The sequence below is a fragment of the Sander lucioperca genome, chromosome 9, assembly GCF_008315115.2.
Source record: "Sander lucioperca isolate FBNREF2018 chromosome 9, SLUC_FBN_1.2, whole genome shotgun sequence".
Lineage (NCBI taxonomy): Eukaryota > Metazoa > Chordata > Actinopteri > Perciformes > Percidae > Sander > Sander lucioperca.
This window is the reverse complement of record NC_050181.1, coordinates 8,462,609-8,749,943: the sequence shown is the minus strand read 5'-3', so window position 1 is coordinate 8,749,943 and position 287,335 is coordinate 8,462,609. Positions and strand designations below refer to the sequence as shown.

The 287,335-nt window shown below is 39.7% G+C and overlaps 16 protein-coding genes, 3 long non-coding RNA genes and 1 pseudogene across 43 annotated transcripts in view; 8 read left to right on the top strand and 12 right to left on the bottom strand.

Annotated features, from left to right (window-relative positions):
* The window catches only part of mib1 (mindbomb E3 ubiquitin protein ligase 1), a 63,291-nt gene extending 59,415 nt beyond the window's left edge, over window positions 1–3,876 (top strand). For 2 of the 5 annotated variants that reach the window (XM_031294467.2, XM_031294463.2), the window contains exons 20-22: window positions 582–650; window positions 1,371–1,471; window positions 1,986–3,876. In XM_031294467.2, the coding sequence (XP_031150327.1) occupies window positions 582–650; window positions 1,371–1,471; window positions 1,986–2,126 (311 nt within the window). In that variant the 3' untranslated portion in view covers window positions 2,127–3,876. Of the gene's footprint in view, window positions 1–578; window positions 651–1,370; window positions 1,472–1,985 lie in introns of all 5 variants that reach the window. The other 3 variants (XM_031294466.2, XM_031294462.2, XM_036004727.1) reach the window with 2 other exon arrangements.
* Window positions 3,877–29,559: 25,683 nt separating this feature from the next.
* gata6 (GATA binding protein 6) lies at window positions 29,560–35,891 on the top strand. 3 transcript variants are annotated; one of them, XM_031294494.2, is made up of 7 exons: window positions 29,560–29,791; window positions 30,552–31,450; window positions 31,940–32,112; window positions 32,896–33,021; window positions 33,136–33,223; window positions 33,331–33,428; window positions 33,896–35,891. In XM_031294494.2, exons 2-7 carry the CDS (start codon window positions 30,607–30,609, stop codon window positions 34,049–34,051), a joined length of 1,485 nt encoding a protein of 494 aa, XP_031150354.1. In that variant the 5' UTR covers window positions 29,560–29,791; window positions 30,552–30,606; the 3' UTR covers window positions 34,052–35,891. The 3 variants fall into 3 exon arrangements, with proteins under 3 accessions (XP_031150354.1, XP_031150355.1, XP_031150353.1); XM_031294495.2 differs by lacking the exon at window positions 29,560–29,791 and adding an exon at window positions 30,183–30,429 and having other exon boundaries at window positions 33,388–33,428; XM_031294493.2 differs by lacking the exon at window positions 29,560–29,791 and adding an exon at window positions 30,190–30,429.
* On the bottom strand, window positions 35,613–36,010 carry LOC118495784. Its single transcript, XR_004898217.1, has 2 exons — window positions 35,877–36,010; window positions 35,613–35,844 (listed from the first exon to the last, which is right to left on the bottom strand). It is a non-coding gene; the product is annotated as an uncharacterized LOC118495784 (long non-coding RNA).
* Window positions 36,011–39,263: 3,253 nt separating this feature from the next.
* On the top strand, window positions 39,264–44,342 carry LOC116046252. The gene is made up of 3 exons (XR_004104078.2): window positions 39,264–39,489; window positions 39,609–39,699; window positions 42,393–44,342. It is a non-coding gene; the product is annotated as an uncharacterized LOC116046252 (long non-coding RNA).
* A 23,984-nt stretch (window positions 44,343–68,326) lies between these two features.
* On the top strand, window positions 68,327–100,032 carry cables1 (Cdk5 and Abl enzyme substrate 1). 3 transcript variants are annotated; one of them, XM_031294491.2, is made up of 11 exons: window positions 68,328–68,753; window positions 68,784–69,088; window positions 77,841–77,912; window positions 78,061–78,153; window positions 79,371–79,448; window positions 83,405–83,513; window positions 84,034–84,190; window positions 84,352–84,455; window positions 87,816–87,922; window positions 88,059–88,266; window positions 98,542–100,032. In XM_031294491.2, the coding sequence occupies exons 1-11, from the start codon at window positions 68,514–68,516 to the stop codon at window positions 98,680–98,682; spliced, it is 1,614 nt and encodes a 537-aa protein (XP_031150351.1). In that variant the 5' UTR covers window positions 68,328–68,513; the 3' UTR covers window positions 98,683–100,032. The 3 variants fall into 3 exon arrangements, with proteins under 3 accessions (XP_031150350.1, XP_031150351.1, XP_031150352.1); XM_031294490.2 differs by having other exon boundaries at window positions 68,327–69,088; XM_031294492.2 differs by lacking the exon at window positions 79,371–79,448 and having other exon boundaries at window positions 68,328–69,088.
* Window positions 100,033–104,994: 4,962 nt separating this feature from the next.
* npc1 (Niemann-Pick disease, type C1) lies at window positions 104,995–121,050 on the bottom strand. The gene is made up of 25 exons (XM_031294460.2): window positions 120,876–121,050; window positions 118,402–118,530; window positions 118,100–118,206; window positions 117,540–117,685; window positions 117,117–117,284; window positions 116,714–116,963; window positions 116,518–116,600; window positions 115,987–116,357; window positions 115,573–115,799; window positions 115,048–115,148; window positions 114,360–114,462; window positions 114,056–114,245; window positions 113,615–113,797; window positions 113,242–113,356; window positions 112,897–113,024; window positions 112,422–112,556; window positions 112,176–112,265; window positions 111,678–111,868; window positions 111,066–111,181; window positions 110,189–110,318; window positions 109,810–109,995; window positions 109,054–109,285; window positions 108,499–108,612; window positions 108,043–108,205; window positions 104,995–107,935 (listed from the first exon to the last, which is right to left on the bottom strand). Exons 1-25 carry the CDS (start codon window positions 120,951–120,953, stop codon window positions 107,853–107,855), a joined length of 3,819 nt encoding a protein of 1,272 aa, XP_031150320.1. The 5' UTR covers window positions 120,954–121,050; the 3' UTR covers window positions 104,995–107,852.
* Window positions 121,051–122,768: 1,718 nt separating this feature from the next.
* On the bottom strand, window positions 122,769–165,769 carry egfra (epidermal growth factor receptor a (erythroblastic leukemia viral (v-erb-b) oncogene homolog, avian)). The gene is made up of 28 exons (XM_031294461.2): window positions 165,499–165,769; window positions 143,413–143,564; window positions 142,268–142,454; window positions 141,988–142,119; window positions 141,780–141,848; window positions 140,823–140,941; window positions 140,271–140,412; window positions 139,665–139,781; window positions 138,747–138,873; window positions 138,548–138,621; window positions 138,373–138,460; window positions 138,016–138,215; window positions 137,707–137,839; window positions 137,174–137,264; window positions 136,396–136,553; window positions 135,620–135,658; window positions 135,367–135,511; window positions 134,965–135,087; window positions 133,618–133,716; window positions 132,202–132,387; window positions 131,632–131,787; window positions 130,260–130,335; window positions 129,427–129,573; window positions 129,170–129,267; window positions 128,891–129,058; window positions 126,192–126,239; window positions 125,982–126,075; window positions 122,769–124,790 (listed from the first exon to the last, which is right to left on the bottom strand). The coding sequence occupies exons 1-28, from the start codon at window positions 165,575–165,577 to the stop codon at window positions 124,447–124,449; spliced, it is 3,591 nt and encodes a 1,196-aa protein (XP_031150321.1). The 5' UTR covers window positions 165,578–165,769; the 3' UTR covers window positions 122,769–124,446.
* Window positions 165,770–171,924: 6,155 nt separating this feature from the next.
* Window positions 171,925–192,556, top strand: mmp16b (matrix metallopeptidase 16b (membrane-inserted)). Of its 4 annotated transcripts, XM_031294472.2 has the most exons (12): window positions 171,928–172,473; window positions 175,057–175,205; window positions 175,460–175,474; window positions 175,821–175,937; window positions 177,032–177,336; window positions 180,070–180,231; window positions 180,692–180,757; window positions 181,062–181,279; window positions 181,381–181,519; window positions 183,592–183,742; window positions 187,551–187,666; window positions 188,117–192,556. In XM_031294472.2, exons 1-12 carry the CDS (start codon window positions 172,345–172,347, stop codon window positions 188,476–188,478), a joined length of 1,929 nt encoding a protein of 642 aa, XP_031150332.1. In that variant the 5' UTR covers window positions 171,928–172,344; the 3' UTR covers window positions 188,479–192,556. The 4 variants fall into 4 exon arrangements, with proteins under 4 accessions (XP_031150333.1, XP_031150332.1, XP_031150335.1 ...); XM_031294473.2 differs by lacking the exon at window positions 175,460–175,474 and having other exon boundaries at window positions 171,925–172,473; window positions 188,117–188,478; XM_031294474.2 differs by lacking the exon at window positions 180,692–180,757 and having other exon boundaries at window positions 171,931–172,473; window positions 188,117–188,478.
* Window positions 192,557–192,928: 372 nt separating this feature from the next.
* On the bottom strand, window positions 192,929–196,024 carry LOC116046250. 3 transcript variants are annotated; one of them, XR_004104076.2, is made up of 4 exons: window positions 195,759–196,024; window positions 195,554–195,676; window positions 193,966–194,044; window positions 192,929–193,529 (listed from the first exon to the last, which is right to left on the bottom strand). It is a non-coding gene; the product is annotated as an uncharacterized LOC116046250 (long non-coding RNA). The 3 variants fall into 3 exon arrangements; XR_004898347.1 differs by having other exon boundaries at window positions 195,779–196,024; XR_004898348.1 differs by having other exon boundaries at window positions 195,866–196,024.
* A 12,944-nt stretch (window positions 196,025–208,968) lies between these two features.
* pter (phosphotriesterase related) lies at window positions 208,969–214,230 on the top strand. Its single transcript, XM_031294522.2, has 5 exons — window positions 208,969–209,120; window positions 209,615–210,072; window positions 210,578–210,843; window positions 212,307–212,447; window positions 212,805–214,230. Exons 2-5 carry the CDS (start codon window positions 209,641–209,643, stop codon window positions 213,013–213,015), a joined length of 1,050 nt encoding a protein of 349 aa, XP_031150382.1. The 5' UTR covers window positions 208,969–209,120; window positions 209,615–209,640; the 3' UTR covers window positions 213,016–214,230.
* LOC116046238 (complement C1q-like protein 3) lies at window positions 213,145–216,004 on the bottom strand. Its single transcript, XM_031294527.2, has 2 exons — window positions 215,094–216,004; window positions 213,145–214,848 (listed from the first exon to the last, which is right to left on the bottom strand). The coding sequence occupies exons 1-2, from the start codon at window positions 215,712–215,714 to the stop codon at window positions 214,669–214,671; spliced, it is 801 nt and encodes a 266-aa protein (XP_031150387.1). The 5' UTR covers window positions 215,715–216,004; the 3' UTR covers window positions 213,145–214,668.
* A 9,727-nt stretch (window positions 216,005–225,731) lies between these two features.
* Window positions 225,732–242,426, bottom strand: gpt2l (glutamic pyruvate transaminase (alanine aminotransferase) 2, like). Of its 4 annotated transcripts, none has more exons than XM_031294488.2 (12): window positions 242,199–242,426; window positions 237,525–237,711; window positions 233,287–233,376; window positions 232,972–233,080; window positions 232,673–232,806; window positions 231,086–231,329; window positions 230,224–230,303; window positions 230,004–230,140; window positions 229,648–229,822; window positions 228,336–228,491; window positions 226,980–227,092; window positions 225,732–226,186 (listed from the first exon to the last, which is right to left on the bottom strand). In XM_031294488.2, the coding sequence occupies exons 1-12, from the start codon at window positions 242,231–242,233 to the stop codon at window positions 226,096–226,098; spliced, it is 1,551 nt and encodes a 516-aa protein (XP_031150348.1). In that variant the 5' UTR covers window positions 242,234–242,426; the 3' UTR covers window positions 225,732–226,095. The 4 variants fall into 4 exon arrangements, with proteins under 4 accessions (XP_031150348.1, XP_031150349.1, XP_035860686.1 ...); XM_031294489.2 differs by lacking the exon at window positions 242,199–242,426 and adding an exon at window positions 238,244–238,379; XM_036004793.1 differs by lacking the exon at window positions 237,525–237,711 and having other exon boundaries at window positions 242,199–242,301.
* Window positions 239,841–242,192, bottom strand: fuz (fuzzy planar cell polarity protein). The gene has a single exon (XM_031294515.1). It carries the CDS (start codon window positions 241,823–241,825, stop codon window positions 240,521–240,523), a length of 1,305 nt encoding a protein of 434 aa, XP_031150375.1. The 5' UTR covers window positions 241,826–242,192; the 3' UTR covers window positions 239,841–240,520.
* A 1,246-nt stretch (window positions 242,427–243,672) lies between the features above and the next one.
* LOC116046247 (guanine nucleotide-binding protein G(I)/G(S)/G(O) subunit gamma-5-like) lies at window positions 243,673–245,732 on the bottom strand. Of its 2 annotated transcripts, none has more exons than XM_031294538.2 (3): window positions 245,488–245,728; window positions 244,415–244,557; window positions 243,673–243,952 (listed from the first exon to the last, which is right to left on the bottom strand). In XM_031294538.2, the coding sequence occupies exons 1-2, from the start codon at window positions 245,566–245,568 to the stop codon at window positions 244,432–244,434; spliced, it is 207 nt and encodes a 68-aa protein (XP_031150398.1). In that variant the 5' UTR covers window positions 245,569–245,728; the 3' UTR covers window positions 243,673–243,952; window positions 244,415–244,431. The 2 variants fall into 2 exon arrangements, with proteins under 2 accessions (XP_031150398.1, XP_035860687.1); XM_036004794.1 differs by lacking the exon at window positions 243,673–243,952 and adding an exon at window positions 244,039–244,058 and having other exon boundaries at window positions 245,488–245,732.
* A 12-nt stretch (window positions 245,733–245,744) lies between these two features.
* ssx2ipa (synovial sarcoma, X breakpoint 2 interacting protein a) lies at window positions 245,745–252,140 on the bottom strand. Of its 2 annotated transcripts, none has more exons than XM_031294478.2 (14): window positions 252,074–252,140; window positions 250,812–250,958; window positions 250,438–250,607; window positions 250,112–250,321; window positions 248,691–248,801; window positions 248,437–248,572; window positions 248,290–248,365; window positions 248,018–248,195; window positions 247,745–247,892; window positions 247,406–247,542; window positions 247,012–247,185; window positions 246,808–246,925; window positions 246,469–246,622; window positions 245,745–246,346 (listed from the first exon to the last, which is right to left on the bottom strand). In XM_031294478.2, the coding sequence occupies exons 2-14, from the start codon at window positions 250,852–250,854 to the stop codon at window positions 246,202–246,204; spliced, it is 1,800 nt and encodes a 599-aa protein (XP_031150338.1). In that variant the 5' UTR covers window positions 250,855–250,958; window positions 252,074–252,140; the 3' UTR covers window positions 245,745–246,201. The 2 variants fall into 2 exon arrangements, with proteins under 2 accessions (XP_031150338.1, XP_031150339.1); XM_031294479.2 differs by having other exon boundaries at window positions 251,910–252,101.
* A 1,080-nt stretch (window positions 252,141–253,220) lies between these two features.
* Window positions 253,221–259,224, bottom strand: mcoln3a (mucolipin 3a). 4 transcript variants are annotated; one of them, XM_031294485.1, is made up of 13 exons: window positions 258,393–259,224; window positions 257,604–257,876; window positions 257,327–257,494; window positions 257,066–257,219; window positions 256,674–256,758; window positions 256,494–256,590; window positions 256,284–256,383; window positions 255,881–255,960; window positions 255,050–255,199; window positions 254,793–254,894; window positions 254,536–254,658; window positions 254,204–254,410; window positions 253,221–254,065 (listed from the first exon to the last, which is right to left on the bottom strand). In XM_031294485.1, exons 2-13 carry the CDS (start codon window positions 257,832–257,834, stop codon window positions 253,925–253,927), a joined length of 1,638 nt encoding a protein of 545 aa, XP_031150345.1. In that variant the 5' UTR covers window positions 257,835–257,876; window positions 258,393–259,224; the 3' UTR covers window positions 253,221–253,924. The 4 variants fall into 4 exon arrangements, with proteins under 4 accessions (XP_031150345.1, XP_031150342.1, XP_031150346.1 ...); XM_031294482.2 differs by having other exon boundaries at window positions 255,881–255,993; window positions 258,393–259,223; XM_031294486.2 differs by having other exon boundaries at window positions 255,107–255,199; window positions 255,881–255,993; window positions 258,393–259,223.
* A 76-nt stretch (window positions 259,225–259,300) lies between these two features.
* On the bottom strand, window positions 259,301–261,530 carry bcl10 (BCL10 immune signaling adaptor). The gene is made up of 3 exons (XM_031294530.2): window positions 261,037–261,530; window positions 260,191–260,479; window positions 259,301–260,087 (listed from the first exon to the last, which is right to left on the bottom strand). Exons 1-3 carry the CDS (start codon window positions 261,085–261,087, stop codon window positions 259,684–259,686), a joined length of 744 nt encoding a protein of 247 aa, XP_031150390.1. The 5' UTR covers window positions 261,088–261,530; the 3' UTR covers window positions 259,301–259,683.
* A 5,129-nt stretch (window positions 261,531–266,659) lies between these two features.
* On the top strand, window positions 266,660–269,383 carry LOC116046233 (annotated as a pseudogene).
* A 963-nt stretch (window positions 269,384–270,346) lies between these two features.
* On the bottom strand, window positions 270,347–278,491 carry LOC116046208 (outer dense fiber protein 2-like). Of its 3 annotated transcripts, none has more exons than XM_031294469.2 (17): window positions 278,328–278,491; window positions 277,798–277,969; window positions 277,557–277,680; window positions 277,317–277,448; window positions 277,091–277,165; window positions 276,672–276,743; window positions 276,453–276,569; window positions 276,175–276,360; window positions 275,953–276,062; window positions 275,687–275,822; window positions 275,300–275,410; window positions 274,509–274,613; window positions 273,867–274,025; window positions 273,383–273,483; window positions 273,042–273,204; window positions 272,364–272,489; window positions 270,347–271,922 (listed from the first exon to the last, which is right to left on the bottom strand). In XM_031294469.2, exons 2-17 carry the CDS (start codon window positions 277,959–277,961, stop codon window positions 271,749–271,751), a joined length of 2,055 nt encoding a protein of 684 aa, XP_031150329.1. In that variant the 5' UTR covers window positions 277,962–277,969; window positions 278,328–278,491; the 3' UTR covers window positions 270,347–271,748. The 3 variants fall into 3 exon arrangements, with proteins under 3 accessions (XP_031150329.1, XP_031150328.1, XP_031150330.1); XM_031294468.2 differs by having other exon boundaries at window positions 277,798–277,972; window positions 278,328–278,439; XM_031294470.2 differs by lacking the exon at window positions 273,867–274,025 and having other exon boundaries at window positions 277,798–277,972; window positions 278,328–278,439.
* A 57-nt stretch (window positions 278,492–278,548) lies between these two features.
* On the top strand, window positions 278,549–283,758 carry ift22 (intraflagellar transport 22 homolog (Chlamydomonas)). Of its 2 annotated transcripts, none has more exons than XM_031294537.2 (5): window positions 278,549–278,845; window positions 282,061–282,146; window positions 282,395–282,481; window positions 282,579–282,781; window positions 282,867–283,198. In XM_031294537.2, the coding sequence occupies exons 1-5, from the start codon at window positions 278,807–278,809 to the stop codon at window positions 283,013–283,015; spliced, it is 564 nt and encodes a 187-aa protein (XP_031150397.1). In that variant the 5' UTR covers window positions 278,549–278,806; the 3' UTR covers window positions 283,016–283,198. The 2 variants fall into 2 exon arrangements, with proteins under 2 accessions (XP_031150397.1, XP_031150396.1); XM_031294536.2 differs by lacking the exon at window positions 278,549–278,845 and adding an exon at window positions 281,657–281,812 and having other exon boundaries at window positions 282,867–283,758.
* Window positions 283,759–287,335: the final 3,577 nt, after the last annotated feature.

Below are 287,335 nucleotides of genomic sequence, written 5' to 3'. Positions count from 1 at the left end.
TTGAGTTAAAAGGGAAATTGTTGTAAGTTCACCTGTAATAATTATTTTACATTTCTCCACGTGTCAGCTTGTTGGCATGCAGATCTTACTTGCAGTCGTTACCAGACGTGCAAAAGTGAATGCAGACCCAAACACACATACACTCATGCAAGGGGCAGCATTGATTGTTTATCTCCTCTCCCTTCATCCCAGTAACACTTGACTGTTGATGTCTGCTACAAAAGCAAATCTTGTGCACGAAATTCATCTGCCACTTTGATTGTTTTGACTCCCTACTTCTCTGACATAATGTACTTCCACCTGAGTAAGCATAGACATTAGACTCATGCTTTAGCATTGGCTGATGGCAAAAAGAGAAAGAATCACTTGCTGCTATGCATTTTAACTATTTATTCTATTTAGAAGGGACTCTATTTCCCTTTCTTTCCCTGAGCACTGTTTCCAACTTGCTAGCTTTCTCTTCAAATTCTTTCTCTGAACCTCCCGTAGAGGCTGTAGTGAGTAGTTTTGGTCCCCAGGCCAGCTGTTGAGCTGGTGAGGACGACTCCCACTATAACAATGTGACTGGTTATTCCCAGCAGGGAGCTCTAACACTATGGCAGGGGGATCGCAGGATCTTCTCCAACCCAACAATCTGGCACTAAGTTGGTGTAAGTATACCTCTATGATCCCCTCCCTTATCAGACCCTTTTTAAAGAGCTCCCCCAGTGCTGCCCTGGCCCCCATCCCCTCCCCTTAAACCCCCTCCCTTTCTCTTTCAGCGACACACACACCCTAAACAGGTGATGCAAAGGCCAAGAATCACATAGGTGCTCACTATTTCTGGCAGCTGTTTGCCAGTCTGGAATGGAGTCCACAACAGGGCCTCGGTCCAGCTAATTGTTGTTTGAGTGCTCAAATAATATATTCAGGCCGGTTTTACATTGGTATCATTATACTCATGCACCCTGTGGCTCTTACGATGCCAATAACTTTGTATGAGGTTTTTCCCTGTTCCAGTTTATCTTTCAGATAATTACAAAGTGTGCATTTCTGAATTCAAGTCATTTAAAAATCAATGCAATGCCAACACAGCCCAAGTTTGATCTGCCAACCGTATTAAAATGCACAGTGCATGTGTTTGTGATCCATGCTTGTTTACAAAACACATATTTTAAAAAACATAATTTTAGCTCCCATCGTGTTTCGAAATGGCAATGTCGGTGTGGCTGCATTTCAGTTTTATTTGCAATATAATATAGTTAATCATTATGAGGAGGTGAAGTTTGATGAGGCCACTGGCTTGTGCCAACCTCTTTGTTTAGTCTCTCGGCTGGTAACTGCATTTCCTTTTTTCCTCGCCATATCTATGTGCTGTTGCGTCCAAACAGCCAGCGGAAATATCCCAGCCATGCAGAGAGACAAGGACAACACCAACGTCAACGCTGATGTACAAAAGCTACAGCAACAGCTCCAGGACATCAAGGAACAGGTTGATGTCATCAATTAGCTTTTTATATATATATTCAACTTACAATCATACAAAAGCAAATCATCCCATTTTTTTGTGATAAATGGTTTAAATGATTAATCCGTTATGATAAATGTCCCTAATAAATGTTTCGGCTAATTATTTTAGCTCTACTGAGAATTGTTTCAAAATGACAGAAAGAGGTAAATGAGGATGGAATGCAGAAAGCAGCTTTAGTAACAAGTACCAATGCAGGACATTCAGGGCACGGCCATTTCTGTTAATGTATAAATTGTATAAATATACCATAATGTCACTAAGCTAGACACACCCTGTTTTTTTATGTAGACACAAACCAGGTGTGGCTCGGTAACTACCAAGGATGAATAAAATCAATGGTGATGTAAAAAGTGTGATCAAATGGATGTCTGCATCATAAAGTTTTTGTATAGGGCTTGGCTCAGTTAATGATTCCCTGTAATTTTTGAAAGTTTGAAATGACTTTATCACATCAAAACATGAACTCTGTTTGCAGACTATGTGTCCGGTGTGTCTGGACCGGCTAAAGAACATGATCTTCATGTGTGGCCATGGCACCTGCCAGCTGTGTGGGGACCGAATGAGCGAGTGCCCCATCTGCCGCAAGGCCATCGAGCGCCGCATCCTCCTTTACTAGACCCTAGTCGATGGTGGCTCCTTTTAGCCTCATGGTCTTGGATATGAACTTAAGGGAACAATTTCTGGATTTCATCCTAAGACGGCTCTGAGCAAATTCAGAAGTGTAGAGGAGGTGATGTAAAGGTTGGCCTTTTACCTTTGATGTAAAGTTCTCATGCGTCTGTCTCAGTCAATGCCAGCTGCATTCAAGTTTTATTGTATTTGTAAATCTTTATGCACGTGTATTGGTATCGGAAGCTCCAGATGTGGATTTTAATTTTTAAATCATTTTTCACCACAGTATGGCAAGTTTGTGACACATTACTGTTTGCCCCACTTAAAGGTTCAGTGAGTGTTTAAGCTTCATGTCTGTGTACAGTTTGGCTGTTGTGACACACTGTTACCGACTGTCCTTGCAGTTGAAGACCAGATGTTGGCGGTTTTGCACTAGAAAAGCTGAGTCAGGGTAAAAAGCTCTTTTCGGCACGGACTTTAGAGGTCCACTTCAGCTCAGTGATGAAACACAGATAGAGTTGTAGTTACTGCCAGGTAGCACACCACACCCATTCTTTGTTTACTGAGCTGTACCAAGAACGTCAGCGGCGGTGTCGCAACACCCTTTTGGCTGAGAATTCCAGAGCCGCCCTGTAGCGATTTAAGAATTCAAGCACACAAACTCATTCAGCTTCTGTCCAGTGATCAGCCCCAGTTCTACCTGTTTGTTGTACATGTACACACGATGCAAACACATCTGTAACAAGAGTCTCTTGTCACAACGTGATGTTAAATTGTTGAGACTTGGTGGTATTGTCTGACAAAAAATTTACAATTCAATGAGCATTGCTAATTTACCATTGATGACTGTGCCATTTGCTTCCAAAAATCTACATGTCAAATTACTTGTATGGGGATAAGGTGCTCTTTATCTTGTATTACTTTTTTTATTTAAGTGTATTTCCTTTACTCAAAGTCGACATTTATTAAGCTAGAGAGTACAATCTATTAGAACACTAAGATGAAAATGTAGAATAAATTATTTTGTATTGCTGCCCAAAAAATAGGATTTATAGGTATCACTGCCTTCCTAATATGTAGCCTCAAAATCTCTCTAACATTCTGCTTTGATATTAATATTAAGATACGTTTGTGATGTTTAATGTTTTGCTTTTTGTTGGCAATAGCTTTCTAGCAATCATCAGTAGAAGCATTTTTCTCTAAAATAGGTCTCTGTAAGCCTAACTTGTTCATTTGTGAAACAGAAAAAAAGACATTTTGTTGTCAAAAGTGTCAAGTATCTTTTCACCAGTGTTTTATTACGGAGGAAAGTTAATGATTTTTTAAGACAGAACTTGCCTTACCTCTTTTAAAAGGCAGTTGCCCATGTGGATACTCAGCAAGGTGGCTAGCTTGCTCTGCTATGTGGGAATTTGCAACCGAGTACAAGCATTATTTCTTTTCTGCTGCAACTTTTTTTGAGTAGTTTTAATTCTTTTCATTGATCATGATAACACTTTAAGCTAGAAGCACTAAAACGCTTTATGGTAGTGTTGTCTTGTTATGGTTGTTATGAAAAAGCCTATTTTGTACTTTATTTTCAATACCTGTAACTGTCCTGTTGGAAATGTATCGGTAGTATTTTCTTTGGCATGAATGTTTGACATATGCAGTACGACATGTATCATGGAAACCGTTCAGTCTGTATTGCTAATAAGTGCTTTTAAAACAACCACAAAGCTGAAATAAAGTTCTACATGAACCACGGGACATTAGAAGTGCTGTTTTGTTTTTCTTCTACTTAATTGTTCGTCAGCTTGTTTTTTTTTTATTTTGTTTTTCAAGTCAAGCTCAGATGTGGTTACCTTCTTAAGAGCAGAAAATTAGCATGTTGTTGCTTTTCTCCTGCTGTGCAGCGTCTGCCTCACAGAGGAGACGGGGCGGCAGAGATGGGAGGTGTGAGATAATTGAAAATGCTAACACCTTATAATGACTCAGCACCAGTGTGTGATAGGTCAGCTATGCTATTTAGAAAGAGAAAAGCGCAAGAGTAAAGAAAACCTCTCAGGAGAGATGAGGGAGAGCCAAATAGAGTGATGCATCTTCTCCAGTGAGCAGTGTGACAGCGGGACATCTCACAAGGCGTCTTCCTAGCACTAAGAAATTATGACCAAAGGCTATTTATGTTCTAGCTCATTGACTAGTCCATTCATAACCTGGACATCTTTGGGCTCGGCTCACATGCAGCAGCAGTATGCAGCCGCTCATAACAAGACATTTCATCATGCTGTCACCCTCTCACTCGCACGCTGACTGTAGGTGTGACTGACACCTTTTTATACCCTCAGATCTCTGTGGCTTGGCATGAGGCCTAGACTGTTGCTGTGTAGTCAGGTGTCATGTCTGTGGTGCTTTGTCATATTACACTCGAGTACCTGTCTTTGAAACACTGGGCCCTTATGTGGTTTACCTGTTACAGCGTTAGACAATGAAGTGAGTGGCAGCTGCTGATGGCCTCTGTCACTATTTCCTGCATGGAGAATATAAACACTATGTGGCCATTAATGTGTTGATACCCCAATTGCTTGATTTTTTTTTTCTTCTGCAGCTTTCACGCAAGGGAAATCTAAATGCTACATGATATTGTAAGTTGCGTGGAGGTTTCATTTGTAGATGACCTTAATTTACCAATGCTCGCTGGGTTTATTGACAATAATTCATGCAAATTGTGTATGTTTTACAGCTCAAAATGTCCCCGTTTTTGTAAAGATGGGGAACTAAATAATGCTTTGCGCATTACCTGTAGTGTTAGTAGTTGTTGGCGGAGTGATACGCCATAACACAGTGAAGTAATGTACTGTATAAGTTACCATGCTGCCAGATTCCAAAATGTTGTGGAAAGCCTGATTAGCAGCATATTAATGCCCAGAGATGGTGCATGACCATATACTTCTGGCCGTCTATGTCACAATCATAGAAACCATACAAACTTTATAAGAAGACCATTCGAATAGTCTGCAAGCTGAATAGAGACATTCAGGGGTGAATGTCAGGACCAGGCTGCTTGTCCATCATTGTGATCCTGCAGACGCACCCTGCCATGCTGACTGACTGCCAGGGTGCTGGAGACGCCACTATCTCTCCCCTGGCCACGGCCTGATCCTGGGGAGGATCCCTGACCGCCATGCCTGCCTGTTTCAGCTGCTTGAAGGCTGCAGTGTTTGCTGACTGGACTGCAGGGGTTGTTACTCCCACGCCAGGGGGTCAGCTAATCCGCCGGCTGCCCTGCAGAGTGTGAGTGATGGTGGCTCAGCACTGCAGGCTTCACTGAGCAGCAGATAGAGATGAATTGGACCCATGGAGAGAAGAGCGGGCAACCACGATCAGGAAAATGATTGTGACCCTGCTTCAAGTCTCTGCTGTGATCACTGAGAAGGGTCAGTGACATCCATCTGCCGGTGGAGTCAGCATGCCTCCGGGGAGGAAAGCCTGCGTCCCCCCCTCAGGCTTTGCCCTTGGCGCTGCCGCTTCTAAATTTATGACCTCGAAGAAATGAACATTTGCTCCACATTTACTGTGAAATGAATCTCTGACAACAGGGGTTTGACATGCAGGTTTCAGAGCACATCACAAGGTGGCAGTACATCCAATGACTAAATACTATTTGTGGTGCAGAGGACAGATCAACAACATTTACAATAGGTCATGCTGGACACATTCTATTATGTTGTGACAGCAATTATAGACCCCATCATTCATCTAGAGGTTATTCTTGTTTCAGAGCAGTAGGCTCACTCTGAAACACTGTTCTTAATCCTCAGCTTGGCTGGCAGCAGGAAATACAGGATATTAACGACCACATCTTGATTCAAAACTTCAAGCATGTTCCAGTGATGTAACATGATCCCAGGTGTGCTCTGTTCCTGCTAGAAACAGTCTGACTGTGACTAACTGTCCGAGCAAAACTTAAGACCAGAACAAGAAGAAAAGATCATTCACGGTTTCAGCATCAATTTGTGAAAACAAACAGTTTATTTAACGAACATTAGATGCGTTTTTCTGATTTCACTGTATTGATTTAGAGGTCTCTGTAGAAAATTATTTGTAGGTCTGGCATACTTTCAACTAACAGAAAAGAGGGCAAAGTTAGGGTATTAGACCTTGAATCATTGCCATCTGCCAACACATTTCTTATTACACAACATTTTTTTCAGACCTTAAATTCTCAATGTGGGTTTTTTTAAAACCTATACCTGCAGAAATTAATCCTTCCCTGGATTTAGTCTGAACACACAGAAAAAAGAAAGGGGAGAAATACTTCTTTCTATCTATTTTGGCCACATGGGCTATCCTTCCATGTTGGAAGGAATTGATCGCTGACTGAAGGTCCTCTCCCTGTCTTTCTCCCTCATGTCATCCAGTTCAGAAGTCTGGTTGAATTTATTGTCTTGGTTTATGGTCGGGCTGAGCAAAGTGCAATCTGGCTGTCTGGACTCTTCGAGGACGTTGAGGAAGGGAAGGGCCTGACGTGGGGGGCCTGAAGATTTGTCTGTGTATCACATTTTGGGGCAATTTTTTGGACTTTGAGAAAGTTAATTGGGGATATTTGTCCAACTGAGGACAAACTGTTTTGTTTTAAGTGCTGGTTCATTCAGCAGAAGCTAAACTGATGATTCATTTATAGTTAGAATAAAGTTTAGTATATATTAGTCGTGGTTACAGTTATCACAAACCTTCAGGGAATTAGTTTAAAAGTCATTCAGTGTCCCCAAATGTGATATAGCCACCCGTGTGTTTGTGTGTTTGTAAAGGTGTGTTGGTGTACCTGAAAGCAGCAGCCCCGCCTTCATAGTAAAGTCATAAACTCAGTTATCCTCTCCCACAGATCCCTCCTCAAAACATATAGGCCCCTGACATGCTGCTGGCTTTATTGATATTGATCAGGGCAAAGTGTCAAACCACTTGTCAATCTCTCTCTCAGTGGTGGGTAATTGTTATTTACTCATGCAGAGGGAGAAGGTTAACACAAACAACACTCAATAAAGTCCTGTATGTGTGGGTATAAAATAAGTAAAACAAGCAAGAAATGACACAGATGTATTTTTAGCAATACCTTTTTTGCGTTGGAGTGTAATTATTTTGCACATTTTCAATTTCTTTAGTTTTCTATACTGTTTGGTTTTGCCTTACTTTTGCACTTTTTAGAATGTATTTATTGTATTGTATATATTACTTATCTTTTTTTATCTTCTTTATTGTATATATTAATTATCTTTTATCTTTATAATTGTTGTACCTGAACTTTTTGCACCGTAGGGTCGGAGAGAAACGTATTTTCGGTTCCTCTGTATGTCTGGCACATATTGCAGAAATTGACAAAAGAGTTGACTTGATTTGAATTACAATATTATTAAAATTTCTATTTTTTTAATTTTTTTTTTTTTACAAATACCACAGACATACAAAACAGCAACAGTTTGTTCGTTATACGGACGAACCATCAGGCAATTCCAAAGAAGTAACTAATAAACTAGCAAGCAAGCCGGCTTTGAGGTTGCTACCTTAGTCTAGCAAGTCTAGCAAGTGGATAGATTAGTCTAACTACATGCTTTATTAAAATAAAACACTTTAATGGTAATTCTTCAGGACATGGTTGCTAAGAAGGGTGACCATATTGAGTTATGCTTATAGAGAGCCTATATATATATATATATATATATATATATATATATATATATGAAAATTACTTTTTCAGGTTTAGCTATTTTCAACAGTGCATCTGTCCAATCTTGAATGTGTGGAGCACTGCTGTCTCTCCATTTGCAAAAACTTTTTGGTAACAGCAAAAGCTACAGACATCCACTAAGATGTTGATTAGGCAATCTTGACAGAACCCCTATTATACACAGTACAGGCTAAAGTTAAATACAACCTTTTGTCACATGACAAATTTTCCGGAAAACTTTTGAACAGTTGGACATTTCCATATCTTATGTAAATATGACCCTTTATTAGACGAGCATTTCCTACAAGTGCTGTCTGGCCTTAACCCCACCCTCCACATCCTATTGGGAGTCCAATGATAAAATATATTTCTAATTACATTTCTTATCATGCAAACTTAAACTCCTGTGCATATGGTATTAGAACAAGAGGGTGGTTGCAAGTTTTGCACCGGGTCACATCCAGTATTCCTTACACAATACAAATTATTTCTAGTTCAGTATTGCATCAATTGCAAATGCTTTGCCGGGCATTATCACAGTTAATTTACACAGCTTTGATCCTGAGTTGATTTAATTATCTTCATTTAATGATTTTTGACAAAGTAAAACTTGGCTTTCAACATCCCCAAACTTAATATTCTGTGTCTTTTGACCTATTGCCTGTAGCCCCAGTGAGCGCTGTCCTTATCATCCCGGCACAATTGGAGGCTGGAGCCTGCGAGCCACATTTACAGTGCAAATGTTATCGTTCCAATGACACTTTAAACAGTCTTTATCAATATATAGTCATTCAAGGTTTATGAGCTTTGATAAAATGCCACTAACATACAGGGCCATTACAACATGTAGCTACAAGGCACATTTTTAGTTTATAACTATTATTTTCTGTGGATCATCTGGAACTTGTAATGCTCAACAGGTAAAATAAACACTGCGTGTCAAGAGGACCAAGTGGCCTAAGTGCAAAAGATATTGATTTCCTTCTCAGGAAGAGCAGCATAAGGGCAAACTACAGTGTGAGTTTGGCAGAACCTTATCATCCTATTATCTTTAAAACAGTGGGTTATCATAATTGCTTACTTAATAATTCTATAAAACTGTGGAGGTGCAACCTTTGCCTGGGCAGTAAACTGTCAAGTGCTTTTGATGCTGAGATTGAAAAGAGTTAGAAATGCTGTAACCTATTAATTTTAAAGCTTAGATTACAAACACTAACACACAGACACAGTCATTTCCAGCCACGTAAAATGCTTTAACATACATACATAAGTCATGATTAGGTGGATTAACTAACACAGACAGCATAACTTTTAAGTAACTAGTAGTAAGCTCATAATTTAGATTAGAGCTGCGCGATATGAGGAATGCGTGTGCGATAACATTGTTGAATATCGCGATAATGATATTACTTGCGATAAATAAACATATATTCAAAAGTGTACTCAGTTCTGCCTTTCTGTTGCTTTCCCTATACTTTTAAAATACAACGAATTGCATGTTGAATTTAAAACAAATAAAAGGAAATCATTTCTAACATTCTTTTATGGAACAAATTGAATTTTAAATTGAATATAAAAGTCACCACTAAAAAAAGAACGAAAGTTACATTTTACTGTGCCGTTTTACTAACGCATAAAATCTCTGCGATATGTCGCAGCCTATCCCGATGTGTTTATTGCGGCAGTTGAAATTGCATTGATGGAAAAAAAAATTAAAAAAAATAAACGATATATTGTGCAGCCCTATTTTAGATATATTTAAAACATGATTAACTACCAGTTACATCAGAGCAACAAGTTAATTCTTCAAATAATGAACCAATTGTGGCACTAGGGCTCTCTTTAGATGTGCTTAAATTCACACCTCTACAACTATGTCGAACAATGGGGTTGACATACTTAATCAACAAGTGCAAACCTCATCACATTTAACTCTCAACTATGCAAACAAGGTGGTGTTGATGACATGGTTCTCCTGCATGGTGCCAGGTGAGGATTTCTAAACAAGGTTAGCTTTGGGATCAGTATTTAAGCCACATGCGAGTAGAGAGTTCAACAGTTTGTAAACCTTGTGAACTCAGATAGAGACAGCAAGGAAACTCCCCAAGCCGGAGTTTACTGAATTCCCCTGAGCAATCATTTTTGTTTCTTATAATTCTTTTCCGTTGCTTGAAGAACAAAAAAAAAAAAAAAAAAAGGGGGGGTGGCTTTTATGGAGACAGCAAATGCTACAAAGACAAGTTGTATAACAAAACAAGCATACATCTGACAGGTGCTCGCCTCCACCGAGCAGGCAGTAACCTTGGAGGGAGTAGACAGGAATGTAGCAGCCCTATCTGAGCTCAGAGGGAAATACTGACTGCAAAGGCCTTTTTTTGTTCAGAGAAAAAAAATCAATATTCCAGAGTCCATCACACGGGCAGGCATTTAGGTGTTTTTTTTCTTTCCAGGTGGGTTCCAGCTATGTGAAACAAGCTCAGAGTGACCCCTGGAAAAAAATAGTTAATGCCTAACTTCTTTATCTTTGTTTTACAGCCAAGGGTTGTACCTCCAAATCAATACATGATACACAAATATCCCAGGGCTCCATGTTCTAGACAGAGAGCAGTGACGAGAGCTTGAGAGTTAGCCAGCTTCACACCACCTGGCAGAGATGAAGGTCTTTTTCTAAAGGCCAGAAACTTGTGGTAGAGTCAATTATATTATATACTGAAAGGCAAAAGGCAAGACTTTATCAACACTTTCAAGTCATGTTTTCACAGTTTGAAGGTTGTACCTGGCTAACGTCTGAAAAACAAATGTTAAAAGAATAGTTTGACATTTTGGGAAATGTGCTTATTCACTCTCTTGCTGAGAGTTAGACAAGAAGATTGATACCACTCGTATATTTGTACGGTAAATATGAAGTTACAGGCAGCAGCTGGTTAGCTTAGACTAGACCTAACATAGGTCTAGTCGCTTTAGACATTTTAATGCGGAAATGTTACATATTATACCTTTAATTAGTGAGCTTTGGAGGTGCTTTACTATTTATGATTTGCTACGTTTTAACCCTTTGTATCTGAATCAACAAAAGACTAACATTGATTTCCATGGAATATTTTCAACCTGCACTGGAAGAATTTTCACACATAAAACACCCTGTTAATATTAGGGCTGAAGGTCTCAGCATGCAGCCTGGGAATGCAGCATCTGGACCTTGATAGCAGACCAGCAAATTTTCCGGGCTGTTATTACAAACCCGTTTGGACTGACAGCAGAAACTCGCTAGATGTTTATAGCAAAGATCAACAAGCTTGACGTTTTTCTCTCCTCTTTGCTTCTATGCCGGCCAAGATAGTTGATATCTGTCACTGTCTGACACTCCGTCCCTGCAGACCTTGTAGCAGATCAACAGAGCAGCTCCCAGACAGATAAAATGCCACATCAGAGTTTCAGAGGCCTAAAGCAGGTTCCAGTTCCCAACCAGTGTTATGGTGAGAGAAAGGAGCATCCACTTAGGGAGCACAGACAACCCCCCCCTTTTCTGATAGTAGCTGGTAATCTCTGAGGTCGACATGTCAGTCGGGTCCTGGAGACAGATGACGTGAGGCCCCTGATAGGCTGTCTCCAACAGAGGAGACACCAGCCGGCCGCACGGGCTGCTGGGACAGAGAGCAGGACCCAAGCCGACGGACGGATGGCGGGGCTGGCGGGGGGGGGCAGTAGAGATGAAGACAAGGTGGGTCAGGGAGGTGGTGTGGCAGAGGAATGCCAAGGCAGAGAGGTGGGGGTCACGGAGAAGGTCTCCTGATGAGCAGAGAGACAATTCTCTGCTGGAGATCGTTGCGTGGCTGACAAAGTTTACTTAACATCAACCCCTAGGAGCTCGGGTCAGCGGGGGGAGGAGACCCTGTTCGCTTCCAGCTCAGAGAGTTAGACTGTTGTCGCAGAAAGAACAGTGAGGAGGTAGAATGATTAAGGGCCTCTGTGGTACTTTTCTTTTATTCATTTTCACAACACCCGAGTTAACATATTGTTTGCCATCCAGGTTTGATTTCCTGACAACAACAATATCCAATGAATGTAATGCTTTTCTGCAGCTGACTGGAGTTTCCCACAGTAAAACCAACCAATAAGGAAGTGTTGTCAAAAACTATCCAGCTTCTCGCTGTATTAACCTTACAGAACTAAAAAAAAAAAAAAGGCTACATTTTTGCTGCAATTAATTAAAATTAGTTAATATGATATAACATAACTTAAATTTTATTCTAATCTGGAAGAAAGAAAATAACAACAATTTTCAGATGAATCCAGCAGCCAATCAACAGTCATCCTCTCATCCTCTGTCTGGTGTCCAAAGTCAGCCACCTTGTAATGGCTTTTAAACGCTTTTTACTTCAATCTCCCTAATTAACAGGCCAAACACCCAGACCTGATGTTTACCTGATTGTCTACCTTATTATACTTACTTACTTTACACTTACTATGAACAAATCCCATGAAAAGACGTACACGAACAATGTTTTAGTCCTAGTTTCAGTACTTTCCGATTGCTTTACCATGTCTTGGTACGGCACTCCTGTTCCTACTAAAGTCGCTAATCTTAAAATGGGTCACAAATGTAAATGTTCATCTAAAAAAAAGAAAAAGGCTTACTAATTTCTATAACAGCTGGGCACTGTATTAGTTTTTTCAGCAAATGTTCCTCAAACAAGAGTGAATACTGAATTTGTTGTAGACTATTTTCAGCTGCCAATTAATACACACACAGCAGAAGGCCAGTTTGGAACATATACTGCAGTGCCCATATTCATGGTAATGAAGGATCATATAATAGTGTGGCTCACTGATGTGAGTTTTTATTTATATACTATTTTTGACAACAATGGAGGACTGTGGCACAAGGGAACAAACTAGATCAGGCTTTGGCTACACAATGTGCAACACTGGGGTTTGAATGTGTTTAATTGTGGTACTGACAAGCAAAGCTCTGTTAAAAATGAATTCTGTCTAACATTAAAAAAATAAATAAATACATAAAACAAAATGTTCTACCAGAAATACTTTCAATATTCAGATTGGTAAAAGTCTTCAATATTTAAAACCATTATCTGTAATTATTTCAGTATTTACCTAAGTCACCATTTTGGCCCTGCCTCAGGTACACAGAACATGATACATACATCACATTTGTCCACTTTGTTTCACTTTTTGGGCTCTGTGTGCTGTAACAGAGATCTACTGTCACTAGGCAATTGACAAAGGCTATCAGTATTGCTTTAATATGTCAACAAATCCAAAGTAATCTTGAATGAGTAGCGATAGTCATTTGTTTAATGTAAAGATGTTATCAATTTTTACGAGCTGGCAGTGTTAGCTAACTTCTCCCCTTTTCTTTAATCAGAGTAAGTCTTCACTTCAGCCCAAGCGCAGCAGACAGTATTTCCTGGATGGCAGCTACTGCCCATGACTCCTATTTGATTACAGAGGAGATTTATCGAGCTGGCTTCCGGTTCTCAGATAGGATAGTGACAACACTTATCTCCAGATATTCCCTTATCAAAAAACAATTTAGTGGGAGAAACAGACATTAGCCCAGATTTTTTTACACTGCCGAGTGCTCTAGCTTAGCCTCCTCGGTACAAGGGTCTGTTTGCACTGTGCACACACATCTCCATCTGCCCGGATAGAAAAGCATTAACATTGCCTTAGTGCTCTCTTGATGTCACTGCCATTACGTTCGCATCAACCTCTTGGACTTTGAGATTTGATCAATTCTGCTCAGACATGGAATACTGAAAAAAGGTATCACATACTGACTGTAGAAAGAAGAGAAGAGTCGTGAAAGCTGTGAAGTTTTTGGAAGTACTGGTGGGCACGTACATTTAGTGTTGGGTGTGTGTAGTTGACCTGGCAGCAGGAATTGGCCAACAGGCCACACTCAGCAGCGGGTGAGAGAGGTCACTACAGGAGATGGAGCCGGTGGGTCACCATGAGGTTATCCTGACCTGTGCTTGATTTTTTTGCTGCCTCTATTTATCAAGAACCAAGGGAGGCATGTGTTTCTGTGTGGGTTTTTTGTACGGATGTGTGCCTGCGTGTGTGTGTGTGCGTGGGTGGGTGTCTATGTTTGGAGAGAGAGAGAGACGATGAAAAGCGAGGGCTAATTTTGAAGCAGCTAGTGAGATTTTGACATAGGTGTTTGTCAAATATTCATTTGTGTGTGTGTGTGTGTGTGTGTGTGTGAAGCCAGAAGGCCATCTGGGGGAGTCAGGCAGACAGATAGCACTCACTCTTGTTACTATGACCCTGGAAGGACAGCTAAAATAGAAGAAAGAGAAAAAATGTACAGAGCATGCCCAGGCTTTATGGAGCTAATAATAAAGTTTGACTGCCAATAATTGACCCTGTACTGTTAACCAAAGATCTTGCTATTTTTCTTCTTCACCAAACACCTGTTGGTATGTCAGATGAGATGGTTCATGTAAAGCTGATGTGCCCAACAAGCATTCAGACTATTTGTTCTTTTCATGGATGATGCCTGTAAAAGGGGTTGCAGGTGCTTAGGCCAGGGGCACAGTCTCTAGGGGCCACGTTAACTATTAACACAGCCATATAACACTGTTACTGATTACCACCTCTCGCTGTTGAGACTCCCGCTGACCTGAGTCACAGGTAGGAATCCCTTAAGGTGTGTATTTGCATGTGTGAACGCTCTTACGGTGTGGCTTTTACACACTAGCCTTCGCCATGCGTGGTGTTAGAAAGCAGCATCCCCTCCCAGTCATAATTTTTTCTTTCTTCTTTTTCCTCTTCCTCCCTCTATTCACCTCTCTTTGCTTCCTTCTCTCCCACGCAGACTTGCTCACACAGTTCAGTCGTCTCCCTCGCTGGATCTTTTCAATAACCTTCATGACGACCTTTATCCTTTCTGCCATAAAACGGCAAGACGTAAAAATGTCTTGTACAAAGTTAAGAGCAGCCATGGTTTGTCATATTTGACATGTAGTGCCCCAGGTACTTTACTGTGGGGCAAAAGTCTAAGGTGTAGAGGACACTGATGAATGACTCACAGCACATGTACAGCAAGACATGTTGCTGAGAGATGAGGAAATGTCAAGGTGTTGTACTGCAATGTGAACACGCTTGGTGATAAGAGCTTATGCTACAATACTTTGTAATATTTACAACATAGCGCAGGAAGATAAAGACTCGTTAGCAATTTAGAAATAATTCATAGGTGAAATAAAACATCATCCAAAGTCTGTAATAAGATGTAATGATTTTAAAACTGGTTGGTGCACTTTATTGGTCAGCCACTGTCATTAACCGCTACTTTCTTCCAATTGTTCCTAGCTTTAAGATGATGAAAATAGGATGATGGGATGAACGAGACTAGCTGTTTCCCCTACTCACAGTCTTTATGCTAAGCTAAGCTCATCAGCTCCCGGCTCCAGCTGCATACTTAACGCATAAACATGAGTATTCACCTCCATATTAAACTCTCAGCAAGGCAGAAAATAAGTTTCCCCCAAAACAACCTCTTCTTGTAATGTGTCAATAACAGCCTGTCCTCACCCAGAAAACAACCGTAAAGGTTGATTGTGCAAGCAGCTTGACGAACTCTCGTGGCCGTGGTAATTATCGTGAGAGCAAACAAGACAGTAGTCATGTTTCATCAACGTATTTTAATGCGCATTTTGAAGTATCACATTAGAAAATGTTGATGGACACGGCAACATTTGAAAAAACATCCTCAAATTTGCTTGCTTGAGGTGTTTTTTGCCTTTTTAAAAAAAGAGTTAATGCGCAAAATGGGAGATGGAAACAGCTTTGCCAAATAAGTTGTGACGTAGCGAACATGTAACTCACATGACTATAGAGAGGCGAAGTCCCTCTCCTTCCGGTGGACATCATGGGACCTTAATTCGGAAAAAAAGAATTGAATTGAGTTGTGCAGTTCCACAACACATGTAACGTTATCTTACCTGATGTGTTTTATCCAGTGAAGTGTTTTCAGCAGATAAGCAAAAGAACAAGCAAGATCCGCTGCTCTTTTGAGTAACGTTACATCCCCAGGACGATACACACAGACATCTGAGCTTCAGCGAGACGTCATCCATGCGACTTTGAAGTGTGTAGTCTTTCTAATTATGTATTTTCACAGTCTTACACTTCAACAGTTTAACAATAAACGGAGACTTTCTTGAATTGCGAATCTATTATCTATAATCTATTCTATATCTATTATCTATTAAACTGATGAACACCATCAAAAAATAATTTGTCTTTCCCCATTGACTCCCGTTCATATTTTTTCAAAAGATAGGTCCCATGGACCGGAAGTAGAAGGGCGTGACTTCGGCTCTCTATAGTCCCGGCATCCATCGGCTGGGGGAAGGATCGGAATATGGGTCCCATCCAGTGCGCCGTACACTTGTGGCACAAGGTGCGTAGTGGAGCCTGGGCCTCAGCCACGTCGGGTAAATTGACGAATTGGTTCAACAGCTTGAATCGTATGGCCCTGCACACAGTGATGAACGGTTGTCTCGCTGACACCAAATGTCTCTGCCACAACCCTGTATTCTGCACAAGTGGCCAACTTGTACAATGCTACCTCTCTCCATTTAGTCAAAGAACTCAGCTTCTAAACTCTTTGATTTAGCAAGCCGGTTTGCAATCTACAACCATGTGTAACGTCAAAGCTTGTGACGAAACTACGCTTTGCGCAGTCTAGTTTATTCGCTCTTAACCTGGGAAAACCCTGACGAACTTCTGGCAAATTTGAGATTTGCTCTGCAAGTCAGTCTGGCCAAGAGCCCATTAAAGCCCATTTCCAATTTTTCCAAATCGAGGCACCAATCACAACCGTTGCGGCTTTACACAATGACGATAGCACAGCGACGTTGAAGCGTCATCTCCTTCATCGCTCTGATTGGTTTTAGGGCTATCCAATTGTGCCCAGAGGCATTTGAGCGGCATCCGTTGGTGACGCCCCTTTGTAAATGGGCTGTGAATGAACCTTCCCCAGACCCACTCTCAGTTACAACTGAGAAGGGTCTGGTGTCAACCAGGCTAGATGGATTTTAAGTTTGCTTTAAATTCGCTTGACAATTAGATGGAAACATGATTAGTGAGGTGACAAAGTGTAAGTGCGCCAAATTCCACATAAGGAGTTTGTGGTTGCAGATGGATCAAACAAACACATGACTTTCACTCAGGAGACTGGGCATCATGTCGCGTGTGAAACCAAAAGTCAATTGTCACTTTTTGGAGTGAACCGAGTTTTACAGACCTTAGTCCGTGACGCAATGATGTCCATGACGTCACGTTATGTTACGCCTTCATTTTAGTAGTTTTACGTGAGTCATTTTAAGCCAATCCCTTATTATTTACTAACCCTAAGTATTTTTGTTGCCTAAATTTTAACATTCAACATTAACTAAGTGTTTAAAAGTGCAACCGTTACCTTAAATAATTCTGTCACATGAATAAAAAACTGACATTCACCTCCGTTGTATTGGAGTGGAAATCTTAAAGAAGAAAATCTGCATATTGCATTGTATAAAGTAATAAAAACAAAAGCTGGATATCATGCTGTGGTTATCTCACAAATCTAGTTTTCCATTTTTGTGTCATGGAGTCACGTTGATAACACCGGCTTTGACAACTGCTTCATCCTTGCCTTGATTCACCGGCATTATCATGTTATGTTAATCATGTTTCATGGATAATATCAGCCTGTCCAGACCACAGACCTAAGCGATGTCTGCCAGTCTGGATGCAGCATATTGAGGCTATAAGGCTGTGTTCTAGCAGATCTGTAAACACTGGACTTAGTGGAGCCTAAGCACCTAAGCTGCTGAACAGTATATATCAACACAAACCACACACACTGGCCACAGTTTGAATTTGTGTCAAAGGGCTGACGCTAGAGGACTTTTCCTTTTGAACTTCAGAGTAGGATTTATTTTTGTCTTGGTTTGGCAACAGAATAAAAAAAGTTTAAGTCAATTCATATGTTCATAAAAATATCTACCAACGATTTTGTAGCTGCAGGTGTTGCATCCAGTCTTTATATATTCATATTATGGTTATACAACTTAAGTTACGATAACAGCATTCTTGGGAAATAACTGGCAATGTGGACGTGACTTTGACACTGAACGGAAGTCAGGCCAATCGAGAACTGAGCCAATGGTAGGTCAGATCAGCCATGTCTTTCTTGGCCTCTTTTGTTGAAGCGTACAGTGCAAGTCACAATGAGGGATTTAACGATACGTGCTGCAGATCACCCTGATTTGGCCTCCTTTTTTTTTTAAATAGTAGACCCAGCAGTCACGGTTAGAGCAGAAACTGGATGTGTTTGTTAGATACCCGAGAATGGCACCGCCGCTCCTGTTTAATTTTGCAGAAATATTCACACAAGGAAGTTCTGCATTTGAAACCAATCTGTTACTTAAAGTAGAAGGGATTGTGACACATTGTTTTTTTGACTAAGCTGCATGTTTTCTGCCAATGGGGACACAAACCAGTCTGAGGTATTGTTCTCCCACCATGGGCAAACATGCAAACACAGCGAGCCACTGCACCGCTTGGTACAGTACACACCGTTAGAGAGGGCACAAAGGAAAGCGCATGATTGGTGTGTTTGACAGCGATCTGATAAAACCATAATTGGAGCATGTAGAATGCATATGTTTTTTAGTCAAACAAAAGCCCTGGTCACGCCATAGAAACTGCCTCTCAATGTTTTCATTGTCTGGCAACTGACTAAAGTGAAGGAAAGGGCGACAGAAACCTCCAAGTCAGTCTGAGAGTGTGTTTAATGTGTGTGGAAGGGGAGCTGTGTGAGAGTGTGTTTGTCTGCATGTGTGTTAAGTGTGAGAGGCGAGGTTGTACGGTCATGGAAGGACAAGTGCAGTGCAAAGTCGGCCATGTGTGGTGGAGCTCCAGACCCCTTTGAGTAAGCTTATCACATCTCAGAGGGCTTATTTGTTCTTCTGACTGAAAAGCTATGGACACATTTGAACACATTTTCGCCTGGAAAGAAAGTTTAACTAAACTCACAGAAGGTCAAGGCCTAACTTCGGCACTTCCTACTTGGAAAGACAGTTTTTTGAAACATTGTTTAGCATCTTGCTGCTATTTCTGCTTGCATTTAGAAGGTTGGTTCACCCAAATTACAAAAAAAAAACATATTTTTTGTACTTACTTCTAGGTGTATCTAGGCAGAGATAGATATGCTAATAGTTGTTTTTTTTTGCCTGCCCAGGCTTTGAGATAGAGATTTTGGCCTCCACCACTAATGTAAATAGTATTTATAGAAACTACTTTCTACCAATCAAAACTGTTGACGGTAGTCTCTGTAAATGAATCACATAAGTGCTTGATTTATACTTAACCCAGTGAGTAATCCTGTACTGCATAGGTTTTCATTTATATCAAATTTGACCTGTTGATAGGACCACCAAAACAGTAGATATATGTACATGATCAGGCTGTATCTTGCCTTACTTATGTACCCACATTGATTCTTTTATTCATTATGTCATATAGAGTGACTTGTGGATGATCTGCTTTGTCTCATCAAATAGAAAACAATTTTCATGCAGTCAACGTGTGTTGAAAACCTGGAAACTACTGAGCTTTTTTTTCAACTGCTTGATGATGTCTTTTGACAATGGCACGTACATCAGCCACAGTGGCAACAGTGCACAGGCCTTTGATTGTAATGTATTCCATATACGGTGCCACAAGGTTGCAGGTGCATGAAGAAGTCCATATAAATGACTTTTCTTTTTTGAAAGAGAGAGTTAGAGAAGGATGAAGACAAAATGTACAAAAAAAATCTATTTAGTTCCATTGTATTAGGATGGAGGCAGTAATCTTAGAGATAGATGTACCTCAATCTGAACAAATAAAAACAATTTATTCTTTCTGCAATTTTGTACTGACACTTTAAAATTACACAGAAACGTCGTCATGAACAGTATTAAGACTAAGCTGCTAATTAGGTCTGGTTTTTCACAGCTGACATTCTGACTTGTAATAGTAGGAGAAGCACAGATGTGACTTGTACAGCTTTTATCTGGGTTTTACTGTGACATGTGCTTTTATTTGAGTTCACTGACTTTCTGACCTTAACTATTAACATGTTGACAAAGTGTTATTAGTATGTGATTGTAACTTGCACATCAGTGACCCCACAAATTGTGTAGCCACTTAATTTCTTTATTTTAAAGTATCTTTTAATTTCAAGTTGAACATGTTTTCAGCTCCACTTACACGGGTGGTCATACCTAGATATTGATCATATCCATTGTGAGGACCTACTGATCAGATAAATGTATTTTGTTTGATCTCTATGTAAACGCTGAACCGTTATGTCTAAAGAACATTGCGTTTCCACATCATTACTCAGAATACGGCTGATCAGTTTTCATAGTACTTTTGCTGTGATATTAATACTAATTTCAACAATGTACAGCTTATAATGCAGTCTTTCAATAAGTATTGCCCCATGTTTCTGGACAAAGTGGCACATTTAAAGGTTAGGATTAGAGCTATCTGCAACACTTCTCTGTGGATGACAGACGCTGTCTTTAACCTGAGACAGAAATGTTGCAGGACAGAACGATAATGGAAAGCCAATGGGCTAGAAGTGCAAAAATAAAGCTATCGTCTTGCCCTCTGGATGTACCACCATCTTCTCTATTTTTAAAGGTTTTACAAATTATTGGCCCTGCTGTTTCAGCTATTGTATTCCTCCTTATCGACAGGTCATGTCACTTCCTATTTTAAGCATGCTATTCAGCCCATATTAAAGAAAACCAACTTAGATATTGCTTAGGCCAACTGTTATAGGCCTACATCTAAACTCCAGTTGTCAAAATTAAAGATTGTGGCCAATCAACTAACTGCTGTATGCAGAGGCACACTATCTATAAGTTTCAATCAGGGTTTCGGAAACAACACTCTACTGAAACGGCTCTTCTGAGGGTTTCTAATGTTTTAATATCCTCTGATGCAGGTGATTGTTCTGTGTTGGTACTTCTTGGCCTTAGTTCGGCAGTCGACACGGTAGACCATCATATCCTGATTAAGAGGTTACATGATTGGGTGGGCATATCTGGTATAGCTTTTGACTGGTGGTGACTTGATTGGTTTTCATCATATCTCATTGACTCCACTGTCCTGTGGTGTCCTACAGGTCTTGGTTCTGGGGCCCCTGTTATTCTCTTTATATGTGCTGCCCTTGGGGCAGATCATAAACAGATATATTATTGCATACGATTTATATGCAGATGATATCCAGCTCCTTTTCTCATTTAAACATAGTAAGGCTTTTAGGTTATCTGGGCTATTTGACTGTCTACACCCACGTAAAGCAGCTGGCCAGATATTGTTTTTAACACTTAAGAAATATTAGTGAATTCAGATCTTTACAGTAGTTTCAACTGCTGAACTTGAGATACTTAAACATGCGTTTATCTAATTTTGCATTGACTACTGTAACACACTTTTCTCCTTACTTAGTATTTCTGCTCATGATCTTCAGTTCGGTCAATCCAGAATGCTGCTGCAAGACTACTCACTAGGTCAAATAGACGGTCTCACATTACCCCTGTACTTAATCTCTTCACTTGCTCCCTGTTGAATATAGGATTCAGTTTAAAATTCTCACTCTTACCTATAGAGCACTGCACGGTCAGGCACCTGCATATGTGGCTGAACTACTTTCCTCATATTCCTCAGCTTGCTCTCTTAGGTCTAACATGTTAAATTTACCGTGTGTCCCACGCATCAGGCTGTTGCAGTAGCAGCAGCAGTTTCTGTGGATTCTTTTAAAAATCAGATAAAGACATACCTATTTAGACAGGTGTTTGGTTGACCTGTTTGCACCTCATGTATTGTTATGTAATTGTAATTTTGTGTAGCACTTTATGATTTTATCCCTAAAAAGGACTTTATAAATACATTTTACTTACTTACTTGCATGTCAAAGTGTGAAAAGGATCTATGTTTGATCAATGTCTAAAATTGGCATCAGTATTACTCCATCTGTTCCCCAATTTAGATTCTCACAATTGGTGATTGTTTCAGTTGAACCACACACTCCTCTGATATCTTCCTAACAAGGAGCTGAGCCTCCTTAGACCTTGAAAACATGAGTGGGCCTGCAAGGTCTGCCAGCTGCTCTGTACATAATCCACTACAGTGCCCGGCCCAAGTATCCAACCTTCCGTACGCCCACCACCACCACGCACTCACCTCCAAATTGTCTGTGTTTTGCTATCAGTGACGTCACCTCTGCCCAAGGCTGTTTTCTCTCGAGCTAGGGCTCCAAACAGCTGATTCAGGGAAAGTCACAAAGTGTACTAGAGACCTGACCTTCTCTCCTGAGACAAAACACATAGAGAGGGCCTGGCTCCACAGGATGGAGACGTTAGCGTGGAAACAATAACAGAGCCTCTGAATCTACACACGGGATGAGGCTTGGTTTTCCAGAGACAGACCGACAGGCGGTCGGGCGTCTTTGAGTAGATTAAACTCTGCATCCACACTAGATCCCTCTTTGATCTCAAGTCATTTATTGTGTGGTGGATTCAAAACGTTCTTGCTTGTGAGGTTTTATGTGTCTGCAATCCAATCGAAAACTGAATTTCGCTTTTTAATTAGTTAAATTTCAATCATTTTTAAAGGCCTGAATAATTAAATAATTAAAAATCTACAAATTTGTTTAATCTATACAGAGCCATGCTAGCTGTTTCCCTTGCCTCCATTCTTTGTGCTAAACTAAGCTAATCTGCTGCTAGCGTAGCTCAATATTTAGCGTACCAACATGAATGTAGTATCAATCTTCTCATCTAACTCTTGGCAAGAAAGTGAATACGTGCATTTCTCAAGTTGTCAAACTATGTCTTAAATCATCTTATGATTCCTCAGATCATAATATCTTGTGACAGTATATTATCAGTATCAGTATCTTGTGATCCCTTTGGAGGGGTCCCGACCCCCTAGGTTAGACCCCTGGTACTCAGTTATAAAATCCACTGAATCTCAAACACCAAAGAATTTAAAGATACATAAATGAAATGTTTGTCTCATGTTGCAGTATGCTTTTTAATCTTTGGAATGAAGCAGATCTAAATCCTGGCTAAAATAAACTCTATTCTTCATTTGTTTTGATACATTGTGGAATATTTTTTTTCACTTTCCATGCCCCCCCCCATCACTTTGTAAGTGCAATTAGTGGCTAGGTGTGTTGAATTGTACACCTCATGCCTTATCTTGTTAATGGCTTTTTAAACACTTAAGTTTTATAGGTGATGGATGGGGGGGCTTATCTGACTACTGGCTCTTTCCAGGAAGGGTTTCTTTTGACGTGGGACTAAAAGTAGCAAAAACAATCACGGCTCCCTGAAGTCCCCGAAACACTGTAAGATTCCTGCTATGAGTCGACTGCTTGTTAAACAAAATAAATTATGAGTCAGCATGACTCATGGAAATAAAAATTAACTAAGATATTAAGAGCTAAGTGCAGACCTTTTTTTCTCAATTCTTCTGGTCTGTTTTATTCAGAAATATAGCAAACTCCTGTGTGTTTCCTGTGTCATAATAAGCATTCACTTTTCTATGCTAAAAATAAACGCATCAATGTAGTATCTGTCAGCCCTTGACATTATAAGAAATCTAAAAAAGTATAGACTTTGGTCTTTTGCAGACAAGTTGTTGCTGTTAAAAAAAAAAAATAAGCACAGCTTGAAAAGTGTACAAACTAATTTCATAATCCTATGCGGCAGGAGCTCCTTCCTCTTATCCGCTTAATCCCACATCCAATATAATATATATATATATATATATATATATATATATATATATATATATATATATATATATATATGTCTTTTGTGTTCTACTTTAAATGTTTTCTCTGCATGAATGCAGCACAACCTGAAGAGTGTGCAAATTTATATTATAATTACATGCAGCAAGACAAATCCACTTAATTCCTCATATTACAGAGCAATGTGCTTAAACTCAGCATGTCCTATCAAAGCTTTGTTTGAACTCCAAATCATAACAGATTAAGCCCAGTATTTGGTATCAAATCTTAAAGTGAACTATCTATGCATACAACCAAAGTTTTATTCATATCTTTGTTTAAGTGGAGGATTCCCACTGTTATCCAGGGTCCGTGAAGACAGGAGCAGCACAAATGATAGAAACAGTTCATCATACAATAACAAACAGTATGCTATGATGCATGATGGTAGCCAAAGTTAGTTATAGGTCAAATGAACCCTGAAGCCTGACGTCAGGCTGATTCAACATCATTATACTTAAATGATAAAAACGGAGCTGCTGGAGGAACAAATGATAACCAATAACAACAGATAAATGTGCCTCCATCTTTCTCAAGTGACAGACATGCATGCATCTGTTTCCCCATGAGTGTGTACCATCATTTGTGGCATTTAATGTTCATGTTCTTTAAGCCAATACCATAAATACACAGACAAAAAGCTTAAACCTCTCAAATGAGGAGAAATGTATTTGTCATTCATCACATGACGCCGGCTTGAGTGTGATGGTGCAGGATTGTTAGCAGCCTCCAATCCCCACCAGAACATTCACTTCCAATACTGACTTCCTGACTCAAACACATACACACATTCATGCACACACACTCACTATAACCAGGCAGGTGAGCAGGGCGTTCCGTTGTGGGCGAGCCAAGGAAGCAAGGACGGTGCATGTCCAAAATGACAAAGGTTGCTTTTACACCTGTCACGGCCTGTTTAATCATCTACCACTTCAAACAGGAGAGTCTGACACGCGGCCTCCCAGCAGCCCTTGCTCCAGGAGCTTAGGACAGACTGCCATTCAGTAGAAGGACAGAGAAAAACAGATCTGTGCAGGTATAAAACTTAACTGTGTCTTCCATAAAATAAGAGCAAATAGGTCAATGTTTTAAAGGCTCCAGCAGCTAGACACAAAGGTAATAAATACAGGAAATAGCTTTCACAGATGCAGTGGCTAATTTAACATGAGAAGAAATTCAGAGACATCCCTCACAAATTGATCTAGCTTGAATCGAACGGATGCATCCTGCATGGATTTACACATTTACAAGAAAGAGGAAACATAGATGTGAGCCTGTTGCTGCATCCATTTCCTTTTTCACTCAGTATGAGAGATAAAAACATTTGTTTGAGCTGCACAAACAAAACATCAAATCTGTAGTTCAAATCGGACTCTTTTTAAGGTGATGGTGCACAACAATGCCTTAAGATATATAGGCAGTGATTGTAAAAAAAATAAAAAAAAATAAAAACTTGATATAATAATCAATAATTTATTGTGGATTTTTTTATTTTAAAAAGTTTTTAAAAAGCAGTACTTTTTAAGAAGACTACCAATTTCACACCTCAACACATAGGGAGGGGATGTGGCATGTTTTTATTTATTTATAAGTATTAATCATTTATTTTCAAGTTGAGAACATTTGAAAATAATGATTACCTTAAAACTCAGCATTTAATATCTGTAAAATAGACTGAACCACCCACCACCCGTGTATTAAGAACCAGTGTCACCTACTATAATCACACAATGTTTATATTTTTATACATTATATGCTGTCAATAATATTTTTTAAATGTCTCCTATTTTACATATTAGGTTTTATATTGTAAAATCTGTATAGCAATGTGGCAATATATAGTATAGCCTAATATATAATATATACAATATATGCAATTAAATAAAACTGTTCTTTCATTAGAGGTGCAGTATTATCAGTAGATAAAACTCATGTAAACAACAGCAAAAATTACTTGAGTGGCAATTTATCAGAAAATAAAATTTACATTTTATTTTGATGGTAGCAAAAATCATCATGGTGAAAACCGACTCCATTCAAATTGAAAATGAACCCAAAATGAATCTCACATTATAATTAAGAGCCTATTACAACATGTAAGGCTCGATAGGCTACAACCACTCACTGTCTGTAAGACAAAAGAAAACAGCTGAGTGGTGATTAAAGTGATGAATTGAGTCTCTTTCCTGCATGTTTTACATTAAACTACAGTCGTTTCTCATTCATCATAATCGAGACGTCAGAGACCTCCGTGTGTATAGGGCGTGTTAAATGTCCATAATGCCTTGTATTATGTAACAGAAAACAAATCAAAACGGTTTCAGATACTTTTTCGCGGAGTCATAAAGAAACTAACGAGCAATCAGGCCATTTGTTTAACCACAGTCATTGATATTCATGGCTAATAATGTGATAGTCTGTTAATCCTTGTTTTAGGGAATAATCAATAAACTCTGCCCCTAGCTGCTCCGTGTTATCTCCATAACATCATGCATAGAGCAGCAGTATTGGCTAATCAGGAGCAGGTTATAACAAGTGCTGGAGTGTTGGAGATAATCATTATCAAGTCGGTACATACGGCACTGACACCTGAGGAGGGTCGGCCTTTAGCCTGCACACGTCCTGAAAGAAACAAACAGTATTCCGAATAAACTGTGGCCATGGTCTTCTGGGTAAAATCAACAACAATAAAAACTCATTTTTTTACAAAGACTCAGAGCCTTTAAAATGTAAATTAATATTACGAGTGGTTAGAATTTATCTTTAAATTGTTATTATTATTATTATTATTATTATTATTACTTGGTTGTTGATTTTCTTCTGACGAAACTAATATTGCTATAGTCTTATACTATTGTAAAATAGTATACTCGGAATGGGAGCAGTAGAATTAGGCTATTATTAATAGAATAAACTACATTTCTCATACGTAAATGCAATTTAATCTAATGTTTATTTATAGCCTAATAATATAGCCTACTAATATAATAATCTATACTGTATTATTATTATTATTATTATTAATGTTGTTGTTGGCAGCAGTCACAGTAGTGCTATTGGCCTACAATTGTAAGATATATACATTTATTATATATATATATATATATATATATATATATATATATATATAGATATAGATATATAGATATATATATCTATATATATATATATATAGATATATATATATATATATATATACACATACGTTTTCCAGTTCATTTATGAAAAAGATCATTAGATTATAGGCCTGTGGCTCTTTCCCTTGGCTGACATCCATGCAGGCCCACAGTGTTTGACCGTCTGTGGATAAATGTGGAGACAGGGCGGCGTCCTGCCACTTCTCCTCACAGGCTCCGTGTCAGAGCAGCACACTTTGACATCACTGCGAAAACACCTCATTTATCAACTGGAGGCTCCGCAGCCACTGAAGAATAAGAAGTCATAGAAGTGGAGGGGGGAGAAAGGAGAAGAAAAAAAAAAACAAATAGGATTTTGTATTCTCGCACCTCCCTGACAACTGCTCACTGAGACGGTGGGATGAGAGACAGTAGCGCATGGTTTGGTTACTCCCTCTGATAAAATCACATCTCCAAAATCTCGCTGGCTGTCAGATGTGTCCAGATTGAATTGAGAGCAGGCAGAAGCCAAGAGACCTACAGGACAGCACAGTGTGTCTGCATGCATAAATATAATACTTGACTCAACAATGGGCCCCCAGTAATGGGCGTAGTTATACATAATGCCAAAAATAAAGATGCTCTTAAAAAGAAGCAATTATAATAGAAGCACTATTACATGTAAAACTAAAATGCAATAGTATCAGTAGTAGTAACTGAATAATATAGCAGTAGCACAGTAGTATGTGACAATGGAAGAAATAATATTAATAATATGGAGTAGTATAAAACAAATGGCAGTGGCAGGCTAATAATGATATTTGTAGCAGTAGGGGCTCCATTGGCTCAAATGTGGAAGGCTAGTAGTAGAAACTGTAGCCATAGAAACAGTGGTGGCAATATATGTAGGCCTAATAATAATAGTTATAATTAGCAGTGGTAGTGTTGATAAAATATTACTAATTCCGTATTATAATAATAGCCTAATTAATATTAGCAATACATTAGTATTAGGCTAAAGTGTGGGTCCAGCTCTGCATACAGGCCTATATAGGCCTACAGCCTGCGTGGTAAATTAGCAATTCATCGGTGAGTAGCCTACAGCTGTCTCTACAGTGCAGACTCGAATGGGCAATAACATAAGTAGTAATATTAATAGTACATGTTATATTAATGTTATATTAATAGTAAATGTTGGAGTCCTCCCCTACAGCGCAGTCTGTGTTGTAGTGACCCATATAGCAGCAGTAATGATATTAGAAGAAACAAATATAGACGTCAGTGGACTAGGCTGCAGTCAGTGCAGTAGTAGTAATACTTTAATGGTGGAGTCCTCAGGTCTCTGTGCAGCTCTGTCAGCTATCTCCCATCCAGACCAAATGTAAACAGACACAAATACCTATTGAATGGTTGGGAGTGTGATGAACCGGGGAGCTATTTGTTAACCTTTGTGAACACGCAAGAGGACGACCTGTAAATGAGTAAATGATTCAATTGACACCTCGCTACTTTTGATCACTTCACTCACCGCAATGTATATTCTGGCTGAACGAATCATCGCGGTTCAAAGCGAAGCAGAGACGCGCGGAGTAGTTTGTGCTGTTATACAGCTCAAACCATTTAATCCTGAATGAAAGCGTCTGACTTAAATAAACTAATTAAGAGGGGATTCATTGTTCACTGCGGTGAACATAGAGAATAAACAAAGAGGAAGACACTAGCCTGAACTGAATCAAGACTTGTACCATCAGATCCATCAGAATGGAAGCGGAAATTAAAAAATACGCATACAAAAGCCTATATTGAATTTTTCACATTACCGCTTGAGAAAATATATTATATTAGCTGATTCATATTTTTAAACGGCTACACACAATGATCCATATCCATGTAGCACAATAGCCTACAGTTGGTGGTAATCGTGAATTTAGTCAGCAGTTATTAATCAAAGTCATCTTAAATAACTAAAGTGTAATAATCAGCCAGTGGTGATATTCGGATATCTGACCAAAGTCTATGTAGTAACAGTGTGGAAATACTCCATTACAAAACTGGCCTAAACTGCAGAGGTATTATAATATTATAACATAGGCTATTTTCAAAGCAGACAAACACAGTGAGTTATATAGTATATTACTGGATTATTGTTAATGGTACATTCATGTGGAAGCAGCATTTTACAGTTGTAGTCGGTCAGTTAATTTTGATTAATTTTGTCGGGCAGTTTAATTTTAGAAATGTGTCTATTTTATTTAACGACCATATGTATATGTTTATGTGAAATCATATTCGGGAAAGTAGCTAACTAGCTGTCACATGACAAGTGCAGTACATCCATTTTCTTCCAAACTGTATTGAAGTAGAAGTAAAATAAATTGGAAGCACTCAAGTGAAGTAAAAGTATCCCAAACTTGTACTTGTTCAGTAGTTGAACGTAGGCTATTTAGTCACATTCCACCATTATAATCAGCAAAATGTTTTGAATAAATATCAGTAGACTAATTTAAACCAACTTTATAGCAGCATTACAATATACTGAGAAGTATAATATTTAGGGTTAGACTTTATAGGTCGTTATAGGTATTGATTAGGAATTACATTTGATCAAATTAAAAGTAAAACAGATGAGAAGGGGTGGAGCTCCATCTCTGCCCAAAGCCGAAAACTCTCTAAATCCTGATTGCATTTACAAATTAGTATACGTTTCAGACTTGATCAAGACGCCCCTCTCTCTCTCTCTCTCTCTCTTTCTCTCTGTTTCTCTGTGTGATTGATTGGAGGAGTTTATAGGCTGGCACCCCCATCGTGTTTCCAGCCACTCACGCACATGATTGGTCCGCCTCCAGCAGCCGCAGCCATCAGAAGCGCCTCCTCTCATAAACCTTGTCGGACCGCACTAACGTTTCCCATTACTTCCAGGAGAAGCAGCGGCTCACTATTAGGAACTTTGCTTGCGACCTATGGCACACAACTAGCAGGTATGTGGTGGAAAGCGACTAATGGCTCCTCTATTTCTCTCTAAACCTACTGTATTTTCTCCCCCATGCCACACGGCTGGTTAAAACTTTCGGCGTTGAGCGCAGGAAGACCTACATCATCATTTCGGGGTATTGTTTTATCGCTCCAGCCTGCCTCTCAGCCCTTATCTCTTTTGGGTCTTATCAAACGGTTATCTATTTTGCTGTGAAGACATATTGCGTTTTGTTTCCTATCTGTTGTGTGTGTGTGTGTGTGTGTGTGTGTGTGAGAGAGAGAGAGAGAGAGAGAGAGAGAGAGAGAGAGAGAGAGAGAGAGAGAGAGAGAGATTGTGTGTGTGTATATGTGTGTGTGTGTGTGTGTGTGTGTGTGTGTGTGTGTGTGTGTGTGTGTGAGGACAGAGATTTGACATGGACGGAACAGTGACTCTTTTTAGCGCTTGATGGGAGTATGGCAGTCACTGCGGATTGGGTGTGTTTTATTGGAGTTAGCCTATAGATGACACGAAGTCAGCGAACATGGCGTGAAATCAATAGTCAGATTTATAGTTTGTTAGTTTTTATTGTGGAAATCTAGACTACTCTTTTAAAGATGAAAACGAGCTGTGCATCAGAGGTGGATTTGCATTTCTCCAGAAAATGTTTGTATGAAGATTTTTATAGGGATACATTTTGAACTCAGTTCCTATATTTTTGCACCACATGAGTAACACCTATTTTCTTCTGATTTAATCCTAACGGTCCCAACTCTTTTTTGTTACAGGGTAGACTACTCCCTGACGATTTTTATTAACCCGGTGTATGGAAAGTGCTCCTGGATGGACCTGGGCGAAAACAGCTGGTCCATGGTCAAGCGAGAAGTATCCAGCAGCCCAGGGTCACCGGCTGAACAGACCTACCTGCCCGGTGACAGCCGGAGGGACGGTCCCACCTCGGATGAGCTGAGGACACCTCCGATCGACCTTGACGCACTGGGGCACCGCCGCTCCGACGGCAGATCACTACACTCCTACGTTCACTTCGGACACCATAACAACACGCTGACTGCCGAGGACATCCCGCTGTTTACGGATTTAGACCAGGGCAGCAAACTCGTCCTCTCCAGCGGAGCGCACAAGGCGAGCTTGCTGGTGGACCCGACCGACATGTACCAAACACTGGCCATCGCTGCAGCCCAGAGCCAGACTGGATATGATTCATCCTCTGGTGGTTATATGCACTCCAACCCCAACTCCCCCGTGTATGTCCCCAGCTCCCGGGTGGGCCCAATGATACCCAGCCTCTCATATCTGCAGGCCAGCGGCTCTGCGCAGCCCAGCCACGCAGTCTCCAGCCATTCGGTCTGGTCGCAGCCCGCACCGGAGAGCCCTTCATACAGCACCGGGAGCCCTCACACCTCCAGTCGGTTCCACTACCCTCCGAGCCCACCCATCAATAACGGGACGCCCAGGGACACCGGCTACAGTAACACGCTGAATGTGAGCAGCAGAGACCAGTACGGCCTCTCTCGGCCCCTCAGCGGGACCTACGCGAGTCCATACTCTCCTTACGCACCACAGCTGTCCCAGCTGCCCTCGCCTTGGACCGGGGGACCTTTTGATAATACAATGCTGCACACCTTGCAGAGCAGAGGCGCGCCCTTGATTCGAGGACCAAACGGAGGTATGCAAAGTAAAGGAGGACATAGTGATGGAATAATCTTCATTCTCGCTGTCTGGGATCATTATTACATTCCTTGAATCAAGCATGCAACCTTGTGTCAAAAGTGTCTTTGGGCAAAGCCCTGAAACTGCAGTGCGCTTTTGTAACATAAGCTGATCTCCCTGTGGAGGCCAGAGCTCAAAAGATCAAAAAGAATGAACCTATACAAACAATATTTAATGAAGTACCACAAACATAATATCCCTATAACATTGGACCAGGTTTTGTCTGAAAGGTCACGTGCGTGTGATTCTGCAAGAATAAAACTTGGCCTATGTGCGCATAAAGATATTGAAAGTGTGTCAGATTTATAACATGAAATCCGTGAATCTGATTTAATTTGCTTCACCTTGTAGCCTACACTAATGTCCTTCATGGAAATGACAACCTGTGGGCAGATTTTCTTGTTTTAAAGCTGTGCGTTATGCTGATTTCAGTCTTTGTTTTTAGTTTCAGATATTCTCGACGACATGGGGGAGAGCAGAGAGTGCGTGAACTGCGGTTCCATCTCCACGCCGCTCTGGAGGCGCGACGGCACGGGCCACTTTCTCTGCAACGCCTGCGGCCTTTACAGCAAAATGAATGGGCTGAGCCGGCCATTAATTAAACCACAGAAACGGACGGTAAGCCACTTAACCGCTCAATATCCTGCCTAATCGTTTCAAACAATGGCTGGAGGTTATCGCCGATGATAAGTGTCTGATGCAGTAAAGAGACCTTTATGCATATAGGTCAGATTTAATTTTAAATGTTCTAATAATTGTGGTCTTATTATATAAGTGTGTTATATGTGACTGATCATGTAAAATGGGCAGATATATATTTGTAAAATACATCTCAACACATATATTTGATATTTAAGTTTCTGCCTTTTGTGCAAATTGATGACATTATTACCCAATAATATTCATTTATCAGCCACCAATCATATAAATGACGCTGATGCGGGATTGAAAGATTTGCTCGCGAAGAGGTCTGTTGGTAAATTTCCCATAATTTATTTTAAAGGAATTGAAGGCACTGATTTAATTGGATTAAAACCACACATGTTACATTGTTAACGTAATTAATCAGGCACTTAATCTGTCACCAGTGCTTCTGTTGGGTAATGGGTGACAACAAGGGCAACTCTTTTCCTGGTGCCATTACGCACAGTTTTTCCTAGGAATCTGATGTCACGTATAAAAGCCGTGCGTAAATGGCATGGAGATAATAATATGGCCCGTATTGTTGTTAGGAAACAGGACATGGAAGGTCAATTTGTAATGAAATTAGTGGAGTGTGGCTTTCACTATTAAAACATTTTCTTTAACTGAGAAAAAGGCTGTTTTATTAATATCACATCCTACTCTGAACATTTTGTATTGATTATAATCATTAATTCAGTGTTATATTTTTGTCACCAGTCAACGTCCAGAAGAATCGGCCTGTCCTGCGCTAATTGTCAAACCAGCACGACCACTTTGTGGCGCAGAAACGCGGAGGGAGAGCCAGTGTGTAACGCGTGTGGGCTCTACACAAAATTACACGGGGTGAGTCGAGATTGTATTTCACATTTCTTTCAAACGTAGGCCTAATACCCACTTTAATAAATCAACACAAATTTAAAATAATGAATTGGTCTCCAAAAATCATCAAATCTTCAGGTACCTCGGCCGCTCGCCATGAAGAAAGAGGGAATCCAGACAAGAAAAAGAAAACCGAAGACCTTGAGTAAAACAAAGGGATCCTCTGGTGAGTCACTGATAATTACTGTGCATATTCTTGTGGATAATTATGATCAAAATGTTGCTTTTTTATAATATGATCTCAGAAATATATATTTTATATATATTTTTTAGGAAATAACAACTCTGTCTCTATGACTCCCACATCCACATCTTCATCTAATTCCGAAGATTGCTCGAAAACCAGCTCTCCTTCCGGACAGGTGTCAGGGGTAAGACTCTCTTCTTTTTACTGTATTATGAAATGTCATCTGCTCTACTTCATTTGTGTCATGTGGCACAGAAGTTTGTTTTTAATAAAACCTGATATAATGAATTTGAAAATACCATTCTTACAGTTATTTTTATTGTAAAACTGTCCTTGATGGCTCCTCAGGGTTGAATATTTTGTAATTAACAAATTGAAGCATTTGCCACAGCAGGTGTTTTGCTAAAAAGAACACATGCACACTGACTGATGTTCTGTGCTGCTGACTGCTGCTTACACTAGGCATGTTTCACCATAATAATACAGTGAGATTAGAACCACATTGCACAGGATTTGGTGTTTTTTGGGGGGATCTCAGTCCAAAAGCCAAACATGAATTGCATTCCAAAGTGCTTATTCTACTGTATAGAAGAAATATCTGCTTTGAAAATACAATGAGGCTAATAATGCATATTTGCTTTGGTGTTGTAGGTCAGTTCGTCTGTGCTGTCCAGCTCAGGGGAGGGAACCGGCTCAGCGGTGAAGTACCCGGGACAGGATGGCCTGTACACCAGCGTGGGTCTGTCCCAGCCATCAGATGTAGCTTCAGTGAGGGGTGAACCCTGGTGCCCTATGGCCTTAGCTTGAACATCTAAATCTTTTGGAGGACAGCAATCCCTGGCCCCTCTGTCTGGATGCTAATGTGGAAGTATCAGCGGGGCAATGTTTGTTTCCTTCCTTGCAGCTGATGCAAGAAGAGTCGGGCAGGGTGTGAGGCGACCTTCAGTCACACTGCAAGCTTCAACCGAGCGTGGAATAGCTGGGATTGGTTTCCAAATTGGTGTGGGGGATCTTGTTGCCTTAAAAAAACAAAGGGAATCGCCAGGCCAGATGATCAATCATGTGACCTGTTTTGGATGGTTTCTGGACCTGCCATACATTCATTATCTCTCCCTTCCACCATGGCACAGAACCACATCTTATTTCTTAAAATAAAGTCATCATGTACATAACGGATTTCCTCTCTGAAGAAAATGCTGTTGATTGGATACCACAGCTTCATAAAGCGCTATATTCTTTAAGGACATTTAGATTTATTTTTTTTTCTTTCCTCAACTGGAATCATGCCACAAGTGCCAAGACAACTTTTATCAATCAAAAGAAAAAAATATTTATAAATCTTCCATTGTTGAAAACATGGCTATGATTGTTAATAAAATATCAATATAGAGTAGAAGTTCAACCATTCTGATGTCTGCTTTTGTAATTTTTTTTCCCTTTATAAGTGGTTGTTTGTAGTACAGTAGTGTTGAATGTGCACATGTTTTCCACTGAAAGCTCTTACTGTATTTGACTGAAACTAGTTTGGTTTAAACAGGGTATAAACGACTATGTCATCTAGTTGGTTTGTTTAATTATTTACTAAAACGTGCAAATAATCAATTCTTTCAGACTAATTTTTGATACTGAAATGTTGTCAGCTGTTGGCTAACATTAAGGTACTATTCTCAAAGCAGACCTACAAAAACCCTTTTAAATGTAACGCAGTTGGATGGCTTGTATGATCAAAGCACACTCAGAATAGCTGTGGGCCTACAGACCTTTATGTTACAAGACATACACTGCAAAAGAAGACTGTTGGCTGCACTACCTGACTCACTATAAACTGTGAACCTTTCACAATGCAAGCATGTACTATTGCATCATTTTATACCAAAATTAGACCAAAGTGGAGAGTGAGGTCACCTCTGAACAAATTCATGTTACTCTGATGTCTTTGATTAATTGGTGTGAGGATTAAAGGGAGTGTAATGGCCCAGTAGTAACATAATGAGGTGTTGAAGTGGACAATTGAAAGAGGAAATAAAAACACAGCTGCATAGGTGGCATGCAAAATCAAAATTCAAGAGGTGATATTGGATTTTTCCACACCGTTTGTCTCCGTGTCCTCCAGCAGTGGTGTGGGTGGAGTCTCAAAAAGCCACTTCAGGCCACAACACAATCATGGGGTGATTTAAACCTAAAGGCAATCTGATGAGTTACATGTGAAACTTGGTGTAAAGAGGGTTTTTTGTTATCTTATTTTTTCTGTTTTTTTCTCTTACAACTTGCTCCATCCAAAAAGGCCTTGTCATTCATTCTTCTGGACTTATTTATTTTTTTGAAATATCATGTTTATTTTAGCATAATTTTTTTGCTGTTGTTTTTTTTTTATATAACAAATTTATTTTATTTAAATTTCAGTCCAATAAATTGTTATGGTGATGCAAATGAATCAGTTACCCTGTGTTTTAAAGAAAATAATCAGTATTTCTGAAGTTGTGGAAAGAGCCGTGTTCTTGCATAATATTAATATTACTCAGGCATACTTTTGTGTGAGGCAATCATAGCCATGCTTTAGCTCCCCATTTCTCTGGCGGAACAAAAACTTGCTTTATTTTCTCAGATGTTTTCATGATTGGGAGGGAAGCACACAAAGGGGTTGAGGGGGGAATCGAGACCAGCTAATGCAATGCAAGGATTTCCTGGGGGAAAAGAACCAATTGAAAATTGCATCTCAAATCGAAAATTATTCTTGCAGATTTTGATTTCCAGCTTTTTTCGGGTGGTTTGCTTCCACATTCTGTTTATGTTTCATTAAAGCAAGCCTTTATTCTTCCTGACAGTTCTTTTTACTTAAGAGTTTTTCTTTTCTATACCGGCCCCTGAAGGCTTAAAGCACAATCCACTTTCCTGTGTCCTCTTGAACCAGCAGCTCAAAGTACCTGTCACAATGTTTACTGTACTTAAGCGAATATGGCCTGTGAGTAATACCACATGAAAAGATTTTAGAGATGGTTAAGATTTATGTCTGGGCTTAGCGTTATCTGTCAGCTCTTTGACATATTGATTAAGCTGAATTTATTGAGTGTGGAGGAATGTGCTACATAACACAACAGCCACATCCACAGTTTGGAGATGAACATTGTAATTGTACTTCTTTTTCTTTCTTTTGCAAAAGATCAAACCTTTTGACATTTTATTAGAATGATACAGCCACAGCCATTTGTTTTAGCCAAAGATCATCTATCATAAAGTTTTGTTTTTTTCAGTGTTAGTGTTACTTGTGTCAAGTTTAGATGTAAACGGCAAATGGAAACGTTTGCCCTGTATTCATTGGCTGCTGGGTGTTATATAAAACACAATTTATACACGAGACCACCAGGCATTAAGTCCTTGAGCTTCAGCGCTAATAAATTACTAAACCACCTTCAGCTATGTAAATGCAAACTAGTGTTGAACTCAAAACACGAGCAAATATTTATAGGTTTCTGAATTTATGAGGTGGTCCTACCTTGGCACTGTCTGACTGGTATCCATGGTGCTGCAAGGGAGGAAATATAAACACAACAGCGCAGAAATCCTCCCTGCGCTCTCATGTGGATGGATGTTCGTAGAGATGAGGGTCACATCAACCTACACATTCACACAGAGTGATGCAAACAGAAAGCTCGTAGTTATTATCTGCAAAGGGATGGAAAGTAATTGTGAATGATGTTTGTCACAGAGTTGCAGCTTTTGGGACAGAGTGGGAATATAAGTATAAGTGATAATTGATCAAAAAGCTGGAAAGAGGGGAAAAGAGAAGGGTATGGCTGTGATAGACGTAGACAGACAAAGAGGGAGAATGCAGAGATCTTGATGGCTGCACAGGGTTGAAAGTCCTCCCAAAGTAAACAGCACATGCTAACTAGCAGCAGCAGACTACAGGCCCCAGGGCTGTTATGCCATGAGGCAGCAGCACAGCATGGCCCAGTGGCTCCCTCAGGAGATGCCCGTTGATCTTTCCATGTTGCCTTTCAAAGGAGAGCACTGCTGGCCTTGCCTCCGGAAGAGATGGGATCTCTGACTCAGCCCTTTTGGGTTTCCTCGACAGACACGGGGGCACATTCTGGGAGAAACAGCACTTAAAAACACGATAGCCGTCCTGCTAGTCGAGTCTTTTCAGATTTGGAGTACCATCAAAAGATCTCTAATAGAAAGAGGGTTTGTGTATATACAGTAAATCCTTTATTGTTCTGGATTATTATTTTGTGATTCATTCATCTTGTTAGATTCATAGAAAGCCAAACTGTGCTTTCAAAGCTGTGTCCACACAGCATTTTGCATCTCAGTTAGCATCATATCAACGCCTATAGGAAAGAATTAAAGGCACTTCCTCCACCCCTGTAAATATATCTCACAGCCTCACTCACAGGAAGTTTGTTACACACAATGGGATGGTTCAGTGCAAGTAATGATGAGAAACCCAAATTCTCTCTTTCTAATAATACGTAAATCAGCAGTTACTGTAAATAATAAATGACAGTGAAATGTTTGGCTCCACACAGTGTGGAGATTACATCACTATGTATAGTCAGTGTTACTTATTACAGAAACAGTGGGAGTGTGTTCAGGGAAGGTTGGGTGTTGGAATGAATGACACTAGTGTACTACGTGTGTGTGTGTGTGTGTGTGTGTGTGTGTGTTGTGTGTTGATAACTGCTGTTATAATTGTTAAAATATTCAGAAACCTCAACACTGACACAGAGTACCAATACCTTTTTGTCCCAAATTTAAAATCTTTACACGTCACTGCGTACAACTCACTGGAATGATTTTCATGTAAGCCACCATGACTGAATAACATACCTTATAGTGGAAACAATTAATTTTATAATGACATTGACAAAGAAGCTGTTTTTAACCTGGAGTCATCACATGATGGTCGATACCTAAACCACTTACTGTAATAAGGTCAGTATTGGCACCAATAATAATCAGGGATGTTGGATTTTTATGATTTTGGCATCAATGGGAGGTAGAACTTAGATTTTTCATGTATTTGTATTTGCTGAATTAGCTATACACAGATATTGCTTTATAAACATAGTTTGTCAATTGATTTTCCAGAAAATGTACTATAGCATGACATATGACATTTTGCCATACCCAATTACATATTACAATTACAGAGTATTTAGTTGCCTTCTTTAATGTGAAGCTACATAAAGAAACAATACAGGCTTAAAAAAAACATGGGGCCCTATAATTGTGTGGTTGTCTATGTTTTTTTACATGCCAAAGACCTCACTACACCCTCAGAATAACAATCCCACAATGATGATAAAGTGAGGAGGTGGTTGAGTGTTTGAAAAGTGATAAACTCCAATTTCTTCCCTTGATGTAGAATCAAGGTCCACAATTTAACTGAAGCCATCGATGCAAGGGAGATACATTTACATTTGCTCTTTAGTTTATAGAAACTCAGTGGCCCATATCCTTCATCCCTTATCAAACAATTAGGACTATGCTGCTGAGAAATAACACATTGGGGGGAAATATAACAGAATACTTTAGCATCTGATACTGCACGCACAGTAAATAAAGCTCTACTCTGATATGCAAACATTCAAGACAAATAAAACGATGTTGCATGCCTGGTCAGTGAAAAACCACGTTTTGTGTTTGTTCAATATGTTGTTCCTCCTAAATAAGGTGCAGATTGCTGGGAACTTTCTGCTATGAATAGTGTGCCAAACTGGCACTCACAAAACACACACACGTTAGTCATTGTAAAGGAGAGTAGGGAACACTTTGTTTTAGAATATGGGCAGTGCAGGCCCGCATGGGCCGGTCCGGTGGTTTGGTCGCGAGGGCCGGTGTGCAGTCATGGCACTGGTTTGAAATCATAGTTGAATATCATGGATGCTGTCCCTAGGCTCCCTGCATTTGCAGCCCACTCTTTTTAAATGTATTTATCTTGCAGCCCAGCGTTCTCTGCATTCATGCAGCCTGGTTAATGATGACGTATTTACGGCACCTTGCTAAATAACAAAAACAAACCGTCCCCTCTTGCACTTCTGTCAGCGGTGCTTGTTGGAGGATGCGACTGTGGGTAAAAAGAGGCTATAAAACCGGATAATAGAAAGCGCAAAAATGGCGCTGAAAAGGCGACAATTAAAAAAGGAAATCTCTAGAAAGTGACGTGGCTAGATGCGCTAAACTGAGCAACTTTTTCATTAAAACCAGCCAGAGTGAAACGCCAAATGAAGACGATGAGACCGGTAAGCTAACGTTAAGCTAGTTAGGAGCAGTGCTAGATGCTAGCAGTTGTACAAAACATAACACAACGTGGCCTACAAACCAGCGTTCATGTTTTTGAATCAAACTTTTTCTTCCTCAGCAGCAGCTAATTGTCCAGTTGGCTGGTAATAGTGAAAATGAAGAGCCAGTACCAAGCACCGGCCATGAGCTCAGGACTCCAGAGTGGGCAGGTAGGATTGCTCATTCATTGAGTGAATATAGAAGAACAAGAATTATGAAGAGTATGGTGTAGACCTGCTTTATACAGTAAAATGCCCTGAGATAATCAATGATGCCAGATGATTCGGTACTACATTAATGAAACTGAGTTGACTTTATCAGAAAGCTTTGTAAAAAGCTGCTGTCAGTGTGGAAGGCACATCTAAGCTGTTGGACCACAGTGTGTGAACAAGCAAACGTGATCAGATTAGTTACAATAGTGATCCATTATGCCTTTTGTCACTGAAATATGGATAGTAAATATACACCCACGACTAAAGGGGAATAGAATGTTATATTAAATATTATTCAAAGTGCAATACATTTGATTTTATTCTTTATTTCTTTTTATTATTATTTTTTATATTTATTCTTTTATTTAATTTCAAGGTTTGGATATTTGTGAACACTTAGGCTATTTGCTAAGAAAATATATTCTGATATTGTTTGTTGTAAAGAATAATATTGTTAACTGTTATAATAAATCTACATTGTCTACATATCTTACTATATTTGCACTGAAATGGAAATTTTTACAAAAATACACTGAATTACAAGGCTGTAGAGAACAGTGTGCTATTGCAGACTTATATACTAAGGTTTTAATTACATTGTTTTAATATAGTCAGTCGTGAAGTGAAGTGGGCCAGTCTAAGGCATGAAACTCCAGGGCTGAAAATGAGTCCCACTCCGGCCCTGGGGCAGTGTGTACACATTATATCACAATATATCCTTGACAACATTTTTTTTTAAAGGAGTAGATAGTATAGAATACAGAGTTTTCTAACACATTCTACTTCTAGAAGACAATCAACATTGCATTTGTTGTATTTTTGTGCAACAGTTGTGCTTTGAGCTAGGTGCTATGTCAGCATGCTATCACACTCACATTGACAATGCAGGTGTTTAGCAGTTAATGTGTACCATGTTCTCCATCTTAGTTTAGCGTTTTACCATGCTAATATTTGGTAATTAGCACTTAACACATAGTACAGCTATAGGCCATTGGAACATTTTAAATACTGACATAATCATTGCGCTCAAGGACAAGTCAGAAGATCACCAATGTCATTACAATTCAGTCTGAGAAGGACATGAATGTACATTTTATGATAATCCATTAAATTAAATAGCTGTGGAGATATTTCACTAAAAACACAAATTACACAAATCTCATTGTGACAAGAGGAAAAGTCAGGGGATCACCAAAGTGAAAGTCAGTGGAATTCATCCTCTGGGGGACCCTGAGTGTCTGCACAAAACTTCATTTCAATCCATCCAGATATGCTGCGTTGCTGCTGAGTTCATGAGCTGGTGATAGAGTTGCAAAGAGGGACCTAAAAAAATACTACGCTATTATTATTACTGTTATGACAAAAATGAACCAACGTACCGTAGGTGGCAGCGGTATGCGGGCTGAAACCATAGACTGTGTAAAATAGGCTGAAACACAATTTGTTATGGGAAGTTGAAAATAGAAAATAATCCCTAAAAATAATAATAAAAAATAATATTTAACATTACACCAAAAAGGGGCTGATATTGTGGTCATGAAGCCATGTTGCTACTTCTCCTCTGTTCCCCTTACTCTTCAGTAAACTCCCTCTCAATGATAGAAAGGTTTCCCTCATGCTTCTGAAATAAAGTAAAGTATATTATGTATGTGACAAGGCTGGCACAATTTGACTGGATCAAATCAATATTAATAAATTGCAATGGCAGTTTTTCCAGGTAAGAGCTCTGTGACTGTCTAAGGGAAATGTTATTTAATTACCAAGCCCTCTGGCGAATAGAAGTCTGTGCTTTGAAACTAATCCACTAAATCATGTAACCCGTGTAAGTATTTTCTAGTGCCACGATCCAAGGAGTACGCTGAGATTCTTGGGAGTTCAATGCAAGGTTACAGCTATCTCTCTTCTCCTACTAGCCCAACAGTCAGCCTTGTGTCCAGGGCGTTTTGAATTAAGTTCAGCGCTCTTGTGTATGGGAACCCAAGCTCGACGCCAAATGCAATACTTCCCTGAGTATTTCTGTCAGAAGCCCAGCCTTTGAAAACAAAACACAGTGAAATCACAGCAGGCCTGTTTTAATCAATTAAACATATGTCAACAAGCAATATGCTAATCATTATGTCATGGCATGGTGATGTATGAGCAGAAGTCAATCATGATTGTGAGAAAACTAACAGACAAAACCTAAGTTTGGTTTTTAGATAGATGAAAAAATATGCCGTGTTGATTAAATGTTGTGAAAATAGGTTTTGTGTTAGCTTGCCATTACCAGTATCTGTATTGTTCAGGTCTGGTGTAAAAAAGAGCAAACAATGAAGGGAGTCCGAGACGGGGGATTTTTTCCATGCTCCATGATGTACGCTATATGTTTATGTTTGTGTGCCTGTGTTTGCCTTGGATGTAGAGCTGGGGGAAACAGTGCCTTCCTGACTGGTATCAGTCATTTAGCTCAAAGTCTGCAGGCTTCTGGAGTATCTGCATGGAGTCATAGCTTTAGTCATTTGGGTCAACCGAGGGTTATGAAGTTTGGTGGGATTTTACCAGCCCCTCCTACCCAGAATGCAACGCAGCGTCTCAGACTTTAGAACGAGGTATGCTTGTGTAAACACTATTTGGCTCACTGAAGACTTGAAATGTAATACATTTTCATCTAGGGCTCAAGATAGCAGCATAGCCACACAGTGATGACCGGGGATGAATTGCAGGATGCAGCAGCCTGACAGAAGAGCCCAGTTACCCTCCTCTCCTGCCTGCTGATTGGGCGTCTCTCCTCTGAGACCTCTTACGAACGCTCCTGATAACCAAATGAGCATCTAAAGTAAATAACTGACACACGGCAGGCTCCCAAACAGAACATACAGCTGCTCATTAAAATCTCCCCAGCCGTCGCCATACATTTGATACAGCTTGTAGCGAGAGTCTCCCCACTGGTTACAGGTTACATTTGTGCACACTCACGGTTTTCCTGTGCAATGAGGGATGATTAGCAACATTACAGGCACGCACACTTTTTACCACCTTATTAGTTTAACCTCCTACAAGCTTGTTTTCACCCTGTATGATCGTCTGACTGCTCATTCCAAGACGTCAGCAAATACCTTTAACTGATGGCCGGATCGACAAAAATATAATCCAAGTTGTAGTTTTCCTTTCAAAAACATCCCCTGTGGCATAGACTGTATTAAGTCTTATGTGAACCCATTGACTGAGCACAACAACAGAGCTGCTTCCTCATGCTCCCCTGACCAGGCAGACCCTTTGGCTGAGGCGACCAATTAATTATAGACGTGACTTTAAAACTTCCTGTTTTTCCCTCCTTAATTAAGCCAATCTGCCCTGCTGCTCTAAAGAGAGGAAATACCTCAAAATAGTTCCCAATTTCAGCACATTCAATTATTTTGTGCCCAGTAGCAGATTGCATCGGCCGTGTTAATGTACAGACCAACGATGTTTGATCACAGGGAAATTATGTCTGTCATTTCTTCCTGCTTCGCCCCCGATTAATGTGGGAATTGTGAGGCGAGTTGGTGCCCAACGTGGGCACAGCCTGCGCACGGATTACTAACTACGTGCCCTCAGTCAGGCCCATCCAACATCAATCTCTGCCTGAGATGTTTATTATTACACTCATGCAGTCACTTATTCTGAGGAGAGAGAGAAAAAAAATCCCTGATTTATGCCTCCACTGTTACCCTTTCCTGTCCTCATTTATGAAAACAAAATTCCAGTGAATTCCTGCAGTATTAACACTAAGCAGTTACGAGGTCAAGCTTTCACTTACACTGCACAATTCAACTGGCCGGCCACAGTCCACTCACAGATATTGTGTTGTTTGCTGCAGCTTCACTGTGGCTGTGTTATGCCACGTAAGCCGAGTAAAGGAGTCTGAACACAAACTTACAAACTGACCTTGACATCAAACACACTTCATATCTCTCTCCGCCTTGTTTTTTACAGTTACACTAAATCTACAGCCAGTGTTCAAGAGCACCAAGGCAACTTGAGTGTTATCATAAATGCACCACACTTGTTCAACACCTGCCAGTGTTTCTCAGTGGTGCCCTTTTCAACTTTGAACTGAAACTCACCTCCAAGCCTCACCCTCTGTGTTTTTCACTGGGAAACAGGAAAAAGGAGGAGAAAGTGAAGACCTACGTGGAATGAAAAACCAGGACTGGAACATTTTAAAAGGGTACTTATTGTGAAGTTCCTTTATTATTTTATTAGTCATATCAGGTGAATTCCATCTATTGTTCTCTGCTGTGGTATCTGTGTGTCAGATCAGTGAGGTTGTAGGTGAGTATTGTATATTTTATGATACCCCCGTTTTACCTCATTAATGCATATTCTTAATATGCACAGTATATTAGTATTTCAGTATTTTATTTTATCTGTATTTATTTTGGGTAAAGGCTTCTCTGCGACACCTTCTCAATTATGATTTTGAAATAGAGGCACTGAACTAAATAAAGGGCTGGTGACAGAGAAGGTGAATTTTATTTTAAAGCTTTTCGCTTTTTATGATGTACTCCTTATAATTTTAAATGAAAATCTGTGAAATTCAACACCAAAATGAAAGTTGATAAAATGTTCATAATTGCCAATATCTGCTATCTGTGTCATTTTGTGAAACTGGGACCTTATATGATACTTTATTGTCCAATAAAGACAGTTTACAGCGCTACATGTGTATTTTTTTAGTGTTTATAATATAAAAATGTATTGAATGTAGCATCCTCTTCCACATTACTACTCATAAAGTATTTGCAAAATCCAAACATCTTAAACATAAAAAAGAAATGCTTTCAGCCCTCTACAATGATGGTGGTGTTGCATGTTACATGCTAACCTTTTAGGCATAGTGATTAAAACTATCAGATCCGGGTTACAGAAACAAACCCCAAACCTAAACCTGAACTCTGTTGACTAACCCCAAGATGGCAAACCCAGAGTATTCACTAAAGCTGCTTTTTGGAGTAAGACCCAGTGGTGTGGTTTTGTTTTTGTTTGTTTGTTTTTGTATTACTGCCTTTTGATTATTTCAGCGAACTCCGAGGTGGCAATTAAGATAAGATAGATTTTTATTGTCCCGAAGTTTGTTTATTGACAAACAGTATCAGCTGTTTAAATAATTCAACACAACATAGTGTATACATACATACATACATGCATACTAGTGCTGTCAAACGATTAAAATATTTAATTGCGATTAATCGCATTAATCTCATAGTTAACTCACAATTAATCGCACATTTTTATCTATTCTCACTGTTCTAAACGTCCCTAGATTTATTTTTGTCCCATTATTTTTTCTGATTTTAATGCTCTTATCGACATGGAAAAGTGGATCGGCTTGCTTTGTGCTTTTGTCGCCTGGTTTTGACGAGGGGGCGGAGAATTCGCATCAGCTGTGTGCTTGGCCATCAAGTGGTATTTCAGACTGAACGTGCTGCGATGATAGCTCAGTTCACAACGACAAAACACACAGATCACTTTGGTCTTGTCAATGGAACCATTTGGCAACTTTTTAAAAGTAAACTTTCTATTCAGAATCTTGTTGGCATCCATTTCGGCATCTCACACTCACCATCCACTCAAAACGTAACGTTAGCCTACTACTCTTTGGCCGGCTCGCAAGCCCAAACAAGTGTGTGCGGCGTGCCTGTTGTTTTGTTTCCGGTCTAGCTAGAACCAGTGTGGTGTTGTAGTTTTTCTAACGTTACTAGTTGTTGCAACAGCATGTGAAAAAAACGACAAAGTTTGCTATGCCAAAAAGAACGTTAATCTTGCGATAAAAAAATTGACGCCGTTAAAATGGGTTTGCGTTAACGCCGTTAATAACGCGTTTAACTGACCGCACTAATACATACATATACATACTGTACATAAAGTACACAGACACAGACTGTTGCATTACTCTGCATTGACATGCTCATGTTGCATGCAGAGACTGCCACTAGCCAACCAAATTGCACACTGCCCACATACAACACATCATAATAGTCGTCATGATATGTGCAGTAAGGGTAAGCCGCCTTATCAACACAAAATCCTGGGAAAAGTAAAGTAAAATAAAAATAAAAAAATGTACATCACAATGTAATGTAACATGGACAAAAAATATCACGGCCTAAACTTGTTGCTTTCACATTGTTCCTCAAGTGGCTAAATTCTTGTCATTCTTCCGAGTCTGAAGAAAAAGAAAACATACTTGTAATTTGTTAATTTAAACACAGAGGAAACAGTTCTGCTGACTTCTGACTTATTTGGCAAGATTGAGAGGATCCTGGCCTTGAATTCAGAGTAAGTCAAGTGTTGAATTACAGTCATTCTACAGCAATTGTCACAATGTGTTTCTGCAAAACTGGACACTTCACAGGTCTCAGTTGCAATAGCTGACACCTACACTTCTACACCAACTTCTTGCTTTAATATTCATGATATGCCAAAACCTTTAGATTGTGACCCTTCGGTGGGTGCTTTTACACACTGATTTATGTATTTAGCATGATTCTGTCAAATCCTAAAGCAATGTATAAGAATAGATAGGGGTGCTGATTTGGTAGACTGGTGGTTTAACGTCATTAAAGAGGAAACCCAAGCAGTCCTAGATGTCCTGCTAGAGGCCCCTCAAACAGGCTGGTTATCACATCACTAACATTTATTTAACCCTTCTGCAGAAGGTGTTCTGTAGAGGTTGTACAGGGGAGGGGGAGTTGTTCCCAACTCTCTTTGGCTGACCTGTTACCAACCTTAACCAATATCCTAAATACACACACACACACACACACACACACAAGCCCATGCAGATTCATAGTATCATGTAGAGACACACAATTGCTGTCTTCTCTCTGCCATTAAGTGTTTTTAGACTGCTCTCAAGACATCCCCCCCTCCCACTCCCTTGAACGCCACTAGTCTCCGTCTCCCACTTCATCCAGTCCTCCCAGGCTTGGCTGCTTCTAGGAGACAGAGGACTAAAAACATGACTTCAGCAGAGGGAAAGGTTGTAGGGTCAAAAAATGAAAGGATGAGAGGATGAAAGGATGAGGGGAAAGCTCCTATCCCTGGATACTTTACGTCCAACTCCATTCCTTTCCCGTTTTCAGTGAGACAGTGCACGCAGCTCTCTCCCACACATCTCCACATCCCAGCACCAGGCTCTGTTTTCTTAATTCATTACTTAAAGGAAAGAAATGTAGCCCATACGAAAATAAATATGGCTCTCTTGGATCAGACCATGTGTCATAGTGCGATAGCTCCTAGGAAAAGGCTGTTGTTTTAACCGAAGGAGGATGGAACTCTCTGGCTCTGCAGAGCGTCTGTCACTCTGCTCTCTGTCTCCGTCACACAGCAGAGACCAGCAGCATGCACTCTTATCACATGATTTAGACCTAAATACATTATTTTAAAGTGGGTAACACTCAACAGTGAAGCCAGATTCACTGGGTTGCACTCTAAAGTTAATGACCTGAGACTGAGCTTTAGGTTTAAGCTGTAATTTCTATATTCTTTACGCAACTTTTTCTTTTGTCTTAATAACAGCCCAGGGAGGGCAAGGTCGGTCAGTCCACCACTTTGTTTCCAGACTGAAATATCAGAACAACTTTTGGATGGATTGCCATGAAATTTTGCATATAGCCTAGATTTATGGTAGCCAGAGGATGAATCATAATAACTTTGGTGACCCCTGACTTTTACTCTATCACCATTATGAGTTCTTTTTTTTTTTTTTTTTTTTTAAATAAAATGACTCCACTATTTGATAGAGAGACATTCTTGTTCCCCATATGTGAAAACTGTGATGATCCTTTAACTTTTTATCTAGCGCCACCATCATGTCAAAATTTGTATTAGTCCAATATTTTGGTTCATGTTTATTACATGCAGAACTAATATAGACATTCATATCAGCCTCAGCTGTACTTTGTGTTAATTGCTAATTAGCAACATGCTAACATGCTAACAAACTAAACTAAGATGGTGAACATGGTAAACATTATACCTGCTAAACATCAACATGTTAGCATTGTCATTGTGAGCATGTTGCCATGCAAGCATTCGCATTTAGCCTAAAGCACCGCTGTGTCTATGTACAGCATTACAGCATGGCTGTAGACTACAGTCTTGTAAGAAGGCAAATATTCATATGATGCACTATTTTTCTTATTTACTTCTGGATATATCTATTTTAGTATTAATGTTTTGAATATTTGCATATTGAAAAAGTTTATTCTAAAATATTTAATTTCTTAGTGACTTGGTGAATATGACACAAACTTGCACTCATTTCTCAGTGCCCTTAGTCTAGAGTGGGTTTAAATTCAAAATCTTTGCTTTGAGTTTACTGAACACTGAAAAAAATGTATTAAGATCTGGACAACTATTTTTTTTCCTTCTATTTACAGTTTCTTGCTATTTGTTTTAGAGAAACCCAAGCACTTGTCATTCGGAGTCCGTGGCTGTCTTCATGGAGCGTCCCCTTCGGGTGAGGTCTGTTAAATGGCCAATTGAATGCTCTGTCAAGCAGAACCTTCCTGTGACCCTAACACACACACTCACACATGCATGCACATGCACGCACACACAAACCTTTACTGCACTGGCACAGTCGAGCACAATCCTTTGCTAGAACATCAATAGTTTGTTTATAATTAGCCCTGGCACCTCCTGACTACTTAGAGAGAGTGATTGTTTTTGAAAATGGCCCCTGGGGTCCTGTTGACTGATTGGCCTGAGGTGGTTAGGGGGAATAAGGAGGGGGAGAATTGAGGGTCTGCAGTGTGCAGTAGAGGGTCTGTTGCTGGCCCACAGTTGCAGGCTGCATTCCTCTCAAGCCGCTCTGGACCCTCGTCTGACAGCCACTCCGATAATATCCCAGTCAGATAGAGTTGCAGGGGCGGCATGTCTGAGCCCTGTTCTGAATCACTCAATTAGTGCAGCAGGAGCTGCAGGAGGAGGAGGGATCTAAAATAGCTTTCTTCTCCAAAACCCAAACTAGCAACACAGAGTAGTACACAAACAGTTTGAGTTAATAGAGTTTATCGGTGTTTTAAGCCCCCAACGTCTCCTTCCAGGCAGCGCTGCCTGGAAGGCACTACGATTAGGCAATGGTTATGGTTATGGTCAGGGTTAGGGTTAGGTGCCTTGAAGTCAACGGTCGCAGCTCTGCCTTAAAGTCAATTAGGCAATGGTTATGGTTATGGTTAGGGTTAAGGTTAGGGTTAGGTGCCTTGAAGTCAACGGTCGCAGCACTGCCTGGAAGGAGACGTTGGAGGCTTAAAACACCTTAGAGCGTTAATAGCAGCAGTGTTTATGCAAAGAAATGTGAGGTGTAAATACAGTTTGTGTGGTCTTGCAGCAAATTCTCTGTTGGTGGGAATAGGTGTGTGTGTGTGTGTGTGTGTGTGTGTGTGTGTGTGTGTGTGTGTTTGGGGTGACTCTGTCTATAGAGATCACTTCACAACCTGACTCCACATGGGTGCCCTATGATTGGTGCCAAGATCTGCAAAATAGATCTATCATCCTACTATGAATTCAAAGATATCTGCATGTGTTTGTCATGGATACATTTAGAAAAATAAGCATTTTAGTCTACCCTCAGTTGAAGGTGCTGTTTATTACATTAAAGTCATTTTCTAAAGAAATGTATAACATATCATTGTACTGCTGCTGTTGTACACAGCAACGAATCAATTTTGCTGTGTACAACTTGCAGTGTTTCTCTGCATTTCTGCAGGGCATTTCGTGTGTGCCATCGCATTTGTGAGTGGTTTCTATCATTTGCTTGTTTTTTGTCTATTTGCGGATGTTATTTAAAGTTGCAGAGCATTGAACTCTCTTTTCCACCGTAAAAATAAGAGCCAAGTTGTAATAAACCGTAATTATCTGGAGTTTAAAATTTTCACCAGAGATACATGTAAGCCTAAAATGAGAAACACAAATTAAAAGAAAATGGATAGACACCACAACTAAGCAAAGACTAAGAAGTATAACCATTTCTGGAATTGTGTGAAACATGCAGGGGAGGTAAAGGAACAATAACACATGTTGTATGCCATGCTAGTGAGTGCATTCTTGTGATTTCAACATCACAGGCAATTGGATACGCTTTACGTACTTTACACAGTGTTTCCTCTATGTTGATTTTGTAGTGGCGGCCCACCATGACAAAATGTCTGCCACCACGTTATCAGAAATAGGGCTGTACAAAAAATTTAGTTGCGGTTGCCTTTTAAATTGTCCTGCCGCTCACATTGCAATTTAACAACAAGTAGAACTGTTCAGAGGTTACTGGGCCCGTCCAGTTTAACTCCACATACTGTTGTGTTGATGTTGTTTATTGTCAAAACGTTCGCTTTCTTCCGAGTCGACTATTAAACGAACAGCTCCACCAAAAACGTCATCGCGGTGGAAACGTTCTAAGTGTAGGGTGTTCGGACAGACCTGCCCCCACTGCAAAAAAAAATCTTAAAGGAAACACCGCTTTACATATCATCTAATGTGTATGTTATACTGTATGTTTTTTCCCTGAAAGTTAGACATACAGTATAAGGTACACAAAACTTACTTACGTACACAAACTTTATCACATTATGAGTAGCAGCAGTGTTTGTTGGCTCATTTTTCATCAGGCACATTGGGACTATTTGGCTTTAGAGGGCAACGGTTTGATTTCAGCTGAGTTGGAGTGGGGCTTCAATAGTAAAAAGTCTCACCCTGGTCTTCCACTCAGCCAACCAGCCTTCTTCTTTGTGTGTTTTCTTCATCCCTATTCAGCTGCTCTGCCAGCCTGCGACTGACCCCTAACCTCCTGCTGACCCGTCACCTGCAGACACCCTCTGTGGCTACCTCTGATGTGGTGTTTGCTCTTATGTACAGTAGGGGTTAATCACACACCTTGAGTGAGCGACGTGGAATTCCATACAATGGGTCCGCTGGCCTGTGTTGTCTGAGGGCTAAGAGAGGGATTAGAGATTAAAGGGCAGCCAGTGTGTGAGGTAAACAGCAGATAACAATATTTTACCTGTCGTTTAGTCAGCGGATGTAGATGTCAGTCGACTTTCTTTCTACTTGATATTTTTGACTGAAAGGCTGGTGGCTGCCAGGACTGTGTGTATACTCTCCTTGTTTTTACTCCTGGAATTTCCTGTCGTAAGTGGTAAAGTCAAGAGACAAAGGCTATTTTACATGTAGTCTGTACTAACTGTCTTTATTGATGGTTGGCATCATTACAGCTGCAAGAATTAGCTCATATAAATGTATGTTAGCTGGCCTTAAAGGGTTTAATGGTGGTAACTTTGAGGTTGGGTACCATTTCTTTACTAATATTAATATGGTATTGGTATATCTTTCTGGTATGGGGGTTCTTATGGTTTTTGCATACTTTGCTCCTTCTACTTCCTTCCGGTTTCTAGACCTGTGCCATGAATTATAATAAACTTATTTATTCACCCAAGATAACTGTTTCACATGGCTGCAGATGAATATTGATTTTACATTGATGATCTGATGTTTTCCTATGTCAAATTAAATTAAATCATAAAAAAATACAATAACATGTTTAAATCGTACACAAAAAAGAGAAAATACTTGACCACACCTCACCAATCTACTGTTGGTTATCACAGCCTCAATGAAAGAAATGGTTTTATTCAATATTTCAAAACACACATGAGGTGTGGTTTTGTTGAAGCTGAAAAGTTGTAGTGCCTTATGGTATTACATGTTTTGAGTTTATCTACCATTTATGATAAGCTTTTATCCAAATTATCACAGATATAGTTCAGTTAAACCTAGGATAGCTCATACCCCCACAAATACTGTATGTCACATCTGTCACACTAATGTTCCTCTCTCAGTCTCAGAAGACTTTGGGGGCAAAACTTGCTCGCGCTGAAAGACAAGCTCCTAAAACAGAAAACATATTCCCTCGATTGCTGACCACCGTGCTCAGGAATGGTACTGTTTGAATGATAATGGTAACAAGACGGTCCGTGTACTTGGTGGCCAACGGATTTTCGTTTTGAAAGGAAAAAAACAAAAACGAAAAACGGCCAGTTTCCCAATTACCATTAGTAAATAGGAAAACAAAAAACGGAAAACAACCCATTATTCGTTTTTTGTTTTGATATTAAAAAACGGAAAACGAAAAACAATCTCGTTATCCGATTGTCTTTGATGTATTTGTAGATGGAACTCGGAAATTAAAATACGTGTGGACATTCCCGGTTACCGGAAGAAAACATTAGACAGTGACAGTAGACCGTTATGATGGCAAAGGTGAAGTTTACAAGGTGTTTGCTGGAGTTGCCTAAAGTATCTGTTAATGATATACGGAGGTCGTCCGGCCATCCAGTACAACACCATGTAGCAAATTAAATAAAGGCTTCAAATTTTACGTTTCGTCATTTCTTTACAACTTTGAAGGTAATTTGCTAACGCTAGCTAGCCTGAGCTAGAAGCCTTGCTTTGGTGTTATAAGTCATGACTCCGTCCTGCTTCAGGTTAACCATGTTTTAAATAAAGTTTAAGCATGTGTATACCTCTCACTTCATGTGTTTGTACTTTTATGAAAGTATCAGGTAAAAACAGGGCTACAAATGAGATCTCTGAGAGACCAGCATACTCCTAGCAAACTATTATGTAGCTCAATGCTGGACATTTCACCCCTAATTCCGGTCACTTTACTGTATTTGTATTTGTTTAGTATTTGGTTTAGAAGCCTTTATTGGTGATTTTTTACGGTACAAAGTCCTGCTATATACGTACATAGCTAGCTATATATGCTCCGCTATGTCGCGTTAGCATGCAGCTACAATAGTTAGCTATGAGTATGCTAACGTTAGATTGTAGTGGAACGAAGCAGCACTTTCTAACGTCAAAAATCGCAGACCAAACACTACACAATCGGACATGTTTCAGCAGGAATGTGACCCGGAATTGGGGAGAATTTAACAACATTGCCAGCTAAGATGACCGTTAGCATGTAGTTACTATAGTGTTTACTGCCGTTAGCATGTAGCTACTATAGTGGTATACAGCAGTGGTGGCTGGGAGAGCTGTCAATCCCATCTTCAAAAGGACACTTATGTACGTTTACACTTCATCGCATTAATAATAGACAGTCTATGGTTATTAGTCAAGACGAAGTATTAGGTAAAAACATTAACGTAAACAACACAACAACGATGTCGCTACACGGTTTTGGATCAGTGACAAGTTTCGAATGTTTGTAGCTATGACTATTGTATAATAAAGATTTAATAAAAAAAGATTTAATAAAAAAGTTGTAATGTTTGGTCATAAAGTGTTGACACATGTTACTTATATACAGTCTATCGTGCAGGCAGAACGGATCGTGTACCGACAGTTACAAATCGCACAGGGACATTGTTAGTTTTCTACTACGTAATTATGCGCATCCACAGAACGGATCTTACAGGCGGTACTGGCCAATAAATGCTATTGAAGGGCGGGTCTTGGCGTGGCGGGAGTAACTTCCGGTTCACGAAAAAAATACCAATGCAAAATTAAGGAATACGACTTATACACACGTATTTTAATTTCCGAGTTCCATCTACAAATACATCAAAGACAATCGGATAACGAGATTGTTTTTCGTTTTCCGTTTTTTAATATCAAAACAAAAAACGAATAATGGGTTGTTTTCCGTTTTTTGTTTTCCTATTTACTAATGGTAATTGGGAAACTGGCCGTTTTTCGTTTTTGTTTTTTTCCTTTCAAAACGAAAATCCGTTGGCCACCAAGTACACGGACCGACTCAGATCCTTTAGTTAAGTAAAGCAACACCAAATGTAAAAATCCTTCATTACAAGTAAAAGTACTACATTCAGAATTGTACTTAAATACATTTTTGTTGAAACAGGTTGAAGTGGAGCAAATTCAGATTTATATTAGTCTGGATTGACAACAGTTAATTTACGGGATACAGAACATCCGGCGGCCAAAACTTTGTTCGTTTCGGGAAACAACAACAAACTTTGAGTTAGCAAGCTACACGCTGAAAATGGCAAGTTTTGAAGAAAGTTTGGAGTGTGCAACAAGGCAGGCCTGCTTAGTTCTTTCAAGGAATGATTGTAAAGATTTACAAAGAATGTGTTTACGGCATTTACTCTCTAACTGGGACGTTTTGGGACCGTTTGGCGGGGATTTGCTATGGACAAAATACACACGGCGATACACTGGTAGAAGCAAATTACGTTTTACCATGTGTCTAGCTAACTTAAATAGCTTACGTTACTGTATTATGTGAATTGTTAACTTTTTATTTTTTGTTAAATTTTAATATTATATGTGGCGTTTTCTTTTGCAGGGTGCAAATGTTCTACCAAAACAAGTTCCTTCCCGCGACCATTTTACAGATCCTCCGTCTTTGCGACCGGAGCGTAGTGCTGCCTAAGACGATTGTGATTGGTTTAAAGAAATGCAAACAACTCTGACTGTTTTTTTATCCTATCCAGGAGTGTTTGTGTGGAGGGGCCAGACCTTACTTCACAGTGCTGTAGAGATAGGTCTGGCAATGCGAGACTAGATTTATATTAAAGAACCACACTTGTGTTTTCTGTGTGCACATAGCCTACATTTGGGGTTCTGGAGTGCCACAAACCTAGACTGGGTAAATCCAGCCCGATCTGCCGGCGATTTGATTTCGCCCTGCAGCTCAGGCTGGAAACCTGTACGTTTATCTATCCTGCTTCCGTTAGAAATTTGCGGGAACCAATCACAAACTGGCTTATCCACCTGGGCGCTATTGGCGGGTTTAACACGATGACGATAGAGCAGTGACCAAGCAGCTTTTTGTTTACATTCAACAAGCCAGCCACCGAAGCGCAGCACTCCGTGGCAGCAACCTGTTGATGCCGCTGTCGCTGCTACATCACCTGTTGGTCTGATTGGTTGACGGACTATCCAATTGCGTACAGAGTCATTTGAACTATGCCCGTTGATCACGCCACTTGTGCAGAGAAAATACAGAGCAGACTCCCCAGACTAATGTTCAATCTTAGAAGATTGAGCTTGGTCTGGTGATAGCCAGACTACCACAAACCCACAAAATGTGAAATAAGACAACCCAGTCATTGTTTTGTGGGCTGCCTGTATCAGGAAACATTCAACAAGCCATTCAGATTTGGCTCTTCTTCCTATGTCACATGCAGGCTCATTAGAATATACCGCCCCCCATCTGAGTTTCTCCACCCACGGCTTGAGAACTACCTTTGCAAAGGTGCACAATTTTTTTCTCGGAAGCCAAACAGAGCAGACTGGGCTTTTCAATGGGAACAGAGGATGAATACAGACAGTATGAGAAAAATAATGTCTTTTTTTTTAACATTAAAGCATGTAAACATGTTCTAGTAAAAACCCAAAATACAAGCATGAACCTGAAAAGGTGGATTATTTTTTAAATTAATATATATATATATATAAAATATTATTATTTTGCAATGTTGCTACTGTTACAGCCACTGGTTCATATTAAGTTCTGTACATAATATTACATCTGTTAGCAGGCTATTGACATTTACCATCTGAGTTATGTAATGTATCACATTGAACATCAAGTCTGCATTCATTTTCCTCAGTTATATTATCATTGCACAAATCAATCTGCACTTCAACTGTTTTACCATGCATGAATAATGAAAGTTGGACAAAAACACATGAAGAAGGGATGCACACTGTGATGGATTACACAATTGAATCCAGTTTCAAAGTTGCTTATGGATTTTCTAAAAAATATTTATTTGTAAAGTAACAACGTAATATAAATGTTGAGTGAAAAATGCAATATTTTCCTCTGATATGTACATCAAAGTAATGATATAAATTAAATGGAAATACTTCAAGTACAATACATGTCATGATCCTGACATCAGATTGAAAACTGACTACATTCCCATAATGACATTAAGAAAACAAAACCAAAGTGTAACTGTGACAGCAGCATGCTGATGATGAAGCCATTCTTTTTAGTCAAAATACTGCCAGTGCGCTTAATAATTTGAGGGTGAATCATGTTATGACAATGTTTACCTTGGATCACAGCCTCTCACATGTTGTGCAAGACATCAGGAAATAGGGGGACATCAGAGAGTGTGAGAGAGAGTGTGGTTGCACAAAACATTGTCTGTCATTACATTATTTTTTAAGACCACAACACCTGATGAGCTGATTTTTTCAATCCCACATGGTCCTCTTACAGTAATGTGCCTCCGCAACCTACAATAAGTCATTTTCGTTGACATGCAGTGGGTGTGATGGGGATGTTTGTTAAAGAAATGACTCACCAGAAATGTTACTTTTGAAATTTTGAGTCAATGTTTTATGAATAGCCTCTGGTCTACAAATATAAGAATAATAACAAATTGACATGTAGTGGAGTAGAAGTTTAAAGTACTATAATACAAAAGTACAAGTAGCCTACCTCAAATTTGTACTTAAGTCCAAAACTTGAGTAAATGTACTTAGTTACGTTCCACCACTCTTACCACTCTTACATAAATAATTGTTTTTCCAACATTAAATGTTTAATAGTAGTAGTGAAGTATTCTGTTTCTACTCAATAGAAATACTAAGGCTCTGGCTTGTTTGTATTTCTTTAAAGTGCTCATATTATGCTTTTTGGCTTTTCTCCTTTCCTTTATTGTGTTATATATCTTGTTGTGCACATTATAGGTTTACAAAGTAAAAAAGCCCAAAGTCCACCCCAAAGGGACTTACCATCTTCCAGAGAAAACACTGTTCACCAACTGTTCCAAACAGCTCTATTGTAGTCCAGCCTTTACTTCTGTGACAAACGCTTGGTACTTTGTAACACACGTTATAATGCCCTCATACTCTGCAACTGACTGGCTAGTAGTGCTTACCTAGTTACCATGCATGTGTGACTCCTAACAAAGATGGAACAGAAGTGAGATTCCTGTCTTGGTAGCTAAAACAGAGAGCCCAACACACAGGGTGAGAAGAGGAGCTGCAGCAATGTGCATTACAACAAAAATATAGTGTTTTTTGAGTGACATCAGGCTTTATCCCAGCAATGTACATCCGCTGAGCCTGACTAGCCATAACATGGAGATCATTTTCACAAACATCGCTGTATGTTTTGACTGACACCAGGCAGTTAACTTTTTTTATTTTTCGGTGAACTACTCCTTTAAACCCTTGCTTGTTTGATGTCGTTATCAGCTGGTGGTGGGCAAGTGCATCTCTGAGTCTATACCTTCAGCTGGCTGGGAGCTTTTCCTGGTCAGGGTGAAGTGTTGTACATAAATTAAATGAATCCCCGCTGGCTTGTGTAAACCATCTTTTCACCATTTCAGTTGTTTTTCTTTTGTTGTCTGTCATCACTGAGATAGAGACATAGAACCATTCTGGTGAGAAGATGTTGTAATATTGATTCAATGACCTATAGGCTACCTTAAACTAAAATCAAATTAATTTTAATTTGTGTGATGGAAACAGATTTAGAACTTTAGAGCTTCTGATATTGCTTTAGATTTTTAGCTTTAGAGTTGCCACATAATCAATGTTCCCTGGAAAATTTAGCAACAAGAGGAGTATTGTTGAGAGACAAAGAATCTGGTTTCAAAGGGAATTTCTGATGAGATTTCCTAGAAGAGGTGTTGGTGAGAGTCAGATCCTGCCTGTGAACGGGCCTGGTTGCTATTTGCACAACTTCATCCCTCCCTCCCACTGGAATCTGATGACAAACTAGGTTTAACCTCCCAGCTATGAGTAGCTGGGTTCAGCTTCTTATTGCTCTGTGTGGAGGAGTCGCTTGTCCGGTGAGAGATGAATTCTAGTTGTGGGTTATGATTCAGGACAGAAGGAGGTATGGATTTAAAGGTTCCTTCTAGCGTACTGTGATTTGAGTCACAAGCACCTTTAGTCACTGTAACAGACAGGAACATATGAATGACGCTTCAATTTTAAAATGGGAACAAATATGGATTTCTTTTCTTTTCTGCATTATTACCAGTTGAATCCAACTGTTGCAAACCTTAACATTAAGCCTCACTAGATGTTTAAGAATCAAAGGAAAAGCATTTAGATCTCCTTCTGTTTTTTTAAGTTAAACCTGCATTAGTTGTTTTTGTTTGACCACTTTGGGGCAGTGCATCAAGCTGTAAACAGTACATTGACATAATCTCACCTTTTTAAATTTGATTTGCTGAATGTGGTACACATCCAGCACATACGGAGCAACATTTATTTTGAGTCATGTTTTCTGGCCACCTGATTAATGTAAGTCCATTATTCACTGTTCTTTTAGCTACCTGATGGAAATATCTGGCTCTTTAGTTGTTAAATGCTCCTCTATGTTCACCAGTTAGTGTTGCTAACTTTGTCTGTCTGCTTTCAGAGAAGTAGGAGTGAACAAAACAGTAGTGTTGTGGGCCATAAATCAAAACTAGGATCTTTACAATTATGATTACTATTTTCAAATGCATGACGTACAGACAGTGTTTTGGGTGAATTTGTATAGTTCCAGGCAGTCATTGGTTTCAAGTAAATTCTTTAAGATATGCAAATAAGTTGTGTGCAATTTAAGTGCACATTGTTTTGGGAAGTCTACATTGAATTATTATTTATTTCTTTAATTAGCACTCTCTGGCACAAAACAATAGATATCAGTAATTTTAGAAAACAAATAGATTAAAACTTCTTAGATAAGGATTCTCTGCAAAATGATTAGTTGTGTCAAGTACTGTATAAGAGATTTGTATAGGTCTGAAACATGCAGAACCACTGGCAATGTACTATACATGATCTGAGTTTCTGGCCACTGGTCTGCTGGCAAGATCTACATGACGATGCCAGTGCACACTGGTTTAAATATAGTCTCATGATTGTCAATACTTCCTCATGACATTTCAAGTTGTGCCAGTTCTTTCATCTTTGCCCATGGTCCTTTAGGGCCAGGCAATTAGATGGAGTCAGGAAGTCATTGGTACTGCTTGGCATACTGTGATGCCGGAAGCAAAGCACAATATAGAGACAATCATCCTTGTTGGAACATTTATTCAGCCAGACCTTGTTTCTGTACTTTATGATCTATTGGTGTTTGTCAGTGGTAAAACTCCTCTCAGCTTCACTGACTCTCTGAATTAATAACTCAAGATGAGAAGAAATCCTGTTGTATACCCTGCTGGGGAAAACCCCTGACTATACAAAACCTAAGCAGCTTTCTCTTATAGTCACCACTTCGAGCCACTAGCTTCACTTTTACATGACAAATCATTCACATTTCCAGCCTAGTTGTTTCCTCCGAAACCATTTCACGAACAAAAGAAACCCAAAAGTGCTGATGTAGCATGAAGGATGGTGTTTTCATAAGTGGTTCGGCGTCTCTGTCGCCAAGCCTGCCACACACCACTATCCATTATCTTTCCGTGGGACAGGGGAAGTTATCTTGGGGACCTATTGTATGCTTGGTGGAGTTTTGACTGTGTGTTTGTGGCACCTCTGCTGTGCATACAGGAGGTGTTAGGAGACCAGGGCTGGAGTCTCGGATCCCAGAGGAAAGTCTTGGCTCCAGGGGGCCTGTACTCCCCTCTGGCTCTTGCTGGGCTGCTGGGGAAGCCAAGCATGGAGACAGTAGGATAGGGAGGGGGGGCTAGCATAGAGGCAAATGAGCAGAAGAGGTGCTAGGCCGGCTCTTGCCCTCTCACTGACAGGATCTGGCCAATGTCCTGCCGCCAAGGGTCGCGGCCCAGCTTACGCACACAAACTTATCTCCAGTGCATCTGCTGGGCCGCCTGCGCAGTCAGGCTGTCTCCATTGCGGGCCACGAGCATTTTCCTGCTGGGGGTGAGAGGAGGATGGTGGGAGGATAGAGGGAGGAAGGGTGGGGGAGATGCAGGGGGGAGAGAGGAGCTTGAGGCAGAGAGGGACGGGAGGGGGCTCAATGTGAAACTGCCCCTGTAGAGCCCTGCCAAGTCGCTGAGCTATATGGAAAACACAAGCTGCCTCCAGGGTAACAGGACCACTTCTGAATTTCTACAAACAAAAATAGCTTCGATGTCTGGCTACGACCTCTCTGTTCTCTGGCCCTCGTCGCTTTTGACTTCCCACATGAAGACAAAGCTCATGTTCGAACCTAAACAGCCCTAAAGAACAACTTCATTTACTGTTGAGAAGGAAAAAAAGAACAGAAATTTAATAATTGTGTGGAGCCGAGTGTATTTATCATTCCTTCTCTTCTCTCGGATGGAGATGACCTTTTGGTGACCAGTTGTGGGGACCTCAATCAAGGTCCCATTGGTGAACCATTTCATCATTTAAACAGCACGAGATCCAATTCTCATGACCTAATGCGTTGTAGAATGCCTGAAATCTGCTGCTTGTGTTTTCTCTTCTCTTCCTCAACCCTTTCTCATCAACAGCAACAGGGATCCATAACAGGAAGCTGTTGGGACAAGGTGGTGAGCTCTTAGACGAAACAGCACTGAAATGTGTGTACTTTTATAAAGTCAGTAACACATCATTTGCTTTTTTGAATAATTCTTATGGCATATTTGTCTATATTTGATAGTTTACAGTGTAGATGCAGATAGAAAACACAGGGAAAGAGACGGGTATGACATGTAACAAGGGTCCCAGAGTCAAACCAGTGACAGTGCAGTTATACGGTAAACGTCTTAAACAGTAGGCCACCAGGACACACCATCGTTTACATTTTTTAAAGGATTAAATTTAGTTTATTACACATTTGTGTAATTTTGGCCTTCATATCTATTGGTACTGATAACATTGCACTTAACAAAATAATTGCTGAGATCTGAGAACACAGTGACAACAAAGTGCAACAATACGGCAAGTATGGTAGGTCAATGTTGAACCAGGGAGTTGGTCTGTAAACTGGGATGGATGTTTACAATGGACAGTTTGCATAATGATTTAACTTTTGTTTTCTACAACAAATAAGTTTGACTAACTTGGGGTTTTGGTTTAAAACCCAATCGTATCACCAGGCAAGAACATAGGTATTGGACAATGCTGCCAAATAAAGCATTATGTTCAATGACAATGTTTCAAAAAATGTTTGCCTTCTACAATATCTGTGCATGGAAACTAATGTATGGTTAAAGGTAGGGAAGGATGATGTTACGGTATGGGATGCAAACTCGGGTCTCTTATGTGTTTGTTGGAAAGCAATGACCTACATTTCGTTACATATATGCCTGCACATTGTGTCAATTACAATAAAATTGAATTGAATTGAATTACTTGCACTTGGCACTGAATGTTGGATCTATTGTGAGTTCCGACCAATATGGGTGTAATTGATACTCTTAAAACCAGTATGATCGTGTTCCTTTCCAAGTCTGGCTTCTTTTATCAGCGTTATTATTACCAATATGAATGATGGCAATAGGAATAATGGCCAAACTACTAAAATAAGAACCAAGTTGTAAAAAAAAAAAAAAAAGCTGAATAAATGACCTAAATAAACGTGTGTGTGTGTGTGTGTGTGTGTGTGCGCGTGCCGACTAGTATTTGGCAGTTTAGGACGCACACATAGGCTGGTTGTAAAAGGGCTTCGTCAGCTTGGGATGCCCAAAAAGAGGGCTAAACGGCTAGCAAAGTACTGTGCTCTGTCTGCTATCATAGGCAGCCGCCATATATGGCGAAGATGCTGTTACTTATACCCATAAGAACAGAGGGGTATGCTTAATAGTATGAAGACCTGCTGTATGTCAATGGCCCATGATTTTGTATATGTATTTAATCTATAATGTTTATGTCCCTGTAAATTATTCTTTTCAAGGGGATTTAAATAAATTGTTAAAAGTGTGTGTGTGTGTGTGTGTGTGTGTGTGTGTGTGTGTTTTACAGTTCAAATCATTTATAATGGCTGATAGAAATAAACCATCAAAGCTTCCTTGGCTTTGATTCTTCCGTAGTCTGTGGGTCAGTTACCTTTGAGTACTTTAATACTAGTCCTAAAGTCCCAAGGCCTGCAGTAGATCCTCCAAGTCTTACATGACAGCACACCCGCCACTGACACATGCACAACTATAAACCTTACGCACACAACTTCCCTCATCTGCTACTCATTGGGTGCACTGTTAAAGCAGGACATTTAACACAAAGGTAAAACCATGCGATGGGTGTTTACAAGGCAAAGTTTAGCCATGTGACCTCCAACGCTAAGACTGTTTGACAGTGACTGAAGGAGGAAGGGAGCAGCAGGGCGAGGGCCTGATTATGGCGTACTGCTCTTCAACCTTTAAACGCTCTTATTGTTAAGACACAAACATCACAGTAAAATGGAGCCAGTGCTATTTGAGCCATATTTTTGTTTGGCAAATTGTCTCTGATTACACTGACACAATTGTGAAGCAAACAGGAAGTAACATACATGAGGAAGAGTTAAGTTTACCCTCGATTTTTATTTATTTTTTACCCTTAGATTTTTTTTTTGCCTCAACATGTAGTTAGGATGGGGGGTGCAGGGAGAGAAATAAGGAAAATAGTGGAGGAGAGACAACCTCCTTAATGGACATTATGTTCTGCTTTGACTGTGATTCCCAAGGTTGCCTGTCTAGTGTGTGTGTGTGTGTGTGTGTGTGTGTGTGTGTGTGTGTGTTTGTGTGTGAGTGTGTGGTGGTGCCAGGCACAGCATTTCTTCTGGCTCACACAGTGTTGACCCTGCCCTGTACTCTCCTCCTACTATAGGCGAGGCTTGGTGGTGAAGCACGTAGCAACACTGTGCTAATACTGATATGTGCATACACAGATAGGCCAACAGACAGACATGCACACACCTACACACACACTCAAAGAATAAATACTGTGATACATTGCATAAATATATTCAACGTTCAAAATATGCAGAAATTAATTCTTTTTAATGTTTATTTCTCCAATATTGCTGCTTTTAGTGTGCGAAATAGCTCAGCTGCAGTCTTTTAACAGCTCACTGTTATCCATGAATTACTAGACGATGGCTAACAGGCCCCCAATCAAAACAGTATAGTAGCTTTATTAATGATGAGGTGTAAAAAAAAGTCACCATCGATCACATGTCTCTTCTACTTCATAGTTATTATGGATTGACTGATTTAGAGGAACAGAAGAGTTCAAATAAAAGCATTTTATTCCCTTCATCTTACTCCTTCCATTAACATCACCCAACACTCTCCACCACAGATTTTATAAGTGAGACAAATATTCCCATGTGAAATGAATTGCAAGGTATGTGCATGTACATTCCTGCAAATGTTTTACCCTCATTTAAGGCTTTCTTGCCCAAGTTTGAATCTTGTTTAAAACCTCCATTTTCATGTGTGCGAGCTCACGTCGTCCGATTGTATCTTGCCACCACTTTATGTCTCTCACCCACTCAATTCCAAATGAATATAAATGTGTTTTCATTGTGAGACAGAATGAAAACAGCCAAGTATGTAACCAAAAACACTGGCTAATACTCTTAAAGGGAGAAAACTAGTCTACAAGAAAAACAAAGTAGGAAATTCTTGCAAAAAAAAAAGTTGCGGCCAAATTGTTTTTCATGTCTGCATTTGGAGTGCAAACGCAGAGACGAAAGAAAGATGAGGAAGCGCATAACCAGTAAAATGAGACATGGTTAATAATTAATGTTCACATTGTACTCCACATTAAATGCTATGAATTTACGTTAGTTTTTGGCATTTAGCTGTTAAGTTATCCAAAACATCTTGCAATAAGTGCAACAGTGAAACAGGCCTACATTCCTAGACTAAAAACATTACAAAGTGACTAATAGGCAGAAGTGCAAAGGTCAAAGCAACAGGAACAAGTCACTGGATGTGACATGAATTTGTACAAAAGCAGTTCAGATTTCCACGTACAAGATTAACTATAGATCCCATCTTACTATTTAAAAGGAAATGTGCAAAAAAGAACTGACCTAATGTTCCCCAAGTGATTTCATCATTACTGTGGAATCCTGAAAGATGCCAGGAACATGTCAGAAATATAAAGGAGGTTTTGAATAGCTTTAACTCTCCCTGCCTCATGGAGAGTATGTGTTAATATGTTTAAAGCATCAGATGATACATGCTGAGCATTTACATTTCATGCATACGGAGAGATCTATGACAAAATGATATTACTAGATAATTTATCAATCATAGTGGACATGAGTATCAGCTAGCTAACTGCTAACTCAATTTACAAGCTGTCAGGTTTAAGGCAAACGTCACAGAACCTGAAATGTCTTCTGGGTCTCACTACGATCTGAAGGTTGTCTCAGTGTAAATGTCTCAGTTCAAGACCTGGGCTGACCTGCAGAGTTAGCCTTTGTTTGGCAGACGCCTTGGCCCCCTTTAATCTTGTGAAGAGATAAATCCTTTGATGGACCTGGCCTGACTCCGTTGAAAGTGCTGCCCAGCCATCTCCATAGATCAACATAATACGGCATGTTTGATGTTGTGGGGGGGCTGTGGCACACGGACGGGCTCTTTCTCCCTGACCTATAACAGAGTCATCAATCCCGGGCTACAACCGCAGACCCCACCACCTCTCCACGCCTCCTTTCCCCTCCTCCTCCTCTAACCGTGGACTCGACCACAACCTGCCCTGCCCTCTTGACCACAGAGCACTAACACTCAACCAGGATAAGCATATCTGTGTGTGTCAGGCACAAACAGGCAGACACAGACACATTCCTCATTCAATATAACTGCCACTTTTAAAGGAATAGTTCGACATTTTGGGAACTATGCTTATTCGTTTTCTTGCAGAGAATTAGTTGCCTGGCAACCTCACTGACGACAAAACTCCAGGAAGTCACTGCTCCTAGCCCAGAAATACTGTAATCCAGAACATAACCCCCTGTAAAACCTCAACGTTTTGTTTTTACCCTTTCAAAGTGAACAAACAAAATATCACGTGTAAATTAGTGATCTTTAGAGGTGCTGGTAGATATACAGAGCCATGCTAGCTGTTTCCCTCTGTTTCCAGTCTCTGTGCTAAGCTAAGCTGCTGCTGAGTCCAGCTACATAATGACTCTACACACATAAAAGTAGTATACATTTTCTCATGTAACTCTCGTCAAGAAAGCAAAGTGTATTACCCAAAAACCAGTGCAGAATATTTCCTCACAGTCCTCAGAGAATCGATGAAGTGTTGACTCATCAACACTCTCTGGACAGAATAAAAATGCAATTTTCTTTTTCTTCATCTGTTTCTCACTGAACTTCTCATCCACGGCTTTCACTCTCATGAAAGTGAATGATCCTTTTCACTGAGTACATCAATGGGTTATAAAAGTGTCATCGAAAAGCTTGCAATTAAACTGAGGTGAACTTCAGGGAGCTCTTTTGATTCCACTGATAAGACCCCGGTCCCATTAAGGCGAGCTGTCCCTGTGTGAGAGCGCAGCGCTGGCCTCACGCACTCACTCTTATCTAAATCCTTCATCAAAACACACCTAATCTGACCACGGCTGCTAATGTTGATAGATTTGATTCTCCACTAGGGAATATGGGAGAATTCAGTGTCAAAAATCAAACGATAACAAACCATTTAAGTATCCCATTGTAGAGAGGATCAGGTATAATGGACTGTACTGCAGTATATTAGTATGGTATAGTTTTCTTGCTTGGGTGCAGTAAGAGCTAAGGCACTCAATTATACTGTCATACTTTTCTGACCCTGCATTTGTGTGTGTGTGTGTGTGTGTGTGTGTGTGTGACATGCATGTAAAGAGTGTGCCCCAGCAAGACCAACTAAGGCAGGCAGTGACATTAGCACCCCTGAAATAGCTTGGCAGGCATTTTAATTGCTTTACCCTGCAATGACTCAAAATGTTATTGGTGTAAAAAAACAAAAGGGTGAAACCTTTCCCAGGCGTAGGATTACCAGAATCACTAATCATACGTCACTGACAGGGAGTTTCTGCCAGTGAGAGCTAAATTCCATGATTTTAATACCTGGATGAGTATTTATTTCCCTATTGTTGTCTCTGATCTTTGCCCTCTTCCTTCCACATTCTGTCCTCTCACCTTTATTTCATTTTTCTTTCAAACCTTCTACTTTCATTATTAGAGCAAAAATGATTTCACTACTTTATAGTGCTAGTGTTCCCACTCCAGTATTGTGTTTCTACGTCTTAGGACAGTAAGGGGAAATGTATGATGCATGTTGGCATATCTGTCTTTAATCATTGTAAAAGTAATAGCAGAGTCATGTGCATGAAGCCTCACAATGAGGTGCTGAAGTACTTCATGAGTAGGAAACTTCACACAAACACAGGAAGCTCAGAGTTTCTCACCGAGGGCTGGAGTCTTTGCTGCGACGCTACGGGGACTGATGGGCCGCTCAGATTAACTGGGGCCAAAGAACCTGCAGTTCCTACACATTATTGTTGCCCAGGCTGTTTACAGAAAGGCATCAGAGCATAGATCTGCAGGGTATATAGTGTTGTTATCCCAAGCTAAATGTTATATGTGTATCATTCTGGTTGTTTAATATTGGTGACACATTTAATGTACAAAAAGTAGTCAAGAATCAAAACTTCTTTGAGTGTTTTTGGAGCACAAATGAAGAAAAAAATGACCCTAAAGATCAATCATCAGTATTGCTTTGTCTGTATATATCACAATAACCTTAGGATGATTGACTACAATCATTAAAGAGTAAATATCACCAATGTTATGGTGAATTTATGTTGGTTATATTATGATGTGCATCCACCCTGGGGCTTTATAAACATCAGTCACTACGTGCTCTTTTGTGTACTGCAGAATGTAGGAAACATGCAGCATAGTGCAGATGTAAGCTCCAACAGAGACATCTAGTGGTAAAGAAGTGCTGTGTTGTTGGCAGTCTCTACAAAGTGCGACCATTTGACATCTATTTTCTAAATATTCCATTTAATGTAGACAATTTTAACACACTTTGTGTATTTTATAAGACCTATTCTGCAGATGAGGACAGGGCTCATTGTCTTGTGGTTTGAAGGATAGCAACCTTTAGGTTTGGATAAACTATACTTCGTATTGATGAGCTTACTAATAATTGCTGATATTGTCAGAAATAATATTGGGACATTTGACAAAGCTTGACTTTACCTGGGATTGCTTGTGGGACTAGAACAGGAGATTTACCAGAGTGTGCATTAGATAAAGAGTCGATTGTTTGAGTCGTTTGATTCAGATTCTGTGCTGATGTTACTTGACTAACATGTGGAATATGGCTGTGAGCTACTGAGTTAAATGTCTTCCTGTAGCTACCAATAATACTTCCGTTGGTCAAAGTGAGGAGTGTGATTATAAACATGTCAGTTTATCACAAGACAATTGGTTTTGAGGCAGGGAGAAGAGCTTCTTTGTAAAATGAGAATATTTTAAATCACACATTGTTGGACAAACATTGCAAAAAGATGTCCTACTGATCGTATCATGTCTTATGCAGTCTTGTGGCCCCATAAAAAATATAGTTTTAAGACTATATTAATTTAGTTTATATTATGCTTATATGGTGTCTAATCCTAAATAAACTTGTTCAAATTAACACAAACTGACACACAGACGACTAATAGAATCTTCAGCATGGGAGCACTGGTTGTTTCGGTCTAATGAAGAAGCTGCCATGTGTATTCTGCTGCTTGCACTGAATTTGGTGGGAACATGGCAACACAGGAGGCCTACATAAGAGGGGTCAGCAGGAGTCAATGGGGGCCCAGGAACAATTTGTGTTCTCAGAGCCCCAGAGCATTGTAATCCAACCATAGCAGGGAGTGACATCACTTGCAGAATAGGGCAAATAACAAACACATTGTTGTAATTCATTTGTGGAATGAGCAGTATTACCCACAAGGCTGTAAACTGTCCCTTATGGGATCAAAGTTTTATTTCACGTTATAATAAATTTGAGAAACATAATGCTATATAAGCATGTACTATACCTTAATACATCCTCAATTAAAAGGGAAAAGCCTGATTATTCCTCAACACTGCCTCTCTTAAGCCCTTCATCAAAACGCTACCCAGCAAACGGATAACCCAGGTAAATAACCCACTGCATATAAGCTACAGTGGCTGTCACCGAAAATCCACAAGGTGGCATATTTTTGGGGTTATGGCAAAAAAGCAACAACAAAACACAGCACACGCAATGCATGTCAAGCAGACAGATGGCGCAATTGCTGCAGAGATGCTGACTTGTACAGTTCAGACAATGATATATTTTCTCAAAACAAACAGAGCTAGGCCACATTCTGTCAGCGCCCATTGATCATTGTGCACACAACTGCTCCTTGTGCGGACCGTCTACTATGGTGCGGACTGAGAAAGCAGCGATCAGCTCTTTCGCCACGCTTGAATGATATTTGTAATGCAAAAAGCTGCAAAAGTTTTTTTGCCATGAAGTTTAAACATTTGTTGTAGGAATGTGTTTTCCAAATTGATGGACAAAATGTAAATGTTGCTTACAGACTCGTACTGTGCAGATCAAACTGTTTTAAAGATACCGTGCTTAGTTTATGTAATTGTGGCATACCCTGTCAGAGAAGCTAGTGGAGGCTCCAACAGTCAGGAAAAGGTAGAAAAAACGCACATGTATTCCTGATAGCCCATTGGTCCAAAATTTCCCTGTGCTGCCACAATACTGCACACACGTGACCCCCCTGTTTTCACCCAGTTAAACGCATGTACTTAAAAGACAGGCCACTGCAATTCACCAACACAAGCACGATTAACACAATATTAATGTTAGCAAGGTAAGATCGCAGCTGTGGGGATTAGGATCACTGGAAGAGGACCATGGCGGCTGCCACGAGCAGCAATACATCCACAGCCACGCTACAGATCAACCACTCCAGTGTCGAGCAAACACGGAAACGCATAGACCCGAGGAGGAGGCAAGCGGCGTTGTCTTTTCTCAGCAACATTTCTCTGGATGGGCGACCAGTGCAAGACGACCAAAACGAAGAGGATGACTCGCTTGAAGCTAGGACTAGACAGAGCCTGGTTTCTCCGGAGCGCTCTGTGTACGGGGCTGCTGGCGCCGCCGGAGCTGCAGCTGCTGCTGCGGCGGCGGCAGCGACCACCGCCGCCAAGGCGCTCGCTTTTGCAAACCAGGCTCTTCTCTCCAGCAGTCGGGCCAGTTTCGGGACGGGTCCCGCAGCTGCCCCGGCGGGTACAGACACAGAGGGCGACGCTTTTGTGCCCTCGACGTTCAGCTCGCCGTTCTCCGCGGTCCCAGCATCGACTAGAGGGAGGCTGCAGACGTACACTCAGGGAATCCTACCTGCCCCTTACTCCAGGCAAACCTCCCAGAACTACAGCCTGGAGGGCGTACAGATAGCCAACTCTGCGATAGAACTGCAGAGATCAAGGTAATTGTGTGAACAACGGTGTCTGGTGTTTGGGAACATGCAGTACAGTGTGAGTGGTGTAACGCTGATGTTAAAGGTGCAAGCTTGTCTGCAGGATCTGCAAAGTCAGGCCATTAGACTGTACATTGATGGCATCATAGCAAGCAAACAAAAACTTAACCATGTCCCCTTCCAAAAACAAATCATAGGAGAAATACATAGGAGCAGTAAGCCCCATGCATATTTGGTACACTCACTTATCAATCCTGCAGACAGCTGTCAAGATTTAATTAGTTTTCAAAATCACGTTGCCTCCATTATTAGCTACAATAAGACGCCACTGACAAACCCTCTATTGCAGTTACTTTTTGTTGGTTTACATTCACCACCATGCCTAAGCAGCCAGGTCATTGTTTCATTTCTTACATTTTAGTAGATTATCAGCGTTCTATGTGCATGTCACAATCATTTAGTTAATAATAATAATAATTACTTAATAATCAGTTATTAAGTAAAGGAGTTAGACATAATTATTTGCTTTTGTTTTGAACATCCAATGCATTGCTTTGTTTTCCTTACAACCACATAAACCAGGGCCCTGAATTATTGAACCTTTCCCTGCTGTTTTTTTTTATTTTATTTTTTTATTATTTACAGTCAGCTGGTTTGGAAAGGTGCTTTTTGTTCTCAGCAACACAGTCTGCCTGGACACAAAAATACACCACAGGAAGATAAAATTCAACTGTTTTTTTATTTACTGCATGCAGGTGGTTGTAGCCTTAGGACTCACTGGTCTGCAATCTGCATAGGGATAGATATGTGCAGTATGATCATAGGTCCAGGAGCTGTAACCTAGTTTCCCCAGAGAGGGAACTCTGTGGTTCTTTTTTCTTTCTTGTGCTCATTCTCATTGTCAAGTGTCACCTGCTGTCTCCTTCTCCTCAGCGTGATGTAAACATCCGGTAACTCTACACCCCTTTTCAACTACATATACAATTAAAGCTGCAAGCAGCGTTGGACGGGCCCTCGCACCTACTTGCACGTCACCAATTAAAAAGGAACTCTTTGCTGAGTTCAATGATACCTCACACAAGAGTCTACATTAAACGGTTCAAATGTTATGAAAGGGGGTGTGGCCTGAGTAAGTGGAGTCTATGAATCGTGAAAAGTTTGGGCCAGATTGAGCAATGTACACTTGAGTTACACCCACTTCCTGTTTCGATGGCAAAACGCACAAAATGGCCGCCCTGCCACGGCCAGGCCCAACGACGAAAAGTTTTTCTTTTAATAACTTTTCATCTTTAAGGTCTTAAGATGGTACAGACCAAATTTGAAGTCAACAGGTTGAAATCTCTAGGAGGAATTCGACATGTGGAATTGGGCAAAAACGCACTCATTTTGAACTTTCAATCAAAATGGCGGACTTCCTGTTGGGGTAAGGGTATCGTTCCAATGACGTTTTTTGTACTTCTTGACATGATACATATGTGTACCAATTTTCGTTAGTCTACTTTAGGGCTGAAACGATTCCTCGAGTAACTCGAATAATTTGATTACTAAAAATCCTTGATGCAAAATGATTTGCCTCGAAGCTTCGTTTAATTAATGTTACCAACGTTGTATCGCTCACGGTGTTTCCGCACGGAGGATTATTACTGTCGCACACCGGGCTGACGCTGCTGGCGACACATGCCATGAAGACTGATTACAAAATGAAGAAAGAGCGTAAGGGGCTAAGAGAAGAGACAGGCTGGAGAATACGACAGAAAGTGTCCAAAGTTTGGAATCAGTTCAAACGTAATTAAAATGAAAACTTTGTACAGTGTGTGTGTACTGCAAAATCGAACTAGCTTACCACAATAATAGCACAACGTCAGTGCTTCAGCATCTCAACAGAAAACATAGTCTAACTTAATCATCAAACAAAAGTAAATCAGAGTCGTATGGACGATGAAACTACACCAAACACAACAACTACCAAAAACAAAGACAAGAAAATACGTAGTGGTGACCACAATTTAATCTAAAGAGCCAGAAAAACAGCTGATTGTTGCGCACCATTTTCTCTCACTCTCTCTCTTCACGGAGAAACAGCTGATCAACGATCTACTAGCATAAGTGTAACAGAGCTGTGTAGCATTGTACTCAAATATATAAATGAAAATAGGTTGGGTATAACTAATATTTACATATAGGCCTATAAACAGATCAGTCTCAGCTTGAAACTTGTAGTTTTGAAAGTTAAGTTGCACAATTTAAGGTAATGTTTATGTATGTATAATGTATGCCTTAGTTTGAGGTTGTTATTGCATTTCAGAAAATGTTCTTTAAAAACAATGTAATATGGCACTTAAATGCACTTAATATGTTTATTATTTATTTATTATTATTATTATTACTTATTATGTTTTTTTGAGAGATCATATTGTAAGCAATGTAGACAATAAAAATATTACTTTTCTGAAAATTAAACCAAACTATTGTATATTATTCTTATTTTTTTTTAAACTCTTATTATACTCTTCAATAAAACAAAAGTATTTATTATCCGATTACTCGATTAATCGATGGAATAATTGGTAGAATACTCGATTACTAAAATAATCGATAGCTGCAGCCCTAGTCTACGTTAAACGTACTGCAGGGGCTAAATTTTTTTAATTTTGTAGGGGTTGCTAGCAAGCCATTTTTGTGCGCCTATTCCCGAAACCCTTAAAATACATACATTTTCACAAGGCTTGATGCGACCGCCAATTTTGATGAGTTTTTGAGTATATTAAGCCCCTCAAAAAGGCAATTCATTTGCCGTAATAATAATAATTCCTTCAGTTTCAGTAGGGCCTTCGCCGCTGTCAGCGCTCGGGCCCTAACAAGGGCTTGCTGCTCTTTTATGTGCCCTCTCTGTCTACTTTGCTTTCACACTGGAGGCACAAAGAGAGTTTGGACGGTCTAACCTCGCTGTAGGACAGCTGTCAGTAACAGTCGTCTCATGGTTCTCTCACTGTCATAACCTGCCGTCAAGTCCTCTCTGCTCTGCTTTTCATTCAGAGGCCCTCTCTTACTCAAATCCTCTCCTCCCTCTGGTGTCTCTGCCAGACTTCACGGGGAGCCCTGCTTTATGGCGAAACACTCAATAAGCGTTTAGTTCCCATTCCTGACCTCATGGAAATTGTACTGCAAAACAGCTTCCGAAAGTCTGGATCTGTATCGTTTTGATAGTGAAAGAAGTGCATTAAAGATGTTATATAACACTTAACACAAATAACACCATTGACTATTTCAAAATGTGCTCTGTATTTTCTGCGATAACACTTATCCATTACAACACCATTAACTGCAGTTTCAAAATTGAACAGAGTTGAAGCGAAAGTTCAAAACAAAGTTAATATTAGTTGACAAAACAATCTCACGTCTCAAGTCCATTTAGTAGCTTTTTGTGAGTTAACGATAATATCACAGAATCTTGCTCAGCAGATGGTGTTTGCTCAGTTGTCATGGAATTACAAATGTTTAAATTTCCATTTTCCTGAGCACTTTAAGGACCACCTGTTCATGTTTGCGTAAAAGTCGAGATTGAAAATTCATTCTGGACCTTTGGAAACAGCCGTTGAAGGAACAGTCTCACCAGAAAGTCCGTTTATTTGCTGTTCTTGAGCTTCAACTTTTGATGTATGTGGTTTTGAATTGCATTACAATGTATTTCAGTCGTTAAACCCTGACTGTACCCTCCTTTTTGAAATGTGTTTGGATGATGTCCACACAAAATTAATTCTAATGTTGAGAAATAAGCAACCTGTTGATGGAGTGTGGTCATGATCCACAGACAGACCAGCGCTCTGCACAGTGCCTGGTTTGTTTTCTAAGGGCAGCTGGTGGAAACGTGTCCAGAGGTCCCTGGCTGGGAGAGGCAGGATGCCCAGGCTTTCTGAGAAGCAGCCTGGCTCACCACTCTGTATTTTTTGTCCTCCACTTCCTCTCCCATGGGCATCAGAGACACACACTCACCCCTTAGACTTTTGGCCTTCAGTCTTGCTCCCATTCAGGAAGTCACAGAGCCTCTGATGTGCTGCCAAAGTAGACTTTCTGAAGTTAAGGCTGCTTTAGACTATATCTTAATCAGAATCTAATGCATGAAAATGATGGATGATTTCATATTCAGCTTTCCTGCCACTCCTCAGCCTTCATCTATCATGAATCAGCACTCCAAGTGCTGCGGCTTTAAATATAGCATTCCTATTCTTACCATCTGGCCTTGTCTGCCTAAGGTGTAAAGCTATTTTCATTTCATCCTTTAATTTCATCCCTAAAACATATCCAGGTCTTCTCACATCCTATTTCAGTTATGTTCCGATCACCATTAGGTACAGAATCATGTGCTTAACAGTATTATCTTTTTTTAGCATGAGACAGCAGAGGCTGTGGCTGGAAAACAAGCAGCGCAAGCCATTATAATGGCCCTGTGGAGTTTTGTGTGATTGGGTCAAATACTTGTGGTTATGAGATTGATTGTTGTTCGCTGAGGTCATGGTTGGCATAATGACAGGATTATATAAGAATGCTTCGTTTTCCTTCTCAGTGTCTGAGCTGTTAACAAACACTCATAAAAAGCCCATAGGATTTAAATGCAAGACAAAATAACAAGGGTCAGCATGTGTTTTTCTTCATGCAGTTTCAAGTTGAACCTCAGAGTTAAATTTCCACATTATGACTTGTTCTGTATCTCACCCTGCAAAGCTAATATAACTATTGTGTGTGTTTCTGTTTCTTTAACTTCCTTTTTTGATTTTTAAAATCTACTGATACATGCCATTTGTGTTTTGGAATCAGATTTTTTTTTTAATCAGAATAACCCCGTTTTCCATTTGCCTGGGATTTATTATGTGAAGAAGCCCAGAAAATTACATTTATTTCCACTCAGCGACTCTGGCAAAATGAAAAACTATGTTCTGTGGCAAGCTGCCAGCAGGGTGTACGTGTGAAACAGTTTAATCTCCACATCTAAACAGTCCACTTGAGTTTTATGGTGTCATTGCATGGCACTGCTGGAGAGGATTTTTAATAGCTTTTTTGAAACATTTTCATTGCAAGAGGATGACATTGTGTTTGTAGAGATTGAGAGATACTAAGGGATGCTTGTTGTTGCTCCTTTGCCACTGATTTATACTTAGGCTTCTTTGAAGCTTCGGACCAGGCCTTGTTAATGTCAAACTGGGTAGAAACAGACTGATCTAACCCTAGTTGGTAGGAGTTGTGTCTGAAGTAAATGAGTTTTAATGATGAGTGAATGTAATGAGTGTTATTGTTTCCAGGATTTGTAGCAGCCTGGTAAACATATTTTGCATTCAAAAACACGTCCTGCTGCTGCTGTGCATCTGCAGTGCCTGGATCAAAGTTCTCACACTGCAGCTGTGTCCTCCTGAACTGGAAACATGCCCCCTCGGCCAACTGGTGAATGCTTTTCGAAAATCAGTAACAATTCACTGAGATTTGGACTGGAAAAAATGTCAGTGTCACACAGAAATTGAGGTCTATGGCTAACATACAGTGTTTGCAGAGTTTAAGGACAGGTTTGGATTTTTTTTAGTCTTAATGCAATACTCATGCCTGTATGTACATTCAGAGCTATTGGTCGCTGTAATCATTTATCCTGCCCATACTATAGTAGCTGGGAAGTGATCATGCCTTCACTGTGAGAGTTGGGACCAAATCTACTTCTGTACATTCCTCCTATCCTTCGAAAATCCAGCCTCAATTTATGAGGCTTCAGCAATCGGAAGTCAGTGAAATCAAGCTTCCAAAGTTGCAAGCTTTTTAGTGCAAAATCCCATCTTGGTGTTAGTATCCCTCCACTGCAGCTCTGCAAGGAAACGCTGTCCGGGATTACCCAAAGAGGGAATTGTTCTAAAAAGACAGTAACTTTGGAAGATACCCACTTGATTTGTCTATGTCAGACTGCTAAAGCCTCACATTAGCATTGACTGCGTTTACGATGCATTTATGCTCCGAACAAGATCTGTGGATTTGGTACCCTCTCTATTCACTCAGAGAAGTGATCGCTTCACAAATAGTATGGACAGGAGGAATGATGACAGCAAACAATAACTCTTTCAATGTGCATATTACTGTATGGGTAATATACAGTATTAGGATAGAAAAAATCCAAACCTATAAGCCTGTATTAATTGACTTTTCTGACCACTTGGTGCGAGCATCACAAGCTGTAAACACAACACTGGCATACTGTATTATCACCTTATGAAGCAAACGGTTGCCTATTTACACATACAGCAGACACAGAGAAACATTAGCATTCATTTAGCTCGGTTTTGGTCTCCACCAATTCCTGAGATAAGTATCTGGCTCTTTGGGTGCTAAATGCTGCACTATGTTCGCCAGCTAGATGCTAACTTTGTTTCTGTTGTTTCGGGCTGTGCTAGTAGCTCACAGTGGGTCTATCAGGGCTTTTAGTTTCTTTTTAGGTTTTCTAAACGGCTGCCTGCTGCATCCAATGAGAACAAAACAAAAAGTTGAAAAAATCTAAAGCACTAAAGCTAAGGAGAATTGCAGTGTTGCAGAATTGCAGGAGGATAATTCTCAGTGGGTTCCATACTACTGTACGAGTGACACCTCTCACATTACATATTATTCATTTGATCCATAATTCATATAAAAATATTGATTCATACAGCTTTAAATTGAGTCTTTAGCTAGAAACTCTTACTTTTATTCTGTTTTTGGATTAAAGACAAAGATGAGGTGATTTTCACTTTCTTATTATCTTATCAAAATATGGAAGCATGACACCATGGAAATGAATGGAAAAGAATGAAGTGATGCTTCATCACGAGAAAGCTAGAAGCCTTGTCCTCTGTCTTGCAGAGGTCAGGCCCTTTCATTACAACCATGTCAGCTGCCCATTGTTCTGCTCATTTGGACTAAAACATGTACTGTTCATGCTCTTTATCAGAGCTTAATGTTCTTCCTTCCACTTTATGATCATTAGGGTCATAATACACAGTGCAGAAGGTTAGCCAGTATAATGGCTCTAGGTTTCTTGTCAGCTCCAACAGTCTGGCTCCTCATGTAATCACTTATCTTGGCCCCGTCTCCGCCTCAATACACTGTTCACTCAGCTTGTGTTGGTTTAAACCCTGGGAGATCCTCAAGGACAGTCATTTTTTGTTAATCTGTTCTCATGCTCTGTCATTTATTAACCAGCCATTCTGCTTCACGCTCCGCTGTCTCCCCCTTTGGCTGAAATGTTCAGTGAAGAGGCGAGTGTCATCAGCTTGGAACATACATACAGCATTACAGAACATTGTAAAAAAGAATTGGATAGTCCAAGAATATATACAGGATGCATGGTTTGAACAGTCATTTATTTGCACTCTTACTTGGCTTTGCCGACTCTGAATGAATCTGAGAATGTGTTATTTTACCACTAATGTGTTAATTTCTACTACTCTTAAATGTGAGCCACTTTGTGAGGTTGACTAATGAGTTGGATTATGTTATTTCTGGTTCTAAACATGCAATTACAACCTAATTTTGGAACAGCTCAGGCATACTTAGCTATCACATGTGGGTTTATTTCTTAAACTGGCAGCTGATGATATGAAAGGCATCCAGCAGAATTAACATCTTGAGTAGTAGTGCAACTAAAGTGTGAAATAAAAGCCATCTGGGACAAAATGTGTTACACAAAGTGCTTGCCGAGCCAGCTTGTTATCCTCGTAACGGCTCTAATCCTGGAAAATTCTCTGTGATCTACGCAAAATTGAGGAGTGATCCTTGTCCACACAGGCACACAGTGGTGTTGATGGATGGTGGTCATAACTCGACCGTCCAAGACTCTCTCTGTAAATTATCCAGAGAACAGACAAAGGCGGGTGTTCATTTTACACCATTGTTCAACTTTTTGTTCCAAGGCCTTCAGTGACCACACATATACTTTGTTCCAGGGCTTTGAATGGAACCTTAATGCTTTTTGAGTACTTACCGAAATGTGCCAAAATGTGCCCGTAGCACCGAGTATTGAGTAGTTGGCATTGAATGCATGGTCAAATTCTTAGGTTGTTTAATTTCTTTGATCAGATCTTTGTCTAAATAAACTTTGGAAAACCTTTTCTTTAGACAAAAGTATTTATTTAACACTTATCCATAGAGCAGTTTTACATATTTTAGTAAATTTTAAAATAAATGGGTTAAATATGCCTCAATTCCTAAAACTATTAAGTTATCAAAAAGGTATTGTACTGAAACTTCACTGGAAAATGATTGATAGGTATCTCCCACGCTATTCAGTTTCTCAGTAGTTGTGTACAGTACAGAACAGTGAGGTGGATCGCGGCTTTACCCACTTATCACCTGGTGATACACAAAAGTAGATTAATGGAGATTTGGGTTGAAATTCCCTGCACTGTCTGTGAATGCTGATACCTGGGTTTTATTGTAAAAGCTAGACTGACCTCAATTTGTCAGGAAAAATGATTGATTTTCAGTGTCCACTTGCAAATTTTAGGTATTACTGTGCTGGGGTATTAACTTTGATTTATTGTTCTGTCTTTTAATCAAATTGCATTGCAGGGCTGTGTGTCCATGTGTTCGGGAAATGGAAAGATCACAATGAGGATTATTATCATTATTTTGCCAGAGTTCATTCTTTTAATAGGTGTTTTGCATAAGTACAGTTGGTCCTGTGTTTGGTGTGTTGATGTCTTTTCATATCTAACTTCAAACTTTCCGTATATCTGTCTTCTGTTTGTCTTTCCAGACGAAGACTCATCTCTCAGCGCTCTTCACTTGAAACACTAGAGGACATTGAGGAGAATGCTCCTCTGCGCAGGTAGTAAACTGCACAGAAATACCGTTCACATTGTCTGCTAAAGTATTTTGTGTCTAAGCTGAGATATTCTACTCACTGTATGTATCTTGGACTGGGACAGTCTCTGTTTTTTGAGGTATTGATGTTTAGTGTTTGTTTTACATTTTAGATGCCGAACCCTATCGGGTTCACCCCGACCAAAGAGCTTCAAGAAGATCCACTTCATAAAGAACTTGAGGCAACATGATATGCGCAATGGAAGGTATGAAGGCAAACATCGCCATCCATTAGTCAATACAAGTCCTCAGTGGATAATGGCAGGCTGCCCCAGTCATTGAACTGCAGTGTGGATGTTTCTCACATTACAAGCCACACCGTAGGCAAGCAGGCCTGGCCCATTCACTGCATGTCATTTTGAATTATAAATGAAATGTAATCAATTGAGAATCCCGTCCATTCACACAGAGTATAATCTGATAGAATTTAATTTTGACCTTATTTGATCACTGTTTACATTTTTTTGAAGCAAACTATGAAATCACTAATAAAGCTAAATCACATATAATTGGGTCACAGTTTACATAAGCATGTATGCAGAACACTAATCCCTAAATATATATATAAAAAAGCATTTGGCACAGTGGTGTTAATGTTGATGTTTGACTGGGTGTGCAAATTGTAACCAGAGAAAAGATGGTTGTTTAATCTAGGCCAGGAGACCCGAGAGTGTTTACTGCTCTGGTGATTTCCATCATTATCAATATTACGTTCTTTGGATGTTAAATCTAATTCAGTTAACTGCTGGGAGTCTAGTTCTGGTGCTTTCTGAAAAAAATATTCTTTCTGCTGAATTGTTTTTTTTGAAAGCGTAGACTGTTAGTACAGTATCTCTTGTTTAGTAAACCAGTGTACCATCTTGATAAGTTCCTCCTGTTAAATTAGGTCTCCTGATTCCTGAGAGTTGTTTTTCCTCAGCTGATGTTGGAACAACTGTTAGCTGGATTTTCCACACTATTGAGAACTGCCTGTTGATTAACTGATGCTGAAACATGTCATGACTCACCATGTTGTTTGTGTCCTGATGTTGATTTTTACCTACTAGTAAGATTCATAATGTATCTGTGAGTTGCAGCTATGGCTTTGAGGTTGTTGTAGTGCTACCTAAAGTCGGAGCCATTCTGCCCTGTGTGCTGTTGACATCTGGTCACAACACATCTGATTGGATATGTATGTTTACACAGGGCAATTTAGTATAAAAAAAAATATCATTATGTTAATTGAAGTTAACTTATAACAAAAATACATCATTGTATACATGCTACATGTGCTACCACAACAGAAAAAACAACACAAACTCATGTTGAAGTTTCAGCTCATTCTCTTCATTCTTATTTTTACTGCACACTCTCTCCAACTTTAACGTGTGGATCTTGTCAGATAGATATTGATTAGCTTGTTTATCATTTTTTGTTTTTATAGGATAGTCCTTATCAGTGGCAGAAGATCCTTCTATAGTGTATTTTCTGTCCTGCCCTATCGAGATTGTAGCCAAGCAGGGTATGTATCCTACAGCATGCCAAACTTTGTAACCTCCTCCAGCCTGTGCTCCCTCTTTCCCTTTGTTTTCTCATCCCTCTTTTTCTGTGGATGTACTCTCCTCTGACTGGTGCATACATTTCTATGGGTTGGTTTTGGTGGTTCCTTTTTTTACCATTAAGGTTTGATAAATAAATAAACAGCGGGCTCAAATGAGCTTCAAAGGTTTTATTTTGTATATATCTAGACTATGTTGTTGCCCAGTGCTTGTTGCTTGTATTGCTTTTCCCATAATGGCTCTGGCGGCTTTTAGCCACTCTTACGTTTTGTTTAAGTCAACCTATTTTTGTCTGTTGCAACTGTCTCTGGCTTTGCTGTTTAGTATTTAATACTCACCTTTCCTGGGGTTCCTGTTCTTTTCAGATTTGGAACTTTAACTCTTAAATTATTTTCATGTGTTGTCCACTGGTCTAATTATCCACAATGCTGGCAGACTGGAGTTTCTGCTTCCTGCCCTGCAGACAGTTATGACAGTTTATAATTAACCACTTTTGTTTGCCTTGTTTTAGGATTTTACATTTCTTGGTGCTAGAACAGAAGACCTTTCTGGCTTATCTGTAGACGATGCTTGTTTCCTTTTTTTTTTTTTTTTTTTTTAAAGCAATGCAAGGCTCTATGTAATGGGAACCCACCTGGCTTGCATGGGGATAGCTCTGGAACGGCCTTGGTTCTGACTCCCACCAGTCACATGACAACGGTGTGTTTTGGAGGAAGTGAAAGAGAAAGGGGGAGAGATAAACGCCAGAGAATACAATGCACAGAAAGAAAAGCTTCACACTGGGGCTTAGTGAAGAGCATAGAAAGCTCAATCCGTTTGTGGAATTTCCAAAGCCAGCCAATCAGTGCAAGGTCAAGGGTTAATAAACCCCCAGGGCTATCCAATATACACATTTGACTGCTCATTGCTGCTAATTGACAGTTTACTGACTTTTGCTGGCTCAGTCGAGTGTTGTAACTGCAAAACAACATTTTATTAGACGACTGTGCCCAAACTGCTGATTGCATGTAGTTTCTTTCGTCTGTCTCTCTGTCTTTATTCTCACTATAATTACCTCCCCATAAACAAAAAAAACAGCCCGGTATGATCCTTCAAACTAAAGGGGACATAATATGAGAACAATTTCCCTGCAGTACAACAGTAACTAATTAAATTCAAAGGACAAATGGTTTGACATTTTGGGAAATACACTTACATGAAAACATTGACACCACCCTTATACCAGTCTATGTGAGGGACTATTTCTTGGACGTACGTAGTGACTTCTCTCACTATGACGACAAGGTTACTCCTACCGACTTAAACAAAATAGTCCTGTACATTCCACTCCACAAAACCACTTTACACATTGTTTAAACAAGATATAATGTGTTAGTTAGTGAGCTGCAGAGTTGCTGGTAGATAGATTTATGCAACCTTAGTTTAGATAGACCCTGTTTCCACCTGCTTCGAGTCTTCATGCTAAACTAAGCTAACAGGCTGCTGGCTCCAGCTTCATATTTTTCTTTCTGACATAAGAGTAGAATCAGTCTTTTTGGCAAGAAAGCAAATAGCCATATTTCTCCAAAATGTCAAACTATTTCTCTAAAGGAATGAAAACATTAAACTATGCTGACTAAAAGACTGTTTAAATGGGCATCTGTTTATGGGGCGTCAATGTCTCGTGACGTCTAGATGGTTCTGATTCAAACCCCGCTAGGGACGACTGGCTTTTCTGTGTGGACTTTGCATGCTCTCGCTGTGTTGGCATGGTTTTTCCCATTTACTACAGTTCCGCTGACCCTAAAAGACATGCATGTTAGGTAATGCTCCTGGCATTGGAGTGTAGTGGAAGACTGTGGAAAAAGTTAAATGGTTCAAATGCAGAGGATAACATTTCTCACAGGGATAATAAAGTATAATTTACTGATGCTCATAAGTTTAGTGTAATGGGTGAAGCTTGGGCAAGACTGCGGAAGAATATTATTACAAGCCAGTCAAGCCAACTTTAAACGGTTTGTGAGCTGTTAAGTATTTGGTAGTAAAGTAACTGGCAAGAGTCAAGAATCTTTTAGTCATGTTCATATATATGCTTTTTTCACTCAATGCTAGCTTTAGAAACATTTGGCAGGGCATGATGAACACTTAGCATAGATTATAACCCTACTAACATACAGATGTTTGAAGCCTGTGATTCCTATCCATGCATGTTGCTAAGCAATGTCAGCTTTTTTTAAATAATTTCCTTTCATTTCTCCTTACTCTCAGCAGACTAAAGTGCAACTATTTATTTATCTGGATTGCTTATTAGAAAAGCTCTTTCCCAAGAAAGCTTTCAGTCTCCTTTGTTTCCCCCTTTTTATTTAATCTTCACTTTTCTGTTAGACGTCTGCTGCCTGGGGATCTCAATGCTCCGTGATGCATCTGTCAACATTGTGTCCTGACATGCCAGTCTTCCAAATAACACTGTTTTCATTATAACAGATTGGCCACACATGTCACCAAAACACTGGGAGAGTCATGCAAAGGCCCACTGTGTAATTTCTTCTATTTATCTGGGCACATTTTAAAGAGAAAGCATGACCGAGCTAGGGAAGATAAGGGAGGAGTAGAAAAACAAGACAGTGTTACGATTTAATGTCTGCTGTCTGCTGACTCAATGTAAAAAAAAAAAAAGCTAAAATAAGGCTAAAGTTAATATTACACAAACACAGGTTGATATTTGGCTATCTTTGTCTTGTCTTGTTTTGACAGGAAAGCAAGTCCAAGAGACAATTCAGCACTTAAAAACATCTCAGTCTGTAGTTTGGCAATATTATTGCAGTGCCTGTTTAAAATATGCCCGTTCAAAATTTGCCTGTTGGAACAGGCCGATTGCTTGGCCTCCTGTATTGCTGCAGCTTTCTCCAGAACCATTTCCCCCAAATAACTTACAGAAGGCTCTCATAGCACTTAATATGCAACTCAGCCATATACTACTGACTTCCTTTGTACTTCTACTTTAGAGGAAAACATTGTACTACTAAATGTACCTGACAGAAATGTTACCGCTTATGTTGCAGATTCAGATTTTACTCACATAATATCACAATTAAAATACGATTATTATTTATTCATTACTATCCAGCATTATATTAAAGTTGAAAGCTCCATCTTGAACAGACGCTCATTAAATTTAAGTAGCCTACATTGTGCTGATAATGCCGCTCTTTTCACTTTAAGTAGGCTAAATATTTAAATGCAGGAATTGTACTGTGCAGTCTAAGGCGACTTTACCATATGGATAGGTAGGCGATTGCCTGGGGCCCCAGGAAATTGAGCAGTGTGATTTATTTATTTATTAATAAAACACAACCGGTGACACCTGACAATTAGGCACGGATCAGCTACGGCTCATAAAGAGATTTGGCGTGTCGCCTATTTTTTCCGCATAGCCATCACCCATCCATTTAGTAGCCACACTGCCAAACAGCCGGGCATACTCACTCACTCACTCACTCACGCACTCACTCACTCACTCACTCACTCACTCACTCACTCACTCACTCACTCACTCACTCACTCACTCACGCACTCACTCACTCACGCACTCACGCATTCACTCTCTCACACACACACGCAATTGGTGTATTTTAGTGTTTAGTTTGCTGCTATGATTGATATTGTGGTTTTAATCATACTTTTCTCAACACTATCCATATATATTTCTCAACACTGAAATGCCATTTTAATTAAATTGTGCATGTGATTGCCCCAGTCTACTGTTTGATCTCAGCAGCAGACATTAAATAGAAAAATATTCGGCCAATCCATCGTAGAGATGTAGAGGTGAGCTAGAACAGGCCTCAGCGATAAGGTTAAGGAAAGGGATTGGAGTTAAAAGAAGCTGTAGGAAGGTTTCTATGTATGTTGGAAGCTCTAAAGGTGTTGTGCTTATTAGGGATGTCAAGCTGGAAGTAGGAGGGCGTCAGCGGCACCCATCAGGAGGCGTCAGTGCCAAGGAGATGGTGATTGGGCTGGAGGGTGTGGAGTTAGGAGCTGATGGAAAGGTAAGATGCCAGCAGAAATAGGCCGTGTGGAGGATTTTAATCATCTTATCATTATTGACAACAAGATAAATATAATACCATACTTTCTACTTACTGTTACTATTCAAAAAAAGACCAGTTCAGACATAATGAAAAACAAAAAAATGTAGTAAATCACCACAGTTTTTAGCATATTTAAAGCAGGCAATAGGCTTTTTTTCAAAGCAGCATTTTGACACAGCACGAAACCCCAGGTGTAATTACATTGCATTACATCACATTATACATTCCATTTAGGCAAGTCAGTTCCAGGCTCCTGTTATTGTGCATGCTGGCTTACTAGTATAGTATAGTATAATATACTGGGACACTTAATGAAACAGACCACCCTAAATGCTATTGGTACCACCTGGGGATTTTCCTGCTTTGACAAAATGCTTCTGTGAAAAATATATATTATACCTGTTCACCCTGTTAGATTATAGGAGTGCAAACCTTTTTAGGCTTTTGTGAAACATTGTAGCTACACCTGTGTCTGCAGACGGTGTCTTACACCCAGTTCCTGTTTCCCACTAACTCACTTGGTGGTCGAAGAAACACCATCGACTCCACCTCATCCTTCTCTCAGTCTCGTTACGCCAGCCATAGAAGCCTCAGTTTGGGCCGAGCCAACAGCAACCAGAGCAGCATAGACACAGGTCAGTTGCCTGCCAACAAGTACTTACCTTAATCATTATGAATGTTGTGTATTTCTCACCCTCAGTTTTTTCCTCCATTATCCAGTGTATTTTTATTGGAAAAGTGCAAGTGCAAATGTTAACCTCTGGCTCAACCTCTGTTGTGTTTGTGCTCGTGGCAGGGAATGATTTGGGGGACTTCCGCGAGTATGACCCCAATCTGCTGGATGACCCGCAGTGGCCTTGTGGAAAACACAAGAGAGTCCTCATTTTCCCCTCCTACATGGTGAGAAAGTACTCTAGCTGCGTCTAACACATCATCACCCCCACCACCACACACAACAATAGCGACAGCAACTGCAACCTTGTCCTCTTGAGAGCAGAATGGAGAAGTTGTTGGCATAATTCGCTGAAACAGACCCACCTCTGTTTTGACATGTTTTTCTGAAATGTCCTACAATATCTCACTGTTAAAGCCTTTTTTTTTTTTTTCAATGGTTATTTGTGTCACCTTTTTGTTCTCAGTCCTCCCACCACAACTAAGAACAATAACACACCGGAAAGATTTGTCTGCCTCGACAGTTTCTTTCTTAGAAGTCCCCCTGAATTTTATCAGCTGTTTTTTTAAAAGGAGCCAGAAGGATGTTTTAGATGGTTTTAATCAGCAAGGTCGCTGGCCCAGACTCTCTCCCACCTTCTGGGACCTGAATGAATATACATACTTTATCCCAGTATAGTGCGCAGTAGCTATTAAGCAGCCACTTCACCAGAGCAACAGTTTGTATAGTGTTTGTACCTCAGCACTTATCACTCTTGTACTTTTCCGGAAAAGAACGGATGTTTTATTGTGGTGGGAAGAGGGGAAAAAAACCTGACTAGACTCCAACCTCATTCTTTCCTGGGCTCTGTTTTTGTTACGGAGACTGGCAGAATACACAACAAGGACTGCCAAAGTTGAAATGTTAAGTCAAGGCCAGGCTATGTGTTTTGTTTTTTCTTCCCTTCCTCCAATTACAAAACCCAGAGTCACACAACAATGGCTATTGTGTTTACTACAGGAATAGAGCGAGTAAATTCTCAGCATTTCGCAGGTTAAACGCAGGCTGCTTAGAAGACATGACTCTCTGATTGAACTTTCAAGCTCGGGATAATTATAGTTTTTATACTCTGCATGCAATTGAGAAAACTGACACATGACATGACATAGAATGTGAAGCATGGAAAACCTCACTAAAGTCTTTTTAAATGTGGTAAAAAAAAAAGTAGTGGCTTGTTGATTTGTGTAATAGTATCCTCATGTTAAAAACATAATAATGTAGTGACATAAGTTAGTGTGAGACATGATCACAGTGTAGTTTCTGTCATGCAAAGTCAGTGCTGTTCAGCTTTATGTTCATTTCTCGGGGCTACGACCAACGATAAGCATTCGTTCTCCTTCATGGTTCATAATCAGTAGCGTGGTGTTCAGGGTGGATGCCATTATTCACACTCCATGCGTTGCCTGTAACGCCATACATGCATATTGAGATATTTTTAGCACCACTGCAGAGTATGTCACTTGTAGTCAGTGGACCCTTCATTATAGGATTTTTTATTTTTTTTTTTTACAACTTTAGTGTTATTTTTGTATGTCTCGCATAATCTATTAGCTAGAAAAACCCTGTATTCACCATAGTAGAGGAGCAACAATTTATTTTATTGTCAATTTAATCTGCAGGTTATCTTAATTAATCGTTTCGTCTATGAAATGTCAAAAAATAATGAAAAATGCCTAATAGAATTTTCTAGAGCCCAGGGTGATGTCTTCAAATAGCTTTAAACAACAGTCCAAAACCCAAAGGTATTTTATTTACAAAGCAGCAAATTCTCATATTTTTAACACTGGAACCAGCAAATGTTTGGCACCTTAGCTTGAAAAATGACTGAAATGATAAATTGAGTTGCCGGTTAACTTTCTTGTAATCATTTCAGCTCTACACCAAAGTAATTGCTCAGATCAGAGAACACAGCGACAATGCTACAGCAAAGTCTGACTGGTAAAGAAACACCAAGGGACGGATGATCAGATAGTTTGTAAACAATACTACACTTAGTTATTTTTTTTTTTAAATGATATTATCATTTTATGTGATGCATTTTCAGTGAAATTTGGACATAAAACAAATGAAACAAAAATGCAATTTATTACATAGTTGAATCTAATCACAGTAACACTCAATCAGTTGGGTAAAGTGTATGTGTTAGTTGGGTGAAATGGGTGTTTATGTGTAATGTGTGTATCAATATGCCAGTGTGTGTACGTATGTAGCAGGGTGAATTAATGAATAGAACAAGCCAAATAACGTGTTTTAGGTAATCTGGCTAAAGTGTTGGAGGTCAAACTGAAAGTGAATGCAGCCAAAATGTGGGTAATAATCTTGCATGCACAGCTACGGCAAGCATGGTACTGTAGGGCAAAGTTTAACCAAGATGTTGGTAATGGGTGTTTACAAAGGACATTTTGGGTAATTATTTTAATTATTGTTACAGTTAAGGTCATACTGCTTGTTTCTTGCCCTGCCTGACTTCTTTTTAGCACTGTTGCCCTGTTCCTGGATCTTAGGAATTATATTGGTGAATGCTGGCAAATGTTATTACTAAGGAATGACAGCCAAGTTGACAGAAATAAGATCCATGTTAGACTAAATTATAATTATCCTACACATCTAGCAGTTAAGATTTGTTTTGCCTCTAAAACATCTTAAATTTGAGCTGTGGATTCAGCAAAGTGCTAGAAATGTACTTTGCCTTACAGGGGTCATTATACTGTATTAATGTGACTCACCCACCTGGCACTCAAGGCATGTTATAACAAGCACTAAGGGCTGTTTAATAGAAGCCAAATTAAAGTATGGAAAGCTTGGTCAGCAATCAAGTATGTTCTGCGTCCTCTAGGTTTTTTGAGAAAAAGGATAGCAACAATCTATCTTTTTCTTATCCTCAACAAATCCTATGAAAAGACCAAAAGCAACAATGTGTTAGTCCATCTCTCAATATTTTTCAACATCCATTTACGCTGTGTGTGTGACAAGCCCATAAAGCTATATAAAGTTATTTGCTAGAACAGCTGGGCACTGTAGTTCTTAGCAAACGTTACTCAAACAGAAGTAAATCATTATTTTACTGAGGACTATTTTCAGCAGAGGATTGATACACATTTGGTGTGCTAATGAGTATTTACAGCAGCAGGATGGTTACGTGGTATTGACTCAAAGTAAACCACAGTGCCCATTTTCATTGTAATGAAGAAACATGTCACCCAAAGGAAACCGTGTGGCTCATTGGTGTTTTTAATAGTGTTTGGACAACAATGGCGCTCTATGGCACAGAAGAATAAGCTACAGTACATCAGGCTAAGGATACACACATTAGGTGTGTGTTAGTTGGATCAATTCATTGTTGGTTCTGGTCTTTTTATGGGATTGTTTTGACAATAAGAAATATAAAGAATATCACCAGACTTTAAGTGACATGAGTAACACCAGGTCTCTGTAAAGCCTCATTGTGAGATGGTGGAATCCAACACTAGTGTGTGATGTTCCAGTCACTCCCACCCAGTGCTGAAAGTGTAGTCATTTTGACACCACCTTTTGGTTTTCCTTTTCAGACTACGGTCATTGAATACGTCAAACCCTCTGACCTCAAGAAGGACATGAACGAAACTTTCAAGGAGAAATTCCCCCACATAAGGCTTACACTCAGCAAGATTAGGAGGTAAAACAGACAGAAGTGTATAAAATGTTTCATATTAAGCAAGTTAAGTGTTAAAACTGTACCATGTTTAATTAAGATCAACTTGTTTATTTCTCCCTTTCTTTTCTTAATTCCCTGCTGTTTCGCCTCCCTGCAGCTTGAAAAGGGAGATAAAAAAGTTGGCCCTGGATGAATGTGGTTACGAGGAACCGACAGTGGCCATGGCATTCGTCTACTTTGAAAAACTTGTGCTTCAAGGCAAACTAAACAAGCAGAATCGTAAACTCTGCGCTGGAGCTTGTGTCCTGCTGGCAGCCAAGATTGGTGGCGATCTCAAGAAACACGAGGTCAAGCTCCTGATAGACGTAAGTGTCCTGACTCACACTTCCAAAAATCCTAACTTTATGCCTTGATCCTACTTTGATGATGATTTGTGTTGCACCGGATTAAAGGGTCAGTTCGCTCAAATTTAAAGTCAACAAATCAGACATAGTGAAAACTGTTTGAAAAAGTTCGTATATTAAAGATTTTTTTTCAAAAGTAAATTTTCGGTGCTGTGAGCACCACAAACAAAATGTCACTGGGTTTGGCAGCAAACGTCTCAACAGCAGATGAGTCAAGATACAGCCAAAACCATTTGCATGACTAGATAACACTAGGGGTAAGGGAAGTGACCATTGAAATGTCAGGTCTCAACACTCAAATAAGATTTTGCTGAAATTGATTTGCACAAAAAAAAATATTAAGAAAATGGAAAGGAGGGTAGCAAGTATTCTCAAATAAATAAAGCTGTCTGAGGAATAAGTGTTGACATAACCTTTAAATCTCATGAAAGCTTATCAGTCAGCTCTTGGTTTTAAGTAAGTACTAGATCTGATGTTGCTCGTCGAGTGGTTTCCAAATCCCATAAATGGCAGGCTGTGTTTTTTTGTCTAGAGACTCACCAGCTCTGGAACTCTACTCTCTGATATGCTCCACCATCATCATCGATAGATCCTTACCTTTAAAGGGCAATCTAGTGAATTTCTATTGCACTCATAAATATGGGGTCTTGTGAGAGGTGAAGCTTCAAGCCTGCTTCCCCAGCATCACTGCCATGTAGTCAGAAATGTAGCCACATCCAACAGTGATGTCACAGAGTCCGCAACAAAGGGAGAACCACTGGAGGCCAGATAAAAATCAGATTTTCAGGGAGTGTTAAGTTACTCCTTGAAAATAAATTGGTCAAAATTGATGCACCAGATGTTGAGATATGCAAATTTTTTGTTTCTAATAGGGGTCAAGCTCCAAAAATGCAGGCTCCTAAAATTCCCATAATGCTGCCTCCAGTTTGTATCACAGTTTGAAGAGCTAACTCTGAGCTAACTCTGATGACATCATGAGGGTTATTTTGACTTTAGAAAGCTCCTTCTATAGCACGAAAGATATTTTGAATTTGACCTAATGATTTCTGCAGAACTGGCAAACACAACATAATTTAGTATTATATCTAACCTTTATTTTACCAGGGGAAAAAAATCACATTGAGATTAAAATCTCTTTTACAAGTGAGCCCTGGCCAAGAAGGCAGCACATAAAAATACACTTTAACATACAACAAATAACAGACAGACAGGGATGGACAGCAATAATAAATAAGAAATAAAAACAGAAAATCACATTTTAAAAACAAGCGCAAACATGTTGGTATATTTGATGTAGGTAGGACTTGAATTCAGTATGTGAAATAAAAACCTGTAATTTTAGCTGATTTTGTAACTCATTCCATGAAGTTGGAACACTGTAACAAAAAGCAGTTTTTCCAAACTCTTTTAGTTTGTGGAACATCATACAGTATGTATCTGCTTGATCTTAGATTGTGTTCAGATCTACTAGATGTTAAGAGTGTAGTTAAATATGAAGGAGTATGTCCAGTTATTGATTTGTACACAAAGGTCATCCATTGTTTGAGCCGTCTTGTGTTGAGTGAGGGCCAACCTACCATTTCAGATAATACACAGTGATGGGTAGAGTACTTTGCATGGGTTATAAATCTCAGTGCTGAATGATACACAGAATCCAAAGACTTCAACAGGGACTTTGTGGAGTGTCTGTAAAACACATCTCCATAGTCTAAAATTGGGAAGAAGGTAGATTCAACCAACTTTTTCTTGACTTTCTGTGTGAAGCAGGAACTGTTTCTGAAGTAAAAGCCCAACTTTAATTTCAATTTAGTGATTAACTGCTTAATATGCAATTTAAAAGACATGTCTTTCTCCAATATAAATCCCAGGTATTTGTACGAGGGAACTGATTCTATTGGCCTGCCCTGTAATGTGTGGAGATGAGGCAGGGAAATCCACGCTTACGGGTTCTGTTAAAAAACATATATTTAGTTTTCTTATCATTAAGAACTAGCTTTAATGCATGTAAATTGAGCTGAATATTTTCAAATGCTTTTTGTAGCTTTAAAATTGTCTCAGCAGGTGATTTTGCCGAACAGTAGATCATGGTATCATCAGCATACATGTGTATATTGGCATTCATAACATTTTCACTGAGGTTATTAATATATATATTAAAAAGCAAGGGCCCCAAAATAGAGCCCTGTGGTACACCAGAGTTAACAGTAAGTTTCTCAGACATGTAGTCATTTAGAAGTACATGTTGACATCTGTTATTTAAATGGCTACTGACCCAACCAGTAGCAGCATCAGAGAGGCCAATGCAAGCCAACCGTGATAATAATATAACATGATTGACTGTATCAAAGGCTTTTGTTAAATCAATAAATAACGCAGCACATGATTTACGATCATCTAAAGCACTAATTATATCATTAAGTACTTTCATAGTGGCAGTGGCAGTACTATGATTTTTTTCTAAAGCCAGATTGAAAGCCAGATAGAATATTATTATTATTATTATTATTATTATTAACCAGAAACTGTTTTAATTGCTCACTGATGATAGATTCCAAAATCTTGGCTATCACTGATAATTTAGATATTGGACGGTAATTGTCCAAATTAGAACGGTCACCACTTTTCAACATTGGTAGAACCAGAGCAGCTTTCCAATCTTCAGGAACAATATTCTGTTCCAGAGATAAATTTAAACTATATGTCAAAAGGTCAGCAATGATTTCTGCTGCAAATTTTAAAAATATACCCTGCAGATTTACGAGTATCCATTTTTTTCAGGGTCATTAAGACCTCATGACTCGTAATAGGCGTAAAATTGAATCTAGGACTATAATCTCCCATTGAGTAAGATACATTCAAAATATTTTGATCAGAAGATCTATTGAATATAGATCCAGCTGACACAAAATGCTTGTTAAAGCAATTCACCATCTCAGTTCTATCGGTTATTTGCCTTTCATTTATTGTATTGTTAATTGGTTCAGGAAACCACTAGATGATTGAGTAGGGGACAACGACTTAATGGTTTTGAAAAACTTAGTTGGGTTATTTAAATTTCTTGTTGTTTCATTAAGATAAAACTCAGATTTCGCCTTGCGAACTAGGGCTGTGCATCTATTTCTCAGGGTTCAGTTTATTCATCACCTTTAAAAATATTGTATGGAAATACTGCCATACAGAATTCACATCGGGTATTAAAACCAATTTATCCCAGTCACATGTAGACACATCATGCAAAAAACCTTGAATATCAAAGTTCTTAAAACTCCTTTTTTTAATAATTCTAGGTTTTACTTTTGGAATCTTACAATTTCGTATAGCTGCTACAGCACAGTGATCACTGACGTCATCTGGAAAAAATCCTATGTGGGTGAATTTATGGGGTTTATTTGTTAGAATGACATCAATAAGAGTGGATTTGCTTGGGTTAAGATTAGGTCTTGTAGGTGTGTCTATGATTTGAGTTAAGTTCACTGAATCACAATATTCTTTAAACTGGTTTGACACTGGTGACAACCAATCCCAGTGTAAAATCACCCAGCAGTAAGAGTTATTTTACTTGTAATTCAGCTAACACTGATGACAATGAGGTGAGAGTGTCATTAACAGCTGAGGGTGGTCTATAACAGCCAACAATATTCAGATGACAATCACTTCCATAGTGTAAATCAATGGCTAATAACTCAAACTGTTTTGGGATGGACAATGACTTTATAACAGTTGCATGAAATTTTGATTTTATATAGACTGCAACGCCTCCTCCCTTACTTTTCCGATCAGAACGAAAAACATTGTATCCCTCTATTGCAATATCATTATCTGCAATAGAATTTCTGAGCCAGGTCTCAAACAGGACCAAAATGTCAGTTTTGGTCGTCTTGGCCCAGATTTTTACTTGGTCTAACTTAGGCATTAAACTACGAACATTTAAATGCAGGACACCAAGCCCAGACCTATCTGAAAATTCCAGCGGGGTTGAAAGACAATTTCCCACCGGACCAGGATTTGGATTTATATTACCAGCCATCAAAAGCATCAACATTATCAGACATCGCTGCTTTAAGTTTTTTAGTGGGAGATTTTAATCGAATTGTCCATTTTTAAAGTCCAAACGTGATTTTTTCGCAGGACATAATGCATTCTGTAGAGTTAGAAGAAAAACGCCCTTGGTTCCATTACAACTGCAATTGGAATCACTTGAAATGATAGATCTGTGCGTGTGTGTTTTGATGGACGATGCAGGGGAAAACATTCAAAGTTACACGCATTTTTACCTTCGGCACAGCCTGGCCTGACGCTTGGATCGAACATGCAGAAAGCTGGCCATATTAGCAGCGCCGCTCTCCCATTGCCAGCAATGCGGGGAAACACACAAACAACCAGCAATCGAGCTCAAGGATTTCGGTTCGAAGGCAGCACCTCCGTGGATTAATATCGGGGGTAGGGGCCAGAGACAAGGAGCACCCGCCGCTGATTTAAAGGCGAGAAAGCACCACCGACCTCAATGTTGATCCCCTCCACAAGCCGACGTCCAGCAAACTCCTCCAGTCCGTTCAATAAGCAAGGCTAAGACAGGCTTCCAGGAGAGAGTAGCGATGAGCTATTGATGCCAACGAAGCATGTGATTTCCCCAAGTTTGGCAAATGCAGGAAACGCAGCAGGTAGGCTCCACTTCAAACAATGCGCAGGCTACGATTAAAATTAACGCGTTAACGCTGACTACCCAAAACACAAGCTCTTCTGGCAGGTCAGATAGCTTAGGGTGATAAGAGAATGATTGGAAGACAGAAGGTTGAGTCTTTGAACCTTCTGTCTTCCAATCATTCTCTATCTATGTTTCATTAAGTTTAGAGGTCCAATATACTACGTGAAAGAGTATGCTGAAAACATTAATCAGTTAGTTAGCTTAGGGTGATAAGACTATGATTGAAAGACAGAAGGTTGAGAGTTCTAATCTTATGGTAGTATGGTAGTCTAAGTGGTTGTGTTCCGGTCCAGTCTCTTTCCCAACTGGTTGTTTTGGAGAGATGAATGCACTTTTCAATATACTATACCATTACTCTTTTCCTACATTGTTTCGACATACTATACAATGACTTTTTTTCCCACTTTTTTCAACATACAATACTATAACTTTTTACGACATACTATACTATGACTTCTTTCACTTTTTCGATTTACTACACTATGACTATTTTTGACATACTATACTATGACTTTTTCATCACATTTTTCGACATGCTATACTACGACTTTTTTCAACGTACTATACTATGACTTTTTTGGACATTTACTATGACTTTTTTTATCCCTTTTTACGACATACTATACTATGACTTTTTTATCACTTTTTTCAACATACTATGCTATGACTTTTCATCACTTTTTTCGACATACTATACAATTGCTTTTTTTTCACTATCTTCGATTTACTATACTATGACTTTTTTCGACATACTATACTACGACTTTTTTTTCGACATACTATACTATGACTTTTTCACTTTTTCGACATACTATACTGACTTTTTATCACTTTATTCGACATACTACACTACGACTTTTTTCGACATACTATACTGTGACTTTTTTATCACTTTTTTCAACATACTATGCTATGACTTTTCATCACTTTTTTCGACATACTATACAATTGCTTTTTTTCACTTTCTTCGTTTTACTATACTATGACTTTTTTCGACATACTGTACTATACTATGACTTTTTCCTCACGTTTTTCGACATGCTATATATTACTTTTTATTACTTTTTTCGACATACTATACTACGACTTTTTTTTTAGACATATACTATGACTTATTCACTTTTTCGACATACTATACTATGACTTTTTATCACTTTTATGAAATACTATACTATGACTTTTTATCACTTTATTCAACATACTACACCATGACTTTTTTCGACATACTGTACTATGACTTTTTATTACTTTTTACGACATACTATAAATTACTTTTTATTACTTTATTCTACATATTGTACTCTAACCTTTTTCGCTTTTTCGACATACTATACTATGACTTTGTTATCACTTTTTTCGACATACTGTACTATGACTTTATATCACTTTTTTTTCGACATACTATTCTGATTTTATCACTTTTTTCAACATACAATACTACGACTTTTTTTTAGACATACTGTACTATATACTCTATATACATACTATACCTCTCCTGGAACCATCACCTTATCGTGGTGGAGAGGTTTGTGTGTCCCTATGAACCTGAGGGCTGTGTTGTCTGGAGCTTTGTGCTCCTGGTAGGGTCTCCCAAGGCAAAGTGGTCTCAGGGGAGGGGCCAGACAAAGAATGGTTCAAAAACCCTATGAAAAAACGAGGTAGAGATGGAGTGACCCTGCCCGGAGGAAGCCCGGGGCCCCCGTCTGGAGCCAGGCCCAGATGGAGGGCCCGTCAGCGAGCGCCTGGTGGCCGGGTTTGCCACGGAGCCCGGCCGGGCACAGCCCGAAAAAGCTATGTGGCACCTCTCTCTCCAACCCATGGGCCCACCACCTGTGGGAGGAACCGCTGGGGTCGGGTGCGCTGCCACATGGGTGGCAGTGAAGGTCAGGGGCCTCGACGGACCAGACCCGGGCAGCAGACGCTGGCTCTGGGGACGTGGAACGTCACCTCTCTGTGGGGGAAGGAGCCGGAACTTGTGCGGGAGGTGGAGCGCTACCAGTTGGATCTGGTGGGGCTTACCTCTACGCACAGTCTCGGTTCTGGAACCATACTCCTGGATAGGGGTTGGACTCTTTTCTTCTCCGGAGTTGCCCAGGGTGTGAGGCGCCGGGCGGGTGTGGGGATACTCACAAGCCCCCGGCTGAGCGCCGCTACGTTGGAGTTTACCCCGGTGGACGAGAGGGTCGCCTCCCTACGCCTGCGGGTTGTGGGGGGGAAAACTCTGACTGTTGTTTGTGCGTATGCACCAAACAAGAGCTCGGAGTATTCGGCCTTCTTGGAGACCTTGAATGGAGTCCTGTATGGGGCTCCAGTGGGGGACTCCATAGTTCTGCTGGGGGACTTCAACGCGCACGTGGGAAATGATGGAGACACATGGAGAGGCGTGATTGGGAGGAACGGCCTCCCTGATCTAAACCAGAGTGGTTGTTTGTTGTTGGACTTCTGTGCTAGTCATGGATTGTCTATAACGAACACCATGTTCGAACATAGGGATGCTCATAAGTGTACTTGGTACCAGAGCACCCTAGGCCAAAGGTCAATGATCGATTTTATAATCGTTTCATCTGATCTGAGGCCGTATGTTTTGGACACTCGGGTGAAGAGAGGGGCAGAGCTGTCAACTGATCACCATCTGGTGGTGAGTTGGGTCAGAGGGTGTGGGAAGACTCTGGACAGACCTGGTAAGCCCAAACGGGTAGTGCGGGTAAATTGGGAACGTCTGGAGGAGGCCCCTGTCCGACAGACTTTCAACTCACACCTCCGGCGTAGCTTTTCGTGCATCCCTGTGGAGGCTGGGGGCATTGAACCCGAGTGGACAATGTTCAAAGTTTCCATTGCTGAAGCTGCGGCGGGGAGCTGTGGTCTTAGGGTCTTAGGTGCCTCAAGGGGCGGTAACCCACGAACACCGTGGTGGACACCGGTGGTCAGGGAAGCCATCCGACTGAAGAAGGAGTCTTTCCGGGATATGTTATCCCAGAGGACTCCGGAGGCAGTTGCAAGGTACCGAAGGGCCCGAAGGGCTGCAGCCTCTGCCGTGAAAGAGGCAAAGCAGCGGGTGTGGGAGAAGTTCGGAGAAGACATGGAGAAGGACTTTCGGTCGGCACCAAGGTGCTTCTGGAAAACCGTTCGCCACCTCAGGAGGGGGAAGCGGGGAACCATCCAAGCTGTGTACAGTAAGGATGGGACGCTGTTGACCTCAACTGAGGAGGTAATAGGGCGGTGGAAGGAGCACTTTGAGGAACTCCTAAATCCGACTAATACGGCCTCTATGGTAGAGGCAGAGCTGGAGGATGATGGGGGATTGTCGTCAATTTCCCTGGTGGAAGTTGCTGAGGTAGTTAAACAACTCCACAGTGGCAAAGCCCCAGGGATTGATGAGATCCGTCCAGAAATGCTTAAAGCTCTGGGTGTGGAGGGGTTGTCTTGGTTGACGCGCCTCTTCAGCATTGCGTGGAAGTCGGGAACGGTGCCTAAGGAGTGGCAGACCGGGGTGGTGGTTCCCCTTTTCAAAAAGGGGGACCAGAGGGTGTGTGCCAATTACAGGGGTATCACACTTCTCAGCCTTCCCGGTAAAGTCTACTCCAAGGTGCTGGAAAGGAGGGTTCGGTCGATAGTCGAACCTCAGGTTGAAGAGGAACAATGCGGATTCCGTCCTGGTCGTGGAACAACGGACCAGATCTTTACTCTCGCAAGGATCCTGGAGGGAGCCTGGGAGTATGCCCAACCGGTCTACATGTGCTTTGTGGATCTGGAGAAGGCGTATGACCGGGTCCCCCGGGAGATACTGTGGGAGGTGCTGCGGGAGTATGGGGTGAGGGGGTCCCTTCTCAGGGCCATCCAATCTCTGTACGACCAAAGCGAGAGCTGTGTCTCGGCAGTAAGTCGGACTCGTTTCAGGTGACAGTTGGCCTCCGCCAGGGCTGCGCTTTGTCACCAATCCTGTTTGTAGTATTTATGGACAGGATATCGAGGCGTAGTCGGGGTGGAGAGGGGTTGCAGTTTGGTGAGCTGGGGATCTCATCGCTGCTTTTTGCGGATGATGTGGTCCTGATGGCATCGTCGGCCTGTGACCTTCAGCACTCACTGGATCGGTTCGCAGCCGAGTGTTAAGCGGCTGGGATGAGGATCAGCACCTCTAAATCTGAGGCCATGGTTCTCAGCAGGAAACCGATGGAGTGCCTTCTCCAGGTAGGGAATGAGTCTTTACCCCAAGTGAAGGAGTTCAAGTACCTTGGGGTATTGTTCGCGAGTGAGGGGACAATGGAGCGGGAGATTGGTCGGAGAATCGGCGCAGCGGGTGCGGTATTACACTCAATTTATCGTACCGTTGTGACGAAAAGAGAGCTGAGCCAGAAGGCAAAGCTCTCAATCTACCGGTCAGTTTTCGTTCCTACCCTCACCTATGGTCATGAAGGCTGGGTCAGGGAAGTTTGGGGTCCCCTGCTGGAGCTGCTACCCCCGCGACCTGCTACCGGATAAGCGGAAGAAGATGGATGGATGGATGGATATACTATGACTTTTTCACTTTTTCAACATACTATACTATGACTTTTTTATCACTTTTTTCAACATAATATACAATGACTTTTTATCACTTTTATGAAATACTATACTATGACTTTTTATCACTTTTTTCGACATACTACACCATGACTTTTTTCGACATACTGTACTATGACTTTTTATCACTTTTTTCGAAATACTATACTATGACTTTTTATTACTTTTTACAACATACTATAAATTACTTTTTATCACTTTATTCTACATACTGTACTCTGACTTTTTTCACTTTTTCAACGTACTATACTATTACTTTTTTCAACATACTATACTACTACTTTTTTTATCACTTTTGTCGACATACTATATTATGACTTTTTTGGACATTTACTATGACTTTTTTTTATCACTTATTTCGACATGCTATACTATGACTTTTTTCAACATACTATAATATGACTTTTTATCACTTAATTTGGCAGGCTCCACTTCAAACAATGCGCAGGCTACACTGCTAACAGTCCATCTTTTGTAATGAGTTCCATCAAAGGAAAAAAGCGCGAGTTAATCCTTTGCTCTTGAGTGATTTAGTTAAAAACGCATACATTTAACATGTCTGACAAGACAAAACATAGAGTCAAACACAGGACGCACACAGTGCTGCCATCTTGGAAATGTATGTGTGTGTGTATATATATATATATATATATATATATATATATATATATATATATATATATATATATATAAAAAAAATAATAATAATAATAATTATATCGTTTATCCAGCCTATCTAATCCTATCATTTCAACTCTGCTCCCATTTTCTAGTTGGCTTGTAGAGTATGGTGATTGCATCAACAGTAGGTTTGTCAACCATCCAAACAAGAGGCATCTCCTCTTGTCTAAATCGTCTGCGCCAGTCCTCATGAAATGCTGGTTAAAAATGAGGGAGTGTAGTGAGAGGCATTTAGGAATACAGCATCGCACGTATCTATTATTTAATCTTAACTCTTTTTTTTCTGGCAGAAACTGGAAGAGAGGTTCAGAGTGAACCGCAGAGAGCTGATAGCATTCGAGTTTCCGGTGCTGGTGGCGTTAGAGTTCAACCTGCACCTGCCAGAACACGAGATCATGCCCCACTACAGACGCCTGCTGCAGACCTCCTAGCATTAGTGACCCATCAGGAGGACGACCACCAGGTTCTCCTTCTGATCCTCTGCTTCCCACCGTATCCATCCTCGTCCACATCTGGCAGCCCTAAGGAACCGCTGGCTGTCGCTCAACTACAGCCGACAACACTCTCCTTCCTCTCAGAGACCTGAAATCAGCCATTGTTTGACTGAGAAAAAAAAAAAGGGTTCAACCGTCAAACAAGTTGTTTTTCTAGTTTGCATGTTTTCACGTCTTCATCTTCACTTTGTGTATTTTAGAGCTCTCTTGTTGATTAAGAGAGCTTTTTCTTTTTGAATCTGATGGTGAACTTTTTTTCCGCAGTTAAGGCAACTAATGATTGTAACATTGTTTAACATCTCTTTTCATTAATCTCCCACATGTAAACTTTGGTATGACTGGTTGCCTCCTGATCTGCATACAATTTAAACAAAAGCCTTTTAAGTGGCTGGTTTTGGCTGGACTTCCTCAGAGTGACTCATCTTTTCGCAAGTCATCATCTTAAAAGTGTACTTTTGGATATTGGGAGACATAGGGGGAAGGCAGGCATTCTTTTTAGAGATTTAATAAGATTTGGAACCTACCTTGAAAAATAAGCTGTTCATAAACACCACACATAAGTCATTTGAATGGACCTTTTGAATTGTTTTTCTCTCTTATGGTTTACTCACAATTTTCTAGCCACAACTATCCGCATGAAATGTAATGATTGTTTGCATACAGGTACGTGCAGACAAGATGGGACTTCCTATTTTCACTGAAGTATTCCATTCATTTTTTTACCAGTCATATGATTGCTATGGACTTACAGAGACTAGACCCACTTTTATCAGTGTCGAATTTCTTGTGCTCTATGTTAGAGTGTATTGCTAGCACATTTACGGTGCTATCAGGAAGGTAGTTTTGAAAAGGTGTTCATGAGTGCAAAAATGCCATTAAACTGGGTCAGGATTAGCAGCAGAGTGGCAGCATGGTGCTCTAGTGTTGAGAGAAAATGTCATGGGCTAAGACCCTGTGCCAGTAACTATCCTTCCTGCTTTAAGTGTCCTTGAGCAAGGCACTGAGTTCCTTCAGGCTTCAGGGACACTTTAGCTGACCTGACCTTTGACCTCTCTGAGGAGAAAAACTCTAAACAAGATCCAAACAGAGATAAATGACGGATCAAACATTTGCATATAACTAACTGAATCAGCATTTGTTGATTTGAAATCTAAGTTGTTAAAAAAAGAAGAAGAATGTGACCAATTAAAAAAAGTATTGTTACATTAATTTGGCATGTATCTCAACTTGATTTTCTTTTTTTATTACCTTGAAAATTGTCTCACACAATACCACAGAGTATTGAGGGAAAAAAAGTATTTAATGCTGCTCCAAGTATTTATGGTATTTGAGCTGAAATGATCACAACATTAAACCAAATTCTAATGAAAAAAAGCATGGATTATGCTGATTTAAGGTGAACCCGTACTGAGCTTATTTCTCTTTGCAAGCCTAAAGATTTGGCTATGAGATGCACACTAAAGACTCATGGGCGACAGTTATTACCTGTGTATGTTTGTAAATAAATTGCTTTGCTTGTTCAATCAAAACAAGACTGAATGTTTTTTTTTAATCTAGTGTGTATTGAGTGAACAGAAACTGTACTTTTTGCTTTAATTCCCCCTGTCCCGCCCCATTAACTTTGTATACAGCCTCTAAAATTCACCTCGCATTCTGTGTGAACACAGTTAAAGCCCACTCAGGCCTTTTTTGACGTACGTTACTATGACTTTTTTACGACTAAATCTTTGTGTCAGGTCAGGTAGCTTAGTGTGATAAGGCCATGGTTGGAAGACAGAAGGTTGAGTGTTCAAACCTTACTTAATAAGGTTAGTGTAAGTCCAATATCCTATGTTAAAGGAAAAAAGTATACCCAAAACGCATGCTCTTCTGGCAGGTTAGATAGCTTAGGGTGATAAGACTATGATTGAAAGACAGAAGGTTGAGACGTTTAATCTTATATTTTCATTTTGTCATTTTTTAGGTCCAATATACTAAGTGAAAGATACAAATATGCCAAAAACAAAACATTCATGGCAGGTCAGATAGCTTAGAGTGATAAGAGAATGACTGGAAGACAGAAGGTAGCATGTTATATGTTTCAATAAGTTTTGAGGTCCAATATACTAGGTGAAAGAGACAAATATGGCAAAAACTTGTGTCAGGTCAGATAGCTTACGGTGAATAGGGAATGATTGAAAGACAAAAAGTTGAGTGTTCAAATCTTATAGGGTACAATTAGTATCAAGACCTACTTTAAGAATTTAAATAGATGAAGAGAAAAGTTGGAAGAGACTGGTAGTCTAAAGGTTGTATTCCGGTCCAGTCTCTTTCCCAACTGGTTGTTTTGGAGAGATGAATGCACTTTTCAATATACTATACCATTACTCTTTTCCTACATTGTTTCGACATACTATACAATGACTTTTTTTTCCTACTTTTTTCAACATACAATACTATAACTTTTTACGACATAGTATACTATGACTTTTAATCACTTTTTTCGACATACTATACTATGACTTCTTTCACTTTTTCGATTTACTACACTATGACTATTTTCGACATACTATACTATGACTTTTTCATCACATTTTTCGACATAGTATACTATTACTTTTTTCAACGTACCATACTATGACTTTTTTAGACATTTACTATGACTTTTTTATCCCTTTTTACGACATATTATACTATGACTTTTTATCACTTTATTCGACATACTACACCACAACTTTTTTTGACATACTATACTATGACTTTTTTATCACTTTTTTCGATTTACTAAACTGACTTTTTTCGACATACTGTACTATAGTATGACTTTTTCCTCACGTTTTTCGACATGCTATATATGACTTTTTATCACTTTTTTCGACATACTATACTACGACTTTTTTTTTAGACATACTATACTATGACTTTTTCACTTTTTTGACATACTATACTATGACTTTTTATCACTTTATTCAACATATTACACCATGACTTTTTTGACATACTGTACTATGACTTTTTTATCACTTTTTTCAACATACTATACTATGACTTTTTATCACTTTTTTTGACATATTACACCATGACTTTTTTCGACATACTGTACTATGACTTTTTATCACTTTTTTCGAAATACTATACTATGACTTTTTATTACTTTTTACAACATACTATGAATTACTTTTTATCACTTTATTCTAAATACTGTACTCTGACTTTTTTCACTTTTTCAACGTACTATACTATTACTTTTTTCAACATACTAAACTATGACTTTTTTATCACTTTTCCCGACATACTATACTATGACTTTTTGGGATATTTACTATGACTTTTTTATCACTTTTTTTTGCGAAATAAGTAACAAAAAACCTACTATACTATGACTTTTTTATCACTTTTTTCATCCTACTATACTATGACTTTTTTCAACATTACTGACATTACATTACTGACATACTATACTATAACTTTTTTATAATTTTTTTCGACATACTATACTATCACTTTTTTATCACTTTTTTTTACATACTATTCATGACGTTTTACGACATACTATAATATGACTTTTTATCACTTAATTCGGCATGCTACACTATGACTTTTTTTGGACATTTACTATGACTTTTTTATCACTTTTTTTTAACATACTATTCATGACGTTTTACGACATACTATAGTATGACTTTTTTCGACATACTATACTATGACTATTTTATCACTTTTTTGACATACTATACTATGATTTTTTAATCACTTTTTTGACATTCTATACTATGATTTTTTTATCACTTTTTTCGACATACTATACTATGACTTTTTTAATATTTTTTTCAACATACTATACTATGACTTTTTTCGGTGTACTATACTCTGACTTTTTTAGCACTTTTTTCGACATACTATATTATGACTTTTTTGGATATTTACTATGACTTCTTTATTTCTTTGTCGATATACTATACTATGACTTTTTTATCACTTTTTTGACATACTATACTATGGCTAGACAGAGAAAACTTAGGAAAGATACTGTGAAAACATATCCCCCCAGACTAGCCTGGTCCTGGTCAGGCTAGTTTTCACGCTAACTGTAGCTTTACTTGCGGCTGAACCACTGTTCCAATCAATCTGCCAGACTGTAACAGTATTTTCTCTAAAGTCCCTCCTTGAGATTTCATTTCACAGTGCAACTTGCAAGTCAACATTTATCACATTTTGACATGGGCTTCACTTATTGCATACTTAAAATATGAGCTCATAGCTTTTTTCTATCTGACCTAAATGCATAATATTCCACATGCTTTTCAAATGCACTGCACTTATAATGAAGCCAATAATTAACTTTTACTCATGGCCCCACCCTGTGAATTGCATTTTCAAAATGTGTTCTCTCTTGAAATATCGATCAAATATGATAAAAAAAAGAGAGGGGGCAACAAGAGGGGCAAACTGAACCAGCACTTCTTAAAGTGACTGTCAAGACAGACGTTGCACAATAAGCCCTGCTCTTCTGACCCACATTTATGAAACACCCTTCTGTCTTGCAAATGCATAAACTCAGATTTTCAAATTGTCAGGACTCATTATTTCAACACAGTCAAGTTTTGAGTGTAGATGGATTGCACTTGTGGCTCTGATGCAATCTGAGAGGTGAGTTTCTCATCCAGTGGGAACTCTCTTGACACACATCCAACGTAAACAAGGCCCGCAGTCACGCCAGTCTCGTGCTGCCATCAAAACAAACAGACCAGGGCCGAGTGTGGACACATGGCATATGTGGCTTAGTCCACTCCATTGACGGCCTAATTCCCCCCGCACTGCCTCATAAAGGGGTCTATTGACAGCCCTTCCTGAGCCCTGCTCACACACAAGTGACCCTCATTGTGAAAATATGTGTACCACCGTTTGGGGCAAGCTGCAGTCTATTGCCCTTCCCTTTAAAATAACAACATTTTGCTGAAACAGCATTTTGCCCCTTTCCTGTCATGATACTGTGACTCATCAATTACAGTAATTTGTAAACAAGGAAGTAGTCAACACTGTGGATTGTGTTACATTAAATGCTAATATAATTACATTTACAGAAAGTACAGGCATGTTTCTGATGAACAGGCGAGTGTATCTGTTAAAATCCAAACTTCTTTCTTCAGTAACTGCAATGTTGTGTTTCAAGTGGTCCATGGTCAGGAGGGGAAAGCACTGCGGGTGGACCTGAAAATCTGATCCTCTGCTCATGTTTGACAAGGCTACCTAATCCCTTTTGTTCCACCCCAAGAGTCCAACTGAACCCACTGTAACTGAAAACCAGTGACGCAAAGCAGGACATTAAACGCTTCTTACACTTATTTATTGATGGATCTAAGTAGGTGTGGGGGAGGCCCCAGTGTGAGTTCAAGGACAACTGTGAGAGGGAACACAGGGAAGGGCTAGTGGACATAGAGACAGTAGGACTAGATTTGAACAAAGTACACTCTATGTACTTTTAACAAATGAATTTCAGAAGCAGATTTGATGTACACAATATTTGATAATGTACCAGTATTGGGAATCATCTTGCACTCATTATAATATTGTAATTAACAGCTTTACTTCAATTCAATTTTATTTATAGCGTCAAATCATAACAGGATTTATCAGGACACTTTACAGATGTATATCTATAATTTACAAAGCCCCAACAATTCCCCTGAGTCTGTTTTCTGAGTAGTTTGGGTAAGTAATTAGTAATTACAAGTTCCCTTACTAGACACTATTTATAAAGGAGTGTGTCGCTGAAATTACCTTGTGGGGTTGTTGATATACCTAAGTGTACAAAACTTTCCTTTTTGGGGGGAATCTTTTTTTGTCTAAACATCAGGGGAAAATGCAACTCTTTTTTTTCAATCAAGCTGCATTTTCTGAAATTGGATAAAAATGTTTTGTCACTTTGTGATTTCTGTAACAGGTTAGTTGGGGTGGAATTACTTAATTATTTAGATAACTACACTTTTTTTGATCCCTTCAATTCAACAAAATGATTGTTATAATTATAGCTGTATCATGAGCTGTATTAGTTACCAGATTACTGACAGATTATTTTCTAACCAGTCCTGTTATCTGAGATTTTTTTTTTTTTCCAGGGATTGATAATCCAGGGTCACCTGTCATTCAGTGGGAGTTCTTTCATAATACATCATCCTAAGTGACTTTGTATGCAGGAGAGTTTCACTTCTCAACCAGGATTTTGATACTTTTACTTTGGTTTGATCTAAAATATTTCTGAAACATTACTTTTTGTATGCTTTAATAGATCATTTGATATTTTAGGAATCATTGGCAAGCAAAATTTGAACATAACATAAAAAGGCATTACAATCCTTACAGTACTCATGTAAGCAGGGCCATGCACTTCTGTGATTGGTTTTTAGCCTAAAATGTGGGATTCATGTTATTCAGTTACATTTGTCATCAAAGACAGCAATTTTAATGCAGTTTCTTTTTCTACTTGTTTTGTTTCTCAAATGTTTTCCGCACCTTTTTAAACTAGAACCCCCTTGCTGTGTGCAGTATCTGTGTGTCTGTCATAATGAAAGATGGGGACGGGTCAGAGTCTGGTAAGAGGTGAGCCTCGCACATCTTACATAATACGGCCCTCATAACCAGTATATTCTCCCCTGCAAACAGCAAAACTGACCTGCAGGTGATTAATATTTTAATCTCTCAGCCAGATTCAAAGAACATTCCCTGCTCTCACAGAGCAGCGGATAAATAAGTCATGAGCTGGAGGTTTGTGTGACAACTGGGCAGGACAGACAGACACAACAACTCACGCTGGGAGGAAGTCCACAGCTCAGGGGTTTGGCAGCCACTTTAAAATGGGATGTGAGTGAGTGATGTGTTTGTGAAGTTTTGATGTAAATATTTGAAAGCTGCAGAGTTATAGACCCTGGACAACCAGCTCCATTTAAATGTGTTTGGCATTTATGGCATTTGTAATACTTGCACCCTGCAGAAATGTAATTCATTGAGGCAAGACTGCTTCTCTTCAAGACATAAAAATGAGGTCACTCCCACTAAATTACTGAGAGCATGATGCAGACAGAGCTGCATGAGCAGATTCAGGCGCCACACAGTGGTCAGTCTGAACAATTTTAACTGTGTTGTTTACGCTATTGACGCATTTGCTGCAGTTACTACTATAGATTTTGTTACAAGAAGTCTTCTTCAGGCAGGAGCTGAAAAACATCTGACTTAAAGAATTTTTTCATAGCGGCTTTTTATGTTTAACTGGTACCTTATTCTAGGGTATTATATTAAATCAATTGTACATCTGCAAAAACAAAAACAAATCATTTGGGAAATAACAAGAAGCAGGCTCCATCACATATTTTTCTGATAACTATTTAATATGTGTTAAAATTGTTAAAAACTAAAGTATTCCTATACTTTTTTTAGTTTTTTTCCCACAATCATATTCTTCAATGCAGAGATGATTTGTCCATGTCAATGCACAGCACTGTTAGCAAGCACAATTCTTCGTTATTCATGTTACAACTTTTTCAGTCGGTTGCTCATAAACATTTTTTTTACATTAAACTGTTAATCAACACAATTATTTCTTACATTCCAAAAAAAAACAAAAAAAAAAACATAAACATAATATCCTGTTCCAATGATGTCACAACCCTATTCAAATTAATCTGGTGGGATCACACCACCTGGATGTGTCATCATCTCGACTAGCTCCAATCTCAGACATGTTGAGGTGCAGCTGAACATGCTGCTGGGATGATTTTGGTTTCCTTGAAAACAAAGTGATTCCTTTACTTTCAAGGTCACTGGAAGTTTTTGAGGTATGCATAGTAACAAAATGTTAATAGTTAACTAAATAAAAAAAGAATAACTTAATTGTGTTGGAATGAAAAACTCAGGACTGTACCATTCAGTCACTCTACAGTATTCTGTCTCAACACAGTAAATGACATACCGTAGGAATACTTCTAAATTAGTCCTGTGGAAGCTACTTACAGTTAAATGTAAAGCTTCGTCTCTTTAATTCTTAATGCAACAAATGTTATGTTCAGTAACTGCAAAATGTCTCATTTACACTTCAGTGTAAAACCATTATTGGCCTGATAGCACCCTGTTCACCTGGCATTAACACGTATCTTGACTGATGTCACACAGGGTTTTTTGTAAAAGCATGCAAACACCTCACAAGGTCAGACATTAACTAGCTCTAAAATGAAATGTTGCACCAGTTGTTGTTGTTTTTTTTTTGTTTTTTTTTTAAATGTATACTACGAAAGGTAAAAGGGGCTACAATTCCTACACTGCTCTCCCAACATGGATGTGAACACTCCCAAAACCTTCAACATTCAAATCCAGTATGCTGCAGTGACAACATTACTGCCCAAATACTTACATTGTTGCACAGGAAACACATTATTGCTAGCTGAAAATGCTACAACTAGCTGGCATGATTTATAATACAGTATGTAGACACATATGATACATGTTAATTCCAGGTATTATGAGGGCCTTTAATATCATCATTGTTATCTCTCAGCTCCACTGTGTGCTCTGTTCCAGTAAACAAATTATTCATAATATCAAACAGTTCTACAAAAGTCCCACGTAAGTAAAAGTTTCAAAATAATTTACCATTACACATTTGATTTTCATCCTGGTAAATATATTTAAAATCATGGAAAAAAAACTGTCCAGTTTTACACTTTTGACGTTTTTTTCCCCAAATCAAAATAGCTCATAGCATATGGAACTGACAGAGTTGGTCTGTAACTGATGTTGGGGGTGGTGTCTCTCCTACTTCCACACTGTCAGAGCATACAGTGCATTTTTTTGTTCAGTGGTATGTCACCCATGCTTCAAATGCCAAAGTCAGGCTTGTCCTGTAGTGTGAGGAGGACGAATGGTGGGGGTCCAAAGTCTTCTGAGGAAAAGCAATAAGCTTACAGTTGGACACATCTGGCACTTCTACTCCCAAGTATATTCCTGAGTTAAATCCGTGCATAGTAGTGGCAACGATGATGAGTGTGTCAGTAATCACAGAAACGGCTTGCGCGCACACCCACACAGTCCCTTTCAGACAAATAGTTCATTGTTCATTGTTGTTCCCAAACAGCCTGCTAGTAGTTGAGGAGGCGCTCCCTTTCTGTACCAGCATAGCGCTTGTTAGCAGCAAACACCTTTGCTTTGTTCACAGAAGGACCTGTGAAAAAATAAAGTCAGAACATATTAGATTTAATTTCACATTAAATCTGAGCTTAAATATTGTGTGCTTCATGTCTTGTCCCTTAATGGTGTTATATTACTGACCGATATAACTGAGCAGTACAGGGAGGAAGATGAGGCCGTGCGTGGCCCCCAGCAACACTATGGCCAAGTACATCCTGAAGTAGAAGACCTGGAAGATCTGCGACTTGGAAAGCGCCAGGATTAGGATACCTCCAAACTTGGTTAATGTGATCCCACTGAATACCTGTGAAAAGGAAACGGTGTTATTAAATGCCATGTCATGTGTTGATGACCAAAATTAGTATTAATGTACAGAAAACCAAAATGATTTATGTAAGTCAAAAAATGTTGCCCTTTTTTATCTTCAGCAGATTATGTATGTAAATTAGGTTTTCCTTAAAAATCACTGCTTTGTCCTGCCCTACAAGCTTGCTCACACTGATATCCACATTACCAGCATGCAAAAATCATGCTTATTTACTTAAATAAAAAAAAGCTTCCTCTTGTGAATTTGGTAAGAGGTAAAGTGAGACTTACAGAGCTGCCCATGTGAGCCAGGGCCTCCTCAGCCCGCTCCACTCTGTTCTTCTTCACACTGATGGAAAACGCTCGCACAATATGACTGCAGAACTCCACCGAGATACCGCAGCACTGCAACAGAGGACAGGAAAACAACTCAGCACCATAACGCAGAAATTTTGTTTTTGCTGCCTTGAAATGAATATTCTACAGGTGAGATGAATGGCAAGTTGTTAACAGTAAGAGAAAGAAAGTCACCTGATGGTTAGGACAACATTTTGTTCACCAACACAAGTGGTGATATCTAGGGACACGGTGACACTGCTAGAACAATGTTTCTTTTTAACATGTTTTAATGATGCTGCCACGTTCCCAGACTGAAGCAATTCAACTGGCAGGTAAATGTGCTCATACCTGAGCTACAAAACATGATACTGTAAAAAGCTTATATTGTCATTTTCAATTTAAAAGATGTTTTTTAAAGTAATTGTTTGTTATTGTGTTTGGGGTATTATTCAGGTATTCCACCCAGTGTAAGTGTAAATGTTCAGTGTGTTTCATGATGCTCCTCACCATGACCAGGTTCACAAGGGAAACTGCGTTGAGGCTGATGTTCCACAGCCACATGACGCCGAACATGTTGACCAGGATCATGCCGATGGTAATGCTGACAATCACAGCCGACCACAGCTCGAAGCCCAGCAACACCGTCGTCACGACAAATATGGATGCCAGTGACACGCTCAAGTTCAGAGCTGTGTCATATGCAATGGTGAGGTACTGCTCGTAAAACACATAGAAGACGCTGTAAACGAGGAAAATAGATTTTAGAGAACATTACTTAAGAACACCGACAACTGTTGTCTATTTTAAAATGGACGGAATCTTCTTTTAATCTATTTTGCTGTCATGCATTGCTACAGAGACTTGTAAGTCAACTTATTCTAACATTAAATAGACATTGACATTTTAATTTTGTATCCGCAAAAGGCCTTTTTCTTCAAATCTTTGCTCAACCACAATATCTGAAATTGGGAAGTACATTAGTGGTTGCATGGCAGGAAGATAAATCTTAGACTCAAAGTCAAACATCACCTAGATTGCCATTTATTATGTTTTTTTTTGCGGTGTGCTTATCTTTGACCTACTTAACAACCCCCCCTCTAATACCCTTGAACCTTAAGTTCAAAACAAACAAAACTTCAGTTACCAGTATTTCACATCAAAAAACCTGAAAGCGGAAGTGGGTGAAACTGAAAACACCTAATTATCACCACAAAAACATCAATGGTTATACATTGGCACAACGCACAGTACAACAAGACTTACCTGTAGGCAAAAACTTTGTGGTCCATGGACTGACTGATATTGTCAGCCAGGATTCGGGCCATTTTTAAAGCATCTATGAAGTCTGGGGATTCTTTCAGGATGGTGTGGTAAGTCATGAAGTAAGTGGCTCCGACCCCCGTGTTGTTAGGATACAGGTCAACTGCTGTGGCGTACGCTGCGTGGCCGCTGGAGGGACATTAACGTATTGTGAGACAGATAAAAGAGGGGTCAAATTACCAACCACAACGAAACTGGTATACTGTGATGAGATTCTCTTAAAAACATAGGAAACGGAAGTTAAAGTGAAAGTATTCAATGGCATGTCATGTGTTTTTAATAAAAAATACCCAGACAATTTTCAGCAGAGCTCTAATATTACCCTTTTCCACACTTGATGTTTGGATTGTCTGACAGAAACATGGGTAGAAAATGCATGAAGTCCTCTCCTTCTGGCCTCTGCTTTCCACTGGGAGTCATGGGCCGACAGTGTACGCAGGAGGAATTTACCACTGGAAAACAATATCAGGAATTTATTCATCCATCTAACCAACAGGATTGGAGAAATATACAGATTTGTTCTGAGACAAAGCCATGAACTGAAAACAAAAATGAAATACTAGAATAAAGAATTTGAGCACTGTGAGCCTGAAAATCAACAGTACAGTTGTGAAACAAGGTGTGTTTTTATAGATGTCTTTACTGAATGCTGAAGCACCATGGCTGTGTTAACATGTGGGTGATTAGCATATCCTTCCTAAACTGCATGCAGCTGAATTGCGCAATTTACCATGTGAGCGGGGAATTTTACCATTTGATTGTTTTCTCCTTTCACTTTTATTTTACTTCCCACATTCTCAAATAAACTGCCTCTGCTGACACTCAGGTGACTTTTAACTGTACACAAGTTATTTTATTAACCAGGGATCTATTAATAACGGAATACTCTTTTTGCTGCATTAATAATTATAATTTATAATAATTATTATACCAACATTTTGCTTTTTAATAATCATTAATACAGTTTTATTGTTTGCAACACCTGAGTTTTAGTTGTGCAAAATACAATTCATACTGCTTAAACAATAATAACATTCATGTTTTGTATGTAATGGATTATGCCCTTAAACACTACTTGTTTCACTGCATTTTGTGTAAAAAAAAAAAAAAAACTGTTGAACCTATGTCAAACAGCAGCTTGTGACACCAGGATCATGAGACAAGGGTTCAAAGCATGTTGACATTAGATAAGAATTTACCAGAGGCATTGCAGAAAGCCCCACTGGTGTTGTAGTATCGACAGCAGGAGGACTGCGGCTTCACCCAGTCAAAGTAGTCATCGAGCCAAGAGGACGGTGTGAAGGCGATGGTTGTGCTAGGAGTAAAAGAAGAAAAGTGAAATTGAATAGCTCATATAATCGGTAGGTTAGATCAGACGGACTTTAGTCCTTTCATGACCTAATCTGAACTCAGGTTGAGGTGCCTGACTGCCATATAGTTAGTTAGTTTAATTTTATTTTTGTCTCATGCCAAACATTTTGGCCCATCCCACATGGGATTACAAGACACCACAAACTTATTTAGCAAACATCTTCCGGTCGCATATACAAATCATTCGGAGAAATACATGAATACGTGTGTGTGTGTGTGTGTGTGTGTGTGTGTGTGTATATATATATATATATATATATATATATATATATATATACACATTTTTTTGTTTTTTTAGGTTTTATGTGATTACATAAATCATTTTAAAACAAGTTTCTCAAACACTTCCTGCAACTCATTTTTGTTTTTATCTTCAATATCAACAGTGTCTTGTGCAATTAAACCGCCTGTGATGTAATTGGTTCATAGCTCAGACTTACTAGTTGCTGATGAGTGAGGCGCTGTAGACCTGCTGGACCAAAGAGTCGTTGTTGCAGCCCACTCCTCCACACACAACATTCTGGCCCTCTGGGCTACTGTAGTTAAGACCGTCTTCTACCACAAAGTACACTGGAGCTCCAGTGTGGAGATACATGCTCAGGTTCTTAAAATAGTCCAGCACGTACGAGTCCTAGATGGAGAGACAGATTGTCAGAATAGACCTCCAGCAGTATGGGAATGTAAACCAAGGCTATTATACATGATGTATGGGGAAGACTGTTGCAAAAATGTTATGTTATGGAAATTCAAATACTTGATTTAGCTTCCTGTTTGAATGACAGGAGCAGTAAAATCTGCTGGAAAATAAACTACATCACTGGTAAGTGCTAATCAAATAATCAAAGTATAACTGTTCTACTTTGCCCACATCTATTAAAAAGATGCAAGCACTAGCAATTCATGAACACACAGTTAAGATAGAAAAACCAAAAACTTACATCTGGCATGGAGAGTTTCTGGTCCAGTCCAATCTCTACTTTATTCACCACAGCAATACTAAAGGAGAGTATTCCCACGAACACTGCCACCTAAACAAAGTGAGATGACAAAAAAACTTATAAGGAAAATATAATCGCCATATAGTCAATAACAATATGAGTCCAACTAAATCCATCAATTGAATGGGGAGTTGTCCATTGAAAAGAGATGAAGACAGATGTGTAAATTGTCACTGAGGTACTTACTATGATCGGTCGCACCCACTCTTTGAGGATGAATGGGGCAAAGACTTTCTTGAAAAAACGGAAGAGGAAGCTGTCCGTCTTTGTTTCCTGAGCTTCCGGCAGCTTCGCACAGCAAAAAATGTCGAGTCGATTCCCCTTTTAAACACAAAAGACACGTGAGACGAAGTCTGTAACTAATGTAAAGGTGGAATCATGTGTAGAAACAGGCTGAATGTGTCACTGAGGCCTAAGAGCAACATTCACTGCGCTGGCTAATTTCAATAATTTGCAAACAGTTGACCAATGAAGGGGAGTAATCAGTTCAATTAGCCAGTGCAGAGATTGGTAGCATAAAAACTCAGTCGCATATTTGCACAACATTAAACTGGGGCTGTTAAATCTCTAGGAAATCCATTTCACGTAAAGTTCCCAATCAGCCATCTGTAACCCCTGCAGTATTTTCCTTTATGTCACCACCATTTCCTGTCGGTCTCACCTCCTGTCTCCTGGCGTCCATGCCGAGCAAGCTGACAAAGCAACTGATCTGCAACAGGAAATCAATAAAAACAGCCAAGCCAGCAAACAGAGAGAAAGTCCTCACTGCAGGCATGTTGGACAGGGCTCCTACAGAAAAAAAAGTCAACAGTTTTTATTAGCATGTGACTCACCAGGAAACGATGGCACTTTTTGTAGCAACTGTGTCGATTCTTTCCACAAAACTATTTCCTTTCTTGGTTTTCATTTCAATTTAAAGGTGGCACATTCTCATTTAGAATATACACAGTTTAATTTACATTGTCGGTGTACATATATGGCATATTAAATAGGTAATGTATTTTACCCAGGAAGAAGGCAACTGTCTCTGAGAAGGAGGAGAGGAACATGCTAGGGGCTACGTCTCCAAGAATACGACCAATCTGCTGGTGAAGTTCCTCCTGGGGCATCCGCTCATCCCTCTGTTCAGAAATACAATTCACGTTTAGCAGGATTAACATGCATGAAAATAAAGTTAAGATCTCTTTTTAAAGGGAGACCCGCATGCAAGACAAGCACAGTTGACATGGCAAACACAACAAAATGTCACATTACAAATGAATAGTAGGCACTAGAAAATGATAAGCACTAATAATTAGGATGAGAGTAAGCACTAAACCACGTGACAAATCAATTGGTAATTATATACCAGTTTGATGTATTGGGGTTGCGGATGTTACCTGATATGTCTGTACTATAATAAAGATGTTGTCCACTCCAACGGCCAGCACCAGGAAAGGAATGACCTCAATCACAATGAGGGTAAGGGGGATGTTAAAATAGCTGAAGATCCCCAGTGAGGAGGACACAGAGCTGAGCACAATCAGGATACCCGCTATACCCAGAGAAATCTTGGAGTCCACCTGTATGGGCAACAAGATAGAGGATCAGTCATGCTCTTCCCTTTCGCTGCACCCTTTTACGCTTGAGTAGAAGGAAGTTGTCAAACATGTTGTACTAGTTCTGGTGAATCAAAGGAGTTTGTTAAACTCTTATGTCACAGACAGGAAAGAGGAGTTACACTGCGTAATTTGGAAATGATTTCAGATATGGATTATAGCAACAGACACGTAAGAGCTAAAAAATAAAATGCATGATGAGGATCGTGCTTAGGCTCTTACCATCAGTCTCCTGCAGCTGTGGATGTGACCCAGGGCCAGGGAGATGTAGATGAACATGATGGCATAGCTGACTACTATGGTGCTGATGTCACTGTTGCTCTCTCTGTTTATTTCATCTTCAATACTCCTCTCAGCATTAAAGGCTATGGTCAGGTTAGGGTTTTTGAAGTTCTTCATGAATTTGATGAATCTGAAATGCATGCAAACAAATAGAATATGCAAATGCAAGGACACCATTAACAGTTACATTTGCAAGACAAAAGAGCTCTCTCTAATGGTTTTTAGAAACAGGTAGTTGTCTCACTCTTTCTCCCATGCCAGAGCTTTGCCCAGCCTAACTGAGTCATTCAGGTAGTTGTTGAGTGGGAAGGTGATCACGAGAGCAGTGGCGTTGTTGTAGTTGGTTTCTGTAAAAAAAGACACATTCATTGTAAAAGTCGCTTAAACAAACCTCTGTTTTTAACCACATCAACAACAATTATTGAACTGGCAGTTAAAGCTAAGCACTCAATCTGATGGAGAAACAATAACAGCACAGATAAAATTCCCCCTGGAAAAACATGGCTCTCTTAGATAAAGGGCTGTGGTTGGTTGCTATGGCAGCTCTCATGATAATCAGAGATTCTTCATTATATCCATATTATCATTTCAAACAGCGCACTTGTAACCTGATTGCTGCACAAATGTGTTCCTATTGTATAAACCGTGTAGGGCTTATTACAAATACTAAGGTTACGCAAAAACACATTGGCTCCACCTCATCGCTAACACTACACCATTAGCAAAGAGCACAATGTCAAGTGTTACTGATACAACTTTGGATTAACATTTACACATATAGCAGGTTAATTACAATTACATTAGTTTAATTTCTTAGTGCAATATAAGAATCTACAGAGAGGTTGTTAACAGATTATTTAACTGCTGTAAATGGTAAAAAGCTACCACTGTTTTCTCTTTCTCTGCCCACTATAGGTGCTCATCCAGCTCACCATCGTAACCCCCGAGGGCCAGCCAAGGGAAGACGGGGCCGCCAAAAGTGCCTAAACAGGGGTCATGGAGGAGGGTGGTGTCATTGAGGGATGCTGGTGCACTATGGAAGAAAAGACCAACAGAGTTAATGACCTGAAAAATCACAGTCATTATTAGATTAGCCCAGTCATTCATACAGCTTTTGCCATTACCTGACCTTATTGTAGTGGAGGTTAGAATAACAGATAAAGAACCAGTGTGAGACAACCAATGAGGAAGTCTGATAGTGCTATTTTAGGAAATAAGAATATCTTTCCCCCACAACAGTTCTTAGAAAATGCAGATACCAGTGTCTGGAGAAAATAGAATCTTGTGAGCTGCAGATGTTTATTTTCGACACTGATGTATTTTCTATATCAACATTTTCTAAACCTAAAACAGACTTCTGCTGGCAATTAAGACGTTACGTTTACAAGGAAATGCCAAATATAAGACCATATTAGTACCATCTTATTGGTTTACATTTAAAATAAAATAAAAGTCACCTGACACAGTAGAGGAAGTGGTCGTGGAAGTCATCATACACAAAGAAATCGTCTCCTATGGTGTGGTCCAGCACAGCATGGCTGTTCTGAAAGTAGTTGAGGACACTCAAGATGGTACAGTTGTTATTGTACGGGGCCAGCGGAGCCAAGCAGATGTCATTAAGGGTGACGTTTTGGCCCTCGTATGTGGCTACAATGCCTTCAATGTCAAGCTGCAGATCCAGCACCTGGTTTGTTAAGGTTAGAAAAAAAGAAAGTAGAAAAAGGAAAGAAGAACCAATAAACCACAGTTTCAGAGATGCAGCTGCTCTTCCCATGCAACGTTTCTGTCTAATCTGGTGACAGAAACAATACTTCTTTTTACAAAACACACAGTGGCTCTAACTTCCAAATTGACCTCTCCCACTAACCAACCTGATGCAGGATATCTTTGTCTAGGATGGCTCCAAATGGGACATCTGATCCTCCAAAGTATGGGGAGTAGGTGAAATTTCCCTTGAGTGGAGTGGTTATGATGAGCTGCGCAGTTCTAAAGAAGGGTCCGAAGTGGCTGTCAAAGTAGTCCTTCTCTTGACGAGCCTGGCTAGTGGGAGATGACCACAGCTCAACAGGGTCTGTGGTGATGCGCATATAGACCAGACCCCCAGAGGCGGAGACCACCAGTATCAGGCTGCCCAGTATGACCACAGAGGGATACCGCACACAGAAGGAACCCCAGGAGCTGAAGAGGGTCCGCAGAGCATTCTCGAATCGCTCACCCAATGTTTCACAGCATGATGCATTTACTAAGAGGAGAAAAAGACTGGGAGTTAGCTTACATCATACAGCAATGATACAACAATGTCATTACATGCATTACACCTAAAGAGCAATGCAATTAGTGACCCAACAAACAAATTACAGAAAGTAGACAAACAATTTCACTTGTTTCATGCATTGCAATACCTTGGTCAGGATTATCACCGTCGAGAGACAGTGGGTTATTGCTGTCCAATATGGGGCCATACTCAGACATGATGGTCCTTTTCCTGTATGCACAAAGAACCACACACACCAATTGATTGGTTTGCAGATATAACACATGAATCCTAGCAGGATGCCTCATAAGCAACAACAACAAAAAGAATCAGTCAGTTTTTACCTGTAACACCAAGCTCCCAGTACAGCTCCAGTAAAGATAAGCAGGAAGGCCATGTAAGAGATCCACATGATGAGAGTCATGGCATCGATACCAAGGATTGTCCAGGGAGGAGGGAGAGGGGGGGGTACAGGTTTGGGGCCACAGGCATTTGTGCAGTCCTGACAGGAGCAGGGACCTGAACCGTCCTCCAGGCCCTCTGTACAGGCATATGTTTTGTTGTTCATGGGAGTGTAACCAGACACTGGGACATCTAGAGCAAAGAAACAGCATAAAACATGGTGAATTAATGATACAAAAGAGCAACAGGTGAACATCTATTTAACTTGCAGAAAGGAAGCAGTAGGGATATTTTTCTGCAGCAGGATCATGACCTAATATTTAAAAGTAGCACAAAATGATTTACCTGTGAATATTGGGATGATAGGAAAGGGAGTCTGTCCATTGTTAATATCAAACATATACTGGATCCAGTTGGTAGCATTGCAGTCCTTTGCATCCTTCCCACACAGCAGTGATAAGGCCTTCACATTGCTGGATGGTGCCTGGACGTCCTTACAAGCATTGTACATGGCTGAAAAAGCCAAATTTGATTTCTTTAGTGCAAAACTCAAGATTTCCATGAAGTTAAATTGCCCATCCCCGATTTCATTGAGCAAAAATAACAGTTATGACTGTTACTCACCCACAGAATTACACAACCAAGAGCATGACTTCATGTTTAAGTAGGGAACTAATGACGTCTACTCAGCCGATGTGACATGCCATACAAATAACGAGGGTGAAGCCGTTTTTTCATGACTAAATCAACATCTGGCTGAGAACTCACCATTAGCAAATGTCTGTCCAATATAGTACTGGACTTCCACTACATTGGGCTTGTCGATCTTCGTGGCATTCATGAACTGACTCTGGTGAGGGCTGCATGTAAGCTCACAGAAGAGGTTCATCAAGTTGAAGAAACAGGCGGGACACCTGCAGACAGACATAGTGAGTGTGAGAAGCAGAATTTAAAGAAAGAAAGAAAGAGGTCATTGAATAACTTACAGAATAATAAAATAAGTTAAAGTTTGAGAGTGTATAACAGTTGCATGGAAAAACAAGGAAATAACAAATGCAATGAAGTAAATAAAACCTAAAAAGATAAGAAAAGATGCCATGTCATTAAGCCTGTGAGCCAGTCTGTCTCTAACCCTTTATTTGGAACACGAACAAGCCAAGGCTTGCATGTTCAAACAACAACATAACATTTGAGCAGCACATATACTGACAGATTCAAAAGGCCAGATGCTCCTACTCTTTGTGCTCAGAAATTCAGAAAGGGAATGATAATGCCCTTTTAAGAATGTCATGTGCTTCATTAGTTAATGTTATAACTGCAGTGCATACCGAGACAGGAACTGAAGGGGCAGCTGGAGACTCCCTTTGAGAGTTTGCAACTGGTTAACATCACAGCAGAGGCTTCGGTTTCCATAGTCATATCCAGGACAAAGCTCCTGCATGTAAACACAAAAAGAATGACTTCACTTTGATACACTTTTGTAGACAGTAGACACAGTGCAAAACAAAGCACAGCACAGCTGGAAAGCAGAAGTATGTTACAATAGATTAGTTTAAGCATCAAATGTCAGTGAAAACAGGACAAAAGCATCAAGATACTGCATATGTATACTGTATATTTCGGCATGTACCGTGAGAAGGTCATAGCCCTTAGCATCTAGGGGGCGGGGAGGACCCGTGTAGTTGCAGTTGTACTTTTTTCCAGGCACCTTTACGGATTCCCCACACTCACCATACCACACACAGTGCTGGGCCTCAACCTGACAGAAAGACAAGAAAAACACAGTTTCACAGTGATCATTTGTGCAGTGCTATTCATTTGTTTCAGTATGTTGGTATGTGTTCAGTATATTTCTTTTTTGCAGTCTGTTTAATCTTATGTAGTTTTTTACTGCTAGGAGCCTACTTCTATTTTGATCTAGTGACAACAAGAACAAAACACACTTAGTTCCTCTCAAGGCTACAGTGGACCATCACACGAGTTTGGGGTGCTCAAAAGCCCTAGACTCTGATCGGACGTTAAAGCTGTAGCTATAAATGAGGCAAAATGTAAAACCTCAAGGTAACTTGAGGTTTTACATTTTGCTTCATTTCCTGTGTTTCTAATATCTCGTGCTTTTTATGTCTGAAAATAAAAAATTTCACTTCTGCAAAAATGTTTACTTGCGAGCATGCATTTGAAGGTTAAGCCTTGTACTACAGACAGAGAGTCAGTTTGACTAACCTGACATTAGGCCAGAGAAAGGAGAACTGTGGTCAGATTTCTACGGCAACATAACACTCAACTGTTGTTATGGCTATAACTGATATCTTAGAGATATGTTAGAGAAAACACAATAAAATACTATCACAATTAAATGTATAATACATTTTTAAACTATGTATAGCCTTCTGCAGTCAAAGTTTTCTGTTATCCGTCTATTCAGCAACAGAGTTCTCATGCGTTCTTTGTTGGGAAGGGGAGTTAGGGAAGTTAATTCACTTACTCTACAAACTGTTTTATGAGTAAGCTCAGTGTTACACTCTGTCCTGCTTGTGCCTTGTGGGATTGAGTTCAAGGGCAACATTGCTATGTCGTTATTGCTTCAGTTGGAGTTTTATGCAGCTGCAGACTAGGCCAGTACTCTAACTATACCAACTACAGTATTTGTCCAAAGTAAACTTGCAAGACTCAGAACTAGTTGTAAGATACTTGTTTATATTGAGTAGGAACCAGAACTCTGCAAGGTTTGTTTAAAGTGGTTCATAAACATAACAGAAACCTGATGTTTCCAAATCCACAAAAAACAACTTCCAAACACACGTTTCTGCAAAATCCTTTCTGCTTATCCAGTGCAGTCTCCAAATAATGAATATTTTTACTCATGCAACATCCTTGTCGTTTTAACCAGGATGCTGATATATTATCTTGAAACAGTACTGATCAATCAGATTCATGTTTTAGCATAGCTCTGAAGTAGTTCTATGCTTTGCAGTGGGCTGACCTAATCACCTTGTGATTAGGAGTGCAAACAATGAAGTCAAAGAAGTAGAGAGACTACTGATGACAAGCGAGTGAGTGATTAACTTCATCCGATTAAATCAAATCAAATTGATAGATCAGGGACACAGGTTTCCATTCCATTTTTAAATGTCATCTTCACCAGAAATACCCTAAGTTGACTGGATTTACCTACATGTAAGGTGTTTTAATAAAAAACATAACATCTCCACAAAACTACCACACGACACATTTGTAATATGGGAAAAAGGTAGACCTTGTATATTACACCTAAAGTTATGTCCATCATTCGTTTAAAATTAATCTTTTTTGTTAACATCAATATCTTCAAGGTACACCCCAAAGATTGTATTGTCTTTTATCTTGTAATATCTATGTACTAACGTTAACTTGTTCATGTGTTATTACTGTTTTATCCTTTAACACAGTTGTTTAAAAAAAAAAACCGTGAAGTCTTCTGTTTTGTCCCAATGACTAGCTACATTATCTGTACACTTGGTAAATCCAAATAAAAAAGAGAATTTCACACATAAAAGAGTCATTACATAGTCAAACACTGATCATCCAACTAATTTAGCAAGCTAAGTTACCTAGCTAGCCATCTAACGTCTGATTTCTGAATAACTTTGCTAACGTTGCACATTTAGTGTTTGTTGTAATCAGAACATTAACTGGAACACATTTACCTAGGCTTTATTTTAATACTTGTTGAAATAGGGTGATTTTCGATCTGTCAAGACATGACAGCATCAAACTTCTTTCGCCATCCGCTCTGAGTTCAGCTGGATACAATAATATACACATGGGAAACCCGCATCTCTGTCAAAGCTAACATCTTACGTCATACCTTTTTGGATTTCGCTAACGTTACAAGGCTGGTTTAGTTTTCAACGAACATTAATGCTAGCTATTATGTTTGAGCCACTGTTAAGCCAATTACTGGCTGACGCTATTTTTCCCTGAATGAAGAGCAAGTTAATAGCTAAACTACGTCAACCTGAATCTTTCGCTAGCCGCCGCCTCAAATAAACATCACACGAGCAACGGCAGACCGAGCTGAGTCATGTTTTAGTTACGAGAAAACGGGCGTCAGGTTACACTTACCCATCGAAAATGTCCCTCTGAGAGGATTATAATTAAAAAAAGTATACATAAAAGGCTTCTCCCTGGTAGGACTCCCATCCCTCTTACTGAAACGATAGAACTGAAGTGACAGTCCACAACAAGTTTCGCATAATCTTGTTGATGGTTTCTTCCTCGTCGAATTGTTTGTTTGGGGCGGAGACAAACTGTTGCCTCAGTGCTGCCACCAAATGATGCTGAGGACGCACTACACCTAAACACCATGTATAACTACACATTAGTCTCTCTGTAATTCATAGGCCCTGAAAAACTAATTCTAATATATTTATAAATAACAACATAGTATATAGACATTGCATTAAAAGCTTTCTTATTCTTAATTAAATAAGGCAGTTTATTTCACTCCAACCATTACACCAGCATACTGAAAGAAAACCTTACCCAATTTAGACTAGAATCTTACTGCAATGGTTCTGGTCTTATGACAATGAACCTCCCCCACTTACTTGAAATAATAGTAAGCTACAGTATGAGCACTTCCACGTAAAATCCAATGCACCATGTTAAACTGAACATGATCACACACCCAAGTTAGAACAATTCTGGTTTTGTTTCACTTCTGTTCACTCTCCGTGGAAAGATATCCATAACTAATAATAAAAGATTTAAAAAAGAGCATTTGTTTAATTTAATAGGCTACCACATTCACAAATCTAAACGTGCAAATTCAAAACCTTTATTTTTATTACTCATTAATGAAATCAAAAAGTACATTTGGCTGTTAACATTTGATGTATGTTCTTTTTCATGTGAACACATCTTCTTGGTTTCTGTTATTATTAATGATTTCTTTCACTACGTATAGTTGGGGTCAATCAAATCTAATCAAAGCACCCAAACAGTCCTGATGAAGCAGATAAGCTGTGAGAGTGTGACAACTCTTTGTTAAACTTTCAGTAGTAGCAACATGTTTTCCCCCTAACTTTAATTGTTGCTTATTGAGTAACAAATATTTAACGTTATGGAGAAATACTTAATTTTTTAAACCAAATTTTCAAGTGCTTTAGATCTAAAGATATAATTATTTAACCTAAATGTTATAATTTCTAACTTTACAGCCTTTAACATACCTTTAACATTTATAACTTATTGCGTAAATATAACAGTTTGCAACCTAAACTAAAACATCTCTAAAACTTGCAAACATTAAACATAACCTTAATCCCTAACTCATAAAACCCCAAAGTCTAATCCTACCCTATTACATAACATTAACCAAATAAGTAATACCCATTTCTAACCCCATAATTTAAGTCTTTACCTTAACCACTCTAATGTTTTAAATTGGTCAAACATCTGCAGTGTTGGCAGTTTGAGTGTGCATCTCATTACAATTGGAGTGTTTAATAATTTCCCCCTCAGGTCAACATTTTAATTTCACTTGTCTTTCCCTGGTGTTTGAGAAACCTCTTGTTTATTCAAACTAATTACTCGGTTCCTCCCTAGTTATTCCCGAATTAGGAGTTAAACAGAATACACTAATTAGCAATTTAAGGGCAGATTTAGGAGAATAAACAACAAAATAGAGTGTACCTTTGATCTATTAAAATTGAATAACCATTGTTTTAGTGTATTCAATTGTGTTTTTTTCCCCTAATGCCAACACAAGTTCCTTTCAGCTTGTCAGTGATGGTTTCAAGTCCCATCATTGTGGTGGTGCTCAACTGATAGGGTGGATGCATGCTCTCGTTCAGATGATTATCTGCTAAAGGCTTTTCATTAAATTGTTACGTGAAGTTCTGCAGGCATCAATATAAAAAGACTGGGTAAGTAAGTGAATCATTGGGCTCCCAGTCCTTCTTCTTGTATCTCGGCCTTCACTTGTTTAAGCTGTGAGGGAAAAAACAAACTGTATTTCCATAGAAAAAAAGATTTATTCATGTTCACCTTTGAATGAAATAATCACAATTCAGGAATAAGTGCATATTCACGTATGATGTGACAAAACTATGTAATGAGTATAAATTATAGGTGACTATTTTGGGGTATACAGTATAATCACGGTTTTCTGTACATGTACCTGTGTAAAATCTGCAAAAGTAGGGATTTCAGGTTGCTACAATAGTATATTCCTTTAAAACTAGGAATAATATTTGCAAAGTTAATGCTCTTAGAAGAATACAAACTTTAAAGCTAAGAAGCTAGGAGCAGATCCATAGATATGGTGTCAACACCCTTGTGAAACAACAGTCTACACTTTTGTAAAAAATAAAATAAAAGAAGAAAAGTCTCCATGAAATAATATAGATACATTAGACACATTCTTTGTTCTGACTTGAACAATTCAAATAGTATGTAAAACAACTCATGTTTACAGGGAAATACTACTTCTAATCTAACAATTCAAACAAGTTACTCACATGACCTAAGACAGTTGTACCATCAATATTCCAAACAAGAAGAAAACTCTTTTGAAGCTTTTTAGTTTTTCTTGGTAACGTTTTTTGTATTGTAAACACTTGATAAACTGTGTGAATGCAGACAGTGTTAAGATACTAATGGGGGAAATACTCAGTAAGACCAGACCAGAAAATACTTCCTGGGTACACAAATGTATGTGCCCTACTGATATAATGCTCAAAGTTAAGCTAACTTTGTGGGTCCACACAAATAGGCTTCATGCTCGTGCTGCAGGTTTTGAACTGCACAACACAGCTGTGTGAATACAACTACAATCACATTTGCTATATTTACCATAACATTCTCTGCACAGGTAGTGTGATATCATCACACTTCAGGGGTACAGGAAACGCTCACTCGTTTCAATCTAAGAGAGACAGCAACCCGTTTGTAATACATACAGAACTGTCTTAGAGCATAAAAGTAACATATTTAAACAATACAATTCACCAGTATTCCCCTTTAAACTGACAATAGATTCTATACATTGCAACATTTTGTTTCCTCCTTGACTCATCCTTCAAAATGAGTGTCGTCAGGCCTCTGAGGACCACAACAGCTGAGCCGGCATTTTTAAAATCTCCCGTCATGACACCACAGAGAAATATTCCAAGCCTTCACATCAGCATCAAGCGAGAACACCACTGTGTGCTGTCAACCCTTTAAATTCCAACATTTCAATTCTGTTGACTGATTGTGTGAACTGTTTGATTCTACAACACACTTGGCTTGTGTTTTGGGTTGAGCTGCCAGCTTCTGCCTCCTAGAAAAAAGGCGTTGTGATCACATACAACATTTTGTGCACAACTTTCTGACAGGGGTTGAAACATATGGATGGAGCGCATCCGGTCCAGCAACTCTCAGATCAACTGAGCCATGTAGTCATCAAGAAAAAGTCATTTGTAGTTTGGTGGTAGGAAAAAAAGTCTTTGGGATGAGATGGGTTTTGCGTGACAAGTATGACTGCATGCGCACAACACGGAAAGCTGCACAAAGTGTCACTTAACTCCATAAGAACATATATGATAATTGATGGTATCACTTAGCTATGCTTTCTCAGCCAATACATCGATGCGCCTTTTTAATGGAACAGGAAACAGTCTCATACTTATTGTCTGTATCCACCAAGTCCTCAGTCTGGGCCCAGGTACTCTGTATTCTCTGCTGCTGGGATGTGTCCGTTGGCGTGAGTCTTGAAGGTGGGAGTGAAATCCTGTTGGTAATCAGGGTTGTCTATGCTATTTTGTGGCTGGTATTTCTGAATGCTGTGGACCGTGCCATTGGTGGTGTGCGGGAGCATAGCGGGGGACTGGACCTCGTTGAGGTACTCCGGTCCGTAGGCCCCGTTTTTGAAGCAGTTCAGGTACTCTGTCTCTGTGTCGTCTGAAGAGATGGTGGGAAGGATGGTGCGAGGTGGACCAGGGTGCTGGTAGATGGGATTCATCACATCTGACACTCCGTTCTGGTTCATGTAGTCTGTAAGAAAGCCACACTGACATTAGCAAGGACACTAGTTTTTCATTAACTGCATACACTAGCAGGTCATTTATTAAACTAATCTAAACATAATGGTGACATGTTTCAGCCCATTAACCGCAAACCATTACATCACGACACTGCTGATCATTTTCAAACCCCTAAGTTTGCAGATTGATTTTTAACCTTCCAGGCAGCCACTGCTTGGAGTTAAAGGGTCACTCTACTAATTTTCCAGATTAAAGTCAGTTTATTGATTGTTCTACGCAGTCTGTCAAAACAATTATATAATGTTCTGTGTTACAAACTGGGGGCATGGAGTTTGAAAGAAGTGGATGTTTACAAAGTCAACAAAGCCACCAAGATGCATTATGGGAAATGTAGGATCCAGTGTTTGTTGAACTTCATCCTAACTAGCGCCCAACATTTAGGATATCTTCTTGGCGGCATCGATTTTGACCAATCTTTTATAAATATGTCTCTTGCAAATCCCACAACTTTTTAGAAGGGCAATAAGAAAACAGTAGAGTACCAATTTGAATATCAACTTACAGACATGAAACTTTCTTTAGCCAACCAACCTATCAAAGTGAGCATTTCATTTGCTTTACTTTTGAAATCAAAGTTACATTATCACCAATATACTGTAGTTGGGAGGAGCGGCTGTTCTGAAAGATTTTCCCCAATGGTGCATTCGAGGAAGTTACTTGCTGTCAAAATGCATGGCTTTATGAGCGATGTTCCAAAGTAAACAAAGAGTAAATTCCGATGCTGTGGAAAGGACAATGAGAAATTAGAAGTTTGTGTGAACTAAAACGGTTGCTGACTGATGCTAGCATCATCATGGAGGCAAAACAAAACACACCTGTGTAGTGGTGTATAGTTAAGTAGCCTAACACACAGATGATAATAATATGTATGTGCTGTTCTTATGATCCTGAGTACAGCCCTAATGATGCCACTTTTCATTTTATATCCCCTCACGTCAGCCACCAAGACTAAAGTATATGCAAAAATGGTACAACACCAAGGGTAAATGTTCTTCAGCTGTGGCAGCATTGAAATAAGTACAACAATACGCTTCTTGCCCACTAGATGCCCCCCTTCCTCACTGAATCAAACAGACGGATGAGTGGAGAGCTCTACTAAGATTCACTTAAATGTGGGGTTTTGAAGTTGGAGGATACTTGCCTGGAGATGGCAGGAAGGCGTTGTTTAAAAGTTTGTCTGTGGGGTCAGGAATATATCGGAGTACTATGCTTCCATCTCTGCTCGGGAATCCATTCTGCAACAAAGAAGAGAGGTTTTTTAGAACTATGGCATATAATACAATTAATTAAATACAAACAGGGACATTTTCTTTTTCTTTAAGTGCAATTTAAAGGGTTGATTTTCTCTTACCAATAAGCCAGTTCTGCTGTGGCACGTTCCAATGCTACTGTTGAGGCTCTGCAAAATAGATAATATAAACACGAGTTAATGTCTTTATGATGACACCTCATCAAATGCAGAGCAGGAAAGGGTGTTTTATAGATCCGTAACACATTTTAATATGCCTCTGTTATCCATAAAGCTGATATTAAAAGGGGCTATACTCGACATTCAGAACAATAATATAGCAGCAAACAAATTATTATTATTTATGTAAAGATACTGTGCAATGAGTAATGTTAAGCTTGAAGTCACACTCCTTCTGTGTGTCTTGTAATCCAAGCTTCTTTGTTCTTTGTTTTGAAAGCCCGTCTGGTAGCGCGTGCATGTTAGTGCATGTGGCCGTGGAAAAAATGTAAGTATTTCACATATTGGGGAAAGGTCTGTGAGAGCCATGTGGAGGCAATCGTAGCCCGCTGTTTTCTTTTTCTGTATTTTGAGTACAGCCCCTTTAAATAAAGAAAGATTTAAAATGTAACTAAACAGGCATTTTCAATACAATGCACAACACAAAGATGGTCTGCGGTGCTCAATTTAATTAGACAAATCCTTTATTTTTAGTTTTACTTTGGTAGTATTTGATTCTGACTTCCTTCTTTTATGTATAGTTCTTTTGATGTGTGTGTCGCTTTCAGTCTCTGGGGTTTATTTTAAAGCCTCCCTGGGGACAATAAGTTCCCTTTGAATAGTGATAGTAATGTGTTTTTATGGTATCCGAGGAACCATAGCTGTCATCGCAGTACAAGCTGATGAGGATCGAAATAAATGTCCACTAAGCATATTCATATTCATTCAGGCAATCTGACAAGCTTTGTTGTGTTTGTCATATTCTCGAGGAAAAAGGAAAGTGAACGGTGTTAAAACCATGGAAACCGAACAAATAAAGAGAACAGAGTGGCAGCTGTGGCAATGCAATTACTTTCAACAAGGAAATGAAAAACACTGAAGGAGCGACCATCTGTAAAAATAAAAATAAAAAAAAAAATCTGATTCCATAGTGGGCCATGCCCCAACAGTGATATTACAAAAGCAGACTCATGCTGAGCTTTTATTGGACAATGATTTTAAAAAGTTGCCTGCAAAGGTAATCACACTTTAAAGTTTGTATGGCTTAACTAGGCTGTCAGTGGCAGGCAACGTTCCCAGGTACAAGAGCCAGACCTACGCATGGCCTTCACTGAACCTGAAGAGTTCTCCTTATTCAGTTCTCATCAATCAAAGGGCACCTGGGAGGAAACGTGGGAGAGGGGATGATGATGAGGACGAATGGGTAGGGGTCAGGAAGCGGAGAAATAGTCCCACTGGTGACAGTTAAATAGAAGGAGGGCAACTGGGGTAAGCAGAGTTCAGGTCAGGTATGACTGGCCACTTAGATTCAAGTCAAGGACGATCAGTTTACTGTAACTCTCCTCGTTGTACGATCACCTGGATTCAGTTTAACCATCAGCGTTCTGCTTCTGCTGCATCATGTGAGTGATAATTGCTTTCAACAAGCTGAAAAATGACTCTGCATTTATTTCCATTCTGACTCGCAGGGTAATGATTTATGCAGAAATCCCATTTCCCAAAATACAGTTAAAATAGCACAACTAAACTCAAACAGTTGACTGCATGTTGGTAAAGTGTGCACTGCTGGTGCATGTGGTGCAATTCCTAATAAATTAAATGAATGCGGGGAAATTTTATCCTGCCTCCAAAGCAGCTGGCATTCCTCTTCCAACTGTTTGGATCGAGAGGGTCAATGTGAGTAAGTCTGGCGTGTGTGTCTGTTGTAAAAGGTGTCTGTGTCTCATCCATGTACAGATTCACTTTTTTCAGATGACTATATTGGCTGGAAGTTCATTGCATACAATATTGTGACAATATTCTGGCTCTGTATCTCAGATTTGTGTAAAACCTTTATATTAAAAGTAAATGTGGTGGACCAGGTCAACAGCTGCTATGGTTTAAATGCAACTGTAGCCCAGTATTTTCCAATCTGTATAGTGTATACAGAGTATATATTTCATTTTATGGCCTTTTCTCGGTTTACGTTGTTATTTAGCCATTTGGTTTTCTAAATACTTTTTTCTTTGTAGGTGTCGGTTTACTTTATGTGGACAATCATACATAATATCTTGTGAAGTACTGTAGGATGCGTTTTTAGTAAAACTACACCATCTTGTTGAAAATACACAGGCAGTACCCAGTCTCACCATAAGCCACATACGCTTCACCAACACCAGTTTTTACCAGACGTTAAAGCAACGCTGGTATTGTTTTTACCTTGTGAGTCTGTGTATGTGTGTCATCATGGCAAAACATGGTTCTGGAGACGCCTAGTGTAGCGGGAACTACAACAGAAGAGGTTTAGTGTACTTTGCTAGGTGTTTATATTGCTGTCTGTCTGTGTGTCTGCAGACAGATTTGTTTTCACACTGTGATAGCGTCACAACCGTGTAAGATGCAGTGACAAAACTTTACAGGTGTGTAGTTAAGATCAAAATTAAGGCCTAGTCCACCAGACGCTACTGGCCCGATTTGGCGTTGTGTTTTTTTTGTACCAGGATGCATCATTTTCTCAGCTTTTGTCAAAATCTGAGACGCAGTACCACAAATGCAGAAGGCAGATGGACAGACACACCTGATCCAAAACCTTTGATTGTAGTTTTTAATATGAAGTAGCTTACTGTGGAGTGAAGCAGCGGTGTGACGGAGGTGCTCGGGCTGCTGAAAAAGCCATGTTGCGGCACCAGGTACTCGTCTGCATCCACAGCGTCCTCCATTCCATCCCCACTGATCAGGCTGCGGTACAATTTAGTGTCTGTAGGACTCGGCAGGTGCATGCAGTCATCGCCCTGGAATAGAAATAAAATGTACCTAGTCAGCATGGTGTGTCCAATGGGTTACTACAATTCATCATCAAATAAACTGATTTAAGACATTTAGGTCTGAAAGTAAAATCATACCTGAATGACCAGATATCGAGAAGGATCCCTGGCCATTTTTGTAAACTCAGCTATTAGTTCCCGGAAACGAGGTCGGCTATCCGCATCAATCATCCAACCTGTACAGACACATCATCATAAGACAAAAAGATAAGATGGAAATTATTTGTGGGGAAGTTATCCGAAATTAGTTTCAGCAGCAGAATAAAAAAAGGAAAATATAATGTAAATGTGTTTCAGGAAAGCAAAAGGTTTCAACCATGGTCCTCCAAGCTTACATTTCACCATGATCATGTAGACATCTATGGTACAGATTGGTGGTTGAGGCAGTCTCTCCCCTTTCTCCAGGACCCCAGCTATTTCACTGGCTGGAATCCCATCATACGGTTTGGTCCCAAATGTCATCAGCTCCCAAACTGTTACGCCTACAGAAAGGAGGACAGTTGGTATATCAGTCTGTTGAGCTGTCATTTACTGTTTTGCTCTCAATAAAAGAGGAAATGAGAGTGACAGGATGTAAGCTTCCCATATATAACACAGTATCAAAATAGCTATGTTGACAAATTGGCTTTGCCTGCAGGAGTGGGAGTTAGCAGGATGCATCTCTGCGTTAGAGGAACTAAAGAAGGGAAAGGAGGAAAGAAAGCCTGTCACTTCTGCCAGGGCCTATGATGCTTTTGCCATATTCAGCGGAAGGCATGATCAAAACTCCTGGTGCTGAAAGAACTGTTTATGTGGGTTGTGGCAACAATCTCTTCTTACATATTATTGTCCATCTGAGACTGCTGGTGTGTAGGTGTGTGCTACCTATGTCCAACAAATCGCAGATGCTAGCAAGATGTTCTCCCTTCTCTTTTTGTATTTTAAAATGTTGACAGATCCAAAAACAACATCCTATCTGAAGCTTCAAAAGTGCCTTTCCTCTACTTTGCCTCACTCACTGTTGAAACACTTTATTTGGCAAAAAATACATATTTTTCCAGTGAGGCTGTCACCAAAACTCAAGAGTATAGAAGCCCAGCTGTTTTACATATCTGAAGTTACACAAGGATCCAAGCTCAGCAGGGTTAGAGGTACAGCATGTATTCACAACATAAAGTACAAGACTTACCATAACTCCATACGTCACTCTGGTGTGTGTATGTTCTGTTCAGGATAGATTCAAGAGCCATCCATTTTATTGGTACCTGAGGAACAAAAAGTGGCAATGTAATATTCTCCAAATATTGCAGGAACGTCCGCAAATGCAATATCCCTGTGAATCCCCGGTAAATGTGCACTTAACCTGTTAATAATGCACCACCATAATGTTCCTTTGAGTACATCTGGACAATAAGCTTGCTTGGACCACTAACACAATATTTTCATGCAAAACATGCAGTCATTTAATAATGCTGTCAACATTTTTACATGACTCTGTTTGCAGGGTGGAGGGATGAAGATTAATTAGCTCAATGAGATAGCAGCATGTACACTTGCACAGCAGTGTCTGTAATAGCCTGTTAAGAGGAGAAATAACTTAATTTATACCTTGATATTATCTCATCAAATTTGTCTTCTTAACCTAAAGTGCTGTAAATTTAAATCCATCATCACTGTCTTCACCACATACAATACATAACTGTACTGTCACCTAGTGGCGCAGAATTGCGATAGTCATGCATACAAAATTCCACAAGTTACTGAAAATGCTGACAATTAACATATATTTCAATTTTAGATATGTAAACAGTTTTTATGGCATTTTGCATCGCACAAAGCTTAAAAAAATTGATTTCTGGCATGGTTTCCTACATAAGGATTAAGTCTATTCACATAATAAAGATGTTCAATGGATTATATAAAAATAATAAACCACCGACGTAATAAAGTTCTGATAACATAATATGGTAATACACCTATATAGAGGGCATTCTACCATATTATTGGATGTTTGAGCAAGTTACAAATACAAATATTTGGTAATTATCATATTCTGGGAAAAATACTTTATCGGGTACTACAAAAAGAAGCACTACACATTTTTCTGTCAGGAAAATGGTCATTTTAGTTGCACAAAGAAACATTGACAAGAGAAGGAACTTGTCAGATTTGTCATTTATCTTCTCTAACAGAATTATTTATACTCACTTACGTAAGATACAATCTAGAGCAAAACTACAAATGCAAAAATACCATCTTTCATGACATGGGGCAAATTCATTCATGTACTGTACTGTAATGTAATTTGTCCAACAAGCACCGCATTTGTAACAGGCTATAAATGCACAAGTAAGGTTGCTCTTAGGCCTATTTGTGTGCAGCAGCAACAACAACTGACTATAAAACAAAAAAAATAGTTTAAGTTGTAGGACAAAAAGAAAACACACTTTAAACTTATTTTTTTATCTTTTTGAAATACTCATGACAGACAGACTTATCCTGCCGACACAGTACACTACTTTATTTTTAATTAATTAATTATTTAATTAATCTCCACAAACCTTTCCGCCATCTGCATGGTACTCTTTCTCATCTGCGTTGAGGAGTTTAGCCAGACCAAAGTCAGTGATCTTGACATGTTGAGGAGTCTTCACCAGGACATTTCTTGCTGCCAAGTCACGGTGTACTAAGTGCCGCTCCTCCAGGTAGTTCATACCCTTTTGTCAAACAAATGATGAAGTACAAGTTATTACATAAGTGCAGTGCTCTTTTTCACAAGCTGTCTGATTCTACAGTGCCATAACATGGAAACATTGCTTGATCAGACTTGATCAAAGATCTCAAAGTGCTTTCATGATAGACTTGTCATCATCACCTATTAAGTCATATCATTCAACAATATTTCGTACCAGTTAATAAAAGCAGCATGTACTGTTCTTTCTAGCAGTTGCGAAACAAAACAACTTGACTTGCTCTGCCGAAATGCTCAGTTACATTAGTTTTTATCATATGGCTTTAAAAAAAACATACAGACATCCAATAAACATTATTGTTATTGCAAGAAAAGCTCAAAATAGCTATTAAACCGACCCTACGATGTAACTTGATGCCTTTACGAGGTATTCTATTACCTTGGCTATCTGCACACACCAGTTGAGCAGGTACTGGGAGCCGATATTGTCTTTGTTCTCTTTGACGTAGTCCAGCAGGCAGCCGTAGGGCATCAGCTGGGTGACGAGCTGCACTGTGGAGGTCAGGCAGATACCAAGCAGACGACACACATGGGGGTGTTCCACACTGGCCATCACATAAGCCTCCTGTAGTGCACATGTAGACATCATTTAATATGTTATATTCTTTGGGGGCAGTCAGGTGACACATACACCAAAACAACTCCCATATCTAGTGCATGGGCAAATGGAGAAATTGGCATTCACATTAATGTATTAAAGGTGCAAAGACAAAAAAAGAAAATTGTCTGTTTGAGAAAAACATCTCACAGTCCATCCCATCTTCCACTGAACCAATATTGGTAGAAGTGTCTACATTTATCCTGGAAACTGATAGCTTAAGAAACATGACATTTGTGGAAATACGTTTGTATCTAGTGTTGGGTGATAAGTTTCTTAGCAGCAGTCATGCCAAGCCAAGCATATTTTATGTGGCTCAGCTGAGAGTGGAAACACTCAGTCATCATAACAGAAAAGCCAATAGGGAAAATCCACACTGGCAACCAACAACCGGCTTCCTACAAGGAGACCCATGCAAACAGCACTTCAAACTGAGTTTTATTTAGTAGATTTCCTGTTGTTGAGTATGATTCTTTTGTACCTCAAAGACATTCTACATGGCTGTTACAGTATCTGTATTGTTCGGTAAATAACCACTTGATTGTTAGGAGCTCTGTAATTTTGACAGTTTGATGAGGAAGAGGCTTCAAAGCACATTTTAAAACAAGCCTTAAGTCATGAAGATCAGAGGATGTGCATTTCACATTGACTGAGCAACACAACCGCAAAATCACAGGATCAAACATGCACATTCATCCATTTGAAAATGCATTTTTAACAGGTTGCTTTCTCACTGCGGCTACAGGACTGCATTCCTTTCCAGAACACCTCAGCCTTGGATTACGAACCAACGCCCACACACAGCCCTCTAATGAATTAATCCCACTTCCTACAGCCCCTGCAGGATGGTTACCATGTAGAAACATGACACATTCTCCATTACAAGGGAAATAAGTAGTCATTAGTTTCAAATAAAGTTGCATGTGCTATACATTACAGGATACGTTACAGTGAAATTGACATCTGGGAAGCAATAATTGTCACTCACTTTGTGTAATACATTGAGGTACTTCTGACTTCTCCTTTTTAATCCAGGCAAAATATTAGAGTTATTAACTTGTATATGTCATTTCCTACCAGCAGCAGCTGAAGGAGTCTGGGAAATGACATTTCAAATGAATGGCGTTTTTTAGTTCTGACTCAGTATTACAGTAAGCTTAGCGTTAAAAAATGTACCACATGAATCAGTAAACCTACGTCCAAGATCTCTTTGTTTGCTTTTGGTGATGTGGCCTCTCTTAAAACCTTGATGGCTACTGGAATCTTCACATCCTCTCCCTCTGGAACCCACAGGCCCTGTATAGACACAATTTTGGAATTTTACATGCTTTAATTATACCTGAATCATCAAGTGAACACAAGTGCCTACATGCAAATATACAGTATAATTACAAATGCCTACGTGTATGTGTTGCATGAATGCATCCCCACCCCCCAAACACTTTGCACTCTACTATATTTGTGAGGATCCTTTGTTGTGCCCTAAATTCAGTGGTGTTAAATAACAACGTACATTTACTGAAATAATGTGCTTAAGTACAATTTTGAGGCACTTGTACTTCCATTTATGCTACTTTCATACTCAATTTCAGAGAGTAATATTATACTTTTTACACCACTCCATGCAGTTGACCACTGTGTTTTACATTCAAAACATATAACCAGTTATAAAATATGATCCATTGTCACAGATTAAACTACTCAACTCAATTATCTCCACCTCAACCAGCTATTCAATCAGTAATAATAATCAAATAATATAATTTAACACTTTGAAAGGGGCCTTACTTTTAATACTTTAAGTTCATTTTTTCTGCCAAAATATTTCATCTTCTACTTATACTCTTATACTTAAAATTATGAATGCAGGACTTGTAAAGGAGTATTTGTATAGCGTGATAATGGTAGTTTGATGTAACTTTTACCTTTACAACTAAATGTCTAACCCCAACCCTTACCCTTGCCAGAACATAAACCTAATTCCAAACTTAACCCCATAACAAAGTCTTAACCCAAATAGCCCTTTGAAAAAATTTCCTTACTTTCCAAAAATGTTCACTTTCAAGGTCTAAAACTGAAATTGGTCGTCTCATAGAAATACATTTGAAAGTGCACACTTGTTTTTGTACAAAGTAAGAACATTGTGTTTAAATCCATTCTCTCTCTGGAGATTTACCCTAATGTTAACCTACAAGCAACCCAAAAATAAACGCCTAACTTTGTAGAGATCAGCCTTTTTTCTCCATATGGCAGAAAGTCCCCACAGTGTCACTGTGTAAACACATATCCCCACAATGAGATTAATACAAGTATATACACACACTGCACTGAAGGTGAGAGTGGAGTCACTCATGCATGATCTGGCAAGTTAAAAATGTCTTTTAATTGAAAAATTGACAACAGATGTAGTTGAGCAGAAACACTGACGGGTGTTGGTTATGTAACTTGGCACGTGCAGTACTCCTGAGCTACAGCTTTAATAAAACTCTGCGCTGCAGTGGACAAAAAGGTGATTTGAGACACAAACATGTAGCATGTTATTACCTTGTAAACTGTACCAAAAGCTCCGGATCCTAGCACTTTGATTTTCTTAAATTCAGGTTCCTTCAGGATTCGCAGCAGAGCCTGGTTTGGAGCCTCTCCACTTGGAGTCAGAGGTTCAACCAACTGGAAAAGAAGGACTGAATTTCTTAGAAACAGCTGCGCAAAGTGAATCTTTTAAAATGCATTGTAGTAGATCAATATTCAAAACAGATTATACAAAAGAAAATCAAATACTGTAAATATAATCTGAAACATATGCCTGCACTTTCCCGTTCAAGTAAAAATGAATCTCTGCATAAAGCAGGCTTGTATCTCTTTAAATTAACCCCAACATCTAAAATACAACATTTTGACGTCTTGATGTCTCTCTACACGTGTTGTGACTCAGTCCCCTAATCTTACCTCTCTCTCTTGGAGAAGTCTACGCATGGTTCTCTTCCTCTTGATGTGGCGTCGGCGTAGCAACACAAACACAGACAGGGCTGCAACAAGAACAGCCAGCAACCCACCAACTACACCAGCCGCAATCATGGAAAGGCCAGAGGGGCTGAAAGACAGGTGAAAGCTAATTTAAGAATGCAGATAGAAAACAGAGCACATTTACAAATTCAATAAAAAAGGAGAGATGAGATTAAAATTTCTAACATGTTAGTACCTTTTACTCGGGCAGCCTTGGAGACCAGGCCCCATGCACCTGTAAAGAAATCAATGCAAAGAATCTGATGTTAACCATACCATCACTTTGATTTCACACTGCAAATTCATCAGTCCATTTTTTCTCTATGAAGCTCTGAACCACTTCCCTTCTTACTAATCAGTATACCACCCAGCCACCACCATGGCTGAATGCTGAAAGTCCATCAAGGTGAACATTACATCTGCTTTCATTCAAAGTTATATTTTGTTCTGCATTGCAGAATATAGAGGTTTAATACTGAAATTAAGGAAACAAATAATAAATAAACTCCATCTATGCAGCACTGCAGACAATTAAAATAACAAGAATAATACAATGGAATAAAATAGCCAACAATAATATATGATAACAATACTGATAAAAACAGATAAGACATGTTGGATAAAATTGTGTGCTAGAGTTGATAAAAAAGCTTTTTTTTTTTTTTTTTTTTTTTGAGGGGTCATTGATTCTGCAAGTCTCAGATCTTCAGGCAGGGAGGCAGATTTGTTTTAGTGGGCAAAAATGCTAAATTTCTGTTATTTTCCTTTAATTTGTCTGATTTCAACATTAGTCTCAGCAAAAACTGCCTCATGTTGAAAGCCAACCTCTCTCTCCCTAATCTGTGCCAGCAGAACCACAGCTGACCCTTCTGGCTTGGATGAAGTTATTGTATCAACATCACAACAGACAAATGTTTGCAACTCAGAGAAATGTAGTGCCAGTTCTCAGGTCGGCTGAAACAATGCTTTTACCCTTGAGTGCAGTTTTTGTGGCATAGCCTGCACACTTTCATCTCATCTGCGTATTTCCACACCAGCATGTCATCCTCCCCTGGCACGCCTTGGGGACATCGAGAAACACAGAAAAGGCCGTCTTGGAAGTTGGCACACTTAGTACAGTTTCCAGAACCCTTAAAGAAAAAATAAAATACTCATGTTTACAACTCTCTTGAGAGGTGTAGTAAATATTATGTAAACTGCCCTGTCTCATAGTAATAATTTCTCAAAGCGAGCTGTGCCGATCTTCCTCATAAAGATGCAAATGTTTGGCAATGAAAACCCACCCAGATATGTTAGGTGGTTTGGTTTAGGCCAGCACAACTCTGTTCACTGAGAGACGTATTGCAATCAAGTGCTGCAGTGTAATACTTTCTTTCAAACTGTCTGCTTCAACTTGTTGTTTTCAGTCAAAGATGTGATTATTATGAGCGCATTAAAAAAAAAGTACAGATCACACAGCCACACCCCTCATCCCAAACATAACATGTCTTGTGGCTGCACTGCAGTATGGTGGTGCATATGCAGTATGGTCTAATAAGGCTGCTGTTGATGGAGAAATTGGTAGCGCTGACACTTCTGCAATAGATTTCATACTGGGTAATTGCACATTTGTGTTGTTTGTGACACAAAAACATGACAATTATTGCTTATTTTAAATTCATAAATACAGTTCACAGAGCTGTTCTACAGTAGTTCAAATGTGTTTATTTTGACAATGGTTGTAATAATAGTTTAGTTTTGAAACACATACAGGCGCACTGCAGGTTGCGGTTCCATTCAAGCGTTGACACTCGGGGTGACACTCTATGCAGGTTTTATTCACGACGGCCTCTCGCGGCTCTCTGCAAAAACAATAACAAAGCTGACAGACTCTCACCGCTGGTGCGTCTCATTTCAAACAGTTACATGTGAAGTAAAATTCTTCATCTCTTTTTTGAGAGCACAAGTTAAATTGTAAGCATGTTGAGATTCAATGTTTGACAGAGATCTGCAAAGATAAACAGATGTGAGTGAACGTGCCATTTCAGCTTCAATGTTTGTCTTATATCTACTGGAGGTTTAACTTCAAAATACCTTGCATCATATTTGGTCTTTGAATTGATTTAATAACAAATCCCCAATGTCTAATGTCTTGTCTGGAAATGCTTGTGGTATGAAAATAGACTTTGAAAGAGTTAACTGTAGAGCACACAGATCTGATGTTCAGACCGTTTGCTTGTCTAAAATAAGAAACACTGCATTTCAGAGCTTAAAAAGGCATTAAAACCCGGATTCCTCCCTTACCCCTCCAGGATATTGCAGGAGTCAACGCAGCTCCCACCACGGCTGTGGTCACGGCAGGCAAAACACATGTCCGGGCCAGGGCCCCAGCAGCTGTCCGTGGCACACTTCCTGTCACAAGTGTTGTTTTGCAGGGCTAAAAACAAACATACAATCTCAAGAAGAGATCTTCCCTGCATAATCATCTAATTCTGAAATTAGACTTCATTAATTCTAAATCTGGCTTGTGCGTTGCGTAATCAGTAAGTTACATAACAAAACAACAAAAAAGGATCTGGCTGACTTTGTTGTGGGAAACCAAATTCAATTTACCACATGTGGCAGCATCAGCATTTTCTTCTATGGTAGCACTTTGGCTTTCTGATTTGAAGAGCCCTTTCCAGTGGCTATTGTTGGCGTAGCACAGGTTCCGGTTCTTAATGATGACCACGTCTCCATCGCTGATTTCTTTGAGGGACCGAAGGCCCAAGTAGTTGATATCAAGATGAGCCATAATCACGCTGCGGCTACCACTACCAAAGAGAAAAAAAAGGTAGAACAGAAAGAGAAGAAGAAAAAAAGGAAAGATTTTATGACAGCCTTGAATAATACTCAACTCTTAAAAAACAAATTCATTTCTTGAGATCCAGCGGTTGTAAATCTATGGGGGGATCTTTACAAGGAACATACCGCTTAGTTCGTCCTCGGATGATCTCCAGATTCTCAAAAGGACTGAGTGAGCTCATGCTCGCTGGCCATGTTTGAATCAACAAGTATCCTGAAGCAACAAATGGATTGTTAATTGTGAAACTTTTTAGTGTGCATTGAATGTGTCATGCATTACTCAGGTCTTATGCAGTCTTACCAGTAATTTCCTTAACTGTCTTAAACACATCAAGCTGGGCAGGGTCCATCTTTGGTGTTTTGGTATAGTCATCACTACAAATAACAGAGAATGTACATGTAATCTGCCATTGGTAAAGGTATCTGGTAATCTATAGCTTTTGATATGGTTGATATACACAGGCATGAAGGCTGTAATGTTGTTAATGTCCATGACTTACCCATAAATTGATGTCTTGATGATAGCAATGTTACCATTGATTTTTGTGCAGTTTTTAAAGGAATCAATGTTGGTGGCATTGATAGACAATGTGTTTGTCAGGTTTCCTATTCCAAGCCCATTACACACTGTGAATAATATGAAAACAAAGTCAGTACAGAAACTGGTTTAACGCTTTTGACCGTACTCTAATTTTGGTATTAAGCTAAACCAAACTGAGCCTGGCATTTTAAAATCTGCAATACCACGATGTTAAGTACACTAATTATTATCAGCTAAATGTAAAACATCAAAACTCAAAGTAATCATTATGCTAGCAGTATGTTCCCTTAAAGTTATATATTATTATGTATTACAATTTTGGATTAGTGGTGCAATAATATGAAAGTAGCATTAGCATGTTGTAGTTGGTCAAGGTGGAACTAATCTTGAACAATTTGACATACTATTAAGTAGATTATTTGTAACAATGTATCATATGATTTGAATGGAAGACTGGAAACAGTGGGAAACAGCTAGCCTGGCTTTGTCCAAAGGGAACAAAATCACAAAAAGTGTAAAAACGAAAAGTTGTGTTTTTTTTACGGGGAGCTATGTGCTAAGCTTATAGACTGCAGACTGTACCAGCTAACTTTATATTTACCGCAGAGATATGAGAGTGGTATAAATCTTGTCATCTAACTCTCAGCAAGAAAGTAAATTTCTCAAAATGTTAAAAAGTAAATAGTGCAATATTGGCCTCTAAAGCTATGTTAAGCTGAAGTTTGAATAGCATAAAATGGAAGCACTTGAGTACCTTTGAATTGAAATAAAGCACAGCACCAAATGTACTTAGTTTTGTTGCACCACTGCAAACTACACTGTGTATACGAGTCAGAAATAATTCCCCAGGTTGCACAGTGATACCTTAACCGCCTACCTTTTGGGCACAGTCCATCACACTTGGCGCACTTCCTGATTCGTCCCTCGTCCACCTCATATGTGTTAACACTGCACGTCCGCACACAAGCTCCATGATCAGTTACAACATAGTTATCTGGAATTATTCCAAAAAAGAAACTGTTTGCTTCATGATCATGTAATAGTCAACATTTACAGGTTGAATAACGTCAAAACCAATCTGAATGTGCCTTTAAGCATAACCTGTATGAGTCATACCGAAAGTATGACTATAGGTACATAATAATGCTGCAGGCCTTCAGTATAGACTGAGTAACACTGGGACAAACCTGTGTAAGTTAAACTGAGAAAGAACAGTTGTGGCATTAACACGCCCTGAAACTCAATCATTTTCTTTTTGTGTTTCTACAGTTTATAATTAAACTTTAGACAAACTATAACCACTGAATGTGTAACAACCATTTAGGACAACCTGGGAACTTGTTATGTTTGTCTAGTTTTACTTTATTTCTCTTGACTGTCAAGACAACAGCTAGAGTGCACGCTATGAATATATCAGCCTAGTTAAGTAACAAATCTTGGCTAAAAATACAAAAGAATTGAGAATACGTTTATCCGTTCTTACGTGGGCAGCTCTCTACACAGGTGGCCCCAAAGTTGTACTTTCCAAATGGGTTGGGTACCAGCTGGTGCAGGTTGGGGTCGTAGCGCATGAGGCCCGGGCAGGAGTCCTTACACACCCCGTTGTCCTGGAAGTCCCGACAGGCCTGCAGCACAAACAGTCAGTCAGTACACTGGGACCATAACAGAGCCCCACACTAATGATAACACTGCATTCCTCTACAGCCTCGGCTTAATCCTCAGAGCTGGTCAGAGAGGGAGAGCAGACGCTGATACTCGAGGCACTGCCAAATAAAAACATTTAATCAGCAGTTATATATCTAATTGGAACTGAAACCAATAACAATACTTCTGATCATAAAAACAGATGCTGCTAAGTGAGGGCTTTGTTTTGTTGAAGCCTTCTGATCCAGATTTATTGCAGACGCATGAAACATTCAATGTTTTTTGTTGTTTAAGCTTGTCTTCTCCCCCAGCTCTTTTATCATATCATTACTCTTCTAGTAATCATCATTACTCTTCTAGTCCCCTATGTGAAGTTGTCTCTTTCTCTCACCAGACAGTCAGTGGGCCGTGGTCCTGTGCAGCCCGCAGCACAATGCTCATTACAACAGTCGCTGGGTGAAGGCCCTTTGCATCTCTTTGAGCACTGCTGTGCACAATTCAGCTTTGTTACTGGAAAAAGTACAGGACAAAGTCATTAGAATGCTCTGTAACAGGTATTTTTTGGAGGCCATATTAAAGCTGTACATCATATCAGTTTGCATGTTCAAATGATGGCAAAAACAATGAAGCATGTTTGCAAATTAGTTTCACCTTGCTGTTGGTATGCAGTGAAAATGTTAAGAGAGGACTTAAGGAGTAATATGAAAACAAAGAGACTCATTGTTTCTTAATAGTAAAATATGAAAACTATACACTAACAATAACATATATAACATATACACTAACAATAACATATTGTAACTAAAACTCAATGCAAGCTGAAATCAATATTGTTTTTATTTATAAAAACAATATTGATTTCAGCTTGCATTGAGTTTTAGTTAGGGCTGCACAATATATTGTTTTTTTTTTTGTTTTTTGTTTTTTTTTAATCGTCATCGCACATATCAACTGCCGCAATATACAAATCGTGAAAGGCTCGCGAAAGACACTATATATATTATAGAAAATATAAGTAGTAAACTACACTTTTAAAAAGAAACTGTCATGCTTGTGGTGCCTTTTATATTCAATTAAATGTTCAATATGTTCAATAAATGCTGGAAATGATTTCCTGTCGTTTGTTTTAAATTCAACAAGCAATTTGTTGTATTTTAACAGAATACTGAAAGCAGCAGAAGTGCAGGACTGAGTACACTATAATATCTGTTTATGTATCGCAAGTAATAACGTTATCGCGATATTCAACAACGTTATCGCATAAAGCATATTTTCCTCATATCGTGCAGTCCTAGTTTTTGTTTATTCTTTTTCCATGATAAAATTAAATCACAGGATGATAACTCACAGGTCTGACAGTTTTGAGGACCAGGTGCCCAGCATGAGCCATTGAAGCAGCTTGGGTCGCAGCTTTTACCTGGAAAAGTAGACCACAAGAAATAAACAGGGTAAAATGTTTACTTCACACCCTTGAAATTCTTTAACAACACAAAAATCAATCGGTCTGATGACATTCTATGCAGTCTCTGCCTTCTGCTGTGAAATGTTAGACTTACAACGTGGATGGCTAATGGCCGATGGGAGCACCATTTTGGGTTTGATATCAGTGTTGACAATATCATACCACTGTATTGTTTCCACATTGCATGGCTGGTTGGTCCCAAACTTTACACCTCCTTTAAGAATTTCTGCAAAAGAAAACTGGCACGTGAATTTGATAAAATGACAATTAATTTTACAACACACCAATTTGTTTTTTCATAGTTTTATAATAATACTAGATTTTATGAGAAATTCAGTTCACAGAGAACTGAAGAACTGGAGAGGTGGACTGACCTGTCAGGTTGGTCAGAAGAAGCTCATTGGTGCCCTGACCTGTCCCTTTGTCATAATTGGTCAGCACAGCGAGGCCAAACATTCCCTCATAGAGCGAATGACCTCGAATGATGCGCAGGTTCTGCAGAGGAATCCTGGATGCTGTGTTGAGGGCGATCAGCACATAGCCGCCCACTTCTTCAATAGACTGTGGAAGAAAAAAAACGAGAAACCTTTGTTGTTAACTGGAGTAGGCAATGTGCAAAGTAAAAATAATAGGGCAGTAACTGAACCTATGTGAATTTCCTGCATTTATATACATTTATGGATGGAGAAAATGGTCATCCATAATAATTGTGGTATAACAAAATCATTTGAAATGCATGTCAAATACTGTATTATTAATGTATTAGCTCTACTTGAAATCTAAATATTTAGTTGCATTGATAGACGGCGTTGACTTTAATCTTAAACCTACTGTCAAACTTATGATCAGCTGGTGCAACAAGCTACTGACAGATTATGCTGTTGTTACATCCTTACTGAATAAAGCACCGTTCTTTATTGCTTTATGTTTTTAGAGGAAGAGTACAACAACTCAATGCCACCTGTAAATCAAATACAATTAAAGGATTTTTTTCTCAAAGACCAAAAAGTAGCCTACTTGCTATCACTTGTAACACTTATTGCAGTGAGCATAGATGACCTTGATGTGAGTATCAGAGATTTTATTAACTCAGAGCTTCTCTCATCTGGATTATGACAGCTGGACAGTAAGCAGACACTATTTAGAGAGATTTTATTGAACTAAAAATGATAAAGTGAGGGGGACAAAAATAGGATTTTGAGAAGAGGAGGGAGTCATGCCCCCCTGCTCACCATCAGAACTACTGCATGATATCTGCTGACTGTATGTTATTCTGTGTTTGTGTGTGGTCCCTCATCACATCTGCCCAGTGTTCACAACCGCGTCCTAAACACACTGAATCATCTGTCACTACGGACTCACTCTCCGCATATTTTAATTATCTGTATTGAAGCTAGAAGAGCAGTGAAGAGCTTGCAAAGATCCAGGATAAAATGTCTGGCAAACTGGATTCAGACCACCAAAGAGATGATCTGTTATGTGCACGTTTAGCCTCCACTGCTAACAGTACAGTCTTTACCGTGAGGAAGGACAGGTCACGGTGCTCCTCCATGTAGGTGACCTCCAGGTTCTCCAGGACCACAGTACAGTTGCTGTAGGTCTTCACCATGTTCAGGTAGTGGTCATCTTTGGAACCCAGAAGGTTTAAACGATTGCTGATGCCTTGGCAAACTGCAGGGAATTCAAAATAACAATGTGTTTGATTTATTCAAGTGTTACTTGAAACACAATATGCAAAACTGGTTGTAAATCATCTACAATGTCACAAAAGCATTTATTCGAGGCCCACTGTGTCAGAAACATTCACTGCTTATGTGACATCCTGGCTCGATTTATGACTGTTATGACTGTCTGTGTGTGTCTCTGTTTGTGAATTTGGTCTGCACAGTCATAATCTGGCCAACTTTCATGTGAAAATAACCGTTCTTGGTTACATCTACAATAGGAATCAAAAGCCAGTTCTGGCTCATGAGTCAAAGTAAGCTGGCTGTATTTATACTGGCGAAGGCCTGAATCTTTCCACTGCTATGCAGGCTAGTTAAAACAACCACTGTGAGCAGAATCTCCAGGCCCATTGTGTCACTTCAGAGAAAAGATTTGGTGTGTCACAGATTCCATGAGATTTGTAAGTGCGTTTAATGGGGGAACTGTAGCTTTCTAAATCTCATAATTGATAACGTTCTTCACTTCAATTCAACTGCAGCAAAGTTTAAGCAGATCTGATTTCAAGGCAAGTTCTTGACATGATTAAATAAGAACTTAGGGCTTACATCAAATGCTGATCCATGAACATTCTCAAGTTTTCAGTGCCAATGCCAACAACGCCAATGACAGAGAGATTCACAGGACTACAATTGTGGGCTGATAATGCAGCCTATCTGGCCTTATGCAATACAGTGTTTGGATAAGGAAGGCAGTCATACTGATAAGTTCAGAAGCCACAAGAGGCGTTTTTTCTTAGTGCAGTTTTTAAAAGAAAGAATGCAGTAAAAGATCAGGTCGTCTTCCTCTGTTCAGTAGTCCCTTGAGCTGGTCAGACAGGTTCTGACTGGCACTGAGGAGTCAGCTGTGACACCCCTCTAACACACACACACACACACACACACACACACACACTATAGGCATACAATTGTTTCAGTCTCAATTTATGGGTTAACTTGAGCAATAGGTTGAGAAAAACAAAAGATTATTCCTCCTGTTTATTAGAAATGAGGGTGCTGCCAGTGTAATGTCTCTTGGGTCACATTCCACAACATGCCTGCTCTTGACTGCAAAGAAAGCCAAAACATGCGCTACAAATTCTGAAGCACACCTCACCTCACGACACTGTACATAACAGTTGACTTAATTGAACTGTGGCATTTCTGATTTGCCAAATTAAAGAAAGAGACAACATCATCTTCCAGCTCAGTCAAACAAGTATCTGAAGCCAATATCTTGTAATTTTCCCCTTCCACTGTGCCTTATCTCATGTTGTTGTTTTGAATTCACACAAACCAACAGCGATGGTGCACCGAATCAGTGAGAATTAGGCACAAACAGCTGTCTCCCGCCCTCCCCTTTCTTCCTCCTCATTAATTTGTCCCTGAGGGATCTCTCTGACATGAACCCTGCAGTCCAGCAGCCTAACGCCCAGGCAACAGAGGCAGAGTAGCAAAGGCAAGCTGAGTGTTTTAATTAGAGGAGCCATGTGAGATGTAATTAGCCCCCTAATTATTACTCAGACTGATAAACCAAACTGTAATAAACAAAAAGGTTGTCATGAGTGTGCAGCTGTGAATATTAATCAACCTGATTTGGCCATCCTGAATGACAGTTTGCTAATAGGGTATGCTGCTGATTATGGTTAATTAGTTGTATTACCATATATAGTACATATATGGATATCTCCCAGCCTGCTTCCTGTCTGAATGTTTTGTTCAGTTAATATTTATGATAAGCAATAAAGGCTGCGTGAGGCAGGTGACTAAAGGTTCAACAAACTTCCTTCACTAAAGGTTCAGACTTGTGTTGCGCACAAGGAAGAAAAAAAACTGATTGCTCAAGCAAGCAGCAGTACAGCCACAGTACAACAACATTCTACTCTGTCCACTTGTTGATTTCATAATTCACTTGCAGGTGGTAAATGACCTGTCACACAACCACAAACTGACTTCCTCACCAGGCTGCAATCCATGAGAAAGAAACAAGGTCAGGCTGTAGCTACATTAAAATGATTACTAAAAGATGACTTCATAGTTCTACCTAGACTTTTATTTCCTTCTAACAACACGGCCTGCTACAAATCAACTCTTGTATACAGCCTCTGAATCAGATGTGTCATAAAAGGTTGCACAACTTGCAAACCACCTTTCTGCAAGTAGAGACAGACTACAGCTTGTGTGTAAAAACTATCAGGTTGAAAATTAAGAACCCTGTTTTTCCATAACACCTGATTTAATTTCACTTAAATTCCCTAGAAACACAGCTGACTGTCTGCAATCTGCTTACAGTAAATGTAAGGGTGAGGCATGTAGTGACGTAACCGATACAGTGACAAAGACTAATTAGCAATTGCTTAACTTCTTCCAGCTGAATTGTCGTCACAAATGTCCAGGAGGTTACACTACGAGGAAGGAGTGGCGGTCTGGTATATAGCTGCTTTAGTGCTGTATGCGTGTGTATGTGTGGGTGTGTGTACAGGCATGTGTGCAACACTGTGAGGAGTACATAATATTCCCTGGATTGTGCTGCGTTGATCAGCAACCAGCCAGAGCCAGACAAAAGACTTGATAAACCCAATCATTAGTCATCTAAGCTTGTTGAAATGTGCGGTGCATATCACTCTTTTGATGTTTACTTGGGGACTAGTGTTGGAAGTCAAGGGTGTGTGGGTAGATATTTGTTTCTTGAGGCTATAGATCTGCACAACTACAGAAAAAGTGACTGGCTCAGCTAATTATGTGAGATAATTAGCTCATTCTGTAGGTCCACACTCAAGACACACTCAAATAACACTGAAATTGAGAATTCACATGCTACTGTTGTACAGAGAATGTAGGTCAAATCTGTTTCAACCACCTGTATTTCTTTCCAAGAGGAAATAGAGGAGTACTTACTCAAATCTTATCATATAATGAAAAGGTTTGTTTAACCTTTACTTTTAATTATCACAAAAATAAAAACCTAAGAAAAAGCTGACATTTGTGTTGAATCAATGTCTCTCTGACAATGTCTCGCGACACAATTTAAACTTAAAGGAATTGTTCGACACTTGGGTAAATGCTTATTTGCTTTCTCCCAGAGAGTTAGATGAGAAGATCGGTACTACTTTCATGTCTGTATGGTAAAAGTGAAGCTACTGCGAGCAAGTGATTAGCTTAGCTTAGCACAAGGGCAGGAAACACAGGGAAACAACGGTAAATAATCCCCCTGTAAAACTGTGAATTGCAGTTATTACCACACCAAGGACGTTATGCAATGTTTTTGGTTCGGTTTGTCTGTTTGTTTGTTTGTCAGAAGGATTAGGGAATATCTACAGGCCCGATTTTCATGAAACTAGGTGGAAGGGTGGAGCATGGGCAAAGGACGAACCCATTCAATGTTGGAGTGGATCCAAATCACAGGGCAGAAGTTATTTTTCACTTTCTTAAACATTCACACTGCAATGCCATTGTGAGATAGGGCATGCCTTGGCGGAGGTCAGCGCAGACCTCAGAGTACCCTTCTACTTACCCTTTGGTTTTTGTACAGATAAAACAAACCAGATATAATGTGTTAATTAGTGAGCCAGGCTAGTTGTTTCCCTCTCTTTCCTAGTCTTTTTGCTAAGGTAACTGGCTGCTATCTGTAGCTTTATAATTAACGGACGGATATGAGAGTGATATCTATCTTTTCATCTAACTCTCTGCAAGAAAGCGAATAAGCATCTTTCCGCTATGTCAAACTTCTCCTTTAAAAACTTTCCAAAAGTAGCATTTACTGAAGGGCTATTAGATTGCATATAGGCTACAGGTGTTTGAGTTATTATGTCCATGTCTTTTATTAACTTTAAAACTTTAAGACGTAAACCTTTTCTTTCAACTTTAAAGCTGAAAAACATATTTGACAGAGAAAAGGAACGAGTGGAGCAGAGTATAAAACCTCAAAAAGTCACGGCAGACAAAAGTTCTAATAAATATTTGAAACACATTAACTAAACATGGTAAGATCAAATCTACAATGTTAAGTACCAAAACCAACCAAAAGAAAAAAAGCCTGCCATAAATTTACATTTTGAGGTCTCATCTACATGTTTTGATGAAACTTTGTATTTGTCTGGCCATGAGAGGAAATCATGAATGTCCACAAATGCAAACCAAACTTCTCAGGCACATGCTGAAAGCTTCTCTAACCCATCTAATGGTTTCCTTTGGTACAATAAGCCATCTACTATACATGTAAATCATCATGCTTTATACCTTTCTACAGACAACAGAAATGGCCCTGCTGCGTTCTCTTCCTCTCATTCACTACCTGCAATTCAATTACGCAGTGTCCAGAGTCTGATAATTACGTTATCTGAAAACTTATACATGATAAAAGGGAAGTAACGATGCTAACTGACATGACTTGTTTATTTCTCTCTCCAAGTCAACGGCATTACGCCAAAGTATCTTACGTAACTCAATCTGCAGTGTTCCTCCGCTGATAACAAATCAATGCCAAGATTAATTCCCTTATTTAGAGGTGAATTATGGTTAACCTTCTCATATGTCTCTGCACGTATGGTAAGAGGATGTTACATATTCTGCTTTTTTTTGCCTCATTTTAAAGTCGGGGCTCATTGGAGGTTGCATTGACTCAGATTTCCAGACTTCCAGATTTCAGGGAAGTATAAATCTCTCAAAGCCTACTATCAGTGTTTTTAGCTCATATTCCTCCTCTTATATTTTCTGGCTACAATTCAGGAGGAGATGAGGGATCAAATATCATAATAGGTAAAAACCAGCAGCACAAGTCATTATGTGCATTCTTTGGTGTTGTGCACTATATTCCTATAAACTTACTTTTTTTAAATTCCCGATATCCTGCTCTCTGTACAGGAGGAAACGCAATCTTCCTTTGCGTGGGAGATGCATCAATCCCTTAGAGAAAACATCTTGGGGCCTCAGAAAAAGACAAAAAGGGGCCAGTAAGGATGAGAGGATACCCCCCCCACTTTCCCTCCCTATCCCCAGTGAATGCAGCAACACAAGTCCCTTTGACATCACAGGAAGCTGATCTTTGCACAGGGTCAGTTCCAGGCGGCTACCCTGCAATGCTGAACCAGATGGTAGCTGATTGTTGTCTCCAGGGTAGGAGGACAATCTGAATCTAACTTCATGTACTATTGGGGAAAGAGAACTGATGAAAAGTAAAACAAACAGAGAGAAACTGAGAGAAAAAAGGAGAGTCTGGAGTGGTTTGTGGTTTAGCTAAACAAGATGTAGATGTGGGACACAGCAGCTGGCTGTGGGTCAAACTGTGTAAAGGGGGTGTTAAAGCCTCACACTTGATGTATGAACGTGGCTGACCTTTCCCTGAAGGCTAACATAGGGGACAAAACACTGGAGCGGCCAGCTGTAGAACACAAGCAAATGAGCATCCCAGTGAATACGTCACATGTCCTCTAAACAGTTCAAGCCCTGCGACCATGCTCACTGGCCCTGCCTGACTTTGAGCTCAGTCAGTGAAGTTTGGTCTGTTAAGACCTCAGCAAAGTGACCAAATAAAGACCAAAAAGGCTAATGTTTACTCTCTGCTCCTGAGGAGCACTCTCTACCAGTCAGTGAGACACTCCAGGTCCCTGTGGCTGGGCCCATCACAATGTTTACTCTCCACCTCAGTGTGAGGAAACTGTGGATTTAGGTTCTGCACAAACACAGGAATACAGTATGTATACTCACACTCCTGCATACAGCATTTCTAAGACTTTAAATCATATAAATTAGTCCAGTATAATGCCTTATTTTAAAAGCCAGAATCAAGACCTTTAGAGCAATTTCCTTCTTAAATGCTTGGGTTTAAATGAATATAGAGTATATAAATAATATAGGTCTACATGGGGTAAAGGTTCATGGTAATGTATCAATGTTGTGTTTTTTTCAAAGTTGTGAGCCCCACAAACTAAATTTCATTCACCTCCATTGTATTGGGGTGGAGGCAGAAATCTCAAGAGACACATACTGTATATCACAGACTGATCTCATTAAGTGGCGTATGTATGACACGCCAATCTGTGTGTCATTTTTGCATGTCAAGCATAATCGCTTTTTAGCGTGTTTATCAATGCCGTTCGGGCTCCATTGACCTACATTACATGTGAATTATCACCGTAGCGAGTAGTATGAAAGGACAGAAGACTGTGGAGAGAGGCTGGTTGGGGTGGTGGATGGGTAAAACACAGGACTTTCACCCAGGAGAGCCGGGATCACATCCTGCGTGTGGCGTTTATTAACAGTTTTTTTCCTAAACCCAATTTTTTTTTTTTTTTTTACACGCGTGACGTTGTTCTCGCGATAGCACGGCACGTTCTCGCGATAACACGTGTGTATGTTTACATCCGCTGTACAGCGTATACAGCGTAGACATACACGTGGCTAGCTCAAAATGCATACAGATAACACGCCATTTGGCTTTAGGAAAGTGGCATGTATGTTTACGCAAAGTCATGATGCCATGTTGTATATCAAAACCTGGGCAAAAAAAAGCAAAACTACGTATCACCAGAAGTAAATTAGAAAATGTATTTGTATAAATTTCAGTGTGCCAACCCTTTAATTTAGAAGCATATGAATTTATTATGTAGTTACTGACTTACAAGAAGAGATTTCATTGCATTCATGCTGGTTATCATTTGAGCTACTGCTGCGAATAATCCACACACTGCACATTTATCTCAATAGTCAATGATGCATTCATTACCCAATTGTAATTTCCAAGACTGAAGAGATAAATAAACCATAAATCAAGATGCATTGAAAAAGGCATAAATTACTGGGCACTAACTTGATTTATTGGGAGTTAGTTAAACACAGCTGCACTCCTATTACTCTTCAGCTGTGACTGATATATGAGGGGCCCAACATGATGACCCAAATAATCAAGCAATACATTTCATCAGTCAGACAATTCTCCCACATTAGGCCCGGACGATTAATCAAAAATGTATCAACATCGAAATTCTGAAGCGGTTATCGGCGTATTTGTCCCATAAAAACTGAAAGTAATTTTCATTTCAAGCAATGTGTGCTTTCATTTCAATGTTATACATTTTCAATATAATAGTTCCCGCTTTGTGTGTGTTCCTTCAATTATTTCAAAATCACAACAATAAGCACTTTTGAATTAGAAAAAAATATCTCACCTTCAATATTTGAGCCTATTTACAGTACAAACCTTGCCAATGAACTATGAGGACAACAAAAAAACGAATCACAAAAAAATGTAATCATCGTTCATTTATCGTTATCGAGGTAAAATGTGCAATTAATCGTGATTTTGATTTTAGGTCATATCGTGCAGCCCTATCTCACATGGCCTGTTGAAAAGTCCATTAGTCCTTAAAAGGCACCAAACAATTCCACTCCTGTTACCCAAAACTCACACAACCTCTGTTAGCCCAAGCCCCATTTAAATTCCAATAATGCACCCACCATTCTCCTGAAATGTTCCAACATTCAACCCACTTCCTCTTTAACATCCAGACATTCTCCCTATTGAAACCCATGCTAGCCAAGACAACCCCCCACCTCCCCTCTTTTTTCCTCTTTCTCCTTCCCTGTTAAAACCATACTCCTCTTCAATCCCACAGGAAGCACTGGAGGAAGACTGGAGAGGGAGTGGGCGGCGAGCGCACTGCTGCTAACTCACTGCTAAATGTCCCCCCCCTTCCACAGACTGTCACTAAGCCATGCCTGGAAATGAAGAGTGGAGGAAGAGAGAAAGAAAAACAACAACCACAAGCAAAGAAACCCACACATTTCACACATCATTCCAGCAGGAGAAAGCAGCTGTGATTCGGGAATCCCCTGTTGGTTTAAGCATTCCCAGTGCAGAGCAGCAGACCCATATTGAAGCACATCGACAGAGAGGACAGATAACTCTCACTCTCTGGACTCCTCACTTCATCTAAACAAAAGGAGATAGAGACTCCTTGAGGCAGCCTTTCTGCTTAAGGGTTTCTTATTTTTAGCCCGATTGCTGACAGATTCGTTTCAGTGTAGGTCCAACCGCTGTTTTGCAGCGTTGCCTGCCAACAACTCTGTTACTGCCTTAGTCATGTCTCAACTGCCCCGCTGGAGTCTTCACATAGAGACCCCATAAAAGGAATATTCTACAAAAGCCCTGGGGTTTGCATTAGTAAGCTTTACTCTGTTGCTCAGCCCTTACTCACCATTTCAACCTCTGTGTTTCACATCAGCAGGCCTTTAAATCCACTGATGAGTAGTTTCTTCCTCATCCACACTGGCAAAGGGCAAAAGTCAGGGACAAACAGAGCTTGGGGAATTCGTATGGACAGCAGAGGAGCTCTCATAGTTTTTTAACACTCTGAAAGGGTATTTTGTTACATGTTGCGTTGTACTCACCAAAAGCATGACCAATTTAATTTGCCCAGGAAAGCTTGTAAGAATTTAGCTACGTCTTCCTGATGACACATCAAACTGAAATGTTTGAAATGCAACGGATTGTCGCTGCCAAGTACTTGGGGCCCCAGAGTGCTCCATTATAATCTTCAGAGTATTTTCAAAACAATTCTATCGACACTGAAATAGTGTGAACTGCAACAACTGACAGAAAATGGTGCTAGTTTTTCATCAAACACCTCTCCCACAAGCCTACGGCTCAGATTTCATCCATTGTTAACGTGCGGGTCCTCATCCTGTTCATGACAAAAAAAGCACATCACACATGGTTAACAAAGCTCCAAAACAATGCTTTAGCTTGTTTAAGATGATTATGACTGAGGAGGGCGGTTGTTTCAAGGCCGCCCCCTCACTACAGAGACACAGAGGGGCTTTTGCACAACCTACAGTAAGGCCTGGCTGCTTTGCATCAGTCATCAAAGGCATCAGGCTTGGCAGGCTAGACCCTTTTCCTCACTATCAGCTACATTGCTGAAGGACCCTGGCCAATCGGTGTATGAGCCAGGATACAAAACCTTTCCAACATTATCCAATGTTATTCAATGTCCAACCAAGAGAAAAATGAGGAACATTGTCCAGTTACTAGTTAAATAGTAGACAAAAAGTACTACAAACTTTAATGGAATAACTACCTTTATATTGGGGTGTTGTGACAGAAAGGTTCCTTCTTCACCTTGGAAATAATAGTTGGCAAGTACAGCTACAAATCCTGATTCTCATTTCGGATGTTTTTCAATCGACCAACAGATGCCAAGCATTTATAACCCAGAATAAATCTTGGACACTTCAGATGACTTTCTTGGAAGCATTAAACATTAGCGCTTAAAAAGTACACAAAATGCTAACTTACCAAGCCAGAAGAAAGAAAGAAAGAAAGAAGAAAAGGAAAAGGTAATTTTCCCCTGCCAGTCTAACACGCATATTTCAAATACTCTCTGCTTGACTGTTTAATGAAATCAAGTTCTGTGGATTGTTTACTGTACATGTCCTTTGACCCAAAAACCCAATTAGATCTTGAGTATTTTTAATCTCTTGGAAAATCGTATGGGTGCCTGATTATTGAAATAATACCAGGATAAAAACTAAACAAGTGCATTCATATTAAAAAATCTCATTGCCTTCTAATCAGCTCAGGAAAAGGATGTTAATGCGGTGGATATACTGCAGGTCCAGAGGGCTAATCCTTACTGCTTGGCACTAGTCCAACTATGCACTCCAGGGTATTTCTACCAGGGAACCCATTCTCCACCTAGCTACAAAGCTATCAAGCTGAAGTGGTTTGTTATGAAAATGAAAGGAGAGTAGAAGATAATAATCATTTATCAATGATGCTTTAAGTGTCATGGGGCTGTAATATGATGCAATGCATGGGAATATACTTATAATATATGGCCTTCACTAATGGTTTAGTGGGCTATAAGGCAATAAAAGGGTCAGTTCCACCTTTTTCTAAGGAGGGAAACATTGCAGGTGAAGCAAGCAGAATTCCTTCTCTTTACAGGCCTCTGGCTTCAATTATGAAAACGTGGTAATGAAAATGTTCAGCTCAAAGTCCAACCAGGAAATTAATTCTGAGCTCAGCGAAGCATGTGGGTAGTTGAAACTTACTAGGCAATTAGAAAAGGTACTACAGAAAGCGTGTTGTGTTTAAAGCACATTATGTTTTAGTGCTCTGGGAGTTAAACAAATTACAGATCAACTCTGTAGCTAAGCCTTGCCACAGCTACAATATTATGAACAATGCTGTCATCTTGTCTATAAATGACTTGGTTGAAATATGTTTTACAACGCTGATGAAATCCCTGAGAGGTGATATTGGCTTGTAAAATATTGGAACCATGGTGAGAGAAGGGCTGACATCTTTTCCTTTTCTAACACACCCCACCACAATACACTGTCAGCAGCCCTATCATCATTGTCGTCGTAATTCAGACAGCTATGTCATGAGGAGGGACGTCTGTTATTTGCTTGCCAGAATTACTACACTGGTCTATGAGGAGATTACTTGTTGGTGTCTTTTTTGTTGATGAGTTCTTGAAGAGACAAACCTTTGACATGTAGAAAATATCTAATCAAGCATTTATAGAGCACTTTTTTAGCCACACTAGCAGCATGGCTCTAGAGATGGCAATGTCCGTCGGCTGGTTGGTTGGTCCACCACTTTAGTCCAGACTGAAATATCTCAACATCTATTGGATTAATTGCAACAGAGAATTGCTGCAGATAAGATGAATTCTAATGAATTTGAACAAACTGTTTACTTATACATTGAAATATTTTTATCTGTTTAGTTTGGAATTCAATTTTCCACAGACATTCATGGTTCCCAGGGGGTAAATCCTACCGACTTTGGTCATTCCCTGACTTTTCCACTAGTGCCACCATGAGGTGGTTTTGTGTTAAATGTCTCCACAACTCTTGCATAGCCATGAAATTTGGTGAAGACATTAACACTCTCCTCAAGATGAATTGTGATAACTTTAGGAATCCTTAAGATTTCATTACATTACATCAGTTCAAATTTGTCAAATACTTTATGACCACATACCTACAAAATTAATGATATCCCCATCAGCCTTAGCTGTACTTTGTGTTTAGTGCTAATTAGCAAATGTCAGCTTGCTGGCATGCTAAATTAAGATGAACATGGTAAACATTATACCTGCTAGCATGTTAGCATTGTCATTGAGAGCATTTTAGAATGTTGAAGTTAGCATTTAACTCCAAGAACTGCTATTCCTAAGTGCAGCCTCACAGATCAGCTAGCAAGGCTGTAGACTTTGTAGAATTTGTGTGTAGGATTAGATGCTAAATGGATTATCTTACCCATGCAGCCTTCACTTTTAGCATACAGGGATGCCTTTCTCATCACTGTTGACACAGGGCTGTAAAGTCATGTCTACATGGCAAGTTAAGGTCAAGGAAGACAGATAAGCCTGTGTCAAAGAAGACAACAAAGTCCTGAATAAAGAACCCTTTGTCCAAAGACTTGGGGTTTCTGCTGGGAAGGAGACATTGATTCAAGTTCGGTCTACACATGAGCCACAGGGCTGGATGAGAGCTGATTTGTCTCATGCACTTTCCTTTTTTTTTTTGTGTATGTTTTTTTGTCATGCGTGTTGTCTCATTATCTTTTTTGGCAACCCACCCACTATGTATATTGGCTAATTTTCAGCCATATTAACATTTTCTATAGGAGACACTCCTGTTAGGAAGCTAGGGGAGCTTCCCACAATAGGCACACTGTAAGTAGAGAATTCAAGCTTTGCACTCTGCAACTTGTCAATACCAGGCCCATTCAAAGATGTGACAGGGGGTCTAGACTAGACGAAACCTGGAGGCAATACAGGTATCAGTTAACAAGTACACATAGGTGTGATTGGCAAAGGACAAAAAAGCAGGAAAATATACGGCGCACCCATGACGCTGCGACAGCCCCCCCCTCATTTTAAAAAAAAAAATAAACCATTAAATGGCACTTTCTGGAGAGTTTTGTGCAAAGAAATGGAGAAATTGAGTCTTACATGATATGTAGGTATTAGGGCATTTAGCATTTACATTACTGTTAATCAGTCATCACTTGATCACACATTGCACTACCTTGTTATAATATAAATAATAATAGTGCCACATGAAGAGACAGCATATGACAGTAGCAACAGCTGAGAAGATTTGGGTCTGTGGTGACCAGGTCCACCTCACACAAACTTCCTTCTCCTATTCTCTCTCCTTACTACGACACCCACACCCACACCCACACACACCCACCCACACCAGCCCACATTACCACGCCCATGCAGCCCCACCCACGGACATTTATGGATTTTTAAACATTTAATGTAACTGGCAAACAATGCTTTCTACTTTTTAAAGAGCACACGTTTATAACAAATTTTTATTTATGCCGTTTGTATGCTGTTACTGTCATTCTCTACAGTATGTAGGTATGTAGTATGTATGTTGTCACTGTCTGTTCAATTGTCCATGTTTCTCTCTGTTGACACTGTACATATTAAGTTATAACTCTAACTCTGCAATTTAAATGTTTTTAATGGCTGTCTGTGATTATACTTCAGGGTTTTTCCTTGCTCAGAATTTGTCTTTGCGGGAACACACAAAACAGGGGGGGGAGGGGGTCTGGGGGTCCTCCCCCAGGAAATTCTGAGGGTAAAAGACTTCAATTCCTGCATTCTGATACATTTTTAGGCACCAATTTATGGTAAAAATGTCAATATTTATTGCAAGGAAATCACAAAATTCTGGTGGCAGGTAACAATTTAAAATACAAAATATAATGGAATATTATTATATTCAGTAGTCCAGTAAGGAGGCTTTCACATCCGGGACATGGGCCGGATACAACAACACTTGACCCTAAAGTCCAGTTGTTTGTAGGATTGACTTAGGCTACTTAATCAGTGATGTTGAATATAGCCTAGAGTGTAACGGACCACCACAGTTCATACATACATGTGAACCGCGGATTAATTGCAGAGTTTAACCTACATAGTGTAAAACTACTACGTGAATGGGGCACAGCAGAAAGACAGAGCAGAGCGACGCTGCTTGTTCAGGGTTTTCATGTGTACTCCTATAGGCCTACACTTCGCATCAGGCGTTAAAACCAACTGTACCGAATTAGACTACTATTTAACGCGAGACGTTTTTAACCGCTAATAAAACTGTCTCAATTTAATACTGATGCCGTCGGACGGCCGCGCGGACAGACAGCAGTCGGAGTTCTGGCAGAGCTCGGCGCCGGTCAGCAGCGGCTTCTCACTGTACAGCCGGTCCCCCAGAGCAGCATGATCACCGGGAGGGTCCAGCCTGAACCCTGCAAACAGAGATCCCGTTTGAAGGTGACATGATTGATTTTGACTGAACGTCTCAATTTAAGTAACCTCTGATCGGGTCGTAGCAAATTAAGTAGCTACACTAAGTTTAAGATTAGGTGTTGGTCATTCTCAACACCTTTCTACCCCCCCCCACACACACACACACACACACACACACACACACACTATAGGCATACAATCAACTCTGGACTCTGTGCTGCTGCCAGCCTGTGTAACATACGTTACTCACCATCGATCGACTGTTAGCTTCAGCTGGCTAACGTTAGCTGTCAACCTTTTTCTCTGTTAGCTTCGACCGACTGACGGCTCGCCCAGCACATCTTTTCACTGTAGAGTTCTTTTAGCCATGTTTCCCGGCTCAACACTAAGTTAGTGTGGGCCACTACCTTTCTGCACTGCCGAAAATGGTGCTCCTAAAATATCCCTCACTGCAACTTCTCAACGTCATCTGCTACGTCGCTTCAGCTTGCATTGCCAACATAAAATAAAAATATTGTCCCGTTGTCGGCTTCAGCTAAGAAGATAGTTCGCCCCCACACGTCCAAAATTCTTGTTCAAATAACCTTCCGCAACGATTGCAGGCTCTTTGGTGGAGCTCTGCTTTGAATGAAGTTACATCGTGACAAATTAATGGACCACTTGCGGAGTGATATGAAGACATGAGTCAGAGGCACAAAAAACGTTGACAGCAGTGACCGGTCATTATGTTTACCAATACCCCCGACCTGTGCCTTGCGACACCCCCCCCCAAAAGGATTTGCATGATTTACGAGAGCTTCATTTTCAGGTCAGAAAAGCCGGATTTCCGGAATTATCCGGAAGAATCACACCCCTGAGTACATGTCTGTAGATGTTCTGTAAAGCAAGTTTCCTATTTTCCTATGCATGTACAGTGCAAATCAAATCAGCAAGTTAACAAACCATTCTTCTCTTAATGCATTCAAGTGTCCCTCAAAGCAAGATAAAAGGTTACCATCACTGAACTTGTTTGTATTTCCATTGCAGAGGAAACAGTATATGGCAGAGTCCACAAACACTTAACAAGGCAAAAACCTTCTATTAAACTAGGTATTACTCGCCACCACTGTATTTTCAAAACTGGAAAGTCACATACTGTACAATAGGTCTTGATTGACACTCTACCACACCTTTGCAATGAAGCATGTAATGCCTTAATAACACTGGCAAAGAAAATACTACTACTACTACTACAACATAAGTAGTCAATCGCTGAAAACTAAGCCTGCTCAGGGTTACCTTGAATGGCATATATATAATTATGAATTTAATCAATGAACTAGACAGTTTTTCATGTGAAGATATTCACCCTTAACCCTGAGTGAAGTAGCTACTCAGCTGCAGTAAATTCAAGTCAACTAAAACAATTTTACGTCAATGTCAGTCACACTGTTTTCATTGTTTACAGGTATAAGCGTGGAAAAGCTAAACATTTAAGCAACAGACTAGACCAGAGCCAATTCAAACTAATGGAAAATAGCCTAACCCTCCAGATTAAAGCTGTATAAGAGCTCATACATCCTTTTAATCAGGATGTGAGGCAGGAACCCCCCTCCCACCATTCTTTACACTGCAAAAATGATTACAAATTAAACATCCTGGATCTCCATCCCAATTGCTTTTGACAAATGCAGGAATTCATTTACAAAAATTGGATAAATGTACCATAACGTTCCACAAGATCCATGCCACTAACAGTGAGTCACAGCTTAAAATGCACCATTTAGTTTACTAGGCTAATGGACCACACAGGAAGAGGCTAAATGCTATTAGGGGAAGCACGTTTCAGAGATCAGCCACCACCCTTCAACCAATGCTTTCTTCAGAAATATTGTGAGATGGAGATATGTTTGTGAAGCTATTGTTCCCTTCCCTGTAGGGGATTCCTCCTTTGGGCAATGACTGTTTAAAACAATGCTCTTCAGAATGACCTTTAGGTCATTAGAGAAGATGCCACACCTACAGAAGGTCTATGGTATAATGCGGAGAGACTTTCATCTCCAATTTGAATGCCAAAGTGAAGCAACACCAACTAGAAATAACAGACTGAGGCATTTTGGATGAGTGATTAAGGGAGGAAATGAATACAAAAGTCAAAGATCTCACCCTGTCCCTCTGATGGGTTTGTTTGTGTATCCTCGACTTTCCTGTTTTCTCCCTTTTGTAGCAATTCTTCCTTTAAACTATGCACCATGCCTGTCCATCTCTTTGACATCTCTTACATTTGCATTGTGACACAGAGATCCATACAGGCCAGTACTGAATACAAATACAAAACCTTATTTATTTGCAAGGAAAAAAGGCCCCAGACTATACCTGTTATCTAAACTGAACTGAGTTGCAAATGTCTTGAGGGCCTTCAGAGCAATGGTTTTCATCCAAGCTGAAAGCCTCCAGGATGGAAACATGTTCGGTGCCCACTTTCCATCTTTACCTTCACTATTAGAGCTGACTTACAGTTTCAGCAGTTCCAGCCTTACATGACACATTCAAAAACTGCTTTGTCAAACACATGAAAAACAAGTAATTCATTCACAGCAGAAATCATTTGGTAAGAAATGTTTCAGTTGCTGCAACAGGTATAAAGTGTGTGCGTTGGCAAACATCTACCAACCAGCCAAACCAAAAGAGAACATTATTTTCACCCCTACATTGAGCTAAAAATAAGTCAAGCATTTGTGTTCATTTACTATTTTTCTGAGGTTATCAGTCCACTGTGACCTAAAATTTGTTTACAGGTGTACATCCTGTAAACATACAGTACAGATAAAAAATGAAATGAGGGAATACATCAATGTTTCTATGAGGATGCTTAATATACTATGCATTTAACTAACTAATCAATTAATCTCTAATCAATTAGACTCTTTCCTTGACTTCTTGATTGTTTGGTTGCCATTTTCTGACCAACAGTCACAAACCTAATGATATTTAATGTACTATAACATAAGACAAAGAAAAGTTTAATCTTGTGTCAATGGATTTTTCAGCTTTTGTTTTATTTCTGTCAGGTCCATAACGTCAAGAACAACACAGACAATGAAAGCTTTAAGAATTTATTGAATAAATTATGAATTAAATTTGGTGATATGGCTCTGTTCAGAGGAGTCCCCTGACCTTTCATGAGCACCATGAAAAAGCAGAGAGTCAGGGGACAGCAGCAGCATTAGGGGACGCTCACACAGTTTAATACTGGGAGAGGTAAACTATTCCCCCATATGAACAGAGCAGCAACAATGACATAGAAGCAAATGCCACGTTATACACGACAAGGTGGAGCAGGGGAGGAGGTGGGTAGCAAAAAGCGAGCAGCAAGCATTTGGAGCAAACTAAAGCAACAGTAGGAAGAAGCTAAAGTAGCAGCATTTAGGAGCAGCTAAGGCAGCAAGCAGAAGGAGCTAACTGAATCAGCTTAAGTAGCGCGCCCTGTTGAGTGTAGCCATTTAGCAGCGAGGGGAGTGACCAGCTGATCAGCTGCTGCAACTTAGCTGATGCAGATCAGCTGATGAGACCGTGTTGTTGACCAATAGCGGTTAGCAGCGTCTTGACTACCTGTCCTGCCAGAACTGACGCTCAATTTATACAAATGTGTGTTGGTTTCATTCTTTTTCCAATTTGACAGTTGAGACACTTTGAAAAACACAAATGATCTATCAATATATTGTACATTCCAAACAAAATTAGAAGTAACAGTGAGTCATGTTTTTCCAAAGATAAGGTCTTTTTTCCATCAACCAGGTGCTCAAAACATTACAGCAAAACAATGAAATCATATTGAATTATATAGAATTAGAATTATATAGAATAGAGAATTATAATTAGCCCCTCACTTCTATACTTCTACATCGATATCGATATCCTGTAGGAGATAGACATACATAGAAAGGCTTAATAACTCATTTGGAGCTGCAGCCTCTTTTCCCTTTTAACACAACACTGCAGCTAATGAGATGGGAAGATAGCAGAAGGCATTTTTTCCAACCTGAATTCCTGGGTCTCTTTCCACTGGAGACGCCATGCACAGCCATTGGCTCATGGAAAGGCCATAAATGCAGCAGATCACTTCGTTACCATGTACAAACAATGGACGCAAATCAGTTCAATGAGTAACCACATTCACTCACTTATTCCATGCTAAGTTCTCAGTGGATGTATACAAACTACAGAACGGATTTTAGTAGCTGCAGTCACAAAACAATAAACACTGGTTTACTTTGAATGAGAGGCCAAAAAAGAAGAGATTTTATTAATTAAAAACAGTGACATAGAAGGGAGTATTTCTTAACTTATTAAATATTCATGGCAGATGTGAGAACAATACATGATAGTTTATTGTTTGTGGTTTGTTTAAACTGAAAAGCAGTGATACCAGACATGTAATTTACCAGATTTTAGGGCTACACAATAGATTTATTGTATTTAGATGTGTCTCTATGGTTAAAAGTAAAAAGAAGAACAAAAGTTACTTCACTTCTGTGTTTCCTCTGGATGACATACACGTCTAGCCTCGGGTGCGTCTGCTCCACGGCACAGATCTCGGTTGCTCTACAAAAGTATCAGTGCTGCCAGATAACCTGCCCTCTACAGAGGCACTATTGTCCCAGAGTGAAACCAAAATCCTACACCTCACTAGCAGCTCTCTAAAATCTCTACCACTCAGACATGGTGCAGTTTATCAAAGGGAGGGAGGGCGGCAAGAAATGATCCTCCAGCTCCCACGGCCCACACCAAAAAGTAATATTTCGAACAATGGCTGCAGCAGATGGAAGTCTGGGAAGGTCATCAGAAGACCAGCAAGACACAGCAGCAGCAGCACTAGTAGTAGCACCAGGGCCACTCCAGACCATAAAACGCAGACTAGAGATTCTAGGATTACACAGGATCATAACATATACTTCACTACAGACATCCATCTAATCCCAGAGAGTGGGCTTTAATGAAAAGAAAAGGCCTGGTTTTCTGAAAGTGATGGAAAAAATTGATGACTGAGGAGCAAACCTGGCTTGTGAGATTCCCAACACAACACAGAGGGAAAAGCACTTACTCAGGATGCTGAAATGCACTGCAGGAGTGAAATTTTGTCATGATTCAGCTCCATTTTTGCAGGTGTGCAAGCATATTTAAATGCAGAAATGATGGAGCTGGACTTCACCTATATACTGTGTATATATATATATATATATATATATATATATATATATATATATATTATCTTCCAATCTCAGTCTGTCGAGAACTTGAATAAGCCATTAACTCTGAAAAAGCATATTGATATTTAAGCAGATTTATCCTGTGCCCAAAGCAAGCTGGGGAGCCTCGCATTAAGGATTAAGGATTTAGCCGTCGACATGCCCCTGAGATTAGTTTGATCTTTCACAGGTTAACTCATAGCCCAGTTAGAGGGGCTCTCAGGCAGGTTCACATTATATCTGTGTACTTTGGCAGCTTGGAAAAGCAATCATTCTACATTAAAAGGTAGAAGAAATATCAGTGTATAATAAAACATTGTATCATCACCTCTTCAGTAGGCTACAACTCCAGATACAAGCAGGAGTCCAATTGATTCTGAGACCATTTAGCATTTCATCTGGGAAATAAATCACTACAGTTATTATTTGTAGTTGGCTGCTGGGTGAAGGTGTGGGCATTATTTATAACCTCCCTACAGATGATGACTGTTAATAAACTGAACATGCCAGCGTGCGGGACGAGGAGCTTTTCTATTATTTTGCAAGTCTTGTCTGAGTAACAAGTGGATTTCCCCATTGTGGGATGAATAAAGTATTATCTAATCTAAAGACCACAAAAACCATCATGCACTGGCCTGGGAGCGAAGGACTGACAGGTGGGATTCCTGTGGGACAGGCTGCTTGCTGTCAGGTGCATTAGCAAATCTCCAATTCATAACAGTACTTCGACTAGGAGTGGGCTAAATGACCATGTGGTAAATAATTTGCTTCCGATTATCATGCAATACCTTTGGGCATTCATCTTTGATTGGCAAAAAACACATTTGATATCATTGGGTACAGCAGTTTTTAAAACTTTGTCAACTGTTATAAATGTCTGCAGAAGCGTTCCCCTTAGTTACACCTGTCAAGTTTTCCATCCTCACACAGCACGCACATGCAGTTTACAGCGATAACTGCGACACATTTAACACTCAAAATTCCCAAGAGATCACCCAAACACAGAACAATATGCACCAGGGGGTTTATTTTTCACCAAAATAATCTCCATCAATTTGAAGTTTTTCTCAACTTGAAATTATTTTGCCACTTCCCAGTGTAAACAGCTGACCAGATGCTCTCACTTGCTTCCTAGCAACACAAACACTTTCAGGTCAAACAGACTCTACTAATATAGATCCAACAGTAGTCCACTCCTGAAAACCATGTATCTCCCAGTTTGGTGATTTCAGAATAAATCAAAGGATTACATGTTCCTTTGTGGGCTGAGAAAAGTATCCTTCTTCTTAAGGATTATGAAACCAATTCAAACCCCTTAGGATTATCTCATAAATGCATGGTCGTTGTTTATTTTGAGTTCATGGATAAACCAACTGCAAACTGGACAGGCCATTGAACTGGATGGCACAACCCCATGAACATGTTGTGGAAGCCTCCAGCTATTCTTTCTTTAATCAATAACAAAAATGTATGTGTTTATCAAGATGTAAAACAACCCAAATATCCAAGCATTTGTTTTTTTGGCTGTTTCAGTTTGGAGTTTTGATGACGTAACAATGCAATTGGAGTTTGACATCTTGTTCAAATCAAGTTTTGACTAGTATGCTATTATACTGTGTGCTTGGAATACACGTGTGACACATAGAAACATCTGTCTTAGCCCCTGGCCAAAAACAAAAACAACAACAGCTTAAACTGTCAGACCATATGGCAGAGCTCACATTTCCCGGGAAATGGAAATGAACAGTAATTAAACCAAATTGTACTGCATACCGTAACTATCATTACAGCTGCTCATTTCTTCTTGGGTCTTCATACAATTCTAAAATCCTTTTTTACTGTGGGAGACTTGCTGCAGCGTGAAATGTGTGCTGCTAGTTTGTTTAGAAGCCCAGAAATATTTAGGGACTCTGTCTTTTTGGCTCACAAACACTTCTGATTTGTTATGGTTCTTTGAAAACCGGCACTGGTTGTTACTTGTTGGAGCAGACGGGAAAGATGCAACTTACACGTGTGCAGCCGGCACCCGAACACACTGTGCTCATCTGCTTCTAAGGAGGAACAACAGTGCAACGAGTGGACAATGATGAATCATGAGAGGAAGTTAAAGTCATTAGGGAGTAAAGTGATACTTCTGGTCACTTTCTCCCCTGACATCTGTCCGTTATTATGAGGTCTGGTCACTCAAACTACATGTGGAATATATTTAAATATAAATATGTTTTTAATCTTACTCTACCATTTAATTTAGCCACTGAGATGCAGGGTCTTTCCTGTGCTTATTTTCCAGCCAGATCTGTGTCAAATATTGCCTCTGCCTACAGTGAGGTGAGACTGACATGTCAGCTATTAAAAAAATAAATAAAAGATACTGTAGCAAGAAAGCACTGAAGTAACAGTCAAAACACTGCCATGTCATTAAACAAAAATAAGATTTCTGTGACCTTTACTTCAGGGCCAAAAGAAAGCACTAATATAAAGGAGAGCAAGAAAAACCAGGAAGCCTGGTTTCTGCTACTATAGCACTTGTTTTCATACTTTCATCAGCCTCACTCCATACCACACTTTCCAGACTCTCTCTGCTTTACATCATTTGTGCAATTAGAATGAAGTGACTGTCTTCACATTTTGATCTAATTTTAAGGATCAGATCCAAACTGGGCACATGCGCCAGTATTTTTTTTTAATTATGTAAGAGGATGCTCAAAATATATATTTTAAAAAATGAATACATGTAAACAGCTGAGTGGGCAACAGAGGGAAATCTTAAATGAGGAAAACATAGCAAGGTTTTGTGTATAGGAAATAGGCCTTGTTAGTGGATGCATCAAAGAGCTTTTAGTGTTTCAAGGTGACAGCATCGTTCTATTTTTGCCTATAAATAGGCCAAACACTGCATATAGACAAAGATCCTCACTCTGCTCACAAACAGATCAAATATATTACAAATAAAAGGGGGGAAATAAAAAAAATAAAGCACCACGCCAGTAAATAGCACAATCCGCATCCCTTCCCTGCAGCATCTTCATCAATGTGGTGCAAATGTGCGTACTTGGGTCATTGCCACGCGTATTTGCGCAGTTTTCTACTCGGCCAATTCATTTGAAGTTTTTCGCAACACACACGCCATCGTATTCCTTATCAATAACTATCCAGCGTTGACACTGGACGCTCAACTTTGTTAGAGCCTCACTGTAACTTTTACCAGGTCACAAGCTGAACCGCGAGACGGTGACAAACTTTTTCTCCCACGCTGGATCAAGTTTCTCTGCGGCTTCTTGAGCGGTCTGTGATTTCTGTGAGATTTATGGAAATGTCGGAAAGGCAAAGAGGAAAACGAAAACCTGCTTAGCATTACAGCCCCGCCACGTACATGTTGTAATAGCTCCCCACATACCTTTCCTTTCCGCCAGAACACAGCAGCCCAAGCAGAGCAGAGAGGTGAGACTGATCCACTTCACAAAACGGGTGGCCATCGTGTTTTTGAAGCTCCCGGTGAGAAGGTGTCATTCCATGCCAACAACACGCGATATACCGCTTTATCAAAACTGGAAAATCTTTTTTTTCTCGTTTAGTAAAAGACTTTTCTTTCTCTGGGAAACTCAAACTTTGACAGCTCCTCCTCCTCGCAGATATCTCCAGCAGTCCGAGCTCGTGCAGCGAGGACAAACTACTGGCTGCTCTGACGTCAGCAAGAGGGAGGATGCGCCTCTCAAACTGCTCAGGTAGCCTAGGTAGAGGCAGTGATGGTTTTTAGAAAGACAATGTGCACACTGTTGTGTAGTAGCACTACTTTCGGGAAATGGTCTGCAGAATGGAAAAGTACACATAACGAAAACAACAACAAAAACACAGGTAGGCCTATAGTTATTTATTGCTGTCAATCCCAAACTACTAGCCTACTCCCAATGATACAGTGATTAAACGCTGGATAAACATCCTATAGTGAAAACACTGGTCTTTTACCTTGAAATCATTCAACTTAGATACAGTGAGTTGGGTGGCGGATGAGATGGGGAGACCCTCCCTCCCTATAATTACCTCAAACATATATTTGGCATTCCTGTTCTGCAATTTCTTGGTATTCAGCTGATATGCTGATATGGATATTATGCAAAAAGCTATATCGGCTGATATTTATAAGTCTAGCTCCAGTACTCTACACTAGTCCAAGTTGGGAGTTTAACACTCAATATAATAATAATAAATTGAATTTATATAGCGCTTTTCAAGGACTCAAAGTCACTTGCCATGAATTACTTAATGAACACAAAAAAACATGAATATTAGCTCTTTCTTTGCAGTTAGAAAGGTATATTAAATGTGTTTTACTGGGTTTCCTTCTCTTCCTGCTTTTAATGCTCTTATAGTTTAGAGTGAGTGGGTGGCAGTTGCCCTTGGCATAATGATCTGATGATATTTCTATAGGGAATTAGGCTTTTGATGCGACTTTGCCCCTGTTAGTATGAAAAGGAAAACAAAATAATGAGGTTTAACTAAGATTAACTAATAACACTAACGATGGCTCAGTTCCATTAAGTGTCCCGTAAGTCATTAAGCCAGTAAGTGAGCATGTGCAATATCAGGACCCTGGAACAGGCAATTGGAGTGGAATCATTTTAATATTATTAATTCCACCTGTGCTTTTTCTGCTATATGTCATGATGAAATATTTGCTGTGAAAAAAAGCCGATTTGATGTTATTCAGACAATGATGCTCTGTGAGGACTGGTCGAGTCTATGTACTGCAAGGCCTGAAACAACACAAAAATCTGAGATCACCACATATGATCTGAGATGAAGCTCTACGAATGACGATGAGTGATGCTGAGCGTTATCAAAAACTGTGGCCAGAGGTACAGGGTCATTTTTACAGACAAATGACTACTTTTTGTTTATTTGTACACACTTATACATACACACACACACACACACACACACACACACACACACACACAAAATCTCATGTAAGTGTCCCTCAGGTGAACACCTATAAATTAAAGAAATTATAATGATGAGTCATCTGGGACATTTCATTTAATTTGGCCTATAACAGCTAAGCCCAACAGTAAGTTCTGGCATCTTAAAATCACCCTTTCACCCTTATTTATTTAGTTGTTTGTTAGTTTAGTTTATTAGTATATTTAACAGGGGCCATGCACAACACAAATGTAGAGCCAGAGTTAGCTATATAGCTCATTTGCATATGCAGTCCCTGTGAAGATGTGCATGCATGAAAGACAGCCCTCAGTATCAGAGTCAGTATCAGAGTCATACAGATGTTTAATGGACAAAACGTCTAGACCGTTGACAGAGTGTCCGTCTGATTGGAGTCGAGTCTAATTGGATGTCAAGATGCTTGAATGTGTTTGTTGTTGTATACCAATCAGACTCTATGGGGACAGGAGTGATAGAAATCATTTCTCACACTGGGGTTTATTTCATTACCGCAGCCTAATGGCTCAGCAAATCGTCTTTGGTTGTACTGTTGGAGGAAGAGGTTATTGTGTTGGGTGAAATTATGACCATTTTCCTTGAGGAGAAATTACTTAATGTTAGGCTAACGTTTCATAGGAGACGGCACAGCAAGCTATTTTCATTGTGCTGTGGATGTGATGCAACTGCCAGTTTGACTTTTCTCAGAATGGTCATTGGGAAATCCATGGCCTTTGTCATTTTGGTTAGTCAGGGGGAAAGTGGTAACTGAAGTAGCTCCATTGAGTGAAAACATTTTTTCCCTTCACAAGGTTAGTCACTATTAAATAGTTCAAGTCTCATAAAGAGGAACAAGAGAGGTCAAATATTGCAGTTTTACTTTTAGTGAAAATCAAATTTCCGCTTCGTTTTAGGGTCATATATTTGAATATACTCATGGGGTCTGTTTTAAATGTTTTGGAACCAAGGCTTGCCACGCACTGAGCCACAACGGAGGCACATAACAAGAAAAAATAGGTCAAGAAATCACCTTGGCTTCTCACCAGCGGCCAATTTCTACACCGCTGGTCAACATCTCAATTATGAAATGTTCCACAGTAAGAAAGAAAGAAATCCTAGTTGTAAGTGTTTTATATCGCCATCCATCACAGTCATGGGGCTCTGTGCGTTTTGCACAGGCAGAGCCTCACACCACAGCTGTCTGTCAGCCAAGCAGAAACACTAAACAAACAGAGAATAATGGCCAGACCACTGGGGATTCAAAAAAGAGACAAGAAAAAGAAAAAAAGAACCAGGGAGAGAGAAGAAGAAAGAGCGAGAGGAGAGATGACAGCTACTGGCTGGCAAAGTATTGTTTGTACATGTCCCACCTTGCAATATTTTCACATTTTCCATCTCTTATGTTCAGTACCTGAGGGACATTTTGGATTAGCAGTATATGCTAATTACTGCAGCTCATATTTGAGTTATTTCAGATACAGTAAAAGCCAAACAGATAATGTTTACACAAGCAGTCTTGTGGTTCAGTGAGGCAGAAAGGCTACGCGACTGTGTTGTGAGGGGAGACGACTCGTCCTGAAGGTCTGAAGTCTGATCTGCATGACAGGGCCCAGATGGACCAGCAACATCTCAGTACATTTCTGAAGAAGAAAAACCTGGACGGGAAAGTACCAACCCCCACTAACAACATGACCATTTGTGAGTGTCTTGTATATACTGTAGTAGAGATGAGCTGCAGAAGCAAGAAACATATGTGATCATATAGGATTCAATGTCACCCAGAGGCACAACATCTGCTGCATCCACCCAAACAGGCATCACACTAGTGTATCTAAAATGAATATCAGCCATGAGAATAAGTAGGGCTGGGGCAACGTCATATCACAATAATAGTTATCATGATTTTGAAAAATTGTTTAATAATAATAAATAATAAAACATTTTGGGACCTTTAATCCATTGTGATACTTTCTGATTTTTCTTCAACTGAATTTGCTGTCTTGCATCTGAACTCAACTCAACACTATTTATACGCCTCTCTCATAGAAATCAAATTGATTTTACCATTTTATTTCTATGGGCTCTCTACACATGACACAGTTGATCAAAAGTGTTCTACAGCCCAGACAGAACAAAAGAAAGGAGGAGAAGAAGAAGAAAACCATTAGCATACAACAAACTTTTTGTATCAAAACTATATTGATCCTAATAACTTCATGGATCATAAATCTTTTTGTATATCATTATTATTATTTTGTTATGCAATTCATCTGAGAAGTACTTGGCAAAAGTAGGCTATTTAATTATTGCCCAAAGAACAAATAGTACAACATATCTAAAGCCTGGAAGAATGTCAAAACCTTTATGCAAATCCACAAAACTGTAGGTTATATTGAGTGAAATTGCTTCCAAAAGTAATCAAATTAAATGTTTAATTTCAGATGTCCTTTTTGTGAATCTCTGCACTATTTTAGGCACTTGTCATGGCTGCCATATCTCTGACATGTGATATAAGACATGGATTAGATGTGCCTGAATCCTTAAAAGCTTTAATAATAGCTTTCTAAATCCTGTTTTCAGCGGTATGGCTGAAGAGCCTCAGGCGATCAGAACAAACTGTCAAGTACCAATTAATTAGGTTTAATTAAGAAGCCAGTGAGATTACCTTGTATCTCACCATCTGCCCCCGTAAAGGAAATTCTCCTTCAGCTAAACTTAAATAGTATAGGCAAATATTTGAATGGATAAATGAATTGTTTTGTGATAGAGAGTACACACATGCACACACACGCGAGTGCACACACACACACACACACACACACACACACACACACACACACACACACACACACTTTGTTTTCTCTTCCTATGAAGAACGATTAAATGTGCATATCTTATTGCTCTGTGTTTTACCGTTTCCTGAAGAGGCCCCTGGTCTTTGGCTATGAGCCATCTTCACTTGCCAGAGCATGTGGTCTCCATGGCAGCCCATTGGGTTACACAGTAAACACCTCAAAGTAAATGAATGAACCTGTTTTAATCCAATAGGAATCCCTTTCTCAACTTCTCAACCTGTCACATCCTGTTTCATAACATGGAACACCTTGTTTGCAGTTATGAGTAATGTGAATGATTTCCTGACGGTTTTGTCTATTCAGGTTTCAAACATTTATATAATAATAATAATAATAATAATAATAATAATAATAATAATAATAATAATAATAATAGTGATACAGTTCATTGATATATCATCAAGTTCTATACAAAAGCCAAACATAAAGCAATAAAACAATTTTAAAAAATGAAGTCAACAGTGAAAAATGTAATTAAATAGACTGATGAAATGCCAGTAGACAAATAATTAGACAATAAAGTATTTTTTATTCCAGTCGATTCTATTTGTCAATTAATGTTATATTATAAATGTGTATTTAAATGCAGGGTTGCATACCCGTTAAGGCATTTGCTAGGGTGAAAAATATGGTTTTGAAAAAATGTTGAAGAGTGTTGAAGTGTAAAGGAATTATTATACAGTATTATATAGTATATAACAGTCATTATCAATTATTGAGATCAAATATTTATGACAGATAAAAGAGCTATTGTCAGGCTTCACTGAACCTGTCTTTATTCATTCAGGTGCTCTGTATGTGCTGCAACCTATTTGGTCCCTGTTTGGGCATCAGACTCAGACTCAAAATGTGCTTTTTATGATATTCTTGGACAGGATGGTTTGGTGCTGACTGTGGTACAGTTGGGGTGAGGGTCTGCATTCCCACAGCTGGTGCCATGGTTTTCCGGCAAAGTGTGGCCCTGTCCTTCAGATCCACTCAAATCAGTGGTGAGAAAGTGTCCATAACTACAGGAATCTCTGAGTCATTCACAAGTGTGAATAAAAAGGATCAAAAGATTGACCGTTTGTAGACAGTCTGCAGCAGTGCAGAAAACTGCCAAGCCACATGTGTCAGCTTGGCAAATGATCTTCATTCCAACTTTCTCTTAGTGATTGATAGAAAGAGATCATGGATGTAATCAACTAAAATGCAGATTTCTCTGCAGTTAGGCCAGGGCAACATCAGATTCAGAATCTGCTCCTGAAAGAGACAGTTGAGATGGCTCCTGTTTGAAGGAATGTATTGCTGTTAGTATATAAAAAAACAAACATTTAATTAGCTCCTTCTTCATTCCTTTCCATATGCTCTTTCTGCCTGACATATCAAATTAATCTCAGATCAATTTCTCTGCTCATTAGTTCATGTGGGGTGGATTCAGGTTTCAGTGTGTCCTGTGCCCTCAGAGGTTTGCAAGCAAACCGCTAACGGCCATATTCCTCAATGAAACACCGCCATCGTGTGGCTCCTTTGCTTGAGGCAGGTTGTTGAAGCAAGGGCTATAAAGAGCGGTACAGTAGGAGCTATAACTGTCCTGGGAAGCTGTCAGGTAGTCTGTTCTGGGTCTCCAGGGCAGAGATCAACACAGGGGTAAACTGTGGGACAGATAGTACTTTAAGATAAGTGAGCATAATTACACTAAAGGTCAGCTTTTGTCCTGATGTCTAACCGTGCACAAGTTGCTGTATAAGATCAGATGATTGATTAATTTATCAAGTATTGGCAAGGTGCAGAGTATATATATATGACCCCATAATAAAAAAAATTAAAATATATATATATATTTTTTTTATTTTTTTATTTTTTTATTATTATTATGGGGTCACTCCGCAGTTGTGTCAGTGCACATAAAGCCAAATGATGCTTTAGGCTATGGCTTATAGGCATCAGCAGAGGAATGTAAACTAAATCAGTCCATAATCTGATTCTATGCCTTTGTATTTAAGATCCAACCATCTTACTGCACATGTGTGACTCAAAGTGCACAGAGCCAATGTAAAAGTCAAACGTGCAGGCAGTTCTGAAGACTGGCATTTCATCTCTCCTGCACTCCTGTCTCATGATGCTGCCAAGCAGCGCTGCGCTGTGTGAGAAATCAAAGCGCAGGCGTCGAGTCGGGAGGTAGCCTATCTTATGCGCAGACTGGGTACTGTACATGGCCATTGATGCTGCTGGATAGATGTAGCCCCTGATGTAAATAAGAATGGAGAGGGCAGCGGGTCTAACATGCCGCGTTATCTCTGCTTGACATCGGAACATTGTATGCCACCATTGGGATTTTATAAAACGCGGGGCCCTTTTCTCGTTTTCATCGGAATCTGCCTTGACAGCTCGCCTGATGATTTTAATTTGACACAAGAGCCAAAGCAGACGGGCGGCTTCTTCTAATAAACACTCGGGAAAAACAGGTCATTATGACCTTAGTATCCTCCAGTAAAAGAAAACCATCGGATTGCTTTTACGCGGCAGCATTCTGCTTGCATTTTTTGCTTTGGATTTCGTGTGCAGTGTCCGGAGAGGAGGATCATCAGTTCAGCGTTGAGGTAAGATAAATGGCCTTCCCTCCCTGGTTATCATAAATGACCGCGCGCTCTCCTCCACATCATCTGCCTCAGCGTGAAAAACACTTATAGGCTATAGCCTATATGTATAGCCTATATATCGACTCCCCACGCTATCTGTGGGCACAATAACCATAAAGCATAACATGGATACATTGTAAGCCTATCAGGATAGCTCACGCACTGAACGGCGAAAACATCACGCATTCCTCATTTGTAGAGTGCAATGAAACAGAAGGATGCTCATTTTATTACACTGCGGTCCATGAGCTGAGCTGATCCAGCCCACTGATCCTAAATGTGCAACCCAGATAAGAGTGGTCTGTTTTAACTGAGATGTCCTACAGCATAATGCTTTTGCTGGATATAGTTCTGTGACAGGCCAACATAAAGTCAGACATGCTTTGGCAGCATCATGGAGGAGATTATACATTTGCAGACACAAGCTGCATAATAGGATTTGCTTTTTTGTACCTTATTAATTTATGTCATTTTCATCCTCACCTCAGGCTCCCATCCCACCACTCTGAAGAAATTAAATGCTGCAGCTGACAGTCACACAAACACATCATTATTCAATTTTATGGCTCACTGAAATCTGCCCGATATGTCTCTGAGATCTGTGCCTTTGAACAAACAAACAACACACACAGAAAACACGCCCACAGGAGAGAGGAGGGAAAAAAAGGGATAAACAAGGTGTTTAGCTCAGCAGAAAGAGGGATGGAGGCAAAAGGGGGAGGGATGGACAGAAGAGACAGCTAGTCAGATTAGCTGGAGCATATATCTCATAGACTGTGTGTAGTGATGGGGAGGCTGTGGACAGCTGCGGATAGCGTGGGCACCTCGTGGCCTCTCAGCTTCAGGATTGAGTCTGGCAGTGACCCCTGGATGATGCTCAGCCTCACCTCTTTCCTCTGTGTCAAGTCGCTCTCTCGCTTTGTAGGGCAAGAGGAGGCAGGGCCACAGTCCTGCACATGCTGACCGCATGACACAAACACTGGTCACTAGGAGGGATTCAAATGCAAACAGTTGCACTGATGTCCAGGGAGCCTGTGAGCAAATATACACAGCCACATTTAAAGCTAAACCTCTGCCGGATAGACAGTTTCTGCAAAAAATAGACTATTTACTTGTAAATTCTGTGAAGTATTTCATTAAAGCTTCTGTGACGTTAATTATAGATATAACCACAGCAGCTCATTCTCAGTTTGATCTCTTGCAATAATAATGTAAAAAGTATTGTAGCAATGGTTAGTCACCTCACAGCCTTTTGTGAGATGCAGAATGAATAACCTGCATTCATATTTTATTGTTTATTATGGGATTGGCCACTTACTGGGAACACTGGTTAGGGTAACTAAACAAATAGTACTTTGCCCATATTTAAACAGCTACTGTGCCCTTGAACAAGGTAACCCAACCACTGCAGTGAAGGAATGTCTGTGGTCTGTTTTTGAACTAGACAGCCTCCCAGCATTAAAGTGCCCATATTATGAAAAAATCACTTTTTCTGGGATTTGGGGTGTTATGTTGTGTCTCTGGTGCTTCCACACACATACAAACTTTGAAAAAAATCCACCCATGCTGTTTAGAGTGAGATACGGTTTCTGAATGTGTCCTGCCTTCAGTCTCTGGGTGAGCTGTTCAAAATCGGCACGGCTTGTGACGTCACAAGCCGAAACGAGCAGGCCATTAGCTCGTAGCGTTAGCATGCTAACGCTATGGCTAACGCTAGCATGCTAACGCTAGCATGCTAACGCTAGCATGCTACCTCGTTCTCAATAGCAAAGCACTGCTACAACACACACAAGTTCACCATAATCTACAAAAGAACTACTTACATGTGCGCCCTCATTTAGAAGTCTCCCAGCTAATCCTGCCTTGTAACTGACCGAAGTTGTAGAAACAGCCTTTCTTTTACTGTCTATGGAGCTAGCTAGCTGACATGATCTACATCTGAGCTACTGGACATGTGCAGTGCAATCAAAGATAGTACAGAAGAAGAAGAAGAAAAGAGGTCTCACTCTGTAGCTAAAACAGAGACCAGCTGAAAAGAGGATCTGCAGCAGTGAGAGAGAGCACTGCAGTACAACACAAATATGGTGTTTTTTGAAAATTAAACCATGTAAACCTATTCTGGTACAACCTTAAAATACAATTATGAACCTGAAAATGAGCATAATATGGCTGCTTTAAGTGAAATATGAATGCTAAAAAAGAGAATATATTGTAACAGTTATATGTGAGACCTGATCTAATCAAACAAAAATTGAAGGAAATTCAAGTTCATAGCTGCAACAAATGGTGTTTGTTTCTTTTATAGTCTTTCACTTTTGACAGCTCGGGTTGATACATGTGCATCGTAGTAGATGATTAACTCATTTATTATCCAAACAAACTTGCAAAATGCAAATGTACAATGCCCTGGATGTGATTTCAGCTCAGGACCTTTTTTCACATGTCATCTCCTACTGTCTTTCCTCCTGTTTCCTCTCTACTAAAGAAGTTTTAAAATAGCCACGATATGAAGGCACACATTTTTCTCCTTCTTCCCCCTCGCAGGGATGGCTACAGAGGTATGGCTACCTTCCCCGCACAGAACCGGGAATGTCTGTCCTGCGCTCGGCCCAAACCATGCACTCAGCCATCGCTGCCATGCAGCGTGTCTATGGTCTCAATGTCACAGGGACACTGGATGAGAAAACCAAGGAGTGAGTAGCCTATACACACTTGTACAACTCAAGCTGGGGTGCACATGTACTTTCACCAGGCAATTGATGTCACATTAATGCAAATGCTCCGCTCATTCATTTAAAAATGCAGACGGAGCGGCTATCAATATTGCAATGACTTAGTGAAGGACAGAAATAGAGATGTTCATTTCACCTCCCATCACATCATCTGGAACAACCTCAGAGGAAGGTTTTAACACTTTTCCTTCTTCTCATTTTGCATGATGATGCAGTGATATCACACTGAGGTGAGAATTAATGTTTTGCCTATATGTATTACAGTATGTGTGTTCTGTACTCTTGATAATCCGATGTGGTATGAATGAGAAAACAAGAAACTCTTGATTTTCTCTCAGCCCTCATTGAGAATTATTGACTGTAGTTTGGAGTAGATTTAGTGGTATTTTGCACAACACGTCCTTAATTTGCTGCTGTGATTATTTCAGTAAGAGAACTACTGAGTTCACTTCAGTGCTTTATGTTGTCTTGTGATGGTGTTTGCCTCCCAACTTTTATTTAGCAAACTTGAGTCACCTTCTCTTCTCTTCTCTTCTCTTCTCTTCTCTTCTCTTCTCTTCTCTTCTCTTTCCTAAGTTGGATGCAAAAGCCTCGCTGTGGAGTTCCGGACAAATTTAGAAGTGCTTCGAGGTCACGGAAGCGGAGATACGCGCTGACAGGACAGAAGTGGCAGCGTACACACATCACCTACAGGTAAGAGATAGTGGAGACAGTTGTCATAGCGATCATTGAGCTTACAGCGCTTATTGTAGGTTTCAGATGTGCCAGTGTTAATTTTCTCAGCTCTTCTCTGTTTCTCATCTCCTCCTCTTTAACCACCTGGGATCACTTGCTCTGTGTTGTCATAGAGACCGCGCAAATACGTCACATGTCTGGGGGCACACACGAATATCATCAACATCACACATTCAGATTCACACATGTGCCCATATGGGCTGTGAGTATGTTTACTTTCCAGTTTATAAATAGCTTGCTGACAAAATGAAAAATGGGATCAGGCAGTTTCTTTTAATCCTTCTCCATGTATTCTTTTTTTTTATAAAACAAAACAAACTATTTTAGCTGAGTAGCACGACTTTCCTCTACCTCATAAATTGTTTGAAATTCCTGAGTGTAAATTGTCCGTAATCTCAGCAGAAATATTCAAACTCTCATCTTATCTCACCTGATTAAGCTCCAGCTTTTAATAGGTTCTGAGGAGAACTGATAAACGGGTCTCTGGCACAACTGCAAATTGACAGGTTACAGCAGTAATAGACGATAACACTGTCAATTTATTCAAATCCTTCCTTCCTCCATGAATTTGAATTGATGAGCCACCTCTCCTAATGGAATGTCAATCAGTGCTGAGCCAGTGCTGCTGCTGACTGCACTTTATTCACGAAAATTAGTGGTTAGAGAGGGAGAAGATTTCCCACGCCTCTTTGCCTGCCAGGGACTGATAACGACTGCTGTGTTAAAAGTTCAGTAAAAGCTGCCGGGCTTGAAATAGTTCTGTCAAGTGCAACTTTTTTTTTAGTGTCTCCTTAATTTGAAAAATAAAATATGTTCACTCAAAATGAATAGGATTACGAGGCACGGGGTTGATGCAGTATATATTTTATTTTTACTTCTCCCGAATGTTCTCTTCCCTGTAATTTAAGATGATGTATGATTGTTGCACCATGTACACCCATGTCTACTATGAACACAGTATGTAAACTACAGCCTGCAGAGCATTTTCTCAGCCTCATAGCCTCTACCTCTTTGCAGCCTTTACAATCGATTTGCTTTCTTTCTTCCCACAGCATAAAAAATGTCACACCAAAGGTGGGTGCCCGGGAGACTCACGATGCCATCCGGCGGGCGTTTGATGTGTGGCAGGGTGTGACTCCCCTACGCTTTGAGGCCGTTCCATACAGCGCACTGGAGACTGGCAGGCGTGATGTGGACATCACCATCATCTTCGCTTCGGGTTTTCATGGTGACAGCTCACCCTTCGATGGGGAGGGGGGATTCCTCGCCCATGCCTATTTCCCGGGCCCAGGCATAGGAGGGGACACACACTTTGATTCAGATGAGCCATGGACCCTGGGGAACCCAAACCATGATGGTAAAGGGGTTTAAACCTAAATCTATAGACAGAGAAAGTGGTGGTAGTAAGTAGTAAGACAAAGGCTACAAATGAGTGAGGAAAGCGAAAGTAAGGAGAAACCACAGCAGGAGTGTGGAAAGGAAATTGTAAAGGGAGGGGTTAAGATAAGGGAAGAAAGTACAGAAAGAAGGTTGTTAAATTCAGAATGTTGGCTGTTAAGTAAACAAGTTAAGGGGTGTGGAAGGTATGAGGAAAGCATTGAGAAACAGAAAAAAGAGAAATCATCGGGAGAGACAGATAAAGACTGATGGGAAGAAAAAACAGGAAATACAGATGGCTAGACAGGAGGGCAATATAACAGAGATGGTATCACAGGGCAGAGTATGAGGGATGCTTAACCAAAAACAAAGAATGCAGAGATTTCTTTGATTGGGCTGCGCTCTCTAAAGACGCATCACCCCATCTGTCAGGATTTTGTTTTTGTTTTCTGCATATGACAGGATAGAAAGCTATGCTATTTTAAGACATTGGTTGCTGGCACATGATTATTGCTATTCTGTTTTTAGTGAATTTGATGTAGCTCAGTGGTATGCGAGAGGTGACAGAAAGCAGAAAAGTGCCATATATATATATATAGCCTATATCTATCTATGCCATTACAACATGTCCATGTCAAAGTAATGTGATATGATTTTATGTAATGTAATCATATGTTATGTGTTTATAAGTTATAAGTTGGTTTACTTTGGATTTTATGATGTTAATTATGTTATATTATGCTATTCATGGATATATTAGGTTAAGTCAGATTAGTTAGTATGGGTTATATTGTTATGTTATGTTATGTTATGTTATGTTATGGGTAATGTTTATTATAGGCTACGTTAGGTTAGGTCATTATGAGTTGTGCCATGTCATGTCATCTTATGTAATGTTATATATTATGTTGTGTTGTGTTATGTCATATTGTTTTGGATAATCTTATGACAGATAAAGGTAGGTTTGGTTATTATGGATTATATTATAAAATATACTGTAACAGTGGCCCACATATCATGCAATGTAGGCCAGCCTGCCAATGTGGATTCTGGCAGGGTGCAGCATCCCAGAGAGGGAGATAAGATGCCTTTCTTAGCCGTGCATCCACACACACTTTAATTACCCTACCTACAGGGCGCCAGGCTTGTCAGAGCACTACCAGGCTGGTTCGCTAATACCCATGTGCCATACGCTTACATTCTATCCTCCCATTAGTGGCAGAGGAGGGTAACAGCTCACATTGTGTTTGTTCTGGGAAACTGCTTGCCACCCATCAGCTCTACTCCCTCTCCCTCTCTCTCTTTTGTTCTCATACTCCAATGGTAATTGTCTCAGACTCCCAAGTCAAATTCATGTTCAACCTTGCACAGTGTCCCATGGTTATCCATGTGGAGTGCTGAGGCTGGTTCTGAAAAGCTTCTGTCTCTGCTTATGTGTCTGGGAAGATGTGCAACCTTTAATGGGCTTTCATAGCAGTGTAATTGTAAATGTTGCATGTTGACATGTGCGCTAATGGTAGCTCCGACCTGTCTCCTGGGAGTCTTTATGGGACATTTTTGGTTTGGTAGAAGAGGCTGGATGTGTGAGATAAATGGGGGAGGGGGAGGTGTAACCTTTTAGCTGCTGGCTGAGGGTCAGTGGTTGGTCCGTGCAGCGCTGCTGGCAGGAGTGGATATCATGTTTTAAAGGGCAACAATCTCCTGGGGACAGCTTCAGTCACAAGCTGTACATAAATGGTGTTCTTCTTTCTAAATCAGGTTGACACTATGAGCTGAATGCTGACCATAGACACTGGCATTTTTATTTTTTCACATTTTCATGTGTATAGGTGCATTATATGAATGTTTGTTTCACTGTTCTCTGGTGCCCAGGGCAGCAACGTGAGTGTGTGTCCCTCTGCTCTCTGTGGGGCATATTTGCTATTATGGAGCCAAGCATTTTACCTTCAATAATCTTTACTTGCACTTCATTGAACACTTCAATGGAAGTTGTCTGGCCCAGAGAGGTGCAAGTAATGATTATTTTCATTGTTGATTAATCAACCAGTTATTTGTTAGTAATGTGTTTACTGGTTTGTCCATAAAATGTTGAAATATTGCTCAGTTGTGTCCAATCAACAGTCCAAAACCTAAAGGTAGTCAATTTACAATGATATAAACCTGAGAAAAGAAGCTAATTCTAATTATGGAAGACCCTAGAATGAGCAAATATTTGGCATTCTCTGCTTGATAAATGGTTAACTGGTGATCAAAACCACTGATGATTAATTGTCTGTTGACTGACTAATATAGAGAAGTTTGATTTTATTGTGCCAGCATGTACGTATGCTCCCACCTATGTCTAATCTTTCTTGGAATGATTCCTCATTTTAGCCATGTTACAGTGGCACAATAGCAGCTTGTGGAACAACAATAATTTATAGACTATGGATTTACGGATACAATTACTGGGCATCTATATAGCCACTTGTCTATATAGATGCCCAGTAATTGTAAAAAATCTAATGTCCATATGAATCTTATTTCTTAGTGATGTTTCTGTGCTTATCATGCCTGCCTCTTGTGTTAATGGGTGTATTTTCTTCTTCTGTTTCATCATGGCACACATAAGTAACATTTATTCTTTTCCACCTCCTTATTTATTGTATGTACTGTACTGTGTGCCATATATGATTGATTGTTTTTGCATTAACAATACCCTCTTCCGCTCCAGGTAATGACCTGTTCTTGGTTGCGGTGCATGAGCTGGGCCACGCCCTCGGTCTGGAACACTCTAACGACCCCACCGCTATCATGGCTCCTTTCTACCAGTACATGGACACAGAGAACTTCAAACTACCTCACGATGACCTGCAGGGCATCCAGAAAATCTATGGTAATCCTCTGTTTCATATGTTAGTATGATGTAGAAGTTGAACAAAGACAAACAACTCTTTTTCTGTAAATTCTAGCAGTTAGTAAGTAGTTAGAGCCCTTTAGAGCATTGTTACATATGCATTATATTGTTCCAACACTTTTTTAAAGCCATATTACAAACTAGAGACCATCTTACAATGGTAACAAACCAGCCGTGAAGCCAAATCTGGCCAGTGGCGTAAAGTGTAGTGCCAATGGCCCCTTCCCTAACTCTTACTCCCCCTTGCTTGGATCACACCCATCCTTGAATTCGGCCTTCTTTTTGTTCTCAACTACACACCTGTAAAGTTTCGTGACTCCATCTTGCACAGTTGGGATGCTATCACGGTGACAAAATCTGTCCGCAGACAGACAGACAGACATATAAACACAGAGCAAATTACTCAAATTCTTCTACTTTTTCTGTTTTTCTGTGGTAGTTCCCGCTTCAGTAGGTGTCTCCAGGACAACATTTTGCCATGATGACACACACACAGACTCACAAGGTGAAAACAAAACCAGCGTCGCTGTCGCGGCTGGTAAATATTATTGATACTGAAGCCCTGCAATGATATAGTCAGTACTACAAATTCTGCTGCAACATTCAGTCATATTAGTTGATGTAAGCAGCATTTGTCCGCTGTTAAAGAGGACAGCCAACATGAATCAACTAACAAATAATCTGTGCCAACATTAAAGATGCATCGGTCAAAAAACAGTAAACTTATTTAATATCTCATTGAAGACAGTCTCAAAAATAGTTATCTTACAAATACAGAAAAACTGTACAGTCTTTTTCTTTCTTTTTAGGTCCACCAGATAGAGCACCGCAGCCTACTAGGCCCCCACCCACGGTCCCTCCTCCTCGCTTCCACCCTCCTTCAGACCCCCGTAAGCATGACCGCCATGCCAGACCCCATCGCCCTCCACAGGGGGCCAAGCCCTTCAACCCCAACTCCATACCCAACATCTGTGATGGAGGCTTCAACACCCTGGCCATCCTCCGGCAGGAGCTTTTTGTGTTCAAGGTAGAGTAGCCATCAGCCTGAGTGAACATGACTGCTGGTTTTTGTTTGTGATGATGATGATGATGATGATGATGATCATTCTACCTTATCCATTTCCATAGGACCAGTGGTTTTGGAGAGTACGAGACAACTCAGTAGTCCCTGGCTACCCTATGCAGATTAACCACTTCTGGAAAGGCTTGCCTCCCAAAATTGATGCCGTGTATGAAAATAGCGAAGGGAAGTTTGTCTTTTTCAAAGGTAATACAAGCATGAGAATTTTCCTTTTTTGGGGTTATATTTTTTCAGTTTTCAATTTATTAAAGGTACCCTGTGGAGTTTTTGGCCACTAGTAGTGCTATTGAGCACCAGTTTTTGAGTGGGTCCCCATTTTGTTAGTATTCTGTAAATGCACTATGATACACATGTAAATTACATGTGAGCGTACGTGAGATGTGATACATATTTTGTGATACCACCGGTATCATGCCTTTTCGCTGATTGACGCACCAAGTAGCAAGGGACTAGGAATGTCACGAGAACCGGTACTTCAGTACCAACTCGGTACCAAACTTCTGAAAACGTGCCAGTACTCATTTTTCAACAGTACCGTAGGGTGCAATCCTACCAGACCTGATGGGGGCAGTTAAAACGTTAAAAATGTTCTAGACTGGCAATAAATGCTGAAGAAGAACACCGACCAGCACGGAAAAACAACGAATATCCCCTCATCTCCCTGTACGGCTTGACCGCAGTCAGCTTCTGGCTTTACCGTAGATCTACGGTGGCGGCTTTCACGACTTCACCTGGAACTCCCAAACCGCAAGTGAGTCTATTTCTCTCTGCCGTTGTCTATCATAACCTAACGTGTGCTCTGATAGTGTTTGTTTTAACGGGCCTCTATAACATCAGTTAACTCTAACCAGCCTCTTTGTGAAAAACAACAATGACAGAGAGAAACAGACGTAACTACTGTAAACATGCTTGCTGTCTGGGAGTTCCGGGTGAACTCATGAGAGACGGTACCGTCCGCTGGCTGTGTGGTGATGACAGGCTTCAAAGCAACAGGCTGTGGGGTCCAGAAGACTGACGTTTTCGTTTTTGTAAGTCACGCTCTCCTTGCCCCCTCCACTCCACACCATAACAGAAAGTTGAAACTAAAAGAAAACACTGAAAGAAGAGTGACATGACGCTGCCCCCCCCCCCCCCCCCATGTTTAAATAAAGGAATTCATGTTTAAGTATTATTATTTTCTTCCTTTTTTTTTTTTTTACACACCGTGGTATCGACTTTAGTATTGAGTATTGTGTGCTTTTGTTGTTGTGGTATCGGTACCGAATACTAGATTTTTGGTATCGTGACATCCTTACAAGGGACTAACAAATGCGACGAAGAAGAATGCTGCTAGCTAGCAAACATGGATGTAAACAACGCAGGATTTAAAATATATATTTTTAAATCAGCTTTGCAAATGTTTTATGATTAATTGAAATGCATTCAACCTATTTGTCAGACTTGTATTTTGGTGAAAACACTGAATGTAAACATACTTTTTTTTTTTATTCCCAGATTTGAGAGTTGTGATATATACTGTAGAATAAAATACCACCACTACAAGTGCATGTGTATCTGTGAGCTCTTTTAACATACAGTAATCTTTTATCCTATAGCAACTGAAAGGGTGACTTTGGGGTTGTTTTGCGTTCTGTAAGGAAACAGAACGGGTGCAGATCCAGTACAGCCATCCGTCCATCAGGCAGATTAACATGACATCTGTCACCCAGTGGGATCAGAGTGCCTCATGCTTTATTTATTCACTCAGGGGGACTTAACTGCATGTGTGTGTGTGTGTGTGTGTGTGTGTGTGTGTGTGTGTGTGTGTGTGAGTGTGTGTGTGTGTGTGTGTGTGTGTGTGTGTGTGTGTGTAGCTACTTCCTGCAAGCACACAACCACAGCAGCTCCCCTCACTCTGCCTGAGGCATTTATGATCAAACTGAATTAAATGCAACAATAGCTTCAATAAAACTGAAAACCACAAGTCTCAGTGGCGTTGTCTTCAGAGCATCATCTTGCTGTTTATTGTATTATAGACAACACTACATAGTTTTTCTGCTGTACAGATATTTTGTAAATGAGGTGATACATCTGACCTTTGAAATCATGTGAATAGAAATGAGTAGACTCCCTGGAGAAAAAAATCACTGGAAGAAAAAAAACACAGAAGGTTTGAATGAGCTGAGAGCCGGCAGTGTTTGGTCTAGAGCAATTTTCAAGGTCATCTTTATGATAATGTCTTTGTCCCAGAGCCTCCTAACTTGGTGTGTGTATTTTAGGAAACCGTTTCTGGGTCTTCAAGGACACAACTCTCCAGCCTTCGTACCCTCAGGACATCTCGCTGTTCGGGAGCAGCATGCCCACTCAGAGTATCGAGACAGCTGTCTGGTGGGAGGATGTCGCAAAAACCTACTTCTTCAAAGGAGACAGGTCTGTGTACTAGCACTGTTATGAAGTTAAGGAGTTTGTCAGAACTGGAGTTTCTCAGAGCAAACAAAGTACTATGAGGCCAATCAATGGCTGAAATCTTAATTAAAGTCATTTGTTTATGCCAACAAATTGACTCTGTATTAACAAATGGTATATACAAGTATAATACAGTACTTTGAGGAGTGGATCCTACAGTCAAAATAATAAAGGTACGTATTTGTCAGCTCATTTCCTTCTGTTCCTCTTTATCAATGCAGTGTGTCTGTGTTTGGAACATTTAATGATGATATTTAATAATTGTGCAGGTGTGTTGATTAATGCGTCTTCAATTTTGACATAGATTAACTGGCATCCTTGAAGCTCTAAGCTGTCATATGTTGCTTTGAAAACGCTGATTGCCTATTTAACAGTTGAAAAATGCTGCTTATTGGCATTCAACCCATTATGACACAATATTAGAGCAACATTTGTGATGGTGATCATGTTACTTCAGAGTTTTTCTTTTTTAAAGTATTTATATTATTTTGTCTACTTGCATACATCTATTGATTCATTCACGGTTGAAGTTAGTTACCTGCAGTTGGAAGTGGAGTAAAATCTTTCCAAAGCAACCAAATTAGAGGATGTGTTGTTTATCTTTGTACATTGCAAGGGTCTTAAATTTTGAGAGTATACCAGTGTGACTCACATGTTTGTTCATCTGTCATGATCAATCATATCTGAAGAGGTCAGAGGGCCCTGTGGTGAAGGCTGACAAAATGCTTTGTCATGATAATGTCATCCCTCAACCTGCTGCTGCACATCATGACAAACAGGACGTTCTGTCCATCGTCTCAAACATAATTTCATCTCTCTCTCTCTCTCTCTCTCTCTCTCTCTCTCTCTCTCCCTCTCTCTCTTTCTCTCTGGCTCTCAGTGACAGGGTGGTGTTTGTTCTAATTCAAAGAAATGACACAGTGTAGCAAGATTTATGTGTGTGAGTGCTAGCGTATGAGAAGCAGATCAATCACAACAACCCCCTGAAACAGATTTGCCAGGCAGATAAACAAAGTATGGATGATTGATTGACCGCTTTCTCTGGGTGTTTGAATCAAGTCAGTTGCAGATCTTTAAATTGTCAGATTGAGTCTTTCTTTTTTTAAACACAGTGTGCAGTAGTCCAGTGCTGTACCATAATACAACTTTGATATTGTATTCTTCCTGGTCTTAAATCTGTATTTTATATATATATATAATGTTAACTGAAGTATTATGAACTTTGTAAGTGTACAGGCGGCCGCCATCTTGGGAGCTACTGTCTTTCTAAACTATCTTTTTAATAAACTGTCTGTACACTTACAAAGTTCTCAATGCTTCGGTTAACATTTAGGGACCCTCATTATGCTACCGTTGAAGTGTGGTGATATTTTGAGCTTTTTTAGTGGTAAATAGCGATTCGTTTTTACTTTCCCTGTGCCCCGAATACTAGCGTTGTAAGCTAATCAGCGGTCCGCGCTAGCTTATTTCAAGCTACAAACACATTCACATTCGATTAGCATGAAAACATGTCCCAGAGAGCGACAGAGTGGGTACACATCTGTTATTAACCCCTATGTTCGTTTTGTGCCGGAATTGTCCTTTAAAGGTGAAGTCTGCAACTCAACACCTAAACAAATACACCCCACCCGTCAGTGCTCCTTCAGAATGTTAGCATGTGCCAGATTTACCGTCCCTCTGTTTATACGTCCATGGCCTTCCCTTGGACCTTCCCATTGAATAGTGTTGTATGGCTCGGTCCGAGCCACTTTGTGTTTGTTTCCCATTTAAAGAGGCTGTGTGTATGAACACCAGGATGATTTGGATGCTGGTGATGGTTGACAGGAATAGACTAAAGAAGTTAGTGGCCCTTGTATACTCTATAAGACTGACAAATAAACTTAGCACAAAAAGTAAGGAAATTCCCTTTCAAATGGTGCCCCATTTGTAAGGAACATGCATTTGTGGGATGAGCAGCAGCGCTGAGTATGTGGGTTGCGCCCATGAAAAATTTGCCAAATCTTCTCTGCCAATGCCAAACAGCTTATTCTGCCATTGACTCGTTTGGTGTTTGGTGGATTGGATGATTAAAGTTTGAAGAAACAAGACATATTGGCAATTGAAAAATGTATTCATTTCACAAACAGGAACCTCAGTAGCATGTGGAAGAACCATACACAGCCACAACAGCCTGGCACCTCCTCCTCATGCTGGTCACCAGCCTGGTCACACACTGCTGTGGGATGGCATCCCATTCTTTAACCAGCAGTCCTGACCTCAACCCCAGTGAACACTTGTGGGATCAGCTTGGGCGTGCTGTTCGTGCCAGAGTGACCAGCACAATTGTGGTTGAAGAATGGGATGCCATCCCACAGCAGTGTGTGACCAGGCTGGTGACCAGCATGAGGAGGAGGTGCCAGGCTGTTGTGGCTGTGTATGGTTCTTCCACAATATGTCTTGTTTCTTCAAACTTCAATCATCCAATCCACCAAACACCAAACGAGTCAATGGCATAGTAAGCTGTTTGGCATTGGCAGAGAAGATTTGGCAAATTTTTCATGGGCGCAACCCACATACTCAGCGCTGCTGCTGCTCATCCCACAAATGCATGTTCCTTACAAATGGGACACCATTTGAAAGGGAATTAAACAGGCTTTGCCAACGTTTATTGCCAAAAAGCATTGTTACCACAGAGAAATAATCTACCAAATACAAATTTCCTTACTTTTTGTGCTAAGTTTAGATCTTGGGCTTTAGCGTTGATGGATATGGTAATTGAGTCCAGTTGTTGGATTAATTCAACTCTCATCACTCTGTGCTGATGATCTGTGCTTGTGTGTGTGGATTTGTGCACACTTGCAAGAATGTGTAATTTCTTCCTACTTGGGCTTGACCCAGATCAGCACACTGTTGCTGCAGGGTCAGGTGTCTGCAGTGGTGTAGTGGTCCCTGGAGAAGTGGGTATACTCTCAGTTTTCACCTTTTTTTTCTTTCTAAAGTAGTCCAGAAAAAAGCCCTGTTTTAGAAACAGTGACATGTAAGACTATGATTTAGTTTACCCAAAAATCTGTCATTTCTACTTGCTCACTATTATAAAATGATCATGACTTGATTAGGAGCAGTTTGTAGTTACTACTGGTCACACAAGCAGCCTGGATGAATGTAAAATGTATTTATCATGAGGCAAACATGGTGTTATCTCTTCTCCTCTAAATGTGCAGTCATATTGCCACTGGCAATTTGCCAGTAGTTTAAAATAATGATTGATTTGGAAACCACCTTAAAACTTACCTCAGAATTATGTCGTCCATCAACTGGGGTGGCACACCGCCGCTTGTGTTATTTCTTCAGCTGTTGTTTGGTCTGCTGCCGTTATCGTAGTCAAGTGGCACCAGCACCTGAGGTTTTTTTTTTTGTTTTTTTTCACTGGCACCTGAGGTATTAGCGATATTTTCCTCGGCATGACCCGCCCTACTCTGCCTCTGATTGGCTCATCAGTCCTCATGCCTAAAGTTAACCAATCTAATCAGTGAAAGCAGCGAGTACCAGCCAATTAGAGGCAGAGGAGGGTGGGTCATGGCTTCACTATCCTTGAGGAAAAAATGGGCAATCTGGCTCACAGATATTACTGAATGGTGCGCATCAGGGGGGATTTAGAAGTGGGTATACGCAATGCTGACTGAAAAATAAGTAGGTATACGCCGTATACCAGCGTATACCCTGGACTACACCACTGGGTGTCTGACAGGATACATGTCACTGACTGACTATATTTATGTCTGTCCTGTTGTAGGTACTGGAGGTACAATGAGGACATGAGAACCATGGACCCAGGTTATCCCAAACCCATCAACATCTGGAAGGGCATCCCTGACTCTCCACAGGGGGCTTTTGTGGATAAGGCTAACGGTATGGCAGCTTTATGGACCACGTAACTAGTCAGTGAGAACCGACCTAACCCTAAGTAGTTTTTCACTCTGACACAGTGATCTGAAAAATGATCAAGAGTGACACCTTAAATTACATAAAAAAGAAAGATCTAATGTTTAAACCAGTGTTAAATCTCTATTTAAAACACATTAGACATCAGAGCATCTGCACATATTAAGTGAGTGATAAAAAATAGAAAAAAGTAACTCAATGCATACACTGATGTTGCAATACACTACACTAGAGCTGCAACAATTAGAATTGAAAGAAAATACATTGTAAACTATTTTGATAATCAATTTGGCTAATCCTTAGATTCATTTCTCAAGCAAAAATGCACGATAAAGTGGTACATCTACTGCACAGTTGCTCTTCGCAAATTTAATCTTTATAAGTGAATTTGTTGTGTCCCACAATACCTCCCTCCAGGCTTTACCTATTTTTACAAAGGAAAGGAGTACTGGAAGTTCAACAACCAACTGCTTCGTGTGGAGCCTAGCTACCCGAGATCCATCCTGAGGGATTTCATGGGCTGTGACGGTCTGCCTGCCGACCCTGACTGGGACTGGAACCCTCCAGTGGCGGAGGAACGCCACTACGACAATGGTGACGTGGACGTTGTCATCAAACTGGACAGCACGGGGGGCACAGAGAAAGCAGTGGCCATCGCTATCCCCTGTGTACTGGCGCTTTGCATGATGGTCCTGCTCTACACCGTTTTCCAGTTCAGGAGGAAGAGCACACAGCGCCACATACTGTACTGCAAGCGCTCCATGCAGGAGTGGGTCTGAAGGACTGTTATCGCACTGTATAGAAAGGGGTGTGAAGCTCTGATAGAGGTATAGTTATTACTTGAAGCCCTAAGTACAGTAATTGGAAGCACTGTAAAGGGTACAGTACATAAGGATTGCCATGTTGGCAGATTTTAAAACTGCTTGAACTCAACTAACAAGCTGCAAGGAAGCGAAACAATCAGCAGAACGCAACTAAATTAGTGAGGGAGCCACATCTCCTGTGTCCAACTAATATGTATGTATCTGACTTTTTTCTGTATCTTGGAATGAACTCAATTAAGTGAGACACAGTTAAGCTACTGTAAGTGGGACCTTTGTCTATCCTCGTCTCTGCACGCCGCTTAAAAAGCCCCTAGCACTAACTTCAGTGGACAAATTAGATATAGGCTTCTACTTTACTTTCATTTCTTAATTACATTGCTCTGAGCTGTGCTTTTTTTCATTTAGGGTCCCTGTAAAAGATTAGTCATTGTGTGGAGGACTGATACACAAACCAAATATGACCTTTTCTCCCAAAGAGGATTATTGCTTGATGTTGTTTTTCTTCCATGGATTGAACATTGCGGCATCATACTCAGATTTTCTTTTTTGCCATTGGTATTCACATCCACCAGTCTGCTCTGTAATCTGTGGGGATAGGAAGCAGCTGTAAGTAGGAGCTAGGAACTCTAGACTGTTGTGGCAGTGTATCTCCAAAACAGGGGCCAAAAACCTCTGCAATATTTATGAGACTGCCTTAATCACAGATTGCTTAAACTCCCTTCTCCTTCTCTCTGTTTCTCTTGTGTGGAAGCTGAGAACTGAGTGACAGTAGGAATACAGTGTATAATAAAGGAATTCATTACTTTCCATAATGCAACTTCAAAACCAGTAGTAGTTGTAACTTTTATAAAAAAAAAAAAAAAAAAAAAACTTTTTGTCATATTTGCTCAAACTGTCACTATCTCTGACAGCAGTACATGAGACAGATAATCTGTGAAAAAATCATTTTCCTCTGCCTCCCTCTAGTCCAATCAGAGCCGAGGAGTCTCTCACACACAATCACTGTTTGGAATCCCCGGCCTGTAGGCGGTGTGTGGATTTCGGATCGACGGTTTTCAACATGGAGGTCGGGTCACAAACCTTCTCATTCTACAGCTAAACAGTACGCTAAAGTTTCTGAAAACATTTGAGATGAAAAATAGGCAATGCTGTAACAGAATCTTGTTTCCTATTTGATCAGCGCTGCCTAGTTTGATAGTTTAATGCAAGTTCCAGAGCAGTCATTGACACTGTGTTAGAGACTCTTCGGCTCTGATTGGGTGTTTTCCTTCAGGCGCAGTGGAATCTTGCAAATCTCATTAGAAGCACCAGGAAGAGGGAGAGGAACAGGTTACCTGTCTCATGTACTACTGTCAGTAGTGACAGCTGGGGGAAATATGACAAAAAGTTATATTTAAGAAAGTTACCTACTGAACCTTAAGGACAGTTGCTCTTGAAAATGTGCTAAGCAGTGCTAAATACCTGATGGCAAGCAGGCTATCAGCTTTCATTTACTGCCTCACCGGAGCATATGAGAGAGAAAGGGAAGGTTAGTTGTGTGTGTGTGTGTGTGTGTGTGTGTGTGTGTGTGTGTGTGTGTGGAAGAGACAGTAACTACCCCCACTATATATGTACTGTACTGTAGTGTCAGTTATTGAATAGCTAACATCCTGCTTCCCTTTTTTTCATGCCAGGTTTGGGCACTAATATTCTAAACCGCGTCAGTCCATGCATTTTAAACAGCTTTACTAATCCATATTTGTTTGTTCTTCTCAACTTTTTTACAAGGTTTGTAAGTTTACATGATATTTCACATAGCAAAGGACACAGAAAGGGGAAAATGAGACACATACACTATTTCTCATTAAAAGGTCATTATCACTGCATCTCTAGTTACCACGGGCATATTAGCCTTGTACCAGTGGCCAGTGCTTTTGTCCAGATTGCTCCATCTTCTTACCAAGGTATTGCAAATAGGTTTTGAGGACATGCAAAGTGAAACAATTGTTGTAAAGAAGAAAACACAAGTCTAAACAATAACAGGAATGAATCCACAGAAATAAAGAAACTTATTGTTGTCTGAATTCTGGATGTCATGAAAAAAGTTAAACCTGTGTGTTCAATAATGGAACCAGGTTCTTTTATGCACTGTAATTATAATTATCCATTATTAAAATATATATATACTTATGTTTTATTAACAAATTACTAATAAATGTTTATAGAACTACTCTAACATTGGATTTTACAGGCATATCGGAATACTAAAACTAGCAAAACTAAGTCTGATGACAAATATTTCAAATATATATCATGATCTATGATGTTGCGTATATATGACATCATACATAAACCATAATATGTTTCAAAGAGTTTAATCAGCTGACTATGAGAAACAAATAAGCAATATAAAGCATAACAAAAGGCAGACTCTCTCTGGGGTCTATGGAGCTAATCTCAACTGGAGCTTTTCTGTCCCCATGTATTGTATTGTAAATGCAATACACAGCCTGGATCACAATGAAATAGATTGCATCATAATTGCCTTTGATTGCTGCCATACATTTACAATATGGTTGTTTGGTGTAGCGTTTCTCAGAGTTTGCCAGATGACCTGTCTGTGAGCATTCATGATATGATTTTTTTATATACTGTATATATATATATATCTGTGTGTGTGTGCTCCTTGGTTTTGTTACTTTTACTTGAAATGGTCCTCAACATCAGCTGTACAGGATATCTGACATAATCTTCCGTTGATATCAAGGCAATGCCATTTATGCCATATAAGAGATTTTGAATGTCTACATGAATTATCTAAAGAATGGTAAATGGGTTGGACCATGATTAGATGTGGTTTTATCATGTCATCATTCATACAGGATAAAAACTTCAAACCTACATAGAGTAAGGGCAATGCATGTCATTGTTAAACCAAGATGTCATTCTTTGATGGATCATTCAGACTCTTTCCCATTATGGTTAGATGAAGTGACTGAGCAGCATTGCAGGTTTCTGCTGGATACATAGACAGATCCAAACTGTCATCTTTTATAAACCATGTGAAACTACCAGCTTCCAGCCGGTCCTCCCTCTTCCAATCTGTCAAACTAATGAAAGAACATGTAGACATTTTAAAGGCAAGAGCATCTTTGCTTTCCATAAAGGAGTGCTGAATTGCAGAGCATATTTGTCCATGTTGATTCCTGACAACTATAATTTAAGGTGGAAGCAAAAATCTTTGGCTCATTGTTGTGTTTGATGTCTTATCAGTTTGTGTGTTTGTGGTGAGGGTCTGATGGCTCCAGCGATAGTGAACTAAAGACGGCCAGTATGGCGAGTCAGTTCTGTATTTATTGCCATATTTATTCCTCTGCACTCAACACCTCAAATCTTGCATTGCATTGTACTGAGGGGAAGAAGGTGTCGATAAAGTTGGTTTGACATGCAAGTTTTTTTTTAGTTATACCACTACTAAGTTATCCTCCTCCTTCTGTTGCTGCCTCAACAACAAACAATTCATCTGGTGCGAATGCTTTTCCATCTTTGAGAGGTAAATCAAAACATGAAAAGGTTACATATTTAAAATGCTCTTTTTAACACTTAAATCACTTGAGATACCTGACATTTCAGATGTGGACTGAGTGTAAGCGGAAAGTGTCAACGCTCTGACCTGCCCCTGTTTATCTCCAGACTCCTCGAGCTTTTTTCGTCTGCCTTGACACACACTTCTAAACATTAGGGCTAATTTGGAGTGTCATTAAAGGAAGTAGATGGGGACGATTAGACAGCTGCCAATACACCAGAAAGGCAAGGGTGAGGAAGAGACAGGAAGCATTTTGCGATCATTGCAGTCAAGATCTTATACACAGATACATGCAGTATATACTCCAAGGCATTGTGTGTGAGAATTCAACATATTGCATAATATGTACATAAAGACAGAGTGTATATTGTCTGCTTGGGAGAATTTTGTTTTTAATGGGCCATTCATTTCATGGATAAAGAAAATGCTGTGTGTTGTAAATAAAGTTGTAAATAAAGTGCATAATGAGTGTTTCCTCGTATCATGCTCTCAGTCACACACAAACTTTACTTCATCACCTCAAGTAATCTTCTCCAACAAAGTGAAGATGCACTACAATAAGCAAGGTATAAGATACAACTTTAAATAAGTATTTATTTAGGAAACTTTGAATAATACTTGCAAAATACATATATTTATATAATATTATTTTGCACTGGACAAAGTAGGAGCAATTGACCATACTTTACATGAAGGAAATTATTCAATGAGCATTAGCACACACTAACACAAACCAAATGTTTTTATAGGCATTAATCTTAGAAAAACCGGACATATGTGTTTATATAGTTAGAAAAATACAGATAAATCCTTGATATTTATACCTGCATAATGCACAACTCAGCATGCAGGACCTATTTTTCATTGTTGCATGTTGCTGATTTTTTTGTGGGGCCCATCATCTCATTGCAAATCTCTGTAGCCGTTTGCATAAGTCATTTAACTTTCTTTTTGAGTACAAACAGACAGAAAAGTGAACAAACACACATTAGTTAACACAACAGCTTTCAGAGTTATTTCTGAAACTGCTATAAGTATGTATAAAAACATTATCTCATACCATTAATTAGATTGTAGAGTAGGAAGTATAGTCATTTGGACTGGTGGCATTCTGAGACTTTGATGTGACGAGCTGGGGCTCTCCATGCCCATTTGCAAGATGGAAAAATACACATGCACATATACGGAGAGCATAAGGAAATTGCTACTTTTTATTGTGGTTTTTTTTTCAGTTTATAGGCAAGGGTACCAAGTATTAGTCAGATTTGGGCCTACATGGGTCTAAGAGGGAAACAGTTTCTAATTCAAATGTAACACAATCATAAAATGATGAGGTGAAGTAATTTCAATAGTTAGGCTTTACAGGTGGCGAGTCCGTAGCCCAGGCAAGCCCATTCATTGGTCATCTCCATGAAGCCCGGTTCTGAGAGTAGGCTGCTCGCTACAACATTCATTCACAAACACAAATGGATAGAAATTAGATCAAGGGGGGGGGAAAAAAAGAAAAAACAAAACTATATATATCTATCTATCTATCTATCTATCTATCTATCTATCTATCTATCTATCTATCTATCTATCTATCTATCTATAACAGTAACAATATAACAGCCTACAAGTCCAGCTGAAATGATCAGCCAATTAAATACTGAGTTGACTGAAATGTGAGGATTTTTCTGCATTGAGTACTACTTTCCTATTCCTACTTTCCTATATTTAATACTTTTACTTAAGTTACACTTCCAATGCAGGACTTTTACTTGTAGCAGAGTATTTTACAGTGTGGTATTAGTACTTTTACTTAAGTAAAGGATCTGAATACTTCTTCCACCACTGTGGGTGAGACAATTCATGTTGGGAAGTCATCCTGAACTCACCTGACAGCAGGTTGTAGAGGTTGCAGTAATTGAGTCCACCATCAAGAAGGCTTGTGAATCCAAGAGAAGTGGACTGTGCCTTGGAAGTAAGCAAGTCAAATGCAAATTTATACTAAGGTTTATGCACCGTTACTAATGACTGTATTAGTGGTTTTCAACACATTTACAAATCAATATTAATACTTTGTTATCAAATTGTGAGCACATATCTTAAAGGATTTATTTGGTTATTGTACTGTAAATCCTCTGCAAATCTATGTTTTGTCTTTTATAGGTACATCAGTAGATTATCACATTTAATGCATTAAAAAAAGAAGTAGCTGAAAAATTGTGAGCCCACGAAAGTGGAATCCCATATTCCATAAGAAGCCATTAAGCCGGCAGTTAAATTAAACATTAAAATAACAGTAACGTAGGCCTATATCTTATACCATGGTCTGGGTGAATACTCGATTCTGATTGGTTGCAGGGTGTCCATTAAAAAGTGATGTAGGACACCTACTAAAGGAGTTCCGGTGAAACTGTCAGTTTACTGTTCTAAATGAATGCGCTACATTAAATCAAAAAGGAAATGTGGATTTATTATTTCCAACTCGTCCTCTGAACACCACAGGATGGCGCTAAAACCCACAGGCTGCAAGAAGTAAGTTATACTGCCCCTCTGGACTGACTTTATTTCACAGCGAACATTATCTCACGTCCCGTTCACTGTTCAGGTCGCTGCTTCAGGCTGAGCAGCTGCAGCCGACAGTAACGTTACACATCGCGGATCAAATTCTTCGTAAAAGTCGTTATATTGTTTTGGGGACAATGACATGGCTGGATAGCTAGCTTGTCTTGTTGTTCAACATACTGTCAAATTATTTTTACTGATTGCCAACTGTACACAATGTTGTTGACTTTGGATCTTGCTAGCATAACGTTAGCTTTCTGGCTCGTAGCTAAACTGAAGGGTTCTATCAGCTGAGCGGGCTATATAAATATCTCCGGTTGCTAAGGGAGGCAAGTCGTATCTAAGGTCCTTCCTAATTCCTGGGGGAGTCTACAACGTTTGCATTGCATAAGAACCTGATGGATGGGAATGATTGTTCCAGGTATTAGTCAAACCGTCAGGCGTAACCAGGGAAACTGAGTTAATGTTTGGATAAACTTTAGATTTCGATTGTAAAACTAATTAAAATATGAACTAATGTTTTAAAAATGTTATTTGGCAAGTGACCATGGTATAAGCGGGTTAATGCCCTTCGAGGTGTCCATTGTCAGGTATTAATGGACTTTGTCTGCGCGTCGGACAGTTCACGCCTCGCCGTCGTCCCATTAATACCTGACAATGGACACCTCGTCGGGCATTAACCCTTACTTATTGTCCAAAATAATAATAACCTTGCAGATCGAAAAAAGTTAAAATGACAACGGAAAATACACCAACCAAAGGAATGTCTTTACTTTTGCAATAAAACAGTTTTGTTATTTCTGATCACATCCTGTTCTAAAGCTATAATTATAATATCAAAAAAGTCACTTACTGCTGTGTAACTTTATGTACAATGAAAATCACTGTTAAAAAATGAGCATCATTGATACTTACAGCCACACGGCAGCCAAGGGTCAGTATGGTGGGGCTCAATGCGAAGGTGATGCTCTCCTGTCCCTCCAGGCTGTCCTTGGAAGTGTGGTTAGCTTTGATATATAGACGGGCGGCTGACACAAGCTGCAACAGAAAACATATCCTATCACTAAATGTATTCATTTCTTTCATAATGATATAATATTTGATTGTTCTTTTTTCTTACCCATCTAAAACATAATTTACATTAACAGAAGGGTCACGATTCTCTCGGGCTGAACCCAGAAGCAGACCAGGACAAGGTGAGTTGAGATAAGGTGAGTATTTATTTACAGAATTAAATGTGATTGCAGGAGAATCCAGGTGACGAAGCAGGCAGTGGAGGTGAGTAGGTGGGAGAGAATGAGCTGATCCAATCTTGATACGGCTGAGGTGGAGTGAATCTTCCGGGAGAGTAACTGTTGACAGAAGAGACGAAGGTAAGTGAAGGGCACAAACAAATATCAAAGTAGCAAAACTGACTTTAAGCAAACTGAGGCTGAGACGCTGGCACAACATACTGTTGGTGGCTAACGATCCGGCAGGGAATGGATGTCAGGTCAGCGCTTAAATAGTAGAGAGGTGGTGATCAGGACCAGGTGTGCAGGTAGCTGATGAGAAGCAGGTGTGGGTAGTAGAGAGATCTCCTCCTTGCAATGTTGCCAGGCAACCGGACAGGGTGCGTTCAGGAAAACAGGAAAACAGGCTCCAGGGCATAATACAGGAAACTCCAGCAGAAAACAGACTCAAACAGCGGGATTCGTGACAAGAAGAGCGTTTTTACCATATACTGAGGGCTGAAGGCTTGAATCTGTTGAACTACTTTAGTGTTGATTTGGGCACAAGGTGTTGCAAAGAGCCTAGAAAGAGACAGTTTGGACACTTTCATGCTTGAAACAAAAACGAGCATTAACAGTTCAGAGTAAAATATATAAAATATATTGAACTTTCCTGTCAAAAATGTCTACCTCGGGCGCCTGGGTAGCTCACCTGGTAGGGCAGGCGCCTATATGTAGGCTAGAGGTTTACTCCTCGACGCAGCGGCCACAGGTTTGACTCCGCCCTGCGGCCCTTTGCTGCATGTCATTCCCCCCTCTCACTCCCCTTTCATGTTTTCAGCTGTCCTATATAACTAAAGGCCTAAAATGCCCAAAACATAATCTTAAAAAAAAAAAAAATGTCTAGCTCTAATGACTACCTCAAAAACAGATCAGCAATCAGAACTCACCACAGTGTTTTGCAGAAGGCATGGTAAGGAACAGGAATAGGGACACTGACAGAGACAGCAGCCAGAGAGCCAAACAGTCCTGCAAAGAGAGCAGAGGCCAGCAGCAGAGTCCTCATGGTTGAAATGGAGCAGGTTTCTTCCTCCTAGTGTTGGTGAGATTGTGCTGGTTAATTCCTTTGTAAGCCAAATATAAAATATCAGCCTTGTCATAAGGCCCAGTAAAGATCCTTGAAATTGATTTGGTTAAGGGTATGACTTCTGTGTCTTGTGCTGTACAATAAAATGCCTCTCATTTTCAATTGTACAAATACTTGAGCACATAAAAGATAAATAAATGGTAAAACCAGGATGCCATTAGAAGGGAGGCTAAAGAAACGCTCCAAACTTAGGCTAAACTTTTGCGATGGAAAAACTATCATGGGCATTTTCACAGGGGTCCTTTGACCTCCCACCTCACCATATCTGAATGAAAATGTTTTCTATGGGTACCCACGGTTGTCCTCTTTACAGACATGCCTGCTGGATGCTCATCCCATGCAGATTTGGCAATAGCCATGCAGTTCTTCTCATACAGTATAAATGTGTTATTTTTGCCTACTCTAAAATGGTGTAGGCCTATTTGAATATTTCTGTATACTGGGTTCTTGGAGTTGCATAAATTGGATATGACTTGAAAGCTGAGACTCTTGTGGATTCAATGAGAGAAATTGTATTCATGTGTGACAATGTTACCATTTTATTGTAGTGAGACCATTTTCTGAAACTTGTGGCACTGTGTGAAATGACCTGTTGTGACCTCGAGGATAATTACAGCCTCATGAAACTCTACAACCACAAACTACAGACCTAGGGCATAGGCGGCGGGTGAGGTGGAGGTTTGGGTAGGCTAATGTGGGAGGGAGGTAGATTCGGAAAGCCTAGCAAACACATGATCCTTGGTAAAACCGCTCTGAGGACGCGCTCGTTGCCGCTAACTAGGATATATAGGCTATATGATCCGCGCCGCTTCTTTTTGGCCTCGTAAGCATCAGTTATCTCTTCTGCTTAGACTTTTTCTGTGAGGTCACTCTCCACGTGTAGCAGACTCAGTGTTGACAAATATAATTAACGACATTGTCGTCAATATATTTTATGTAGCCTTATTTTTTAGTCCACTCCCGAATCACCCATTCCCCCTTTCCCGACACTGATTTTGATTACCATGACAACCAAACCAAACAGACAACACAGACAGCAGCCACACATAGACAGTATATAAACTGGACCAACAGATCCCGTTGCTCTGGATGGAGACCATAGACGGTATATAAGAATGGACCAACAGAGATGGAGAGCGTAGGTATATGTAAGGAGATAACATAGGCACAGGCTAATTATTGCTAACTAAAATGCTAGTTAACATTAGTAATTAAACTTAAACAGCTAATGTAAGTCGAAACTGTCTGCGACTTTCTCCTGTACTATACGGTAATTCCTTCACTATGCGAAAGTAAGTCGCGTGGTTATGACACAATTGTTAGCCTATTTTTACAAAAACGTCTATTACGGAGCCATAATGTGAGATACAAGGTAATGGAGCCTTTTATACATTTTTGAGTTTCTTTAGAAATAAACAATGGACAAATAAAGTCTTTAAACGCTTCAGATGTAAAGTTATTCGCTGTCAAAGTGGCGCCAAAATGAATTGCAGTCAATGAAATGCTAACAGGAGGTGTTGGCTTGGTAGCATCAAAATAGCTTAAACCTACCCAAGGCTACATTACACATGATGATTTAAAGTAGATGTAAAACATTCATCAGCAACACCTCTGTCTGTATTTTATTTATTATGTAGAAAGTAGTTCCAATGAATACTGTTCACAGTAAGGTCCAAAGAGTTACCAGAGTTATCAGGATATTGTGTCCAGAACACCTTATTGTTCAAAATAAGTGCCTTTTGAAAGAAAACTGACTTCTAAACATTGTTTGTTTCTTGAAGTCTTTCTTTCTTCACGTGTAAAATGTAATTTCAGGGGCAAGTATAACTATATAAAGCATACATTTCATAGTAATTAATGACAAATATTTACTGTTATTTGACTGTGTAGATATACAATCGGCAACAAAGTATTATTATTGATTCGTAAATGTGTTGAAACCCACTAATAAAGTCATTGGTAACAGCGCATAAACCTTAGTATAAATGTGCATGTATTAGGCTTATTTACTTTCTTACTTAACAGGCATAGTCCACTTCTCTTGGATTCTCCAGGTGGACTCAGTTACTCTACAACCTGCTGCCAGGTGAGTTCAGGATCACTTGACAACATGAATTGTCTCAGCCATGCATGCTTTCACTTTTATAATTTTAAAGTCTGACACTATTTTAGATGATCAAATTTCAGATTATACATTAGCATGCTTTTACTTTGCTTTATTCAAATATAAACCTGTTTTAAGCATGAATTTGGAATGATCTCATTTCCATCCATTTGTATTTGGGAATTTTTGATTGATCAAAATACCGAAGAAAAGTTACAATTGTATTATTCAAGAGCATGCATGTGTGCATTTCATTTTTTTCAGACATTTTTTGCACATAGCATTAAGACTATCACTGCATTAGTGCCCTCTTCTGATCCTTACATGTACTTTTACAGGGTAGTGTCGCAGGGTTTTCATGCTACGTTGTGGTAAGGTTAAAGTCTGTATAAAGCTCAAATGTGCTGAGACATTATGAGCACTGTGTTAGTGACCTAAGTTTAATGATTTTCCTCTCAGCAGAGTGATGTGTTGAAGCGGATGTTCTATTTGATTCTGTGATTGGTGGCTGAGTGGGATCAATGAATTTATGTGTAGTATTGGAGCCCCTCAGATGGACTCGGACCTTTACTTGCTAACTCACATCTATTTACTTTATCTAACATGTTACCTAAACGTACCCCTTATAACCTTGCTCTTGCTGCAGCGGATTTCCTCTCCACACATCACAGCATTGCAACTAAAGATACCACAACGTCCTGCTGATACATAAGGGCCTGGTTTTACTTGGGGGCAAGTGGAAATGTCCTGTGTAAATTCATTCCTTTAGACCATGTTTAAATATTGGCATTGCCTAATACATAAGGACAGCAAATGATGACCTGGGTTTGCTCAGTGGTGACATGATATCAAGGGGGACTTGATAGAACAGTATGTCATCTAGTGAAAGTAGGCAATGCAGATGAGGCTCTGAGAACTCCTCGGCAGTCTCAAGATGACACGCTGTAACACAGGGTTAATTGTAAGGAATGTAGCGGTCAGATGACAGACGTTCAAACAATTTTTCATGCTTTGAGTTGTTTACATGCAGGGCTATCTTTTCCAAGTAAATGGCCTCTTAAGATGCCAAAACTAAACTGAATGAAGAAATGGTATGACTTTCATGAGACTGTGATTATCCGTGAGGTCACAATAGGCCATTTTTTTACAGTGAGGTCATGTTCCAAAAAATGGTCTCTCACTACAATAGAATGGCCACTATGGAGGCTAATATCATCACACATAAGAAAGTGGGTTCTTTAAATCCACAAGAGTCTCAGCTTTCCAGTCATCCCCAATTTATGCAACTCCAAGACTGTTTAGGGACCCCAGTATGCAGAAATTTTCAGATACATAATTTTTAGAATAGGAAAATTATATGTATACTGCATGCAAAGAAAATGCATGTTTCTTGCCAAAACCTGGATGGGATTAGCATAAATTGGGCATGCGTGTAAAAAAAAAAAAAAGACAGGTGAGTACCCATAGAACACATTTTCATGCAGATATGTTGAAGTGAGAGGTTAAGTGACCCTTTTGAAAATGGCCATGCATGTTTTTTGAAGGGCAAAATGTAACCTTGTGTAACCGGCAGTGAAGTAACATAACAAATGTACAACCTTATGTTTTACATTTAATTTACTTTTTCATATATCATTTAATTGATATATATTTTTGGGGTAGGAATAAACGCCCTATATCATCGTATTTTCCGTCTTTTTATTTATGCGAATTAATCTTTTGATTTAAGAAAGTGGCTGCAATTTAGCATGGGGCTTCATGGAGATGACAGTGAATGGCTTGTCCTGGCTACGGATTTGCCACCTATAGAACAAGCTTTTAGTTATGTAAGGGATAATAACACATTTCATTTGCAATAATGACCGGCCCGCTCTAATTTGTGCTTATTACACGGCTACTTACTATAGAAATTAATAATTTGACACAAACTATTTATTTTTAAATAATTGTATTGAATTCAAAATGGTCCTCCAGGGTCTAAGATCAGAACTGCGTCCATAGCGAGTTCAAGGTCAATACTTTATTGCCATGTCAACATAGTTGATTGGAATTTGTCCTGGTGCAAATCAGAAAAAGGCAATACATACACAGGAACATACACAGTAAATAAAAGACAATCACATAGACAATCATTCAAACCAGTAAAAAGCTGTAAAGTGGTTGGATAGCTATTAGCAGCAGTCTGCTATTTAGATATAATAGATCGTAGAATGCCGTAATTGACCAATCAGAATCAAGTATTTAACAAAGCCATGTAATAAAAAGCTACACAGCAAGCTTATAGCTTGATTATGTGGCAATCATGTTTTTGTCATTGATATATGTAAAACGTAATAGTCCTTATGGTTACATCTCACATTCAGACTTATGGCAAAATGTTGTTCAGTATAAAAAAAAAAAGTAAGATCTATATTTAAGCATGTGTGCACGTATAATGTTTTAGGTCTGTTGACATTGCATGTTTGTTGATGTAGACAAAGATGTCACTGTCATCTGCGTCATCCGATTATAAATCTGTGACTGATGACTTTACTTAGTTGGCTGGGCATAGCCTATAAAATAGGACATCACAGAATCAGGAGGCTTGACAGTCTGTAGAAAACAGCAGTGGGTGTCTAAAAAAAGAAAGATGCTCCACAGCAAAATAAAACATGTGACTTTTTTTTCACCTTCCACACCACATTCAGACCAGAGAATCCCCAGAAGGCATTTAGACATACATAACTGGACATAATGTAATAAACCTAACCAGTAGGAGTAGGCTTGTGAGATGGCTAGGGTGGGGCATTTGAAAAAATGTCATAAACAGTTTGCCAGATTGGATGTATATACTATATATATATACTGGGGGGGGGGGACTAAGCATACAGGGCCCTGATGTGAGGAGGGGCCAAAAAGATGCTTGAATGAATAGCTGTGGATGCGGGGAGGGGTCCATAGAGAATGCTTTTGTACAGGGTCCAGAATTTTGTGCTAAGCCCCTGCCAAAACCACAATCTTTTAATAAACATAACTAAAAGGTTTTGTTGCCTAATCCTAACCAAACTGAACCGTTTCACAACATTTAATATATTATGTGACATTTTCTTTTGTGGGGTGCAAATGTTCCACCAAAACAAGTTCCTTCCTGAGACCATTTTGCATAGCCACCGTTTCTGCGTCCAGAATTTAGCGCCACCCAAGACGATTGTGACTGCCTTAAAGAAATATAAACAACCCAGAGCATTCCTAAACCTACCTATCCTAAAATGTGTTTGTGGTGTGTCTGGCAATGTGAGACTACGTGTAGGTATAGGGACGGAAAACGCTCCTGTGGGTTGTATTTCCTTCCACTGCATGAAAATGGAGCATGAATAATTGTTTTAGTGTTCAAAAGTCTTGTGGATATAGCATCCCAAAAGCAGATTGTTATGCATCATGATCGTGTATGAATAATCACTTTACAGTCATTTATTGTGTGGCCTAAAGAGAGAAGAGAAATGAGCACACCAAACTCCAACATTAAAAGATGTTGGCAACAAGAATGGTATTGTGTGCAAAGTCCCACATTTAGTCAAGCAGTAATATTTCCTGTCTGCATGCTTTATAGTTTAATATGCTTTAAACTGTGAGTCACTTCCTTGAGGAGCATGTCATATTCGACAAATATTAACTATTATGTTGTTATTGATTATGTTCATTCTCTTGTGTGGAGACAGCTGAGATGTAATTGTAAATTCTAATTTTGCAATTTAGTTCACAAACAATGTAGTGTCATCAGATTTAATCAGGTCTCACCAGTATAAGTCAGCTTCACACGTTCATATTATTATATCACATGTGTCCCACAGACAAACTGATCATTAAAAAAACAGAAATAATGGTATTAATTCAGAACAGGATGATGAGTTTATGTCCTATTACAAAAACACTTTTGTAAATCCATTCTCTAGATCTGTATCACGGGACAGAAATTTCAACCATGAATTTGAACCAGAACCATGACATTTCAGATTTCACAATTATTTGCAGGCAGCAACTCCAACTCCAAGGCAGAGCCACTCGTTAGTGAACTCTATGAAGCCTGGAGCTTTGGTAAGTCCACTTCCTGTACAGAATGGAATACAGAAAGACAATAATCAACCATCTACAGACAGAGATGGTTCTCAATTTACACATTTCAGGTCTGAATTCTGATTCTGATTATAAAATTTTGTAATAGCATTGCTGACATTTTGACTAAAAGGGTGTTTATTCTTTTCAAAGTCAACAATAATATAATGAATGAGTGTGTGAAACCACCTACCTTGTATTACGTTGTGGAGGTTACAGTAGTTGGTGCCGTTATCAAACAGGCTGAACCAGAATGCGGACACAGATGAACCCTGGACAGCAACCAAATAAAACATGTTCATAGACACTTTATTTGTATTTCCTCTAAATATCTGAATATCATTTTTACTGATGGTAATTACAATTTAGTAATACAAAAGTGTCTGTCTCACATCTACATGGCAGCCCTGGCCCAAAGCTGTGGAGATCATGGTGAAGTTAACAGTCTCGATCTGGCCGATTGCAGAGGTGTGGTTGGCCTGAATTAGGGCTGAAGTCACTGGGCCGAGCTGGATTACAACCACAAAAACAGTAAATCAGTGTCAACTATAGACATAGTACACTTACATGACAGTCAGTCACCAAAATAAATCCACATGAAACTAAATTTCTCTTCAAGCTTCTCACCTTGTATGAGCCCATTGCTTTAATCTGAGTCAGGATGGCCATACTAACTTTATCACATGGCAATCCAAACAGCCTGGGAACAGAAGGACTTAAATATGTCAATGTCTTTTGTCTATCTATCTATTTTTTGTATTTATATACACTTTTTGGTTTTAGTTTTCATTATATCTTATCTGTATGTACGGTCACACTGCATGAACCATCGGCTGAGGGTACAAATCTAACAGTTGATCACAAAGAGATGAAGTCTTACCAGACAATCCTGCAGAAGGCGTGTGTTGTGTCACTTGGTCCGCCATTTGTGACTATGCACATTCCCAAAAAGAGAGCACAGACCACAACACAAATCCTCACAGCCATGATGAAGCTTTTGTGAACTCTTGTTCCAGATTTCTCACGGGGCTGTGTGTATGTTTGTGTGGTTAGGGTTTATATAGAAGACTGCTTGACAAGGAACAACTTGAAGACCATTGGCTTGTCATGTGGACCCGTGGAAAAGTGATTTGCAGGACACTTCACATGAACTGCATGGCATCTTTCATACCAGCGGGGTTGGATTCTACAGCCTGAATTCAGGACTTCAGCAGAGGGCTCTGAGAATTGAAAAAACCCCCTAACTATTTAAGCCTCTACTTTCAGAAATGTATACCAACAAAATGTGTTATGTTGTTGTTCATTTGTTTGTTTATCCTCCAATTGGAGTTAATCCTTTAAATAATTACTCTTTCTCATTTTTTAAACTAAAAATGATGACAAATTATGTTCTCATCACTTTGTTTTGGCCAAAATAAAACAGGATGTTTTAAGTTTGTTTTAGGACAAACAGGAATTATTATTTAATTGATTGTTTGATCAATAAAATGTCAGAAAATAATATAGTAATAAATCACATTTACCCCATGAGCCAAAGATAATGTGTTTAGATTGCACAGTCCAAAACCCAAAGATATTGAGTTAAAAAATAAAGTTTACTATTGAAGAAGAATAAACTTGCAATTATTATTTGGGTGTCCACTTACGTGTATATATTATTTTGTTGGTTTCACTTAAAGTCAAAGCTTTTGAGGCATATTTTTCATCAACACTAACAGATTGATGCCCTCTTCATTGTAGGTGATGTTTAAAGAAATATTTTTTGGGGCTTTTCCCTTTATTAAGTGACGGTGGATAGACATGAAAGGGGGAGAGAGATGGGGGAAGACACGCAGCAAAGGGCCGCAGGTCGGATTTGAACCCAGGCCACTGCAAGACTCAGCCAACACGGGGTGAACTCTCTAACTGGGTGAGCTAGAGGCCGCCCCGTTGTAGCTGATGTTTGATTGAAAACTATAATAAAGGCATAATGTTGATCATATTTTCTTGTCTGTTTTCCTGCTCTTTGAAACCATGTGCCTCTGTATAAACACCATAGTTGTTAAGGGTGAGGTTTTCAATCCATCACAGTTTCATATATTATCTCACTGCATTTCTTGACCCAAACATGCCTATTGATTAACAATGCTTGAGGCTCTGGATAGCCTAACCAGTGTAAACATTAGATTAAAGACAACAAGCAGAACACCATCCACTGACTTTTATTGTCATTCATATCATATAAATTAACTTAAAGCATCCTAGTCCCCCCTCAGGCAAGAACATACCATGTGCTTATTCTACTGAAAGTACAATAGTCGGCTGTACAGTGGTGGTGGAATGTAACTAAATACATTTACTCAAATACTGTACTCAAGTACAAATTTTAGGTACGTTTACTTAAAGTATTTTCCCTTCAAGCCAATTTATACATCAACTCTGCTTTTCAGATGGAAATATTGTACTTTACACTGCATTTGTTTGACAGCTTTAGTTACTTAACAAATTAAGATTTGTGCACACAAAACGTGAAATTCTGCAAACACAGCTAAAAGTAGTCGATTAATTTGCCCAACAGAAACTAATCTGCAGCTATTTTGATAATCGTTTAGTCATTTTTCTTGCACAAATGCCAAAAATCATGGTTCCAGCTTCTTACATGTGAGTTTCCTTTTAATTATTTCACTTTAGTTTTTTTAATAATTCTGAGGTTTGGACGGTTGGGTGGACAAAACAAACCATTGTGAAGATGTCCCTTTGGATAATTATGATGAGCATTTTCAGAAGTTTTACAAATCAAACAACCAATCAAGAAAATAATCAGCAGATGAATCCATATTAAAAATAATCATTAGTTGCTGTCCTATACAAAATAACTACATTAGTAAACTCCTGCTATTATATAAATGCATAAAAAATAGCAATCAAAAGTATAACATCCACATGGGCCATTTTCCTGGATTGACTACTTTTACTTTTAATACCTCACATTTTCCTGACATTTGCAATGCAAGACTTTTACTTGTAATAGAGTATTTTTACAGTGTGGTTTTAGTACTTTTACTTAAGGTCTGAATACTTCCTCCATCATTTGAAAACCCTTATGTTTTACTGTCACATCAAACTGCAAAATATGTGCCTCATCTCTGTCTGCAGAGGGCACCAGACCACAACACTCGCAGGCCGAACCTTAAAATCCTGACAGGTCTCTGGCAGTCACAGTGATATCCAGACTCTTTCTGTTTAGGTTGCATCTGCCTTGATTAGGTATGATTCATCAAGGAAGAAAATACGTAAATGCAGAAAAGAACAAAGAAAATGTCGTGTTTAAAGTGAATGGTGAGTTTAGGGCATATAGGCCATTATAATACATGTCCAAATCGAATTTGCTTTTATAACAGGCCTAAAAAAACAAATACATAATAACAGAGTTCCATTGTATACAGACCATGCATCAAACTGGAAGTCTTGTTAATGTCTGAGCTGTGTCTCAGGAGGTCTGTCCACAGGGGAGAGCTGGTTTTGAGTCATCCCTCTCCTTGAGAAGCTCCCTGTGGTCGTGTCCGTCTAAAAACATGGCAGCCATAGAGATGAATGGGAGTGACAATCTTTTCTTGCCACTAATGAGGAAACCCTGCAGTGGGATGGTGCTCTGGGCTTATGAGGAACAGCAGTCCAAAACACATTTACCATAAATGAATGAATGAATCAATAGTTTTATTTCAAACAACATACAAAAAAAATGTAAAGACACAAAGTATTTTACTATTAAAAAAAATCAAGAATAAGCAAAATAAATAAATACTCTTCAATAAATACTTGTGTCCCAAAGAGAGTAGGAAGAAGCAAAATGCTTTTCAGGTCGTACCTTTTTTGAAATGTCCATATCAAAGTGTTTTCAATCTATTGTTACCATACAACCCTATAACAGAAAACATCATCAACATTCAAAAAACATTTGCCAATCAATATAATAATAAATGAAGTTACTATTCCATAATTTCCTTTTTTTTTCATTTGTTCATGTACCATACTTGAGCTATACTGTCCATCCATTACATTTATCAAGCACAATTAACTTCTAAATAGATCAGAACAAAACTGAAACAAGTTAATACTTAATAATACACTACCGTCAATAATTTCTCTACTCATGAGTTACAACCTCCCTCCTCTTACTGTACCTATCCAGAATTGCTCTTTTGTATTTCATGTTGAACTGTAAGACATCTTTACTCAATTTGATTTTGTCCTCCAAACTATTTCAGTCACCCCACGAACAGAAACACACATGCTTTAAGAGTAGTGTCGTTGTTTTAAAGTAAGTACCCCACTTAAATCATAGCCCCCCTCTCTGTGCATAATCTTTGAGTTGGTAAATTCATTTTGCATCCCTGTTGCCTTGTTGTTCTTCCATTTGTTGCACTCAAAGTGGCTGACTGTATTGAATTGTGTGTGTTTTGTTGTTTAGTTGTTGTTATCACATCAGTGGTGCTTTACCTACAGTTTACCAGTTTTATTTCAGTGAACTTTGTGATCTATGTCTGTTATTTATCTTTATCTTGAGGTCCTGTTTTGTGCTTCAGTGTTAATTGTAATAATAAATAGGCCTAAGTAAGAGAGTTTATAGAGCACTACACAACACAGGGGTTATAAATGAAATAGAAAACTTTAGATAAAACTTAAGAAACGCTGGTTGGTTTTGAGCTGCGTTTTACTAAAGGTGTTCACAGCATTCACAGTTTAGGAGCCACAACTTCTTAAGTACAGTCTCCTTTAGTGGAGCTACAGTAGGAACAGCCAACTGGCAGAGCTCTGAAAGTGATCAACATAATCTTGACTTGTGTTTTGAATTTGATGAGGAGCCAGTGTAAAGAAATTAATATCAGAATCATTTTAGAGCACCTGGTCAAAGGCTTTGCAGCAGCATTCTTGACCTCAGGGGGACATATGTTGCTAAAACACGTGAAAGTGGAGTGAAAGTAATCTAGACAGGACAAAATAAATAACTCTACATTAATCATCTACATCTCAGCTCAAGACAAAATGGGCCTGAGTAGGAGGGTGCACTCCTGGAAAGTTAGTTTTTTTTTCTTCAAATGAAGACACAAATAAAAATTGTCATTGCATATGGCCCTGACCTCATCTTCCACTTCTCAGCCAATAAAGAAAAAGAGACAATTTATCCAGCATGGAACTGCTGGTCTGATCTACAGAGTAGTCACCTTGCCGACAAATGGATGGCATAGGCTCTGCAGTATGTGGATGGTCATTTGCTACAGCAACAGCAGAACAAATGCTGCTGTGGAGACCATCTGCTGAGTGAGGAGCACAGAAACAGAGGGAGACACAGCCTGTCTCTCAAACCCTGCATCATCCTCACATGTTCTCCCAAACTATGATCATCCAATTTCTAAAATGACAGCTGGCCACAGTTATATGTATGTTAAATATGCTTATAATTACATTTATGTAATAAGACTTGATTTTATGCCTACAGGTCTGAAAGATTTGTTTTCTAAAAGGTCTCCCTAAAAAACGTAATCTTTGCTTTATGAATGGTAATTCATCGTTAATTATTGTTGTATAGACCAAAACTGCCTCAAGAAACCAATATTTATTAACAACGTATTTTCGCTTTTGGCTTAGTAAAATGTCGGAAACGTTGTTGTTATTTTTCCCAACCTTGTAAACAAACTTTTGGTCATATTAATGACATATAACGCATCCAGTTTTAGTTAATGATGTATTATCACTAATAAAGTGTGTGTGACACTGCCTTTTTTTATTGGGTTTTGCTGACGTCCTGTCAGCTGAACTGTATTGTCGTGATCTCTCGCGATGATTCACACTTCTCGCACCTTATGGCTCTGCTAATCTGTAAACGGAGTAGCTGTTTTGAGTTCGGTTGGTGGTTGGTTGAAGTGGACCGCAAGAAGCAAAAACAAGGTCAGCAAACTGTCAGCAGTTTAGATACATTTTAGGATTTAAGTCGATGAACTTAAAGTTTCCGCCCACCTCGTGCTGCAGCTCTGAGTTTGCACTGCACGGCTGATTTCGGCTGATTTCTACGTGTTACCGTTACACTTTGCACTAGCACAAAACGTTGCTCTTTTTAAATTATCGCCCATTCTGCAGTGGTTACTGTTTTGTAAACCGAGCAAGTAGCTAAGTAAGCAATAAACTCAACTCCTAGATGGACCCAATATCTATGGACGGACTCTATGGTTGGTCCTAATAAGGATCAGGTCTTCAGAGCAGGTCACTCTGCAGTCCAAAGGTCCCTCTCCTGCATGCACTGTAACGTTAGGTCATCCTGGTCAATGAGTTGTGTCAGAGCCTCTTTGCTAACACACTGATCTGAAACCATGTTTACAAAGCGTTACCAGGCCTTATATTTGACTCATTTATAAATTAAATAATAAGAATATGTTTGTTTTCAGGTTGTTGGAAACCCTGAACACCAGTCATGTCAGAGTTGAGTGGGAAGGTCCAGACCGTGCTGGGTCTGGTGGATCCAGACCAGCTGGGCCGCACCATGACCCACGAGCACCTGACCATGACCTTTGAGTGCTGCTACTTCCCTCCTCCTCCAGGTGATGAGGAAGTGGCGGAGAACCCGTTCCAGATGCAGCACATGCACTGGCTGAGACAGAACCCCTACAGCTGTCACGAGAACCTGCTGCTGCAGCAGGAGACCGGCGCCGTGCGGGACGAGCTGCTGGCCTACAGGAAGGCCGGTGGGGGCACCATAGTGGAAAACACCACCACGGGCATCGACCGGGACCTGCCTACCCTCAAGCAGCTAGCAAAGGACACCGGGGTCCACGTCGTCGCAGGAGCAGGGTACTATGTGGACTCCACCCACACGGAGGCCACCAAGAGAATGAGTGTGGAGAAGGTGAGGCTCAGTCTTGCGTGTGGCAGCAGCCAGGTCAAAATCTGGCATGTATGTTTCACACAAAGTTTGAAACCATTTGAACTATATTGTGGAAACTTAATCGGTGTGTGTCTGGAGTTTGCCACTTGCACTGAATGTCTCAGTCATAAGACAGGAAGAATATCCTGCATCAATTTGTTTACAATCAATTTGATATATCACCAATTCTCTTAGCACGTTCTGTGTTTATGTTCAAGGATTTCTTCTGTATCTTTTGATTGATTTGAACGGGTTTCTGGCTGCTCTGTATAGCCCTTTAGTAGTGATGCACTGAGAATGTGCACCTGTGGATGTTTAGATATTATCATTCAAACCTAACATGCTCTGTTCATGTGCATCGAGCCTGTTAAAGGGACAGAACTAAGAAGTCAGAAGATAGTCATTTTAATGCACTAATATGTCAGTAACTAGTCTAAAAGAGTGATGTTGTCCTGATTTAACTAACTCCTCATTTTCTGCCCGTCAGCTCACAGACATCATCATCAGCGAGGTGCTTCACGGCGCTGACGGCACAGACATCCGCTGTGGCGTGATCGGAGAGATCGGCACCAGCTGGCCCATCACGGAGAGTGAAACGAAGGTGCTGAGGGCCACAGCTCATGCTCAGACCCAGCTCGGCTGCCCTGTCATCATCCATCCCGGTAGGAATCCCACCGCTCCAGCTGAAATCGTCCGGATTCTTCAGGAGGCCGGCGGTGACATCAGCAAGACTGTCATGTCACACCTGGACAGGTGAGAAGTCCGTGGAAACAGTTGGTAGAGGGGAATAAAGAGATTTAGTTTTTACCTCAGCCGTCTGTTTGATGGTCTGTTTGTCTGTCTGTCAGCAGGATTACCAAAAAAACTACAGGCCTTATTTTCAGAAACCTTGGTGAAAGTGTGTAGCATTGGCGAAGGAAGAACCCACACAGGGCTGATACACAAAGTATTTTTTACTTTCGTTAACATGCCAGATAGGGCATTTGTGCTGCATTCACGTGGTGTCAAATAATTTGAAGAAATGATTTCCCGATTGGGAAAATTCACACTGCATTAACATTGTAGAACTGTTTTCACATATGAAATCTGGACAATGTCCAACGACTCTGGTCCCAACATTGTCCAGTTTCTCTTTCACACATTCAGCACACAACAGGAGGTTGTTTGTCAGATGCGTTCTTACTTACTGGAAATACTCAGATTGGTTTAGGCGAGAGGTGGCACCTGGGTAGAGCGTGCAGCGGATTACATTGCGGTCATGTAGCCAGTTCGTAATTTGGTCATAAACAACAGAGTCTTCTGACGTTCCTTGAATTTGTCTCGCGATTTTGTTGTCAACGCTTACCGACAGAAATTCCCAAATTTCGTCGCCTCTGCAGTACATTTTCGTCACCGTCTTTGTGTAAATCACCCTTCTTCTTCACCCTCAGATGTTTGTTTTCTTCCTCTTTCATGCGAACCTGTAGTTTTTCAGCAGATTTCCTTGGAATTCTGACCTGATGGCACACAGTGTGAAATGCAGTATAGAGGCAGTTACAGGCTGCAGTTTTTTCTAATCTTCACTTTCCTCACTGGAAACATTTTCTGAGCTGTGCTTGTTGCAAGGGAATCTTGTTTGCTGTAAACAGCCGTGATCAGTGTCCTCTTGCAGCAAGAAACGTAACTTTTGAATGTGTAGGACATCATATCTTAGTGGAAATCAGTTTAAACAGATGTGCTCTTCGAAAAGAATCTGGTTATTTTTTGGTGAAAATAAATGATAAATAATAAGTGAAAACTGAAAACGATTACCCTTATTTATAGAGTGGTTTTATGAGTCAAATATTTTAAAACGACCGCAAAGAGTTATGATATACATTCAATTTAAGAGTGAAAAACAACAAACAACGTGACTGACAAACTATTTGATTCATAATGTCAAGTCACATGCTATGCTACCTAAAGGTGGTGTTAGATAAGATAGCTTTATCATTCCACATTTGATCCCAATATTTCTTAGATCTGCTTTCACAACAAATTATTTTAGTCACTATTCTGGTCGTTGGTATTCTCCATTCTTAAGAAAAGTTACAGAAATTGCATTGAATTTTACCCCTACATTAAAAAATGTGTTTCCCTTTTTTCGTTAAACAAGCTGGTAAACTGGATAAACCTTCTCTTTTGAAATTCTACATGTATGGCATTCATTTCACTTATTTTCTCTTCTCTTCCTGCAGGACTATATTTGATGATGGTGAACTGCTTGAGTTTGCAAAGCTGGGGAGTTATCTGGAGTATGATCTCTTTGGAACAGAGATGCTGAACTACCCGTATAACCTGGAGGTGGACATGCCCAGTGACAGCCAGAGAGTGAAGGCGTGAGTAACACCGGTCAGGGTTAAACTTTTTTTATTTTGTGATTAGATGTGCCAGGAGTGAACACAAGTGTGTCCACGTTGTTGTTTCCACACTTGTAAATGGAGCTAGAGTCCACATCCGGTGTATATCATTTAGAGCAAAAATGCTGTTTTTGTGTTTTACTCCATGTGGAGAGACGAGCATGTCCTACAGTTTGTCAGAGAAACTGTGAGACGCTGATCTCCCACTGCAGTGGAGAGAGGAGTGATGAATAACTGGCCACATGTTAGTCCGCACATAAAAAAAAGGAGATTAACAGAAAATGTCAGTTGTGTTTAAGGCCCCTCGTTTTTCCCTGTTTCTTTGTTCACGCTCAGCTTGGCGTTCCTCGTGAAGGAGGGCTATGACGACAAGATAGTGGTTGCACACGACATCCACACCAAGAACCGTCTCACCAAGTACGGCGGCCATGGCTACTCTCACATTCTGAAGAACATTGTGCCGAAGATGCTGATGAGGGGCATCTCGCAGAACCAGGTGGATAAGATCCTCATCGACAACCCAAAATGCTGGCTGACCTTCAAATAATGCAAAAAGAGCGTTTTGATGTAGTGATTATTTTATCTCCAGATAATGACTAAACACCCCACAATGAATACTTTGAGATTCTTTGCAATAATCACATTCCCCACTCATTTATAAATGTGTTTTTGGACCCTCAAATCAATGAGCGTACAATGTTTGTGCATCAATTTGTCTTTAATGTCAATGTTCTTACATTTTTCAGCAAAGCAAAATGTTTTGTAACTTTGTCTTTCCAATGGAAAATAATTACAGGCTGTTGTTTCATTCAGCTTAAAGAGTTTGTACAGAGGTCCTCATTAATTAAAACATGATTTTATATTTGTGATTATACATTATTCACTTGATAATAATATGAAGGAGCCTCACAGGATCACAGTGCCTCTCATTAGCAGTCTTGTTTTGGTCCCATTTATGTCACACAAAAATAGCTTCTTGCCTGCAGAAATGTGAATGCAATCTAAAACTCTTTCTCTGGAGGTGTTGTCTACACTCTACAGTGGTGCTCACTGCTTACAAATATGGTGCTCAACGTTGCTTTCTTTGTATTCGTAAGTGGCATTTCTGCAGATGACAATGACAATAATGAGCGCGGTAGTAATCAGTATGCCGCTCTGCTCTCAACATAATGCGGCTGTGTTGGATGAGTTGTCCTGTTGCCCCTCAGTGGGTGTCTATGGGAGGCTGACTGGATGAAGGACATGTTCTCCTCTCATCTGGGAACAGGTGGCCTCACAGGGTGACTTCACCACATGATCAATGGCATGATCGCCACAAGTGACTGTGCGCCGTGAAAAAAAAACAATATAACTTTGATTAATCTTCCGAGAGGATTAAAAAGTGAGCCAGAGGATTTATTTTTGACATATTTTACACATTAGCTGACAGTCTTCACAATCAGCAGGCAGATCGATGTATATCGAGGAAACATTTATGTCAGCGTGACTGTCCAGTTTTGTGATGGTGACTAACCGCCAGACCACCCTGTTGCCCCAACCAACTGTCGTATTGAGAGAAAATGAATTACAAGGATTATTTTGTGACAGTGCTTCAATATGAACATTATAACGGCCCTTTACACATTCTTTGAAGTGTTTTGATGCTGCACGGTGTTAACATGTCATATTTATAATCATGCATCACTACGGCTTTTAACATTTTCACTCAAAATGCAACAACTATCTAATAGTTTTGAAAAATAAAGCACACATGGACTAATAACACTGTGAACAGAGTGGTGATTATGTCAGTATCCTATCATTTCAGTATCTAATTAAGCACTGGAGGTCAATACATTGAACTTCCAGTTTACACTTACTTAGTATGTGTTACCACAGCAGTATGGTGGACATAGCGAAGTTAATTTGTAAAGTTAAACAGTTCATTCAGGGTGCAATAGCGACACTATCTGACAAGGGTATAATTCAAAGCTGTACACTTTAAAATGCATTATTACTTGTCTGTAATTACACTGTAAGCTCTTTGCTATTGCAAAGTACAGTTATTTTCTTTTTCTCGCATGACGTCCTCCACATCTTTCTGGACTCTTGCAATATGGAAATGGTGAGCTGTGCCTCTAATAATCCAACTGACATTGATGAGCAGTGAAGCAAGCTATATGCAGATCCTTTTCCCCCCTCAGCGGATCTTTTCCGTGTTTTAATCAGCATACAACATGAAGCCGGAGAATGTGCTGTACTTGTTGTTGTTGCCCCCGTGCGCCTTTCCGCCGTCCAGCTTGATGTAAATCTCGTCCCCGGGCTCGAGGTGCAGGACAACACTGTTGCTGGCGTAGTCGTAGTTCTGGTCGGCGTCTTGGGCGATGGCACTGGCTCTCACCTAGAAGGGAAAGTTGACATATCTGCTGATGAAACGTGTCTTTATTTTGAAATCAGAACCGCGGACAGCTCCATCCATTGTTTTAGGCTAAATGTGTTGGAGTCTCTTTCTAGGGACACGGGTGCGTAAAATGCAAAATGTGCAAATTTGTGCATCAAACGGTGTACGCACTGTGTATTATTAACAGAGACTATAAAGAGTAAAGCTAAAAGAAATCAAAAGATTTATATCATGAAGCGTCCTACCTGGTTGTTTTTACAGAGGTCAGCCCACATGCTGGTTCCATCTCCGCCTCGCATCAGCACATGGTAAACAAAGAAGTAAATCCCCGGTATTGAGCAGGTGAATTTCCCTGAAGAAGGGTCGTAGTGGTTGCCCAGATTTGTGACTACGTCGTCGAATTTCAACACTTCGTATCCCTCATGCTGCTTCTTCAGTCCTGCATAAAACGCAATCTTTGGGATTGTGTTGTAAGTGGCAGCGCTGATGGCACCGTTAGGCCCATTTGCTCCAGGTGCTCCGGGTGGACCCGGTGGACCCGGTGCCCCTCTCTCTCCGGGCGGACCAGCAGGTCCAGATGGCCCGGGCTCGCCAACCGGACCCCTCGGACCCATCCTCCCGACGCGTCCCGGCTCTCCTTGAGGACCTTGGATGAACGTCGGAAGCGACTGCACCAGACGGTTGTCTTTGATTGGGTTGGTTGCCTTGGCCGTGGCCGTGGCCGCGGTCCCGTGGGAGTCGCACACCATTTGGCAGGACCCGAGCATCTCGTAGCGAGCAGGAGTACCGGCGGTGTTCACCATGACCGGGATCAGAACCACCAACACCAGCACCAGCGCGACACCACAAACACCAGTTGCGATCATCTGCGCTCTGCGGATTCGCTGTGTTCTCCGGAGTGGATGGTCTTCCAGCCTGCTTGTGGGCGATGTGTTTGCAGAGGGAAGAATTTCACCTGCTTTTGTTTTGTATCGCAACTTTTGGAGATAAAATAGTCTTTTACATGTGTATGCGCAAAAGTAACCATCCACAACTTTTACGCGCTGCAGTATCCGTCCAACTGATTCATCTCCGCTTTCTCACTGCAAGAAAAATAACAACAAACGACTTTCTGTGAGGAAAAAGTACACAATCTGCGCACAAGTTATGCCCACCACGGTGCCACAGGAGAGAATGGGCTTGAAGTGAACCGCTTCTGTGTTTGGAGAGTGAGGGGAGGGGTGGAAGTGATGGAGGGGATAGAATCCGTGCATTTCTTAAATCAAAAGAGAAAAGGGGAAAACATATACATAACTTTGAAGCTCTAAGGCGTGATTCATCTATTTTATGTATTTGTTTGTGGGGTCAGAAAACTACTTGGGTATTAACACATTACTTTTTCTATTGATGGCTGTAACGTTACCTCCCACAACACGTTATTAGAACTTATCCAAACAGCTCTAAAGGTCTTGAGCATAATGAGGCCCATTAAAGACAAAAAGCTATAGTCTTTTGGCACCTGGTCACACCTCCGTGGCTCCCCATGTCCAATTTATCACTTGGAGAAAATCTATAGAGCCACTGAAAGGAAGGAGGGAGTCACTAGGAGCTGGTAGTTAAGGATGACATAAATATACTGGTGAAATGACTGAATGCTGAGGCATTTAGAAGCAAAATAGGGGGAGATTACTTAATTAATTACTAATGGGAATTCACCAGTAGGTTAATGCTGGTTGTAACATTAGCCTAAATAAGTAATACGTAAAAATGTACAACTGAATTCTCCATTATTTTTAAAATGATCCAAACCATATTGATTTCTAAGATTTAAAACAAAATGCCCTGTCCACATAAAACTTCAGCACAGTGGCTTTTGTAAGGTTTGAGTGATGAAGAGCTAATTCTTGACGAGGAGGACAGATGATGATATGCTCATGAATGCAGAGGCTGTCACTCTGTGTCCATGGCACCTCACTGCCAGGTGGAGAGATAGATGAAGAGGAAGGAAAAACACAGATAGCCTTGTTTGTTCGGGAGGAGCGAGGCTTTGATTGCAGCCCGAATGAGATTCTATTAAGAGTCACAAATTTAACTGTGTGTGTTTGTTGAATTGTGATCTCAAAAAGTGCCATACAGAATCATTGACACTCTTAAAAAGATAGTTAAAAGGGCTGTAAATGAACAAAAAATGAGCTGTATTACTTTACAAATATTGACGATCTTGTTCTATCACAGCAGAATTGTTAGAAGTCATAAGATGTGTATATGCTATGTGTACTGTAAATGTAGTTGCTTTAAGTAAGACACACTCAAATCAAAGGTTTTATTCAGAGCCACAAGCCTCTTAAGCCCCTGACACACCAACCCGACAGCTGTAATACAAAAAATGAAAACCGGAAATGACAACTAGTCACGTGGGTTTGCCTTCTCCAGCCGATAGTAATGGCGGCTTGTTCGAAATACGATCTCGTATTTTACAAAAATAGTTCACTGAAATGTGTTTCTGAAAACATTTTAAGCGAGAAATAGGCCATACAGTTGCTGAATCTGTCTTCATTTCAGATCGACAAAGGTCAGTTTAAAAGATTTTCGTCAGATTTTGAGAGGCGTTCGTCACTCATCCCGCTCGTTATTTCCGGGTTAGCACTCCACCAATCAGATTGGTGTAGTGAGTCCGACTGCCCGCCTTCTGACCCAGCAAGTCAGGTCGGGCCAAAAAGAAGGCCGACAGCTCCTCGACGGACAACAGCACGGAACACACCGAACAGACTCGAGTCACTGACCTCGCCAGACTGTCCGACGGCCGATTATCAGGTTGGTGTGTCAGGGCCATTAAATGTTAATGGATCTCATCTGGTTTCTCATGTACTCCACCAAGTTCTGTTATTATTATTCTTTCAAGACCTTTTTTTTTATAAATTTTTTTCTATTTCCCAAAGACAATAACAACAATGAAAAAGAGAGAATCTTTAACAATAACATGTAAATGTAAAATAAGCATACCATTTTACAGTGGGCCATAAACACCAGATGTAGGAGTATACTGTAAAACTTTTAAAATCAAGGCAAAAAAACTAACTATAACAAAGCCAATGTAAAAAAAAAAAAAGCATTATTTGACTATTTTAGCTTAAAATAACAGGCTCAAAATCATTTTGACGTACACTGACTTGTAATAGGGAGAATGGTGCCTCTGTCATTCCCACTTTGCGCCCTGAACTGTTGTTGGACTATGTAACTTTGGCGAGCGGGTACCATATCCTAGGAGAAGTGCGTAACAATTCACGGCACTAAGTCACACACCACCACCGATTGGATGAATTATCATGAAATTTCATACAGACACTCGTGGTCTCCAGACAACTGTCTGTTCTGAATGGTGATTCCCTGACTTTACTTCTGGCGCTCAAAGAAGGTAAAGTCCGCACAACAGCTTAAAATGCTCAGAAAAAAAATGCTTTAATAGTGCAAATAAGGCACACAACGTTTCGACCCACAATTTGGCGTTCCTCAGGTGTTTACTTCTGGCGCTACCATGAGGTTTGAGTGAAATCTCCCAACAACTGTTGGATGGATTGCTATGACATTACATTCGTGTCCCACTCAGGATGATTTGTAATAACTTTTTTGATCTCTTAATTTTTTTTATCTCCATCATTGGGTCAAATTTATAATTCGTCCAGTAGCCTACTTGGTTCATGACCTGTGCCACTAATGACAATCCCAACAGCCTCAGCTGTGCTTTGTATTTATTGCTAATTAGCAAAATGCTAACATGCTAATTAACTAAACTAAGATGGTGAACATGGTAAACATTATACCTGTACATCAGCATGTTAGCATCATGGATGGGGGTTAGCATGCAGTTTTAGTGCAGCTTAAGTCAAATAATTTTTTTTTAAAGATAATTCTTTTGGGCATTTTAGGCCTTTATTTCCACAGGACAGATGAAGACATGAAAGGGGAGAGCGAGGGGGAATGACATGCAGCAAAGGGCTGCAGGCCAGAGTCGAACCCGCGGCCGCTATATATAAACCTCTATATATGTGCACCGGCTCTACCAACTGAGCTAACCCGGCCACCAAATTGCAACAAATTATGAAAGATTGTGACTACTCTTGCAACAATGGATGCCAATAATTGAAACAGGAAATGCCAATTTCAGAGAAAAAGATATTTTACAATTTCCCCTAAAGAAGAAAAAAACAAAATATCATTTTATTTTTCTCTCAGTATTTTCTGGTTTCATTTTGTCTAGTTTAATTCATACATCTTTGTTACAGCTGACACTAGTTTGGGAGGGCCCCACATGTGATTTAAAATACATTATCAGTTCTAAAAGACCACATATTTTCTGGGGGATGAGTGCAAAGTGAGAAATAGAATAGTATATAATATAATAATATGTAAAGACACACAAGCACAAACACAGTGGGACATACTGTGGTGGCTATGAGTCACTGAGCACTTGTTAGTGGTCAGGCTCTTTCCCTCTAGTTGGCACGAGCCTCCAGTGACTCAGGGAGACTTGTCGACCAGCAGCCAAAGTGAACAGCAGTGTCAAAATCCACCAAAAGCTGTGGGAAGAACACAACTTGTATTAGAACGCTTTTAACAGTATCGTACCAAATGAATCAGTTGGATTGGAGCGCACACTTTTTATTTCTGTTTCTAAAAAAATGTGTCCAAAGTTGACTTTCATCACTCTTCTCCAGATCTTAGTTAGTCAGCTCACCTCGCCTGCCGTATTGAAAGATTCCTCTGGTGGTGAAGAGCTCTGACAGGTTGTTTTAAATCTCGACATTGGAGTTCATTTACAGCCAGTCAAGCAGGAGTCTTGGGGGAGCCTGATGATTTTTGACATCCGGACAAGCAGATGTTCAGAGGACATGAATAAAACATATAGCCCATCTGACCACGGACAGAAGACTTTCAGAGTGTCTAATGAAATATGAGGCGTGGATTCAATTCACACACACAAAAAAATATCCCTCTGTCAGAATAGCGTGATGCTGTATGAAATATGTATGGCATTTATGTAGCCTGACCTGGGTGGCTAAGCAGGGTTCAATTGTGTTTATGACAATCAAAGCTGGCAGGTTTGTCAAAGAGTGTATGTGGTGAATGGGAAGGGAAGCTGAATGGATCTCTCATTACCAGCCAGGAATATAAACAGAAATATTATGTGAGCATTGACACCCAAGTGTTCATCAACTCATAAAACAGCATGTGTCCCACCCAGTGATAAGATGAATGTCCCTCCTTACTTTTCACACCTTCTGCTCTTTCAGAATTTGAGTGTTTATTTTCCAACAGAATGCGTTGCCACACCACCCACTCAAAGCTGGTACTGTATTTAAGATGGAGAAGCAATAACAATCATGGCTGCCGACTCCTCCTGGTAGAGTTGATGGGTTAAATGCTGAGTCTGACTCTCACTACGTTGAGCTAATGTATGTGATAATATAGATTTATAGAGTGTGGTAATTAAAATTGAATTGAATAACAAATAATAAACATACCAGAGAGAAGGGCTTTTCATTCACTAGAAAATCACAGTGATTGTTTTTTTACTTATTTTATTATTTGCTTCCAGTTGACAGACGAACAAAAACTTTAAAACCTTTATTTTGATTTGTGTGCATGTCCTTTGGTTGGTGTGCTGCTGCTCTTCTTTCTTTCTGAAAGAAGTCACTTCATTCTGATTTGTGTAAGGTCTCAAAATACTTTTATAGTTAAAGTTTTCCACACAAAGTAAAAATAAGACGAGCAAAGATTCAAATACAGAGACTACAGTGATACAGAGATTATTCAGAGCTTCAAGTAGGCTACAGTTCAGGTCACTTAAATTTAAGGAGCTCCAGGATGATAATGTATAGATTGCACAACATTTATATCAGTAATACAGACATATACTCGTCTTCCCTTGAAGAAGAAGAAGATGGCATGCCTTTAATTATCTCGCAAGAGGAAATTCACATTTTCACTCTAACGGTGCAGTTTTTACACACATTACACACAGGCCTGAAATACACACACACATGCACAGGGACTATACATGCACTAATGGAGAGATGAGGGGGCTGCCCATGGATGAGTGTCCTGAGCAGTTGAAGGTTCAGTGCCTTGCTCAAGGGCACCTTGATGCAGGTGAACTGGCACCTCTCCAGCTACCAGTTTAGGAGACATATGAGAAAAAGCAAAGACTGATCCTAACATTTTCAAACTTTAATCGCAGATAACCACGTGTTGATATGCAAATTATGTTTGAAATACTCTCTCATCACATTAGATCATCATGTAACACTGAAACTCTCCATAACACCAATTTCATTATAGGGGAAATTGGAACACACGTTACCATGAAAATTTAAAAATAAACTTCAAAGAATGACGAATACATTGAGTAACCTGGTTTACAATGGTAAGCTGCAACTGGGTACATTTACTCAAGTATGTAAATACATTTTTGAGGTACTTGTACTTTACTTGAGTATTTCGATTGTATGCTACTTCTACTCCACTGCATTAAGAGCATTTACTTTGCAGTTTACAGTTATATACAAAATACACGATTGTCTAATGAAATATGATACATTTTCATTTTATTTAACTATGTCACAATATATAGTTCAAATTAGTTCCACCTCAACCAACTCCAACATTAAAATGCTGCCTATGTTTTAATGTTAATAATAATTATATCATTTTAAAAACTAAAAGGGTTCACTCAGCTTAATGAGTCATTTGACCCTTTAATACTTCATATTTTTCTTATAATACTTGTGTACTTTTCTTAACTTAAAAATTGAATGCAGGACCTTTTTGACATTGCCCTGCCACTACTTTTCCTTAAGTAAAGGATCTTGATACTTAATTTATTGTCTTGAGGAAGCAATCTGAGGACTGTCTGATAAACCATGCAAACCATACTTAAAGGGTCAGTGTCTGTATATTTGTATGAAACATATAAATGAAATAAGAAAATATTGTAGATGTTTGGCGGTGTGTGTAACTGTCTCTGAGGAAATGCTCGACCCTGCACTCCAGGAGTGCTTTGACTGCTCATGATAAAATGTTATGTATTGCAACCTGGAATACAGGATTACAACAAAGGATTATAGCAAAACCAAATCCCTCGTGCATCAAAAAAAAAATAAGTAGATTGATTTTCATCGAGATGTCAATCGATGCATCGTTTCGCTTATGGCGTCAGCAGGCGGAGTGTCACAGTTCTGCCGATGAGATTGAGCAGCAGCGAGGGGCTTAGTGGCAAATACAATCGAGGAGTGTAAACATACCGAGGGCCGCAGGAGGCCGATCAATGCCTCCAGCCTGGGATTGATTAATTACCCCAAGAAAGAGACTGAGGTGTGAGGGCACCAGAGAAACCTGATCAGAACAAGATTTATCACCCAATCTCTGTATCATCACTCCCTCCCTCTCACTGTTTTTTTAAATTTTATTTTTAAAGCTGCTCTTCTTCATTGACTGACTTGAGTGTGTCATGCCTGTGTTTCATACCAGGATGTAATGTTACTTACACAAGCAACGGGTCTTGTTAGTTCCTTTGCTTCCCAGGTGATAAATAGACGCTGGATAAAACGCATCAGGTAAGATAATGTTACATTTGAAGGTAGAACGTAGCTAAGTTACTTAGCTAGCTAGTAAGCAAGCGAGGTGATTATGAGAGGAGAGATGTAGTTCACTGAGCAGTTTCACACAAAACTAAATGGTACTTTGACAAACCTACGACAACCTTTTAGCAAATTATCTTTTAAATTGACAAACGTGTAATTTATGGCAAAATTCAAACTGGATCAAAACATGTTTAATTTGTTGACTACTCAGGGTAGGCTAGCCTACTACTGTGACGTTCTCCGACTTCCCAACTCGGAAATCCGACTTCAGGGGGCACGTTTCCGATTTAGAACTCAGATATTCCGACTTCCGAGTGTGTTTCCAAAGAAAAGGACTCTGAGAGGCAAAAATGAAGATGATGTGGAGGGGGAAATAAATCTTTTTTTATTCCTCAGATCTGCAATTATACAACAACTAACTGCAAATCATTGTGTTCAACATAGTGATTGCAGATACAGAGTTTAGCTCAACCTTAAGTAGTAACCACACTTAGTACCGTCAAGAAAACAATGCAGCTCTGTTGATTGGAGATGCTGATGGTTTCTTTGACTCCTTTACACTATGCATTATATCCATTTTTTGCAGCATAATGATAACATGAAGGACAAAAATAGAACAGACCTGGATAATTTAGTATTTCTGAATACTTTTGGTAGACTTGTTGCAAAATCTGAGGTAGTCCCAGCTGCAACACATTCTCATTCGGGTTTGTATGATATTGTGGGAAAAGTTAAGAACACTAAAACATATGATATTATAAGAAAACTAGGAGACCTCCAACTGGTCACGTGACATCAGCTACAAAGCTCTGTGCTTCAGAGCGGCAGTTGCTAGCTGTTTAAAAGCTGCTACAGTGCTTTGTGCAGCTGTCATGGTGCTCCATCAGGTCAGCGGTAGTTGGTGGTTCAGTTACACCAGAATGGGTAACTGTGAGTCGGGTACAGAGCACCGCGAGCTGCCGGTCGTGATGTTCCGTCACGTCAGCGGTAGTTGGTGGTTCACTTACACCAGAATAGGTAACTGTGAGTCGGGTACAGAGCACCGCGAGCTGCCGGTCTAATTACTTTTTTTCCTGAGGAACAAATGTGTTGGGTTTCAGTTGTCAATTTTGATGATAAATTCCTGTTTGATTAAAAAATAGTTAATTAAGAGTTAAGATACTGAATACCTTTGGTGTGAGTCTTCTGTGACATTTTCTGTGGAATCACCTTACATTTCCATGTTAAATGCCAGCAAAAGTTAAGACTTGAACCAGCTAAAAGACTAATGGTCATAACTGTCCACACAAACAGAATATTGCACACAATATAATTGTCAATTCACGAACACTACTGAGTCCCAATAAGGTGTTCAGGTCAGTCATATGAATCTCGTCATTTAAGACTGTGACTGTACACAGTGAATAAAGACCAGCCATTCTCATGATCAGGGCAGCCACATGACAGCGCTGCTGCCTGATGCATGACTGTCTCTCTGTCGCCCACCATCCTCACCCAAACTAATGATGACCTTTGATTCCCTAAAGATGTCAGGAGATGAGAGAAAAAAAATGCAAACGCACCCAATTAATTTAGGGTGAAGAGGACTGGAACGTTGGAGACCGTCATGCTGCTGGAGTGAATGGCGAGGAGCTCCAGGAAAGACAAGGCTCAGTATAATTTGGATTCAGGAGGCCCATTGTCAAAGATAATTAAAGCTGACAGCCACTGTGGAGAAGAGAGGAAGAGAGCAGGAAACACCTTCAAACTACATGCTTCACTTTAACACACTTTCTACATAGTCTTTCAAAGTCTATACCCCTCACACACACACACACACACACACACACACACACATCATCCCAGTCTGCTTGGATAATGCGAACTAGGCAATAAAATAGATGACAGATATAGATGCAGTTTATACATGTTCAACATTTTGAGCCTGAAATCAAGCTGAACAATATTAGAGGTGACAGTTCCCAAACATGTGTGTGACATCTGAGGAGCAACCCCACTCTTTATTGCTAGTGGAAATTGTCTACATCAGAGATTCTCAATCTTTTTTCAGCTAAGAACACCTTACAACATGGAGAATTGACAGGGATTCTCTCATGCATGTCCCTTGGAATAATTTGACCTAACCTAGTTTTTACACTAAATAGTCTTAGTTATGTGAAAGATGTTAGACATGCATTAAACATATTTGCAGATTCTGAGTTATAGATTTGTTAGATTATAAAGTAATGTATGAACTATTATATACAGTATAATATAAAAAAATACAAATGTTGATATCATAATTTAAATGAATGAATCTGAAGACATTTCACTGACTCCCTGGTAGAGTGCAATGGACCCCACTATAAGAATCACTGGTCCACATGACTTGACGAATTATGACTTCAGCCTCTCCCAAGAAGAATGAATCCATACATTGGTTTAGTGAATATGGGACGTACATTAATGAGTTGGCCTGAAACACTACTCTAAATGAACGCTCATGGAATGGGCACAGTGTGTTAATTTCTTGACTTACTTTTGTAATAAAAACAGCACCATAAGAGAGAAATGTCAAGTAAAGTAACTCACTAATGTCAGTTACACCGCAATATTAAAAATAAAATTACACTTTGATACTGGTCATAGCAGACCAAAAAAGGCAGTAGCAGCAACATCCCTGGGTGAAATGAGTTGAGCAGGGGTGTGTTTTGTATTGCTTATGAATTAAGAGGAAAAATGTGTTGTTTTTCTGTCAAACATTACATTCAGTATCCCTTTAACTTAACCCTCCTGTTCTCTTAAATGAGTAACATTTTACGAATGAACTAGCATTCCAGTAAATGAATGCAGAGATGTAAAATGACTACTCACTGTATGTTTATGTTGCATAAACTGAGGCTAAAAAGGGTTTTAAGTTGTCTTTTCAAATATAAGACAGACAAAAGTATGAAGAAATGAGAAAAAAATGTTCATGGTTAAAAGGAAAATGACCCATTTGTCAGAACTCTAAACAAATCTGATAGCTCTTTCCAAAAATAACAAGACATAATATTGAATGTTACATTTATTTTCGTTCTCCAAAATCCTTTCTGAATCGTCATGCAAATGGGGACTTTTCTGCATGTTCTCCCTGTCACTGTACTGCCTGCAGGAATGTAATATTTTAACCAGTTGTACACATTCTAAAAGATTTAAAGCTTCACCTTTTTCTTTGTATATTCTAACTTATATATTGTATATACTGTATATACAATATATATATTGTATATTGTATATATATTGTAAATTGTACCTTTTTATTTCATCTTGATATTCACATAGACAATCTGTCATATTCACAATTACACAGACCTACAGTACATATATTCTTCAAAGTTAAAACCATATTTTCATACCAAACTCCCCACACATCTCTTCATTTCTAGTTTTGTTTTGTTTTCTAACACAAAACAGTGCCTTGTGTACCGTCTGCGAATGTCCAAATGAGATAGGTGTAGAGGCTCAAGTGCATCATCACAGAGACCACCAGAGCCGCCGTAGGTAGAAAAGGCACTTATTAGTGACAGATGAATTCTGATTGGCTGAGTTCTTTTTGTTGTGGTTGGCGGGTTCCTCCATTGGTAATAAGAGGAAGAGATGGGGCAATTTAAGAATACTGCTGTGTGAATTTCTGGTGGAACTCCTTGACTTTGTTCAGCAGGATCGTCAGTTTGTCTGTTGGTGGCAAGATAGTCATTCTGGGAGGAAGGGGGGAAAGAAAAGAAAGAAACATTAATGGTGTAACTGAGTGATGTAGTAACAGCAGATGTCTTGGCTAAGAGTTGAATATTATTATGGATGTTGAAGAATTGCTTAGAAATCATCTTGTAAAGTAATTCAATAACTAAAGAGTGTCTTCCATCAAGCCCTTTTCAGACATGGAATATGTAACATTGATGGCTTCACCCATCTGCCCAAGTGTTCCTTTTTGACATTCCGACTTATAGGAGACTTTTACGTATATGTTCCTTATAGCTTCATTCAGATATGACAGGACATTTACGGAAAGAGCCACGATGCACGCGCAATATTTCAACCATGCAGGTGGCATGAATCCAAATTTAAAAATATAGGTAGAAACTGTTGGTCAGGTTATTAATTGTTTGGTTTTTGTAACCTCTGTGACTTACTTTTATTTTACAACAAGCTCAGACACTTTGGCCAAGGACTTTTTAGTGACAAAAGAAACTAGAGCTGAAACGATTAGTTGATTAATCAATCAATTGTCAGAATACTTTTGATAATCAAGTAATCTTTTTAAGGACTACAATTCAACTAAATAACTAGATATCTTTGGGGTTTGGACTGTTGGTCAGACAAATAAAGCAATTTAAATCAACTTGGGCACGAGGGAACTGTGACCGGCATTTTTCATTATTTTCTGACATATTTAAGATCAAAAAATGAATTGTCAATCCAAAAATAATCGGCAGAGAGATTAGAGTTAGAGATATACTTATTTTATATATACAGTATATAATTGGTCTGTACCTGAAGTGGTACGTTCCATCTGTCTGACCAAAGCCGCTTCCAGGTACGAGGCAGATCCCCGTCTCCTCCAGCATCTTCATGCAGTAAAACATATCTGGCTCCTGACCTTTGTCCTAACAGAGAGGGAAATACACATTAAAGCACCATGGGAGGCTTAATATTCTGCTGGCATGAGATTATTTCAAGTAGCAAGTTTTTGATCAAAAATGTAGCAACTTTTATTTTATTTAAGTGCAGCCAATAGTAGTGGATCACTGTAGCTATATGTCCAACACAACACTGACATTTTTAACATTTTCTTATTTGTGGAAAATCGTATCCTTTTAAAGCAGAATCGGACCAAATGAAAACAGAAACAGTCAACTGAGCAATTGAACAGTCCATTCCTGTTCTTCTAACATAAAAATGGGTCATCACAAATAATTATACAGTGCTTGTATTTCTGAGAAAAAAACTCCTCAAAACTCCTCCTTTAAGTTCATTCATTTTTACTGTGTTAAGAACTGTATTGTACAATTTCATGGTTTTATCTTCACAGGTGCCCTTCAGAGTTCAAAACATTTTCTTCAGTGGTACAAAGATAACTTAAGGTTGAAAAAGATGGGGTACTATTTGAGGTACAATAAATCTTAAGTGTCTCATCTCCTCTGGATCAAAAGCTTTTGCAAAACTGCTTCTTTTCTTTCTTTTTTTTAATCAGTTTTAAGATGTCTCAGCCTTAGAAGTAGCTGAGTATTGACATCAAGAACAAGCTCAATAAACCGCACAGAGGTTCTATTCAAACTGCCAAAGGTAATGCTGTGTGTAATCAAAGAAGCTCTGTCGTTATGCGTTGTTTTGGGGAATAACAAAGCCAAAAACTAAGCAATGCTAAGACTGTGTGATCAAGTCACTGGGATTGATCAGGTGTCAGTAGGTCAGCTGTATTCTGACCTTATCCTCTGTAAGGCAAATCAGATTCTCAGTGGCTCGACTCATCAGCCCTCCCTGAAATTCCTACTGAGCAGTCAACCTCGGGACAGCTTTGAAACCACAAGCTATTGGAAATCATTTGTTTCCTTTAGCAAACAGGGTGGTGAATGCCCAGTGTACTGAACCTGGCTAAAGAGTTATTTAATCTAGCATAGTGTAGAGTATGAGATGTTGGTCTTGTGTACAAGTGGAACATGAGTAATGAGGGATGTTATGGCCATGGAGAAACATAATAATAATAGGACCAAATGATTAATCGATTAGTGATAGATGAGTAGAAAAGCTTGTACTGTAACATCCATTTACTCCTCATCAATGTAATTTCCTTGGAGCGCCAACACAGTCCAACTTAAATCATTGAAACTTTTATAAGAGTAGACATACCATGGCCTCTTGGATGGCCTTTTCGGGGATGGTTATGCGAGGGAAGGAGTACATAGCGCCCTGAACAGGATTACAGCTGATGCCTTGAATAGTATTGAGAACCTGCTCTGTGAGCTTGGCCTTCTCTGCTAAGGCACTTAAGGTGGCTGTGCGCTCCTGGGTGTGGGAGAGAGAATAGAGGAAACACAGAATAGAGAGGACAGAGACAAAAGAAAGTAAACCAAAGAGAAGTTATCAAGACTCTCCGGTTCTCTGGCGATATTTCTTCTTTTTAGATCCTAAAACAAATGACCAATTCTGGAAAGGGTTATGTTTCAGTACCATTAAGTCGTCCCCTGCCTCAGCCTCCCTTTTCTTATGCTAAATAGCTATTTTATATATTTGTTTCTGTATTTATAGTTTATTTCTTATTTATGTTTAATATGTTTGTTTGTGTATGTATGCACCATTCACCAAGGCAAATATCTTATTGTGGCAGTTAACCTGTTTCTGATTCAGATTCTGATCATTTTATTAGTTGGAAGTGAAGCGATGGCCAACTGTGTCTCAGGCCTTCTTTTTTTTTCTGCTTAAACTTCTCCAGACTTCTGTAAGCTCCACGAGACGAATGGTCATATTGTGATATTTTACCGTAAGTGTAGACAGGGACCATATGAATGCCACGAGGTAAACAAAGCATCTTTTTTTTTTTTACACACAAGATAATTTGATAATAAGATGTATAAGGGGGTTTCATAAGTTATATAAAGATTTTTCAAAAGCAGCTTTGTGCATGGTGTAACTCACGATACGACACTATTGTGATACATTACAAACAAGTCAGTCAGTCAAAATAATCTTAAAAATGAACCACAGGATTGACAGACTTATTTTTCATAGAATAGTAATATAATGGTAACAGGAAATACTGCATATTGACTGTATTCAGTTTTACAGAAATTTGAGATAAAACAGTAACAGTAACAAAATGCATACAGTCGAGGCCATGTTTAACATAGCAACATGTACCAGACATTTTTTTATAAAAGTCAACAGCCATAAACTATCAAAAGGTTGAACTAGCACCTTAATTATCACATTATTTCGAAATGAATTTCGATGTTTTGAGTGTGTTAAAATTAGCTTAAGAGAAAACTCAAAATAGTCCATTAAAGCAAAAATAAATAAATAAATCACTAGGTAAAATCCACAATCAATAGCAGTGTACTGATTGCGTATTGCAAAGAGAATGATACTGATACTGGGGTCAGTGTAGAAATCAATATCAAATCAAAATCAAACCTCTTCTGCTTATGGGCTGTAGAGTGTGTACCTTGATAAAGTTGTCGTGCGAGGGTTCCCCAGGCTGAGGCGGGTTGACCACCAGGTCCATTAGAGCCTGTCCAGGAACAGGAGGACACAGACGGACAGACACGAGCTTGGTCAGCTGGGCCTTCACCTCATCGTCCATGTTGATGATCTCCATGTAGCCTCCACGGAAGCCACACCTGAGAGGGAGAGAAAACATTAGGATGTGACACACAAAAAAAAACAATGTAAGAAAGAAAACAAAAAAGACAGAATGAGAGGAAGTAACAGTAAACAGCAAAGAACTAGTTTTTTTTATTTATTTATTTTTACAAGGTTTGACAGATTTATCCCAGCATGTAGTAGAGTAGAATTGCTTACTCTCCCATGTAACATTTGGAGGTGGAGTGGAAAGATACCAGTTCCACTGTATCCGAGTACTCTGGTCCCATTTCAAACAGAACCTTCTTAAAAGAGTGGAACTGGCAACCTTCAGCATACACATTGTCCTGGTACACCTGGGAGATGAAGTCAGAATGACACCAGGTACAGAAAAACAATAACGCAGGCAGATGTTAAAAGAGATGCAGAAAGATGGTACCTCATCAGCCATGAGGAGGAGACGTTCATTTGCTGCAAATCGGATTACGTCCTCAATGCACTGTCTGCTCTGAACCTGACCTGTGAACATGAAGGAGGAGTTAAGGGGAAAGGTTTGAAGTAGTGGTTAGCCAGGCATATTATTATATTATATATATTCATTTACTGCCATCTAGTGGCTCTTCTTTCAGTAGTGCATGGAATGTGTGGTTACAGAGATACAAAATGATGTGTGCAACTCATGCAGAAAGGATCTCATTTTTAAGTAATTTCATTCCTGGGCCTTCTGGTGGACCTAGTAGTTTCAGGTTGCACGGCAACGTCCCATTGATTCCAGCCAATAACATTTTATTCCTGTCTCCATCTCTGTAAACTATCCAAGAATTGCCCCCAATAATCTATTGGTCTTTAAAATTAAGGCCAAATTGTCTCTGACTACATTGTGTGCTAAACTGACCCCAAAAAAACTTGACTCAAGGTTTTAAAGCTTTTAACCACATCATGCGGTCTTCCTCAGAGGGTTTTAATTATTTTTTGTCTAACTGTTTCCAAAGTCCATCCATCCATCCATCTTCTTCCGCTTATCCGGTAACGGGTCGCGGGGGTAGCAGCTCCAGCAGCAAAGTGAAAAATGTAACTTTTCCGCTTAACTGCTAAATCATTTAAAAGAAGAATACTTACATTAGATAATGCAAATAGACCTGAAACCTAATTTGACACTTTCAAGTCCTTTTTAATTGTCTATCTCCTTAAACTTATACTTGATTATCTAGAGTGCTGAACGAGATGATTTAATATGTAGAAATACTGACAACTACTAACAATCTAGTCACTTCGACAAAAAGAAATGAAGGAAACTTTACCGGTAGGGTTTCCAGGGTTGATGACGCACAGCGCTCGGGGGTTGCAGTGGCGCCGGGCCTCATCCAAGGCGCGCTGCAGCTCGCTGATGTCCATACTCCAGCACTTCTCCTCATTAAGGTAATAGTTGATCTGCACGGCGCCCAATTCGGCCAACGCAGCCGAGTACAGGGGATACTGAGGTATGGAGATCATGACGCCTGTACGGGTCGCACCCTCGCCACACACCAGCAGCTTCAGCATGGTCTTAAAGTGCAGGGTAGGGATTATAAGAAAGATATGTCAGCTGTATATTTTAGAATTATATATACATTGTAGCTTTGTCTGCATGACACTGTATAGGCGTACAGATTTGAGTTAAAGATCGGAAAAGGAAAAGAGTGTTGAGTGGTCTGCATCTATGTTTTGGCATTAAACAGTCATAACCACATACAGTCAGTTCTCTTTTTAAAAGAACACATTATGCAATCAGTTTGATGATGCTTGGGGTTTCCTCAAGGGGATATTGCGGGAAATGGTCGACAAGATAGAAAAGACAAAACATTACTGCTATACAAAAGTGTGCTTCATTGTTCTGTTGCAACTCATCAGGACTCTGTAAACTACTTAAATTGAAACAGTATGAACAGGAAACATAATTCTTAAACTCATAGACAACCTAGTACAAGGGGTTGTGAGTATGTTATACCGGGCTTTTAAAGGAACACGCCGACTTATTGGGAATTTAGCTTATTCACCGTAACCCCCAGAGTTAGACAAGTCGATACATACCCTTCTCATCTCTGTGCGTGCTGTAAGGCTGTCTGACGGTTCCAGCGGCATCAGGCCAGCACAGAACATGCAGGTGAATGGTTCCAGTAATCCTACTGCTCCGAATAAGTGACAAAATAACGCCAACATGTTCCTATTTACATGTTGTGAATTGTAGAGTCACAACGTAACAAACAACATAACATGAGACACAGCCATCTTCTAACCGTAAACAAACCGGGAACTATATTCTCAGGCGGAAGAATATAGTACTTGGGTAGAATGATTTGCTTTGCAGCAAGCCTGTCTGAATATAGTCACTTTTGTCACAATTCGGAGCAGTAGGATTACTGGAACCATTCACCTGCATGTTCTGTGCTAGGCTAAGCTACTGGTGGAGCTGTCAGACAGCGTTACAGCACGCACGGAGATGAGAAGGGTATGTTTGGACTTATCTAACTCTGGGGGATACGGTGAATAAGCTAAAGTCCCAATAAGTCGGCGTGTTCCTTTAAAAGGTCACAAGCCACAAATGTTTGGACATCAGTGATCTAATTTCTTTATAGATTCTTGTTGATCTTATACAGTATAAACGCTACTTTTGCTCTCGCAGGCGTTTATTTTCCTGCTAGTTGCAGCTTGTGTGATGTGTCCTTTAAAAATAGTGAACCCACCCATGAAGGTTCACTCCAAAACACATTTGTTTTGTCGGTTGAATATTGTTAATAAATTACCTTACAAAATGATTGAGACGTCTGGTAACTTTTAACTTACAAACATACATGATCAAAAGTACAATAGAGACACAAAGTCAGTTTGAAAGCTGCGGTGTTTTGTACCACAATGCCGTCGCTGGCCCCTGTGGTGAGATAAATGTCATCTGGATCGCAGGGCACACCACCATCTCTTCGCTCAATGTAGCGGGCCACATCCTGACGCACAGAGTCTATGCCCTGACTGGCCGTGTAGGAACCTGAGGGAGATTTAGATGGAGACAATACAAGTTGCTATGACAACTTACATTTTTAATATAACAAGCCAAACCAGTAGAAAGCAGCATTTAACACAAAGAGAAAGGTGATAATTAGCAACTGGGGTTATACAAGGCTCATTGTGCTTGTGCAGAAAACCAACGCACCCATACTGTTCCCTCCACAGGACTGCAGAATGCGGCGTGCTCTACTTTTAGCATCCTCTGGGAATGTGCTGTCATTCAGCAGTTCGGGGTAGGAGCACAGTGCCAAGACCTTGAAACAAAGAGAGGTGTGAGGATGAAGGGTGGAGGGGACAATATGCAAAACCCTGCACAGATTACTGCATAAGACAGGACAAAAAAATGTAAAAAGTACACCAACTTCATTAAGGAGGAGGAAATCTGTTTCATAGAGACAGACAAGTCAGAAGTGAGGTGCTAAATTTAGATAAGAGGTAGGGGTAAGGTTTAGGAGCAGACCTGTCGGAAGAAAGTGATTGGCTGCTGGCCCATAGCATGAGCGTCACCAATGTTGGCCTTGATGACCTCCGAAAAGGGCTTCTTCATTCCCTGCAGAGCATAAACACAACAAAAATAAATGATTATACATCTGAAGAATGGACAAAAGTGTAAACAACGAGAGAATTTTTTTCACTTTGTACACAAGAAATGTGACTGCCCATTATCAAAGCTGACTAGAATTGTCAAAGAGAATGGGGTTGGCTGAGAACACCCGCTGCACTTAAACACCTTTGACACTGCGCCCACACACAGGCTTAAACACATACATACGTTTTCTATAAACAGTCATGCCACAAGAGGCTAAGAGCCCAGCAGCTGCTGAGTGCACAGCGGGTTTGGTGGTTTACTAATAACCACTTTGTGGGATAGATTAGATTGGCTGTTGCTTGGACTGAACCAGTGACTTTCCTGCAGGTTGATAAAGAAATGGTGGAAATTAAAATATCCACCAAGCTTAGGTGCTCAGTTAACTATGAGCTATACCGTCACTTCTGTATCATGTCTGAAATGTTAGCCTTTCTGGACTCCAGACTCGCCGCTACTCCTACATCCAGGCCAAAGTAAAGTGCCTCCAAACAGGCACGTTTACCTTTATATTAGCAAAACACTGTTTAGGTACATTACAGCACAATTCAAATTCAAACGTTTGTACTTTTAGGTAAATTCTCATTTGATTTAATCAATCGGTAATAAAAACAAATAAATAAATAAATGTGGTTCTTCTTCTTCTTCAGGAGGAGAGCACCATTTAAATGTAGGCTGTGGAGTTTTTGACCAATATGGAGCACTAACAGGACACAGAGGCCCACATGTATGTAGCAATTCACCAACAAAGACAAGGAGCAAGAAGGAAGACAGACAGACAGACACACACACACACACACACATTAGTGGGTGTATTGTGTGCATTTATGAAAGTATGTTGTGTAAGTGTGTGCCATGTATTCATAAATGCCCCAATAATAATTCACTTTCATGATTACTCAGGAAAGCTAATGTAAGGTGTCAACGGTTCATTCTCTACACTTTTTTTCTATTCCTCTTACACACACACACTTTAGTGTATTTGCAACAGCCTTGATGCAGATAGTAAGTACAAACATGGGAACAAAGTTTTGACCTGTGCAAACTACCTTATTGTACTGATAGCATTGTCCTTCTGACACACAAACACAGAGACACACATTACCCAGAGGTTTTAAACCTCCTTAGTGTGGCCTGAAACAGAACTGGACATATGACAGCATGAAGCAGTAAACAAGGTCAAAGATAATTCGGATAATATATTATCAAAAATAAAGGTATTCATTTACTGCCTTCCAGGCCAATAATATAATGTTTCTGAAAGATGATCTCTTGAGCAACTGAGACCACTGACAGACGACAAACAGCAATGCAGGAAAACATGTGCACAAACAAACACGCACACACATATGCTGTTAACACCAGATGTTAGGTACGGCATGACACTGCAGAAAAGCCACAGCTGGAACCTCACACGGACACCCTGTGGAAATCAAAACAGCCTGTTTGTTTGGTTTGCCCAATCCAGTTCAGATGATTTTAAGAGGCTTGAGTCTCCGGCTCTCTCATTGGTCACACGTTAGAGGCGTCTCTCAGTCTGTGCCAATAACATTATACCGGGAGAATAACACCCCTAGGTCAAAAGTACCGCCCATTCATTATGGGGATCTTTTAGAAACACACTGACCCCTGTTCCTGAGAACCGACTCGAAAAGCCAGTGCTTTTTGTCCGCCGTCGCTGATAAAACAGTCCAGCAAACAATAGAGAAGGTAAAACTGCGCTCTTGATGTAAAGCTCAGGCAGTATTTATTTTGACTCCCAAGGCTCGACCAAGAAAATATTTCATTAATGACGTAAAATAGTAAAAGTCCTTGTAAATAACATTGTAACTTAAGCTGATAAATGTTTAACTTCATCATAAACTATAAAAAAATAAAAATAAAATTGTTCAAGTTCTGAGTAAGCGAAGACAAAATACACTCATTTGTACAATGGAAAACATTTTTGGAGATTTGCATATTGCTTTTTATTCTGGCAGAATATGTGGAAAGAATTTGGGGGAAAAAAAAAGAAAAAAAAACTAGCCTGGTGCATCTATGGTCTGTCCCCATAGCGACTGTCAGAGAGGTCCCCATTCACTAGCAGCTCATTAGGACAAACAAAGAGCACAATGTAATAACTGCACATGAAGCCTTTATTTGTGCACTTGTTAACTGGTGCATAAAGATGGCTCAAAATCTGTCTTGTTTCCATTCCCTGTTCGGAAAATCTAACAAAATAAATATATTGTATACAACAAGAAAAAGGTCGCACTTTACTGCAAATGAAGAGCAAAGACCTCAGTTCCAAAAAACAAGGTGTGTGTAGGAAACTGGAGTAGGGTATCACAGTGTGCGTTAATGTGTGTGTGTTCATAGATGAAAGCGAGAATAGCACTGTGACCCATTTCCCAAAGAAATGCAACACCATCGAAACAAGGAAGGAGTTCGTAAAATGAAGGGGAACGTGTGTTTGACAAAAGAACAACAGTAAAAAAAAAAAAAATCTAAAAAGTTGGGAGGACTGTAGATGATTTAGGGTACATTTTTTCCCTTCTGGCTGGGTGCTGTACTATTGAAAAGACTGGCAGCGGGACAGTCTGCAGTAAAAAAAAACAACAAAGAAATCGCAGTGCTTCCCCTGTCCTAGATAAAAATGTGATGAATAAAAAAGTTATTTAGCAGTTGTAAGAGGTATTGTAATTGACTAGATTTTACAAGCTGAATCCAACAGCAATTTGTTCTGCTTTTTGAACATGCAAATATCAATTTGATCACGCCTGATCAAACTAAGAAAATAAGTATCCTATAAAGAGAGAGGGGGTCAGCTGAGGACAAGCATTGGTCAAAGCAAACAGAACATAAAATCTTTGGTGCCACTGTCATTACAGTCCCTGCTGGCCCTTTCACCTGTGCAAGAACCTGTTTGCAATACTCATCCCTTCCTGAGCAAAGCACTCAAAAGAGGACAGTTCACACACCAGACTGCACTCGGTACAATAACAGCTGGTTGCCACATCACCACAAACTGTGTGAGAGGAAGGAATCGAATATAGCTTTAAAAAAAACAAACAAAAGGAAATGCACAAATGGTCTGTATTTATAATGCCAACAAGCTGGAACTTGTACTAAATACAATGGATTTAGAAGAGATGACTTAAAATGCTACAAGAGCTGAGAGCCTATTTTTCTACTCCATTTTTAAACTTTTGAGATGACCAGTCACTACAAAGATAATACTATGTTTTTTCCCAGTTGTTAAAGGTACATTCATGGACAGATCAGTCAAGTTGGACATATTGAACATTGAGGAATATCAGAGGTAAAGTGAGGCATCGTGTATGTGCATCACTAGTAGGTCAGACAGTGACACTGTGGACCTTAACCTCTCACTGAGGATCTTCCCAGAAGCAACTGTGATTTAGAGATAGCGGCTTAAAAACAGGTTATACATTAACATCATACTAGTCTACTGACTTTCTGACATGAGCGAGCTCCTCAGGAAATACTGACTAACTGATGGACTTTGATTAGAGGGTGTGTAATCAGCACAGCAAGTGATAATACACAGAGTTCTCTTTTGGGATAATGTTTAGATGGTAATAGTGAGAGTATAACCAGGAAGGGAAACCTGCTGTTCTGCAATTATGTCTCCTGAAAAGACGCTGACTTAATTCATACTCAGCCAAAAAGCACAACCATTAAATCAGCAGCAAATGTGCTTAGAGAGCACCCTTTAAATTGAATCAAATCTGCTATCATATCATAAGGTTTTTCTTTAAAGACCAAGTAACATTTAAAGTTCAAAGAGAGTCACATGAATATGAACGGATCATTATGGCAAGTCCAGACTGAACAACAAATTGTCTTCGGTTTTAAATTCAGTTAAATGGCTTTCAAACTTTTAGGTGGAGTACAAAATTTCTTCCGATACTGGGCACACACTTATTTGGCTCTACAAAAGGTACACAACTTTTTACCACAGTCTGACAGATAGAAGGAGCCTATAGCCTAATTGATTTCATGAAAGACATAAAGCAGATGAGTGGGGCTTTCAATTAGAGTATAGATACAAAGTATGGTCCATAGAGGATTGTTTTGGTATGAACAATGGTCAGACGGCCTGTACAAACCTCGGAGAGCTCCCTCTCCAGCTCCACAGCCCGCAGCACGATGGGCCCACGCACGGCGTACTCCACCTTCTTCACCGTGGGGTTCATGGTGTCGATGGTCAACACCTTGGCCCGGGACAGCACTCCATTCTCGGACATCTTCTCTTTGGGGAGCCCACGCCGAGTCGCGCTCAGACTCGATAAAGCTCTGCCGGGAGAGGATGACGACAGAGTTTGAGATGTGAGTGTACGGACTCTGGGACCACCACCGGCTAACAATTCGTTTGGCCCCCGGCTTAAAAGCGGAACATTTCTGTGTGACAGCAACTGCAACCGTGTGGCTGACATGTTACAACGGCCTTCTTTCAACAAGTTGGGTAGCTTTTAAAGCCTCTGCGGTGCACAGCGACTTGCACCACGGCGGATGCTTCACTCGAGAGGAGGGAAATCAAAGTTGTGCATGTGGCGTCTCCGCGCTGCTAAATTTGTTAAGCCTTAGACCTTTCAGATGTTACAGTACAAGTGCGGCTTCGACCAAATTAATTAAAGTTTCTAAAGACCCGGCTGCATCCACCGACACACGCTGGCTAAGCGTTTGACTCTGAAATGATTGGGGTATGATCGCTCCCCGCACACATGGCAACACCACAGCCAGCGAGGGTAGGCTATCCCTCCCCTTTGTGTGGCTTCAAGTCAACCGTTATCCCACCCCCTCTCCTCCGTTCCGTTATGTTACGCACCTAAGGCTGTCAATCAGGGTCGGTTCTCCGGTTACCGAGCTAAAACAGCTTTAGACTGCAGACGTGGTTTGGAGGGATATCAGCTAACCGGGTGCAGCTTCCAACTTTGTTTTGAGCTCCCTGCACCTCAACTTTTTTTGTCCTGAGTGCTCGGTTTGGGTGTAGACTTTGAAGGTTTCTTGGTGCAAGAATGCTCCTCCTATTTGGACTGAAGCCCACTTTCCTCTATCTGCTAAGGTGGTTAAATGCAAATTCCTTTGACAAAATCTGTAATAATTCTGCAATCACAATAATTAGAAACATGCTATAAACATAAGGAACTTAAATACACAAAATGAGCATGGAGAGCAGAGCATCTAAAATTAGAAACTACATACTGGGATCTTACTGAACCTCAGTGTGACTTCTAGTAAAACTGTGTATTTACACCTAAAGTGGGACTGCAATACTTTTCTTGGAATTAGCAGTGCAGTTACAAACAACACAAAACACTGGAATTATCATGAGATGAAGTATTCGTTCAATAAGGGTGTGTTTTGTCAACAGTCACTGCCACTATTATTATTATAGCATTATGTGGTGGGGAATACAGATAGTTTTGCATAAGTATGAGATTAGAGCAGACTTTCTGGCAGATGCTTTTAATTAATTCCTTTTCTTATACTTGTATACACTTCTTAACTCCATCATGTGTCTGTGCCTCATAACTGTTAAGAAAATGTCTGATATGAAAAAAGTTACTAGCTATCTTTGGTGAGCAGTTTCAGTTCAAATACTAATATTAAAACTGTCTGTTTAATTGCCTCTTGCCACATTTTGGCAAGTGGTTCTTATTTGCAGTTCATTGTCATCAAGTTTCGCGCTCAACCAGTAGAGAAAACATTATTAAGGATGCACCGATTGATCGGCCGCCGATTCAGTAATTATATGTGATCTGGCGAGCAGCAGTAACGCTTTCTATTCGCAGATTAAGCATTTTTTACTTTGTATGTTGATCGATGCACGTAATGTTGAACCAAAGTTCACAAGTATGAGTCCGATCGGACACTTATATTAGCTGTAACATTTCGCTGTTAGCAACATGTGCTGAGGTTAGCACAACAAGCGTATTACCGAGCGAGTCAGTCAATAAGGCACTTGGAGACAAGATTGACTTTTTGGGATCCTTAAAATATACAGTAGAATCATGTACAGCACGTAGAGAATGTATAGTTGTTTTCATAAATTTTGGCAGGGGGCGCCATCTTGTAAGGATGCGCTGTTTACCTGTGCCTGCATTTTTTTTCTTCCCTTCTCCATCAGATTTGACCGTTTTAAACTTTTTTACCCAAGCGAAACAAGGTAAACAGGGAACCACCATCACAGGCACAGTTCAACAGCTCCTCACAAGATGGCACCCCCCTACCAAAATTCAATACAGTCTGATGGCAACTTCATATTCTCTATAGCTTAGGTTACGCTGCCACCTGGTGGAGATCCTAATACACTACCATCAGTTATGTTATAACAAAACAATCGTATCGGCCGTTTATCGATCGATATGGCTCAATGACGATCGGCAATTGGTATTGGCGGTAAAAAAAAAACCACAAACACGGCATCTCTAAACTTTATCATTATCACATTAGCATAAGGAAAAATGTTAATGAATCACTCAATGATACAGAGACCCACATAAATCAACTATATTTAAGAATAAAACCACAAGAAATTGTCGCCAAATGATTCAAAATGCCAAACAACAAACAGAAGGCACTTATTTATCCCAGTGTAACATTTTCACGTGTCTCTTATACATTGTGAAATAGGCTACAGTGCAATCTTAGTGATAATGTTAGTATTTATTCAGTAAGTCTAACCAGCTTGCATTACTGTGACAGGGACAGCCTTGAAGCCAGTGAAGTAAGACGCAATTGTGCAAGAGTGACTTAAAGCTCAAAGCAGTTCACTTTGATATGACATTTTCAAATGTTTTCGTCTGTATTAAATTCTTGAGCAGTAGTTTGGTGAAAATACCCAGTGAGACCATTAACAGTGATATCCTTTTCTATTGTGCATCTCTTACCAGTGGTCTATTATTCATTGTCTGTACAAAAGATAGATAGAAGCTGATTTGTATGCCTCTAGATCGGTTAGTCAACATATATGTGTTTGCAGTCATTAATATAAGCAAAATCTAAATTCACATTAGAATGATTTACCTGTAATTTAATATAGTATTAGGTCAAAGATGGTGAGTTTACCAAAAATAAAGATGTAACAATGTGAACTGTTCAGTTAAAACCCAGTGGCTGCAACTATATCAGAGAGAGTCTGTGTGGCCACCGAACGCAGAGCAAAGGTGGGCACTGACAGCGGGATGAGCAGGAAGAGCTGGTGCTGTGGTGTCTGAAGTCCATAGCTTTTACATTCTTCTGTAACTAGATAGCACTGTAGCGGCTGGTGGGAGAATCCAAGCACAAAGTCTTCAGTGTTGCCTCTCTGAGCCCTCTCCTCTGGCAAGACACACAAAATCTCCTCCTGGGTGAAGTAGCGTGTCGTGCTGAAGATGTAGAAGAACTTCAGTAGCTCCCAGCAGCGGGCCTTGGAGGGTAAAAGAGGGTCACCGAGCGGATGATTAGTGGAAGTCCGCACACAGGAGACTGAGCGTCGCGTTTCACGGTTGATGAGAAGAAGTGCCAGCACATCAGGGCGCAGGGATACAGAGCCTGGTAAGCAGCGCTCTCCAACAGCCAGACAGTCTCTCAGGGTCTCCACCAAGGGTGTCCAGAAACGACCCACCAGCCCACTCTCGGCTGTGTGCAGGGACGGGGTTGGGCCGCACAGCACACACACATCTGCCCCAGGGAGCAGCTGGAAGCGGAGCAGGCGGTGGGCCACGGTGGGGCTGCCCTGAGGAAGGAAAACTGGGTAATCACATGAGGCTGATCCAGAGGCTGAGAGAGACCGCAACAAAGCAGAGAGCAGCACAACCTCCTGCGGTGCCAGTCGCCACCACTTCTCAGTTGCTGCAGCTATCCGTCCATGGACGATGAGGCAGCTAAATTCACTGTCTGCAGCCTGAGCAAAGCCATCCACGGCCTCTTGAAGAAGAGTTGGGTTTGGAGGCAGCAGTGAATCAGCGCAGTATGTCAGGTTACCCATGATGCCCTCTTGTCTCTCCTCCAACAGCTGATCAATGAGGCTGAAGCAGGACCGCAAGTCCCTCTTCAGCCTCTCAACATTCCTGACATTGGTCAGCTCATCCTGCCCCAACACCAGCACCATGCAGCTCCACACATTCTCCAGGAGCCGTTGTAAACGGACCTGCTCCTCTTTGCTGCTGCACGCACCACCTTCTTCACCTCCGCTCACAGCGATGAGCATCACACTGTCCTGGAAAACTCTCCACACCACTTTACCCCCACCTTCAGTCTCACAGCAAGACAACACCACTCCCTGACCACCCCCGAACATGTGGACACCATTCAGGGAGCCGATGACAGAGAAGGGCAGCTGCTTGGAGGCTCCTCTTGTGAAAAGAGGAACCCCACTGCTGGCTGTGAGGCAAAGGAGCTGCGTTGACCCATGCTGGAGCATCATTATGCTAGCTGTGGTTCACTCTCGTATGCATTCGTATTGTTTTCAGCTGGAGCGGATTACTGAGCCAGTCAACTAAAGGTCTTCATTGAGCTGATTGTACAATGACAAAAGTTGAACAGCTACCAATTATATGGTTCTAGCGTTAACGTTAGCTACATCAGTAAGGATGAGCACCTTGTTTAGCCGTTAGCATCACGTAACGTTAAACCATTTCCCTGCAGCTGGCTGAAACCGGGTACAAACAACGGCGAGACAAGAGATACCATGCAGCAAAAATATCTATAATGCCTGCACATGACATATCGGCGCTCATTAACCACTTGCTTTTGTTAACTTATCGTATTTGACATGCTAGGTTAACAAAATGAGTTACCGTCGTTTCCACAGTAACGTTGTCCCATAATTCATTCTTCACAATGGTGAGGAGAAGACTGTTTCATTCGGCTGGTCGAGCTGCAGTTATGATTTTCGAGCTGTGGTGTAACCACTGAAGGAGCGGGACGAGAAGACCGACCTGGGTTCAGCAGCCCCCGGAGTTCATGGAAGCGTTCATGGAGCTGACATCCGTTGGTTCACTTCTCGCGAGAGCCAAACCAATCGCTTTCGTTTCCGATGATCACGGGCTCACCATCGATATATTAATAAGAGAACGGGGCACGGGCTCACTAGCGGATGACGCTGCGATACTGTTTTCTCAATATTCGTTGACTTGATTACTGGTATTTTATCATTAATTGATGAATGTTGGATGACTGTGTGCTTCATATAAGTACTACCTGGTAACTGGTAGTATGCATTAGTATACCGACAAAATCTGCAATTGATATTTTAATTAATAGACATCTTGTTTTGATCATATTGTACTTTAGAATTTTGAGGTAATTGTACTCTACTTAAGTGTTTCCATTTTATGATACTGTATACTTCTACTCTATGGAACCCTATGTGTTTAATATTAAATAAAAAATTACGAAATAATCACAAACATACATAGAATATGGCTACACAGCAAAAAAAAAAAAAAAAAAAAGCAATACATTGTGGGGGGATAAATCCCAGTATGAAATCTTATTTCATTGTTTTGAACAGTTTTACAGAGTACATATTTAATTCATTGTTTTTTCTAAATGCCCTTTTCGAAGTCTGTTTTCAATTTAGTGTTATTTTCCCAAAAGACCTTTATTCAAGTCAATTTATTTCAAGTCACTTTTCCTTGTCACTTATACTTACTACATTTTTATTTAACTGATTATGCTCATTTACTTTTAAACGGAATTTAGAATGCAAGACTTACTTAGTTAGTTAGTTATGGGCCTTAGTTATGAGCTCTCTATTTAAGTGTCCCAGACAGTAAGCCATGACAGTGTGAAAGTCACCAGCATGCACAATACAAGGACACTGAAACTGAAGCAGCTAAATGGAATTCGGCCATCGTTCCTACTCTGACATGTCAAAAAGTCTTCGGTGAAAAAGGCCTACGAAGTATATTTTACAAAGTAGAAATACTTACCTCTTCCACCACTGCTCATGATCCCCTACAACCCAATTTTTGTAATAAATGTTTTTCTAACATTTACTACACTGGCTGTCCAGCAGTGGATCACAAACTGCCCAAAAATAGTTTTTGAAATCGCTCTTCTTTGTTTTGTATTGAAATATAAAACTTAGGAAAATGCATTTCATTTCCATTTCATGATCTATACATCACCTGCTACTTTTGCCTCTAGAATACACTAAAATACTTCTGGCAGCATAATGTGGCCACTTATGTCTATCATGCAATGTTGTGAAATAATTTGCGGCGGAGAAAAAAAAAACTGAAAATGCCAATCAATAAAACATTGGAGTAGTAAAGAATGTTTTTTTTAATTCATTAAATACAAAAAGTCCAGAACAGTGATGACTAAAATAGAACAATAGAAAAGGCACGATTATTTCCTCGAAAATCACACTGTGCCATTAAAAATAAAACTGTCTCCTTTTTTCTACTGTGGCTGAAAATAGATGGTCATCTTCCTGACATGATTCCAATGTGTTTTACACTCGAGAGATCCCGTGGCAGTATAATGGCTTGGCATGAGGAGCAGTGTTGAGGTCAACTTTTCCCTGTAGCATCAAAATGAAGGCCTGCAGGACAAAAAATAAATAAAAAGGGGCACAGAATAGAAAATAGATAGAAAAAATATTATGCTTACATGTAGACAGCAAAGAAGAACATTATGCTGAGAAGTTTCTATAGATGCCCCCCCACTGTGAATGTTTCTTTTACAAAAAACTTTTGAGTTAAAAAAAAGAAAAAAAAAGCTCTCTTGAAAATTGATTCAAGCTGACCACAGTCACTGTTTTATTGTGGAGGAAACCACCAACATTAAACAACCACATTTAAAATGAAAAGACTTTCATTATAGTGAATTTTAATTCACTGAAACACTGACTTTCAAGATGCACATAAGGGAACACTTTTCTTTTTCAAAATGCAATTAAGGAATTTCTAACCAGTACATCAGCTACTCTTCAGAAATCACACAAACTGTATGTACAGTATGTATAAGTGTGTGCCTGAATGGGTCAACAGGGTGGCGGACTCACCAATGAATGCAGTGGTTTCACAAGAAGGAGCAGACCTTCTGTGGCCTGAAAGGGTTGGTGCTGGAGGACACACCGGTGAGCAGAGGGTCCTGCAAGGCGTTCTGCATGCAAAACTGTTGAAGGTCTGCCGCTGCCTGGGAGACCTGGTGACCAAAGTGGAACCACAATATAAAACCATGACATAGGGTTGTATTAGAGTCTAGACTGGTTAAAAGGGACATTCCATTGATTTTACACCTGGACTCAGCCACTGAAAGCAGTTGTATAATGTCTTCTGTGGATTAGGAGGGAGCTTTTCAAAGTCTGAAAAATAACCCTGATCAGGAAAGACTGGACTCAATTGCATTATGGAAATTGTAGGAGGTGTTTATTAAGCTTGACTGAGCATATATAGGGCTCCTGCTGCTTCAATTAGACCTTTTCTTAATCATTCGCTTGGGAGTCTTCTAATTATAAGGGAAACTATTCTAATATCCGAATATTCAAAACCAACCTTCTGGATTCGTAATCTTGAGTACACCCACATTATTTCTGTTTAAATCGTATTACTTGGTTCATTTGATCTAGTCAATCGACTTCTCAAAGTTGTCTTGTTAGTTTGCTCTGTACCTTTATTTTACGAAATAAAGGCAATAAAAGGTATCAGCAATACATGCATTATCTGGTGAAAATAATGAGGGGCGGGGGAAATGGCCTTTGACTTCTGAAAAGGAATGGCGTTAAAGTGGGTTATTAAGCAGGTTAATGTTCAAGTAACGTTAGAAAACGTTAATGTTAATCGTTTTAACGTTACTTTAAGGTGACGTCAAGTTAAGTTACAACCCGGGTCTGATTATCTTTACATACAGATTCTTTCACAAGCTAAAATGTCTCGACATTATCTCTACTCTGTCAGATGTTAAGTGATTAATCTCAACAATGTAGCAGGCTTAAATACTTCCCTTCGGTCCAAGAAACGCCCTGCTACGCCTGTTGACTAGCGGCTAACTTTAGCGGCTAGCCTCCGGCACCAGCTAGCGATTGAGATTTCCCGCTCCGTTATTTGGCAGAAAAACAATAAGCACATAAATTACCTTCACTCTGCTAATGCTCGCCTCGAAACGGAGCTGCTGTACGACTTTTTTCATAGCTACAAGATTAGAAGAACCCGACATTCTCGATGTGTTTTTGTGAAAAATAAACGCAGGGCGGTAGGATGGGATTCTGGGCTGGATGCTGAGACAAAAGCAATGATGACATCCGGATTCCGGTTGGTTGTACAAAACTTGTGACTGCAGATCCCATTTAAACCACTAGTTGGAGCCAAATTAAAGAGAATAAAACTTTTTATTTAAAATATCTTTATTGTGCCGTTATACCAGATCATTATAAATCTGATGTCAATTTATGCTCCCATTAAAATCATAATTTATACCATCTAGAATATGAAAACATGATAATTCTAAACTTAAACATTGACTATAATCAGAGACGACGGTTTATAACCCACATGTAAAAAGAGATTTCTTACTCCAATATGTTCAAATCACTACTCAGTAGATACATTTGAATATAGCTTAAAATCTGAACTGTCAGTTTTGATTTGATTGTAAAGGAAATAAATGTACAATCATTAAAGTGCTTTCTTGTTTGATCAGCTTTGGTGAATGATATGTGCATGTCCATAACAAAAGCAACATAAAAATGCTGCAAAGCAAATGTAGTGTTCATCAGTGGTAATTGAATTCAGCCATGAATTGATGCTAAAGTCAACTGCAAAATTATATCAAAAAGGCACTGGAAGTTCTTCAAGTGAGGCTGTTCTCATCTTCACCCAAAGAGAAGATACTCAAGTCTCCACATCGAACTCGGTTTCTTGATTTGACCCGAATATCTCCATCTTCAATGCTGCTGGACTCTTGCCATCGTCCTCGATTTGAATGTCTGGAGGAACTGAAAAAAAATAAAAAAGGATTGATAGTATGACTTGGCACCAAACCTACCAGCTAAAAAGGGTCTGATCACAGCACTGCAAAAAATACAGGCACTAATAATATCAAGTGACTGAATAAGACCTGCTGTCCGGTATGAGGCGGAGTGTCCGATAAAGTTCAGTTGTGGATGGCACAGTAGCACTTTGTGTAGGTTTAGGAGTGGAGAATGTGGCATGGGTTGACGATGTGACCAGCCGAGCTTTCGTGGAAGACATCCTCATCTCTGGCTCGCTTTCTGAAATGCAGCGGATATTCAAATTAAAGTCACTGAAAACACTTTGTACGGTCACTGGTGTTTACATGCAGTTTTTCCTTGTTCGTTGTAGTTTCCTGACAAATTTTTATTCTCTAAATTATGTTGTCATCATTTTTGTCTGTGTCACCATCTCCTTTCTCTCTCTCAACTGCACCGACACTTACTGATTGATAAGGCACTTTGACCGTCAGAAGAGGAACATCTCCTATGGTCTGAAAAGGGAGTCATGTTCAAAAACTGATTCTTCAGCCAAGAGGCACGGTCCTCCTCAAAGGCCTTTTTCTGTGGAGAAGAAAAAAAGTGTATTTTTATTTTTTTTATTATTATTACGTTGAATAAAATTGTGGTACATCAGAGGACTTGAGTACCTCTCGCCCCAGGCGAATAGCAGCCTCTGTGAAGTTCATTCTTTCCCTCTCAAAGTTTCTCTTCTGTTCCTCAAAGAGCCTCCATTCCTCTTTGAGACGCTCCTTCTCCTCAAGTGTGTAGCAGTCATTAAGAAGAGCTGCTGTCTCATCATCAAATGATGTGTTGAGTTGTTGCTGGATGGGCAGAAACGGACAGATGCTTTAATCCTTTTTCAATTACTTTTTCGAACTTCCAAATAATAACATACAACAGACAAAGGCTGCAATTTCATCTCTTAATTTTCACTCGTAATGAGAAGCCTCTTATATTGGTATAAAACTCTGCTTAGCAAATGTTTAACCTTCACAGATCTACTGATCATCTCTGCTCTTAAGTAAACAAGCAGAAGCTGACCTGGAGGAGCTGTTGCTGTGCATGAATGAACTCTTTGCACTGCTGCACTTCATGCCTCATCCTCTCCATCTCATCCTCGTGGGTCTCCCTTGGTATCACCTCTTTATTGGACTCCAGCTGATTCTGCACTTGCGAGGCTTGGCAAACAAATACACCAACAGCTGATCATCTAAAATTTCATTCCATACTGTATGTCTGTAACAGCTACACATTTTCCCAGAATTCAACTTTTTAATAAACTAACATTAAGTCGTTGAACAACCTTTACTCTATACAAGCACCACAAGAACCTCAGTTACTTTTGCAGTATTTCAGGGTATGGGACAGTGCTGCAGGTACCTTGGCTGTCCAACTTCTCCATGTGGTTCCTCAGTTTCCTCCACTGCTGGCGGATGCTGTTGGTGAGCTGCTCCCTGGCATGCTCGCAGGATTGGTCAAGAGTTTCCCTGCTAAAATCACCCGCCTTCTCCTCCCCATCTGAATCAGCCTGAGCAAAAACAGCCAAAACAAACTTTTCAACATGCAAGCACATCATATTAAAATCTGACACACAGGTAATAACTACTCAAATTTTGTGCATTAATACTATGATAAAAAACCCGATACAAATACCTGCTCCTGACTCGCAACAGCATTGGCTCCTCTGGTGGGCCGGCGTGGACTTAGGATATGAATCATCTCCTCCTTCATCTGTTGGAGGACTTTCTTAAGCTCAGCGTTCTCCAGCATCAAGGACCTCTGACTCACCTCGTAGTCTTTGAGCAAGGACGTGTACATCTCACCCTCATGGCTGCAGAAAGCATTTTACAAAATACGGTTATCTGATTGATGATTACAAATTCTGAAAATATGGTCAACAAGTGAGAAGATGGCTTTCACGATACCTGGCTGTCGCTTTTGTAGTCTTCCAGTGGCTCCTTTTTCCATCTGAACGTCCCAAACAGTTCAGTACGTCGATAGCTAGTTGGGAAAAATAGAACGTAATTAACTTGCTCTGAAATGAACAGAATAAAGAGCAATAGTATACATACCCAGTTTTCTATCCTTTCTGTCGACCAGTAACTGGCCGAGGCGTTCCTTGAGCTTTGCAGCTTCTCTCTCTTTTCTCTTGGCATCATGGCTGTACTGAGAGGCCCGGCTGGCAATGATATTCTGGAGCTTCTGAACCTGTCGAGGAGGATTGAATAATGAGTTGGGTAGGCTCATGCATAATGTATGCACTTGCACAATTTGTAAAAACAGAAACCTGAGTATTTGTCATTATAAAGATACAGTAAAATGATACCTCATCTTTTTCTGTTTTTAAGCAGCTCTGCAAAGTCTTAATTTTGAGGTGTAGCTGCCTCTCTGTCTCATGTAGACCCGATTTCTCCCTTATAGACAGTTCCAACTGATCCTGGAAGGAAATGCACAAACTTATGAGCACAGTGAGGTGGCAACGTTTTGCATGAGCAATCAGTTCAGGGTTAAAGCTACAAGAGTGGATTCCTGAATGCCACATCCTAAAATTGCTAGCATGTGCTATCTGAGGATTTAATAAGACAGGCTGTAAATACACCAACAATATTCACACATGTGGGCCACATAGTTGCCGTTTTCAATTTTTTTATTAAGAAGTGAGAAGTACACTAAAGCGTCCCCTGCACCATTCATACCTCTACACGTATTACTGTGATACAAATACCCTTGACTTCTTCACTGGTAGGTTTAGATAGAATATGTATGTTTCGCCTAGCAAGCAGAGACAACTGTTGAGATAAGGGATCATGACCATCATTGTGCTATTCAAAATGATAGTAAGTAGTGAGACATCCGAGCACATTACGTGGCGAGGTTTGTCCTTGTTTGGTTTCTGTAGTATAGCAGTCATATTTCTTTTTGGAAGAATGGGAGGGGAGGACATTTCATGTATACAAAATTGTATATTTCTTTTCTGCCCTCTAGTGGTTACCAATTTATTACTGCACTTCACAGACCTGTTCAGATTAGCGTCTGTGGGTACACAGAGCTGGATCCAAAGAGGAATAAAACAAGACACTGGCTGCATCTCATAACCCTTATTTGATAGCTCCTTGACTACTTGTTCCTCGGCTGAACCGGAGGTTGTTCTGTCCCTCCTCAGTGAAGGCTGTCACAAAGCTATTATTTCTGCCCCGAGGGTAGAGGAGTGAGCATTGAGGAAGGATGACCGAGGAGCCATGAGCGCACGATATACGAGAGCAGCCTTCCCGGAAGCTGTGCAGCTGAAGGAGTTGCTAACTCTGCCCAAACAGCTGACGAATTCATGTGACCAGGGTCCAAAATTAGCACCATCTACTAGCCAAATGCTGGTAAAATATACAAGTGGCTGGTAGATTTGCTTCACTCACCAGCCAAAAAAACAATGGTAATCTATTGAGTGGCTGGTAAAATTTTAACATTCACTAGCCATTTGGCTGGTGGACAAAAAAGTTAATTTTGGACTCTGCATGTGACGCTTCAGAGGAAAGGACTTCCCGTCCCTCTAAAACACTCGGTGCTTCTCTCCTCCCATGATTTACTTGCGTCTCTCCTGTGCCTCCTCGTGGAAGGGACTAAGGCGCGAGGAAGGGAGGTAAGTGGAGGAGTCAAGGAGGCAATTTAAGGGTTATGAGATGCAACCACTGTCTTGTACTGAAACTGGACTGAGACAGACATATCCCTGAGAGACCCCCCTGTCATACGTACCTTGAGTCTGGAGTTGTTCATCTGCATGTGGTCCAAGGTGCTGGATTTTTTCAGCTGTTCTTTCTCGAGCTCTTCTAAAGTGCACATATTGCGTCTGTGAATCTGCATTAGCTCATACATGGCATTCAGAGCTGGCACTGCCTTCAGGTCGGCTCCCTCTAGTGAGCTGGCCTCAATACATGTGGAGGAAAGGCCCAGTGAGTCAAGCTCCTGTGAAGAAAGAGGAAATATGTCACCACTGTAGTGAATGATCTCTACAGAAATTAAAAATGTCAAGTGCAAATAATATATTGCAATAATGAGCATTTAGTAGGACATTTCTGTACCTGATTGATGTATGAAATACATTGAGGAATAGTATCCTCTGTGCAAAAGGCACTAATCCCATTGTAGGAGCTTCTCAGGGACAGGGGCAAAGAAGATTGCATTGACACAAGGTTGTTCTGTCTTGAGGGCGACATTGTCACATGTGATATGCTGGAGATCTCATAGTTTCCTTAAAAACAGAGAACAGAGACGGGGAAATTATGGCAACTCACATTACATCTACTGTACGTTCTTATACTGAGGGGCTTGAATTAGGTTGCTGCTCTAAAATGAGAACAAAAATATGGGTCACCTCTAGCAGATCCCAAAAAAGCACAGCGGATTAGTCTTTCTATTTTTGACATATTATACAAAATACATCAGAGAAACTTACCCATAGATGTCCCTACTGGCACAGTTGTCCACCACTCTCCCATATCACCGACACATCAGGACACACGGATGTGAGGTCATGAGTTACCAAACGGAAGACGGATTAGCACTCAGGCGGTGGATCAGAGGCTCCCACTGGAATTGAGCCCTGCAATGGAGCATCAAGCCATGAGATAGACCAGTAATAGATAATCTGGGTTGCTGCTTCACCCACACAGGATTAACTGCTGATGTGTGCCTGAGGGGTTTAGAGCCAGTGGGGCTCTCTTATTGGCCACTGGCAACTGAATTGCAGGGTGGTAAAATGATCTCAGCAAAAAGCCAAAAGATTTACAAAGATAAAAAATGTCTAAGAGTATAGGCTATGTGTAGTTTCTTTACTGTTGTGCCTTCAGGACACTATCATGATGTTGACGTGCTGTGAAACAAGATGAACCAGCTACCTACCACTCCCACAACTTTACAATGAATGCACTGAAATGTTCCAACTTGTGTTCAGGGGCTGTCAAGCACATTGTGTGGACAAAATGGAGTCATGTTAAGTAATGCAACAATAAAAGCTGAGAGCACAATGTTGGTGAGGACCTTACTACCAGTCAATAGAAGTGTCTGCTTTTCTGTTCTGTGTCAATGTGCATCCCTGCTTGGTTAGATTATTGCCAATGTTGTTATCTAACAAACCAGAAGGCATGCACAACTTTTATCTAAAGTTACACTAACAGAGGCGGAGATAAATCAAGTGTCCTTTGCCTTAATGTAGTCGTTTTACCTTGACGTTATATATTAGTACCGTTAAAGAACAGTTACTTAAGTTAGCTAAATCGTGTAACTTACGTTAAATTACAAGGCAACGTAAACGTTTGCAAGGTTCGCTAACGTTAGCTAGCTAGTTAAACCATTGTGTTTTGATTACAAGGTTATAGTAAAATAATTTACTAACTTTAACGTTTAGCTAGTTGGATAGTATACTTCAGCAAGGTAACTTAGCCTAAACGTCCTAATTTGTAACATGAATTGAATTTTAACCAAGACGTTAAATCTGAATTAACCTGGATAAGATATTAGCTGTAACGTTATGATAAGTTAAACATATACTCACGGGTGCGGCGTGAAATGGGTCAACTAGCTAGCTAATGCCCAATACTTGCCGAGTTTAGTGAAGTTGTCAACATTAACAAAATGCTCCTTTACCGAAAACACCAAAAACTGTCGAGTTCAGTCGTCACTTTGTCGGCAGTAAAAACAAGCACAAATCTCACCTACTTTAATCTGAAAGCAGAGATGCACAGACAGACAGTAGAACGGTTGCTGCTGCTGTTTTTTTTTTTGTTTTTTTTAAATCTATTCCTCCGCTAGCTTCAAACCATACGTCACTGTTATTGGAGGCAGCGTTGTTAAGCAACCAGTATCTGAGCCGTGCATTGGATATACACGTGTGCAGTGGACGATTATGTAAATGAGAAATGCTGTCAGGTGTCGACGCAAGAGGTAAGGCAGTATATTACAGTTTTTTCCAACAAAACTGCACACACAAAATGCAAAATGCCTCACATCTCCTTCAAAATGAAACACTGCATTCAAAATACCATAAACACATCTCAAAATTAAGCATTTGCATCAAACGGCAAACACTTTTTTCATAATAGTACATTTTTGGATACCATGTACACACTGTTGTTCTAAATCTAAAGCTCTTTTGTCTTTCATAGGCCTATATCTACATTTACAATGTTCTAGAGAGAAAGTAATCTACTGAGAGGGGTTGAAAAGTGCACCGTAAACAACAATGCAATGTTACAGTAAAACAGAAAATATTTATTGGACAAAACATCACGTTTGTAAGAGTAGCACAGTGTTGTATACAGTAGCATGAAACAAGAAAACAAAACAACAAACATATGTAAACCAAAGGTATAATTTTTAGAATAAAGAATATGTGTGTGTGTGTGTATTTGTGCGTGCTTGTGTGTCGTGGCGGGGAATTGTATGCACAAACAAAGTCTGATTGATTTGTAATGCTGAAATAGTCATTAGATAGTTGCATGAAGTATGGAGCCATTGTAAAGCTACTCAAGAGGGGCTTCTCTCATTGGTCAATCTGTGGTTGATCACGTGATGAATAAGTGTGGCCCTGATCTCATCAGAGATGGCTCTCCTTCCTCTTCTTCCCTCCTCCTCCTCCTCCTCGTTGTCGTCCCCTGTCTCTCCCTCCTCCTCCCCTTGCTCTCTGTCTATTGTTGACATCCATTGTTCAAAACAGGTAATCTGACCTTGACCTCTGTATAGGCCTATACTAAAGCAGTGATTGGTTAGTGTTAAGTTATGACATAATGTGTTTGCACATGTGAGGAGTGTGTCTACCCTGGTAAGTAAGTGTAGCATTTTGATTGGTTGTGTTTAGAAAAGGAAAGCTAGTACATAAATGGCTAGACAAAGTAAAACCATTGAGACAAACAGTTAGGCCTATATATCAATTTAGTTACACAGACATTTTCAGAGAAAAGGGCACAGTACAAGATACTGCAAAGGATGAAACACAAACAATTACACTGAACTTTGCAATAATTGAATACCTTTTTTCTTTATATAGGCTAGCACATTCAGGGTAAGCTAGATTTGAAAATCAGTAAATCTACTTTCACTTCTTAATTTTTAATTAAGTAGTATGTTCAAGTGCTTGTAAAAAGATGCATAGCCTACAGTTATGCTGTTATTGTGCAGTCAGAAGGAAATTCCTCTTCAGGTAATCTCTGAGAAATCTGTTTTGTAAAGAAAAGTTGAGTTGAAAACCACGTTTGAATGCATCACTGAACTGAGGAGGTATTGGTTGTAAGTGTATATTCATATTGAAATTACTACTACTACTATATCAGGTTGTTACACTGGTGACCGTATATACCTTACTGGTCCTCTGAGCATTTACTTCAGTAGTATTCAGCAATTCAAGTAAAAAGAAACAAGTTAAATTAATTCTACTTGAGTAAGAAGATATTCTAGCATTCACATCAGGCATCAGTATAATCAAATTCTCCATGCAGACAGTCAGGGCTCTTTGCGGTCTTATTCAGTCTTATGATTTGTCCACACAAAGATAAAAGCCACCATCTTCTCACGTCATCCAAAGCAGCAGCATGGAGAGAGGCAGCAGGCAGCTGGCTCTTCATCAGTCTGGTATCTTCCAGACTCAGGCTGGTCTCTGCACTCTGCTATCAAAGCCTGAAGCTGGGACACTGGCACCTTGTCTTGCTGGTTATGCTGGGGAAAAAAAACATTGTAAAGCATTAGGCAACTCAAGTGGAAGAATAAATAAAAAGTATGACCTGAAAAACATCTCTTTACAGCAAGATCAAAGACTATTTCTCAGTATGGTGAATCCAGGTGACTCAGACTGACCTTGATGGTCTCATAGGTGTCAGTGATGAGAGCGATGAAGAGGCTGAGCACCATGTAGATGAAGAGGGAGATGAAGGAGTAGAGGTAAAGTCTGCTGAACAGCCACACCATGTAGCCCTCGTGTCTCATCTTCAGGAAGGTGGCGTACATGTCGTCCCCATTGATGAGAGAGAAGAGGCACTCTGTCACCTTGTCGAGCGTTCGAAACTGGAAACAAAAAAAAGTTTTATAATACTTCAGTGTCACCAGAAAGGAGCTCCCTGATGCGTAGGCGGATTTATTAGGCCACAGTGACACTTGAAAAAGATTAATTATGATTATAATGTTCATACTTTGTCATGGTAAGGCCCAAGGACGATCCAGCCACAGAAACAGTACCCGAGGTAGATCATGGCTGCACAACAGCAGAATCGGATCACATTTGGGAACGCTGCCCTTAGGGTTAAGATTAATATCTAGAGAGGAATAAAGGTTGTCAGTTCCTCTGAATATGCATTTGCTACTTTTAACAGGTTGGCTGATGTATTATGCAAAAAAAAAAGCATATCAGTTCTTACCATAGATATAGATCTATATCTATGGTTCTTACATTGTATTTCTTGAAGAAACCAAGGTAACGAATCACGCCGACCCAGACGAGCATTGTGGCTGTACCCAGCAAGATACTGCAGACGTCATAGTTTGTCAGGTACTGCAAGAGGAAATAGAGTACAAATAGATAAACTAGATATCAAGTACAAGTTAAGGGCCAGTACTCTTTACCCACTGCCTTTACCCCGAGTCCAACATGCCTACAGTGAATAATCTAATTAAAATATAGCCAATAAAGCTCAATGAAAAACAAACCTTTGTTTGTATTCCAATTTTGAGTGCTGACCCAGTGATGGTCAGTGTGTCACTCACAATGATGAGGATATACCAGCCGTTCACAAACTCCATGCGGTCTGACCAAGACACAATTTTATTGTAGTAGGCATGGAAGAATATGTTGAACTCCTGCATGAGAGAAAATTCAGATATCGTAAAATAAATACACAACAAACCAGGATTCATACCATCAACACATAGTGGGTGGATTGCTCAATTTCCACATTATATGATTTCACGTTTTAACTTATGAGAGGTTTGTACTTTTTATTTGATGAGGAGGTGATGACTTTTGTATCATCTGATCAGTATAAAATACTGGCTACAGCTCTGCCCCATCAATACTACTGAGGTTGTGAGTCCCCACAATACAACCCCCTCAATAAGAATTATTATTTTCAGTTACATTTTACAAATGTATGAATATACACTGACAAGATTCAAATTCTGGCAGGGAAAAACTGAATCCTCTATTTATTATTCATTTGTTTATGTATTGTTTGTTTATAGATAGTCCAATTTAAATATATTGAGTCTAAAACACTGGAATTAGTCTATCAAATACCCACCATGTGTACGTTTTTAAGTGTATAATGTAAACTCCCCCTAGGTTGTTAAGCCCAACAGATTCCTAAAAAATAAAAACAGGGGAGGACATGACATCACCTACAGTCCTGCATCTGATGCTGGTTTTCATATTATGTGTTGTGCTGATTACATCAGTCATTTATTACTGAATAATTGGCCTTATCTGTAATAGTAAAAAAAAAAATAGCGACACTAATAATTGACTTGTTTCTCATAACTTACAAACTGGAGTTGGATGCCATTGATGATGGATCGCATGCAGAGGATGAGAGAGATGAAGCAGGCGAGGATGACCACAGAATCTAATGACAGGAGGAGGTAATCGTTCTGACCAGCTAGAAACCAGAGCCACAGATTTCAGGTTGCATTAACAGCTTGTTTTTGTTACTGCTGCTTCTACAAAGCTGAGACACACACTTGCTTTTCTTGTAATAGTCAGGTCAGCTATCATGCTAAGTAAGATCATACAGTATATCATATACAGATGTTAAGGGGGACAGAATAATGTCACTGTGCCCCCTGCTGGCCTTTGAAGTAATAACCAGTATGAGTATTTTTCTTTGGCTGGGTCATAATATAATATATATCAATGGGTGGGATGAAATGGAGTTTGGGTTGAACTTACATGCACCTTCCACATTCCAGTCTCTGCATTCATAAATTCTTGCATCATTTTCGACCTTAACCTTTATCTTTCCACTGTGTGCACGATTGTCAAACTTGATCTGTATCAAAACAAGTGAGTGGCAAGTTAAAGAGAAACTATTTATCAGCATGTCAAATTATCCTAAAAGCTCAGACGAGGTTGTGGCATTTTCCAGACATTGTCACCAACCATTATATGGAATTCATAACAGTCTGGTAGCTCGTGGTGCCGCACAGTCTGCAGGTTGATTGTTTTCAGAGCAAGGTAGATGTTCACCGATAGCAGCCTGAGCACACAAACATATATTAGCAGGCATTACTCTCACCACCTAGCATGACAGAAGCATTTTCAGTTTACCACAGATTTCACCTTTTGAAATCTAACGAGAAGTTCACATGTGTGGCCAAACTGCTATGGTTGTCGAACGACTGCACAGGATATATGGAAATGCATTCTGTGAGGAGGAAATACAGGCAATAAATTAAAATAAAAAGAAGTTAGATTTCATTTGATAGTCAAACAGAGGGATTACTCAACATTCATTCCTCTGAATACGCTACTTCCTCTTTTCATGGAGTCACAAGTAAATCCACACCGATTATTTTCCATTCATGCCATGATTCAGCTTCCATAAATACATTAAACAATATGGATACAACTCGTGGTAGACATAAATACACAAGTTCCACAGCTACTTATGACTCTATTTGATGATTACATTATTTTGTATGTATTTTTATAGCAATGTTGTGCTTTTGTACCTTTATCAATATGTGGATCAATATCAAAGGTCTCATTTTCAGGATCGATGCTGCTGTTTCTGTAAAACTCTTGACAGACAGACAGAGGAGTGTACTTGCCATCAGCACTGTCGTATGCCAGATTGCCTACAGTCAAGTTTTGGAGATTAATGTACTGGGAAAAAAATCAGAAAAGAAGAAGAGTGAAACACATTTGTTCATACATCAAATCCCTGTGTGATATAAAGGTAAACTCTTATCTTCCATATAAAACTTCAGTACCCTGTCGATAATGTAGGAGATGTGATCATACACATCTGCTTTCGTGTACAGTGCGTAGTTTCCCAGCCGATGATCCTTGTATTCTTTTAGAAACAGATGTCTGAATGTCATCAGATTTTCGTCTTTGAAGGTGACCATCATTTCGTTGCTCAGGCCGAAAGAGACCAACTGAAGCGAAGGGGGGGGAAACATATATTTGATACCAAAAAAAAGATCTACTCTCTGTGCACATTTATGCCTTGTGACGAATAAATTAGTAAAGAATTCCGTGTAGTACCTGGACTGTGATGATTGCAATTTTTAATATTTGTAACATCAGTTTCCATGGTTTGCGACCCCTGGCTCTGTATTTCTCACAGGGGTTCATGAAGAAGTATTTGAGCCTCCGTCTGAAGTCCTCCACCACCTTGGACTGCACGGTCTGAGTGGGAGTGCTCCATCTGCAGCGGCCGTTTAGTCTCCTCTCCTCTGGCCGGGAGGCCAACAGCTGCTCAGAGTCCTCCGCCATACTCCAGTACAGAATAGAATTTGACTGTTTTTGAGAGTCTTTCTTTATACATGTGTTTAAGATAAGGGTTTAACCATTCCAGTCATTGTGACGTTTAACTGGTTCTCCTGCGTGTGCTCACTGCTGTCATTCTCTCTAACTCTCTTTAAAATCTTAGTATGGAGTGCAGACTAATCACGCTAACATAAGCTATAATGCTCTAAAAACACACCAAAAAAAGTTTTTCAGCATCACTAAGCCATTTTTAGCTCAACCATAGCTTATTGTAGAAGACCTGCAACAGCGAGCATGTAACAGACAGCAAATGCAATTACTTCACCTATCAGGCTATTAAATTTAAAATTTTAGCAAAACAGTAGCAAACAGCAAACAGTAATGAATGAGAGTTAAAGGCACTTACATTGTAGATATTATTGTAGTGTAATTATACAATATTTGTACAACCCCTTGTTGGGATATATAATTAGTACAGATAGTAAAAGCACCAAATTTGACTAAAAAGTCAATATATATATATATATATATATATATATATATATAAAACGATAAATGAATTACCTTTGCACCAGCGAGACACAGAGCGACCAGGGTAACACTTGGGGCTTGTCCACTGTCTATGAAGATCAGACAGTGCAGTCACCATACCAGCCTTCACAACAATGACATGTCATACCTCTGTGTCATTTTCAGCTTTTCCAGTTTTTCCAAAACAGTTACAGAATCTCTGCACACACAGAACCTGACACCGCTAGTATGCTTCTGCAATGAATTAATATTGTATTACAAGAGCTATCAAGAGTCTCAGAAGGTTGTGGGATTTATTGGTGTTGCCTTAAAAATACTGTATGTCCTTACTATCTCTGATGAAATCAGCAAACTTAACCATTGTTTTTCTAAACCACCACACGGTCACCAATAAAGAAAGGAAGCATGAGCTGAATTAATTTAAAAAACCTTTATGCAATAGATTATTGTACATGACCAGTGAATTAAGTAATAAGCAGGAAATGGTCAGTTATTTAAACAAATGTTTTGTGAATTAAGACTTCTGTTAGTAGTTACGAAAATGTAAAGCGACTTCTTGTCGACTTAATGCTGCACTGAATGAACTGGAAATCATAATTTGGAGCTACACTGCTCTGGTCAAAGGCAGCACCTTATGAGATCCTACTAGCTCATTAGTTCAATTCAGTTAGTTCCTTCCAGTGTATAACAGATTCTCACCGCACCTAAACTGTAGCTGCCGTGTTTTCACACTAAACAGTTTATCAGGAAATCACACCTTTGGTCAAAGAAGAGGTGTAGAAGGTTTCAGAGTGGGAGAGTCAGATTTCCTTAGCTCATGACATAGGAATCAAAAGCCCAAGTATCGAAAACTTAAGTAGCCTACTGAAAGCTTGCTCAAATTCATATTCTTCTTTACTTTGTTTTGGATCAGTTTCAGATTTAAATCATACTTTTGCCAATTTAAACTGTTTTTTATTTAGGCAAAGTTATTATACACCTGCTTATATTTAAAGAACATTTAACAAAGTGGCTTAGCCTATTTTGTTTAATAAAAAAGGGGTTTTAGAAAAATTTTATATATTCTTGAAACTATGCTATTATTTTAGCCTTAGTATCAAAGCTAAGGTCATGAATTGGCACCTGTATCAAAAACATTCAAACAATACTTCAGCCCAAGTGACAAATTATAGTAGTATAGTAGCAATTTATGCCTAATCAAAGGCATGAGCAACACCAAAAAGAGTGCGAGACAACAATGAGAGAGAGTTTGTTTATGAGTGGCTGCAGATTCTGCTGGTTTGTCCCTTTAACTGCATGAGAAGTGTCTTATTGAGATGTGAAATTAAAAGATGTTCCTATGTGATGTTGGAGTGAGAGAGCGCGACCGGAGGGGCTGGAAGTTTGGGTCCCCTCCGCTGTTGGTGCATCCTGGTGCTCCGGCATCTATGTTGGAAGGAGATTGAACCGTTTCCTCCTCCGGCAGCGGAGGAGCTCCAGGGTCTCCGGGCTTCGGGAGGCTGGAGGAGGTTGTGGAGGAAGCTATGCCGATGCTAGCACCGGCCACAGAAGGCAAGTCTCCACCTTTCTGTAACGATGGCAGATTGAGTGAGCCTGCTACGTCTGAGGTTGAAAAACTGCGTTCTCCGTCTGGGTGAAAGAGGAGGGTGGAGTTGTTTGAAAACGTCGGGGGGATGTCGCTGGTTGTGCTCGGAGTGCAGAGGCTGCTGTCAGACAAGGAACTGGAAGCTGTGGAGCGACAGAAAAGTGGTCAGGAGAGTTGAATTAGAGCATCAATAACATCTCAGATTTGAAATACACAACAGATTTCATTGTGACTTGGCCTATTAACCTCTGAGAGACTCGATCTTCTCGTTTTTCGCCTTTTGCACCTCATCTGTGATTTTAGTGATGATGAAGTTCTGTGAGCGCAACTCCCTTATGGACTCAATCAAGGCATCCAGGCCCCGGGGGTTCTCGGCCAGTATGTCCAACAACACGGCCGTCCTCTTAGTCTGTGTGGTCCTGCAGCTGATTTCCTCCGCATCGTCTCGTGTCAGGATCCTGCGAGAGCGCAGGTAGTCAAGGTGGCGTTCGGCTTTGATCTTGTCACAGAGATAGTGCCGCAGTCTGGTCAGCACCTGGAAATCCACAGCAGCCATGTATGAGACACAAAAGGGGGAAAAAGTGAGCTGTAGAGGTTCTGAGCAGGAGGGTTAACTTGTTGCATAGGGTCTGGGAAGGCTGATAATCGGCAGGTTTTCACTCTACAGTAGCCTACTCAAAAGTCTACAGCAGGTGGTCTGAAATCACTTCTCTAACCTGGTCTGGTTCTGCTCTCCTGTTGTCTATCCCTGTTTTAGCTTCTGCTAGTGCTTTTGATAAGTCAGCTTTAACAACTAAGCAAATACTGGCTGTAGCCTAGTTACAAAAAAAGTGCACTCAAACTCCAGCCTGTGTGTTCAATATTGTGTTTTGTTGTCCAGTCCTACATAGAATTGGAAGTTGACGTGGGCACAGAGAAGGTGGGGTGTGGGGTAACGTTATTTCCGGCCTTTCCCAGGCCTTTAACGCCAAACAAGTTACAAATAAAGTGTCAGTAGAACAATATCTGTCTGTATTTTGCACATAACTTACTTTAACAGAAGTATTATTTATTCGGAAGCATGGTTTTGCTGAATTATAGTAGGCTACTCACGTCTTTTTTAATCTCTGCCATTTCATCTTCACTGAGGTGAGGAACATCCATCCCTTTCACCCGTAAAGTGAAAATCCAGGTGTTCCGGGTAACGAATGACGACTGAGATAAGTCAATAAGATAGTAATAATAAAACGCACTACATCGATAAATCAACTGTAAAAGTTAACAAATGTGGCTCTTAATTATTTGTCGTTAAAAGGTGGCGTACACCCACTGTCCATTCAACTTTTGTTTCGAAAAATCCCCGGACTTCCTGATTCGTGTCTGTCGAGGTTTACGTTGAAAACCAGAAGAAGAGAAGTAAGCTTAAAGCCAGCTGAGTCGTCGGTTTTAAACTAAGAGCCGATTTATGTAGTCAGGTACCTGTTAAACAGTCTAAAATTAAGATAAAACGTCTTTTACAACAGCAGAATAGGCTACAGTTGTCCAACTTTCCTCATGTTTATCCGTGTAAATTGTTTTCAAGTGAAATAAAATGTTTCTGCTGTAGGTTAAATGCTATTTCGATTGCGTCCACTGTGTGGCGCTGTTGGATCTCTCTCTCTCTCTCTCTCTCTCTCTCTCTCTCTCTCTCTCTCTCTCTCTCTCTCTCTCTCACTCACACACACACACACACACACACACACACACACACACACACACACACACACACACACACACACACACACACACACACACACACACACACACACACACATATTTCATTAAAGCTCTATTGTTGTTCACACAGTACAACTATATGCTTCTGATTTTTGGTACAAAACAATTCCAGTACAGAACAGTATGAACCCACGAGATCACACACACAGTACAAACATAGTGAAGAGTGTACAGGCTGACAAAATAAACGACAAAACACTATATAAATCAGCTCTGCATCAGTGAAATGTTACTTACACATACAGTATGTATCAGCAATAATAATCTAACAATATGTAATAGTAGGCTATATAACACTTACAGTTGCCATTCTTCTTTACTGAGTACTTTTAAGCATTAGAAAACAAAGTGTCCTTATGTCACAGTGAAACGTGCATGAGAAAAAACAAAAATAACACTCCAGTAAACATGAATTCATTTGCAAAATGGCAAAACACGATATTCACTTCCCTTTAATCATGATGTACCACAAACTGTTGAAGAACGGGTGCTCCCTGAGGAGATTGTTGTCAGGCATGTTTTGTCATGTCCTGCAATGTAATATGCACTGTGCAGCTCGAAAACACCAAGCCATGCTAACTGTAAATCAAGCCACAACCTTCTGTTACTTGCTCAAAGGTTTTTCAGTGTAATGATAATGATTTGAAATAGTGGGGAAGTACAGGCTCCAATCACTACATGGCTGCCTTTGCATCCCAGCAAATTCTGGAGGACAATTGCAGCCGAAGGATGCCCTTTAAATGTCCGCTGTATGTTCATCAGCCTCTTTACACAAGAAAAATATATATGTATTTGTTAAATGGCCACAAAGCATCCACAGAAACTGAAAATGCATGCCCACTTTTCTCCACAAAAGCATTATGATGATTCATCACAATAATCATTCCTGTTAAACAGCAGAGAGCAGTAGCCTGGAAATAATGTTGACTCAGCTGTGAGAGATTCAGAAGAACCCAGTGTACAGACTTGTCAGAGGCCTCTAAAGTGAATCAGACACAGAGAAAAGGAAAAATTGTTTATGGAAATGATGTAATGAACTGGATTTGCAATCATACTGTATCTGCACAACACTTACAGACATTACTGTCTGTCATACCGTGTATGACCCACTCTCACATAACAGCCAATATAAGCTTGTCTAAGACCTATTGTGGTTTTACACTGAGTAGCACTGGAAAGGTTTTTCTGCCTTTCCATTCTCTGTAGCCAATCTTCATGCCACACATAATTTGAATCCCATATTTTGTCTATATTTTTCTTTCTTGCATTTGTAATTTAGCATAACATGACTTTTTACACTTTTCTTCTTTTCTCCACCCTCTCATCATGTTTGCTGCCCACCAACCTCTCCCTTAAGATGTCATCTTCAAGGGGGTATCTATGTAATGAACTAAAACGATCAAGGGATTTCAGTGAGATGCTGCACAGTATCAAGTATCATGTAAAATAAGTGGGTAAAAAAAGATAAAAGTCTTGATAATCAGGATAATCTCCAGGATGGGTTGCATAACATTTCTTATAAATAGCTCAATCTAGCTTTACAGTTGCTATGGATGACTGGCAGCAAGCTTAAAATGCTCAAAATAGGGACTTTTTTCATGCGGTAAAAATGTGCAGTTCTTATGGCTGTTACAGGAATAGTTTGAAAATGTGCTTATATATTTGCTTTCTTTCCAAGAGTCAGATGAGAAGATTACCACTCTCATGTCTCTGCATTATCTACGGAGCTTGAGTCAGGAGGCGATTAGCTAGCTTAACATAAAGCATGGAAACAGGCCAGACTGTTCAAAGATAATATGGAAATATGCCTACTGACACATCCAAAGCTCACTTATTAACAAGCTGTATCTTTGTTTAATCCATACACAAACATACATGTAAAGGCAATGTTATGGTTGTAGGCCTATGGGAAGCTATATCCTACATGGTGTAGGCTAACTATTTGTTGACAAAACAGCAGTACAATGACTTCCTTCAGGTCAGACCAGCATTTACAATTTTGCAGAAAAATCAGTTCATGGTGGTGGATTCACTTACAGGGCCCAAGTTAATCTACATTCATTTTAATGAGTGACGCTGTTTTGACAGTGATGTCCTTTGAGGGAGCAGAGAGCCAGAGTAGCCAACATGGAGGCCTAGCATATTAGCTTTGTTGTTGTACCTTCTCCTTTTAATCTCCTCTATTGGAGAATAAAGTGATCCTCAAAAGATTAACAGTTATGAGACAGTAGCTGATGGTACAAATACGTTCTTGAATTCTTTAACTTACTGTCCTGTTAGCGATTGAGCTAACTGACAGCAGAGGATCTTTGCTTACAGTTAGCAAGCTTGTTAGGTTTTTCCCACTTTCAAAAACTCTTTGTTAGTGGGAGGTATTTTGACAATTGTGACTGACTGAGCAGCTCTAGCATGTTTTCTGCTGGCTAACACTTTAGCAGTTAGCTTGTCGGCTACAGTAGTTTACCAATTGACCATCAGCCTCCAGAAGCACATATTTTTGTGAAGACGTGTGGATGGATTTTATTGTGCGTGGTGGGTGTGAGCTGGCCAGCTGTCCTTTTTTCTTGTGATTCCTTTCCAGACAATGAGGCTGCCAGGGATAGAGAGCTTACTGTTTCCCCCTGCTTCCAGTCTTTATGCTAAGCTAACCTAACAGCTTCCTGGCTTTTGGCCGCATTCATGTCAAACAGAGTTTCAAGTTTTCCGATTTGTAAATGGCACTCACGTCAACATCCAAGTCGTAATTATAATTTTTATTCTGCTATTATTCAGCTTGTGAAGTCCTTCCACCCTTTCCTAATTTAGACTTGTTGAAAGTCCCTGACCTTGTAGGTTTTTGCAGTTTCATTAAGTAGGAAATTCAGTGCATCGTCATTTTAAGTGAAGGCAGAACAGGAACCATATATCACCCGGCGAGCATTGGTCTGAAATTACATTTTTATCTGCGAGCTCACAATACAGGTGCTATGCATATTGCATTTGATACATAATGACACCTTGATAATGTACCTTCATTTTCCATTGTTTTCATTGTCTAAAAGCAATAGTCAACCTGGGCATACCCGTAAACTGTCCAAGCAAGCATTTACATACACATATTGTGTAACTGTTAACCCTAACTACTTTACAAAACACAGATGTCAAAGGCTCTGATGCAGAAACATAAAATATAGATGCTTGAATTTTAAAATAAATGCTGGACTTCATGAGTCACACACACAAACTTTAACATTAATTTCTACATTACCACAGGCCACTAGTAAAGATTTAAAACTAGCTAGCTCCAAATAGTGCTACTGTAATGTAGCATAACATTAGCCACAATGCTTGAACAAAACTGAACAAAAATGGATGCCTGAAATCAGCGAAAGACAGATGTTCAATCTAATTAAATTCAAATTTAATTTTCAAAAATATTAAAATAGGTTACTTAGGGGCTAACGTGCCCTTGAGCATAGCCCACTTACCCCGACCTCTGACGTTGAGAAAGAGGCAAAGATAAATGAGGATTTCTCTTCGGAAATTAGTTTCATACTTACATCAATACTATAATTTATATAATATAAGACACATTCACATGCTGCTCTGTGGGATTGGGATAAATTGAGTGTTGAACATGCAACTGTAATCCTTTCTAATTTGTCCAGTTGCTTTATATGTTTTATATTTGATATGTTTCCCTTACTTAACATGGTTCTGCAAATTCTTTATAATACAGCTTTGGAGGGAAAAGTTTCCACTCCAAACCACAAGTCAGCAGCAATTTCCATGCATGTGTGAATGCACCGTGCTCACGCTTGTTCGCTCTTCATCTGCCTGGCGCTGATTCAGACCTCAGTTGTATAACCTCCGTTAGATAAGAGGGGGAGGCTGTGCCAGTCTGCCCTGCTCAGCCTCTTGTTCTCACAGGTTATAATGAAAGGAAAGGCATTTTTCCCCTGATAACTCTCATTGTTCTTTGATGTGGATAGAAGAGGATGCTTTTTATCCTGGCAGCTATTTCAAAGAAACCTTAAAGTGAGTGGAATGTTGCTCTAGGCATTTCTCAAGTTTTCTTCTTTCTTTCTTTCTTTCTTTTTTTCTTATTCAGTGTGTTTCTTATTCAGGCCGGACAAAGGATTCATACGGTTCAAACATTCCACAAGGCTCTTGACTCCTTTTTCAAAATATTTAAGTCAAACAAACTCTAATCCATCCACGCACTTATAGGTGACTGAAGGGACTTTCATCTGTGACTTTTAACACTAGCGAAGTTAGAGAATACAAACAGTGATCACAGACTACATGCAGCAGTCTAAACACTGCTTCGGCCAAGATAGAAATTCAGTTGGTCATAGAAATATGTAGCTTTTCTTCAATATTTATGTCAGAACTTGTGGTGCCCCGATGTTGAATCCTTCTTTGGGGCTGCTCTCACATGCATGGGGCTGGTGAAAAAATACCAGGTATCATGCTTTTTGTGGTGGTTCTATCTTTCTTTTCCTTTATCAGGTAAAGTTGGGATTAAGAAAGACCTGGCCAAAAAGGTGACATAAAAAACATTGTTACAACAATGCATACAATACAAAATCAACTCTAATAAATAACTTTCACAAACCACATAAGTAGGGCCAGACATACAATGTCCTATTAGGATGCATAGAGGTATACAGTGCATAATAGCAGCAAACAATGTAATGCATTGCTTGAAGAGTATACAATTCTGTTTTCAGGACAGAACATGTAATTAAGCCACTTGTATTTGTAGTGTTTCATTATATAGAAATACTATTTTAAGGAACTGGTTTACTTTATGATAGAAGAGTGACTTCATGATTACATAACAGATATAAAATGATAATTACATGGCTACATTGGAGAGAAAGCCCTGAAAGAATGGAAGCTAGACGGTTCTTGGTTCACTGAGTGAGAGAACAGGAGGGGGGGACATCTTATGGGAGGACTCGTGGAGACGCATTCCTCCCATAGTTTCGGGACACCTCTTCAGCCCGTGCATACGTCAGATCTGCTCGGGGTGAATAAAAGGAGATGGGGACTCCAAAAGAGGGAGAGAAAGAACTCGTCGACTCACTGCCAGGTCTTGTGTTTGATAGAGAGATTGTTTTTCACTCAGGAAAGATTTTACTTCTAAAGATTACTTTAACTTCTGAAGATGTGGAAAGTCTTTGTGATCCTCTGCGTTACACTGGTGAGGAAATAATCACTGTTCTTTCATAAGCTGCTTTTCTAGCTGTTATAAGAGGACTGTTTTTGGAAGCAAACATTTGATTAGAAATGTCTATTTTATCTCAGGTGTCAGCCTCATGTCCAAAGGACTGTCAGTGTCCCCCTGACAACCCCAGATGTGCAGCTGGAGTCAGTCTCATGCTGGATGGATGTGGATGCTGTAAAGTTTGTGCACGGCAGCTCTTTGAAGACTGCAGCAATACACAGCCGTGTGACCACACAAAGGGACTGGAGTGCAACTTTGGAGGGGGATATGGCTCGTCTAAAGGCATCTGTCGAGGTACAATGACTTTTGCTCTGTTCCCTTCTCTTCTTTTTTTTTCTTATTTTACTCACTTTGTCTTTTTACTCCTCTCATGTCAAACCACCTCACTACTTTCTCTGTTTCTCTAAAGCAGCCAAATCAGATGGAAGAACATGTGAGTACAACAACAAGATTTACCAGAATGGGGAAATATTCCGGCCAAACTGCAAACACCAGTGCACTTGCATGGACGGTGCTGTTGGATGTGTCTCCCTCTGCCCATATCAGCTCACGCTGCCCAAACTGGGCTGTACCAAGCCCAAGCGGGTCAAGGTGCAGGGACGGTGCTGTGAACAACTCATCTGCCCTGAGGAGGCAAAGACAGAGAGCTCTGTGGTGAAGAAACACAGAAAAAAGCAAGAGAAAAACAGACCGTCTGAAGACGACCTTACCAACAAGAATGAGCTGGCTCCTGTGTGGAGAGGAGAATCAAATTCATTACCTGGTGAGTATTTTTGCACAGTATCCTTTCTGGTGTCATTGCTAAAGAGGAACACAAATATATAAGGACGTGTATGTGAGATTACAAACGTAGAGACATGTGCATGAGATGTCTTGCCTTTAAACTCTTCTGAACCTTGTTTTTTTTTTTTCTCTGTGCAGCTTTCCGGAGTCACCCAACAGGCCACATGTTGGTCAGAGGAGTCGAGTGTGTGTCTCAAACCACAACTTGGTCACCGTGCTCGAAATCCTGTGGCACTGGAGTATCCACCAGGGTGACCAACAGCAACACTCAGTGCAAACTGGTAAAAGAGACTCGGATCTGTAAAGTCCGACCATGCAACCAAAACACCTTTACCAGATTGAAGGTACATTCCACACTTTTTTTTATTCTTTAGCATGATACAATTTAATAATTTCATTTGATGGTGGTCTGTAATCTTAATCTAATGTAAGCATTATGTCTTAGAGCTTAATGCTTTAGTTCGTAACTTTTTTTATAATAATGGACGTCCGTTACATTCAAGCAATTACCTAATGAGTTGATACAAAGCTAATTTAAGACTATCAGCTTCACAAAACTGTCAACAAAAAATTTCTCAGTATGGCTATGTTTACAAAATGGTGTAGTCGGGCGACTTTCGTGCGCAGAAGCTCGAGTGAACATAATTACCTCTTCTGAAGAGTCCATAATGTTTCTTTAATCCTCCATGTCCTCCTTGGGTGTGGGTGATGCGCGATCACGGAAGGCTTGCATCATGTGGATGCAACGACAGTGTTGTTGTCATTACTTAGAACTCCTCATGGGGGTGACAGAAGCTACGCACTATAGCTTTAACCATGAATAACACTACAATTTACATGTGCTTTTGATGTATTCCCTCTAACAGAAAGGTCAGAAATGTAACCACATAGATAAGGCCAGACGTCCAGTTAAACTGTCCCACGCAGGCTGCCGTAGCCTGAAAAAGTTCCAACGAGGTACTGTGGATCCTGCTCTGATGGCCAATGCTGCAGGCCTCACCGAACCCAGACGTTACCCGTCCACTTCCGATGCAAACATGGAGAGATCATCAGCAGGATGGTGATGATGATTGAGTCTTGCAAATGTAACTTAAACTGCAATGGCAGCAATGAAAAGACTCCTGCCTGCTACGGACTTTTGAACAATATTCATAAACTGAAAATGTAAAGTTCTGAACAGAAAAGAAAAGTGCACTTTGAGGTTGCAGACATCTGCAGGATGAATTTCTTGAACTGTATTGTTCATAAGTTTGCTTCATAACATTGGAGCCTTGTGGTTTGCTTCTTTTTGAAGCTGTCTTTTTAACATTGTGAAAATTCTTATTTTTCTAGTTTACATTTTTATTTTATTTTATACACATACATAACATTTTGACAAGACATGAAGCATGACAACATGACATTAATGACGTAAATACTATGGCAGCTACTAAATTCATCATTATACATATGTCGCCATGTTTCTGTTGATTTACTACTGTATAAGGATTAATACTTCATACTTCACTAATTGTTATGCTTAATCATGATATTGTACAATAATATTGGTTTGACATCTTCTTGCTTATGTAAAATGTTTTGATATAACTTAAGGCTGGAAATATACTGTACTCTGTATGTATCTTGGCCAATTAACTGCAGCATTGTCAATTTGATGTTTTAATTTTTCAAAAATAAACATAAAACACTAGTTTTTCATTTAACATTTGGGGCTTGCAATAATCTGAAAAAAGGAAGAGGGGGGGTCTGTTGTAACAGTTTTCAGTAGGAAATGAGCTATATTGTTTCAACTGCATCTGGCTGACCCACTTCTGAGACGACCTACATGTCACTGAATAGTTTAGGGAATGAGTGTAATGTAAACCTCAGAGTGGTTTCCCTGCTGTTGGACACATGCTGGGCACAAGCTGCAGAATTTAGTTCTATGAAAAAGTTATAGGGTAACAGAGAATAATCTAAACTTTCCACAGATAGATATAGATATAGATATATATATATAACATGCAGAACAGAGGACAATCCCTTCATGCGCAATCCTAAATTTCGAAATGTGTTGCTCCTGATATAGAATGCAATATCCCTTTCTTCTAAAGTTTATTTCAAAAGTAAGAATGAGGAATTGCAAATTGATGTTATGTTGCTCAATAGTAATAGTTTAAATGCAAATATTTAGAGTTTATTCTCCATCCAACAAAGTTTATGCATGAATTAGACTACTGTATGTGAGCTTCAGAAAATCCATTTAATATATGTAATAGTGAAGCCACTTACACAACTTGTAAATAAATAAATAAAAACACAAATGGGTCATCCAGCTCATTTGAGCCTAATAAGCACATAAACTCAGGGTGTGTCCACCATGGTGCTGAATCGTGATACCAAACAAATTGCCGGAAGTAACATGTAAGCTTATTTTCCAGCAAAAAGCAAGAGAAAAGCAAATTTCCAAAGTTCGATCAATATTACGTATTTGGGTAAGACCAAGAGAGCGAAAACAAAAGCAAAGGAAAAACAGAAGTTATGACGCACGAAGAGATGAAATGGTTCCATCCCCTGATGGAGAACACAATAGACCTTTGTCTGTATGAACTTGAGAGGAGAACTGCTCACTCGGGGGAATATGTCCACTGCAAGAACACATCATAGCCTTACTCAGGTTTAGTAGTTTATTGCCATAGATACAGTATGGGTACAGTACAAGACATAGTTCAGTTCTTAGGTAAATGATACTGCAGCGGATACCTGTGTTCTCGTGTGCTTCTATGCCTCAATAATATAAAAACTTCCATTGCAAAAGCATGAGATCAAACCAGCAACAGATTTTAAAGTGGTTTGGAAATGTCCCAGTGTTGCATGCATTTCAGTAATTATGTTTGAAGCCCGAAAGGCATGAGCTTCACAACTGGCAGCTACATAATTGACTTTCTGCATCATTCATCTCATTCCAGCTGAAAGTCAGAACATAAACACATTCAATTTATATCACACTTTATTACAACAGAAACAGAAACTTGTGTCTGTTTGATCTCAGGATCAGCAGGATAACAGTGAAAGTAGCATTTTGAGTGTGGCTCCGAAATTCCCCATCATATCAGACACAATAGAATAATTATGATGGCTTGACTGGGAACAAAGTTGGAGTATATTTTATGATGGAAAACGTGGTTTATTCTACCACAGGTAAACATGGCAGGGACATAGGCACCCACTAACATTTGGTTTTCAAGCACCACTTGTGTTGGTTAACAATTGCTTTAATAATGAGGTGTAGGTACAGCTTCAAAATATGGCCAACAGTTTGTTCTGGAGCTAGTTGCACAAAGATAGACCTAATCTTACACTTCCAGTAGACATTAAACGTTTTTATGTTGAATGGATCTCATTTAGCAGTGACTTAGACTGATGCACAGTGCATTGTGGGTAAAATGAGACACTTGACAGAAGAAAAGATTGGCTAACAAAACACTTCCACCTAGTGGCACATTACTTGTCTCCAGCTGGAAACCCCTTTTATGTTTTTGATTTATTATTTTAGACTATGAAACATAAGAAAATAGTGAAGACATGCCTGTTACAGTTACTCAGAGCCCAACGTGACATCTTAAGATTGCTTGTTTTATCTGACCAACAGTCGTCCAAAACCCAAATGTATTCAATTTAAAGTGATAGAAAAGCAGCAAATATTAGGTTACCAACTCACAGCTCATCACACATGTTGCTATAACAACAAGTAAATATACTTGTCTTTTTTGCAACTGGCTATTTGCTGTATGGGAATAAGAGACAGTAGCACCAGGAGTTCTTAGTCTAATATTAGCACACACGTGAGAATATCATGTAATGTCTTTTGGGCCATGAGCTAAAAACCAATATTAAAACCTTGCAGAACAACAAGGGGGGTGGGGGGGCTGGGGGAAGAAAGTCCCAGATTATTGTCAGCTAAATGTAGAACGTCAATAACCAAATTATTGCCTCCGTTCCTTTTTTTAAATAGCCCATATACATATTACAGTACACAAAAAAAATAAATAAATTTATACAAATAAATCCTTAATCATTTTAGAAAATGTGACGATCCAAAACTTGATGTTTGCAATCCTTCATCAAACATTGTCATATAAGAGTTTTTGAGGAAATCAATGTAGTTCTGAATGCTTTGCTTGTGGCTCTCTGATTGGTCCAGGCTGAGCTGCAGGTCCTTCAGACGCACCTCAAACTGTTTCTCTGCCTGCAAGTTAAGATACAGTGAATGTCCTCGCTTGACATCAACACATCTCAGGTTGCATTAAGGCTGAATGATCCATGACATTCATTTGCTTAATGCTCCTCCTCTGCCGGTCTCCTAACCATACCCACGCCTCAGCACCATGGGTGCGAGGGCTTTCAGCTGCACTGCTCCTAGGCTCTGGAACTCCCTGCCCCCACACGTCCGTCAGTCTGACACCATACCATCATTCAAATCTCACATCAAAACTCACCTGTTTAAACTGGCTTACTAACTATAATTTATAATTTCTAAAATGTACTGATTCCCTTTCCACAACCACATTTTTTTTCAACTAGTGTCACATTTTTCTCATGTAGGTGACCTTGGGTGTTTTGAAAGGCGCCTAATAATGTATTATTATTATTATTATGATGATACGCTCAAGAAAAGCATGATACTTACGGTGAGCTTGCTCTGGCGAAGGAGCCTCAGCTCGTTATCCCTTCTGCTCTTGTCTGCTGCCAGCTCCAAGATTTTGGTCTGAAGAGCCTCTTCTCTGGCAACAGCCTTGTTTTTTACCTTGTTGACCTGGACAAGTGGAACATTTTTTTAAATTATCCAGGAGAGTGGAACACATCACTTCCTGTGGGCCAGATCTATAAAGGAAACACCTACAATCTTTTTTAAAGATTATTTTTTGGCCATTTTAGGCCTTTATTTATAGGACAGCTGAAGACATGAAAGGGGAGAGAGAGGGGGAATGACATGCAGCAAAGGGTTGCAGGTCGGAGTCGAACTAGCGGCCGCTGCAGCGAGGACCAAGCCTCTGTACATGGGGCGCACGCTCTACCAGGTGAGCTACCCAGGCGCCCCGACTTGGTGTTTTCTAACAGCAAATACAGAAAATATAAACGGTTTCAGGAACTGGACGTATGGGCTCCATGGTAATGTATCGTATCAATCAGTGAGAGAACAGATATGTCTTCATATGAAGATGTCATAAATGATCACTGTAATAAAGCTTAAACTGTAAGGTAGAGTGTGGGAAAACACTTGCACCTAAGGGTGCTGCTTTGTCATCTTTTGTTGATCTCTTTGACTATAAATTCTTCCTCAGATGTCACTGTCTCTGAGCTGTACCTGTTGTTTGACGTCTGATAAAGCTGCCTCCAGCTGCCGGCTGAGGGTCTGGCAGTCTGACGAGCGCAGCTCCAGCTGCCGGTTACTGTAGCTCAGACCTTCCTCCTGTGCTGCGAGCCTCCGTACCAGCTCCAGGTTCTCCAGCTGCAGTTCGTCCATTTTCCTAGACACACACACACACACACACACACACACACACACACACACACACACACACACACACACACACACACACACACACACACACACACACACACACCTTAACAATGTCTATTTCTCAATGTGTACAAAATGAGACAAACATTTGACATCTAGACAACAGAGACGAGAGGATGCCTTACTTTTGGAGAAAATTCACTTTCTCCTGTAGTTGTAAATTGGCATCATGGATGGACTCCTTCATCTCCACAGATGATCTCAGCAATTTTGTCTGACTCTCCATCTGTATATGCAAAATAAAAAAGTTCAGAACCACCTGTATTAGTTACAAGTGACTGGAGCAGAAAAGAGGGTTTTACATCACATGCTAAACTGCAATAAATACTACAATCTGGCAACCACTAAATGAGCAGTTTTCTAGATACCAAATCATCATTGCTGATAGAAACGTGGGTGATTGAAAAGGACTCACACAGCACAACTACACTTACAAATTTTCCACTGCAATCAAAGATTATTTTTTTTAATCACAAACATCGAACTCACAGCAGGACCACAAAACAAGATGCGGTGACGGACACATGGGGTTGTACTACCGCCTAGTGGTCAGATCGATGGAAAATGACTGCATTTTACATTCTGACCACCAGAGCTCACATTGCACACCTTAACCTGCAGTTGCCTAACGGACTCTGACTTTTCTGAGCACTTCCTCTCCGAGCGTAGCAGGTTCTCCTGGCACTCATTGAGGCTCTGCTCAGCTGCACTCAGTAACTCAGGGTAAGACTTCAGTTCATCCACACGCCCCTGCAGCTCCTGTCTCACCTGGGCTCCAGAGGATGGCAGAAGGAGTGGGGTGACAATACATTAGCATAAAGATTCATCACACCTCCTAAGAGATGCTAGCAGATGTGCATGCTTTAAGCGAGCAGAATGTGCCTAGATTCATCTTTAGACTGAGATTTGGCTGAGATTTGGCTTGGTTGTTAGTTGAAGTGTTTTGCTGCTCAGAATTATTGTAGGAAGTTTGGTAGTTAGAAGGTCCAGGGGCAACAAATGTTACATTTTTAAAAGCTCACTGACTGGCCATTCAAAAGCAGGAGACAGTGCTGCGGAGCTGAATATAATAGAAAAAGCACAATGGTACGGTTATTAATAGAACAAAAAAGAAAGAAATTAGTCATCTTAAATATCACATATACTGTAAAATAAACATACTGGTATTTATTAGGATGTGTGCACATTAACAGTAAAGAAAATTCATAATATATAAGAAAAAACATTTATATGGAGACGAGAAAAGGTTACCTTCTCAACTTCTGTATCTTTTCCATCTCGTGTCTTCTCCGTCTCTCTTAAAAGATTTGCATATTTTATCCTCAGATCATCTAACTCGGCTTTAGACTCTGCAACCTAGAACAAATACAGATCAGTATGATCAAACCTGCTGTGTCTTTCACTACAACTAAAAACTGCAAACTAGTATCGTTGATTCATGAATCATTCATTCAGCAATCTCAACAGAGCACATTCAACACTGGGCTGTAATTAAAATAATTAAAAGGCTAGTTAGAATGAGCTGATATAATCATTGTGACCATCCTCTTTTTTTTGTGAAGCACTTTTCAAAACACTAATGGAAAACGATGTTAGAAAAGTACAAAAAAAGGCATGGCATGAAAAAGAAATAAGGATAAAAGGATTAACAGCTTCCTGGAAATGAAGCTCAACAGTTTGTAGTCTTGAAACTTGTTAGTATTTCACTTTGTGTTCCCTAGCCAGATGTCAGATGCTCCCCCCCCCCACAGTGAATCATAAAAACATTTTTTTTTAATTTTTTTAAGCAGTACAATGTTAGCTGTCCAGTAATATTCTTTACGTGTGTGTGTGTGTGTTGTGGAGATGCTCTTTATGAACATGAACATGAACTGTTTGCATGGGAAGTCTTTGTTGACTACAGAGTGAATCATCTTTATTTTTCAAATGCAAAACTCTGCTGAGGGAACCATAATCCCCCAGGTTGGAGCTGTAACAAATAAATAAAGAAAAAAAAGGTAAAGAGTTCTTAAAATAACTCAAATTAATGAGCCGATGTCTACCTGATATTGGCACTGTTCGGCCTGATGTTTCCTCTCCTGAGACACAACCTTTTCCTCTATCAGGGCCGACTCACAATCAGCCAGCTGCTGCTCAAACTGAGCAATGGATACCTGCAATCACACGGACATTAAAATAATTTGAGTGATATAAATAAAAATCAGAGAGAGAGAATGTTTTCAAACTTTAAGGATATGATGAACATGGACAAATGTAAGAAGCCCAACAGAATTGACAAATGTTACAGTTGTTCATCTGTCAGCGTGCCGAAATGGCTGTATGAATAATTATCGACAACATATCTATGCAGCAAGGTTTTTTTTTTTTTTTTTTTTTAAATAACTTTCACAGTAACGATTTTCAAGCGCAAGCTGTTTGGCAACTTGTACCTTGAGTGCTGCATTATTGACCTTGAGGTCTCCATTTTCAGCGCTGAGTTTTTCAAGCCGTTGCATCACAGTTTCATTAGCTGCGGTAAGCTCGTCCTTCTCCTTCTGCAGCCTCGCTGTCATGTCCGCAATTTGACTTTATTGAAATACACATTTCACATACACATTAAAAATGAATCAGTGAGATAGTTGCCATGTGTGTGTATTGACATTCCACTATAAAAGTGTGGTGACAGAGTACTGTTTGTAAAAGAGAAGTGACCAACCTTTTCAACAACTCTGTATAAGCTACAAGTTTGTCTTTCTCATCCTCCTCCTGCTCTTTTTGCCGTCTCCTGGAGTCTCTTTCTAAACGGGCGTTGACCAGCTCAGCATCCTGGATGCCAACCGAGAAAAGAAAGTCAAAGCAAGATCGTAAACGATGCAACGGTGTATAGAAAAGACACTATTTTTAAAACCATCAAATCTGAGCCATTTTGACTTTATACTTTTTCCCTCAATTGTGCATAGCATTTCTCAATAGCGGCTTCAAATCTCTCAGCTCTCAATTTCTGTGCTCGGGTGGCTTTCTTGAGACATTCTTTGTCCTGCGCTGCCTTCTCAGTCAAAGAGGTGATGGAGCCTTTTAAATCATCAATCTCCATCTTTTGCTCGATCAGGGTTCTCTCCACAGTCTGAAAAGGAAAAAAAGATATGCTATAAAATTACACATTTTCTTTAAAGCAGTTTGTCTAGAGAGTAACAAGCTGATGAAAGATGTTTGTACCCGTAGCTGTACAATCAGACGATTGTTTTCGGCTTCCTTGTTGCGAAGCTGCCCCTGCAGGTGAGCACGAGTCGCCTCCACAGACTTGGTCATGTGAACTGCACTCTTTATGTTCTCCTGTGATGACAATTATGGACAGATGCTTTAAAATGCACTCTGCATCCTTTGCATTTTTAGAGTCTGCAAGCACATCTATATGATCACTTCTGCTGTGCTTACCTGCTCTTCTCTCCGCTGATCCATCAGTTCCTCAACTTTTCTTTCTGTCTCACTCATATCTCTTTTTAATTTCTTCAGGAGAAAAATTACAGTGGATGACTTGAGATGAGAATTTGCATAATTTCAGAGTTCTTCTGCAATAAAGTGCATTCAGTCTCATACAGGAAATGCATTTACATCACATCTTTCAGTTATCACATTCATTTAGTACCCAATGTGGCTATGTTGGGTGACACAGCCTCAATATTTATTTGACCAGCGCTTACCAACTGAACAATTCAAACCAGAATACAGTACATAACAATAAACCTGTTCACAAACTAAACCTAAACCAGGTTGCCACAATTTAAGCACAAACTAAGCTTAATTTGCTTACACTTAAATTAAGTTATTTCCTTTGACTCATTACATACACTCACCTCATTTTCACTCTCAGCCTGTGTGATCTTCTTCAATAAGATGTCAATTTGGTGGTTGGCATCAATTTGATCAGCCTATATGGAAAAACACATTTTCACACATTCCTAAGACGTATTTAAGTCAGAGTGTTTTGTTTGCTGTTATGAACTTAAAGTAAATTAATGTACAGTACTACTACAAATAAGTATCCTGCGCAATATACAAGGTGGAACTATTGTAACCAACCTCTACATCTTGGAGCTGTTTCAGTTTCTGTCGAACAGACTTATTTATTCGTCTAAAATCCTCCAACTTCTCCAGCAAAAGTCCTCTTTGCCTTGCAATTCTGCGCTTATCAATGGCCAAATGTCTCGAATCCTAAATTGTAAGAGAAGAAGTTAGAATAATGGGTCGTGAACGGTTTCCAACATGGAGGGCCTATGTTTGACCCAAGCTTGATGTATGCTTAAACAGCAACAAACATACAGCAAATTCATCTTCCATGGCATCTTTAAAAGACACAAGTTGTATGGCAGCAGAGTTGGCAGCTGCTTCTGCATCCATCAGTATTTTCAGGAAAGGACTTTTTCCATAGGCAAAGTCTCTATGGCTAAATGAAAAACAGGGAGTGAATTAGTTTGGCTGTGGCTACTAGTGAGTGGTTGTTTAGCCCCACAAGTAATGTTGTTACTGTATGTTCAAATGTTCATGCATACTAAGACCTCACCAATTGATGTCAGCCTCTGGGGTTTCTGTGTGGAGGATGCTGCGTGCTCTGCTCCTTCTCCCCAGCTCATGAGAGCTAGCTAAATCACCACAGCTCAGAGTGACATCCTCCCTGGTAGAGCTGAACCCAAGGGGGGTACTTTGGAGCTCATCCTCTGGAGACATAGCTCTTACTACTGACAAAACAACATACAGTACAAGTTAGTGCTGAAATACAGATAACAGGAAGTTAGTTCATACTAACATGATTTTTAAAATGAGTTTATTTACACTGCATAGCCTAGCTTGCACATTATTATGAAGGACAGTGAGAGTATACATTAGGTTGTCAAGCAAGCTAACTAAGCCCACTCCATAGCAACAGACAGGAAGTGGCTGCTAAATTTACGTTGGATTAAAGAAAGCAAGCATTATGCTGATTCTAACATGCAAAGCCTCTGACATCTAACGTTACATTATGGATATTAGAACTAAAACATAGCAATCCTTAACAAAACAACAAAACAATGTCAGTATTACTTGCGCTTTTACCTTGTGTCGGTTATGAGTGAACAACGCTACTCCAAACTGTAGTGCCCCCTCTTACAAGGTCGAACTGGATTGGTTAGCTCTAGTGTAACGTATTTATTTTCTCGCTGCTGATTTGTCCCCCAAGGATAAAGTAGGCGGAACTAAGTTGGATTTAAGTTGCGAACAGCCAATGAACAAAAGAAAGCAAAGGGACTGGTTGAAACCATAGAAACGAAAAGGAAGTTTACTCGAGTTTACTGCCATAGTAGCTCAAACCATGTTTGGGTAACCTCAAGTTACGAAGATTATTAACAGTTTGTACATTTCATTGCGTGAAACTCAAAACCCAGCATAGCATTGTTCAGATATACACTCAGTTTAAAACGCAGTGTTATTTAACTTGTTTTGGTGGCGTAACGTACCTTACCCTGCCAGAGCTTCTTCAGTCGAAGTTAGCTGGACAGCTAGCTACCGTTAGCGTTAATGTTCGGCGAGTAGAAATGTTCAAAGCAAAAATACTCTTTATTGGACCCAATGAGGTACGTAAATACCTTTCCCCCCACAGTAGCGTAGTCTATTTTTATTTTTTTGTTACTGGTAACTGGCTAGATAATAGCTTCAACAGTGAAAAGACAGATTTTATTACGTTAGCTAGCTAATATGTTCAGAAATGTATGCTTGGTTGGATCATAAAGAGCACCTGCGTAGTTTTTGTTGACTAGCTGTGTGTGTGTGTGTGTGTGTGTGTGTGTGTGTGTGTGTGTGTGTGTGTGTGTGTGTTTATGTTGACTGAGAAGCGTGCAGTTTGGAACGTGAATGTAACTAGTGTTAAATACATTTACTCAAAACTCAATTAGCTACTCTACTAAAGGTAATCCTTCCACATTAACGTTACTTTACTTAGGCCTAAATCAGAGATCTTCAACAGGGGGTCCTCAGAGTCACTGCAGGGGGGCCTCCAAATTATTGTTCATTTTTGAAAGTTTTTTCAAAAATTAAAATGTCTTAACATGAATCCAACATATTATTAGCAAATATAAAACCCCACTGATGATAGGCTTACTGGTCTTGGTTGGTAGTCACTAAGATAGCCATCCACAGATACAGTTAATAAGGATTCACTGTGCCACATGTATGTTTAACATTAAGAGATGATTTATAAAATCATGCCAACAATTATTTTGATAGCTTAGTATTCTGTGCAAAAAAGGTATATGTATATGATGACCTGTATACTGCCCTACAAGGCAAAGCGCCGTAACATCATGTTTGGTCAAAAATGAGTTAATGTCATTTTTGGGTTATTTGAGACCTCCTTTATCATGTGAATAAATATCGTGAGTCAATTTGATTGTTTTAACGAGAAAATAAAGGGCTATGACAACCGTAACATCCAAAACGATACGAGAAACCACAGCAGAACGCCGTAACAGCCGTTACGGCTCTTTGCCTTTGTTCCGGCACGCTGAAGTTGAGTTACGGTGTTCTGACTTTGTTTAGCCAGGCATCAAGAGAGATGTTACTGTGCCGCCGTGATGTTACTGTACTCTGGCTTTGTCATACTGCCAAAGTTTGCCGCTTTTAATTGTCACCAAACCATGTAACATACAAATGACACATCTTTGAAATAAAGTGGCTATGGTTCAGATCTGTCAACGTCAGTGACAGCCCAGAGCTAGCTAAATTTAATCTGTGTCACGTAGCGCTAACGGTGATGCTGACACACCTCCTCACTTGACGAAGCCTGACATCAGACGCCGAAAACCAATTATTAAATACACAGGCATCCTACCTTTCCATGCAATCCGATATAATCCATGGAAGATATAATCCATAGCAATGCATGTCATCTGCTGTATCCACAACAATCCATACGTGTTTGTATTTCCTTCTTGCAGGTGTTCATGTCAGATCGTACACAAATCCATAATAGCAGCTAGTTATCACTAACGTCCGTACAAAGTAGGCTAACCTAAATGGTCGGTCAACTCTGTCAATGTTATCTCAGAGTTAAAAAGTAGTAATCCAAGTTGAGTTTGTTGACTGCATTGTGAGCAGTTTGGTGGCCCTTAACCCTTAACCAGGGGCGGTTCTAGGACCAGACCTTTAGGGGGGCTCAGCCCCTAATGAGAATATGACACGGATACAGTGCCTTGCAAAAGTGTTAAACATAATATATTTATCGTTAAACAATAAATATACCTTTGTATTCAATTATAATTAAATTATCTTTATTGAGAAAATATTTATTGTATTTATTCATATTGTATAATGTACTGCAAAGTAACTTATCTGTCATACTGTTTAACTGTTAGTGTTGCTGCACTATCCTGATCATTATAGCACTAAATAGGAACAACCAAAGGTCTTCTATATAATTTAAAACTAATACCATGATGACTAGACCTTGGTTAGGTGTTCTTATAATGGATGGAAGTATGGTGAACAGCAAGCAAATATTGATTATATGTCAGTTACTGCCTTTTGCCTTTGCACGACTCCTTGTTTTTGGCACATGATACAAAGGCAGAGTACAGTAACTGCCAAACAAGGGTCAAAGGTCAATTTTGAGCTCAAGATTTTTTTGCATACAAACATTTCTTCATTATAGCAACTAGTTGTCAAATTTTGGGAGTCCTACCTATAATACTTTTGTCTGGACAAAACAGAAACTTTAAAGTCATTTTTCTCAGTTTCACACTCTAGCGAGTTATGGTCTTTTGCCTTTGTAGGGCAGTATATGCTTTATGTCATTTGTCATAATCTGTATATGATTTTGGATTTGTATTTTATCTGGAATAAAGTGAAGTTCAAAAAACAAACAAAAAAGGTATATGTACAGACTTTAGGCCGCCCTACATGTTTTTGTAGGCCCAGTTAAATATGCAACTCCATCTCACTCTCAGTTAAGGGGTCCTTGGTTTGAAGACCCCTGGCCTAAATTGTTATGCTTTATACTTTTCACTCCACTACATTGATATGACAGCTATATAGTTACTATTAGTGACTTTGCAGTTTATAATTTTACATAAACAAACATATGAACAGCAATGATATGCTGTTATAGATTAAACTATGTAACATTATGTGAATATGTAAATTATCTCCACCTCGACCAGCCTCAACAATAAAATGCTGCTTAATAATGATCTGATATTACAATGCCTATAACACTGAGATGATGTAAGATGTAATTCTGCCTGCATTAAGATTACATTTACTTGTGGTACATTTGGGTAATATTTATTCCATACTTCTACCTGTGTGTGTTGCAGGAAAAGCACAGGTGTAACTAATTCCATTAATGATGAAATTTAAGAGACTTGAGATGTAGCCTACCCTCTGTTCCCTTTGGGTGTTTCGATAAGCCATACTGCATGCACAACCACACCTAACTGGAATGTAGCCTTTCTTAAGGTTTTTAAATACAGCTGTGAATTTCCTGCTGTGTTAAAAAGGCTGCCATTAAAAAAAAAAAAAACACTACTCCACTGCAAGAAAAAAACGTAAGTAAAATGTACCTTCCTACACAAGCCCTGCAACTGGAACGTTTAAACAGAATGCATCCATTGTTATTAGTAACACCTGTGCTTTTCCTAATATGACAAGTCAAAATGTCTGCTGTTTAAAAGAAAAAAGGCCTATTAGCAGTAACATTAACATACATGTCAAAAGTAGGAAATCATAATAAAGATGATTTATGTTCTGGTTGTAACGGATTTGACTATTTTAAAATCATCTGTCTGTTTTTTAGAGTGGGAAAACGGTCGTTGCTAATTTTCTCTCAGACACAGCAGCAGAAAATGTTGGAGGTGAATACAGACCTACTCAAGGAGTAAGGTACAAACCCTTTATCAACGTTACTGCTTTCCTCATGCTACACAGTTTACCCAAACTTATCAAATCCCTGAGAAGATGGAAATAACATGATCTAACAGAATGTTTGGAGTGTCATTTTACATTTTTTTTTTTGTAATCAATTACACTCACGATTAGATGTTCGAAGTATCATTTATCTATTTAACCATGAGAGGTATTATTGTCGGAAGTTAGAAAAACAAAATGCAGCTGTTTTCTTCTGTTTGCAGGATACTGGAATTTGAATCGCAACCTGAAGGCAGTGGTGACTACGCAAAATGTGAGGTTGAACTTTGGGACTGTTCAGGAGATTTTAAGTAAGTTAATATCAAACACTTACAATATTTTTATAATTGGTTTTGTTTAGGCCTATAATACCCAGATGTAGATATACAATATGTTCTCTTCATACAGATTTGAATCATGCTGGCCTGCACTGATGAAGGAATCCAGCGGTGTGGTGATCATTTTTAATCCTGATGTTCCAAGTCACCTCAAAGAAATAGAGACGTGGCATTCGATGTTCATCTCCTCTCAAGGTTTGCAGGACAACCAGTGTTTACTCGTGGCTCACCACAAGCCTGGCAGCGGAGTAGAAGATGGACGGCTGCCTTTAGGTATTTCCACTGCAAGCCTCCCAAAGCTGTTGTATGCGTTATTATTACCATGTCTGGGCTAACATGTTCATTCTTTTTGATGCAGCCTCACATTTGGCCAGACTGCCACTTATTCACTGCAACCTGGAGGAGGAACCAGATGAGGTGGGGCAAGCTTTCCGCAGATACTTGGGAAATGTTATAAATACAATGTCGGAAAGCCGAGAGCAAGAGGAGATGTCCATTATTACATAACAGCAAAATCTATAAAATATGCAGCTTAATGAAGACATTTTTTGGCATCGGCAGTCTCTGTTCAAGTTACATTCATCAACATTTCCCATTTTTAAAGTTATTAATTACACATCTTTGCTGTCAGCTGTACATGAAATCTTCCAAAATCCCTTGCAATTTTTTTTGCAAAAATATTTTACTACAGTAAGGTGGTTTTGTTTGCTTTTTTTGCGTCTTGAATTTTGTGTCTTGTGAATAAAACATGACCTAACTTACTCTGGCAAATAGTACTCAAGACACTAAATATACTTCTGACTATAGACATTGTTTATTTTGAAAATTTGGTGCAGGTTGCTGAGAATGTGACGATTTAAAGTGTAAAAGAAGAAAGAACAGTACAACATTTAGACATCATATCCAATAATGCCTCCTTTGCCAATGCACTCTCCAATGTAGAACCACATCAGCACCTCAGTGGCCACAAGTCCATTCCTTAAGGCATCCTAAAAAACAAAAGACAATCTAATTTAACTTGAGACAACGGCTTTAATGACACTCTATAGAATTAGATAATGAGTTATGATAGTTTTATATGTTAATGAGGCCTGAAAATGTAACATGAAAGAGTAATTGTAGAGTGCAAAAATGAGTCCCTTCCCATGCATACAATTAACCACTACCTGTCACAGACAACACACTATGAGCATGCACGCACACACATATTTTATTTCACCTGTTGTATATGAAGTTTGTGTAATTGTTAACTTTTAACATCGTCTGACATCTTTCCACAAATAACTTGATTTTGTTATCTTGGGAGTGTTTTTCCACTGATTTTTCATTGAACTAACTAAGATGGCATTTTATCTTCCTACATGTGTAGTTTATTTATGTGGCCCACGCAGTTTAGTTTTTTTTTTTTATCTTATCCAATTATTCAGTAATTTCTATTGTGTATGCAGATAAACTCAACCCTACAGCTGGTGTATACAACACACTGAAGAAAGTGAATAACATTGGAGCCCCAAAGTCAAAAGTCAAAAGCCACAGAGCCATTTCGCTTGCCATTTAGCCTACAGCAAAACTGGAAAATCACAAGTTTCTAACAACCTGTTGTTGCAGTGGTTGTTTCGTGTATTGACACCTGAGCTTACCTGAGGTCACACTAAGGTGTGCAGCTGTTAACAAGTTGTAACAACGTGGGAATTAGGGCGAGTAAGCTTACCACCGAGTAAAGTTGGTGTTTTTGCAACGAGTTTCTGTCCCGCCTGAGCCATCGAAGAGTGCCTAGGTTATAAACGGTCCGTGTACTTGGTGGCCAACGGATTTTCGTTTTGAAAAGAAAAAAACAAAAACGAAAAACGGCCAGTTTCCCAATTACCATTAGTAAATAGGAAAACAAAAAACGCAAAACAACCCATTATTCGTTTTTTGTTTTGATATTAAAAAACGGAAAACGAAAAACAATCTCGTTATTCTATTTTCTTTGATGTATTTGTAGATGGAACTCGGAAATTAAAATGTGTGTATAAATCTTATTCCTTTGTCAGTACCCGATCTGTACCGCCTGTAAAATCCGTTCTGTGCACTGCCTGATCAGTTCTACGCTTGCGCGAACACCGGCAAACTTCACAGCTCTATGCACGCATTGGCATGAGGATGTTTGGACATTCCCGGTTACCGGAAGAAAACATTAGACAGTGACAGTAGACCGTTATGATGGCAAAGATTAAGTTTACAAGGTGTTTGCTGGAGTTGCCTAAAGTATCTGTTAATGATATACGGAGGTCGTCCGGCCATCCAGTACAACACCATGTAGCAAATTAAATAAAGGCTTCAAATTTTACGTTTCGTCATTTCTTTACAACTTTGAAGGTAATTTGCTAACGCTAGCTAGCCTGAGCTAGAAGCCTTGCTTTGGTGTTATAAGTCATGACTCCGTCCTGCTTCAGGTTAACCATGTTTTAAATAAAGTTTAAGCATGTGTATACCTCTCACTTCATGTGTTTGTACTTTTATGAAAGTATCAGGTAAAAACAGGGCTACAAATGAGATCTCTGTGAGAGACCAGCATACTCCTAGCAAACTATTATGTAGCTCAATGCTGGACATTTCACCCCTAATTCCGGTCACTTTACTGTATTTGTATTTGTTTAGTATTTGGTTTAGAAGCCTTTATTGGTGATTGTTTACGGTACAAAGTCCTGCTATATACGTACATAGCTAGCTATATATGCTCCGCTATGTCGCGTTAGCATGCAGCTACAATAGTTAGCTATGAGTATGCTAACGTTAGATTGTAGTGGAACGAAGCAGCACTTTCTAACGTCAAAAATCGCAGACCAAACACTACACAATCGGACATGTTTCAGCAGGAATGTGACCCGGAATTGGGGAGAATTTAACAACATTGCCAGCTAAGATGACCGTTAGCATGTAGTTACTATAGTGTTTACTGCCGTTAGCATGTAGCTACTATAGTGGTATACAGCAGTGGTGGCTGGGAGAGCTGTCAATCCCATCTTCAAAAGGACACTTATGTACGTTTACACTTCATGACATTAATAATAGACAGTCTATGGTTATTAGTCAAAACGAAGTATTAGGTAAAAACATTAACGTAAACAACACAACAACGATGTCGCTACACGGTTTTGGATCAGTGACAAGTTTCGAATGTTTGTAGCTATGACTATTGTATAATAAAGATTTAATAAAAAAAGATTTAATAAAAAAGTTGTAATGTTTGGTCATAAAGTGTTGACACATGTTACTTATATACAGTCTATCGTGCAGGCAGAACGGATCGTGTACCGACAGTTACAAATCGCACAGGGACATTGTTAGTTTTCTACTACGTAATTATGCGCATCCACAGAACGGATCTTACAGGCAGTACTGGCCAATAAATGCTATTGAAGGGCGGGTCTTGGCGTGGTGGGAGTAACTTCCGGGTCACGAAAAAAATACCAATGCAAAATTAAGGAATACTGTCGGTACACGATCCGTTCTGCACATGCGCAAGATAATACTGTTTTACGTATCCATACGACCTGCACGATCTGTTCCACGCTAGCCTATGGCTAGCCTCCACCGGGAAGCTAACGTTAGTTTAGCTAACAGCTAATTCGGCTAACCGCTAGCTGACAGCTAGATTCAGTCTAAAATAACGTTAACTCAAACGTAATGGGAAAAGCAGGCTACAGCTAAATTAAGACTTCACAGTAATAACAATAAAGACAAGTATTGAGTGATTGTATTTTAAATGAGCACAAGTAAAGTAGAACTGACGTAACAGCTGTTATATATGTTAGGTGTTTGTTATATATGTCAACGTTTATTTTCAAGTTTTATTTTGAGGGTCTTTTAAAGTTATTACATGCTGTCTCAGCTAGCAGTTAGCCGAATTAGCTGTTAGCTAAACTAACGTTAGCTTGGCTGTCGACCGGAAGCGTGGAACAGATCGTGCAGTGTCGTAAATCCTCGTACAACCGCGCATGCGCGAACATTTTGCGCATGTGCAGAACGGATCGTGTACCGACAAATACGACTTATACACACGTATTTTAATTTCCGAGTTCCATCTACAAATACATCAAAGACAATCGGATAACGAGATTGTTTTTCGTTCTCCGTTTTTTAATATCAAAACAAAAAACGAATAATGGGTTGTTTTCCGTTTTTTGTTTTCCTATTTATTAATGGTAATTGGGAAACTGGCCGTTTTTCGTTTTTGTTTTTTTCCTTTCAAAACGAAAATCCGTTGGCCACCAAGTACACGGACCCTAAACGGTCTCTGGCTCTTCGCAATGAAAAAGTACGCGAGGAAACAAGAAGAAAAGTGGCATGAGGTTTCCGGGTTGTTGATTTCAAAATAAAAGGGGTTAAGAGATAAATTAGTCATTTATTTTCAAAATAAAAGTTTATAATTTATTTGTATAGCAACTTCAAACAGAGGCAGTTCAATGTGTAAATAAGACAAAGAAAGGTATATGATACCAGTATTTAAAAATACAATAAAATGAAGGAAATAAAAGTGCAGTACCAATCAATCAAAGGCAAAGGAGAACAGTTTTTTTTTTTTTTTTTTTTTTTTTTACTTTAGGAGTTAAAAAAGACACATTTTAATCAAACCGAGTTAGTAAAGTAGCTTGACTAATTCTGATTTTTAACAAAGGAAAGGATTTAGATTTTGTTTGCACTGTTTTAACCATTGTTTCAGTTCTTCAGAGGAAACCGCTAAACCATCTACATTTACAATGCAGCACATTTAAGGGGTTTCAGAAGAACTAATTTATCAAGACATATAGAGTACACACACCAACATACCTTTATACTGTA

Bases quoted from the DNA above. Each gene is read 5' to 3' on its own strand.
- gata6 (XM_031294493.2), top strand. The intron at 32,113-32,895 runs GTAAGCCACTTA...TTTTGTCACCAG, and splicing joins TTAAACCACAGAAACGGACG to TCAACGTCCAGAAGAATCGG. The intron at 33,429-33,895 runs GTAAGACTCTCT...TTGGTGTTGTAG, and splicing joins CTTCCGGACAGGTGTCAGGG to GTCAGTTCGTCTGTGCTGTC.
- cables1 (XM_031294490.2), top strand. From the start codon at position 68,514: ATGGCGGCTGCCACGAGCAGCAATACATCCACAGCCACGCTACAGATC. The intron at 69,089-77,840 runs GTAATTGTGTGA...TTGTCTTTCCAG, and splicing joins ATAGAACTGCAGAGATCAAG to ACGAAGACTCATCTCTCAGC. The intron at 79,449-83,404 runs GTATGTATCCTA...TGTGCTTATTAG, and splicing joins CGAGATTGTAGCCAAGCAGG to GGATGTCAAGCTGGAAGTAG.
- npc1 (XM_031294460.2), bottom strand. From the start codon at position 120,953: ATGGGAGTCCTACCAGGGAGAAGCCTTTTATGTATACTTTTTTTAATT. The intron at 113,798-114,055 runs GTAAGAGCCTAA...TTGCCCATACAG, and splicing joins ACAGCTGCAGGAGACTGATG to GTGGACTCCAAGATTTCTCT. The intron at 109,996-110,188 runs GTAATATTAGAG...ATGTCCCTCCAG, and splicing joins AACATCAAGTGTGGAAAAGG to CGGCCACGCAGCGTACGCCA.
- egfra (XM_031294461.2), bottom strand. From the start codon at position 165,577: ATGGCCACCCGTTTTGTGAAGTGGATCAGTCTCACCTCTCTGCTCTGC. The intron at 136,554-137,173 runs GTATGTGTTTCA...TTTTTCTTTAAG, and splicing joins CCGCAACCTGCAGTGCGCCT to GGTTCTGGAAACTGTACTAA. The intron at 130,336-131,631 runs GTTTGTGGAGAT...TTTGTTCCTCAG, and splicing joins ACCATGCAGATGGCGGAAAG to GTACCAATAAAATGGATGGC.
- mmp16b (XM_031294472.2), top strand. From the start codon at position 172,345: ATGACCTTAGTATCCTCCAGTAAAAGAAAACCATCGGATTGCTTTTAC. The intron at 177,337-180,069 runs GTAAAGGGGTTT...CTTCCGCTCCAG, and splicing joins GGGGAACCCAAACCATGATG to GTAATGACCTGTTCTTGGTT. The intron at 183,743-187,550 runs GTCTGTGTACTA...GTCCTGTTGTAG, and splicing joins TACTTCTTCAAAGGAGACAG to GTACTGGAGGTACAATGAGG.
- pter (XM_031294522.2), top strand. From the start codon at position 209,641: ATGTCAGAGTTGAGTGGGAAGGTCCAGACCGTGCTGGGTCTGGTGGAT. The intron at 210,844-212,306 runs GTGAGAAGTCCG...CTCTTCCTGCAG, and splicing joins GTCATGTCACACCTGGACAG to GACTATATTTGATGATGGTG. The intron at 212,448-212,804 runs GTGAGTAACACC...GTTCACGCTCAG, and splicing joins GACAGCCAGAGAGTGAAGGC to CTTGGCGTTCCTCGTGAAGG.
- LOC116046238 (XM_031294527.2), bottom strand. From the start codon at position 215,714: ATGATCGCAACTGGTGTTTGTGGTGTCGCGCTGGTGCTGGTGTTGGTG. The intron at 214,849-215,093 runs GTAGGACGCTTC...TTTCCCTTCTAG, and splicing joins ACCTCTGTAAAAACAACCAG to GTGAGAGCCAGTGCCATCGC.
- gpt2l (XM_031294487.2), bottom strand. From the start codon at position 237,851: ATGTCAGCCACACGGTTGCAGTTGCTGTCACACAGAAATGTTCCGCTT. The intron at 233,377-237,524 runs GTTTGTACAGGC...TATGCTCTGCAG, and splicing joins TGGAGAGGGAGCTCTCCGAG to GGAATGAAGAAGCCCTTTTC. The intron at 228,492-229,647 runs GTACACACTCTA...TCCCACACCCAG, and splicing joins CGCACGACAACTTTATCAAG to GAGCGCACAGCCACCTTAAG.
- fuz (XM_031294515.1), bottom strand. From the start codon at position 241,825: ATGATGCTCCAGCATGGGTCAACGCAGCTCCTTTGCCTCACAGCCAGC.
- LOC116046247 (XM_036004794.1), bottom strand. From the start codon at position 245,568: ATGTCGGGTTCTTCTAATCTTGTAGCTATGAAAAAAGTCGTACAGCAG. The intron at 244,558-245,487 runs GTAATTTATGTG...TTTGGTCACCAG, and splicing joins CGAGCATTAGCAGAGTGAAG to GTCTCCCAGGCAGCGGCAGA.
- ssx2ipa (XM_031294478.2), bottom strand. From the start codon at position 250,854: ATGGGAGAGTGGTGGACAACTGTGCCAGTAGGGACATCTATGG. The intron at 250,322-250,437 runs GTACAGAAATGT...CTTTCTTCACAG, and splicing joins GTATTTCATACATCAATCAG to GAGCTTGACTCACTGGGCCT. The intron at 248,366-248,436 runs GTATGTATACTA...TTTCCCAACTAG, and splicing joins CAGAAAGGATAGAAAACTGG to CTATCGACGTACTGAACTGT.
- mcoln3a (XM_031294482.2), bottom strand. From the start codon at position 257,834: ATGGCGGAGGACTCTGAGCAGCTGTTGGCCTCCCGGCCAGAGGAGAGG. The intron at 257,495-257,603 runs GTACTACACGGA...CCTTCGCTTCAG, and splicing joins TTGCAATCATCACAGTCCAG to TTGGTCTCTTTCGGCCTGAG. The intron at 256,591-256,673 runs GTGAAATCTGTG...TTGTGTGCTCAG, and splicing joins TTCTCGTTAGATTTCAAAAG to GCTGCTATCGGTGAACATCT.
- bcl10 (XM_031294530.2), bottom strand. From the start codon at position 261,087: ATGGATGTTCCTCACCTCAGTGAAGATGAAATGGCAGAGATTAAAAAA. The intron at 260,480-261,036 runs GTGAGTAGCCTA...GTGGATTTCCAG, and splicing joins TGGCAGAGATTAAAAAAGAC to GTGCTGACCAGACTGCGGCA. The intron at 260,088-260,190 runs GTTAATAGGCCA...GTCGCTCCACAG, and splicing joins GAAGATCGAGTCTCTCAGAG to CTTCCAGTTCCTTGTCTGAC.
- LOC116046208 (XM_031294469.2), bottom strand. From the start codon at position 277,961: ATGTCTCCAGAGGATGAGCTCCAAAGTACCCCCCTTGGGTTCAGCTCT. The intron at 276,361-276,452 runs GTACAAACATCT...TTTCCTTTTCAG, and splicing joins GTCTGATTGTACAGCTACGG to ACTGTGGAGAGAACCCTGAT. The intron at 276,063-276,174 runs GTATAAAGTCAA...GTTGGCATCCAG, and splicing joins ATGCACAATTGAGGGAAAAA to GATGCTGAGCTGGTCAACGC.
- ift22 (XM_031294537.2), top strand. From the start codon at position 278,807: ATGTTCAAAGCAAAAATACTCTTTATTGGACCCAATGAG. The intron at 278,846-282,060 runs GTACGTAAATAC...TCTGTTTTTTAG, and splicing joins TCTTTATTGGACCCAATGAG to AGTGGGAAAACGGTCGTTGC. The intron at 282,147-282,394 runs GTACAAACCCTT...TTCTGTTTGCAG, and splicing joins AGACCTACTCAAGGAGTAAG to GATACTGGAATTTGAATCGC.